This window comes from Miniopterus schreibersii (genome assembly GCF_964146895.1).
Source record: "Miniopterus schreibersii genome assembly, chromosome: 1".
In the NCBI taxonomy this organism is placed as follows: domain Eukaryota; kingdom Metazoa; phylum Chordata; class Mammalia; order Chiroptera; family Miniopteridae; genus Miniopterus; species Miniopterus schreibersii.
This window is the reverse complement of record NC_138101.1, coordinates 44,258,015-44,546,372: the sequence shown is the minus strand read 5'-3', so window position 1 is coordinate 44,546,372 and position 288,358 is coordinate 44,258,015. Positions and strand designations below refer to the sequence as shown.

The 288,358-nt window shown below is 38.1% G+C and overlaps 2 protein-coding genes and 2 long non-coding RNA genes across 7 annotated transcripts; 1 reads left to right on the top strand and 3 right to left on the bottom strand.

Annotated features, from left to right (window-relative positions):
• Positions 1–7,994: 7,994 nt before the first annotated feature.
• Positions 7,995–52,085, bottom strand: MRPL1 (mitochondrial ribosomal protein L1). Of its 2 annotated transcripts, none has more exons than XM_081135974.1 (9): positions 51,784–52,085; positions 50,449–50,560; positions 42,721–42,979; positions 40,222–40,305; positions 38,553–38,624; positions 35,361–35,472; positions 25,930–26,036; positions 9,567–9,648; positions 7,995–8,187 (listed from the first exon to the last, which is right to left on the bottom strand). In XM_081135974.1, the coding sequence occupies exons 1-9, from the start codon at positions 51,821–51,823 to the stop codon at positions 8,069–8,071; spliced, it is 987 nt and encodes a 328-aa protein (XP_080992100.1). In that variant the 5' UTR covers positions 51,824–52,085; the 3' UTR covers positions 7,995–8,068. The 2 variants fall into 2 exon arrangements, with proteins under 2 accessions (XP_080992100.1, XP_080992101.1); XM_081135975.1 differs by having other exon boundaries at positions 42,829–42,979; positions 51,784–52,029.
• A 5,316-nt stretch (positions 52,086–57,401) lies between these two features.
• LOC308557121 lies at positions 57,402–84,320 on the bottom strand. Its single transcript, XR_013998795.1, has 3 exons — positions 84,064–84,320; positions 74,103–74,293; positions 57,402–59,027 (listed from the first exon to the last, which is right to left on the bottom strand). It is a non-coding gene; the product is annotated as an uncharacterized lncRNA (long non-coding RNA).
• A 74-nt stretch (positions 84,321–84,394) lies between these two features.
• CNOT6L (CCR4-NOT transcription complex subunit 6 like) lies at positions 84,395–179,419 on the top strand. 3 transcript variants are annotated; one of them, XM_081135444.1, is made up of 12 exons: positions 84,395–85,066; positions 119,996–120,117; positions 122,352–122,538; positions 124,035–124,120; positions 142,580–142,669; positions 154,317–154,385; positions 157,027–157,184; positions 159,801–159,955; positions 167,341–167,492; positions 170,859–171,086; positions 171,551–171,753; positions 176,780–179,419. In XM_081135444.1, exons 2-12 carry the CDS (start codon positions 120,006–120,008, stop codon positions 176,990–176,992), a joined length of 1,653 nt encoding a protein of 550 aa, XP_080991570.1. In that variant the 5' UTR covers positions 84,395–85,066; positions 119,996–120,005; the 3' UTR covers positions 176,993–179,419. The 3 variants fall into 3 exon arrangements, with proteins under 3 accessions (XP_080991570.1, XP_080991571.1, XP_080991569.1); XM_081135445.1 differs by lacking the exon at positions 84,395–85,066 and adding an exon at positions 85,235–85,319; XM_081135443.1 differs by lacking the exon at positions 84,395–85,066 and adding an exon at positions 85,244–85,389.
• Positions 179,420–255,712: 76,293 nt separating this feature from the next.
• On the bottom strand, positions 255,713–259,866 carry LOC308556949. The gene is made up of 3 exons (XR_013998778.1): positions 259,789–259,866; positions 256,297–256,377; positions 255,713–255,791 (listed from the first exon to the last, which is right to left on the bottom strand). It is a non-coding gene; the product is annotated as an uncharacterized lncRNA (long non-coding RNA).
• Positions 259,867–288,358: the final 28,492 nt, after the last annotated feature.

The window sequence follows — 288,358 nt, the reverse complement described above, 5'->3', positions numbered from 1 at the left end:
TTAATAAAATGAAATGGACAGTTCTCCCCTCCAAAAAAATAGGCAACATTTCTTTTACATTCAAAAAATATTTGCTATGTAAAAATACTTTTAGAGTACCAATGTATTTTGAGTTAAATGAAATATAGTTATTGATTTCATAGACATCTTAGAGACATTGAATAAATATTTAGGGAATGAATGGGCCTTAGAGATCTGTGGAGTCTCCTGTCATTGTCACTAATTCTTCCTAAATATTTATCACCGGGCATTTACTGACTTGGTGAAGTGGGCATTTATTGGTTTTGCTGGCCCCAGCACCCAGCAGCCCCTTCTTTCGGTAAACGTACTTCAATATTCTGTGGAATTTCTTCTACACTGCTGCATGTACTTTTGGTGAGATTATCAATCCTGCCTTCTCCTGATCAAGGAGTGGGCATGTAAACTAAAATAGGCCAAGTAGACTCTCAACCCTTAGAATCTTGAGTGGAGTGACAAAAGGTCAGAAAACAGCTGATTCACCTTGATGGTAGCTCTCTGGGGACACTGTCCATTGGTTCCTGCTAATAGATTCCTTGAGCTGAGCTACTTCCTATTCTGTGAGTCACCCCATATCCTTACAATACATTCCTCCCTGGTTTAGCCCGTCAGTCATTTCTGTTGACTGTAACTGAAGAACACTAACTGAAACAGCTGCATGTAAATACGCACAATAAAAAGGTCACTACTACTTTGCAAGAGCTTCCGCAGCATTTTGTTTAACTTTGTGCCAGAATTTGCTTTTCTCTATAGTCTACACTAATCTTAGCTCTACTTCTGGAGCCTCATAGTATAAATGTGCTCCACCTTCCAAATGGCATATACTTAAAACTACTATTATTCATTTCTAAATACTTTCTCAGCAAAATAACTCATTTTCTCAATTAAACATGTATGATGACCACACACTCACTAGAATGCCTGAGATATAAAGGACAGACAATTCCAAGTGCTGATAAGGATGTGGAGAAACTGGAACCCTTATGCATTGCTGGAGAGAATGTAAAATGATGCAGCCACTTCTAAAAGCAGTTCGTATAATTTACATATTCATATAATTTACTTAATATTTTAAAATGGACTACAAAGAATCACTTGCTGTAACATCATCCTAGGCAATGATACCCATGAAATCATGGTCTTTATGCGTTACTTATGTTTTCCTATACACACATACTTAACTATTAATTTAAAATATGGTTCACTTACAATTAAAATTGATTTATGCCACTAATGGTATATATTGCCCTTTGGGAAACACTAGGTTATTCTATTTAACTTAAATATTTGTATAAATTACTTTTCATTAAAGTAGTTACCAACTTAGAAAACAATATTATAAAGTTTATGTAGCACATATTGAAATAAAGAGTTAGACCTTTTATTTAGCAAATATTTGGAGAGGATTTCAGCTAGCTTTTTTCAATTGAAAGTGACTAAACAGCTGGAGATGTGGAAAACCTCCGGAGCCAAGATATCTTCCTTTCTACTGTACATCCAACATGATCACAACCCTGTATTGTGGGGAAAAGAAGACCTCCACATAGGGAGAAGAAAAAAAAAAAGAAGTATAAAAAAAATGTTATTTAAGGAATTGTGGGTCATTCTTTTCTTTAAATTCTTCATTGTGTTCTTTTCTCTACTTGCCAACCTTATTTAATGTGCTTCTATTTTTAAAATAAAATACATTAAAACTTTCATTCTTTTGGATATCCTCAGATGAAAATTTAATATTTTAATCTATTATAATCATAGTTAAATTTCTAATTTATTTTGTTTTATATTTCGATTCAAAAATAAAAATTTAAGTGAAAATACCAATTTCTTTCTTCTTTTAAGTACTGACATTTCATACAACCCTTTGTGGCTAATTGTATTACTATGTTCTCTAAGTTCTCAAAACACTAAAAATAATTTTTCCATTATTACATAAAAAAAATATAATACAAAAAAAACTAAATGCCTTCAATGGCCTGAGTAGAATACAAAAACAATAGGTTCTGTAAAATGGACCTAAAATCTTCCTTGTAATTATAGCTTGATTATTCTTAAAACTCTATAGTTTAAGTGATATGATATATGTGTTTTCCTTGTAATTACTCCAGCAGGACTGAGGACAAGCTGAGGCTGGTGGGTAGATGGAAGGGATAAATGTAACTAGAACAAAAGCATAATGTTGGTAATTGCTAAAGCTTGGTGGTGACTAAATAGGTGCTATTTTATTTTTTTAATTTTCTGTATATTTGATTCTATAATAAAAGTTAAAACAGAAACATAAAACAATCTTTAATACGCATTATTACAATGACACCTAAAGCAACCCCTGTAAGGTGCCCAAAACAGAACAAAATAAACAAGCAAAAAATATTCGTTCTATAACCAAGTGCCAAGTGGCTTATAAGTATTTTTGCTATTTTATTTGTATAGTCAAATGAAAAAGCAATCATTTCCCAGTAAATTGACTATTTTAAAGTTGTATGAAAGGTTATTATCGCCACCTACTGGACACTGTGATTAACTACTTGCTATAAAAAAATCACTATGTTCTCCTATGCCTTTGGTCTTCAACAAATTAATGTTAACTAATTCCATTAAATTTATGTTTACATGTGTGTTTATGTTAGTAATGTTAATAATGTTATAGTACATCACTTCTAAAAGCATGAATTGCCATCTGCAAAAGGTATATCAAACTTTTGTTAAAAAGTACATTGGTGATCATCTTATGATGTCCTTGCTTTATAAAAGATCCCAGATTTTAAATCCCCCTCCCCCCCGTGTTAGAACACGGAATTTAAATTATTTACACATAAACCATAAACCTAGAAACTAGTCCTGGCTCTCAAATATAGTGCATTATCTTTTTTTTCATCTCAGTCTTTTAAAATTTTGATTTTTATCACAATTTTTAGATGTTATAAGTTGGCTAACTGCATATACCAGTGATTCTCAGCCCTGGTATATCAGAATCACGTACAGAATTTTTGAAATAACTGATGCTCGTACCAAAGCCAGAGATTTTTTTATTCAGCCATGGTTAGAAGAGCCATTAGTGGATACCAGTGGTTCTCAGAGTGGTCCCTGGACCAGCATCATCATCACCTGGGAACTCATCAGAAATGTAAATTTTCAGGCTCTTCCCCAGATTGCTGAGTGGAGCCCAGTTTGTGCTCGCAAGCCTTCCAAGTGATTTGGATGCAGGCTTAGGTTTGAGAATCACTAGTATTTACTATCAAATTGGAAAGTTTTAATACAAAAAAGGTTTCCGGTCAAGATGGCGGCGTAGGTCACAGCTGCACCCGCCGCCTCCCGCAACCACATCAAAATCACAACTAAAATGCAGAACCACCATCACCCAGAGTCTCCTGAGAGCCGGCTGCACAGAAGCCCCACAGCCGGGGAGCTGAGGAAGCACCGAGACCCGGAGGGGAGATGCCGGGCGAATTGTGGAGCCTGCTGGTCCCACACCCACGTGTGGCTATTCAAATCGGGAGGGATATATGGCTGTGAAGGTTCCCAGGAGGAAGGGGTCCCAGCCCCACATCAGGCCCCCAGCCCAGGGCTGCAGTACCAGCGGCACTGTGGCTGAGGGTCGCGGAGGCTGGGGAGTCCCAGGCTTTCCTCTTAAAGGGCCCGCGCACGGAATTAATCAGACGCTCCCTCTGAGCCCAGCGCGGGGCAGCAGCTTAAAAGGAACTTGCGACATTCGGGGAGGAACTAACCTGCCTGGAATCGGGGTGAGAGCTGGAGAGGCAGCTTCCTCCCGCAGAGGCCACTGTTCCTTTGACGAGCCCTCCCCACACAAAGCCAGCAGGCAGGCGCCATATTTGAACCTCCATCAACCCGCCCTGTGATTCCCTGAGACTCCGCCCCTCCCCACCTGCAGCTCATCCAAGCCACTTCCAGTGGCTTTTCCATACTACTGGTCTCTCTTGCCTTATGCTTCAAACTTTCCTAAAATCTCTCAAACAAGCAGCAGCTGGCCTCAGCGTGCCCCAAACCTCTCGATAAGTGGCCCCAGGCCCGCACTAGTGGCAGCCTGCCTTGGCTCATAGCTCGGCCTCTCCTGGACACCTTCAAGCCCAACACAAGTAGCAGACACCTACAGATTGCTGTGTAGCTCATGCTGGGCGGCCCTGGGCAGAGCACAGGCAGAGGCTGACTCTGCACCTCCTGGGAGGCCCCAGAGACAGTGCACCTGGTGGTCAGACTCGACCACGCTGGATTACAACCACATCCACAAATGACACAGTCAAGGGGTGGACTTGGTGAACACCAAGTTCCCACTGAAGCAAATCCTGCTCCATAGGGGTGTCTCCAGCACAGCAGGTCTTCTGCTGTAGTCACAGCTGGCCCTCTCAGCTGATTGGCAGGGGGGGCAATTCCTCCCAGTGACACCAACAGCAACCAAGGCTCAACTACAACAGGACAGTGCATGCACACAGCCCACATGGGAGCACCTAGAAGGCCCAACTCTGGTAGACTGGGGAGGCTGAGCCACTGGGTCCTACAGGACACCTACTACAGAAGGACACTCTACCAATCACAGGAGACATAGCAGCTCTTCCTAATACATAGAAACAAACATCGGGAAATAGCCAAAACGCAGAGACAAAGAAACATGACACAAATGAGAGAACAGAAGAAATCTCCAGAAAAAGAACTAAATGAAATGGAAGCAAACATAGTAGTAGATAGAGTTCAAAACGATGGTTATAAGGATGCTCAAGGTGGTTAGTGAGAATTTCAAGGAACTTAGTGAGAATTTCAAGAAAATCAGTGAGAACATCAACAACATAAAAAAAGGACCAGTCAGAAATGAAGGCTACACTAACTGAAAGGAAGAATAATTTACAGGGAATCAACAGTAGAGGACACCCAAAATCAAATCAGCAATTTGGAACATGAGAAAGCAAAAACCACCGAATCAGAAGAGCAAAAAGAAAAAAAAAATCCAAAAATATGAAGATAGTGTTAAGAGTCTCTGGGACAACTTCAAGCATACCAACAGTCTCATAATGGAGGTGCTGGAGAAGAGAGGAAGCAAGAAATTGAAAACCTACTTGAAAAAATGACAGAAAATGTCCCCCACCTGGTGAAAGAAATAGACTTACAAGTCCAGGAAGCATAGAGTCCCAAACAAGAGGAACCCAAAGAGGCCCACACCAAGGCCCAAACATCATAATTAAAATGCCAAAGGTTAAAGACAAAGAGAGAATCTTAACAGTAGCAAGAGAAAAGCAGGTAGTTACCTACAAGGGAGCATCCATACGACTGTCAGCAAAAATTCTGCAGGCCAGAAGAGAGTGGCAAGAATTAGTCAAAGTGATGTAAAGCAAAGACCTACAACCAAGATTACTCTACCCAGCAAAATTACCATTTAGAATTGATCAGATAAAGAGCTTCATGAGTCAAAAAAAAGCTAAAGGAGTCCATCACCACCAGACCAGCACTACAGGAAATGTTGAAGGGTCTTCTTTAAGAAGAAGCTAATGGACAAAATAAACTGATGAACAAAATAGACCCCCAGACACTGAAGCATGAAACAGACCAAAGTATTTAAGAGGGAGGGGATGGGGGGGAAGAGATTAGCCCAAGAACTTATATGCATATATGCATAACCCATGGACACAGACAAGTGTGATGAAGGCCTGGGGAGGGAACAGGAGGTTGGAGGGGGCCAATGGGGGGAGAAGGGGGAACATCTGTAATGCCGTCAACAATAAAGATAAATTTTAAAGAACAACAAAAAAGAGTAATCTAGTACAATTCTACTATTTTCCCAGAAGCATATCATTATAAACACTCAGTATTAGTTCTAGTTAACCAGTAGGAAAACTGCTCTAATGGAAAGGTAGGGAATTATTCATAGGCCAGTTAATAAGACCCTGGAATATTTTTGCCCAGAGAAAGTTTTCCAACCATATTTCCTTGTTTGGGTGGGTTTGTTTTGATCAAAAGGCACCTTTCTAACACGTAAGACCTATAGCCATATCATACATTTTAACCCAGGAATGTCACTTCTAGAAATAGACAGGAAAATAAGTTATTCCCAAAGAGTTACTCTAAAGCAATAAAAATAACAGAGGGGGAGGGGTATCCCAGAAATGACTCCACAAATTAAAGCATCAACAGGATGGAATATTGCTCAACCATTAAAACGATGCTTTTCATATAAAATTTTAATATGGGGAAACGCTTGATAACAACATGTGTGTGCATGTTCTCTCTGTCTCTGTTGAATGAAAAGGACAATGGAAGGCATCAAAATATTAATGCTGGTTATCTATGAGTGGTAGGGTTATGTGATTTTAAAAATATTTATTAGTGTTTCTAAAATTGTCAACATTAATAAGAGTATACTTATTCTGTTAATCAGAAGAAAATCTACAAATACAAGAGAGCTTCTACTCTGTGAACTAGAACCTTCAAATAATGATTAATTAGTAAGCTTTCAAAAGATGGCAATCATGGGAAACAAGTAGATCTTTCTTCTCTCCATCCTGCACTACTCGTCTCACTCCTTTCACTCCTTCCAACCCTTTTATTTCTACTTTCTTCCCATCAGCTGTCATAGCCCCATAATCAGAGAAGCTAAGAAACTGAAGTGTAGTTATTCAATATTTTAAAATTTTCAGTGTTCAGTTAAACAGCTTATCTTAGAATATACAATCAGGAAGTAAAATAGCCTATTGATTAAGAAAACAGACTTCAAAATCAGATAGATTTAGCTTTGAACCTGAGCTTGCCACTTCTGGGACCTCCTCCAAGTTTAAATTTCCTTATCTGTAAAGTGGGGGCAACACCCTCCTCACTGGACTGCTGTGAGGATGAAATGAGAGGACACATGTAAAGCATAAGACAGTAGTAGGCCTTCAATAGAAGGTGACTGCGATTACTGTTTTGTAGTTAATGTAGTTAGTTGTTTTTGGTAAACAGCCTTTAAATTTTAATTTCCCTGTAGGAAAAAAGTTTAGTGGGGTACAGTTGTTGTTCAGTCATTTGGACTTCTCAAACCACAAAAATTTCAAAAAACAATTTGGGAGAACTCCATGGAGCTGTCAAAATATTTTTTATAAACTGGATGTTACTAAAAGCCACCAACAAATTTATCAGCACTATTATTTCATAAAAGGCATTTGAACATCCCTAAAAAAGTGAAAGATAGATAGTCTCAGAGTATGGGCAACCATTCCCAAGAAAGGACAGTTGGCAACTGCTTGCCAAAATTATCCATCCTTCTTTTTTTCCTGTTTTGTCACATACCAGGAAGCACTCAAGGGCCAACACCAGTTTGCAAACTGGCACTGATGAAAGACATTTAACTACTTAGCCTGATTCTTCATCCATAAAGGAGGTTGTTCTATCCACCTCCTGGGATGTTCATTCAACACTAACCAACCCGATCACTTCCTATTAAGTAGAGGAATTCAGGACCAAATGAGGTTAAGTACATAGAAACACTATCCACAGTGCTTTGTATATCACAAAGCACCATAAAAATATACAGTATTGTTACTATAAAAAATATAAATATTATAAATTGATTCCTAAGAGGAAAAAAAAAGATTTCCTACCTAATTTTAATGGCTTAGTCATTTTCTATATTCCATGTTATCACAAATGACAGAATTTTTCAGAATGAACGTTACCCAACATTTTCCACATTTTTTCTTTAGAAATAGTCATATAATGTAGCTCATGACTCTGCCATTCTCTCTCTCATGGGAATTGAGGATGTTCCTCTTCCCTCAGATGGTCTAGTTCTCAAGGGAAAGTTATTAAGCTAAAAATTGCTGCTATAATTACCAGCATATAAAATCTGAATTCTAAGGAAAAAGATTTAATGGGATCTAAAAGGTAAGTTCAGACACAAAGAAAATTTTATTTTCCTATTTTTGAAAGTGTTGTGAGATCTTCCAGCGTTAAAATCCACTTCCAAGTATGATGATCATGAAATAACAAGACACCAAACATAGAAATGACACAGTTTTATCATTTTCTCTGTTGCTTATTCATCCATTAAAAATATTTTCACAATACAACACTTTTAGGAAGCTTCTCTGTTACTTTCTTTGGTTTCCGCTTCTTTAGGTAACAATGGCTCCATCTTTAGTAACAAACCTTCACTTGTCGAACTACGAAGGAAAGCTCGTACCACAAAGGGCCCTGAAAACAAAAACAAGCATCACCTTTCATTTTATTCCACAGATAACTAATAAGCAAATATAAACATACAGCAAGAGCCTTGTAGAACTCATGGTATAGGTGGTAAGTACTGACATTACTGAACTAGTATTTTATAAGAAAAGAAAGGTCATTTCTAGAATAGAAGACAAACCAGCTACACTCTAGAATATTAGAGATTTATCCTTTAAACTGCACATACTCACGAATAATTCGTTTCCCTCTGCCAGAATACAGTCATTTAGAATTTATTTTATTGTAAAGTCAACAGTGAAGGAGCAGGTGGTAATATTTACATTTGATGGAATAGTCTAAATTAAAATAGTCAACACAGATGTGACCTTTGTGTTAACAAACATTTAATAAAATTTTTAAAAATTAAAAAGCTTTTCCTATGAACCATGTTAGGGACTTTGTTTAAAATGGAAAAACCCAGATAACTATATTGTTTTTAGAGATTAACTATCCATCATTCTACTCCAGCTATAGTCTCAGAGGACCCTATACTCAAATCAAAGTTCTCCATGGAATATAAGAATCCAAACACATACCATTGCTAACCACGACAGCCAAACCTAGGACAACAGAATTAACAAATGAAGTAATTATCACCAGTGTGTTTAACTCTCAAAGAAGGTGAAAAATAGTGCAAGACTGTGTTTTAGTTAGACACTTGGTTATAAAACTCAAAGTGACAGATTCCTATAGTGACAAAATTATAAGTGGATAGTCTATTGAGTGTAACAGACACCTGCTTGGCTTCAAACAGCTGCGCGTGAAATTCGCCTTGGGAAGGAATGTGAGTGGCACATGATGCAATGATAAGGGCTCTGGACGTGAGCCTAGTCTACTAACAGCTTCCATATCTCGATCAAGTTTCACTGTTTTCCATGAATCACCCTGTTTTTAAGAAGTGACTCTTATGACAGGATTAAAACCTAGTCTTTTCCTAAAATAAATAAGATCTAGAAAGCTAGTGCCAGTGACAAAGTAAATGGTGTGGCTTCACATCAATACTGCGTAAATGATTTTAGTTTCTGTTTAAACCCATTGTAAGTTTAAGGCAATCAGTTACAGTTTTCCTTCAAACTTTATTTACTACATTTAATAGAAGAAATCATGTGGGAATTTACAAAGGTTTCAGGATTTGAGTATTCCATTAATGTTAAAGAGGTCTCCTCGCTAAACAACTACGGTTGTTAATAAGGCAATTAGGAATCCTTTGGAGAATTAAATGTTATTCAATCGCTGGAAATACTGTTGCGATTGTAGTTGCGTATAAACTTGATTGTTTTCTAAATATTTTACATTTTTAAAGTATCACAGGGCTACAGGGAAGTTTACCCCAGCTACCCACTCACCCAAATTCAGCGGCCTGTGCCTACAAACTTCATTGATAACAGCTTGCAGATTGGCAGCTATCTGGTCACTTGACATATCCAGCTTAAAAAAAAAAAAAAAAAGATGTATAGCATTAATGGCATGAAAGTGAGAAAACAGTAAAATTTTGGTAATTGTATCAATATTTATTCTAGACACTGTTTTTCAAATATTCAACTAATGCAAATTATCTATTAAGGGATCCTACTGTAAAAGAAAAACCTTCTATACTCTTCTTTCAGAATGCTACACTTACATGTCTTTACGTGTCAAGATTTAATTACCCTACAGAACATATTACAGCAAAGTGTTTTGAAGTTGTTCCACTCAAATTCTTTGATTTCCAAGTGATTTCCCCAAAACTTATCCTGGGGCAGAATACACCACACCTCTTTCCCCTAACCCTCAAGGAATTAGTGATATTTTCTCTTGAAGCTACTTGTTGATTTACTTTTAAAGGAAACTTTAAAAATGTTTAGAAGTTAATGCTTTCACATGTTCAAAATAAAACTACTTGACTACACACATTCAGACACATCTCACACAGAGACATTTTCAGGATGCTATCTATGCTAACACTATGCAATAATAATTATCCTGCTATTTAGCAAAAAATACAGCAAGTAAATGTATACAGGGAACAAGATCTAGTCATAGAACTCCTAAACTCTGAGAAACTCACACCTTTGGAAAGTCCTTATGCTTATCATTCAAATTCAATACATGCTATTTCTTAAATACACCAGTTAAAACCAGTTCTACTGCATCTCAATATTTGGAGGATTATGTACTTTACAAAATGAATACATTTTTAAACATTTGTATAAAACTTATAATAGCATAACCAGCAAAAATCACACAGTAAGTTCAAGTTCAAACAAGATTTCTATTTTCCAATGACTCTGAGAAATGTGCCACATAACCATAAAGAGAATTCCTCCTGAAAAAAGTATTCTCATCCTTGTCAGAAAACATTCATCAGACACTCTCTTGGGCATGATGCAGCACCAAACCCTAAGTGAGAAGGTGTGGACATTACTGGAGGAATTGTCACTTTATGCCAATTCATAAGTGGGATTCTAGGAAGAAAAATATCAAGCCAGCCTTATTTTAGTTCACCTTATTAAGTCCATGGACCTTACAGACTTTAATCTGCACTGTAACAAGTAGTACACTGGCAGGCAGGGCACCTTACATTTGCTGTTAGAAAAGAAAACAAATGCCAAGGGTATCAACATGTGTCCCTGTCTCCTTTCATTCCCCTCTTAATTCTCCACTTTACCTCAAACTGTCCTTCCTTCTACATCAACTGAAATAACCACCACAGATCTAATAAGTTCCTTTACCCTTTGTTAAAGACCTAAACCTACCTTAAATTTGGGATTGCAATAGATCCAAGGAAAAGCAAGATACCCGACATAGCTTTTTAAGTAGATTGTTACATATACTACAAAAAACTTACCAGATTTTTGTTACTATATAATTTCTACTGACCTATATTGCCATTCCTACAGTCAGCTAATAACGAATGACATGGCTTTAGAAATGAAAAACAATTACTCTCCCTGTAACTTTCATTAGTAGGATGGCTTCAATGATTTCATTTAGTTTTAAAGTCGTTTACACTTTTACCCCAAATTTTACCACCTCTATCTTTACTAAATACTGTCTCTACTAAATTTAAAAATATATTTGTAGCCATAATACTTCATTTTACTTTTTCTTTTAGATATTGTGCAAAATTATGAAAAAGTTTCCTATTTTATGGGCATAACATGATTATTTAATTGGCTACTGATGACAAGATAGCTACATACAATTACAAAATGTATGGTTGCAGGAGAGAAATTTATTTGGACTGATAACTACTGAGAGATAACTCATGAAAGCAACATTTGCCAGTTTCTCTGCCTATATCTCAGTTACTCTGGACTTCTAATGCAATTACTTTTGTGGTCTTACAAAGGAAGTCGAAGAAGACCATTATGAGGAGACAATACCTGTACTATTCTCAGTAGTAGAGCAGAGCATGAGACTTGGTACAGCAGGTTAAAACAAAACAAAAACAACAAAACAGGAATGGGTTGACCTTGAAGGATGACTGAACTGTGTTAAGCACCATGTCTGTGTGTGTGTGCATAATGAATATATAACAGTCACAATACTATCTATATTTAACTAAAATAATTATCCACTGCAGGACAAAATAGTTATTTCTCATTCTGTAGCATAGATATTTTCAAGAAAAGACTGCGTCACTGAATCCTACCTTCTGCCTACCATTCCTTACTATGTCAGAAATAACTCCCTAAGGAGATTCCATGGAAGACTTACAAAGAAATCAGGCTGGTGACTCAGGGGATGGATACAGGTGAACTCTACCTCTTTGCTTTAACTCTCAGATTTTCCTCCCTCTGTGAAATTCTTAACCTTTGTCTTCAATGACTTTCTACCATTATGAGAAAATTAAAAAACAGCCGGCAGGGCGTAGCTTGGCAGTTGAGCATTGACCTAGGACCCAGGAGATCTCGGTTCGATTCCCGGTCAGGGCACATGCCTGGGTTGTGGGCTCTGTCCGCAGTCGGGGGCGTGCAGGAGGCAGCCGATCCATGACTCTCTCATCATTGATGTTTCTCTCTCTCTCCCCCTCTCCCTTCCTCTCTCTGAAATCAGTAAAGAGAGAAAAATAATAATAAATTAAAAAACTGGTTCTGACCATTTTCTGTTCCTTTGAGATACAGAAGTATGCAGGGCAAACTGTAGTTGTGAGCGTGTCCAAGGCAGTGATTCTTAAAGGTGTTTCAGGTTATCAAACCTCACTCTGGGAAAACGCACAGACACACACCAAAATTTTAGTGTACATCTTCATGGATTAAAAGAAGGGTGAAGAGAGAAGAAAGGGTCCTGAGAAAAGTGTGTCAGTTAAACGAGATCTGCGGGCCACACTTTGAGAATCGCCAATATAAAATTCAGTTCAAATATTCTGGATGACTAAGGACTACAGTGTGAAAAAGGGATTCAACCTAATATTTTATATTTTACAGAGGATAGGGAAAAAAAAAAAAAGGCAAAGTAGGTATACATGATTATTAAACAATCACATGACCCTCCTGAAGTGGCCGGCTTTTGTCACTGTAAATGTACTGACAGTCTCTAGGTGACTGATCATCTCTAAGTGGAACAGCAGAGAGGACTGCTCCTTTGAATAAGCACTTGTTAGAACATCTGACCTCCAAATCCCTTCCATGTGCAATGTTCTAAGATTATATAAATGTGGCCTGGCATATGGTTGCTGCAGATGGGCCAATACTCTTAATCCCCATGACTCCTAACAGTCTCAACCAAGAAAAGGAAGATAATAATCTGTGTGTTTCCTACATGACTTTAAGGAAAGTGATAACTGATTTATCAAGTAGTTGTTTATTGGTCTTACTCTTAGTCAAGTTCTGTAGTAAGCATTACAGAGTAATTTTCATGTCTCCCAAGACATAATAATTTTCAGAGGTCCCTTTCCCAAGCTCCCCACTCTCCTTGGTCTCCCTAGTGCTTTCTCGTTCCCTGGGGCTCTCCCTTTTGGCACTCTGCCCAGAAAGCTGGCGCTTTATTTACCCCGTACTTTGCCACTTACTTTCTGCAACTGTTCTGCAGTGGGGGCCAACTGGCAGGCAGAGAGAGAGAAAAAAAACCTAAAGGCAGTGTGCCCCATACTCCTGTGACTACAGATCCTCTAGCCAAAAAGGAAGGTCTCCTACCTCAAAATTTTAGACACCTGTGTCCTCCTCTGTACCTGCTCCTACTAGGAGCCATGATCTCTATTCTCAAGCGTGAAGTAGGGAGAGGGCTTCTCCTGGAGCTCTCTCTGCTCCCTGGTTTCAGGCTATGTTGACACCAGGCCATGCAACAATACAAGGGAAAAATGGCAAACTCACCGCCAGTTTGGTGGTACTTCAAATTCTGGTCTTCCCTAATTCCTCTGCCACTATTTACTTTTCAGAATCTTCAAACAGCTGCTCCCTGCATTCTGTGCAGGTTTTATAACAGCTATATTCATGGGACAGACGGGGGTGATGTGATTACACCTTCTCACCTGGAACTGGAACTTCTCAAGCTTATGTGTTATGTATTTATATTACAGGGTTGGCAATCTTTCTCTGAAAGGGATCAGATAGTAAATATTTTAGGTTTTGAGAGGCACATATGATTTCTGCGGCATATTGGGGTTTTTTTGTTGTTTCTTTTTTAAATATATCTTTATTGATTTCAGAGAGAGAAAAGGAGAGGGAGAGAGACAGAAACATCAATGATGAGAAAGTTATTGATCGAGCCCGCAAACCGGACATGTGCCCTGACCAGGAATTGAACCCCAATCGCCTGGATCCTAGGTCGACGCTCAGCTGCTGAGCCACGCCTGGCTAGGCTGGTTTTTTTTTTAAAAATTACAACCCTTTAAAAGACCATTCTAAGTTCACATATGATTTGAAAATAGACCAGAGAGCCATGGTTTGCCAATTATTTTGTCTACAAGTATGTAAAAACACATGTAAAGACAAGTTGTGGTATGAGTTATGCTTTGCATCACTTTAACAAATAAATTATCTACCAAAATCAAAAGGAACAAGGAGCTTTCATCACTGCTTATGATAAAGCTGTTTAAAAAATGCTTAATTTTGTTTTTATATTTAATATATTTAATAATCCATAATAGAAACTAATAAATGTATTATTGTTTACTGTAAATACTACATTAGTGAATGTTATTATTTGTTTAGAAATAACATTAATGAATGTACAATGAATTATCTTTCAGAGCCATTCAATTTCTCCTCCCAGCATTTGGATAAAGACAAAATTCTATAAAAGCTATCACACTTATCACTGGTTTTTGAATAAAGCTAACAAAAGAAAGCTGTGTGTGCAGTATACTGACCACTACTTACTAACAAATGGACTGGCAACAAAGGAAAGCACGCCAGTTTACTTTCCTTTTATACATTAAGCGACACTTGTATTTTCCATCTGTGTTTTTCTCTTGATCAGTGATCACTACATTGTTGAGTTAATGCAATGAATTAAAGAGAAAATTTCGCTGTTCTCTCAAATAGCATGATTTTTCTTATGCCATTATTTGTATTTAAAGGGGGGGGAGAGTCACACTTTCAATTCCCCCAAATTCTGGGAAATTATCACCTGATTTTATAACAGGATAGGTAAGAAAACTGAAAATGATAGCTAACTATTTTTCATTCTAATATTCCTACTGGTAAGAATATTGATAAAAATCCATCCGAAGAATACAACCTAAAATACCATGAGGATTATTCATCCCAGTTAAATATATATCTTTCACAATAATGTATCAAGAAAAATGATGACACATATTCAGTTCTGCGTAAATATTTAGTTTCCCCTCTTTCTTGGCCCCATATTGTTGGACATCTAAGATTTATTGCCAATATATTTCCTTTAACTTTGATGAGAACTAACAAGTACAAAATTAGATTTTTACATTCTACAGTGTACCTTCCTCTCTTTATAATTCCATTATCTATGACAAAGCACACTATAGTATACCAAAAATAATGCAACAAAAGAAAATTTAATCATCAGCGGGAAGGAATGGAGGGGGAAAATGGCAGTGAGCCCTTAGCTAATGAGCTGCCACCTCTTTAGCCAACTATTGTTTCTAACTGATTTAAGCAATATTCCTTGCTTGCCATTTTTTCCAACTTATGGATGTAGTTGCTTCAAAATAAGCCTTCAATTTCCATGCACGATACTATCCACATCTTGTTTAACTGAACTCCAACACATTCATTTTTCCTGTTCTAACATGTTGGCTAAAACTAAAGACTGATTTCAGCACATTTATGATGCTTATTCTCTTGCTCTGAACTTATTTTTGTTACAATATACTTCATCTTTTATCAACTTCCAGGTTGATAATATTCTTGCCACAAAATAATTCACTGTTATACAAGCAAAGTACAGTGATGCATACCTATGAATGGACCATGTCTACAACTTTTAAAAAGAAGGGGGAGAAAAGCACATCAAAGGCACTGCCTTTATACTAAGTATGCCCAAGATCCAGGTACATCGGAAACCCAGACGAGAAACATCACTGCACTCAGGTCTTGGCATAATCTGGTATAAATATGAGCTGCCCGACCTTCTGTTTTTTCTTTTTAGAAAATGAGCTTAGGCCCAGCCAGTGTGCCTCAGTGGCTGAGCATCAATCCATGAACCAGGAGGTCATGGTTTGATTCCCGGTCAGGGCCCATGCCTGGGTTGCAGGCTCGATCCCCAGCGGGGGGCGTGCAGGAGGCAGCCCATCCATGTTTCTCCCTCATTGATGTTTCTCTCTCTCTCCTTCTCCCTTCCTCTCTCTAAAATCAATAAAAACATATTTTTTAAAAATGAGTTAGGTTTGATTTGCCAATACCATTATTACTTATAAATCCTCAAAGTCTGGATATTTACATGACTTTAAAGGGGCTACAGTTGTTTTTCCTTTAATGCTATGATATGTCATGTCAAAGCCAGGCTATTACATGATACATTTTTTAAAAATGTTCTTCAAAATTTCAATCATATTTAGAAGTCTTCCCCATTCCACATTATTCGAGATCTTATGTTCTAATTACATATTAATAAAAGTATAGAAATAGTAAGATTCTAAGCTAAAACAGAATGAGTGGCATACATAGGTGTTTTGAAAGTATATCATTTCTTTAGAGTACTTTATTTCCTTTACTGGACTTTATAGTATACTAGTGTTATAATGTCTGCAACTTAACTTTAAGTGGTTCAGAAAACAAAGTATCTATTTTCTCTAAGCAAACTACTTTTACTAGTTTTTCTAAACAAATTGTGACAAAATTGGTGACTCTAGCCATGATGAGCAGATAGGTGTTCATTATCCTATTTTTTCAACTTTTCCATTCATTTAAAATTTTTCAAAATAAAAACTGAATTGAAAAAGATATGCAGACATTGAAGATATTTACAAATACCACCTTAACTACAGGTCAGGCTTTATGAAGCAATAAACTCTACGAAAATGTGTGATATTTCATTACTTTCTTACCTGAAATGTTATGAATACGGTTTAACTTCTCTTTAAAGTTTCCTTTCTAAAGTGCTATGGACATTGGGCATTCCAATGTTCTAAAATAAAATGAAGATAAAACATCAAAATTCCTAATTTTATGGTTTTCAGAAAATTTTTATAGTGGAAAGTCTTTTTAAAAAGCCTCACTTGTAGGTATATGTATACTTGAATTATTTTGAGTGCAAAATTAAAATAGAAAGTTGATTGGACTAGATAGCAGGTCTTCACTAAACATTCTTTTGAAGGCCAAATACTTGTTATAAAGTATGAAAAATTCTACCAAGTTGCTGGGCTGACAGCAAAGCACTTATAAAGGGGCCAAAACTACAAAAAATAACCTGAAACTAAGAAGACTTCATAGTACACCATACTCTTTAAAATCTCCAGTGTGCATTATAATGCAAATCTATGTTTGTTGAAATACTTCAACATATGTGAGATTCTATTTAACTAGTTTCAAGCATAAAAGTTAGCTAGTTGCTGTTTGAAAAGATATACAAAAACATGGGTTGGATTTTATAGGCTCTTTCGGGAGTATATATAACAGGCCATGAGAGTCATATAATTTATTCTGGTATTAAATACTATGATAGGTTAAATACACCAAATAAGCACATTCCAAATTTTCCTTTAATCTACAGTTCATGTCCTCTCTTCTGGATAAATGCTTCCTATTACACGTCTTAATGTGCCATATTTTATTACAGCGTTATCACATCTGTTTGTTTTTGAAATATGTGAGGCAGTTAACATTAACCAAAGGGAAAGGAGAGAGACCATTTTAGGTTTTGTCAAATATAAAAGTATTACATGTGCCTCCTGTAAAAGGGTAAAGTCAATACTAACAGAAAATTAGAAAGAACTTTTACCTTATAATAAAGGACAAGTTAAGAAAGCCAATTAACAATGCAAATGGCTTAAAATTACACTTACAAGTGTTCTGGAAGAGTGGGCTGGAGGCCAAGTATCTTAAATCACACAAGGAATCCATCAGTGAGAAAAAAACAAAGCAGGTTCTGAGAGCCTCAAAGGTAACATAAAATGGACTTGTGGTATGTTATAAAATACTAACAGGCACCCTTTGAAAATTACTTCAAAGTCTTTATTATGGCAGGTGTATGCTATAATATCTGAACACTGCTTAATCTTCTTGTGAAATGTCAAAATATACACCTGGCTAAGTATTCCCATAATAAATAGAGGTCAGGATCGTTCTGACTCATTTTGTGAAATTCCAGAAATTAAATTTTTTACTTTCTAAATTACTCCATAAGGATTGGTTGAAAAGTTTAGCGTAAATCAGTCAAATTTTTATGAAACAAAACACTAATTCATTATATATTATGTAGAACAGTATCTTTTAGTAATTTCTAACTGATCTTCAATTGGCAGTTTTTGTATATTTGTACATTAGTACATTCATTCATTCAACAATTATTTACTGAACAGCTACTATTTGCCACACACTATTCCAGGAACTGGGGATACAGAAATAAACAAATGAACAAATATTCCTAGCTTTTATTTTCTTATTCTTTTAGGTTTCTTTCTTTTTTTTTTAATCTTTATTGTTGGAAGTATTACAGATGTCCCCTTTTTTCTCCCCATTTACCCCCTCTACCTGCTCCCGCCCCCTCCCCAGGCCTTCACCACACTATTCTTTGTACCTATAGGTTATGCATATTAGTTCTTTGGTTAATCTCTTCCCTGCACACACATACCCCTTCTTGTTTCTTGGCTCCTCCTAAAGGGTGGCAAAACTTTGTCTCCAAAATCCATCTCCTCTTCTTTTATTTTTTATTTACTGATTTTTAGAGAGGAGGGGTGTGGGAAGAAAAAGAGAGAAACATCATCAATTTGTTGTTCCAGTTATTTATGCATTCACTGGTTGGTTCTTGTATGTGCCCTGACTAGATATCAAACCCACAACCTTGGCATATGGGGATGGACAACACTCTAACTAAGCTACCACACCAGGGCCTCCCTTCTTCTTTTACATAAAGTTTTAGCTGGGCACATGGCCATCCAGCCTTTAGCTAAGACCTTCAGCTAAGCCACATGACTAACTCTGGACCATGAGATGTGGACAGAAGTAATGAGGCCAATGGTTCACAGGCTTGAAAGAAAGCTGCTCGCTGTCTACCTCCTCTTGCTTCCTTCACACTGGCTATAAGTCAGATTTGGTATCAGCAAGATTCATCTACACAGAATAAAATTTAAAAAATAAAAACAGAGAGATAAGGAACCTTGATCCCCGGTTAACTTTGTGCAGCAGAATAACCCTGAGCTGCACACCAGCTCAAACTGGGAGAAAAATAACTTTCTGTCATGATTAAATCACTGTTATTTGGTCCCTTTAAAAACACCTGAACCAATATAGATGTATAGCAGTCCATTCATCATCTTACATATTATTTTAAAATATGAAATAATGACTCTAAATTTACCTGGTGTATATTTTCAAACTCCTAGAAATAGTCCTTGATCTACTCCATGCCATAATTACACATCAATCATTGCTTCTTTTCTGCAACTTCCTTCTATCTTATATATATATTTCTATTATCACACTTTTCTATAATTTATTCCCATATGTAGCTCCTACCACACGTCTTTCTTAAGAAAAAAGGTCTTATTCTATTTTGCATTACACTGTGCCTGGTACAGAGTCAGTACTACTTAATAAATATTTGTTAAACAGAACTTGCACATTAATTTGGTTGTTTTTTGTTTTGCTTTTTCTGGCTAGATTATAAATGAGTTAATAATAATTTTTCCTATTCAGAGAATAAAGTTTAAGAAAAGTCAATAAATAAGGATAATTTTTAAAATATATAGAATACAATAAAAATCTCTAATACATCATGGGTCAGAAAAAATATCAGTCGTAAACACTGGATAGAAAAGTATTTGTTTTCCATAGTTAATGGATACCAGGCAATCTGTGTTTGTGAACACCTCAATTTTATGGGCAGCTCACCTTCTATGAACATGGCTCTTGTCAATTCCATTGAGTAGGCACTAGTAAACAAAGCAAGTCATGGCAGAGGTAAGCCAGATGGTGTCCACAGTAAAGGGAGTCACAGGACCCCCCACAAAAAAAGAGAGAGAGGTAGAGAATCAGGTCAGGCCTAGGAATACTGTATTTGAGAAGAAAGGGTAAGGATAAGAATGGGGGATAGATGAGGAAACTTAAAATCTTAAGAAGTAGAACAGATGATTTTGTCCTAAGAAGAAAACAATGGTAATGTTCACTTCACCCTAGAATCTTTAAGCTACTAAACACACACACACCACTAACATATCACCCAACGAACTGACAAAATGATTATGTTTTATGATATCAAATGCTGGTAAGGGTGCGAGGTACTTTAACACAATATTGGATAAATTATAAATTGGTGCAAACATTTCAGAGAGTAATTGGGTAATATTTATGATAAAATTTTCAACATATATCCTATTTCTAGAAATTTACCTTATAAGTATACTTGTAAAAAAAACTGGCAATATGTATTCATAAGCATGTCATTGCAGTATCACTTGTAATAGCCTCAAACTGGAAACTATCAATGGGGAACTGATTATGGAACATGCACACAATGGAATATAACTCTACGAAGCCACTAAAACGGTCGTGACAGCCCTGGCTGGTGTGATCAGTGGTTAGAGCATCGGCCCGAGACCAAAGGGTCTCGGGTTCGATTCCTGGTCAAGGGCACATACCTGGATTGCAGGTTCCATCCCTGGCCTGGTCAGGGCACATGTGGGAGGCAACCCATCTATCTCTCTCTCTCATTCTCTCTCTTCCTCCCTCTCTCTCTCTCTTTCTCTCTCTCTCTCTCCCTCCTCCCCCCCTTCCACTCTCTAAAAATCAATGGAAAAATATCCTCGGGTGAGGGTTAACAACAACAAAAAGAACACAGCAGCGTGGCAGGTCTCTGCATCTTTGAAGACATCTATGCTATATTAAATTGGGGAAAAGGGTACAGCACAGTGTTTGTGGCATAAAATCTTACACATACATGACTTTTTAGAGGGTGTTTATGTTTATGTCTTAACATTTCTGGAAGGACAAAAATAAAACTATTAATAGAAGTCCCACAAGAAAACAATTGCAGAGAAAAGGGCTTTAGTGTTTCCTTACATATTTTTATAAACTGAAATTAACCAAGTGCATATATCAATTTGAAAAATTTTAAATGTCAACAGTTACCTGGGCAGCAAAATTATGGCTATTATAGTTTTCTACATTATAAACTTGGATAAATCATTTTAAAGTTATTTAATTACTATCTGAAATTAAACTGCTATTTAGAATATATATACTTGACAGGTACATATTATGCCTCAGCTTCATTTTTTTGAGAATCTGTCTTAGTTTCATTTTCTTTTCATGGAAAGATCAATGACTTTAAAAAAAAAAAAAAGTTAGGGTTCAGTTGTAGAAATATGTTTCTTCTCCCAGTAAACCTTTATTTTTAGTTTTATGCTTTAAGATCTTTCCCTTATCCCAACCAATTCATTCTTCATGATGAGAAAATAAATGGTAACTATACGATAGCAATATAACTGATTGAAAAAGGAAATACTGAAAAAATATTCTTTTACAATCAGTTATAAACTGTCTGTCTCCATGATGTCCAAAGTTATCCTGTGAATGACATTTTCACTGAGCATTTAATCCGATAGCATGTAGACATATACATAACCAATTTTATAAGTATGTAAATCATAGGTACAAATGGTAGGAAAGAAAAACGAAACCAATTTACCTGCAAGTACTGCTCACAAATGTTTGATACTGGCTAAAGCACGTTAGTACAGTTCTGATATACAAAGGCATCATAAGTGGCTGAGCTCTCATACCCAAGGTGCTAATCCTCAAGTCAGATAACTATAAAAGATAATTAAACTGACTGTATTTATCACTTTGATACAGAAGGAAAACCAGCTTAAACTACTCAAGATGAATTTCACATTACATCAACAGTAGAAATGGATCACGAAGCAATGTGGCAGTGCAGACTCTTTGCAGAACTGTAACAAGGGACATCAAGATGATTCAACTAAAGTTAAGATAGTCTCTCTTGTACAGGCAAATAAAAACACAAAATTAATACAGTACATTTCGCTCTCCCAAAAACCATATTTCTAGATTAGCGGTCAGCAAACCTTTTCCCCTAAAGAGTCAGATATTAAATACCTTAGGCTTTGTGGGCTCATATGATCTCTGTAGCAAATTCTTTGTTTTATTTTGTTTTTTACAACTGTAAAGACCATTTTTAGCTCATAGACTACATAAAAATGAGTCACAGTTGGATTTGATCCATGGGCTATCGTCTCTTGACCATGGTCTTGACACCTTCCTTGTATCCTAAAGGAGAACCTCTTCCCAAATGAGGACTGTGATAGTTGCCTTTCATCTCCATATTCATACCAAATCCAATTCTAATATCATACAGGTGGCAACAACAAACATCTTCAGTATTTCCAACTATATAGTAAGAAGAATATCACTCAGGGAAATCTAAAACTTTTAAGAAAGCTATATTACTGTGCTTTGAAATGTTTTTTAAAAAACATCTGTTCTCACCCTGGCCAGTGTGGCTCAGTGGTTAGTGTTGGCCCAAGCACTGAGGTTGCAGGTTTGATCCCCAGCCCCAGCTGGGGTGCATGCGGGAGGAAACCAATCGATGCATCTCTCTTAAATCGATGTTTCTCTCTCTCCCCCCACCTCGCTCTCTTTTACTCTCTCTAAATATCAATGAAAAAAAAAATTCTCTGAAGATTTTTAAAAAATCTGTTCTCTCTGATAATTACAACCAATATTTCTATGGGATAGTTGTAATGTACTAGATACAATGGTTAACAGATTTTTATTCCTTTTTGAACAACTTTACTGAGATATTCCTGACTCACTGCCTATTTTCAATAATTTTATTGAGGCATATTTTGCATTTCATATTATTCACCATTTTCTAATTTACAATTCAATTGTTTTTCAATAAGTTTACCAAGTTGAGCAACCATCATCAGCAGCCAGTTTTTAAATGTCTTCATCAACCTAATATGATCACTTATGCACATTTACTGTTATGCCTGTTTCTTCCCGCCCCCTGCCCAGGCAACCACTAATATACCTTTTGTCTTTAAAAAGAAATACATTTTCCAGATATTTCATATAAATGGTAGCGTACAGTAAGTGATTTCTGTGTTTGGTTTCTTTCACTGAGCATAATGTTTTTGAGGTTCATCCATAATGTAGCATGTATCCATAGTTTGTTCCTTTGTACTTGTAAATAGTATTCTATGGGATCTGCTGCATAACCTTAAATTGTCAATTTATTAACTTTTCAAATATGTACACACTCATGAAACCATCACCAGTCAGGATAACAAACATGTCAAGCATCCTCAAAATTACCTGTGCTCCTTCATCATCTCTCCTTCCTACCCTTTTCCCCAAGGCAACTATCAATCTGCTTTCTGTCACTATATATTATTTTGTATTTGCCAGAATTTTATAGAAATAAAATCATACAGTATATACTCCTTTTTGTCTGGCTTCTTTCACTCAGCATAATTATTTTAAAATTCATCCATGTTAAAGCATGTACCAGTAGTTTCTTTTTATTACTAAAGAATATTCTATTATAGAGATATAGCGAAGTTTGTCACTGGATATGAAAAATGTTTCCATTTTTAGCTATTACAAATAAACCTGACATAAGCATTTGTTTACAAGTTTTTGTATGGAGATATGTTTTCATCTCCCCTGAGTAACTATCTAGAGTGGAATGGTGGGATCATATAAGAAGTGGATGTTAACTTCCTAAACTGCCAAACTGCCAGAGAGGCGGCAGCAGTGTCTTACATCCCCACAGCAGGGTGTGCGCAGCCCAGTCCCTCCACATCCTCACCAACGCTTAGTATAGTCAATCGTTTTTATTTTAGTTATTCCAATGGATATGTAGTGACACGTCATTGTGGTTTTAATTTGTATTTCCTTAAAGACTAATAATGCTGAGCATCTTCCAATGTGTTTGTCACCTGTTTGCCATGTGTTTGTTACACGGTGAAGTGTGTAAGAATCTTTTGCTGATTTTTCAGAGAGGATTGTTTTATTATTGAGTTTATAATTTTAACATCTCTATTCATGAATAATATTGGACTGTTTTTTTTGGCCTGGTTTTGGTATCAAGGTAATGTTAATTGCTTTAGTAGGTGAGAAAATCAGGTCCCTGTTACTCCATTTCAACCCAAAGCAGAAGTCTTTAACAGTTTCTACATCATTTTATCTACTCCTCCCTAGCCTAGAAAGTATGTATCATTATTAACCTCATTTTACATATAGAGGATATGAGAGAAAACTGAAGCTCAGAGAGCAAGGTGGCACAGTTCTAATCTGGAACTAGGATTTGATTCAGAAGTATGAATCTGAAACCCATTATTATGCCACAATATTTAAGTAGTATTCAAAAAGATTCTCTTTAAACACACAGAATAATTCCTTTTTCATTATGAAAAAGCATTATATCTCTAAAATATCCAGGCAGTCTGATGGGCAGCCCATGTCTTAATCATTATGGTATCTGTGAAAAGAACGAGTAAGATGCCATGGTTTTGTATACTGAGTCAGCATCTATATAAATTATTAACCACTGAACATACTGGAAACATTAGTTAAGAAAAAGAAAAAAATCTAGCTATAAAGAGTCTTATAAACATATTCTATGGTACCAAAAAGTCCAGCCAAAAGAGTAACGATAATAGCTGCTACCATTTTAAAATTTATTTAATCTCTAAAACCACAATGTGAAACAGACATTAACATATAAATTTTATAGATGAGGAAATCTGAAACACAACAACATTAAGAAACTTGTTTAAAGTCTGTCATTCCTTAAGTAGGAGGACTGGTATTCAAACCCATGTCCCTATATAATATTCTCTTAAAATCTGTTTTTGTCTTTTTATGTTTTTTACATTACAAAGTTGTCATCCCTAGGAAACAAGAAGCACTACCAAGCGCCTTCGGGGAGCAAGGCAATTCCTCCATCAGATTCTGGCACAGCTCAGTGCCAAACGAACTGGAGCTGAGCTTTGATGGTAATGACAGCAGTGCGCAGTTTCCCAGCACATGGCTGGATTAAACCTGTTTGCCCCTTTCTAAAACAAGTTTTCCTTCCATAAAAGTAGCTGAGCACCTATTCTGTACTTCTGATGATCTACAGAGGGCACAGTTCAATTCGCTCGGACCTGTTGGCTATCATGCAGAATTCCTCTCAGGAGCAGGATGGGAGGAGTAATAGCTGCTCAGATAATTCCAGCCGTGAGGCTAGATGATAGAGGTAAAGAGTCTGGACTCCCGAGGAGAGAGGCTGCCAAGGTTCAAACACCTACTCTGCCTCATACTGGCTACGAGATCTTGGAAAAAGTATTTAACTTCTCTGGGCTTCCATGCCTTCATCTATAAAATGGTGTAATTTACCTCCCACAGATTTGAGGATTAAGAGACAGAATATATAAAAAGTGTTTAGAATAGTGCCTGGTACTTGGCAGGCAATTTGAATTTTGCTATCAATATAACTATTGTCCCTCTAGTTATTGCACAGGAACAAAACTACACATATTAAATAGGTATTTTAGAGATTCTTTAGTATAAAAAAGATATTAGCAAATAGCTATGTATTTAAAAACACAATCCTATAAAAATTTGACAGATCTATAGTAGTGTCCTAAAAGTACCTCTGAAAATTGATTTCTAGCATCTTCTGTAAATAAGCAAAACGTTTTTAAAACCCATTGAGAGATAATCAGAAATAATTCACAAAAATAAAGCAAGTTAACTCAATTCCATTAAAGTAGTATTAAATACCTACTGTGGGATCAGCATTATGCAAAGTTCTACAGGACATATATGAGATCTAGACCCTATTTTCAAATAAGCTTAAAATATTAGAGCACAAAAATAACATATAGAATAATCAAATAAGGCAAAGTACAAGTAAATATTAGTGGATGGCACACAACTCGGAAGAAGTTCTATGGTACCATTAACATTTATGAGTCCAATCAATAAAGAAATTATCTATGTGTATATTTAGTGCCACTCCTAATGCTAGTAACAAGAACAAGTTCAAAGGACTGGTATATTATAAATTATTAATGAATCACTTAAGTAAAAAAAGGGGGGAGGCAGTTATTGAATAATTTCCACTGTTACTTACTGTTGCTATTTTGGTCTTGAGAAAGTTCTCCCTTTCTTCATCTACCTTAATTTCAATTCCAGTTTTAAATAACTCAAGCATTTTGGGGATGTCACGGCCAATAGAATCTGGTTAGAAAAATAAGAAATCCAAAGTCAGTCACTCCATCTAAACAAGTAGCAAAAATTACTGAATAAGACAAGCTAAATCTCATGTTAAGATATAGTAAATAAGTTGTGGCAGAGATACTTTAGGGTGGCCCCATTTCCCAGTGTTCATGTCCTAATGTAATCCCCTCCCCTTGAGTGTGGATGGGACCTGCAATTTGCTCTAACCAACAGGATGATTATGTGTACATGATTACCTTACATAAAACCGCAATGCCTATCTTGGAGGAGACTCTCCTACTGGCTGTGAAGAAGTAGCTGCAATGTTATAAGGTGCATATGAAGATGGCCACAGTGTAAGAAACTGAGGCCCTCAGTCCAGCTGCCTGCAAGGAACTGAACTCTGCCAAAAAGCCACATGAATGTGGAAGCGGATCCTTCCCCTGTTAAGTTTCTGATGAGAACACAGCCCTAGTCCACACCTTGACTGGAGCTTTATGAGACCCTGAAGCTGAGACAGTAAAGGTGTGTTGTTTTAAGCCACTAAATTTGTTGTAATATTGTTGCACTGTAATAGATAACTACTAAATAAATAAGTATATCCAATGATGCTGCTTGTCTACTTTAGAAACATTGATGACAAAATAAAATAAAATCTGTAAAATAATCCATAATAAAAGGTAACAGTGGAGTCTTGAAGTCTATAAGAACATTTTACCTACCTTTGAGTAAAATTCACCTGATCTGCCTTACTATAAGGAAGGTAAGGAACTAGGAAAAGTAGCAAGATTTAGCAGTGGAAATGACATCACAGTGAATGACAGAGCTCATGACTGTAGAGAAGCTGGCATGAAAAAAAGAGTTAAGAATTAAAACTTAATTTATTGGACTCTAATGTCACTTTGCCATCCATTAAAGTAGAAAAAAAGGGATGCAATTAAATATAGAAAGGAGAAAAATGAAATCAAGGTAAAAACTAAGAATGTTCAAAGGATCACACAGGAGACTCCAAACATAAGCTAATATTCCTTATCTTTAGTCATTAAAATTTTAACTCAAATTTAATACCATATAATTTCACTTAGGTGTGGAATCTAATAAACAAAATAAACAAAATAGAAACAGACTCATAGATACAGAGAACAGACTGACAGCTGCTAGACGGGGGGGGGGTTGTGGAGCTGGGTGATAAAAGCTAAGGAATTAAGCAAAAAAAAAAAAAAAATCTCATAGACACAGACAACAGTGTGGTGATTACCAGAGGGAAAGGGGGTGGGGGAGGGAGAAGAGGGTAAAGGGGGATAAATGGTGATGGAAGGAGATTTGACTTGGGGTGGGGAACACACAATACAGTATACAGATGATGTGTTGTAGACTGTACACCTGAAACCTATATAATTTTATTAGCCAATGTCATCCCGATAAATTCAATAAACTTATTTTTAAATCTCATTACATAGAAAGCATAATATTCACTCAGTATATATTACTTCTAAGGATCATCTGAGTTGTCTGGTATGGCAAAGGAGCACTTTACCCACAAGAAGCTTCAAATCTAATTGGGAAAAGGGATGTGAAGAGGCAACATCTACTGAAAAATACAAAGTTTTTTTAGTATCACATTCTGACGTAATTGAGTACTAAACAGTATGACAGTATAATATTAAACAGTAAAATGCTAATACAGTAGTCCCCCGTAATCCACCATTTAGCTTTCCATGGTTTCAATTACCCATGGTTAACTGTAGTCCAAAAATACTAAATGGAAAATTCCAGAAATAAACAATTCATAAGTTTTAAATTTTCCCATTTCATGCAGGTTGTCACATTTATTGGCATAAAGTTGTTCATAATATCATCTTATTATCTTTTAATGGCTATGGTTTAGGTATTGAGGTCCCCCTTTCATTCCTGATCTTGACAATCTGTGTTCTCTCTTTTAAAAAATCAGTCCAGCTAAAATTTTATCAATTTTATTGATCTTTTCAGTGAATCCATTTTCCTCTCATTGCTTTTCTCTAGTTTGTCCTTTTTCTGTTTCATTGACTGCCACGGTATTTATTATTTTCTTCTTTTTATTAATTTGCTTCTTTTTTCCTAGGTTCTTAAGGTTAAAGCTTAGAACAATGATTTTAAACCTTTCTTTTCCAATCAGACTTTAACACTATAAATTTCCCTTTGCAGATTACAATGGTGCCTTACATCATTGCTTTAGCTGCACCCCACAAGTTCTGTAGTGTTGTTTTCACTGCCATTCAGTTCAAGACATTTTCTAGTTTACCTTGGAATTTCTTCTTTGATCTACCAGTTATGTAGAAATAGGTTTTTTAATTTTAATGTATTTGGAGAATTCTCATATTACTTTTGGTTTCTAAGTTTACTGTGATTAGAAAACATTCTCTGTAGGATTTCAATACTTTTAAATTTATTAAGAATTGCCTTATAACCCAGTAAATGGTCTGGTCTAATCTGGTGAAAGTTCCATGTACACTTAAAAGTGTAGACCAAACAGCACTTCTTTTATTGTTGGATGAAGTGTTCTATAAATATTAATTAGGCCAAATTTGTTGATAGCATTATTCAAGTCTTCTATATCTTTATGGATTTTCTATCTATATATTCTATCAGTTACTTGGAATAGAATATTAAAATTTCTAACTATACTTGATGATCAGTCTATTTCTCTTTCAGTTCTTTCAGTTTTTGCTTCGTGTATTTTGTGGCTCTGTTTTTAGATGAGCATGTCCTTTTTTATTGTAAGATATCTTTTTTCCTAGTAAATTCCTTGTCTTAAAAGTCTATTTTGTTTGGTATTAATATAGCCAACCCAACTCTCTAACGCTTACTGTTTTCATGGTATATCTTTGCTTTTCATTTTATTTTCAGCCTACTTGTGTTTCATTATAGTGTGTCTCCTGTAGAAAAGATATAATTGGATTGCTTTTTTGTCATCTTACAATCTCTGCCTTTTGGTTGAAGTGTTTATTCCATTTCCAATTAACCTAACCATCGCTATGGCTGGATTTAGGTCTTTATTTTCTATTCGTCTCATCTTGTTGGTTCCTCTGTTCTTTCTTTAATGCCTTCTTTTGTCTGAAACAAAAAGTTTTTGGCATATCATTTCTATTCCTCTATTTAGTTTGAAGGTCTATCTCTTTCTGTGTATGTGATTTTTACTTGCCCTAGAGATTACAATGTACATATTTACCTATCGCAGCCTACTTCATCTACATACTGGCTGACTTCAAGGAAAACAGTAGGTTTGCGCCAGCCTATCTCATACGCCCTACCTCACCTCATGATATTATCATGTCCAAACCTGCTTCGTCTTCTGTATATCTCTCTTTAAAATAGTATTCATTGGGCTACTCAAGACAGAAATCAGGGAATCATTCTAGAGTCCTCCTTTTCCCCTACCCCCACAGCTAATCAATAACTCCTGCTGAGTCTACCTCCTCCTTCTCCGTCATCACGGCCTCCGTTCAGATTCTGCCTTTTACCTAGCCTACTGCACTGGCCTCACTTGTCTTTGTTCTTAAGGTTTCATCTTCCTCAAACCACCACTCTCTCACTTACACAGCTGTCACAAGTAGTCATTCTAATGAGCCAATCTTCCATCATTCTCCTGAGCAGTATTTTTCAACGGCTCGGACCTGCATACAGGATAAAATCTAACCTCCAAGGCACACAAAGCCTTCCGCGATCTGGCCCACTGCCTATCACTGTCTAAGCTCGCTGAACACCACTATCTGATGACACTTTATGTACCAAACAACAGAAAGCTCCTTCTAACTTCTGGAACATGACTGGCTCACTTTCGCTTTCCTGCATTAGGATAGGCCACTTCCTCTACTTGCGATGTTCTCCCCATGCACGTCAGGAAAGAAAACGCCTCTTCATGCTTAAATGCTCAATGTAGATGGTACCTTCTTTATATAATCTGATTCTACAAAGTAGTCCCTCATTCCTCTTAGCACTTTGTACTTTTCCACGGGAATACTTTCTCCATTTTAGTGCAGCACTTTGTTCTCATTTCTCTCACTGTTCAATTTTTATCTCCTTAAAGATGGGAACTATCATCTTTCAATCCTCAGTACTAAGTGTACTGCCTGGGACATAGTAGGCACTCAATAAATGAGTTATGAAGGTAAAAATGATATTTGAAGACATGAAAAAGAATGAGTTATAAAGTAATTATGGAGCATGAAAGCTACTTTAGGACTTGTAGGGAGTCAATAATAACAGAGGCGCACATATATTACAAACTTGCTATATACCCAGCCTGTGAGAAGCTCTTGAATACATTATACTAAAAACACTATGGGGAGCATAAAACCCATTTTGTAGATGAATAAACAGAAGCACAAAACTGTTTAAAAAATTTTGTTCAAGGGCACAGTAAGTGATAAAGTCAAGTCTGAGAGAGGTCTATGTTAACCACTATTCTATTCTGTTTTTCAGTATAACCCGATGTTAAATCTTCACTGTTATTTCTAGGGCTTTGCTATCTCTCATTGCTATGTAACTGCTCTCCTCTTTTCTCTGTACTTTTATGTTCTTCTACCTTTTCTTTGTTCTTACTTCTTTGTCTTTCTCTTCCTCTAATTCGATTTCCATAATGAACATAACATGTACGAAACTATATTGTCAGGTTTTCACCCTGATGTACTTTCTCTTTTCTTCTTTACCAGGGAATATTACAGGGAAGAAGCAAGTAGAATAATAGACACCAGGGAAGACAAGGAATAGCTATTGAGAAAGGAGTTAAGTTAAGATTACATAGTGTAGCCTGGCCAGCATGGCTCAGCAGTTGAGCATCAACCAATGACCCAGGAGATCATGGTTCAACTCCCAGTCAGGGCACATGCCCAGGTTGCGGGCTCGATCCCCGGCAGCGGGTGTGCAAGAGGCAGCCGATCAATGACTCTCACTATTGATGTTTCTATCTCTCTCTCCCTCTCCCTTCCTCTCTCTAAAATCAATAAAAACTTACAAAAAAAATTTTTTTAAAAAGATTACATAGTGAAAAGAAAGTTTTAAAAAAGAAAAAACTAAGAACAGATCTCTTAATGCAGCAAAAGAAACATCCATGATTATCACTAAGCGACATTTTAGCTGAATATGGAAGAGAAGGTTAAAAGAAGAGTAACACTTGATAAGGAAATGGAGACGGCCAATCACAAAAGACCACTTATTTGAAAAACTTGTATGAAACAACAGAAAGGACTAAGGTCATAGCTAGAAAGGATAGCTGAATTGAATGAAAGTTTTAGGGGATGTGTTCTGTTTTAAGTTTATTTAACTAGAGAAATCCCAGCATGATTAAATGCTTAGTTAAGCCAGTTTATCTACTGCACAAAACAAAACTCTTAGCTCGGAGACAGCAAGGACCTTGTCTGTCTTTTTCACAGCCATCACACTCCAGGCTTGGAACACAGCAGAATCTTTCACACAAATATTTTTTAAACTAATGCACAAGAGGCAAAAATTTAGAAAAATTTCAAACTGATTACTCTGCAAAAATTCCTTTTTCAGTATTTTTCTTCATATAACCAGAGTTCTAACTGTTTAAATAATGCAAGCAATACCATGTCAGTCTACGTGCTAAAAATATTTCACATTAGATTTCAATAGTTTTACATCTCTCAAACATGACACACTATCAACTTTCTTACAAAAGGCAGTCCCCTACTCAGTAGATGTGAATACTCTTTGGACAAGTTTGCTGGAATATCCTTTGACAAGATTCCAACTGGAGCACTGATATTCAATTCTAAGAAAAATACACAGTAGTGGTCCAATTTTTCAATCATGTCCCTTTCCCACCTATCTGCTAATAACTTAGTGTGGTTTAAAAGAATTCAACTATTTCCATATATCCTATAGTATCTACCATGGTTTAATATGCATAATAGAAAATTTATTCCAGTAAGTCAAGATATTTTTCATACCAGTATTTTTTGTTTAAGTAAATTCTAAATAATATATAAAATTAGGAATAAAAATATCAAAATATCAACAAAACATATCTATATTAGAGTTAAACGAATTTCAGAGGGCACTTATATTGTGGGGATGGGAAAGCTAGTTTACAAGCAAAATGAAGCCCATTTTCTTCCAAGAAATTTTAAAAAGCACGTTTTAAGTGTCTTTTTCCTGGAATAAAAAAGAAATACTAAGAAAACAATCCAAATGTGCATTTAAAAATAGAGAACTTGCCTACAGTTACATAAGCAATTAAGATAAAAAATAAAACAAATAAAGCTCTAACATTAAACACGCTGCAAAATGTGAATATTCAATCCAGCCAAGATGGTTACACACACTCCCATTAGTAAAACAAAATGTAGCACAAAATGGGAAACTAATAAGCTTAGCTGTGGGGGCTTGTTTGTTTTTTAATTTCATCCATTTACTCAAAATGTAATTTGTATTTTACCCTAAAGTCTTTTCTTGGATATAAGGGGAATCAAATGTTCCTAAACAAGAATCTGAACAAGCTCTGAAAATGCATAATGCAAGCTTCATTTGTTCTAATGCACATCTGGTATACTTTGTTTTAACACTTTTGACAGGTTAATCATTTGTCTTCATGTTTAAAGAACACAAATGTTTTGCCAGTGCTGTTACACAGATCATGTGAGGGTGAAAAGAAAAAGTTAGGGAAGGAAAAAGGTCTGTCTGTTTTTTCAAGATGCTTTGTTAAACAAAGGTGGGGGGAGAGCATACCTAGGTAACTTGACCCTGGTGTACAGAAACTATGACTCATTATGAAAGTAAAAAGAAAACCCATTAATAAAAATTAGCATTTTGATGGGAAACTTTTCTTATTTGAAATGAAGTTATTTGAAAACCTTTCATACTAAAAACAACAGTGCCAAATTTTGTGATGAAAATCATAATTTTAAAAAAACCTTCAAGACTATAAAAAACAAAAGTCTAAAGGGTTATTCAGAGAATGGATAAAGGAGCAAAGGCGGCAAAATTAACTTCTCTGAAAAACCAGTTCACCCTGCAAAGAAAGGAGCTAGCTAAATACAGATATATTTAGTAGTTTAAGTTTTAAATGACTGTACTTAGTACTGTTTGGTTTTGTTAAGATTGAACTTAATTAGAAAAAATTATGAGAAATATTTTCATCAAATTGAACTGTAATTCATGATTAATTTTTAAAATAATGTTCAATTTCATGTCTTACTTTGGAAAGATTAAGTCTGATTCCATGACAACAAACACTACTGTAATGAAAATCCCTAATAAAAAGTGCCAAACTTCATTCCAATATCTAGTAAGGATGTGTTATTCAATGCAGGCTATCAAAAAATAAACAAATAAAGCTAGTACAACAAAAGAATTGGAGAGTACATATGAAATTGCTTAAAGTACAGAACATAATCTATAATTCAGGTTAGTGTTAGTGGCTACCACATATGCAGAATTTTAGCAGGATTTTTCAGCTCGAGTGGAAATGGGAACTTCAATCTACTAAAACAATTTTAAAATATGTGTTCCGTTTACACTGTGAAATTTTACTTGAAATAACATCTATCTACAGCAAATATCCCGTACCACCTATAAATCTCAGCATCATTGGACTCTTCCTTTTCTGTCTTCCAACCTGTCCACTACTAACTACTTAGTGCAGTCCTAATATATCTGACATTTGTCCTCTTCATTCCAGTCTCATTATAAAGACTTTAGTTTTTTCAATTACCTTTATTAGTCTCTGGCAATTGCACCCAAACTTATCTCCCTGCCTTTAGTTTTGTTTGATGCCAAAAAGTTTATGAACTCTTGCAAGATTAAACCTCTAAAGAACTTCCCACCTTAAAACCTTCTAAGGGATTCCTGCTGAATACAGAAGAAAAAAACAAACGCCCAAGCTTACTCGGATCTTATTCCTGATCCTTCTCAACATGATATTAATCTACCTTTCCAACACAATTTCCCATTATTCCCTTTCATATCATTGTAGGGGTACCTTTCAATACAGCTAAAGCGAACTAAGTGATATTTCTTATACGTGGACTATAATTTCTGACTTACTTCAATGTCTATGATTAATATATTCTTTCTACTTGCTACTGCCAAGCTAACCTTGAAATCCTAGTAACAGTTTACTAACAATAAAGTAGAAATTTATATGCTTGAAAATCATATATTTTTGGTTAAGTATCTTAGCAGAGCATACTGTTCTTTTTTCCAGTCATCACCATATGTGCAGACTCACAATATGAGCATAAAAGAGCAAAATTAGTATCAGGAACAGGATGACTACCCAAGTCAAACTGCACATCTGTTCCACAGAAAAATCCCCTGCTACTCCCCTCAACTCAACTCCCACTTCCTTTTTACTCTATATAATTAGCTAGTTTGACAAGAGCTGTTAAGATGGGCTTTGGGAAAGGAGTCTCCTACCTTCTCAAGTTGCCAGCACTTGAATAAACCACTTTCTCACCAGTGACTATCTCATGAGTTTGGCATTCGATGTGCCAGGCAGGAGAACTTGGGTTCAGTTCCATACTTAAAATAATATTCCCCTTAATCTACTCATTCATTATTCAAGGTCAGTTTAAATGTCAGCCCCTTCAGAATGCCTCCTCTAATTTCCTCACCTATGTGTAAATTCCTCTTCTACTGAACACCTGCAGCACCTTGTGAATTTATCACTCAATATTTTATACTTTATAGCACAGCTATTTTTGTAGCAACCTTACCTCTCTTACTAGATTTTTTTAAAAAAAATATATCTTTATTGATTTCAGAGAGAGGAAGAGAGAGGGAGAGAGAGATAGAAACATCAATGATGAGAGAGTCATTGATCGGCTGCCTAGCCCACATCGAACCCTGATGCCCTGGATCGTAGGTCGACGCTCAACCGCTGAGCCACGCCCGGCTGGGCTCTTAATAGATTTTTTAAGGGACAAATATCCATAAGGGAAAAGTTCCTTAGAGGAAAAATTGTAGAGCCATGCACACTGTAAACATTCATATATGTGTTGAATGTTGATGTAAATTAGCATACATATTATATTGATAAAGAGGTATAAAACAATATGATGATAATATACCTAGCGGGCAATACATTCAATTAATTTCAAGTCAGAATATGGCCTAAATTTGAAGTATTATATAGTAAGTGGTTTTAAATTATAATAGATTACCAACATCAATGTCAAAGGGGAAAAAAAATCAAATCTGCATGTTCTTATGTAACACAAAATTCAAATACCAGGACATATTATTTATTCTACATATATATTAGCAATTTTGTTTTCTAACTAAACATATATATTAGAAAGTTGTTGATAGCATATTGAAATAATAAAATTAATTCTCCCTTACTTCGAGTAAGCTTTGGAAATCTTTTTTTCAGTTTCTTCTTTAATGGATTAAGCTCGGGCATCATTTCTGGAACAGCTACATAAAAGTCTGGTTTAATTTCATCATCCAAAATCTAAAAATCAGGAAAAAAGATAACCTTAGATAATATGACAAACATTATCCTTCTGAAAATAAAGTATAATGTAGTAATTTCCTTTATAATTTAGAAAACAGACATTATGCACATTTTTTTCCTTCAAACACAAGGGTCGTATGAACATATTTCCCAATTATAAAAACCATTAGAAGCAAAACATTTTCTGATCTTTTCTCTTAAAAATAGTCACATCCATTTGAAATATATATATATTTAATGGGTTTAATTCTTCTGTGGGGTTAGGTTACATAAAAGTGTTAGAAGCTAACACATCATACTGATGTGTATGTGGCTCATAAATCTCAAAGCTGAATTCATATGTCCACTAAAACTGAAGAAACGTGCTGAAAATTTTGCAATAGACACATGTAACAACTAGCTGAAAAATAACTAGCAATTACACTCCCTTTCTAAAGTTAGAGCATCAAGAGAACTGAATTTGTAATTATTTTCACAAAGAATTGAAACTAAAATTCTCTTTGCCTCCAATAACTAAAAATAAAAGAATGGAACTGTAAAAACGAGTTCATTTACAGTTTATTTTCCATACTCTAATCCCATTCTAAGAGCAAATAATATCGGTTTTTAAAGGCATTTTAAATTAATTTAGGCAGACATTCATAATTATTATACTACTACAATATACTCCATTTAAAAATTTAGTTGATTATAAAATGAAGCAACTTTTTAGAACAATACTGCCTAGGCAACAAATATTTTACCAGTGATTCTTTTTGCTTGAATCTTACCACAGTATGTCATTCAAAGTTGTGGTTTGAGATTACAGTGAACCCTAAAGACTTGAACTCTGGCCAAATTAAGCTGTGACTCTGAAATTTTATCTTCCTGTTACTATTCCAAATTCTTTACTCTCTAAATAACATACTGTGTTCCTCTTAACAATAACTCACATTGAACAAGCACTTAATCACATGCTAAGCAGTCAGCTAAATATTTAATGTGGTCAATTCATCCAGTCTTTAAAATAACCCTACGAGGCAAGTAATAATATTAACCACATATTCCAGATAAGAAAATTGAAGATTTAGGGAGGATGAGTCAGTCTATGCACTTAAAGGGGCAGACCCAGAATTGAAACAAAGGCAGTATGGATCCAGAACCAGGGCTCTCATCATTAGAAATATTGAGGAAGAGGCTATTTTGAAATGTCAAAGAATGGTATGTGAAATTTTTACTCCAAGATTTTCCAATACTAATCCTAAAACATGTTTCTTTGAATTAAATTAAATTTAAAATTACATTTGAAAGCTACGCTATAGTAAACCTTAACATTACATCATGGAATAAAAAGTTAAATAGAATGAAATTATGCTTTAGAGACAAATAAAAACAAAATTATTTAAAAATGCCTCAGAAGCAAGCATACTTGTGATATTACAAAATAAAGGAAAATAAATTTAGTGAATAAAGGTCTTACCTGAGAAATAAAAGTTTAGTAAATTTATTCTACATTCACCTATTACAAGTCTAAAGAATATTAGTATTTAAACTAGTTAAAAAATAAAAGAATGTGTGAACAAAAACTGCAGCCAAATTACTACTTACAAAACTGTACTGAATTTACTTCATTACCTGAGTACCTTCTAAAAATAACATGGATGAGTTTTAAAAGATACTAGGGGATAACTTGCAAAATGATACTGGTTAAGATGCCTTATATAGATGGCATTTTCCCCTCTAATAACAGCATCACTGGGGCACTGAAAGAGAAACTCTGTACCTATAATATTTTATTTATCAAATAATTTCAAAGTGTACTTGGTTTCCTTATTTGGGTTACTTTTTCAAATATGTTTTATTTAATGAACTTAATGCTGCAGAACACTTTCTGCTCTCTTGCTATTACTTTCTTGAAAAATAACTTCTTACTTAACATTTAAAGAATGGAGGTATCTATTTAAACTCCATTTATGCTATGACAGTTCTACAAGATACTCTTATGCTTGCAGGAAGAAAACAGGTGGAAGGCAGTATACAAGTTAAGTAAGAATAGTTCTCTCACTCCAGACACCAAGCTCTACTCTCAAACTCTGAAGAATTTGTGGTATTATTTTTAATAGTTAAAATAACTCTATTAAAATTCATGATACATCAGTAAGAATTGGGTACCACTCTCTGACTTTGACCTAGAATCTGTAAAAAAGAACAATCTCTTCATATTTCCCATTAGTTCTATTCCCAACAATCATTCTGGAGACTGTCCTTAAAAGTCCAGAATCCACACCAAATTTATAGTATTACTGAGATAGAAAAAAACAAACTACAAGCACTGTTATACATTCCAAAGGAAGGGCCCAGTTAAAACTTCCCCCAAATCAAAATCTGAAAATGGGACAAAAGATAAATTTTCCAATCACTTTTTCCTGTTCTAAAAACAACAACAAAAAGTATTCTATAACCTAAATGATTAAATTTGGAAAAGACTTTAGAGACTGTTAAGGGAAATCATTTGTGTTTTCAAAAAAAAAAAAAAAAAGTCCTGTTTCGAACAAGATCCACAAATTCTTTGTTATTTTCTCAAGGGAGGCTACAGAATCATTTGTTGCCTCCGTGCTGAGCCTATGCCACTCTGACCTGATGGGAAGGGGTGAGGGGTGGGGCATTAAAAGTTAAGAGTAACCCAAAGTACCATATTATAGAAGTCAGATACTATTCTTTGTGATCTACTAAAGTTAACCACACTTTTTACTCCAAAGAAGCAAAATATTTGATCTTCAAAACATGAATAGAGATATCCATGTGTGCTACCTTTTGGATTTCATTTAAATCTCATATTCAACATACAGGTAGCAAGAAAAAGAGCAATCACAATATAACTCAAGTATAATTAATATCAGAATGTCCAGATAATTTTTTCTTAGCTTGATTTTGAAACACAAAAGAATAGGAAAATGTTCATCCCTACCATAAAGCTCTACCAACCATTTATCAAAAGATATGCATAAAGTGGCTATGTTCCACATGCAATAAATAAATGGATAGTAAAGATAACAGAACAATTTCTGTAACTAATGAACATGAAAGCAACACTGTACCTTCTGAATCAGATTAGTTCCTCCTGCAAAGGCAGCTCCATTATTTTCTGCTATTTTAATCTCTGATGCATTCTACCAAAATACAATAGTTTAAACATCAATCTTTAAACAAATTCAGTCTGCTTTCAAGTATTTTGTCAGAAACAATATCACAGTTCAAAATAAAAATTGTGGCTTTTACTTTTAATTAAAAATGCATCAATTGCCCTGGCCAGTTTGGCTCAGTGGTTAGTGTCGGCCCACAGAATGAATGGTCCCGGGTTTGATTCCAGCCAATGGACGTACCTCAGTTGCAGGCTCGACCCCCGACCCTGGTCAGGGTGGGTACGGGAGGCAACCTAATTGATGTCTCTCTCACATCAATGTTTCTTCCCGCCCCCTTCCACTCTCTCTGAAAAGCAATGGAAAAAATATCTTCAGGTGAGGATTGGGAAAAAAAAAAAAAGCACCAATTTTCAATGAGATGTATCAGAAATATTACATCCAGAACAAGTTTAGTTTGTACATGATTGAGGCATTTCTTGTAACATGAGCAAATACAAAAAAAGGATGCGGAACCTACTAAGTGGTTCAACCTAAGTCTCTAATAGCATAAATATACCATCTTCCAAAAGCAAAATATTAAATTATATTTAGTTTTGCTAACATAAATTGAGACATTTTATCAAACCAATACAGAAGGTGAAATTTTATTTATTTAAAGATTTTTTAAAAATTTATTTTTAGAGAGAGAGGGAGAGGGAAAGGGAGAGAGAAACAACAAAGAGTGAAACATCGATCGGCTGCCTCCTGCACGCCCCCTACCAGGGATCAAGCCGGAGATCCCAGCATGTGCCTTGACTGGGAACTGAACTGGCGACCCTTCAGGGCATGGGGCGATGCCCAAACAACTGAGCCACACCAGCCACAACGAGAAAAAAATTTTTTATTTAATAAATGATAGAACCAAAATTTAGCCTGTTATCTGAAAATTCAAAGAAAAATACACAGCATTAGTTATTTTCTTTCTCTATGTTCCGTTTATACCATTTGGTTTTTCTGTGAAAATGTAGTACTGCCTTAGTTACTCAAGTTCTGTGGCATTCTAACAGGTATATGCTCTACTTTTCTGGAAAAAAGTAAAGAATTTCTTTCCTTGAAAGTGAGACAGATGGACAAGAATCAAAACACTGTATAAAACAAATTCATAAACACACGATAAATAAATGTTTATAATACAAAAAGACTGACAAAAAAGCTGTTATTACTGTCTTACTATATTTGTTATAGTCTTGACTTTCTTCGCTTTCCACACTAGATAATTTTAAAAGTGTGGTTTCTGTGTCTTTACAGCACTACGCAGGCCCATTGCTTTAAAATCATTCTATTGCTGTGTGAGAAGTTTGAGTGGAAGCAGGAGCCGGTAGGAGGGTAAATTCTGCACTTCTCTTTCATTTCTGTGAGGAACGTAATGTGGCAGGCCAATAATGATGAGCTTAATGTTCTAGTTCAGCTTTTCCTCTCGCTAATAAATGAGTCATCTTACTGCTCCAAGCTTCAAATGGGGGAAACAAAACTAGATGAATGCTAGAATTTTCTCTAACTCTACTCATTCAGTTATTCTAATCACTTATTAATGTGCTATATTAAACAAATTAGATGATTTAAAAAGTTGATTAAGTTTACTCACCTCTGTAAATACAGCAACTTTATTGATTTCTGAAACGAATGGGTATGGAAAACTAAGGACACTGGCAAATGGCTCCACTTTTTTCTAAATACACAATGGAAAAATGATTATGAAAAATTCATTCATTTTTCTGTATCTCTCACATCCATAAAAAACAGGACTGACATGTTTTGTTTTAATTCTACCACATATCCTCTCATTAATCCAGAACTATTCACTGATTACAATTTAAGGAATAAGAGATTATATTTCTTTTGTAAGAAACCATAATGAAAATCTAAACCTCTCTTCCCAGCTTCATACTCCCATAGCACTTGGCTTTTATCTCTGTATCACTCATCAATCAGTCTCTCATATATTTAGAGATGTATTTGCATATCCATATCTTCCCCAGCAACTAGTACAATGCTTTCTGCATGGATGCCAATAAATTTTGCTACCCTGAATTAAATTTAAAAGAACAAGTAATCTTTTGACACCAGCAAGTAGGACACGAGTGCAACTGTGCATACTAAGCAATAGATAATATCCAGCTGATCTGCTCAGTAGGTCACCCCTAATCTCCATCGTTGGATCTAAACAATCCGGTGATATTAACTCTAAATCCAAGACAGAATGCGAAGCCTGAAAGGCTCTTCTGAGTGGATCTATTTTGAAAACACTGAAACCACCTACCACTTTCAGATATATTTGGGAAGAAAACTGGAAAAATCTAAAATAAACAGTGGCATGCACTTGAGGCGCCCTTACATGGGTGGAGATTCTACAGGGCCTCAGAACTAATTTGTTCAGTTACTTGGTCAAGGACTTTTCTAGGATTGTGGCTCAGATCTCTTAGGGAAACTTTACATGAAAATAAGTTCTAGGTCCATAGTTTGGTGCAGTCTTAAAGTATGGAAAAAAGAGAAAAGTGGTTGTTCTCTAATTAAAACTGAAAGTTTGTATTTTTAGTTTGTTTTGAGTAGAGATAACCTCCTGAGGATTTCTTTTCGGAGAAGAAGGCACAAACTCTTAAGCACACGTTCTACCAGACATGCAATTCAATTTTATTCACTGGCATTCCTTTGCCATTAACATGTCACAACTGGTTTCAGTAAATTTTCCAATGGCAAGCAATCATAATAATAGCATCCCCTGGGGGAACACTGGCTTATTGTACAAGCAGTCTATCAAGATTTTAAAAATATCTTAGGATGACAACAGTACCCTTTCAATGTGCCTAGTTTATAAGAGGCTTTTTTTCATTTATGAAATGAAGCTTGTAGTACTACAAAACATCTTTATGAAATATATTAACAGTTGACTGAGAAAGTGATCATCTTGGAATCTGCAACATTTTTATATAAACAAACTAATAGTAACACTGTGGTATAAAATAAAATTATAACTTGGCTAGTACAAACTGTTTCTAATAAATAAAAACTAAGAAATTAGATTTTGATTCAAATCCTAACCCTACCCCCTACTCTCTGACCTTGAGCAAGTTACTTCACTTTTTGTGTCTCAGCTTCTTCTTCTGAGATTATGAAAGGATTAAATGAGAAAATGTATACAAAGCATAAAAAGTTTCCAGTAAATGTTGACTGTTATTATTAAACACCTACCAAGTTCCTACATGCATGATCTTATTCAATCTTTGCTATAACCATATGAACTATGCATTTTATCTCCCTTTTTAAAAGAGATGAAAAAATAGATTTGAAGAGGTTAAACCAGAAGCCCAAGCTCAAAGAGTTAATAAGTGGTGACATCAGGATGCTGGCATATACTGTAATCTGACTCCAGAGCTATCCTGTCTCCTCCTACATGCTCAATTATTGTTGTTATTGTTGAGGTTGTTCAACTGTATTAAAAAACTTACACCTTCTAGTTTGACGAAAACAGACATCCTGAGAATAAAAATTTAAATATCATTTCTAAGAAAATTAGATTTAAGTGAGAGGCTTACAAAATTTAGAGCTATAATGGACATCAATTCTAATCTAGTGTTTTGCCTACTTTTAGAGTTTTATAAACAAAAGTCTTCCATGGAACTGCAATATATACACAGATAAAGCAGAGAGTTCTGACTGAAGCAAGCGAGGGGTTTGACACCCCACTCATGCAAACTTAGTCTCAATCCAAGACTCTAAGGAACTATCTGAAGGCCACTGAGCTAATACAAAGCCCTCATTTCCATAGAAGGAACATGACACCAGGGCAGCTTACATAATTTTTCAAAGTTACAGTAATACCTCAATTAATTTTACTGCTACTTTTGTTGACATTTATACCAATGATTTTTTTCTGAATAGGAGATATATGTTCATCAACTATACAGAGTATGCTTAACATTCTATTTTTTATTTGGAAGTTAAACAACAAACAATTTTCATGCTAAAGTACAGAAAGAGCATAAGTTTTTCTAAAAATTTATAAAAGGCAAGAATTAAAAAAATTAAGAAATGTCAATTCATACAGCTGTTCATAAATAAATTTGTTTTAATTGAGTCTATATACCTTTTTCCCCAGTGCCATATCCAGTGTCAAATCGAGATAAACACCTTGCTTTGGATTAGTAAAGTCCAGAATTTGAAACTTCTTAAGTAAATGAATAGCTTTCTCCACCTCGTATATCTGCCTTGGATATAAGCGTTTTAGGTAGACATCATCCTCAGGTTCGCCTTCCATAAAGGGGTATGACTTTATTTTTTCTATCTCATCTTGTTTTTCATTTGATGCTTTTTCTTTGGCACCCTTTTTGGTTTTCTTTTCAAGCCTTGAAAAAAGACAAATTCCAGATCAGTTATCTCAATACGTATTCCAAGAGACTTAAAAAATAAAATAAAAAAATAAATAAATCCAGGTACATAAGACAGGAAAAATAACAAAAGATAAAGTTTATTTTAATTCAAAAGCATAGTTTTTCTAGTTCAACAGATACAAATTTTTGTACTGTTTGTTGTTGATACAAAGTAGAATAAGGCATTGATGCTACTCCCCAGAAACTTAGTGGAATGGAGAAATAAAAATGCAAACAGATAATTTCAGTATAATGTGTTAAGTATTACAAGTGTTATTTGAGCCATAGGGAATGAACATTCAATCTAGCCTACGAAGCTAGGAAAGGAATCTGGAAGAGATAACCCCAGAGTCAGTTCTTAAAGGATAAAGAAGAATTAACCCAGGTATATACCCAAGGGAAATGAAAAAGCACAACCACATAAAAACTTGTACACAAATGTTCACAACAGCATTACTCATTATCATCAAAAAGTAAAAACAAACTAGATGTCCATCATCTCACAAATGGATAGATAACATATGTTACATCCATACAATGGTATATTAATCAGCAATAAAAAGGAATGAAATAGTGATACGTCCTACAATATGTATAAACCTTAAAAACACTATGCTAAGTGAAAGATGCCAGTCACAAACCATCACATACTCTATGACTCCATTAATATGAAATATCAAGAATGGGGATATCTATAGAGATGAAACTAGATTTAGTGGCCATAGAGGGCTGGGGGAAAGGGAATTAGGGAAATGAGGAGTGACTGCTAATAAATGTGGGGGTTTTTTGGGAAGGTAATGAAAATGTTCTAAAATTAACTGTTATGATGGTTACACAACTCTGTTAATATGCTACAAACCACTAAACTGTACACTTCAAGTGGGTGAGTTGTGTATGTAAATTATATCTCAACAAAGCTATTATTTAAAAAAACAGAGTTGGCCAGGCAAAGAAACAACATAATAAAAGTACTGAGGCATGAAACAGAATGGTACACAAAGGGAGCTATTATAAGTTCTACCTGACTGGAGCAGAGGTTGGCAAGCTTTTTCTGAAAAGGACCATATAGCAAGTATTTTACGGTCTCTGGTCTCAATCACTCAACTTTGCCACTGTAATATGAAAGCAGCCATATACAAAAATGAATGAGCATAGTTGTTCCAATAAAACTTTATTTATGAACACTGGTTTAAATTTCATAATTTTCATGTGTCACAAAACACTGTTCTTTTTATTTTTTCCAGTCATTTAAAAATGTAAAACCATTCTTAGCTCATGAACCATACGAAAATGAATTGCAGACCAGATTTTTTGACCCACTGGCTATATTTTGCTGAGTCTTGAACTAAAGAGTAAAGCAGAAGACAGAAAACAGATGAAGTTGGTGAATCTCAATCACAGAGGGCACCCTCGAGAGGCAATGTATCTCAAGTATTCCAGCTGCAAAGAATAGATTTGAAGGGAGCTAGATTAGAGACAAGAGGCTATTTCCTCCCCCTCTTTTCAAGCAGATTACAGGCTAAACCAGAACAGTGAGGGTGTTAAGTAAAAGAAGATGAGAGAGTAGAAAGTATTTACAAGGTAAATATTGAATATAGGAAAAGGGGAAAGAGAAGATTCTAAAATACTTCTTAGGTTTCTGGCTTGGATGACTAGGCATAGAGTAGTATCAACAGGAAGGTAGTAATAGTGGTGAGTTCAGTTTGGGGCAATATAGAGTTGAATGTGGGGTTAGTTACATCATTGGCCCCAATTCTTTTTCCCTGTTAACCTAAAAACAAAAGGCCAAAGTGAGAGAGAGGCAACGAGCATTTATTTGAGATCCAAACTAATAGCAATTCTGGAAAAACTGACCCAGGCAGAAACCCAAATAGTCATAGCTGTATTATCTGCTTTCTTGTTATCTTTGCAAACATAGTTTGGGATACAAAGTTGCTTTAGGCCCAGTCTAAAGGTTATTTTGCCCAGTTTTAACATTCCAAAGGTCTAAGGAGTAGACCTGCAAGGCAAGTTTCTCTGGAATGGCCGCTCCAACTCCATTTTAAAGTAGCTCCATTTATATTATTTTTACACCCCTTTCTCCATTCAAATCCCTTTGCTAAGTTCCTCCCATTTATAAAGGTAAAGTATATTTTCTAGCACCTTGGTTTAGCCATGTGACTAGTTTGGCCAATAGAATAAGCAAAAGTGACAGTTACTCTATTCTAAGCTTAGGTTACAAGAGGCTTCATGTGTTTCCACTTATGTTTGTATTTCTGCCATTCTAGTAAGAACATGCCTGGGCTAACCCAAAGGTGGGAAGATGGGACATGTGAAACAGCTGCCCCCACAGAGCCCCAGGCTAGATTAGACAATTCTCACCTGACCTGCCTACTCACACATGCACAACTTGCCCAGCCAAGGTCATCTGAGATACTCATCCAAACCTAGCTTAGATCAGCTGACACACAGACGTGTGGTCAATGACAAATAATTGTGGGGTGGTTTGTTATAAAGCAAAAGCTAACAAGGTGCTTATAAAATATCTAAGAAAGTATGTTCAACAGGTAATTGCAGGTAAGAGTTTGAAGTTAAGAAAAAAAGAGAACCATAGGTGATATAAAAGTCAAATCACACCTATAATCTTTTAACCATAAATGTTTTAAATTAGTGAAATAATATTCTATAAAGATGTTTGGGTTCTGTTGTAGGCAGAATAATGGCTTCACAAAGATGTCCATATCTACATGGCAAAAAGGACTTAGCAGATGTGATTAAGGTTAAAGACCTCAAAATGGGGTGAGTATCCTGAATTATCCAGGTGGGCCTAATCTAATTACACTGAATCCTTGAGAGCAAAGACACTTTCCCCCTTCCCACCTGCATCTGACTGAGATGGGAAGAGATAAGAGAATTCAAGCACGAAAAGAGACTCAATATGCTGGTCCTGGCTTTGAAGATGGAAAAAGAGGGACCACGAGCCAAGGAACGTAGGTGGCCTCTCAAAGCTGGTAATGGCAAGGAAACAGATTTTTCCCTAGAGCCTCTAGAAAGGAATGAAGCCCTGCTGACACCTTGTTCCTAGCCCAGGGAGACCCATGTTACAAGACTTCTGACCTACAAAACTGTAAGATAATAAATTTGTGTTGTTTTTTTTAAATTTATCTTTATTGTTGAAAGTATTACAGACATCCCCCCTTTGTCCCCCATTGACCCCCTCCACCCCGCTATCGCCTCCTCCCCAGGCCTTCCCCTGCACTACTGTCTGTCCATGGGCTATGCATATAAGTTCATTAGTTAATCTCTTCCCTAAACTTGTGTTAAGCCACAACATCTGTGATAATTTGTTATAGCAGCAACAGAAAATTAACATAAGATTCTATAAAATTTATGTGAAAGAAGTGGATGACAGTAAAATAATTTTTTTAAAAAAGGGACCTCAAAAATCATTCCAAAGTATAATTCTATTCTCACTTTTAGCCCTCAATGAAACCTCATTACCACAATAATCATAATAATACCCTCTCAGCTAATGAGTAATTTAACAGAATAGCAGGTAATGCCAGTGCTCGTTTTTAATGGGACACAGGTGTCCTTCTGGACTGACCGCAAGTCAAAACAGGAGCCCAAGTGTATGGATGCAACATGCCTCAGCTACCTGGGAAGTACTCCACAAAATACTGAAACCTTTCAAACTGGAGAAATCATATTTTTATTGTATATTAGTAAAAGAGCAGTGAGGCCGACAGAAAAAGAAGCCTAGAGAGCCTGTTTTAGTAATAAACTCTCTACCTAAAATAAAAAAGGAGTAAGAGTCCTAGCTGTAACCTACAGATTTACTTTACATAAATGGTGATTTCACCACTAAATTTTTAATCATGGCTGAACCTGTCCATTTAATTTGCAATTAATATGAAATGCCCAGGGGCTGAAATACAATTTTTAAATTAATAAATATTTGCAAAAGCCTGATACATAAAGAAACTGAGTTGGGTATACAACAATTTACTTATTTATACTTTGGACCTTATTTAACAAAATATATATTTGAGGTGATTCAGTGAAAATATTTTTAAGTTACAAATGGAACACTGCTTTAGTAAAAAACAAAAAAAGTATAAGTCATTATAACACAGATTGAATAGGACTCTAAGGAAAACACTTTCTTCCAAAATAAAAATTAAAAAACTGCAATTGAACAAAATCTATCAATAATAATTTCATAGACCCACTGCCTATTTTCCATGACCCTCCAAAAAATGTCTATCTTTATTCATAAGAATCACATCCAGAAGAACTTTGTTGTTCATGTGTTATATAAGGCCCTACCAGGAGAGCTTAAATACTATAATTCTCAGAGCCTAAAATAAATCATACTAGAAAGGTTTTTTTGGAAAATGAGGGAGAAACACCTGGCAGTCTGAATCAAAGAGAACAGAATTTAGCTGCAGTTACCTGGGTAACTAAACCACACAGATTAAATAAGTAAAAGAGACTGTACTCAGGTAATAACTTTCTCCCTGCCACATCTGTCCCCTAACTCCAAAAGCATGAAAGGGGGGGAACATCCATGCTTACACCCAAATAAAACAATATAAGAAAAAAAAAATCAGTACTATAATAAAGCTCACTTCAAGATCTTTGAGGATCTGTGAACCCAGAGATCCAAGTCCTTTGAAGGAAAGAAACCTTTTATATTGAAAAATTGGGGGTTATGGGGAGCATACAACCTCTGTCAAACTAAACTGAATTAAACAGAACTAAAAAGAAAATACCTAGGGCATGTAACTATTAATGGAATGCAAATGTCTGGAATTCATACTTCTCAGTGTAAATTACATCAACAAATTCACTAACATTTCTGATTTCTGGTTTATTCGTTAAACTAAATGCAGAAATTCTGCTTCCACTTACAATGTAAAAGCTGACAGAATAAAACCCAGTCATTAATAATACAAATAAATAAAAATAAAAAAACAAAAGCTGGAAAGAGCTTTAACAATAAGAAATCTCAGCAGGAAGGTGGGATGGGGGGAGTGGGGGGATAGATTAATCAAAGAACTTACATGCATATATGCATAACCCATGGATACAGACAATAGTGTGGAGAAGGCCTGGTGGGATGGATGTGGGGTGGAGGGGATCAATGGGGGGGAAAAGGGGGACAACTGTAATACTTTCAACAATAAAGATAATTTTTTTAAAAAATGAAGTTGAATAAAAAATCACAATTTTTCTTGAATCCCTGGAATCACAGGGCAACTGACTAGCCTGAAATCCAAGGAGTCAACTCACACTCCCCCCCCCCCCCCCCATCCCACATGCTTACCACCAGGGCAAGTCTCACCTATAGCAGAGTATGAGCGAAAGGCAAGCAGATAAGGGGAAAAAATCAGCTAAAATTTGAGGGCTAGTGTGATAGTATAAACCACCAGGGAGATCCAAACACAAGGGGAGTTTACACTCAGTCCATAGGGCCTTTCCACAGACCTCCACCAGATACTCCTGGGAAACACTGAAGCAGGCCAGGAGACTAGAAATCCTCCCTGGAGGGTGCAGGCAAGGAGGAGATTCAGTCACTGCTGCCAGAAAAGCATGTAACCCTGAAACCTTCTAGGGCATAGGTAAACAATCATTCTGTGTAGGGGAAAGAAAGAAGAAAAAAAACACTAAAACTTCTATCCTTGGGGGTAGGAAATGAAACAGTTCTGCATGCAGTATCCTCTACCAATAAAGTTGGGGAAGGGCTCGAACATTCTCGCACAAGATATGCAATAAATACATATCATGGGGACAAGGGACAGGAATATTAAGACCCCATCCCCAAGGCCTACTTAAGATAAAGGCTGGATTTGAAAAACCAGAGAATCTCTCACATACCTCTCCCCACCCTAACAAGCACTGAGTAATAAGCAACAGCCGTCTACTACTAGCGGAGGGGCAAGAGTATGCAGAGACACCCCCCCCACACACAGCTGCACAGGCAAGACAGAAAACTGATCAGGACCAGGAACACCGAGAGAAACCTTCCACAGCCCAGCCCCCACCCAAAGCACAAAGTGTACAGTACAGAAATTTGAAGCTGATGGTGACCATAATAACAAAACCAAAACCTAGATCAACTGACTGGACTGATTCAAGGCCATGACAGAAAAGGCATGTGCATTTCCAGGCATAAATACTGTGTACTTCAGTCTGGACTGTTCTACACAAAATGTCTGGCAGTCCACAAAAAAATGCTGAAATACTTGAAGAAGCAAGAAAGATAACCTACTGTCATGTCAAGAGAGGAAAAGAACCAGTCAGAGATGACACAGTGGCCTTATTTTTTAACAAGATCTGCCATCGGCAAACCATGGGTATATATATGCATATGCATGGAAAAGTGGGAAGATTCAGAATGACAAAGGATAAGAGAAAAAAGTAAGCACAAGCCACTCTGTCTCAGATCCTGATAAAAAAAAAATTAGCCATGAAAGAACTATTTTTTAGTATATTATAAAGTCAGTAGATCAGGGTGTAGCACAACCCCCTCCTAAGGCTTCATAATTTGCTAGAATGGCTCACAGAACTCAGAGAAACACTTATTTAACATTTACCAGTTTCTTATATAATAAAGGGATGATAAAGGATACAGATGAACAGCTAGATAAATAGGTATGTAGGGCGAGATCCACAAGGGTCTGTCTCATTGGCTTTGGGAGCACCATCCCCTGACACGTGGATTGTGTTCATCAACCCAGAACCTCTCTGAACCCCATAGTTCAGAGAATTTTGTGGAGGCTTCATCTTGTAGGCATGATCAATTATGAACTCACCCTTTAGGCCTTCTCCCCTCCCTGAAGGATGAAGAGTGGGGCTGAAAGTTCCAAGCTTCTAATCATGGTTTGGCCTTTCTGGTGACGAGCCACAATCCAGGAGCCCACCAAGAGCTGCTTCATTAGTAAAAAGGTGCTCCTATTACCCAGAAAATTACAAAGGCTTTAGGAGCTCTATATCAGGAAATGGGTCATATACCTGATAGTAGAATAAAATAAGCTCCTTGCATCCCTATCACTCAGGAGATTTACAAGGGTTTTAGGACTTCTGTGTCAGGAACTGGGCAGAGATCAATATAAATATGTACTATGTCACAAAATCCTAGCCCCAACACTTACTAGCTCTGTGACCTTGGGTAAGTTACAGAATCTATCGGTGCCTTCCTTTTTGTCTCTAATAATGAATGCTTCTACATAAGGTTGCTGTAAGGATTAAACTCATAATTGAATGTCAGTGTTCAATAAATGTTAAATATTATTATAATAAGTCATATCTTTCATTCAGAACTATAAGGTCAAAGAAGTAGAGATGATAGACTTTTACAACTATATGTCCCTGTATCTGTTTATGGAACCGAGCATAATATTTTTTAATCAAAAATTTAAATGATAGCAAACGAAAAACTAAAAAATAATAATAATACTTACTTCCTAGCAGCAGCAGCAAAATGTCTGTTGGGCACCTGAACACGTGCAGAACAAGGATAAACAGGTGTCTGATAAGCGATCTTGGGAAGACTATGCCTTTGATGTATCAATACTTGAAAGAAAAAACATAAAATATTAATATTAAATACTAATTTCATTCATAATTTTTATATTTTTAATCAGTGTTTTCCAAAACAAAAACAATCAGTATTTTGTGATTCTTAAGCATTGTTTAAAAAGTGTAATAATGGACACTCCACTTCCTGAAACTGAAGCCAAGTAAACACAACTAATTCAACAATTTTGTCTTCGCCTATTTTTAACTTAACCTAGGTCAGGCTCAGAGTATGTTAGCTCTGTTATTACAGACTATGTATGTGTATCCTGAATATTTAAAGTAATTTAAATTGTATTCATTTTTTAAAATTAGATAATACATTCACAGAGTTGCTCAAGGTACTTCTGAAAGACAAGAACAAAGTGAAGGGAACTGCCTTCCCAGAGATCAAGACTTGTTATAAAGCTGTGGTAATTAAGACACTGTGGCATTGGCCCAATTCTAGAAAGACAAACTAATAATACAATCAACAGCCCAACAACAGATTCGTGCGCAAATGGGTATTTGAAACATGCACAATGGGGGTGATGCTGGATGCTACCTCCACCTAAATATCTGTCTTAATTAAATAACAACACACATCACAGTGCTTCAAAAACACAAAACAAAATTTAAAAAGCACTGTATCAAAAAAGGGCTGTCATCCTAGCCCTTAATCGGACCTTATTAAATAAACGCTGAGAAGAGTTGCTACCAAGAAGTACGCCTGAATTAGCAGCCAAATGGCAAAGGCTGGCCCAAATTAGACCCGTCTTGGGAAGCTGAAGAACTGAAGCCGCCTGCAGTCACGGGGCACTCCGGACGCGCCGTGGAGCACTTTGTAAAGGTTAGTGTGCCCAGGTGTGAGCCGCACGTCTACACCGCCTTTACCTATCGGAGCTCACTTCACGGGTCCAGCCCCTCCGCGCCCCGCGCACCCCAGGGTCGGACACGGAGCCCCGGGCTCGCCTCGGTCCCCCCGAGCGGCTGGAGGGGCGCCCACGCACATCCCCCCCACTGCACGCCGGGGGGGGGGGCTCCAGGGGGAGTGACGCCGCTGACAAGGTCGCTTTTCAGTGGTGCTGACCCTCTGGGAAACTCAGCGCGCAGAAAGCGCAGGCGGCTTTCCCCGCCCCCAGGGCAGACGCCGGCGCAGCAGAGCCCGGCTCGCCCGCCGCCGCCGCGGGAGACCCCGCGCCAGGGATCTCTGCCCCGAAGCCGCACACCCCTGGCGTTACCTCGGCCGAGGGAGCGGACGGCCGCCGCCATGCTGCCCATGCCGGATGGTGCGGGTGATACCGGTCCTACGCTTCAGCTGAGAGGCAATTTTGAAAGGGTTCCCTTCTGGAGTTGGCTGAGGGGGAAGGGATTAGAAGGAGCAAGAAAAGGGCGGGAACCAGAACAGACTTTCCTGCCGGGCGGGGCGGGGCGGGGCGGGGAGGCGCGGGAGCCGGCGCCCCGTGGCGGTGTCTCCGCCCGTCCTCCGGGCTGCCCGCGACGCTGTGTCTCATGGTTCCGGTGGGACAGCCCGAACCGCTTCGGCTGCAGAATACGGTCCTAACCGTTTTAACCTTTTAAAATTCCGCAAGCGTACTCAGGACGATCGTCTTAACAGATTGCGAGAGTACCCAGGGAAGCATGAAAATCAGAAAATCTGAAGAATCTCACCAGCTTCCACCGCCCCAGTTCTAGCCTTGTAAAGACTTTTAAAAATTCACTAGGCTTTCCACCACCGCCCAAGGTGGGTGTCCCGGTCATAACCAACTTTTCACTCAGCGCAAGATCAGCGGGTTTTCCAGTTAACCTTGACCTTAATCAGCACCACATTTCCGCCTGCTAGCTAACTGTGGCGTTAGGATCAACTGAATAAACAATACTTAACAAGTTTATATAACATTTCTAGTTCTAATATGGCAAATCTGAGACCTAGGGACAGGTTATTCTGACTGGAAAAAAAAAATCAGTATGGTTTCCATTATGTCACAGTTATTGGTCTGGTTTATCTAAAACAAATCTGGTCGCAGATTGTATCACTTCCCAGTGTAAATAAAACCCTCCAGGGACGGCCTCGGGAGGTGTGTCTGGCTCCCCCCTCCCCAGCCCCAGTCTTCCTGCCAGCACCCTCCCTCCCGCACCTCGGGGCGCTCCCCTCCGCGCTGCTCATTCTGTGCCCAGTTTGGCGCCTCTTGTACTACGTGGCCTGGGGAACTTTTTCAGGTTTCAGCTCAGGCTTTTCTCACCAATGAAGCCTCCCATCTCTCTTCCCAGGCGGAGTTATGGCCAGCTCTTCATGGTTTTGTACAGTACCAAGGGCTTATATCTGGTTTTGTTTGTTTTTAAAGAGTTTTCTTGAGATTTAATTAACATACCATACAATTCATCAAACTAAATTGTACAATACAAACATTCACAGAGTTGTGCAACCATCACCACAATATATCTGTGTTCCCCACCAGTCTGAGCTCAGTGTGGGCAGAAATCATGTCTTGTTCGTTTTCTTAAGTGTCGCACATTCTACAGTGTCTGGCACATAGGAGGCTCTCAATAAATGTTGAATAAATGAATATATGCATGCATGAATTAGTGACTCACTTAGAAGAGCAAGCCTGCAAAATTAACTTGCTTCTGTGAAGCTGCCTACAGGAAATTGGGCTGGACCAAAATTAGGAATTTCACAAATGCTTTATTTCATATTTATATATTGCACTTATCTGCGTCAAGAATAAGATTTCTAATTTGTTGGCCTATCTTGTTAACACCTAAGCAGTTACTACAAATATTCCACACCCTTTTATGACTGTTATACAAAAAAATCCAAACAACTTGAATCTACTGTTATAATTTCCCTTTCTCCCTCATTCTTTTCCTTCCTTCTTTCCACAAATATGTGAGTGCTTGTCATGTGCTTGACTATGCATAGATCTGGTGAATAAAACCAAAGCAACCATTGCTGTCACGATACTTAAAAATGAATTTCATTTGGGGATAAATTCCAGAATTGGAGCAAGTTCACCAAATCCATTCAGACAAAAACAAACACCCAGATTAGAGATGCTGGTCCTTAGATTCTATAACCCTCCCTTTCTGAAGCCAGAGTCAATTGGCCCCCATCTGTGTACTTATTTAGGTTTGTTAAACAAGAGAATTTAAATATTCATTATTGGAACTCACGTAGTATGCTTGTAGTAATAGCCTTATTAAAGCAATGTCCTATAGAGGTGCATCTTACCTAATTGCCCACTTTGAGCACCAGAACTTGATGACTTTAGTCAAGTGGGGTTCAGAGTTCCATTGCACATATATAACAATATATAAAGAGGTTATTTAGTTTGAGACTTATAAAAACTACAGAAATCCATACTCTGAAATGGGAGCTCCAAGGCTCTAACTATTTAATACATAACTAGGTTCTCATTGAAGAGAGGCAGTGGAGCATTCTGGTTAAGCTAAACTTCCTGGGTTTGAATCCCGGGATCACTTACTATTCATGTCACCTAGGCAAGTTACTACACCTCTGAGCCTCAGATTCCTCATCTGTGATATGCAACAAATAATGAAATAATTTACTAAGGTACTTACTATAGGGCCTGTCACAGAACAAACACTCATTTAATGTTAAATGTTGTCATTAGTAAGGACCCAGAGTTCTTAACCAGAGAGGCAAAATGAATAAGCTGTTCTAGTATCCCTTCTTTCTATATCTGCTTATTTCTTAATATGATACGGGCTATTCTTTGTCCCTACATGTGCTAGGATGTCACTTTCTTTATATAAAGAACTTTCCTTAGTATTTGAAGAAAATCTTTAGACTGTATTTATGCACGTCTCCTACGTTCACTTTAAAACCACTTTTCCCAGTTGATTTCTAGGAAGGCTTATATGCTCCAGGAGTCTTGGCAACATGCCAGCTGCCTGCCTGCTTGGCTAGGAAAAACTTCTAAATATTTGCTTAGCCCCGTGGTTCTCTAGATCTGTGTTTTCTGCCTTCCCCAACCATCTTCCAGTTGAACTGAAAACTTCTTGCAAGAAGAGTCACTTCTCATTCAGGGTTCAAGTTGAAAATGGGTTTACTTATTGAACAAAAATAAGGAACTCTATGACACTTCCTACTTCCTACTTCAGTAGTGTGCATCAGAATCACCCAGAAGACTTGTTAAAACTCAGATTGCTGGGCTCCGCCCCACAGTTTCTGATCCAGTAGGCCTAGGGCGGGCATGTGAATTTGCATTTATAATAAGTTTTCAGGTGATGCTGATGTACCGGTCCAAGGACCACACTTTAAATACCATTCCATCTGGAATACTATAAAACATTTGCATCCATACCAACCATTAACTTGGGGAGGAATTGTTTTGCTTAACAATTTAATGCTCCACATAATATAGGCAATAAAAACATGAACTTTCCCACATGGTGTCTTTAGGACCAGAATCTACCAACTTTTATTTTCTTCTCTCTACAGAAACTGCTACTCCACACCTGAATTTCAGCTCCAAAACTATCCAGCTGTCAGCTGGGCAAATTTCAGGTGTTTACCTGCCTGCCTATCTGGATTTTAAGTATTACCAGCTCCTAAATTCCCTTCCTTCCTTGGGCTTACTTCAGACTTAGATTATTTTTTCCATAAAGAAATGACTATCCAGAATAATGATTTCTTTGTCATAAAGTTGAAAGTTTGAAAAGAATTGGAACTCATTTTGTCTGTCCTCCCTCCCCCATATATGGGAGCTTCTCTGTTCAAATATCCCTAGGAGACTCTTTTAATTCCACGTTGAATTGAAAGATTTAGAACTGTCCAGTGGAATTGCTGGTGAATGTTTAACAACTGGCTCCCAGTACAAAAGAAATGAATTTGTAACATTTGGCCATCTCCATGGTTTAAATAACCACACAATAGCCAATTTTAAGCTACCAAACATGAAATCAACTCACAAAATTTCTGACAACCTAACCCTTGGTTCTCACACGGCTATAGCACACTACTGGAAGTCTGCTGGTAAAAGAAAAGCCTTTGGTAACTTTCAGAAGGACTAAACCAAATCAATTCATCCTAGAGTTACACTTCTCAAACTTCATTATGAAGGCAAATCACCTGGGAATCTCATTAAAATGTAGATTCTAATTTAGTAGGTCTGGGGTGGAGCCTTAGATTCTGATTTCTAACAGGCTCCTAAGTGATGTTGAAGCTGCTGGTCCATGGGCTACACTCTGAGTAGCAGGATCCCAGAACACATTCTAGAGCAAAATTTGTATTTTTATCATTAGTTCCAAACCAGAACCTTTTGAATAGGCTCTCTCTTCCTATACAGAGAATAACTTAAGTAGATCCCCAAATTTCTAGGTATAACCTCCATGACCTCCAACTTTCAGGGTAGATACTAGAAATATCAATAATTTCCTGCCCTACCCACATCTGCTTCGGGTAGAAAACTTCCTTTTTCTACATAAGTAACATTCCCCAGCCCCAGCTATTTGACCAGTGGAAGCCATCTGACCCAAGGAAAGTCCATCCATTCTGTAGCCAGTGATCTGGGATGGAAAAGAAAAGCTGAGCCAGTTGTTCTTCTCATGAAACTGAGATTGGAAAAATGAAAAGACTGAAACAAAAAAAGAAAGACAACATTTTTCTTTGTTGTGGGAGGACTCATGCTGTAAGGTTATGGAGTAGATTCAAGGTTAGAGAAGCCTTGAAAGGCAAGCTGGAATTAATTAGCAAGCAGAAGTGATGCCTGAGCAGAGTTACACGAAGCCAGTGAGTATCTAGAATAGAACGGAGCGAGAATGCCGAGAACAGCAGATACATGAAGAAGGAGATGGACCAGCCTCTGAGAGGAAGATAGCACCGCTCGCTGCTTCAGTTCCGGTTACAGTTTCCGTCAAGTCTGCTGTATCACTGTTGCTCTCCCTGTGTCTTGTGAGATCCCTATCTACCATATATTTTCCTACAATAACCCCTGTTTTCTTGAACTCATGCAAGTGAATTATTATATCTTTTAAACAAACAAAACACTGATTAAAATCATGGAACTCTAGTTATTCTGGTCATAATGCATGCATTGGCAGCTGTCTCCCAGAATTAGTTGTAAATAAAGCCTTAATCATGGAATTTCAGAGTCTGAAAAGCTTTTGAAGGTCTTCTATCTACCTGATGTATAACCCTCTGTATAATTCCCTGCTTAAAGAGCTGGCAACAAACTTGAATATCCTGTAAGGTAGTTCCTTCCTTCCATTTTTGGACAACTCTAATTGTTAAAATTGTTGATGTAGTATTAAAGCTGGAATCATTTTCTCTGTAACTTGGACCTAATTGAACCTTTGGGTTAGTTTCATTTTCACATGGCAAACTTCCTGGTAATAACAACAGCTATTACACCTCTTAAGTCTTCTCACTTGGCTGTGTATGTTCACGTCCTAACCCACCCACAGTTGTTCCCTTCTGTGGGTGGTGATGAGAACTTCTCATCTTCAAAGAAGCCTCACCAAGGATGCTCTAGATTGTCTATATCTCTCTTAAATTGTAATCCTAAAACAAACAAACAAACAAATACACTCCAGAGGAGAAAGGAGTAGTTATTTTTTCCTGGGAAAGTCAATGCAACCTAAAATTGCATAACTTCTTTGGCAGTTCTACTTTGTGATTCCCTTGCTTTTCTGCAGTATTTCTTTATTTATGATGAAAAGCATAGCAAAAATATTCTAGATTTTTAACTAAACTAAATGGTAAGGGTTTTTTTGATGAATTTCTTGCTTTAAAATTTTTATATTCTATAAATAGTTCTGTTCAATACAAATAAAATGCAAGTCACATATGTACTTTTAAGTTTTCTAGGAGCTACATTAAAAAGCAAAAAGAAATAAGTAAAATGTTAATAATTTATTTAACCCAATATATTATTAGTTAAACATGTAATATAGAAATCATTGAGATATCTTACATTCTTTTTTTTTTATAGTAAGTTTTGAAATTTGATATGTATTTTACACTTAAAGCACATTAAGATTAAGACTAACTATGTTTCAAAGGCTCAATAGCCATATTTGGCTACCTTAGTGGTCAGCACAAATTTAGAGTAATAATAGCTAATGTTTATTGAACACATACAGTATGCCAGGTGCTTTTCTAAGGTGTTAACATATTTTACCTTTTAAATATTTACAATAACCCTATGATATAAGCACTATAATTATTCTCATTTTACAGATGAAGGAACAGAGGTACGGAGAAGTAATTTGCCCAATTAATAAGTAGTTGAGTTGGGATTTGAACCCAGGGTACCTGGCTACAGAGACTATGTTCTTAATCACTGTTAATGTGAACACATATTTCATGCTCATGCTGTGAAAACACTATATATATAATATCTTGCTTAATTCCCATTTTATAGATGAAGAAAATGAGGATCCGAAATGTTAGTGACTTGCCCAAGGCCTCACGAGTAGTGTTCGAGCCTAACAGCAGAGCCAGTGCATTTCATCACTGCATTCTCCTCCTGCTTTATTGCCACCCTGAAACTCTGCTGTTTATGTACAAACACCCGTGACTCAATATTTTTGATGCCAATGTTTTAAATTTGAAAATGGCCAGATAATATCAGAGTGTGTGGGAAAAAGTAAATAACATGGATGCACGTGTACATTATTTTTGATCTTCAAAGCCAAGCGTGTAAATCACAAGCACCAACAAAACACTAATTAGAGTTAATTCCTTTTATCTCTAATGTAGGCAGGAGTAAAACTTGTTTGAAATATTTATCTAAAATATGGAAATGCATTTTAAGAAAATTTATAGATCTGAGAAAAAGTAAAAATATCAACAAAGCAATTCCCAGGAAGACGTTTTATTTTTATAGAAGAGTGTGCACAACTCACAAGAGGAGGCTGTTAGTAACTGAAAGGATGTGACTCTCTTCCTCCCTTTTGTACTGTGTGGCTTTCTTGTTTTGTAGCCTTAGAAGCGAACTTGACATTTTGCTGCCGTACTCCTTTCAGGTCCTGTCTTTCTTTTAGATTAGCTCAAACTGAGGCTGATTTCCTCACCATGCTCCAGGAGCTTAGGGGTTAATAAACTCTTTCTCTGTCTCCAGATGGCTCCTTTTTACTGCTTCAGGAAATGAGCCTAAGGTTTTTAGGGAATGTTGGAAATTGTTTTTTAGTCATTTTTATCTGAAAAATATTGAGCCCAAATACTCCAATATTCACACATGTATAGTATAGTAGCATCTCATCTGTGCCTAAATTATTTTATTCCATTTAACAGTTTTCCTATTGTTGCTACTGAGTTAGCATTTTTCTTCTTCCTATAGTCATCAGCGGTAGAGGCAGAATAGTTGTAGTGCTGGAGGGAATGAGGGGAGAGATGGGAAGAAAAGAGATTCCGACTGGAGAGGCCTTTAATAATCAAGAAGCCAGTGGTTCACGTGAGGCTCTCCGCATGGCTAACTGCAGCCGAGTTGTGTCCTCATTGGTGTCTCAGTTTTTCCACCTGAAAATAGAAACGACAACATTTGTGTGGCACGTGATTATCCACTGCAGTTCCTCAGCTCCAGTGGCATCTTGTTAATTCATGCTAAACAAACATAGGTAACTATTAAGGGTTAATTTTTAATAGATAAATAAAAGTTGCTTTTGGGGGGGCTCCTCTGGGAGAGATGACAGAGCTCTAACCCAAGCAAAAAGAGAGAGAAAAAGGTCAAATGGATACACCCAAGGAGAGGGAGTACCTGGCATCTTGATTCATCAGGAAAAATAGATTGTGTTTAGGAAAATTAATGGATTTCTCTATAGGTCAAAGGAAAATAATAATGGCTGGGCACAGACATAAGGATAGAAGGGTTACTAACTAAAACTTCTATTCAGCTATAATAAATCTAGATATGTGCTGTAATTGCTTACCTTTCCTTTGAAGCATCATAAATGGTATCTTAAGGAGTGATGAAAGAAGACAGTTGAGGTGATGCAAACAAAAACTTTAACACTACATGAAGTGGACAGCCTCCTGTGGAGAACTGCAAAGTGGGACAGAAGGTAGGGAGCTTCTATAGGGGAAAGAACAAGGAAAGGAAAACAGAAAATATCCGATGGACTGGTGCCACATAGTCAACCTTATTTGGGGTGAGAAGGCCCAGAGTTGGCTTAAGAGTTTGGGGATTAGCTGACTGGATATACATACTGCATTTCTGGTCAAGCTGAGCATTTACTGGGACAGGAAATTGATCTAAGTTTCAGTTTGCTGATGTGGCACCCCTGGCTGGAGCAGCTCCATCTTGGGCCTAGAAATTGATTTCAACAATAAAACCATGTAATTCTTCAAGAAAACACAAGAAGGCATTGCTTTCCTGAACGTGCTCCAGAAGGAAGGCTAGGGAAGGTTAGGGAGAGCAAGGTGCGCTGGTTCCCAAGGCTCTGCTCTGCACAGAGGCTGGATGCCTTGTGTGGTGGCTGACCAGGGGGTGGGGACTTCTGCAGTGTTACCACACTCACCATTTAAACAGCTGACAGACCAGATGCAGGAAGTGGCAGCTATGTAGTAGGAAGGCTCTGCCTAACCCAAGCTGTGTGCACCCTGAGACACAGACAGCTGGTAGGCATACAGAGGACCTGCTCGGTGTCTTTGCCTGGCTCTGAGGAGCAGTTTACCCTAAGGGAGGTGAGACTATTTGAAGGGCACAGGACTAGCAAGAAAGGGAAGGCAATTCTGAGTGTGTTCCTCAGGACCCTGCTTCTGCCCAGTGCCTTCTGAGGATAAGTGTTAGCTCCTGGGCAGCAAGGCAAAAAACACTATGTAAAAGAGACATTTCATGGAAACCTCTGAGGGACCTGTGAGCACAGGACTTCTTGTTTATGGGAACCAGGTACAGAGAGGACATGAGAGAAATTCTCGAATGCAGCATGCTGTAGCCTGTGACACACTGAGCCCCTTTCTTACACACAGAAGGTAACTGAAAGCAGACACCTAGTCAATATGTTGCTCGGTCAGACTTTAACTGAAGGGATGAGATAAAGAGAATTATATATGTTGGTGAAAAAATCTTAATACTATGCTAATATTAACAATTTCCACAGTTCAGAAGAAAAATAGGCAAGAAGTCAAACCATTCACAGCAGGTCTTTCATGGTTGCCTATAGTTCTTAACTCTGTCCTGGGGTCCGTGTTGTCCTGTAAGAACATCGCCTTCATTGTATCTGCAATGGAAAATGCTACAAGTTCAGCCTTTGCTGAAGCCCCTTCCGTACATAACACAGATGGATGTACTCTGTGATCTACAACTTTTCCAACACAATACGTATCCAGTATTTGGAACTGTATAGTCAAGAATAAGTGAATCCAACAAGACAGTTTGTCATGTCCATTAGCACTCTGCAAGGAACAGTTCTGGAGGACACTGGCACTGCAGTCAGGTCCTCTAACTTTTCCCTCAAGTGTGAGTTGCAAAAACACCTCTTTTTTCTTTCAGTTGTCTAGTAGATAACTATTCAATCACACACACACACACACACACACACACACACACACACACGCACACACACACCCCTCCTAAGCAGAAATACGAATTCTCAAAGACAAAGTACTTTGTTAATACAATGTTGGCTCACAAATATTTCTTTTTTTAATTAAACTGGCAAGCTAAAAATCTAAATTTATTCCTTCTTTTGTAAGTAATGAGCAGACTAAACTATACTGGGCCCATATTTCTACATGGCAATGACCCACGTTTCAGATGGGGCACCTAAATACTCCCCATGGCCCTGGCTGGTGTTGCTCAGTGGTTAGTCTGTCGGCCCATGCACTGACGGGTCCTGGGTTTGATTCCTGGTCAATGGCACATACCTGGGTTGCAGGTTCGATCCCTGGCCCTGGTTGGGGTGCGTGTGGGAGGCAACTAAATTGATGTGTCTCTCTCACATCAATGCTTCTCTCTCTCTCCCCCCTTCCATCCCTTCCAATCTCTCTAAAAAATAAAAATTTTTTTAAAATTAATGGAAAAAATATCCTTGGGTGAGGATTAATAATAAATAAATAAATACTCCCCATGGGTTTCAATCATCATCACTCTGTGTTGCCTCTCTAGGCATGCCACTCATTTACAGGGTCTTCCTAGGCCCTGGAGACACTTGAATTTGCAACCACTACCCCCACTCTTTTTCAAATTATGTCCTCTAGAGTCTGTCAGAATAAGAAATAGGCCTACTGCTGAAGAATAAATCTTTTAATGATGTTCCATTAGCAAAAACATGAGGCTAAAGCTTTGAAATGACCATTTGTAAGTGTCCGACTAAAATCTTAGATAAGGTCCATGAACCCTTCATATTTTAGGAAATTTACCAAGAGTCTGTCCACTTCAACCTTGATGTTTTTTGGTTTTATTTTTTAATATATTTTTATTGATTTCAGAGAGAGGAAGTGAGAGGGAGAGAGAGACAGAAACATCAATGATGCGGCATTAATCAGCTGCCTCCTGCACGCCCCCTGCTGGGGATCGAGGCTGCAACCCCTACAATGTGCCCTGACCCAGAATCAAACCTCAGTCTCCTGGATCACAGGTCAATGCTCAATCGCTGAACCACGCCATGCTGGGCAAGTTATATACATTATAAATGAAAAAAAATGTTTAAGGTATATAGTTATCATTTTATATGATTAACTAACCAACCACTGATTCCAATTGAGTTACAAAAGAAGCTTTTCTCTATCGAAAGAAGTAAAACATTGACTGGATCTCTGTCCCTCTCTCTCTTTCTCCCCCCTCTCCCTTTTCCCAGGCATATAACAAAGGGAAATTATCTTTTGGCACTGGACAAGAAATGTGAGTTTGAACATTTAAAGACTGCAAAGTCTCACTAATGATGATAATAACATTTATTTGGTTATAAACCAAGATGCTAAGCTGTACCTGTAGTAAGCAGATATCTCTTATCTGGCTTACTCTTGCATCATTTCCTGACAAGTATTTACTATAACAAATGACCCACTTACTTACTGCTGCAGAAAAAAAGCATTGCAGAGCCTCTTTGTTCTGGGGAAACAACAGGGCTCAGGGGACCAAACAGTAGTTTGGGATGACAGGGTCAATGAACACTAACCAGTCTTTGCCATTCCTTACCTTTGGGATCTTAAGCAAAGGATTTATTTATACATCCATTCATTCATTTAATCACACCCTTTGAACTCAAAGGGGACACCAGAGTAGTTTTAAGGAAAAGCTAATTAAGTCATATGAAAGATCTTTGCCAACATAAAGTGCTTTATTTGATAATTCCTTTCGACATTAAAATATTGTATACAACTTACTTGTTAAATCAGATTCTTTATTATATAAACTATTCCCTGAAGATAACTAGGGAATTTTTTTATAAGCAAAGCTTTTCATTTTTTTAAATCCTCAACCAAGGACATGCTGTCCTGACCTAGGTATGTATCCTGGCCAGGAATTGGACCTGCAGCCTTTTGGTGTATGGGAGGACACTCCAACCAACTGAGCCACACCAGCCAGGGCAACTAGGGAATTTTTAAACAAAACTTTTAGAAATATCCTAAAATCTCTTATGTTATTATGAGGAAAAAAACTGTTTCAGAGCCCAAACTGGTATCCTATTTTATTTTATTTTTTAAAAACTGGTATCCTATTTTAAAAGTTATTCTGATTGCAAAATAGAATAGGGCTAAGGTTTATTTAATGTATTAAAATCAGCAAACATTTAATAATCGCCTACTATGTGTCAAGAATAAAGTCTATCCCTTGACAAATTAAGCATATATAACACTATGGATACAATGAAATAATGAAATGCTGGTGAAGGGAGAGAAGTGAATGAAAGCCATATTGGTAAAATTTACTTTAGAAAGTAGAGAATATTTTTTTTTCCAGCCTGAGAATCATACCCATTTACTGAAATGTCTGGATAACAAGCCTATTTTCAGTTTGGGATTGTTAATATAATACCTTCATTTGTTTAAATAACAAAAGTAATACAAATAATTTCAAAGAATGTAAAGTAAAAATGGAAGTCTCTCTCCAGTAATCTCATTCCTTTGGAGTAACCACTATAAATATGTTTATTCATCCAAATTTTTTCTATGCAATAATTATAATAGGTGACCCAAGAATATAGAAATTTCCAAAGTACTGGGAAATTTGACAGTCAAACCTCTTCTATAATTGATGAGAGCAGGAGAATCTGCAGTTGCCTGAAGACTGTCAACAGTGTACAGCCAACATTGTATGCCTCTCTCAGTTATCAGTGGTCTGCTGTGCTTCTTTGCCACAGTAGTGTAAGAATAGCTGGGTACAGAGAACATATCTATTCAACCCCTTCCTAGTCGTGTTGATGTCCATATAAGTAAGAGCTAAAAACTTCAAAACAATCACAGTATCAAAATTTGGTCACTAGTCTTCGCAAGGCTTTAGCACATCCTGTTAATGATCTTACACTTGAATACATGACACCACATGTTGGGTATTACCAGCCAGGAGGCCTTTAACAGGCCCTGTTCCCCAGCTAGTACTCTCATTCTATTGATGTCTAAGAGACCCTCATAATTCTGGCCAAATATGCTGTAAAAAATATAGGTTAATACTTATTTCCTCAATGAGTATTTTAGAACACCTGCTTTATGTCAATGAACATTTAAGAAGGAACACCCTGAGAGGACATCAAGGCCAAAATTCTCATTTTATAGATAAGAAAGTTGAGGTCCAAGAGGTGAAGAGATTTTCCCAAAATTACACAGCTGGCCGGTTAAGAAGAGTCAACCCAGGACCTGTGTCTGTATCTGGGTTAGGGGGCTACAGCAGGGAAGGGAACTTCTTGGAGATGTAAACTCCCCAAGAAAACAGAACAGAATTTGAAAAAAAGACAACATTTTAAGATTAGGCACTTAACAATCCTTTATGACTTCTAAGAAATTATTACTGAGAGCAGAAAAATACAGTAACATACAAGAAACATCAAAGGCAAGATTAACAACTTAGTCTCCTTTCTCAGTAAAACACTCTATATGCCCACGCAAAGTGCTCATGTTTTAGATCAAAAGACTTTCCAAAAGGCAGAACAAAACCCAGTGCAAAATTCTAGGAGCACATGAAGGGCCTGCCTCATTTATTAAGTGTCTTGGGCCGGGCTCTCTTCTCAATTATATAAGGATTAAATTGATGCTGATATTTCTATTCTAATGCTCTCTTTCTGGCACATCTTAGTCTGCAAATGCATAATCTTAAGGATAAAAATATGATAGAGTAAGAACTGACAGATTTTAATCCATATCCTAAATCACCTTACTAAATTTTCTTACCTGATTTTGACATTGTGGTACTCCCTGAGTGACAAATATCCAATTCACAAATACCCAAGATATAAAAATAGACTGTTAGACAACTATTTTAAAAATAAACTTTTGGAAAGAATTTTTTGTTGTTAGTTGGGGTCTTGTCTTATGTGAAAGGCATAAGAAAGAGTTTTTAAAATTTTTCTGTACTTACGAGATTCACGAGACTTAGTCTTAAGTGTCCTGGAAATAGGTGAGACTAGTGAAGACTTTTGGAGGAAATACATTATGAAGTCTTTAATCTTTTTTCTTCATTTTTAGTTTGTCATTTCAATCTAATACTTCTATTAGAAATCTCTTTCTGATAAGGGATTAATATCCAAAGTATATAAAGAACTCATACAACTCAAAAGAAAAACAACAACAATCTGATTTAAAAGTGGGCAGAGGATCCGAATAAACATTTTTTTCCAAAGAAAACATAACAGATGTCCAAAAGGTACACAAAAAGAGGCTCGACATCACTACTCATCAGGGAAATGCAAATCAAATACACAAAGAGATATCACCCCACATCTGTTAAAATGGTTATTACCGAAAAGATGAGAAATAACAAGTGTTGTTAAGGGTGTGGAGAAAAGAAAACTTTTGTGCACTGTTGGTGGGAATGTAAATTGGTGCAGCTACTATGGGAAACAATATGGAGTTTCCTCAAAACATGAAAAATAGAACTACGTGATCCAGCAATCCCAATTCTGGGTATTTATCTGAAGGAAATGAAATACTAGCTTGAAAAGATATCTGCACACCCATGTTGTTGTAGCACTATTTACGATATCCAAGATATGAAGACAACCTACATGCCCATCAATAGATGAATGCATAAAGTGGTGGCACATATATACAATGAGATATTATTCAGCCATAAAAAAGAGGAAATGTTACCATTTGTGACAGCATGGATGGGCCTTGAAGGCATTATTGTAAGTGAGATATGTCAGAGAAAGACAAATACCATATGATCTCACTTACATGTGGAATCTAAGGAGGAAAACAACAACAACTAGGCTCATAGATACCGAGGACAGATTGGTAGTTCCCAGAGGCAGGGGTCTGGGGAGAGAAAAATGGGTAAAGGTGGTTAAATGTACAAACTTCCAGTTATAAAATAAATGAGTCCTGAGGATGTAATGTACAGTATTGTGATTATGGTTAATAACACTGTAGCCTATATTTAAAAGTTGCTAAGAGAATAGATTTTAAAAGTTCTTGTCACAAGAAAAAGGAAAATGTGTAACTATGTGCAGTGATGGATGTTAATTAGACTTATTGTGGTTATCAGCTCCCAATATATACATATATTGAATAATTATGTTGTACTCCTGAAACTAATATAATGTTACATGTAAATTATATCACAATAAAAACTCTAATGATTTCTATTTGTTTACCTTGACTTTAAGAAAGTGTAGCTGCCTCAAGATAGTGTAATATTTAATGAGACAAATACTACAAAACTTCATTTGAATAAAGAGATCATTGTTATAGTCAGTTAACAATATAATGGCCCTTTAACTCTCCAATATTTTGATAAGTGGTGTTAATTTGTTGACATAGACAATTGGGAAAGTGTTCTCACTCTAATGCAGTCTTTGAAAGTCTTTGAAATAGAACTCACTAGAGAGTTGTCTTTGGATTCAGTGAAATTATTTGGATCCATAGAGTCCATTTCCTGGGTTTCTCCAGCTCCTTCCAGCAACACCATCTGCATTAGATTTTGCTAAGTTTGAATTCTATATGGTGAAAAGTTTATCCTACTAGATAACCACATAAATAATCTATATTAATTTTCTCCACAAGGGTTTAGTGAATAATATTTCTACAATAAAGGGTATGGTTTAGAAATTTCATGATAATTAAAACCACACTAAATGGTAAATATAAATAGCCTGGTGAAATAATGTATATCATGAAGAGGCAGAAGGATTGTGTCCTAAAAGTAAGAACGCCTGAATTGGAGTCCTATATCTGCTACATATAAGTAGATCTTGTGAATTTGGAGATTTCTTTTGGCATCTCTGAGTTTTTTTATCTGCTAAAAATGATAGTTACAAAGATCAAATGAGCTGATTACACATTAAAAAGTTTCTTAAAGTGCTATACAAAATCAGAAACATGGTAATAAAATATTGTAAAAATGCAAAGTAATATTTCATTTTCTTTTTTTCACCCAAACTGGAGAGGTTTAGAAAGGCATTATATATATATTTTTGCCTTAATTTATTTTATTGAAGCTTTGCTATACAACTCAGATTTCAGATAACTATATTTATTGCCTCCTCTGGTTTTCATAAGGCAATTTTGTTTATAGGACACCATGCATCTGTCCACTCCATTAAGAATTTTAACCAGCTTCTGTGATATGTATTAAGGTGGGGGGGGGGGGGAGAGGTAGAAACACACTAGGTACAGATTTTTCACTTTACTAATAAAACATTTACTAAATACCTTCTGGGTAAAATACAGAGAGGGCTGTTCTACCAAAATGTAGGATGGCCATCTGGATATACAGAAAATTTTGAAATAAATGAAAAGAAACCAAACTTGAAAGATAATGAAATAAAAGCCTCTGGGAAATTCTTTTCTCCGTCCAGCAAGAAGGACGGACTCAGAGCTCGCTGAAAAGAGAGAAGAAAGAGCTATTAGAACAATCCGAATTGTTGATATGAAATATTATAAGAATGGCATCCAGGGAGTAAATCAGGCAAAAAAGACACAGCACAAGTGTTCTCAAGGGAGAGAGAAATTGAAAATGCTTACAGAAAGAGAGAAGGCAATGAGCTAGGGACTTCAGACATCCCTGAGGTTACACGTTAAAAAAAGAGATATTTATGTCTGTGTCTATCTCTGCCACTAGATTTTTAGCTCCTTAAAGCAAGATGTGATATCTTATTCATACTTGTGCCCCCAGGGCAACTAGTTAAGTTCCTTGTTCATAGGAGGTACTCAGTGGCTACTGAGTTGAACTTCAATAAAAGGTACCTGTACTGCCGTAGCTGGTTTGGCTCAGTGGTTACAGCGTCGGTCTGTAGACTGAAGGGTCCTGGGTTCAATTTCCAGCCAAGGGCACAGTACCTCAGTTGCAGGCTCATGTGGGAGGCAACCAATTGATGTGTCTCTCTCACATTGATGTTTCTCTCTCTCTCCCCCCTCCCACTCTCTCTGAAAAGCAATGGGAAAAGAAAAATATCCTCAGGTGAGGGTTAAAAACAAAAACCCCCCATGTTACCTGTACTATACCAGCAGGCTATGAAGCACAGTGATAGGAACAGAACAAGACAAATCTCAATAAGTATGTATGTATTGGCTTATTTATTCATTCTACAAATCCTTAGTGAGCACCACATGCTGGAAAGGCTGTGAGGAGAGAGCAATGAATCACGTGTTAGGCTTCTGTTTTTCTTTACAAAAATATAACCAAGATCTTCCAAGTTTGGCATTAGAAAATTTTTTTGATAATCAGGAGATAGTTGGATCACATGGCCCTGCCTTTTCCCCTTGGCTTTCCCTAGCCATTGGGACCTTTAAATTTAAACTGACTGACATTGAGACAACCATACTGAGGTGGGGGTGGGGGCTGGAAGAGGTGCAGATCCTCCTTTTGGTATTGCCCCTGCTTCCTGTAAGACAGCTAAAATTATTTAAGATTGGGGGATAACAAAAGGTAAACAAACCTACATTTAAATAATCTGGGTTGAAGTTACACCTTGTCTCCAAAGCTCATGTGCTGGAGGGGAGAAAAAGTTAAAAATCAAAGATATCTTGTCTATGTCCTTCCTTCTTGGCTCCCCATTTGCTACCATATGGTGGATCATGGGAATCATCTAGTCATCTTCAATAGTCATTATGCAAGAGTACATGTTCAAACATTCTGACTTCACCTTTGGAGATCAAATTTCATTTTATATCTATTTTGGGCCCACCCATTCAGTAAAACTTTCCTGATTGAGAACTAGCCTCTTTCCTTGACAATTATCAACAAGAAAGACATAATCCTTTAGACTGCGTAAGATGAACATTCTCTGAAGACATACACACATATAGTAACAGGATAGGTGAGAAAGTAAGTCTATACCATGAGGGTGCTATGTTCTTCTTCACCAGTTTCTTCTTTTATTCTTAATTAGGAAAATGGGCTCTGTATTTATTAAAATAATCAGAACAATATAAAACAAAGTTTGCTCATTCTGTTCAGCTCTCCCACCAAATTCCATATACATGTCACGGGGTGGGGGCCCTCTATGTATACAAGTTCAAAATTTGAATCTTCCACACTTTGGCTCAAAGCATTTTGTGAAGGAAACAAGGTTGTGGGGAAGAGATAGAGCAGGAAGAGAAAGTACCCTTTTCAAGCGTCTCCAATGTGCTAGTATAGCTCTAGCAACACTCAAATACTTCATTGGGTCTTCACAACAACCCTTTGAATTCAGCTCATTTTATAGATGTGGAAACAAAACACAAAGATCTAAGTGAGGAAGTAGGTTCATGTTTAGCTTATAATTGTGCTGAATTAGATTGATCTCAGCTTAATGTAGTTACTCAATAGATATTTACTGTGAATTTACTATGTATAAGCATTACAATATATCATAGAGGAAACAAATTACTTCCACTCTACTAATGGAGAAAAAAACACTTCACTAATGAGGAGGTCATTCATATCCACTGAAATAATATTTTCAGATGACAACAGTAGGGGTAAAAGCAACCATCCAGTGGTTTAAAAAGTGAATTTCTGGTGAGGAAAAAGAGGTAATAAACATGTAATAGCATTCTCCCTGAACATGTTGGTTCAGGTTAAAAATTCTTAGGCTCCTTTAAAAATTGAATTTGCTCAGTTATATTGAGTCATTCATTCAGAGACAGCCTGAAGGCTGGGACGTTAATTAGAACCGTTTGTAGCAGATCCAAATCTAACACAGATCTCCACTTTAAAAGGCAGGGAGAGGAGGGAGTGGGGAACAGCCTCCTGTTTCCAGAAAAGAATTGTTTCAGGAGACCAAAAAGAAAAGGGAATTATGAAAGGAAGCTGCATCAGAAGGTAGGAAAAGAATCGAACAGAAAGAGAATGACTGCTCTAAGAAGTAATAAAAACTTCATCAGTCAATATATTGTTCTGGCTAAGCACATGGACTTAAGCATCAATAAGACCTGGATTTGGGTCCTGATTCCCTTGAAGAAAGCTATTTGACATCTTTGAGCCTCAGGTTTCTCATCTGAAAATGGGGGGAAATATTACTACTACTTACTTTTGTATAGTGATTATAAAGGTTAAATAAGAAAATACAAAGAAAATGCCACTGGGACATTGAGAGCTCTTAGTAAGTAGCTCCTATTATGATTAGTAAGTGATTTAAGGAGACTGTGTCCTTGAATTCAGTGAATATATAGTAACCCACTAGTGCCATATTAATTCAATGAAATGCTAAGCAATCTTTAAAATATATTTTACAGCAGTAGTTCTTAACTGTTCCCCATTCAGGGATGGGGGTTGCACTTTTAGAGTTTGTAGGGAAGGTTTTTGGACATCACAGTCATGCAAAGAGTAGGAAGTGATACTTGAGATTAGTGGACAGAGCTTAGGAATACTAGATATTCTAGAATTCTCAGGAAAGTCCTGCACATAAAAGAATGCATGCCCATGCTTCCTACATGATTTTCAAATATCTCTTTAGAATTCATGTAGTTTTACCTACACGAATGTCTAGAATGTCTAGAAAAACATGTGTAAAATGATATGAACCTAGACCTCAACTCTATTTCACTTAAAACATTTTTCATGGTTTTAATATGAATTTTCTAGGAGTGCAGCTATTATGTGAATAGAGAAAAGAATTTTTTGCTTGGAATCTTACTAAAAGTAGTTTACCATTGTGGTAAAATTATTGACTCATGACAATGTCACTTCTATGACAAATCAACACATCTGTAAATCTGTCTGCTTTTGTAGATGTGGCATTCACATTAAAGCCATAAGCATCTAACTTCTTCATTCTAACCTCTGATAAAGTCATGCCCGAGCATTTTATATACTATTTCATTATAAACTGTTTTCCTTTTAATTATCCTATATACTATAGCTATGGCATTATGTTGCTTTTTAATACATTGTGCATATTCATACAATACATTACCTATGCATTTCATGTCAGGATAATAAAGAAGGCATTACAAAATATTTGCTATAACGGGGAGTGTTGGGTCTGATGGGGCTGAGAACCAGGCTCTAGAATTATATTTAATGTCATGAAAATATATTAACAATATAAAGTCAAGTGGAAAAAGTAAATTTCAAGCATTATCTATTGGTGTCATTTTTATAAACAAACACAAACAAAAACCTCAAGAACTCACACTCCTTCCTCTATAATATCTTATGGGATCATAGTAACTCAACTGAAGAGGTGGATCTCTTCTTATGTGCTCTACAGTTCTATGGAGCAACTTGACCAAAGAATTTGTGTATTTTATTTCAGTTGGAGAATTATAGAAGTGTATTGTTTGAGTTCCCAGGAATAAGATGAGAAATGAAATATGGATTCTAATTGTGGCTTTATTATTTAAGCCAAGTCACTTTACTTTTTATGGCCTGTTTTCTTTACCTGATAAGCCTAAGATACATGATCATTAACACAAGATTTACAGCTTTCTGGTTCTCTGATTCTAAAGCAAGACTTTGCTGATTATAGGTTCAGGTAATGCTTCCCCAAGTATGCTTCATAGAGCACTGATACAATAGGCCACTGATAGGTATTAAGAAAATAGGGTTCTGTGGTCAATATCGGAGAAAAAACTGGGTGAAGTTAAACATGTTTCTTTAAGTAAGACATTTCAATTTCTTTGCTAAAGTTAAGAGCATTTTGAGTTTTCAAAAGAAGTATAGTGTGTAGCATTTCCTGTATATATTTGACCATAGAATCTCCTCTCTCCCTATAATCTGAAAATCTCATGGAAGTAGCTTTCTGCATAGCAGGTGTTGGACACAGTAAGTAAAGATGATGCACATTTAATACAGTGTTTTAGAAAAGCTTTTATTTTCAAAGGACTGAATCTCCATGGTTAATTTTCAGGCATTAAAAGAAGCAATAGTTCTGTCTAGTGATTCTCTTAAGTCACATCCTAACTTGTAAGTTCACGTTGACAGAAAGAAGGAACTGAAAGGTTAACGAAACAACGCAAATTAAACTGTGTAATGAGCATGAGTCATTTTTGAACTATAAAGTGAAAGAGAGGTTCTCCTAATATCAAAAGATTGGTCTATTTCAAAAATTCTGTCCAAAAAGACCATGTTTGGTTGGTCTTTTAATATTCAATTAAAAAACTTAAATCTGAAAGGTGTTTTTATTTTTGCTTGCCTGTATTTTTTACAATGTAAATTCATTAATAAAGGGCTATTCAGAACAACAACAACAAAATATATGACCTTTAAGTAAGTGACAGTCTCCCTGTGATTTACCAGGCTGTATATTAGGAAGGGTAGATGACAAAAGCTAAGTTTTGCCAGGTGTTGATTCTATGAGTGAATTCTGAACACCCAGTGCCCTGCAAAATGCTTCCACCCCACACACCACTCCTATCTCCCTAGAAAAACAGCACAGTACAGATATAGAAAGAATGTAATATTACATATAGAAAATAAATAGGAAGAAATCAGATGACTTGAAAAATTAGAAATATTGTGTTTTCTTGATTATTTGGGGGGATTACAACACCAATATATATGAGCTAAATTTTAAAAAAGTGGAGTATAATTCTAGAAAGAACACAAATAACATTATTCCTATTGCAGAAAAGAGCATAATTTCTTTAACTAATGGTTATTTTAAAGGTCAGCTGATAGAAGTTCACCAAATTTTTGTGTTGGTATATCAGCAGTTGGTATCAGTTTTTAAAAAATTGGATGTTTGACATTTAAAGAGTTATTTTAGATTATAGAATTCTCACATTTCAAAGTGTAAATTATTTAATGAGTAGAATATCTGTTGAAAAATTTTAACATCTAGTTTATTTGCTCTGCCATACAGTGTGTTTCTGGGTCAGTTTACTATACAAGATGGTTTATTAAAACTAATTTTAATGACATAACAAGTAAAACTTAATCTACCATCAAAATAAAAACTAAAATAAACAGTCAAATAATGGGTTCTAAAACAAAGTTAAGGCTTAACAAACATATAATGTCCTTAAGGGCATAAACAGCACTGAAGTCTATATTTACCAACAGCTATTAAGTCTTTACACTAGGGGTGGGGAACCTTTTTTCTGCCAAGGGCCATTTGGATATTTATAACATCATTCGAGGGCCATAAAAAATTATCAACTTAAAAATTAGCCTGCTATATTTGGTCAAACATTTAATTAACTCACCCCTAATGTGATGGCTGGAACTGCTTCTCTTTGGTGAAGCCTTGGCAGGGCCAGACTAAATGATTCTTGGGCCTTATACGGCCCGTGGGCCAGATGTTCCCCACCCTTGCTTTACATGTATAAGTCATTGATCTAGATTTATGGAGCAGAAACTGTTGCCACTTTAATCCAGGGTCCAAATTCAGTATCATTTATTTTGAGTCAACCTGATATTACGTGGTTTCTGATGGGAGGCAACATGACATGTAGAATGTACCTATGATGTACTCTAGCCAAAGACATTTAATTTGAATCCAACAAATTTTTGGATATAACACAGTTTACAGAAAACACAGGGGATTGGAACAAACCGAATGATAACACAAGGAAGCAATTAAACAAACCAGAAGTGTGATATTCTTTAGAACAATTGTTCTGCTTTCTTAAGCAAGTCAGGGTCATAAAAAGTGTAGTTCTAGATGAAGAGAGACTTAGCCATATTAACTGGATGCAATATGAGGTCCTGGATGGGAGACTGGTTCAGGCAAACCAACTTTAAAGGATATTTTTGTGTCACTAAGGAATTTTTTAAACTATATCTTGTGTTAGATAAAACAAACATTTACTAAAATAGATAGGTGGACCTCATCAGCTGATAAAACCACGTTACAAAAAAATATATACAGTATGAGTTCATTTAGTTTAAAAAAATACACAGAGAAAGAACCAGAAACATTACACCACTAGATGTTAAATATAGTGGATGCATAATGTTCTTATTTTTGCTTCTCTGAAGTTTCTACAATGTAAATTCATAAATAAAGGGCTATTCAGAACAACAACAAAATACATGGCATTCAAGGAAATGACAGCTTCCCTGTGACTTACCAGGCTGTATATTAGCAAGGGTATATGACAAAACCCGTTTTGCAATGTCTTGATTCTATGAGTGAATGCTGAATCTCCAGTCTCCTGCAAAATGCTTCTGCCCAAGGCCACTCCTATCCTCCTATTCCTCCATCAGTTACCTATTTCTGGGAGTCTTCCATAAGTAAAGTGTAAACTCTTCTCCTTGTCTCCTAAAGACAGAGAAATAGACATCAGCTTTGCTCCATACTCTAGGAAGTGTTGGATGGAACTCCTTCTCTCTTGGGGCCCTTACTGTCGCCCTGGGAAGGAGGAGTGGCCAAGCGGATGGGCTAGAGCTTGACATTTACTAGAGCACAATTTATCAATGAGTAGGTTGCTGGGTCTCAAGTGCAACTCAGCATGCATTTCTTTTCCCACACCAGATGGAGTAGACCATATGTCTAGCTCCAATATGTTAGGTGGATATCCAATATGCTAGCAGAACCTCCTTCATGTCTCCCACCAGGAGGAAATGGCCTACTATCCTCTCTTTCTTTCACCTGTAGCTGCCTGTCCACCATTTTCTCTCTTGCTATTCAAGCTCCTCACATGCGATGGGGTAAGTCAGCCAACAGCCGTCTTCATTTCTGTTGGACAGTCACTTTGGCCTCACTGCAATAGCATAGCTAGTTTAACAGTCTTTAGCACAGTATAGGACATATTTTTAGAGCCTATATATTAAATGTCCTTTGTTGACAGGGAAAAATCCCATAAAGATGTATTTGGTTTCTGAAAGAAACATAAAAATGCTTCAAATAGAAAATTTAGAGCACATGAAATAAAAATTTCTCACAATACTTTACAAAAATTATAGTACAATGCATGCTTTCAAACTAACATACCAGGTAGTAAAATCTTGATAAAATGTATTATTTCTTTCCACCTCTTTACTTCTTTAGACACTCCTATTTCTCTATTGAATGTGCTGATATTTTAATTTAAAAGCATATAATAAAAATAAAAACAAAAATAAATCCAAAGGTTGAACATCTATATTTTTTGCAAATTTGGAACTTCATGGAAATTTCCTATCTGAAAAATCATCCCCATAGCAACTAACTATAACTTTACTAACAGATTCATATATAAGTGTCAGGCCTGAGATAATATCATATAATCTTTCTATGATTTCAATCTCTAGCTCATCCTTGCTACGCAGAATTGCAGGTTGCCCTGAGAAACAAGAACCAGTAAAACAAAAGTGTGCCCTTTCTCAATGCTTTTAGCATAAAAACATGGTGACATTTGGTATTTTTGGTAAAGCAGTGATGTGGGCCAATCCATGCATTAGCATATAATCTTCTATCTACCAAAAGGATTGGTCATGTAAAAGTATTAATTTAATTGATCAGACAGTTATAAATCCTGTACTCTAAGGAAGGAAGAAAAAAGCAAGGTAGGTGGATAGGTTGGTTCTGGGGAACTGATTAGGTTGTACCATCAGAAAATAAGGCATTGTAGCTGATAATGAAGAAATTCATTAGAGGAAGAGAGCCCAATGAGATATACTTCTTTTGACCATTTATTTGTCTTATTGTAATAGTATAACATAATTACAGAACCTACAGTAATATATAACATTTTCTGTTATTTATCATTTCTCATAATATTTTCACTTGATTATGTTCATCTTCAAATTGTTTAGAACACGTAAAACCCTGTTTTTCCCCCTCTATTTTTGATAGATCAGGAAAGTGAGAAATGAAAATCCTGGCAAATTGCCAAAGGTAGCAAAACTATTTCATGACAGAATTGGTCATAGAAATCATCATTTCTGCCTCCCCACCCAATATGAACAGATCTGTGTATTTCCACAATTTTTAAGTCTATGGCTACCTGAAGATTATTTGTAAAGAGATTACTTGAATTAAACCCATGCTTTGAGTATTTTCTATTTGTGGTTATGTCCTTTCCTCATGCCAACGTATTTTGTTTTTATGATTTTTTACTTATGATAAAATCTTACAGGATAAAGCACAGTAGCTGCTTTTTTAAGGTAGCTTTGAAAAATATATAATATTAATATAAATCAGCACAAACCTGTATACTATATTTATTAATTTAGACAAGAAACACTGTGTACTGTTGTCAGACTTAACATTTAGTATTTCATTTGTTTTCATGCCAACCCTGCAAGTACATATTATACTTCTGTTTCAGATGAGGTGAAGCAATTTGCCTGGGGTCACATAGTTAGTGGGTAGTAAGTGGCAGAGCCAGAATTTGTATCCAGATCTGTCTTACTCCAAAAGCCATAGGATTTCTACTACACCAAGTTTACATGTCAGAGTCCCTTCTCTCAAAGTGCTGTGGGTGTTCATATGGGGAGGGAGGTATATCTGATGGGGAGGGGAACCAAGTAAGGCTTCATGAAAGAAGGAGCATTGGAGCTAGTGCTTCAATGTGCTTGTTTTGATCATGTGGGAATGGAAGGTGGAGAAGTGGAAACCAAAAACAATGTGAACAAAGGTACAGAGAGGAAAGTCAGTACATATAGGTAACAAGTTTGGATGGAACCTAGGGTGAATGAAAAAGAAATGTGCAAAGTTTAGCAAGGTGTTTGAGGTTATAAAGGTCCTTGAACAAAAGGCAGTGAGAGCCTTTACTAATTATCACTGGCCTACAGGAGATACAAATATAACACACGCACTCCTAAAATTTCAATGGTATCTGGGTTAGGAGAATAACTCTCTTCTTAAGAGGAGTTTTTTTCCCTTTCAATTTATAAAAAGTAAGGGAACCCTCTACTCAACAACTCAGAATTTAAATGTAGGTGGTGTTTGAGATATCAAGAACAAACTCTATTGACCTTTCATTAAGATGGATAGATAAGATAGATGATAGATAGATGATAGAGACATTAAATATTGGTTTCTAAGAACAGACAATGAAAGTTTTATTTAAGTTCTTGCTTTAACTTAGATAGACATAATTATGTTTGCTTTACTAGGGTAAAACTTTTAGTTATGAAACTCAATACAATGGTTGAACTCTATTTATTTAGACTCATCAGTCATCTGATGTTGAAGTACTGGATTGTATTTATGCTGCACCTACACTGAGGCTGCCCACTAGTTTATTTATGGTGGCAGTATGTTTAACTAAAGCACTATTTTTCAGCTTCCCTTTCAGCTGGTTGTGTCCTGTCATTAAGTACTGGCCAATGAAATCTAAGCAAATATTTTTTTGCGTGGGCCTTCCAGGAAAGTGCTTAGTGGTAGTGGTAATTTTTCTCCTGCCAGGAAAATGGATGTGATAGCTGGAATCCAATGGCCATAATATCTCTGTTAACCTCTTTGGTGCATTTGAACAGAATAGAAAGAGCACTCATCTTTGCAGATGAATTTGATAAAGTTCCTCCTCTGGGTAGATGTAATACATCACACTATACAGACCCCACTCACTTCTTGATCTGGTGCCTTTGCAGTAAACAAACTGCACAACTATATGAGGTGTCCTGACAGTCACATTGGACTATGAGGCAGGAAAGGGAACCATGCTCTAAAGAAAGCAAAGCCAAAGAGAGAAGGAAACAGGGTCCCTGCTGACCATGGATGTGCCATATCAGCCCTGAATGGACTACTTCCAGACTTCTTTTGTGTGAGAGAGAAAAAAAATATTTTGTTTGTCACTGTTATTTCAGATTTCTTTTACTGGCAGCTAATTGCAGGAAATTAAGAACACATGGCATGTTTTGAGAATTGCTACTAATTAATTAAATAAATATTCCTTGAGCATTACGTATCAGATACTCTGTGATATGCTAGGGATAAAGACAGAGCTTACAATCTAGGATGTGAAAGACAGATGTGTACTTACATTGATAATTATACTATACTGTGATATAGTGGTTTAGTTTGCATATTGCACAAAGACATGTGGCCAATAGCTGAGTAGGGGCTGTGCTTTGACAGACTGTATTCACCCAGAGAGTTAAACTTTTGTAGTTCATCTCCATAAATGGGACCCCCCCTTTTTAAAAATGTGGTTTTTTTATTGATTTCAGAGAGAGGAAGGGAGAGGGAGAGAGATATAGAAACATCAATGATGAGAGAGAGTCATTGATTGGCTGCCTCCTGCACACTCCCTACTGGAGATGGAGGCCCCAACCCGGACATGTGGAATTGAACTGTGACCTCCTGGTTCATAGGTCAACACTCAACCACTGAGCCACGCCAGCTGGACTGGGATGCCTCTTTTTAAAAACTAAGATTCAGCCCGGCCGGGCGTGGCTCAGCGGTTGAGCATCGACCTAGGATCCAGGCGATCCGGGTTCGATTCCCGGTCAGGGCACATGCCCAGGTTGCGGGCTCCATCCCCAATGACTCTCTCATCATTGGTGTTTCTATCTCTCTCTCCCTCTGCTGCCCTCTCTCTGAAATCAATAAAGATATATAAAAAAAAATAAAAATAAAAACCTAAGATTCAACCAATAATAATGCCTTGTTGTTTAGTTCAGTAATTTCCAAACTTATTTTAGCAGCAGTTAGCCTTCTTTGAAAGAACTCTCATGGGGAAACACAATGTATTAGTCTGGATGTTTTGGTTTTAGTGGTCTAACTCAAATGAATTTAGATGCAGAAGAGAACTTATTAGTTATTTATTTATACTTATTGTAACAGAGGTGGGCACAGTGTGCTAAGGAAATACCCAGCAGGGCTTTTAGGGAAGGCTTCAAAAAGGAAGCGATGCTTGAGCTAACTTTTGAAGGATGATCTCAAGAAGACAAAACGGGAAAGAGCATGCGTACCATGCTGAGGAAAGACCATGCACAAGGGTATCTAAGAGAGCATGTTGTTCCAGAAATGAGAAGCGGAGAGAAGACTGACAGCTAAGCGGCTGCACGTTGTGGTGGTAAGAAAGGCAAATTACTAATATACTTGTGATATTAGATTTTAGTTTATAAATTGTGCGAAGTCACTGAAATATTTTAAAGAGCAGAGTGATATGAATAGAATATGTTTTAGGAGGATGTTGGGATTATACCTTGTAGGGACACATTAATAGACAAAATGTAAGAACTCAGGCAAGAGGAGACAGGCTGACTTAAGACAGCAGAACCCTGAAATGGAGAGAATCAATTAATGAAAATATTTCATAGGTCAAATTGGTATATTGTGGTGAGTATGGGAGAGAAAAAAGTTAAGGATGATTCCTAGGATTCTACATTGGGTGATCATTCATATGATTGCATGACCATTAGCATAGTGGTACAATTTTTACTGAGAGAGGGTCACACAAGGTCAGATATAGATTGTGGAGGAAAGACAATCAGCTCAGTTTTAGATATAATGAACTTGAAATATGTGCAGACTGTCTAAGTGGATACACCCAGGAGGAAATTGATGATATAGATCTGAATGTGTGGCAAGAACTCTGAATTGGAGGTGTAGATTTGGGAGATATAAGCATAAAGATAGTACAAGCATACCGTGGAGATATTGGGAATTCAGTTCCAGTCCATCTTAATAGAGTATCTCAATAAATCAAGTTATAATCTTTTTGCTGGTGGAGGGTCTCTCCCTCAATTTGTAAAAAACACATCTCTGAGGCTCAATAAAGTGGAGCGCAAACAAATGAGGTATGCCTACTGTTAAAATTTGTATATCTGACTATCTAAGACTCAAAGAGTGTGTTTGGGACCAATATGAAAAACATGTGAGAGGCTCAAAAAAGAAAAGAGGCCTGTTATGGCCTCCATGCTACCAAATATCTTCCCACTAAGCAGTCAGTGTCTGAAATTGCCATTGTTGTGATTTATTCCTTTAGGTTAAGGTTGTAGCTCTAAGTAATTGCCTCTTAAAAATACCTTCGGGAGAAATAAAACAGACAACAGGGTAGCTTGATGAAGAGAACTGAGCTAGGTATCCAGAGATCAGTTTCTAGCACTGCCTTAGCCACTGACTGCCCAGATGATGTTCAGCAGGTCGCTTTGCCTTAGTTCCTCTTGTGGCAATTGAGGAAGTAAGACCAGGCGAACTTCAGTGTTTAGTAGACTGCGATTCAACCAATATTATGTCTCATCGGAGTTTAGTTCAGTGATTTTCAAACTTATTTAGCAGCAGTCAGCCTTCTTTGAAAGAACTTTCATGCAGAAACAGTGTTATTAGGATGTTTTGGTTGCAGAGGTCTAACTCAAATTAGTTTAGATGTAGAAGCGAACTTACTAGTTAATTTATACTATGTGAAAAGGTGCAGCTAGACCCAATGATGACTAGAACATGAGACTGCTGCATCACCAGGACTTGCTCTCTTTGCTCCTCACTTCTGGGTGATGGCTTCATTCTACAAGGCAGTATGTGGCTGCTGGCCACTCTCAAGACTTCCTTTTTCCTTCCTTCTTGTCTCAGACTGCCATATGATGGAACCGCCCTTTTCCCCTTTCTTTCCTGAAAACATTCTGGGAAAGAACGCTTCTTGCTTTGGCCTGAGTCATATTGCCACCCTGCAGCCAAGAAGTTGGGGGACTCTCTTGAGCTGTAGCTGGCACTAGACTCATATGTTTATAGTACAGGCAGAAATAGTTTTCCCAAAGAAAAGAAGCATTGCTCACAGAAAAATGAAAGTTACCAGGCAGACAAACAGATGGTCAATATGTAAAACATAAAAACAGAGGCTTTTCAAATTGAGGTTCCACCTATTCAGTCACCTCTGTGTACCCTAGGTGGTTTCTGAAGCATACCTTTGAAGATCCCATGAGGATCCTTGGAATATGGCATTAAATAATTGATTTTATTGATAGGATAGCATGCCAAGTGCCTGCAAGTCCTTGACAAATTGAAGCACTAGATATTTATTCATGGTGGTGGTGGTGCATTAACCGAGTAGAACATTTCTGGAATATAAGGAAGTGCTAGAAAGAGTGGTGCTGATGTTGATGGAGTTGGGGTAGAGATTCTGAATATTCAGGGATCCAGAGACTTGAGACAGAGAGTGTAGAAAGAGTAGGCAGGAGGGCACCAAGATGAACTTGGCCTACTTAGCCATCTTATCTAGGACTACGTATCGTATGGCACACTAATAATGGTGGGAAATGTTCATATTTGGCTAAGGTAGTGAGATGGCCCTTGGTGTCACTCAGAGCTATTCTAGAGAAAGGAACAAAGAGAAGGTTGGTGGAAAGAGAGTTGATGGACCTGGAAAGGAACAGAGGAGATGAATGAAGTCTCCTTTCTTGGAAAAATATACCCATGGTAGGTGGTACCTTAAAAAAAATGGGGATAAACATGGGGATAAAATAAAGTAATGGGGATATAGGGATAGGGAGGAAGAGCAATAAGATGAGCAAAAGATTAGAAGATGGAGAGGAGCATAGTTCAGTAAAAGGTAGAATATAGTGTGGAAGCCTTGTCAGGAAGTCTGGGATGTAAAAATTCCACATAATTTTGACTACTTGTTCAAAAGTTGTACTAATGAATATCACATAAATTACATTTAATTACTTTACTAATTATACCTTACTGAATAATTTAAATGTGACACTTCCTGAAAAGCTATGTTGCTATTAATACAAAAGTGTATATTGAAATCAGTAAAATCAAATTTAATTGATTCTTTATCAAAGAGTAATAATGTTCTTAAAATTGTTTTAAATCTTTGCTTTTTGAGCAAGTTAGTCAAAGGAATTTCAGAAAACAAAGAAATATAATTATAAGGAATCTTACAGATCTTGCTACCTGTGCTACCAACAGAAAAACATGGAGAGATCAGATTTACTCAGATCAAATATCAATTGCTAATCTGGAAAAGACACAGGTCACTAGAACATGAAGTACTTTTTTTTTTTTTTAATTCAGAAGGAATCAACCAATTCTGTAATAATACAAATAAAAACATAAGTGTCATTTCAGAACAAATTGTACCTACACAGCAGTGCTATTAAACCAATTTGGTCAAAAAGGCCTTACTTAAGCCAGAAGTTTTCACTTGGATAAATCATTTCTTTAAAGAGATATTTTCATATTGTGTTCTTCTTTTTAATCTTACTTAAAAATTACAACATCTGACAAACATGAAAAATTCCTATGAAATATGAAAAGGTTAAAATTTTGTTGCGAACATTGATTTACAAAAAACTGCTTTTAAAAAATGGCTTGTTACTCTTTTGTTGGAATGTCTTTTGAATTGAGTCTTAGGAGAGAGGTTTTGGTTTTACATCAATGAAGATTTAATTTCTCAGCATTTTCACAGTGCCAAAAACTATTTGAAAATTATTATTTCTCTAATCCCAATCTCACTGCAAATGTGATGTAGTCATAATATGTAAAAGTATTGCTTTCCTTTTGTTTTTAGTGAGTCAATTCATTTGCTCTGTGTTGCATAGCAAACATCCCTGAGAATACAGATTGTTTAAATTTAACCTGCATTCAATTGACCTTTTATAATAAAAATCCTCTATTCTTAACTCTGAATGTCACAATTACAATTATTCAATGAATTGTGACTCATTTAGTATTTAAAACTTAAAGGTCAAAAATGAAGAGCCCTTATATAAACCTGAGTTTCTGGACCAGCAAACCTTGCCATTTATTAGTACTTAATATCCACAAAGGCTCTCCACTTTTTCCTCACTGCAGGCGCTACTGCTGTAAAAGTGGCAGGTATCATATTGCTCAAGTGAAAATGCCATTGCCATCAGTCTTATCCTCCTGGACATTGTTGTGACTATTAATTTTGTTACTTTTCATACTTTCATCTCTGGTTTGTCTTGTGAGAATTTCCTGTTTATGTGTCTGCTTCCCCTATGACTGTGAGCTAGGCACTACATATGCTTATCTTTGATGCTAAATACAATGTCTGGACCATAATACACCCTCCAGAGATGTTTGTTTATTGTATATGAATGTCTAGGAATTTATAGCTATAGGTATTTGCAGGTTATATCTGTGAGAATATCCCATCATCTGATTCATATTTTCCAGGTGTTTATTTCCCTCTTTTCTTCAATATTTGGTAGTATTTCTCCTTGGGAAAGAGTGTGTGGCAAGGAGAAATGCTGTGGCAAGATGCCATTGAGGCAGGTTTACTATTCTGGGTTCTTGAAGTGACTTGTTTGGCTTTGTTGCTTACAAAGCCAAAGATAATTATTCATTTTATGTCAGCCTAGACTCAAGAGTGGGACTTCTTCCAGGATTAAAGCCATTTTGACGCCTATTACACAGTATGGGGGGGGGGGGGTTGTTGCTAGGGAGAGAAATGGAAACTTAACACAGGTGGAAAACAAAATAGCCCTCTATGCCCTCACGGATCTTCTCAGCTCATTCACTCACACTTCCTGGTAACAAAGATGAAAGTGGTGTAATTATTCTTCTGCAGTGGTGAACTCTTTTAATAGCTGATCAGTACTATCTAAATGATGATTTGCATTTTTTACCGCACCATTTTCCCCAGGAGACGAAGACCTTTTGCATTCGATACTAGGGCCTAAGATTAATTGCAACCCTACACAAGTGCTTAGTGTGCTAAACAACATCCCTGTAGGAAAAAAGTACTGAGCACTTGCGAGTATATACCTGACCAACACTGGTTAAGTAGACAAGCCTGGAGCATGCACCGAGAAAGAGATTGTGCAAAATCGCAACAGCAGTGTTCTGCCTCTACAGCTGGTGTGATTTGTTATTGGACTGCTGGTGGTAACAGCTGAACGAAGCTGACCCACAAAACAAAATTAAACCCCAGAAACTTAAAATGTCAAGGTCATATTCACCAAGTAAACATTAATATTTCTAGTTTACATTTTGATGTTTTCATTCTGCAGCCAAAGAAACATGATTCTATCGCGAGAAGGGAAAATTTGACTACAAATAGGACGTGATGGTCGCTGAGTCACAGGTTCTTTTATTTACCTTTCGCTGTACCACCTACAGATATTACACATTAAAAAAAAAAAAAAACCCACTGGAGATGTCAGGAAACACTTCCTTCGGTCCCGTGGCCTCACCTGGCACCTCAGCCACCCGGACCAGCCGCTGGCGACGTGCAGCAAACAGCGCCGAGTCCACGCGCGAACACGGGGCGAGGCGCTCGCCAGTCCCTCTCTCCCCCCAGCATGCGTTTGGGGACGCGGGTTTTTGATACCCTACCAGCCTTTCCAGCTCTGCCCGGCACTCAAGCCAAGGAAAGAGAAGAAAACTGCCCAAGAGTCAAACAGAAAACGCGCAGACCGCTGGCCGCCGAGCGCGCACGCGCGCCGGAGCCGGGAGGCGGGACCCAGGCGCGGCGACGGAGCCCCGCCTCCTCCCGCCCCCCGCCCCCCGCTCAGGGGAGTGACTGACTCCCGCCAGCCCCTCCACGTCAATCAACCCTTCTTCTCGCACTCTCTGCACCTTGTTATTAATCTCAACACCGATATCGCGCGGACGCCTCTCCCCCGGCCCTCGGGGGTGTGAACGTGTGTGAGCGAGAGCGAAGGCCCCGGACGCTGGCGTTTCTGTGTGGCAGCCTCGGCCCCGGCAGCAGCGAGCGCGGCGGCAACCCCCGCAGCGGCGGCAGCCCAGCGCCGGGAGGCCAAGGCCAAGGCCAGGCTTAGCGCGGCTCTCGCTGTAGTAGCCGCAGCTCCGGCGGCTGCGGGGGCGCAGCTTCCCTTGGCGGAGGCCTTCTCGTCAGCGGTCGCGGGACCTCTCCTGCGCGCCCAGGGTCCCCGTCCCCGAAGCCCGGCGGCGCGGCCCTCGCCCCCCTCCCCGCCCCCGTCCGTCTCCTCGATCCCTTCTGCCGCCCTCCTCACCGCCGCCTCTGCCGTTCCTCAGGCGGCCCGGCCCGGCCCGCCCGCCCCGCGTCCCCTCCGGCCGGTGCCTCTCCCCCCCGGCGGGCTGCCTGCATGTCTTTGCTGCCCTCAGCCCCGCCGCCACCGCCGCCACCGCCTCCCCCGCCGCCGCAGCACCAGCACCAGTCGCCCCGCCGCCGCCGCCGCCGTCGCCGCCCGGACCCCGGTGCGCTGAATGCAGGTGAGGAGGGGGCGAAGGCCCGCGCCCTGCGCGCCCGCGAGCCCGGGCCCTGCCCCGCCGGCCGCGGCGGCTTCCCTCGGGGCGGGCGGGAGCGGGCCCGCCTGTGGGTGTTTGTGTTTGCGTGTGCGTCCGCGGCTCCGGGGGGAGCAGCTGGGGGGGCCTGGAGCGCGCGCGCGCGCGTGTTTGTGTGTGTTTCCCCTGCCGCGGGGAAATGGCTGCTGTTGCTCCTCCTGGGCCAGAGGAAGAGAATGAGGTAGAGTGTTTTTGTGCCTCCGAGTAGGATCCGAGTGTTGGGAAGAGGAGCGCGTCCCCGGGGAAATGAGGTGGGAGAAAGGCTACTGTGAGTGTGGGCTGCGAGTCGGGACTTTGGCGGGCGGCCCTGAGGAGCCACCGCGAGTGGGTGTGTGTCGGGCGCGGGGCTGGCCGGGTCTCTGTCAGGGGGCCCGGGTCTCTGTCAGAGGTTCCGGGTGTGTGTTGGGGGCCGGGGTTGGTCTGCGCTCGGGGCCCAGGACTCCGGGGAACCCGTGTGTCCCGGACCCTCGAGTGGCGTGTCCCTCCCCCTTTGTGGCCGAGGCTCCGGAGCCCCGCAGGTGAGAGCTGCTCCGCGGGGGCCCGGCCGGGCAGCGGGAGAGTGTGGGGCACCCGTACGGCCGCCGGGCCCGGAGGGCTGCGGCGGGGGCCGCGCCTCTGCCCTCGCGGCCGCGGCAGGAAGCGCGCCGGCCTGCGGCGCGGCCTAACCGCCTCAGCGCCCGCGCGCTCGCGGCCTCCCGCCGGCCTCCGAGACGCCTCCCGGGCCGCCCGGCCGCGCGGGCCCAAGGCGCGGTCTCGGGCCTGGGCAGGTGAGGGTCGGAGGCGGAACGTCCTGATTGATGTCGCCTCCGCCGCCTCCGCGTCTCCTGAGCGGAGGCGAAGGCATATTTTGTCGTCGAAACTGCAAGCTCCCCGTCGCCGGCGGTGGGACCTGAGGGAAAGTGAATCAAAGCCGTAAATCTCGGGAATACGCGGTGTCGAGATCCCTTCTTTTCATTCTTCCCTGAAGGCTGTGTGGAGGGACTAAGTACATATTTTCATTTTTCGTTGCAAATACTTTGTGGTTGGTAACACGTACGCATTTTTTTTTTTTAAAGATAAAATTTTTCTCGGAGGGGCAGGGGAAGCCATGGAAGCTGGCCTCGCCGCGCTGTGGCGTGGGTGCGATCGGTCGGTTTCGTGCATTTGAAATGGTTTTACCCTGCCTCCTGGGGGAAAGGCGGGTGCGCGCCGGGCTGAGCGCCGCGAGGAAGAGGAAGTTCCTGGAGCTGTCATCCTCGACTCCCGGGACCGCTTAGCTTGGGCTCTTTAGATGGGTTTGTGTTCTGGCAGTTTAGCTGAGCCGTCTGTACACACTGGAAGCACAGTACCCTCTACCTTTTAGGAGATACTACCTTAATTACCTCTAGGTGTCTTAATTGTCAATCAAGATAGTTGTGCACAAACACACTTTCCCTCATAGTCCCCAAAGTCTAGATCGAGCAGCCTGTGTTGTCTACGCAGAGTGTACTCCTGAAAAGCTATTTTGAGAGTAGTCTAAAATGCACCTCTGAAGAGAAATCTGCCAATAGGTGTACAGGGCATTTCAGAATTAAAGATAAGTGGCATTTGTATAATTATTTGCTGATTTACTTTACTCCACCCTCTTTCCATTTGTATCTAGTGAGCTCACCTAGCTAAAACCCTCAGGAGAAGATCATGATATAGATTCGACCCTTGCAGGCCGTGCTTTGTGTAATGGCCAGAGACTGGTCTTTTCTGAACCTGGTCTCACAAAGAAATGTTCCCGTGCCTTTCACTGGGAAGTGGGGGTAAGAATGGGGGTTGGGCGTGTAGGGGGTGGAGAGCCGTTTTCTATGACCACCACTGGAAAAACGACACACACATAGTTTAATGGAATAAGGATTTGTTTTACAGACCTCAGAATTCCAACTGGGACATTTTTCTTAGCTAGTTGACCTTAGGCAAGGTATTTAATGTCTATAAACCTCTTTTTTCTCATCTGCAAGAAGGAGATAATACATTTATAGTAAGGTTTCTGAAGATAGAGAAACGTTTTACACATAGTAGATGCTTAGTTAAATATTAGTTCCTCCACCTGCAGTCCTGACTGAGCATTGAAAAACATAAGTATAAGTACTCATGTAATTACTGAGAGCAATATTATGTAACTAAGTTTAAAACCAAGGTAAGCCCGGCTGGGCGTGGCTCAGCAGTTGGAGCATCAACCTATGATCCAGGAGATCTCGGTTCAATTCCTGGTAGGGATGCCAGCCCTGGTTGCAGGCTGGATCCCCCGCAGCAGATAGATGACTCTCTCTTCATTGATGTTTCTCTCTTTCTCCCTTTCCTTTCCTCTCTCTGAAATCAATAAAGATTTTTTTTTTTTTAAATCAAGGCAATAGAACATTTCAGAGTTCTTTGATATACATAAGGTATATATAAACAGCTTTTAAAAATATATTTTAGAATTCTTTTATTTCTAGAAATAAGACTGTCATTAAAATACCTAGTGTACTAGTTTATAGAGGCTATATAGTCTTACTTAATATTTTTTCATATTTTCAAATGGGCCATCTCTCAGTTTCATTACTCTTTTTATGAGTTCTTGTTATGTAGCCCTGGGAAAAAAATTAACCTGTTTGTAGCACATACATGTTGTAATACAGTCAAGCATTAAAAAAGATCAAAGAACTAGAGTGTGTTTATATAGGTCCACAAAGTATAAGTGCCACAAATATTGCTATGTAATTCTTTTAGTTTAGGCTGATTGATTCTGGTAAACAAAACCTCTTGGAATATTTTCCTGAATGGAAGCAAGAATTCTCTTATCAACTTTCAATAATTTTCCATTTTTATTACTCTGTGTGGAGTAATAAATGTGCTGTCCATTTAATTTTAGTTGTATTGTGAAAAAAGCAATGACATGGAGTTTAAGGTAGAGGCAACAGAGGTTAAATAAATGATTTTTTTTCTCTTTTTTTGTTGAAGGCAGGGTGAAGAGAATATTGAAGACATTTTATTGGTTTAAGTTTGTAATGTCTTAAGTTTGTAACTAATACCAAGTTAACCAGTTAGGCTTAAAAAAAACAACAACCTAGTAGGCACTAAAATTTTAGTAAATTTGTGAAGGGTGGTAGGGACAACTTTATTAGAATGCAAAATGTCATGGTTTTGTTAAAATGAGTGCATTATGGGTATGTGTGCATTTATAACAAATAGAATTATCTGCCATATAGTTCTATTTAAAGGAAGAATCTTACCTTAAAAATTATAAATGGTAATTTTTAATGTTTTGAAAACAATAAAATAGAATTTTGCTGTTAACTAGGTATTTGGTAGTTTTCACTAGATACTATGAATTATATTTTGAAACACTAGTATTTTAAAACACTTCATACTTTAATTTAGGAAAATTGAGGAAAATTTTCTCTATAATATGAAAATAGATGATACTAAACTAATATTAAGATATGTAGACAGTGACATTTATTAACAGTGCTTATGCTATCATTGTTTAAACTAAAGGAATTATGTTACATCAAAATCAAAGTGGCAAATTGTTTAGATTTTAAAATGTATTGTTACTGAAATGGGCTTTTAAACAATTTTTCTAAAATATCCCTTATAAAAGTCTTTAATTAGAGGGAATTGAAATACTTAAGAATTTGTTTATGTATTACTTTGGGTAATGCTAATTAGGGTGATAAATACACTCCAGAATTTCAGTGGCTTAATACATATAGGATTATATTTTGCTCACCTAACAGTACAGTGCAGGTGCTCCTGGTTAGCAGGCTTGTGGCTCTCCTCCCTGTGGTAATTGAGGGACCCAGACTCCTTACATCTTATAGCTCCACTATTCCCTAAGGCCTCCAAGCCCTGCCTATTACCCACAGACCATGTCGTAAGAATCCCCAGACAGATCCATGGGGAGGGGGATGGGACATCTTGAATACATTCAACAATAAAGATAAATTTTTAAAAAATCCCCAGACTTGAAGTGACCAACATCTGCCTGCATTTCATTGGTAAGAATTTGTCACAATCTTATCTGAATGGAAGGGGGATAGAAATGTAGTCTCTGGATAGTGGACAGCTTGGGGCTTTGCATGATGCTATTTTAGATGGTAGCATATATTTATGAAATTATGTCTAAAACTAAATTATAATACTTAAAAATTGTTTTCCATCTTGAAAGAGTGAAATTGGGGGGAGGGGGAAGAGAAGAGCAGGAGTAGAGCCAGAGGAGGAAGAGGAGGAAACAGGAGCTTTCTTCTTTGAGGAGTTTGAGTGACAAGTTAATTCAGCTATTTAAAGATACAAATAGTTGAGAGAACATTATAATTGTATTTAATAATCTTTAGTGGGTTTCTTCTTTCCTATCCAGTTATTGATTGCCATTGTGGTGTACTGGGTTTTGACTGTTTGAGTTGTTTCTCCTTGTACTTTGAAATCAGTTGCCTTTGAATTTTAGTTTCTGGGGTATAGTTTCATGGGAAACACATTTTTGAATTTTCTTTCTCTGTTGAGATAAGCATTATAATTATTATTACTTTATACTTTAAAGAAATATCATTTAGGTACACCTTACTATGTTTTATTGTTTGTTGTTGCTGTTTTTGTAATTCTAAAGTCATTGTAATCATAAGATATGTCAACCTTAACCCAGAAAGAACAACAAAATCATCCAGTAAACAACAAAACCTTAATTATTAACTTGTGCTCCTGTTTCCCTATGAAAATACTACAACTTTCTTTAACTATACTAACATCGAACCTCTAATACATTAAGTGCATTTTATTTCTGGACAACTTTAATTTTAATTGAATCACAACTTACTCTTTCATTGCCTAGTATTCTTGTAAAGTAAAACTGCAGCTCTCTGTTCCACCTATACTTATTTTTATTCTGAAGAGTTTAGTTAGGAATCTGGGGAATTTTATATATGTCTGTATTTCCCCAAAGGAAGATTTTTGAGCAGTCTGGTTAACTTCTCCATGGTAAATATTTCTAATACTTTGTATTTTGAGAATTGAAAACCTTATTTGGGAGTCCATTCTATACCCATTAGTATATTTAGTTCTAAAGAAAAGTATGAAAGAAGTAGAAGACACTCTTGTAAGGAAGATAAAACAATTTAAGTTATTTCAAAACAATAAATAAGTGCAAGTCACTATAGTATAAGCTGCTCTGAGAGGGAGTAACAGAATGGAATGGTAGGTAGGTGAGGGACTACTTAAAGAAAAAGTTTTTTGGTAAGAGCTTTTTTGAGATATAATTCACTTACCGTAGAAATAGTCTATTTAAGATATATAACTCAGTAGTGTTTAGTATATTCATATTTGTGCAGCCATCACCACAATTGTAAGACCTTTCAGTCACCTGAAATATAAATCCTGTATTCTTTAAGAGCTAACCCTCATTCTCCCAAACCTTTATTTCCAGGCAATTAATGATTTATTTTCTGACTGTGTATTTACCTCTTCTGGACATTTCATACAAATGGAATATTAATGTAATATGTAGTCATTTATCACAGGCTTCTTTTCTTTCATTTACTCTGTTTTCAAGGTTCATTCGTATTATGTACTTTATTCTTTTTATGGCTTTTTAATATGCCATTGTATGGCTATACCATATTTTATCAGCTGATAGGAATTTGAGTTGTTTCTACTTTTTGGCTATTGTAAATAATTCTGCTATGAACATTCATATGTAAGTTTCTGAGTGGATAGTTTTCAGTTCTCTTGGGGGTATGCTGGGTCATATGGTGCCTTAATGTTTAAACTCTTGACAAATGTCCAGACTGTTTTCCAAAGCAGTGTCACCATTTCAAATCTTCACCAATAGTGTGTATAAGGGCTCCACTTTCTCTACATCCTTGACAACATTTGTTTTTTGTCTTTTTGATCATAGCTCTCCTAGTGGGTGTTAAGTAGTATCTCATTGTGATTTTGATTTGCATTTCCCTAATGATTTGGCAATGTCTTTTCATTTGCTTATTGGCCATTTGTGTATTTTTTTGTTGAAAGATGTGTATTTAGATCTTTTGACCATTTTAAAATTGTTTTTCATCTTTTTATGATTGTGTTGTGAGAGTCCTTTGTATATTAATAGGTACAAGTTCCTTATCACATATATGATTTGCAAATATTTCCCTCAATTCAGTGAGTTGTCTTTTCACTTTCCTGATAGTGCCCTTTGAAGAACAAAAGTTTTAAATTTTGATGTCTAATTTATTTTTTCTTCTGTTGTTTGCACTCTTGGTGTCATACTTAAGAAACCCTTTACTAATCTAAGATTACAATGATTTACCCTTCTGTTTTGTCCTAAGTGTTTTATCATTTTAGCTCTTACATTTAGATCTTGGATCTATTTTAAGGTAATTTCTGTATGTGGCCTGATGTAGGGAGTCTAACATTATTCTTTTGCATGTGGATATTCAGTTGTCCCAGTACCATTTGTTGAAAAGATTATTCTTTCCCTGTAGCATTGTCTTGTCACTCTTGTCAAAAATCACTTAACCATAAATGTGAGGGTTTGTTTCTGGACTTTAAATTTTATTCCATTGAACTCTATGATTTTCCGTATTCCAGTAATATCTTGACTACCATAGCTTTGTAATTGAGAAGTGTGAGTCCTCCAACATTGTTCTTTTTCAATATTGTTTTGGCTATTAGATGTCTCTTGTATTTCCTTATGAATTTCAGAATTAGTCTGTCAATTTCTGCAAAGAAGCCAGCTGGGATTTTGATAGGAGTTGTGTTAATCTGTAGATCAGTTTGGAGTATTGCCATCTTAATAAGTCTTCCCATTTACAAACATGGGATCTTTCCATTTATTTAGATCTTTATGTCAACAATATTTTGTAGTTCTCAGATTATGTTTTACAATTCTTTTGTTGCATTTATTAAATATTTTATTCTTTTTGATGCTATTGTAAATGGAATTGTTTTCTTAATTTCATTTTTGGGTTGTTCATTGCAGTTGTATAAAAATACAACTGATTTTTGTGTATCGATTTTGTATTTTGTAGGCTTGTTGAACTTGTTTATTAGTTCTAGTGGATTTTTAGTGGATTATGTAAGATTTTCTGTATATCAAGGATCATGTCACCTATAAATAAATATAGTTTTACTTTTCCAATCTGGATGCATTTTATTTCATATTCTTGCCTAATTGCCCTGGCTAAAACCTCTAGTACATTGCTAGAAGAAGTGCCAAGAGCAGATAACTTTGTCTTATTCCTGATCTTGGGAGAAAGTCTTAAGTCTTTGACTGTTAAGTATGTTAGCTGTGGGGTTTTCATAGATGCCTCTTATGTTCAGGAAGTTCCCTTCTATTCCTAGTTTGTTAAAAGTTTTATCATGAAGGGGTGCTAGGTTGAGTTTTGATGAAAGTATGAAATATGGTTTGGAAAAGTGAAGATGCTATGTCCAGTAATGGGTGGCAATAATAATGCTTAATTTGTTTGGAAAAGAAGGACTAGCTTTCCCCTTCTCTTTTCCCCCTTCTTATCTCCCCTCTGTTGTCCTTCCTCCCCTTCTTCCTCCTTTAATGCTTTCTAATTGTCTTTCCATTGATCCATACACACCTATGGCAGGCTCTTAAACCTTTACTGAAGATTTTCTTTTTTTTTTCTTTTTTTAAAACATATCTTTATTGATTTCAGAGAGAGGAAAGGGGGGGGGGAGAGAGAGAGAGAAACATCAATGATGAGAGAGAGAGTCATTGATCGGCTGCCTAGCCCACAACCTGGGCATGTGCCCTGACCGGGAATCGAACCCCGATCTCTTGGATCCTAGGTTGATGCTCAACTGCTGAGCCACGCCTAGCCAGGCCTGAAGATTTTCTGAATAATTCAGATTTATTGAGCAATGGAGAATATTGCTTATTTTGGAAAACTAAACTGTGGAGAATTTTATTCTGCTTAATTTGATAGCTAGGTTGGAAGGAGGAACATGGGAAGCAGAGAAAATATTAAATAAAAAGATGAAGTGCTTATCATAAAACTTAAAAGAAGGGAACAAACCTTTGTGATATTGAGGGTATGGTTAATGAAGAATTCTATGTTCACTTTGAACCTGGCAGTCGTCTGACTTTTTCCCCAAAATATTTCAGCATCAATGGTTTTGTTTTTGTAAGTTTTCTGAAAAATTTAAAAGCTTTCTTCTAAGGAAATTTTGCTTTACACAGGTTATGTGTCATTTGATGTGATTATTACTCTTTGTTTAGTTTTTGAAACTTTGTGTTTCCATGTAGCTACATTTTGATTAGATAAATATTTTTAAAAAATTTTATTTCTGTCCTTCATGTTATATCTCAGAAGTTAAACAACTTTGAGTTTAGTTCCGAATTGTTCTGTTAAGGCAGAGTTAGAAAGCGGTAATAGAATTTTGTTTGTATTCTCTTGTGTAGCCAGATTATTACTTTCTATTAAATTTTTTTGGTCATTTAAAAAATCTCATTACAGATTAAAAACTTATTTCTAATTTTTTACAAAAAAATAAGTAGTTCACTTTGCTCTGTGACACATTCATACTGAATAGACACCTACTAATTTTGGGTTTTCATTTAATAACAATAGAAATCGGTGACACAAAATGTAAGTCATAATACTTTATCTTCCTTATATTCATCTCTTTTTTTAAAAAATATATCTTTATTGATTTCAGAGAGAGGAGGAGAGAGGAAGAGAGTTGAAACATCAATGATGAGAGAGTCATCATTGATCGGCTGCCTCCTGCACTCCCTGGACTGGGATCGAGCCTGCAACCCAGGCAGATGCCCTGACCTGGAATTGAACCTTGATCTCCTGGATCACCGGTCGATGCTCAGTGGCTGAGCCATGCCCGGCCGGGCCCTTATATTCATCTTTTGCAGAGAGAACCTCTCTCTCTGTAATCTTACAGTTTAGAATCTTATTTCTCTTTTCCCAAATTACTTAGATTCCCTAAATGAGAAACACAAATCAGAGTTATATAATACTAGTTATAAATACTGCTGAGAGAGTAGGATTGAACTTAGTATATAACAACTTTAATGTCTGTACAAAGACTTTGTTGGGATCTTTACATATGTATTCATTGCTATCTGATCTTAATGTTTATATTAAACAAAACAAAACAAAAGAAAAAACTGATGGTATATGCTGCTATAGGTTCATATTTAGTGGTCTTAAGCATCTATATAGAAATTTATGAAATAATATATTGTGAATTATGCACAGAGTGATAACCTTGAGATACTACAAGAATTTTAATCACCAAAAGCATATCTATCATATTAATATATAGTTATTAAGTGTTTACTAGCTATAAGCTATTGTATTCGGGGTTCTGGGGACTAAAAAGTTTAGAATATGGTCTTTTCTACCAGGAAATGGATTAATATTTATTGAACTACTCTGAGTACTAAGGACTGAAAAGCCATATCCTCCCCTTTAACTATGTAATCTAAATTTGTCTTGCAAACAGAGGGAAAAGACTGAGAGGCGAGAAGAGGGCATGATATCTATGAAGAACTTAAAATAAATAGTTATGACTAGAGTGTAACAAGGTAAGAGTGGTGTGAGATGTGGCTGCAGAGGAAGCAAAGGGTAGCTGACCAGCTATACCTACAAGTCATGTAAATAGTTTTGTATGGGTGTCTATAATCACAACTGTTACCTGTTTGTGTTCAGTAAGAGTTATTAATAACAAAATCTATGAAGACTGCTGAGGGCAGGGCTCTAACCCCATAGCACTCGCCACTGTGGAGTCTCCTCTGACTCACTGGGTGCAGTCTCATGCACCTACTCATGTCTAGGTCCAAAAAGAGACAGCTGGAAGATCTCATCTACCTACACCATTCATGAATGCATCTCTATGTGATAAGGAAGTTAATTTTTGAAAAATTAACTTTTCATTGTAGAGGAGTTTTAGATTAAAAAACAGATGAAAATATAGAACAGTTTCCACATATCTCCCAAACATTTCCCTCTTTTGTTAACATCTTACCTTGGTATGGAACGTTTGTCACAACTAATAAAACTATTAATACATAATTTAAAAAAATAAATTCATCCTTATGAAAATCCTGTAATTTAGACAGTACGATTCTCATTCTGAATCTGGTTTAGAATGTGAGCTTTGGATGCTTTACTCTCTAGCTGTTGGGAAACTCATATAGCTTCTCCATGCTCCAGTGTCCTTACTTTTAATAGAGATAATAGTCCTTATCTTACAGGGTTGTTGGGAGGATTAAATGAAATAATACCCATAAAGTGCTTAGAATGTGGCACACTGTAGTAAGAAAACAAAAAACTAAAACACTATATAAATTAGCTATTACTGTTCTTATTAGGAGACATACAAGTTAAATAATAAGTCTTAGATGTTGGTAAAGCAAATATTTAAAACAGGATGTTTGACTCCAAAATACTCTTACACTACTTACACTTAGAGGGTATTTAACCCCAGGTAAATAGCAAATAAGTGAAGGCAGATTATGGTAAGCAACAAAGAATATTAAATGCTGTAACATACAAAGTACATATAGGTTTGTAACCTTACAGGGATGGATAAAGAGAAGAGGTGTAGAAGTTGACCTCAACTTTATCCTTAGGAGAAGGAAGGAAAGTTAGCGGATTACTGCAACGTCCTCCTTGCTTATATCCCATCATCCATTATTGTTCCTTTAACTTCTTTTCCTTTGTATGAATTGTCACCAGAGAAATATGTAAGTCATTGGACATTGCTTAAATTCCCTACATAAAATCCTTTAATAAGTTACTGTTTTTTGGTTGCCTATTATATGTAAGGGCAGGAGTTGGCAAGTTTTTTTAATGTAAAGGACCATTCATATACAGTAAATATTTTGGCTTTTTGGATCATGTAAGATCTCTGTCCTGTATTCTTTATGTTTTTGGTTTTTTAATTTTTTTATTTTAATAATCCTTCAAGGTTAAAGCCATTTATTGATGGCAAACCAAGCTGTAGTTTGGTGACCCCTGTGCTAGGAGATTTACATGAATTAACTTAATAAAATTCTGGCAAAATTGATATTAATTCCTATTTTATAGTTGAGGAAACTGAAGCTAAAAGAGGCAGATTTGTTTAAAGTCATACAGCAAGTAAATGTCAGAGCTCAAATTCATATTTAGGTTATTGGAATTCCTAAACCTGTGTACTTTCCAAGATATCCTGTTGCTCCTTATTGCTTTTAGAATAAAATGGAGATTTCATAGCATTATATGTAAGGCTCCTCATGATCTTGTCCTTGTGCACCTCTCCAGTTTTATCATTCATTACTCCTCTCTCGAACGTATTCCCTAGCCTAGCTATACTGAGTGACTTACAGCCCGGTTTGTATTTTATATGTGCCTACAATACCTTATATTTTATGATCTCACTGACTTCTTGAATAATTCACCTCGGATGCTCCCTACTCTGGGAAACCTTACTGACACTTCCATGTTTGCTTTATGCTCTTTCTATGTGCTTCCCTAGCATCCTGTGCATTTCTCTTTCGTAACATTTACCACGTTGTCTTGTGTTTACCTGATTTATGTCTCTGCTTTTCCATTAGACTGTGAGTTTTTAAGGGCGGAGATACCCCACCTTTATACCTCAAGTGTTTGATATATATTAGAGGCTTAATAACTATTTTTTAAATGAATGAATAATCAAATGGCATTGCAAGCAGTAGAAATTATATCAAAAAATACATAGTAGCAGAAAGGCATCAGTCTAGATTCAAGGATGAGAGGGAAATTGAGTTAATTTCTGATTAACTTTCAGAGCTTCAGTGGGAAGGAGGCTGATAAGGCACATTAGAGCATGATTATTATGGAGGGGTTTGAATGCCTGGGTAAGGAATTAAAATTTCTTACTAGGTTCAACTCTAGAGCAGCATTTTTTTGCATCTATAAATTGAAGTTCTCTTATTAATACCTGAGTTTTATGTTATAATATTGTTTTAGCTGATATTTTATAGGGCGTACCTATATGATAGTTTTGATTAATAGTTACTGTAAACATGTCTCTAGAATGTTAAAATTATCAACATTATTTTTAAAGACATTGGGAACATTGAGTGATTTTGAGCATGTTGGTAGTTTGAAAACAATTATTTAAAAGATTAATCTAGGTGAGGTATGCAGAATGAGTTGAGACCAGAATGGGAGGAGGGAGGCTCTTCTTTTTAAATAATTAAATTAAAACATGATGTGATAAGTCAAGAAATAGATTTGTGTCAATTGGGATAGAAAAGAAAGCTCTTAACTTACATTGCTGATTGAATGTGAAGGAAGAAGTCAGAGATGACTGAGAAATATGAAGGAGAAAATTTGGGAAAGAAAATTAGGAATTTCATATTAGATAAATTGATTAAAATTGGAATGATTTCTATTTTTGCCTGAGTTCAGCTCCTAATGCTTATTACCTGAAAAATTAGAATATCCTCATGATTGATTTCCCTTCCTGCCTTTAATGAATGGATAGATGTGGGAGGATGTTGGTGGTATGGATCATCTGGTGGTCTGGAAAAGGCTGTGGAGCCTTTTTAGAATAGTGATTTTTTAAATGAATGAAAGAAAATAGATGTTATATTGAAATACAAGAATATATAAAAACAAATTTGTGATATATTAATACATGTGCCTCTATCAATGCATTTAAATAGCAAGATCTAGCAGTGAGTCTAATAACTACCATGATTTTGAAGTAGTGATACATATAGATGATATATATAGTGAGATAGATATTTGAAGTAGTGATATAGATAAATGATATTTTGAGATATCTGTAACAACTATTATGTGATATGAAGATTAATTTCTGTTAGTGACAAAAATCACAGTTACCGTTATTATGGTAGGTTGTCTAGGTTTATCTGAAAGAAGTACTAAATTTTAATTAGAGGTTAGTGAAAATATTGATGTAATTTTTTTCTATACAAATTTACAGATTTTCTGAGGTTTATGGACCCCAGGTTAAAAATCTTTGCTTATATTGTCTCCTGGTTTCAATCTATTCTCTGTATTTTTGTCATAGTACTCTACCTTTCTTTGCAGATGGTATTGTTTTTCTTTCTGTTTTTGGAAATAATATGTGTTCTTTGTAAGAAAATAAAATGATACTGAAGTGCGTAATTTTCTGGTTGTCATCAAGATTGTTAGTAGTATAAAATAAATAAATAAATAAATAAATAAAATAAATAAACACACACACACACACATATATATATGACCATTATCTGTTATTTTTACATATATATGTATATGTGTGTCATATATATGTGATAATATATATATTTGTGATATATATTATCTGTTTCTGGGCAATATGTACTTATATAACTACATAAACATACATAAATAGAATCATATAGTTTGCTGTTTTTAAACTTGCTCTTTCTTTTTTTTAATAAATCCTCACCTGAGGATATGTTTAGAGAGAAGAAGGGAGGTAGGGAGAGAGAGAAACATTGATGTGAGAGAGAAACATGGATCAGTTGCCTCCTATACACACCCCAACCCGGGATCGAACCCAAAACCTTGGTAGGTGCCTTGACCAGGAATTGAACCTGCAACCTTTTAGTGTATGGGACTGTACTCCAGCCAACTGAGCCACCTGGCCAGGGCTAAACTTGCTTTTATACTTAACAACATATTATGGCCATTTTTCCATCAATAGGTATAGCTTATGCTTTAACATTTTTATTTTATTTTTTTAAGTTGAATTTATTGGGGTAACACTGGTTAATAAAATTACATAGTTTTCAGGTGTACAATCCTATAATATATCAACTGTATGTTGTATTGTGTGTGCACCATCCCAAGTAAAGTCTCCTTCCTAAAAACTTTATAGAATTAAAATTGATATGTCACATAACACAAAATTCACCCTTTAAAAGTATTTTCTCTGTATTGTGAACACCACTGCTATCCAATTACAGAATATTTCCATCACCCTCAAAAGATACCTCATACCTATTAGCAATTCCAGTTTGCTCATTCCAGCATCTGTCAACAACCATCAATCTACTTATTGTCACTGTGGATTTCCTATTCTACACATTCATATAAATGGAATCATACAATATGTGACCTTTTGTGTCTGGCTTCTTTCACTTACCACAGTGTTTTCAAGATTATTTCATGTTGTAGCATGTAACATTACTTCATTCCTTTTTGTGGTTGAATAATATAGCGTTGTGTGAATATACTATATTTTGTTCACTTATCAGCTGATAGTTAAGAATTTCAGTACTTACAGCACATTTTATAATCAATCATCAACCTACTCAAGAACTGCTCCAATTGAATTTTATTCTCAGTAGTTCTTTTATGGAATTTACACACAATTCTTTATTAAATTACAATTATTTTGAAGCAGTTATATGTCCTTTGTGGAAAACAACCTTAAATATATTTTAGAAAGAAATGGGAAATACATAAATGTTTACAATATAATAGTCATTGTTTACATTTTTCTCATCTTTCATAGACTAAAGTTTTTAGGGCAGGGAACACAGTTCTAATAATTAAAAATAATGAATTTTTGATAAATGCTTACACATAATTACATTTTCTTTTTCTCTTTTTGTAAAACAACCTAAAAACAAAAGTTTTTTATTTTATTTTTTTATAAATATATATCTATTGATTTCAGAGAGAGGAAGGGAGAGAGAGAAGCATCAATGATGAGAGAGTCATCATTGATTGGCTGCCTCCTGCACACCCCTGGCTGGGGATCGATCCCGCAACCCTACATGTGCCCTGACCAGGAATTGAACTACAATCTCCTGGATTCTAGGTCGATGCTCAACTGCTGAGCCACACCTGGCCGGGCTAAAAATAAAGTTTTAAAAAGTTGTTAATGAAAAATGTTTGTTTAACCTGAGCCGGTTTGGCTCAGTGGTTAGAGCGTCAGCCTGCAGAATGAAGAGTCCTGGTTCGATTCTGGCCAAGGGCATGTACCTTGGTTGTAGGCTTAATCCCCGGCCCAGTGTGAGCTAGTGTGGGAGGCAACCAATCGATGTGTCTCTCACATCGATGTTTTTCTCTCTCTCTCCCTTCCACACTCTCTGAAGAGCAATGAAAAAAATACCCTCAGGTGGGTGAGGATTTAAAAAAAAAAAAAAAGTTTATTCAGCTCTTAAATGGAGAAGTAATAAACATGGATTATGTGCAACTTGGTTTTTGGAAATCACATCAAATTCTGTTCCTTGACTCTGGGTAACTGCTTATTGTCCTTAATATGTTGTAAGTATACTGTCATTTTGTCAGCCTCAAAACATGAAGGAAACTGTGTTGGTTAGCTAAGGAGGAACGTAATGAGGTTAAGTAACAAAACAGGACATTTGTTCCTCTGTGACCTTTGATGAGTTTGTGAAGTTGGCATTTTGACTGTAGTATTGAAATTCAGAAGAGTTTTATATTTAGTTTGCTTTGTTGCTTTTGCAGAGTATCTACATGCCAGGAAAAAATAGGAATCCAAGTTAAAGTCTCTGCTACCTTTGTGGGAAATGATGAACAATACTCTTCCTTCTGCTGACAAAATCTGGGTATCTGTATTTTACAATGGTTCATTTTGCTTTCACATGGGGCCAAAGTATCCTTTTCCTGGAACCAAGCTTGATTCAAAGCCTTTGTAAGTTCTCTCATTCTTTATCCTTGTAAGCAACTATTTTAGGAACTGTTTTAAAGCTGACACCCCTTCCCTTCAAACCTTTTCCGCTCAGTACAAGGCACCACCTTCTTGGCAGTCATTTGTATGAGTGGTGTGGGTACTCTCGGGCATTTATTCATACCAAAAAAGTTAAGGATTAGCTCTATTGTTTAATGCTATCTGCTTTGGATCAATGCGAGTCAGCATTGGCCCTGCCTTTTAAATTCTTTCATAATTAAGTTGCTGGCACCTTAGAATCCTTTCCTGGCTGGAGCTTTTCGTTGTGCGTTATCAAGTTTTATCCCAGACAGAGAGCTTGGTTACTAACGTTTTTCTGTTTTACTACACAGTTTTTAATAGAGCCTTACAGATTTAGATATAGCTTTTCCAGATTCTAAACCTTGGTTCTCAGAGAAAGTAAAACTAGTTTTAACACCTTTTTGTGTATATTTTGCTGTGTACATCTAATGCTGAAGCATTGGATTATTTGGTTTGGTCAAAAGTATGGTATAGCTATGGTTACTCTTAGACTTTCATAGTCAACTTTGTATTAAAGATTTAATGCAGTTACTTTCCAAAAAAATAGAAAAGCTATTCATTATGAAAATGATTCATTAATTAAATCCTTAGATTTTGATATTATCAAGTTCACTTTTCTAGTAACAGAAACCAAACGATTTCTTGAATTAGTGTTTATATTTTCTTGATGCAATACGACATTCCTAGTTTATACAGAGGTGATATTTTGCTTACATAAACAAAGTTAAGACGTTATATTTGTGAAATATTACTCAGTTCTTTGCTTTTTGTATACCACTAGAGAGGCAGAGCCTGAAATTGGGAGATAGGAGAAGGAAAAAGATGAAGTATTTTATTTTGTATGAAGTGTTAGAATATAACTTCAGTCCTTTTCACGTTTAAACATGCTGGACTAAATCCAGTTTTTCTAGTGGATTTGTTACTTTGAGTGATAGGAATTCTCATACTTTTGATATGCTCACTTTTTAACAATGTGGTTTATCAGATGATCTGTGACCCTTTTACACCCGCCCTTGCAGTTGTCTCAGTTTGTGTCTGAACTTATTAACTCTTGAATTTGTAGCAGCAGAGACGTTTTCACTTCTGGTGGGTTTGAACATTGTGTTGTGAATTCTTGTTTACTCATTCAGATTGCACAGCCAATTGATTTAGGAGAATGCTTTTCTTGAGTAGTACTTGTTATTAATTAGCAATTTTAGGAGAATAATTTCAGTAAACTTTCTGATCTTAAATTGTAGACATCCTTGCTTTTGTCTTTTCCCCTCCCGCTTAATTTTAGTAGGCTAATTGTAGTGGGAAAGAGGAATTCAAAGGACAATTTGCAGCAGTCGATTACAGTGATCTTTGATGGTCTGTATGTTAGGGAGAACACTGGAGAATAGACAAATGACTGAATGTTTATCCTTGAATACATGCCAGATGTATTGGATAGATCTTTCTTACCTATGTAATAGCATCTTGGGTACATAACAGGATGGAAACTTGGTTCTCGTTCTGTGGCTTTTTTCTTGCTTACTTAGGTATCTTAAAACTGTGCCTTTCATAGGGATGTGAACTCTATTTATTGGAGTTAGGCTGACAGAGAATTTGGAGGACAAGAGTACAAATAAAAAAATTCAAACCATTTTTCTTATTTTTGTTAGTGTCTGTGTTAGTAGTGACTGAATGTCTTTAGTAGGAAATGAAGAGAGGAACTGCTAGTGTGAGAATTTATTAGGAAATGGGAACATGGTTTCCCCTGTGTTATCTCTAAGTTTGTTGAATAGTAAGCTGCACTGTAATGGGTTACATTTGTTTTTCCTTTGTCAGAGAAATGAACTTTTTCTGAGTTACTGTGCACCCATTCAGGTTACTTGACTTCAGGGTATCAGGAGTATAGTATTAGGATTTGGGTATTTCTGGTTCTGTAGACAAACTATCCATATATCCTGCTAGTTTGGGTTGTACTTGCCTCCTTGGGCTTTCTAAGAGGGCTATACATATGAAGAAAAATGATAATTGTATTAACAACTTATTAATATATAGGACCTGTGTTGGGCTGTTTTAAAATCAAGACCTGTATGGACCTTCTACTCCTCAACTCCCCTATTTCTAGGTCAATTTCTTGAAAATCAATTTGCCTATAAACCAGTTTGCTGAAATGATCAAAATTGTTTTCTTTTACTCAGCAAAATTGTTTTGAAAATTTTTTATGTTGTCATGTGTGTCAATGAGTTATTCCTTTTTATCGCTGAGTAATATTTCATTGTTCATAGTTACCACATCTTTTTTTATCTATTAACCTGTTAATAAATGTGGGTTGTTTCTAGTTTTTGGCTATTACAGATAAAACTAAGAACATTTGGGGTCAGTTGAGTCTTTGGCCATATATTTTCATTTTTCTTGGGTAAATGTCTAGGAGTAGGATATCTGGGTCATATCATAGTTATATTTTTAACTTTTTAAGAAACTGTGAAACTGTTTTTCAAAGTTGTACTATTTTTCATTCTTATCTGCAGTTTATGAGAGTTCGTTATTACACTTTCTCACCTGGTCAGTCTTTTAAATTTTAGCAATTCTAGTAGGTGTGTAGGTGGTATCTTATTATTGTAGTTTAATTTTCACTTCCCTAATGACTAATGACATTGAGAATCTTATCATGTGTTTATTTGCACATATCATTTTTGGTGAAGTATATGTTAAAATGTTTTGTTCATTAAAAATTCTCTTTATTGGGTTTTGAGAGTCCTTAGTTTATGCTGCATACACATTCTTTACTATATGATTTGCAAATATTTTCCCCTATCTGTGGATTGTTTTTTCTTTTTCTTAATAATGTCTTTCAAATAACACAGGTATTAATCTTGATGATGTTCAACTTACCAGTTTTTTTTTTTTATGGATCATGTGTTCTGTTATTTTAGATCTTTGTCAAACTCATGGTCACTAAGATTTTCTTCTGTGTATTCTAGATGTTTTATAATTTCAGCTTTTACATTTGCAGTTTTCTGTGCCTCTCTAAAATAGAGATAATGAAAACACCTACAACTTAGAGTAATTGTGATTACTAACTGAATTAATAATACATGTAAATTAATACATGTTACTGATTTTGAGTTAATTTTTATATATGGTGTGAGGTAAAGGTTCAGGCACTATTTGTTAAAAATTATCCTTAAGGCATTGAATTACCTTGGCACCTCTGTTGAAAAATAATTGACCATTTAATTCACACATGTATGTGTGAATTTACTTCTAGACTCTCTGTTCTGATCTCTTGATCTGTTTATCTTTATGCTAATATCTCATTACCATGATTATTGTAATCTAATAACTCTTGAAGTCAGGCTATAAATGTTCTAATTTTATTTTTTCTTTTCTATGTTGTTTTGGCTGTTCTAGGTCCTTTGCATTTCCATACAAATTTTAGAATAAGCTTGTCAGTTTCTATAGAAACTACCTGCTGGTATTTATTGGGATTGCGTTGAATCTACAAGTCAGTTTGGGTAGAGTTAACATAACACATTGTGTGCGGGAAACGTATTTATACGTTTTACGTTGGTAGTGGAGCTCACGATAAAAACTACCCTCAAACAATTTAATGTTGAGGCTTCTGTTCTATGATTGTGATGTATGTCGATATTTATTTGGCACTTTAATTTTTATCAGCAATATGCAGTTTTCAGTATACAGGTCTTGCACATCTTTTTTTCGTATTAACCTCTAAGAATTGTGTAAGTTTTGATGCTGTTATAAATAGTGTTTTAAAAATTTCAGTTCTGATGGCTTGATACTTGTAGATAGAGATACAGAAGGTTTTTGGGGGTATATTTATGTTGTATTTTGCAACCTTGCTATACTTACTAGATTTAGTAGCTTTTTAAAATTTATCTTTATTGTTGAAAGTATTACAGATATCCCCCCCTTTTTCCCCATTGATCCCCTCCACCCCACATTTGTCCCACCCCCCCACGTATCACCACACTATTGTCTATGTCCATGGGTTATGCATATAAGTTCTTTGATTAATCTCTACCTACCCACCCCTGCCTTCCCACTGAGATGCATCAGTCTGTTCCATGCTCCTGTGTCTCTGGACCTATTTTGTTCCTCAGTCTATTTTGTTTATAAGATTCCACATATGAGTGAGATCATGTAAAACTGAATCAGGAAGAATAAGAATACCTGAATAGGCTAATAACTGATGAAATCAAAGCAGTAATAAAAAAACTCCCAGCAAACAAAAGCCATGGCTTGGGCCTTACAGGGGAGCTTCCTGATTCTTTAAGTTATAGGGTTAGGTAGTTTACAAAAATTTTTCCTGCTTTTTGAGGTAGGCCCTTAGTGCTGTGAACTTCCCTCTTAGGACTGCTTTCTCTGTGTCCCACAGATTTGGGGTTGTTGTGTGTTTATTTTCATTTGTTTCTAGGAATTCTTTCTTTCTTTCTTGATCTTATTGGTAACCCAGGTATTGTTTAATAACATGCTATTTAGCCTCCATGTGTTTGAATGTTTTTGAGTGTTTTCACTGTAGTTGATTTCTAATTTCATGCCATTGTTACCCTAGGTGCTTGATATAATTTCAGTCTTCTTGAACTTGTAGAGACTGGTTTTGTGTCCTAACATGTGGTCTGTCTTTGAGAATAACCTATGTGTAGCTTTGGGGTGAAATGTTCTGTAAATGTCAATAAATCCATTTGATCTAGTGTGCCTTTTAGAGTCATGGTTTCTGTGTTGACTTTTTGTCTAGAAGATCTACCCTGTGAAGTCAGTGGGGTGTTAAAGTTCACAACTATGACTGTATTTCTGTTGATCTGTCCCTTAAAGTCCTTAAGATTATTATTGATAGGTCCTTATTTATTGCCATTTTAATTTTTTATGCCTATGTTTCTCTCTCTATTTCTTCTTCTTATTAGAGCAGTCCCTTTAACATTTCCTGCAATGTTGGTTGGTTTACTTTAGCCTTTTTTTTTGTCTGGGAAGCTCTTTATTTCACCATCTATTTTGAATGATAGTCTTGCTGGATAGAGTAGTTTTGGTTTCACATTCTTATTTTGCATTACCTTGAATACTTCATGCCATTCCCTTCTGGCCTGTAGAGTTTCTGATGAGAAATCAGCTGACAGCCTGATGGGAACTGCTTTGTAGGTAACAGATTGCTTTTCTCTTGCAGCCTTTAATATTCTCTCTCTGTCTTGAATTTTTGGCAGTTTAATTATGATGTGTCTGGGCATGGGGGCCTCTTTGGATTCTTCTTGCTTGGGACTCTCTGTGCCTCCTGAACTTGCATGACTTTCACCCGGTTAGGAAAGTTTTCTGCCATTATTTCTTCCAACAGGTTCTCTGACCCTTGCTTACTTTTGACCTCCTCTTGCACTCTTATGATGCAAATATTGTTACATTTCATGTTGTCCCACAGCTCCCTTAGACTGTCCTCCTATTTTTAAATTGTTTTTTCTTTTTGGATCTCTGATTGAGTAATTTTTTTCTATCTTCTAATTTACTGATCCGATCCTCAGCTTCCTCTCATTTGCTGTTTATTTCTTTCAGTCCTTTCAGTGTATTATTTATTTCTGCTATGTCATTCTTCATTTCCTTCATAGTTTGCATATCTTCTTTCATGCTGTTGAGCATCCTTACAATTAGTATTCTGAACTCTATATCTCATAGATTGCTTATCTCCATTTCATTTTGCTCTTCTTCTGGAAACTTCTCTTGTTCTTTCATTTGGGGTTTTTGGGTTTTTTTTGTCTCCCCATTTTGGCTGCCTATTTGGGTTTGTATCTATGTATTAGGTAGGCCTGCTAGAGCTCTCAGTCTTTTTGAATGATCTCTGCTGCAGGCCAATGTCAGACACTGTTTGTGACTGGCCTTGAGTACCCTCTTCAGAGCTATCAACAACCCACTGCTTGAGGTCCCCTCTGTTGGGGCTGGGTGCGTTTGGACAGGACTAAGATGCACACCAAAGTCTGCTTTTCCAACGCCCAGGTCCAGAAGCAGATCAGGCAGAGACTGAAAGCACTCTGAAGTCTGCCTCTGCCTGCAGACTGATTAATCTGATTCTCTTAATGAGCCTCAGGTTGTAGAAACTCCACAGGGTAGGCAAGAGGTCTTCCAGCAGGGTGGGGCAATTCTTCCCCCTCAGGCAAAAGCTGCTTGGAAGGTAAATGTCTGCCTCTGCAGTATGGCGGAATGACTCGGCACAAGAATCTAGAGGCGTGTCCTCTGAGCTCTATCTCCAGAGCCCACAGGCCTAGATTCTCCTCATACAGCTCCAGTCCACTCTGCCCTCCATCTGCTGGAGCCCAAGGTGAGTAGCTGCCCAGGAAACTTTGTGTGTTGGCCCTTTAAGAGGGTGCCTGCATTTCCAGCTGTCTCTCCTTGGCAGACAGAAACCTGGCTGCTTTTCACAGTCAGATGTTATGTGGGCACCTTTCTCAGTTCTGGTGCTCTTGGCTGGGAAACCCATCTTGGGTTGGGCCCCAGAGTCCTCAGTGGGGACCCTACATAGCTGAGATATCCCTTCAGCTTCCGCCTGTGGGGTCCCAGCCTCTTGTGCCTTCTCACTTCCTACCAGTCTCTATGAGGTCTCCACTTTTCCTACTTGGTTATGAGGATGCTCTCCAGCTCGTCTTCAGTTGCAGTTGACCAAATTCCAGTTTCGTCCTGGGAGAGTGTCAGTGTAGCTTCTGCTCATTCTGCCACCATCTTTAATCTCAAACCTAGTAGCTTTTGTAGATTCTGTAGGATTTTCTGCATATACACAATCTTGTGATCTGAGAATAAAAATGGGTTTAATTCTTCCTTCCAATCTTAATGCCTTTTATATTTTTTTCTTGTTGGAGTGCATGGGCTAGAATCTTCAGTACCTTGCCTTGTTCCTGATCTTAGCAGGAAAGTATTCAGAATTGAATTGTTAAATATAAAGTTAGCTATAGATTTTTTATAGATACCATTTTTCAGGCTGAGCATATTTCCTTTTATTTGTTAATTTTCATTTTATTTATTACATTTACATTTTATTTACGTATAGTTTTTATACACTCTTATATTGGGTAGATTAGTTTCGAATGTATAATATAGTGATTTAACATTTTTATACCTTACAATGTCATCACACCACTAATTCTGGTAATCATCTGCCACTGTGTAAACGTATCACAATATTATTGATTATATTTTCCTTCCCCTTTTCACCCATTCCCCAACCCCCTCCCTTCTGGTAACTATCCCTTTGGTCTCTGTTCTATAAGCTTATTAGTTTTATTTTTAATTTTTATTATTTTACTGATTTTAGAGGTTGGGGGGGAGGAAGGGGGAGAGAGAGAGAGAGAGAGAGAGAGAGAGAGAGGGAAAGAAGGGAAACATTGATCTGTTTTTCCACTTATTGATACATTCATTGATTGATTATTGTATGTGCCCTGACTGGGGAATGAACCTGAAACCGGCATATCGGGACAACACTCTAACAACTGAGCTACCTGGCTAGGACAAATGAGCTTGTTTTTGTTTTTTAATTTTTTTGTTTCTTTTTTAAAATATTTTTTAAATCTTTATTATTGAAAGTATTATAGATGTACCCTTTTTCCCCCCCCATTAACCCCCATCATCCTGCTCCCACCCCCTCCCCAGGCCTTCCCTACACTGTTGTCTGTCCACAGGTTATGCATATATGCATATAAGTTCTTTGGTTAATCTCTTCCTGCCCCCCCGCCCCCCGCATGAAATATGTCAGTCTGTTGCATGCTTCAATGTCTCTGGATCTGTTTTGTTCGTCAGTTTATTTTGTTCATTAGATTCCTTTATAACTGAGATCATCTGATACTTGTCTTTCTTTGACTGGCTTATTTCACTTAGCATAATACTCTCCCAGTCCCTCCATGCTGTCTCAAAGGGTAAGAGATCCTTTTTTTTTGCAGCTGCATAGTATTCCATTGTTTACATGTACCACAGTTTTTTAATCCATTCATCTACTGATAGGCACTTGTGCTGTGTTTAGATTCCACATATAAGTGAAACCATATGATATTTGTCTTTCTCTGCCTAACTTATTTCACTTAGCATTATATCCTCCAGATCTATCCGTGTTGTCACAAATCACAAATTTCATTCTTTTTATTGCTACATAATATTTCATTGTGTGTGTATATATATATACACAATGTGTATATATATATACACACATATATGTGATATATATATATATCACATCTTTATCCATTCATCTACCAGTGGACACCTGTGTTGCTTCCATATCTTGGCTATTGCAAATAATGCTGCTGCAATGAACATACAGGTGCATATATCTTTTCAAATTAGTGTTCTTGTTTTCTTTGGATAAACGCCCAGAAGTGGAATTGTGGGGTAGTATATTTTTCTTTAGGAATCGCCATACTGTTTTCCATAGGGGCTGCACCAGTTTACAGTCCCACCAACAGTTCATAAGTGTTCCCTTTTCTTCACATCCTCATCAACTCATGCTATTTGTTCCCTTTTGGTAATAGACACTCTAATTAGTGTGAGGTGGTTTCTCATTGTGGTATTGATTTGCATTGAATGACTTTTACTCTTTTAAAATAGGAATGGCTGTTGGACTTTTTCAGATACTTTTTATGCAACTTTTGAGATGATCATGTATTTATAGGGTATCCCAAAAAATGTATACACACACTTTGGATATTTATAAAGGCAGTGTTTATTAAAATACATTTCATTTTCAGAATTGAGCTATCAGCTGTTAAAGTATGTATACATTTTTTGGAGGGTGTAGGTGGATTATTATTTTGATTGTTTTGAATGTTAAGCAGCTGTGCATTCCTGTGAGAATCACCACTTGGTATGATGTATCATCTCTTTTATACATCACTAGATTTGATTTGCTAAAATTTTACAAAACATTTCACGTGCTGTCTTTGGTTTTGGTATTAGGGTAAAGTTTACCTCAACTTTATGGAAGAGTTTGTGTAGGTAAAGGCCAACTGAAGTTGAGAATGACTGGACCGTATATGATCTTTGTTTCCTCCCATTTCTAAAATTTTATTTCTGTTCTCATATAATAGAATGTGTACATTCTTATAAATGAAGAGAACTCATTTGTCTTATTACTTAATGAACCTCCTTGGAGGTAGAGTGGGTAAAGTAAGTTTTGCTAGGTACAACACAGAGCAAGCCAATGTTTGAATACTTCATTGAAGCAGAATTGACTCCAAGAAGCTAAGGGTCTATAGTAGATGGGAATGCAGGATTTCATAGACTTGCAGTGGTATGCTAGAGTTGACTTATGCTGGTTTGAGTGTGCCAGATATTAATTTTTCAGGAATTTTGCAAGCCAGTTACTAAATATAACCTATAAAATTAAATTATATAACATAAAATTAAATAATATTAGAAACAAAGAAATACTCAAAACATCACTTCCTAATTTTTTTACTGTTATTTTCTGAAATACAATATAATATTGTGTCACTGGGCATCCTGTTGATAGCTTGAAATCTGCCGTTCATAGGGGAGATTTTGTACCACAAATGCAGATGGGAGTATTTGTACCACAGAAACAGGCAAATGCTACAAATAGAACTTAACTTGTTGATTGTCTAGTCTTAAGAAAGTGATGGAGGATATAGTAATAATCCAGATTAAACTTCATGTTCTAAGTCTGTTGTTAATTGCACAAAAAAATTAAGGAAATATTCTTCCGGTATTAGACAACCATTATCAGCAAAGATAATTGCTGAAGTCATTGGCAAATAAGTGAAGTTCTGACATAAGTCTTTGTTGTTTCACTTTTATTTTTTTAATGTACATGAAATAAATTCCATCATGCATGTGGTACTGCACTCATTTGCCAGTTGCAACCATAGGTTGGCTACAGAAACAAGAGTTCAGCAACAAATCAACTAAAACATTCTGTGAGAGTCAGTTGGCTATATGGGATGTACAATAATAGGTGATGTATATTTTATTATTATTTGTTAATTTTGTGGTACACACTATTAGTGAAATTCATAACAAATCACACATACACAGACTCCTCACACACTCTTCCCCACCAGAGCCCTTATCTGTCTTCTGATACTGAGCAGTTTCTACAGCTAGTTATATTGGCTGTCTTGCTCAGTTCCCCTGCCCAACACCTAGCAATTGATGGCTACTGCTTAATACTCAGGAAAAGGCCCAGAGTTTCTGTGAAGTTTCTCTTTGTTCTCCTGTTCTGTCCTCAGACTTTTCCAGGTCCGGCATGTGAGGCAGTGTGGTGTATTGGGTAAGACTGGGACTGTAAAATCACACTGCCTGGTTTAAATTGCAGCTCTCCAGCCACTAGTCATGTAACCAGAGATAAGTTTCCTGTACCTCTCTAAAACAGAGATAATTAAAATACCTACAACTTACAATAGTTGTGTTTACTAAGTGAATTAATACATATAAAACACTATGGATAATGTTTTCATATGGTTGGTGCTAATTGAATTATAGTTGTAACCTGTTATTTGTCTCCCTTGGAAATTGCTGAGACCTCAGCCTTTGGTGGAATAGCTATCTGCTTCTCTTAGCACCTAGAGACAATTTTAATTGGCCAAGATGTCTTCTTTGGTCAAGAACTTGTGGATATACAGAGCTCATAACTTTGACTTTCCTCTTTCCCTCTTATCATATGATTTTTCCCCCAGTAGTACTTGACTTTGTAAGCACTTGTGTTGTTAACACATATTATACTCTGGACTCATGCTTAGGTCATTTTTTTGTGCAGGAATCCTTAACCTTGGTTCTATTGACATTTTGAGCAAGATATTTCTGTGAGGGTCTGTCTGGAGCAGTGTAGGATGTTTAGCAGCATCCGTTCCCTCAAGTTGTAACAACTAAAAATGTCTCTAGACATTGCCAAATGTCTCAGGGGGCAAAATCATACCTGGTGGAGTGCCAAATGTCTCAAGGGGCAAAATCATATCTGGTGGAGAACTACTTTTTTAGAGGGGACTTAAGTGTGTGTTGTGATAGAAGACTGTGATTTGTTATTTTAGTATTTCTTTGAGTAAGCCATGACAGTTTTATTAATCAGTACTTACATTTTAGACTGCCATTAGTTTTATTCAATAGATCGTTCTCATATTTTCACTCTGGTATAGCTACTTGATTTAGTTGCTGCTACTGGGATTGGTCAATAGATCATCTTTTATTGGTGACTGCTCAAACTGATGGCTTAAAAAAAATACTTTCTTGCCTATAAATGCCATAGATTTAGGCATCTAGGGAAGTTTTCAATAGAAAACACCCAGGCCTAAACTTTTTCTTTCATGTCATTGCACTTTGGTTTCAAAAAGAACAGACGGAGAATCAGATATTTTACTGATGACTTCACTTCTTATGTTATATTCAGAGGTGGTTGGGAAAACAGACATTTCCTATCCCAAGAGAGGAAATTATTGCTTTGAGGTAGTCTGTTGTCCTTAGGCAGTCATAAGTGAACTTTAAAATTATTGAAAAACTAAAGAACAAATACAATGTAAAGTCTTACTGTAGTAAGTTCTTAAAACATGTTTTTGAATATAATCTTTATGCTTCAGGTGTATGTGTGTGTATGTATATTTTCTGGAAAGTGTGGTTATGAATCTATAAATTAAAAACATCTGTTTCCTTTAGACATGGTTTGCCTTATCAGAATATTTTTATAATATCAAATGATTTTTAAAATATTGTTCTGTGTATATGAGTGATTTTCTGGAAGAAAAATATCCTACATTATCCTACATTTATAGCTTAGCTTAATACCTAAGCAAAATCAAGTTAATTTCCTTAATCAGAATATGGAAAAAAACTTCAGAAAAAATATTATGGGTGCAACAGACGAATAAACCTTAGAGAAAATATATGCCATAGTATATTTCTGTGGTCTTAAACTATAATAGCTAAACATTTTACAAAAATGCTTAAACATATTGCCTTTGATCAAAGAAAATATCACTGTTTAAATGGGACACTGAGCTCTTTATATAACTCATTAATTGGTATAATACATAATAGTATGCCTGCAATACATATTTGTTTAACAAATATTAAAGTGATCAGAAACATGAAATTCCAAAAATCTGAATGTTATTTTTGTCATAATTATGTGTGACTTTATCATCATAAAGCATGGGTTTGGTTTTGTTGAGAGTGGTGACAGAGCAGGAAATAACATGAAAACTTTGGGTTCTTTTTGAATGTTTGCATTATTTTCATTTATGGACTTTAGTTGAATATGTCTTTGAAGACAAATGCCATCCAAAGGCCGTTGGAATAGAAGGTAGAATGGGAATATTAATAAAATTGTTATTTATCTCAGGGTGTTTTCTAAACTTTTTTGATTGCTATCAACCTTTATTTCTATCAATATGATCTTACTGTATGCAGTGTGATTTGGTAGGTGCTGTTCTTTAGTTATCAACTGGTAAGCCCATTCAGGGAAGGTAACAAAATTTTTATGACATTTGTGATAATTAACGGTTGTGTATAGTTAAAAGTAGATATTAATGAGGAAATAGAAACTTCAGAAAATGCTGCAATGCAGGGTTATTTTGCTTTATTAAGGGAGGTAAACTTGGACTATTTTCCCAGAAAGGAAGATGGTTTTAATGGTTAAGAACAAATTCGAAGGATGGATGTTAGTCAAGGTGAACATAACAAATAACAAATAATGGGTTCCATAATCTTCGGGAATAAATGTCAATAGAAGACAGGTTTATCTGAGAATGTATAAAAATATGATGTCATTGACCTCTTGCACTAAAATGTAAGAAATATCTAATTTAGGCTTAATTTTGTCATTCAACTTTGAGAACTCTGGCAGTAATTGCATCTCTGCTTAAGATTACTTTGGAAACTCATGTTGAGATGATCAGTTAATATTTCTATGGAGATAAATTCATGTCTAATGACTTGTATTTTAGGGTTGGATTCATTGTGTTAGAAGTTTCTAATTCATTATGAAATACTCTTTGATGATTGTAGCTTTCTCTCTTTCTTAGTGTGAATTCAAAATAAAGTAAAACATGCACCCCTGTGTTCATTGCAGCACTATATTGTAAATAGTGCTGCAATGAACAAAATATGGAAGCAACCCAAGTGCCCATCAATTGATGAGTGGACAAGAAAGTTGTGGCACATATATACAATGGAATATTACTTGGCCATAAAAAAGAATGAATTCTTACCATTTGCAAAAATATGGACAGACCTAGAGGGTATTATGCTAAATGAAATAAGTCATTCAGGGAATGACAAATACCAAATGATTTCACCAGTATGTGAAATCTAAAGAACAACATATATGAACAAACAAAATTGAACAGACTCATAGATACAGAGAACAGACTGATGGTTGGCACAGAGGAGGATGTTGGGGGACTGGGTGAAATAGGTGAAGGAATTAAGAAGCACAAATTGATAGTTACAAAATAGTCAGGAGGTATAAAGTATAGCATAGTCAGTATTGTAATAACTATATATGATGGGTACTGGAAATATTGGGGGAAACACTTTGTCAGGTATATAATCGGCTGTTGACTATGCTGTATACCTGAAACTAATAAAATAATATTGAATGTAAACTGTAATTAAAAAATAAAAATAGTAAAAAGATGAAATAATATATATATATTTAAAAATATATCTTTATTGATTTCAGAGAAAGGAAAGGAGAGGGGGAGAGAGAGATAGAAGCATCATTGATGAGAGAGTCATTGATAGAGCCCGCAACCTGGGCATGTGCCCTGACCGGGAATCAAACCCTGATCACCTGGATCCCAGGTCGATGCTTAACCGCTGAGCCACGCCTGGCTGGGCATGATGAAATAATATTAATTGTGCTGAACTATAGACTGAGATAAAATGACTAAACTTAGACAGGTTGCTGAGAGGGAGTCTATGGTCTAACATCATAAGGACTTCTATCTTTATATGCACTGTAGAACCTGCTGTTTTTTTTCAGTAAGCTGCTTCAGATGACCAATATTAAAAGTTTAGTTCTGGCTTTTAACAGTTTGCTCTGATTTGGCCCAGATTATTATATTTTTTGTGGGGGAGGGGGATAATTATGTTGCATTATTTTCCTAGCCCCAGATAAAACCTGAGATTTGAGATTTCTTTTCTTTTTTCTGTTTTTTTACATCTTTACCTGAGGATATTTTTTCCATTGCTTTTCAAAGACACTGGAAGAGAGAGAAGGAGAGAGTGGGGGTGGAGATCCATGAGAGAGAGAAACATTGCTGTGAGAGAAACACATCTATTGGTTGCCTCTTGCAACTAGGGCCAGGGATCGAGCCTGCAACCGAGGTATGATCCCGTGGCGGGAATCGAACCCAGGGCCCTTTAGTCCTCGCGGCGATCCTCTAACCACTGAGCAATACTGGCTAGGGCGGGATTTCTTAACAATAGTATATTTGGGTGTATTTCATATATATTTTGTAATATGCTATTCATTGAAACAAAATATTATGTAGTTACCTTGTATTTTATTTTGGTTTTGAAAACTCCCAATTTAAAATTTTCAGGGCTCCTGTGATGGAGATTAAAACTTGTTTACTTTCAGGATAGTTTGTATAGGAACTAATAAGTAGGAGTTAATAGGTTATTGTGTCCAGGACTGACAGTTACTCACAGAAATTTTGCACTGGAATCTAGGAAGGCTGCATATAAGTGATAGGCTAAGGTCCAAGGAATGGAGGAGAGTAGGTTCAAAGAAGCTTATGTAGTTGGTGTTTGGGGAGCTTTGTGGAGTATTTCTCATAGTGTTGAAATGGGGTCAAAGACTGGGAAGTTTAAAAGGTTGTGTTGACAAATACCATATGATCTCACTTATTGTGGAATCTAATGAACAACATAAACTGACAAACAAAATGGAAACAGAGACATGGATACATGGGACAAACCCTCATCAGAGGGTAGGGGGGTTTGGGGACTGGGAAGAAAGGAGGTGAAGGGATTAAGCAAAAAAAAAAATCCCGTGTGTGTGTGTGTGTGTGTGTGTGTGTGTGTGTGTGTGTGTATGTATATATCTATATCTATATATCTATATCACATAGACACAGTTGACATTGTAGTGATAGCCAGAGGGAAAGAAGGTGGGGGTTAGGTGGAGGTGGGCAAAAGGGGGAAAATGGGGATGGAAAGAGACTTTGCTTGGGGTTATGGGCACACAATCCAGTGTACAGATGTTCTGTTGAGTTGTACACTTGAAATCTGTATGATTTTGTGAACCAGTGTCACCCCAATAAATTCAATTAAAAAAACTACCAAAAAAAAGTAAAAGGTTGTGTCAAGAAGGGGCTTTTAGTTTATTTTGTTACATGATCAGGATCTCCAGTATAAATTAGATTGATGTAATGGAAGGATCCTTTGGGAACTGATGTAAGATGTAGAAATTAGAAACTCTTGTAAAAACTAATTTAAAAATCTGTCTCTTTCAAATAAACAAATGAGCAAAATAGAAACAGACTCATAGATACAGAGATCAGACTGGTGGTTGCCAGAGGGGAGGAGGGTTGGGGGGGCTGTGTGTAAAAGGTGAAGGGATTAAGCACAAATCGGTAGTCACAAAGTAGTGACAGAGATGTAAAGTACAGCATAGGGAATATAGTCCAATAATATTGTAATAACTATGTACAGTGCCAGGTGGGTATTTGAAATATTGAGGACTACTTTAAGTGTACAGTTGTCTGACCCTATGCTGTATAACTGAAACTGATACAAAATAATATTGAATGTAAACTTTAATTAAAAATAAAAGAAATAATAATAAAAATAATGCCTTGAAGCCCTCCTAGTTATTATTTTTTTCAAAGGTAAGGGAGTATATTTTTACCCAGTATTAAAAAAACATTTTTTAAATGGTAAAAAAATCCCCAAAACTGCCTTTTTTTTTTTTTTTTTTTAATCAATTTGAAAAAGAAGGTGGGAAAGGAAGTAGCTATTATGCTTTCCAAAATGAAACATTTCTATTTCTTGGATAAAAAGTGTTTATCACTTCGTACATAAGCCTTGGGATGACCTATGTATGAGAAACCACATTATCAGTGTCACATTTAGAGATTTAAAATAGCTTTGAATTATTATTTTATACTTTAAGTTATTTCAAAATAGGTTTTTGTGGTATGTCTCCAAGGTGATTGATGCTGAGGAACTGAGATGGAAAACAAAGCTGTGTAGGAGGATTCAATAATACCAGTTTTCTAAATTTGCTTTCTCAGGGTTTTTTAGTTAGTGCATTTGAAAACCTCATGTTTCAAACAGTAGTGATTGCTGGAACTATAGATTCTATGAAATTACTTAGTTAATCCAAATGAAAAATGTTTTAGCTTAGTTAGGCTATCCAAATTTAGATTGACTTTGAAGAATTAAGTAACTCATAGTTTTATTGGCTTCCTAATCAACGGCAAAAGAGACCTCAGACCAGCCCTTATATGGCAGCATTAATATTATTTTGGTTTTTATGTATTGCAGACATTGGTAAACATTTTATGGATCTGTTTTGCAGAAACAAATTTTGTAAATTTTAATGGACTCTCAAAGTTGGAAACTTGTGAAATATTTAAAAATATATAGTTTTATATAGTAGCTCTTTCAATATTAGAATTAGAGGGTCAAGAGATATTTTAAAAATATTTAGGGAAATGGAACATGTGGCTTTATTACCATTTCTTGAGATTAATTTTTAGAAAAGCATTGTCTGTTAATTGGCTGTGAGATGGGAAGGGCGAGTAAAGGTGGTAGATTTTTGGATTACATTCCATAAATACATATTAAGTGCCTACTATGTGGTAGGAACTGTATAGAGATATAAAAAGGATATTCCTCCACACAGAAATAACTCATAGTCCCCTTAAGAAACATACCATCTATGGAATACTATGCAGCTGTAAAAAAGAAGGATCTCTTACTCTTTGAGACAGCATGGAGGGACTTGGAGGGTATTATGCTAAGTGAAATAAGCCAGTCAGAAAAACAAGTATCACATGATCTCGCTTATATGTGGAATCTAAGGAACAAAATAAACCAATGAGCAAAATAGATCCAGAGACATTGAAACAAACTGATGAATTTCAGAGGGAAGGGAGGGGCTCGGAAAAAGATTAATCAAAGAACTTACATGCATATATGCATAACCCATGGACAGACAATAGTGCGGTGAAGGCCTGGGGAAGGGGTAGGAACAGGGTGCAGGGGAGTCAATGGGAAAAAAAGGGACATCTGTAATACTTTCTATAATAGAGATAAATTTAAAAAAGAAAAGAAACATACCATCTAGTGGGAGCCCGTGATTAAAATAGCCAAATTTAAGTTGACCTCTAATCCTGTGCTGCTTTATGCTTTATAAAAAGGATCGAAAATTAATGAAGCATGTTTTTGCAAATTTTGTAGTCTGTTTTTTACCCATCCTCATCGTAGGTAATGGATTTGTAGCATGTCTTTGAATTTGGATCTGTTTGATTTAGCTTTGATCTTGTGCTTTTGTACCCTTACAAAACTACCCAAAGAGAGACACGTGTTTTATGGTGAATAGTAGAAATTCTGAAAACCTTGTTATCTAAAAATTTTATTTTCAGAGGTATTTTACAGAGGTTGAATGTGGTAGAAATCAAGTTTTTTCCCATGTGGAAAACCATCCTATACTTTAGTGCTGTTAGGAGATCTGGGACAGTTATGGGAAATAAAATATAATTTAGTATCACCCAAGTTGTATGATAACATTAAAACAGAAAGGTTTAATATGGAAACTTGGAAGCAAATTACTGTTAACAGATGAACAAATGTGGAAAACTTTCTCTTTGCCCCTTTTAGTAAGGGGTAAAGATTGACTGTTTTGCCTTTAGAAATAAAAGGGCAAATTATGGTATGGGAAACTTTGATTGTACTCTTATAAACTAGCTTTGATTTCTTGAAACATGATAGAATACCTGTAATTTTTTCTCTCTGTGTAGCAAATTTCAGACCACCTGAAAGTAACTCTTCCATTTAGATATAAATTCTAAATTCTACTTAGAAACACTCCCAGATATAGACACTTGGTTTTGGTGTGTATATGTTTGTGTGTGTGTGTATTAAAATGTGAGCAAAGAATCAACTATAAATACTGTGAGGCAATTTACTAATAGCATGTGGGAGTTTAATTAGATTCAGGACTTTGCTATTTACTATTGTTAGATTTGGTAATTCTTGTGTTGGCCCCCTGAAATGATTACTTTTAGGGCCATTTGTTATGTGTTTCATATATACATACTAGAGTTTTATGTCTCATTGGTTATCACTTTGGATTGTTCAGTGATTATTTTGTTAATTACGTGAAGACTGTATATTAGTTTCAATTAGGGTGGCCATGTAACTCGTCATTCAAATCAGATACTTTTGAGAGTGAAAAGGACTGATATTAATAATTATCTAAGAACAACAGATATAAACCAAGACAGGCCCATGCAAATCACAATATATATGATTGTACTAATTAGTAAGGTTTTGATTGCAAGTAACAGAAAACATAACTCAAACTAGTTCAGACAATAAGTGAAATGTATTGGCTTGCATACCCAAAAAACGTAGTGCTTGGGAATGCTAAAGTTATGGATTGGTGAGGAATCCAGCTTGCTTTCTCTATTTCCTAGGCTGACTTCTATGGCTGAATTCCCTTATAGTTGTTGGTTGGCTACCAGTAGCAGTTTCGGTTATATTCCTCTTCATTGATGATCAGCAGGAGAGAGGGACCTGCTTCTCCCATTAACATATAAGAGTTTTAAGTCTCGGTATTGTAGATACTTCTGAATTAATCTATGTGACTAGGAGAATGCCATATGCTGATTCTTTGATATGGGATATCTTGATATCTCTGAGGCAAGGAGGATGGGAGTATCCTGATTCTCTTGGATTAGTCAGAGTCCATTCAGAAAACTGGGGTAGGGTGAGTCTGCCTTGGAAAGCAAGGCAGCTAAATGAAGGGGAATCGGTAGAATGAATGTATTGGGAAGCAACCACAGTGTTCACTGTGAAGTTCAGTGTTATTTCTTGTTTGAATTTTCCCCTACCCATCTTTTACTGAGTTCCTGTAAGAGCCTAGTATACTGCAGAGGTATTTTTCTTCTAGTGAAAATTTGTAGTATAAAATTACTTAGTAGTCTGGCAAGGGGAGACAAAAAGAAAACTTACTATCCCAGTTTTTGCTTTTTTTCCTATAAGGCTAATGATTTTTTCTTTTTTCAGACTAATAGGGATGCCAAAGGAAAAATATGATCCTCCAGATCCTCGCAAAATTTATACCATCATGTCAGCAGAGGAGGTAGCCAATGGGAAAAAATCTCACTGGGCAGAATTAGAAATCTCGGGTGAGTGGAATCTGAATCATTTAACTCAGGGTATAATAGCAATAATGAATAAGGGTTGAGTATTGTTATATTTATTTTTTTGTTGTATAGTCTTAATTAGATGAACTAGTCAATAAAATATAATACACTGAGATACTAATGTTTAATTTATCTGTTACTAATGTTTTATTTATAACTAAATATATTTGCTCATATCCTTTTTGGGAATAATACCTTGAGCCAGAGTTGGCATCTAGAATTAAAGACATCGGGAGTTCAGTTTCTAAGTAAAATCAGGTTTTTTGATACAATAGATTTTGTTTTGGCTATTGCAGAATAATTATTTTTGCAAATTGAAATCTTTGCCACCCCTATCATCCCAATGTTAGCAGAGTAGGAAGTCTAGAAACTGTTTGTTCTAATAAATATATTAACTGTGTTAATGATCTTACATATTTAGGATTTGCTAAAATTGAATATGATTTCCAAAAACTAATAACCCCAGTCTAGTTGTGAGAAACGTAAGACAAACTCAACTGAAGGATGTTCTACAAAATACCTAATTAAATTACCGAATAGTACTGTACTAATGTTAGTTCCTAGTTTTAATGAAAGTACTATGGTAATATAAGATGCTAATATTAGGGGAAATTGGAGGAGGGGTATACAGGAACTCTGTATTATCTTGGTAACTTTTCTGTATATCTAAAATTATTATAAAGTTAAAATTTTATTAAAAATAGAATGTGAGTAGTTTTTCTTTTGTGAATTGATACAGTACAGATTATATAGAGAGAATGTGGTTTTTCCCTAGTAGGCTTTCATTTGGAAGAGTTAAACCCACATTGTCAATAGCAAGAATCACCTGTACATTTAGCTAAAAAGGGAACTGGGTGGATAGGTGATGGATGGGTAATGAGAAGAATGAATATGAGCAAATCATATTGGGTTAACCTAGGTTTTCTCAAGTTGGCACTGCTGTCACTTAGGGCCAGACAATACTTTGTGGTTGAGGGCTGTTGTGCACTGTAGGATGTTTAGCAGCATTCGTGGCTTCTACCCACTAGATGCCAGTAGCACTCCTCTAGTTTTGACAACCAAAAATGTCTCCATATTGCCAAACTCCCTCGGGGAGCAAAATTGTCCCTGATTGAGATCCACTCCATTAACCCCTGGGTAAAACTGAAATAAGTTCCTCTTGAAAGTTTTGTTTTCCTATTAAAATGCAAAATCCTAGTTGGCATTTTAAGCCTGATTATAGATAGCATGAAGGAACCTATGGTAGAAAGAACTCTGGACAGAAGATCTAAGTTTGAATTTACTGCTCATTAGCTACATGAAAAGTAGCATTTCCCTTTTGAGATTTTTGTGCCCTCTCTACTTTCTACTGCTTTTAAATAAAAGTCAATTGTTTGAAAAGTGATATGTAATTAAAGTACCATTTTACTTTTGTAAAGTTTATAAAATAACCTTCATATAAATTATTAACATACTACTACATTTTATAGAAGCTGAGGCTAGGTGATTTGCCCAGGCTTGTGTAGCTAATAAATGGCAAAAATCAAGAATCTGAACTATGTCTTCTGACTTTCTAATACATGTTCCACCGTAGGTATAAGATGCTGAATGATTTGTAAAACTTAATGGGTAACGATTTCCTTGAGTATGTTTACTTAGTGGAAATATTAAACTGGAGTTAATGTATAATTGTAACGTTGGAAAGCCGGGGAAGATGTCTCTTTGGGGGGTTAGATGGTTTTTCTGGTGACTAATCAAAGGTTGGTTCTATATCATAGTAATTACTCATCTATTTAAGTTTGTAGACTAATCCAGGCCCTAGATATGGATAAACCTTGCACTGTTATTTTTTATTGAGTATATGAGAAATACCTTTGTTAGGACTATGACTCAAAAAAAAAATCATGATTGTTCTACCACAAAAGCTCAATTTAGCCCAAGCTTTATCTTTGAGACCATAGGATCACCTTGATTCCAAGGGTCTTCTCATTATTCCACATCTCATTTAGTACACGGAAGGTCCATGAGAAAGAATGGTTGTCAGATGAAAGTGGCCTGAAATTAAAGAAGGGCCAGGTGTGTTTGGAAAAGCAGGCAAATGGCATTAAATACAAAATTAAAATGTCAAAGATACAATATCTGTATAAGTTTGCAGGCTCTTCTACCACTTTTTAGTTCTTGTAATTCAGTCTTTGTCTTGGGCCTAGAGTTTAATGCTTCAATATTTTGCCTTTTAGGTAGAGTGCGGAGCTTAAGTACATCACTTTGGTCATTGACACACTTGACAGCGCTGCACCTAAATGACAATTTTCTTAGTCGCATTCCACCTGATATTGCCAAGCTTCATAATCTGGTTTACCTGGATCTGTCATCCAATAAACTCAGAAGTTTACCAGCAGAACTAGGAAACATGGTGTCTCTCAGGTGAGGAAATATTATAGATATGACTCACTATATGAAATTCTAAATTTACCAAATTAGAAAACTATGGAATGTTACTTATCTTACAATAGGATTTCCATATGTGCTTCCAAGATCAAATGATATGAGTTGATCACAGTGCTTAAGTTGGCCTCCCTTGAACTTTTCTTTTCCTTTAAATTTGGCGGTTTCTGACTAGAAGTGTGCTTGTTTTTCGACGCTCTTTTGACAGACTTGAGGTGGGGTGGAACTACAATACTAAGTCTGACTTTAGCTCAAGTGTATGATCATAAGAATATAATTAGAAATAATTGGGAAAACATAATGTGCTTATTAGTAAAACTTTTAGGAATATATCTGTTTTAAATAATACTTATATATTACAACTCCTTAAGGAAAACTTAAAACTTGATAAATGGATTTATTTCTAGTTTTTCAGAGTTCTTTAAGAATTTCTTCATAGGAGAAAATTTTGTAGAAATCTAAAGACCGTGTGTAAATGTTCCTAATACAAACAAGGATTGTTTTTCTATATTGTTTATATGCTGAGTAGTAATTAAAAAAATGTTTGTCCTGTTTAAACATATGGTTTTAAAATCTGGTTTCTCACTATCCTCTTACTATATGTCTTTGTTGGTTTTCTATTTTTAAAAAGTACCTTTTAGTTATTAAATAAGAGGGCTGTTTATTTTTCCTATAGTCTGCACAAAATTTTACGATCATAAACTCAGACCTTACCTATGCTATTATATTATTTATACTATCCTAATGTTTTATTTTTATTTTTAAATTTTATTTATTGATTTTTAGAGAGAGAGAGAGGGGAAGAGAGAGAGAAAGAAACATTGATTTGTTGTTTTACTTACTTATGCATTCATTTGTTGATTCTTGTGTGTACCCTGGCCAGGGATTGAATCTGCAGCCTTGCCTTATTGGGACAATGTTCCAACCAACTGAGCTACCTGGCCAGGGCTCCTATGTTTTTACTTTTAATGTTTATGTTCTATGTCACTGATTGTTCATCACAGTATCTTGATGTGATTATGGTTGTAATCAGTAATAAAAACTGATATAGGTGATTGGCTATTAATTATAGTTAAATCCTGAACTTTGTAAATATTTTACTTTTTTTGTGAATTAGGCTAGGTTCAGGGGTATCTGTTGTCTTTGAACACTAAGAATACCTGTCACTCTGATCTGATAGGTATTAGGATGAGAGAGAAAAGGGAGTAGATTAGGCCTGAAAATGATATACAATTTCTACACCTTTAATAATCTGTGCTAGAAAAAGTAAATTATAGAAATAATGTTAAAAGTTGTGGCAGTTACACAGTTTGGAGTACTTTAATATTAACAGTTTTAGATAAGCATATAAAAATGTGCCTTGAATGTATACATCACTCATGGTATGTTAGAGGGAAGGCTAAGAAAATAATCGTAGATGTTAATAATGCTTGATAAATTCAACTAAAACATTTTTTTTTTTTTAAAAAAAACAGGGAATTGCTTTTAAATAACAATCTGTTACGGGTTTTGCCTTATGAACTTGGTCGGCTCTTCCAGCTACAAACTCTAGGTTTGAAAGGTGAGTGATTTTTTTTTTTAAATGTAGCATTAACACTCAGTATTGAGGTATTCTGAGCCTTTTAAATACCATTTAAGTTACAATATAAGTCAGGTTTTAGTGTAATTTTGAAAATATGACTATACTTTCTCTTGCAAGCAATAAGTGGTTTTTTGGTAATGAATTGAGCTTCAAGATTTCAACATGCTGCCATCATTTTAACAAACTTACGGGGAAATGTTTTGTTTTTATATTTACCTTTAATTTTCTATAAAACTAAAATTTTTTAGAAGAGACATTTCAAATTAATATTAGTTTTTTTCTGTTGTCTTTTTTTAAAAGAATGACTTAATAGAGTAAACCTTAACCTTAGCTGGAATATCCCATATCAGGTATTAATAGAGTAGATAAAATAGCATTAAAATAGCATATTATATGATTGTAAGAGGGAAAACATTGTAACAGTAAAAATGAACTATTCCTAGTGAGTATAATTATTCTAAATAAAATGTATTAATCCAAAATGCATGCTCCACTGATAATCTTATCTTAGTTAGTTTGGGATGTAAGTCATACTCAATTTATATAAGTACTGAAATTTGTATAATTTTCTCTTATAGCATAGCATAGGAAGAGGGGTTTATTTTGAATTCAGAGGACTAAATACAGACATACTGTATTGGTTAAACATTTTATTCTATGCTCTTGAGGAATGGACATTAAATCAAAGCATATAAAGTATACACTTTCATATATTTTGGTTTTCTCCTTCAAAAATTGAGTGTCCATGAACATGTTTTGTTTGCATTTGCCTTTGTCATATAATGAAGCATTAAAAATGAAACTTGATTAAGGGTGAAAAGAATGCTGACATTATTGATTGAAATGACAGAAATGGTATTAGGCTTCCTTATACAGTTAACCCTTTATAAATTAGATAATTATATGAATGGTGAAGTCTTAGTTTTTAGTTTCTCTGTAGGATATTTTGGATTTTTAAAATTATGTATGAAGTGGAAAAATATTTTCTTGAGAATTAACCCAAGCCATTTGAAATTTAACTGTTGGGATATTTTGCCTAATTCTGTATGTGCTATATCTTATTTTCTATAAATATAGTTAAAATAGCCGTCCAACTAGAGTTGGAATAGAGTCAGGTCTGTTCCTTACTAAAAAAATATTATGAAATAGTTGTCATTTTTGATAACCTTAGGTTCATGAAGTATGAAATTCATACTTTTATACTGATTGTAATCAGTTATTTTTGTCTCTAGGAATAATCATTGTTTCTTTTAACATCAATCAGAACAGTCGTTTTCCTCCTTTTAAGATTGATAGAGAACAGATCAGTGATAAGTGAATAATTTACTTATTGAACCTAGTGAACTTAACCCTTTGTGCTGCATTCAGCATTCTTGAAAAAGCACATATTATATATCTTACTATTTCATAACTCTAATCCATGCTATCTCATATATAGACATGTTCCCAGAAAATTTATATTAAGTATCAACTGAATGAATCATTCTGAATATCTATTATCTTCTTAGTCCTTCATTCTATTTTACTGGTTAAAATGTTAGTCTGCTAAACTACAGTACCCTTATTCACAGGCGATATGTTCCAAGACCCTCCAGTGGATGCCTGAAACCAATGATAATACCAAACCCTATATATATATACTGTTTTTTCCTGTATGTACATACCTGTGATAAAGTTTAATTTATGAATTGGCACAGTAAGAGATTAACAACAACTAATAATAAAATAGAACATCTATGAAAATGCTACAATAAAAGTTATGTAACTGTGGTCTCTCTCAAGATATTTTATTGTACTATACTCACCTTTTCACTTAAAGGAAGTATTTTATGGCTTCTCTAGGCACATCAGAATTGCAAGGAGCACTACTTTTGTGCATTGTGGCCATTTTTAAGTAAAATAAGGGTTACTTGAATACAAGCATTGTGATATCTCTACAGTTTATCTGATAACTGAGATGGTTACTAACAGGCAGTAGTGTATGCACAGTGGTTACACTGGACAAAGGGATGATTCACCATCTAGACGGGATGGTAGGAGATTTCATCATGCTACTTAGAGAACGGCATCCAATTTAAAACATATGAATTGTTTATTTCTAGAATTTTTTATTTCATATTTTTGGACCTTGGTTGGCAAGCATGTCACTGAAGCTATAATGGGAAGACTACTGTATTTTCTTTGTCTGGCCTTTGATCCTAGTGTCCTTTTGTCTACTGATTCACAGTTGTTAAGAATCTCTTCTTAGACCTCTAGTCTTTTAGATGAGGCACCAGCTCTATCTTGCCAACTTTAACTCAGCTTTGTTCATGTCTATAGATAAATTCCTTTTCATTAAATTCAGTTTGTTCTATGGTAAATACCTATATGCAGCCCTTTTCTATGAGAGTCTGTTTTTCTGGCAGTGCCACTTTTTGTTCAAGTGATCCAGTACAGAAAAGCAAAGACCTTTTAGAAATGAAAGAAAATCTCAGAGCCCTTTCTGCCTTCTTTCAAAAGTTAAAGAGGGTAAAAACAGGATTGGTTTTATAAAGCAATTGAAAGAATAAAGTGTCCCTAATGAATGGTAGCTTTACATTCTTAGGAAGGTAAAACTTGAAATAATTTCTTAGTTTTAATAGCTACATAGTGGTACTTTGTGTTAAAAAGGGGGGAGGGAGTAGAATGGAGGTTTAAAATAGCACTGTGATGTACTTAAACAAAACAATGAGAATGAACCACCTGTGAGATTCCTTTTTGTCTTTTTTTTTTTTTTAATTCCATTTTGTCTTGAAACTGGCAAAAGGAGTGCCTTTTTTTCCATTTCCTTGTCTACCTCTGAAGTTACTGAAGTTTTGATAATGATTTTGATTATCTTGGCTCAACAAGCTAATTTTTAGAAGTTCTATTTTGAGATTTAAGGAATGTGTGTGAAGAGTAGAGTATTTGAGGAATTAGGATAAAAAGTCCAGTTTAAAAACTACAGACATGGCCAGTCCAGCAAATTGGAAGTGTTCTCTTAAGTTACTTAAAAACCTAGTGTATTAATTGTATGGAAGAAAAGGTGTAAGTTATTTTAAATAATTTAGAATTCAGGTCCTAATGTGTTAGGCAGTTCTTTTTCTGACATATGGTTGAAAGAGTTGTCCTCAGGCATTGATGTCTCAGTTCATAAAAAATTAAAACCTTCAATAATTATGAAAATGTCTAGGTTTTCCAAGATTACTTATCTCCCTTAAAAGAAAATGGGCTGTGGCAATAGATTCTTTTACTTGTAAAATTTTTTATTCATGAAATATATAAAAGATTAACTGCATACATTTTAAAAGGAAATAATAAAACAAATAATGTTCTTAGTACCTTTTTTAAAAGTACACTTTGAAAATCTAATTGTCATTCATAAAGAGTCAGAGTACTTATTTCTGTGTTAAATAATGAGCTTCTGGAAATCAGTAAGTAAGAGAACAGTCTAGTACAGAGCATGTTTAAACACCTTACTCACTGGCTATTTCGAGCCAGAACTCACCCTTGCGGCCGGCTACTTTTCCATAATGACCAGTCAGCAAGGTGTTTAATAGTTCATATAAGAGAATATACAGATAACTGTAAAATATAGAAAGTTGATAACCTTATGCGTAACATTAATAATGCCAATTGAAACTATACTCAGTTTTCATGAATTCCAAAAGTTTTGTCAAATAACTGTTGGGGAGATTATTGGGAACAATTCATCACATCTTATTGGTGTAGACCTTCTGTACATTTTAAGTTTCCTGGTTTCATTTTCATGATTGCATCTTCATCCCTTCTCCCAGAAGTTAGTACTGTCCTGAATGGTGTGCTGGCTATTCTTTTACTTTTCTTTCAGTCATTCAACAGATATTGATGAGCTAGGTACTGGGCTTATGTATGTATCTGTCATGGGTGTTTTAACCTTTATATAAATCGAATCTCCTGACTATAATTTTCTGACTTGCTTTTTTTCAGCTTTATGTTTTTATGATTCAGCCATGTTCATGCATGCATGTAATTGTAGTTTGTTTCACTGTTGTGTTGTATTCTGATATATAAATATGCTGTAATTTATTCATTCTACTGTAGGTACTTAGTCGTCGCTCCCACCCCCACCCCCCCCTTGGGCTACTATAAACAGTGCAGCCATGAACATTCTTGTGCATGCCTTTTATAGAGTTTCTAATAGTATAGTTGTTGGGTTGTAGAGACCTGTACATCCTTTGCTTTATTAGGTAATGCCATAGTGTTTTGCAAAGTAGTTGAACTAAAATACATTCCCAAAAGTAATATAGTTCGCATTTTTCTTCTTTTCAACACTTAATATTGTCAGATGTATAAAATTATGCCCATTTTGAGTATGAAATAGTTTCTAGTTGTACTTTTAATTTGCATTTTCCTAGTTGCTAAGAAGATTGAGCATCTTTTTATATATTTATTGGCTTGGTTTCTTCTATGAAATTGCTATTGATGACTTTTGCTCATTTTCACTTGGAATATTTGTTTCTTATTAATTTGTAGGAGTTCTTAACTTTTGTCTATTTTGTATTGTGAATGTCTCCTTCCACTCTAAGCTTTTCTTTTTGTTTTCTTTATTAATATCTTTTAATGGCTAGAATTGATATTTTTATTATAGTTGAATTTAAAAACCTTTCGTGGTGAGTGCACATTATGTCTTGTTAAATAAATCCTGCCCTACCCCAGGTGAGAAAGACATTTTCCTATATTACCTTCTAAGTTTTGTAATTTTTTCATTCTTTTGGAATAGGTTTTTCATATGAGGGTTCTAATTTTGGGAGGGACCTAATGTTTTTTCCCTATGAATAACAAATTGTCTCAACACCATTTAGTGAAGAGTTTTCCCTTTTCTCATTTATCAGCAAAGTAACCTCTCATATATCAACTATGTCTAGGTCTGTTTCTAGAATCTTCTGTATATCCAGTAGTGAATTTGTCTAACCCTATGCTAATTACTAAAGCATCATAATTACTATTATGGCTTTATATTAAGACTTGATAGGTGGTTTGGGAATTCCCTTTACATTTTTCTTCTGCATTGTCTTAGCAGTTTTATTGTTTTGGCTCTTCCTCGTACATAAGAAACAGCTTGTTACCTTTCATAGAAGCTGTTGTGACTTTGGGATTGCACTGAATGTCTGAATCAATTTAGGAAGAATTCACATCATAATTATATTGAATCTTCCTAACCATGAATTTGACCATTCTCTGCATTTATTTAGATCTTGTTTAATGGTTTTGAAGAAAATTTTATAACTTCCTGCACACTGGTTAAGCACATCTTTTGTTGGCTCTGTTTCTAGGTACTTTATAAGTATTTCCCCCCAATTTTATATGTCTCTTTCATTTTAAAAGTTGCCTTTCCTGCTTATTTGCTCTTGTGGCACACAAATATGATTCTTTGAAAAATAGGTTTTATAGTAAGCTTTTTGGCTAAATTCTCATTCTTTTTAAAAATTTGTCTGGAAGTACTTTTTGGTTTTGTATGCAGGTAATAATTTCATCTGCTAATGGTGATAGTTTTGTTTTCTCCTTTTAAATTATTATATATTTAATATTTTTTCTTATTTTAATGTACTAACTAATGTGTTTAGTACAGTGTTGAATAGGAGCATTAATAGTGGACATGTGTCTATTCCCAATTTTAAAGGAAATGCTTTTAATATTTTTCCATTAAGAATGATATTTGTGCCCGGCCAGGCGTGGCTCAGCGGTTGAGCGTCGATCTAGGATCCAGGCGATCGGGGTTCGATTTCCCGTCAGGGCACATGCCCAGGTTGCAGGCTCAATCAATGACTCTCTCATCCTTGATGTTTCTCTCTCTCTCCCTCTCCTTTCCTCTCTCTGAAATCAATAAAGATATATTTAAAAAAAAAAAAAAGAAGAATGATATTTGCTCTGTATTTTTGATAAAATATTTTTTTAGTTTTAGAGGTTTTCTTTTATTCCTACTTTGCTAATCCTTATTCAAGTGCTGAGTTTTATTAAATGCTTTACTTCATCTATTGAGATGATTATATTATTATTCCCATTTAATAGGATTGGCAGTTGTAAGAACTATTGAGGCTTTCTAATTGTTAATGAGCGAATTTTGTTCGACTATATTTGTTCTATAAGAATTTGTCAGCTTTTTAAGTTTTCAAACTTATTTGCATAAAAATGTTCATAATATTTTCTTGATATAGTTTTAGATTCTGTTCTATTTATAGCTGTATTACCCCCACTTCGTTTTTAAGATTAGTTATTTGTGCCTTTTTTTTTCTGATATAGTGTCCTCAGGAGCTTATCAGTTAATGTTTTTTTCAGTGACTCATTATTGGCTTTTATTTTTTAAAAAGTGATTTGTTTCTGCTTTTCTTTGTTTTATCTGAATTTATTATATTTTTTCTTTTTTCTCTTTTAAGTTAGGTATGTGGTTTATTCAGATTTATCTTTTCTGCTGTTCTGGCCTAAGTATTTTTCATATAAGTTATCATATCTTTTTTGACTCATCAGTTATTTAAAACATCCATACATGTATGATTTTAAATTTAGCTTTTTTTATTGTTAGCTTTAAGCTTAATTGCATTTCAAGCAGTTAAGGTAGCTTGTATGAACCATTTCTTTGACTTTGTTGATTGTTACTTTGTGGCCTAGTATGTGATCAGTTTTTGTAAATATCATACTGTATCTGAAAAAATATTGTTCCTCTCACTGTTGGGCACAGCTCTATATATTTTTCCATTAGATCAAATTTGTTAGTTGTATGATCCAATCTTCTATATATTCAAAATTTTTTGACAGTTTTCCTTTGTAATAATTAAGATATTTATGCCAAAATTTCCATTAAAATAGTGGATTTGTTCTTGTCCTTATGTAATTCAGTCAGATTTTGCTTTGTATCTTTTGAGATTATTTAATTAAGTGTACCAAGTATATGTATATATTTTGTATATTGTATATACTGCTATACTGCCAGTGAATTAAACCTGATATTAGGTAGTAAACCTTTTTTTCCTTTGTTAGGCTTTTTGTCTATAGTCTATATAAATATTATAGCTATGCAAGTATTTTTTGGTTAATGTTTGTCTAATATATCTTTTCTCATCTGTTTACTTTCAACCTTTCTGTGTACTTATGCTTAGGTGTATCTCTTACAAATAACATATAGCTGGACTTTGTCTTTAATCCAGTCTGATTTTACTTTGTTTTTAATGTGGGTTCAGACCAGTTGCCTTACCTAATTGTGTTGTTACTATCCTACTTTTTGATTTTACTCTTTTTGATTTCTTTTCTCCTTTTTTTGGCTTTATAAAAATAAGGTGTGTGTTTTCCCTTGTTTGTTTCTCAATCTGTATACTTTCTTCTATTGGTTTGGAATTTGTACATCTTATTTCTGACTCTTAAGTGATGACTTTTGAAATTTTACCTGGAATATATTTTTGAAAGTAATAAAATTTCAGCAACCCTTTTACTGAGTTATAATTTATTTTTAGCTAAATTTACCCCTTTGGTGAATTTTTTTTTTTTAACAAAGAGATTTTATTTTTTATTTTTATTTTTTAAAAATATATCTTTATTGATTTCAGAGAGAGGAAAGGAGAGGGAGAGAGAGAGATAGAAACATCAATGATGAGAGAGTCACCGATCAGCCTCCTCCTGCATGCCCCCAACCAGGGATCCATCCAGCAACCCAGGCATGTGCCCTGACCAGGAATCGAACCCTGATTGCCTGGATCCTAGGTCGATGCTCAACTGCTGAGCCACACCCAGCTGTGCCCTTTGGTGAATTTTGACAGACCTATGCAGTTGCATAACTATCACCACAATTGAGAAATAGAACTGTTCTTTCACCCCTCAAAATTCATTTCTGTTTGTTGAAGTGAACACCTTTCCCTGATCAGCCCTCAGCTACTACTTTTCCAGACTGTCATATATGGAAACATACAGTATGTACTCTTTTGAGTCTGGATTCTTTCATTTAGCATAATGCATTGGAAGTTCACCCATGTTGTTGCATGTATTGGTAGTTAATTTATCTTGCTGAGTAGTATTTTATTGTGTGGATGTACCACAGATATTTATCTGTTTGCAAGTCGAAGAACATTTGGGTTGTTTCCAGTTATGGGTGGTTAGGAATAAAGTCACTATAAACATTTGAACACACATTTCTGTGTGAAATAAGTTTTTATTTTTCTTAAATCAGCTTACGATTTCTAAAAAGTATCCTGCTGGAATTTTTATTGGGGTTGTGTTGAATATGTAGATCAGTTTGAGGAGATTCAGTATCTTAATCTTGAGCCTTAATATTGCATCTTCCAATCTACGAGTACAGTATATGGCTCCATTTATGCATGTCTTTATTTTTTTAATGTTTTGTAGTTTTCAGCATGTAGATCTTGCAATTATTTTGCTAGATTTATACTTATTTGATATTTTTGATGCTATTGTGATACTGGTTTTTAAATTTCCAGTTATTTATTGATATTGTATAGAATTAAATTGCCATTGATTTTTTAAAAAATTTATCTTTATTGTTGAAAGTATTATAGATGTCCCCCTTTTTCCCACTGACCCCCTCCATCCTGCTACCCCTGCCCCCCAGACCTTCATCACACTGTTGTCTGTGGGTTATGCATATATGCATATAAGTTCTTTGGTTAATCTCTCCCCACTCACCCACCCCACAACCCCTGCCTTCCCTCTGAGATTTGTCGGTCTGTTCCAGGCTTCTATGTCTCTGAATCTATTTTGTTCATCATTTTATTTTGCTCATTATATTCCACATATGAGTGAGATCATGTGGTATTTGTCTTTCTCTGACTGGCTTATTTAGCTTAGTATAATGCTCTCCAGGTCCCTCTGTGCTGTCTCAAAGGATAAGAGATCCTTCTTTTTTTTACAGCTGCATAGTATTCCATGGTGTGAATATACTACAGTTTTTTTATCCACTCAACTACTGATGGGCATTTAGGCTGTTCCAGATATCAGCCATTGTAAATTGCACTGCTATGAACATAGGGGTTTGTTTGTGATTGGTGTTTCGAGTTTCTTAGGATATATTCCTAGAAGTGAGATCACTGGGTCAAATGGCAGTTCCATTTTTAATGTTTTGAGGAAACTCCATACTGTTTTCCATAGTGGCTGCCCCAGTCTGCATTTCCACTGGCAGTGTACTAGGATACCCTTTTCTCCATATCCTCGCCAGCGCTTGTCATTTGTTGATTTGTTGATGGTAGCCATTCTGACAGGTGTGAGGTGATATTTCATTGTTGTTTTAATTTGCATCTCTCTGATAATTAGTGACTTCGAGCATTTTTTCATATGTCTCTTGGCCATCTGTATGTCCTCTTTGGAGAAGTGTCTAGGTCCTTGGCCCAATTTTTAATTGGATTGTTTGTCTTCTTTTTTTTAAGTTGAATGAGTTTCTTATATATTTTGGATATTAACCCTTTATCAGATGTGTCATTGGCAAATATGTTCTCCCATACAGTGGACTCCCTTTTTGTTTTCTTTTGCTGTGCGGAAGCTTCTTATTTTGATGTAGTCCCATTTGTTTACTTTGTCCTTTGTTTCTCTTGCCTTCGGAGATGTGTCAGCAAACATATTGCTACGAGAGATGTCTGAGATTTGCTGCCTACATATTCTTCTAGGATTTTTATGGTTTCATGTCTTACATTTAAGTCTTCTATCCATTTTTAGTTTATTTTTGTGTACAGTATAAGTTGGTGGTCTAGTTTCATTTTCTGCATGTACGTGTCAATTTTACCAACACCACTTATTGAAGAGACTGTCTTTACACTTACCTATATGTCTGTTCTTCTGCCAGTACCAGGCTTTTTTGATTACAGTGACTTTGTAGTATAACTTGATATCGTATTTGATCCCTGCAACTCTGTTCTTCTTTCTCAAGATTGCCGTGGCTATTCGGGGTCTTTTTTGGTTCCATATAGATTTTTCTTTTTTTAAATCCTCACCAGAGGATATTTTTTCTATTGCTTTTTAGAGAGAGTGGAAAGGAGAGACACACACAGAGAAACATTGATGTGAGAGAGACACATCGATTGGTTGCCTCCCCCACACGCCCCAACTGGGGCTGGGGATCAAGCCTGCAACTGAGGTACATGCTCTTAGCCAGAATTGAACCTGGGACCCTTCAGTCCATGGGCTGACGCTCTAACCATTGAGCCAGACTAGCCAGGGCTGTATAAATTTTTGAAGTGTTTGTTCTAGATCTCTGAAATATGCCGTTGGTATTTTAATAGGGATTGCACTAGATTTATAAGTTGCTTTGGGTAGTATGGACATTTTAATGATGTTAATTCTTCCAATCCGTGAACACTGTATATTCTTCCACTTGTTTATATTGTCCTCTATCTCTTTTTGCATTGTCCTGTAGTTTTCTGAGTACAGGTCTTTTACCCCCTTGGCTAACTTTTTATTCCTAAGTATCATAATTTTTTTGTTGCAGTGGTAAATGGGGTTGTTTTTTTACTTTCTCTCTCTCAAAGTTCATTATTGGTGTATAAAAATGCCATAGATTTCTGGGTGTTAGTTTTGTATCCTGCTACTTTGTGAATTCATTTATTAAATCTAGTAGTTTTTTGGTGGAGTCTTTAGGATTTTCTATGTACAATATCATGTCATCTGCAAATAACGATAGTTTTATTTCCTCCTTTCCAATTTTATGCTTTTTATGCTTTCTTGTCTGATCACTGTGGCTAGGATTTCCAATACTATGTTGAATAAATAAGAGTGGTGAAAGTGGACACCCCTGTCTTGTCCCTGTTCTTAAGGGAAATGCCTTTAGGTTTTGCCCACTGAGTATGTTAGCTGTACCCTGTTCTTAAGGGAAATGCTTTTAGGTTTTGCCCACTGAGTATGTTAGCTGTAGGTTTGTCATATGTGGCCTTTATTATGTTGAGGTATGGTCCCTCTATTCTCACTTTGCTGAGAGTTTTATAAAAAATGGCTGTTGGATTTTGTCAAATGCTTTTTCTGCATTTATCGATATGGTCATGTGATTTTTGTCTTTCAGTTTGTTTATGTGATGTATCACATTTATTGATTTGGGAATATTTTACCAGCCTACATCCCTGGAATAAATCTCACTTGATCATGATGTATGATCTTTTTAATACATTGCTGGATCCGATTTGCTAATATTTTGTTAAGGATTTTAGCATCAGTGTTCATCAGGGATATTAGCCTGTAATTCTCTTTCTTTGTAGTGTCTTTATCTGGTTTTGGAATTAGGCTAATGCTGACCTTGTAAAAAGAGCTTGGAAGTGTACCTTCCTCTTGGATTTTTTGGAGTAGTTTGAAAAGGATAGGCATTAGTTCTTCTTTGAATGTTTGGTAAAACTCTTCTGTGAAGGCGCCCGGACCAGGGCTTTTGTGTATTGGGAGTTTTTTGATTACTGCTTCAACTTTATCAGTAGTTATCGATCTATTCAGGTTTTCTGACTCTTCCTGACTGAGTTTTGGAAGGTTGTATTTTTCTAGAAATTTGTCCATTTCATCCAGGTTGACCAGCTTGTTGGCATATAGTTGTTCATAGTATTGTCTTACAATCCTTTGTATTTCTGTTGGATCAGTTGTTACTTCACCTCTTTTGCTTATGATTTTGTTTATTTGGGTCCTCTCTCTTTGTTTCTTGATGAGTCTGGCTAAAGGTTCATCAATCTTATTTATCTTTTCAAAGAACCAGCTCTTGGTTTTGTTTTATGTAGTCTCTATGTCATTTATTTCTGCCCTGATCTTTATTATTTCCTCCCTTCTATTTATGTTGAGCTTTTCTTCTTGTTCTCTTTCTAATTCTTTAAGTTGTAGGGTAGATAGTTTATTAGAAGTTTTTCTTGTCTTTTGAGGTAGGCCTGTAGTGCTATGAACTTCCCTCTTAGGACTGCTTTCATTGTGTCCCATAGATTTTGGATTGTTGTGTGTTCATTTTCATTTGTTTCCAGGAAGTTTTTGATTTCTTTCTTAATCTTATTGGTAACCCATTCATTGTTTAATAACATGCCTCCATGTGTTTAGCCTCCATGTGTTTGAGTGTTTTTTAGTGTTTTCATTGTAGTTGATTTCTAATGTCATGCCATTGTGATCTGAGAAGATGCTTGATATGATTTCAATCTTATTGAACTTGTAGACTTGTTTTGTGTCCTAACAGGTCGTCTCTCTTTGAGTATGTTCTGTGTGCACTTGAGAGGAACGTATATTCTGCAACTGTGGGGTGGAATGTTCTGTAAATGTCAGTTAAATCCATCTGATCTAGTGTGTCATTTAGGGTCACTGTTTCCTTGTTGATTTTTTGTCTGGAAGACCCATCCAGTGAAGTCAGTGGGGTGTTAAAGTCCCCTACTATGACTGTATTGCTGTCTATCTCTCCCTTAAAGTCCTCCAGAATTTTTTTTTTTTAATAAATTTAGGTGCTCCTATATTGGTTGCATATATGTTTATCAGGGTTATATCCTCTTGTTGGATTGATCCCTTTAGTATTATGTAGTGACCTTTTTCTCTTGTTATGGCCTTTATTTTGAAGTCTATTTTGTGAGATAGGACTATTGCGACCCCAGCTTTTTTTTCATTTCCATTTGCATGGAAAAGTTTTTCGCATCCCTTCACTCTCATCCTGTGTGAGTCTCTTGTTCTGAGGTGGGTCTGTTGTATGCAGCATATATTCCAGTCATTTTTTTTTTTTTAATCCATTCACCTACCCTGGCTTTTGATTGGAGAGCTTAATCTGTTTACATTTAAGGTTCTTATTGATACATACTTATCTATTTTATTTCTTTATGCCTATGTTTCTCTCTTTCTATTTCTACTTCTTATTACAGCAGTCACTTTAACATTTCTTGCAATGTGGGTTTGGTGGTGATAAACTACTTTAGCCTTTTTTTTTTGTCTTGTCTGGGAAGCTCCTTATTTCACCATCTATTTTGAATGATAGCCTTGCTGGATAGGCTATGTCTTGGTTTAAGATCCTTGCTTTTCATTACCTTGAATCCTTCATGCCATTCCCTTCTGGCCTGTAGGGTTTCTGATGAGAAATCAGCTGACAGCCTGATGGGAGCTGCTTTGTAGGTAACAGCTTGCTTTTCTCTTGCTGCCTTTAATATTGTCTCTTTGTCTTGAATTTTTGGCAGTTTAATTATGATGTGTCTGGGCGTGGGCCTCTGGATTTTTCTTGCTTGGGACTCTCTGTGCCTCCTGAACTTGTGTGACTTTTTCCTTGACCAGGTTAGGGAAGTTTTCTGCCATTATTTCTTCCAACAGGTTCTCTGACCCATGCTTACTTTCAACCTTCTCTGGCATTTCTATGATGCGAACATTGTTACATTTCATGCTGTCCCACAGCTCCCTTAGACTGACCTCCTGTTTTTTAATTGTTTTTTCTTTTTGGATCTCTGCTTGAGTGATTTTTTTCTACCCTGTCTTCTAATTTGGTGATCTGATCCTCAGCTTCCTCTAATCTGCTGTTTATTCCTTCCAATGTATTCTTTATTTCTGCTGTGTCATTCTTCATTTCCTTCACAGTTTGCATATCTTTTTTCATGCTATTGAGCATCCTTACAATCAGTATTCTGAACTCTGTATCTGATAGATTGCTTATCTTCATTTCTCTCTTCTTCTGGAGCTTTCTCTTGTTCTTTCATTTGGGGCTTGTTTTTTTGTCTCCCCATTTTGGCTGCCTCTTTGGGTTTGTTTCTGTGTATTAGGTAGATCTGCTAGGACTCTGTCTTTTTAGAGGGTCTCTTTTACAGGCCAATGTCAGCTGCTGTTTGTTACTGGCCTTGATTACCCTCTTTGGAGCTGTCAACAACCCACAGCTTGTTGGTTCACTCTGCTGGACTGGCTTGTTATTTTCTCTGCTGGGACTCAGTATGTTTGGATAGGACCAAGATACACACCAAATTCTACTTTTCCAAGGCCAGGGTCCAGAAGCAGATAAGGCAGAGACTCAAAGCACCCAGAGGTCCATCTCTGCCTGCAGGCTGATTGATCTGAGTGTCTTAATGAGCCTCAGGCTGTGGACCACAAGATGTAAACTTCACAGGGTGGGGCGAGAGGTGTGTCAGTGGGTGGGGTAGTTGCTCCCCCCCTTTGCCCCCCAGGGAAAAGCTGCCTGGCTGTCAAAGGTCTGCCTGAGAAAGATATCCTCTGCAGTATTGGGGGAATTACTCAGCACAGGAATCTAGATGGCTGCCCTCTGAGCTCTATCTCCTTAAGAGGGTACCTGCACTTCCAGCTGTCTCTCCCTGGCAGACAGAAACCCGGCTGCTTTTCACAGCCAGATGTTATGTGGGTACCTTTCTCAGTGCTGTGGGCTGGGAAACCCAGCTTGGGTTTAGGCCTCAGAGTTCTCAGTGGGAACCCCCCACAGCTGAGATATCCCTCCAGACCTTCAGCTGCTGCCTGTGGGAGCCAGGCCAGCCCTCTTGCGCCTCTGCACTTCCTACCAGTCCCTCTGCAGTCTCCACTTTATGTCCTTGGTCATGGGGGTGCTCTCCAGCTAGTCTTCAATTGATTACTCAGGATGGTTTTTCTATATTTCAGTTGTAATTTCAGTTTGGTCCTGGGAGGGTGTCATTGAGGCTTCCACTCAATCTGCCACCATCTTGGAATCCCTACTAATATTATTTTGTTATGGTCAGATAGTATGGTTTGTATTATTTCATTTCTTTTAAATATATTAATTTGTTTTATAACCCAGAACATGTCTTTCTTGGCGATTGTTCGTGTTCACCTTAAAAGAATGTATATTTTTCTGTTTTTGAGTAGATATTGGATGAAGTGGGGCGTCTTCTTCCCCTTTGGGCACTGCTGGGCTGGAGTTTTTATGATATCCCAGGAAAAAGAATTTTCTGAGATTCACACAGGGAAGGAGTGGTTTTTATTTGCATGGAATTAAACCCCGGTGTTTCCAAAGTTCTATTTCTCTTTGTCTAGTTACAGAAAAAGTATAACTGGTGTTTCAGTAGACTAGAAGCCAAGCCAGTGTCCAGAATTTTCTTTCCGGCTAGCTACAGTCCATTAGTCCATTGTGTGTGAAAAATGCAAAGGAATAGAAGTGAAAGAACCCCACAAACCAGGAGTCAAGTGCAATGTGCCAAAAGCACAATATAGTGAGTTTCTTTGTTCAAGGAATTAAGTATCCCAAATATTCATGGGCTTGCAGTGGCCATGCCCATTCTGGCCAACCACCTTTATCTCCAGGTGTGATTGACAGGCAAGTATCTTCCCTGTCACCGCAGTTTTACTGGGCATATGTCTATGTTCCTTTCATCCAGTCTTCTTCCCCTGATGTTTTGCAGGAAACATGTCTATAATGTCTGGCCTTCCCTTTACTCCTTTCCTGTTGTTAATAATTAGCTAATTACAATGGTATCCAGATCAAGTTGGTTGATAGAGTTGTTCTGGTCTTCATCTTTACTGATTTTTGTTGTTGATAACCAGTAGAGGAATGTTAAAGTTTCAAATACCATCATGCAATCTTTGGAGATATTATTCTCTACATTCTAGCTTCCATTGTTGCTAATGAATCTTGTTGCCATTCTCATGTTTTTTCTTTTGAAGTATTTGGTCCTTTTTTCCTATCTGGTGTTAAAGTCTTCTGCTTGCTCTTGGCATTCTCTAGTTTTCAGTATGATGTAAAATGAAATCCTTTCATAAACTTCTTTGTATACATTGTGCTTCATGTTTTAGTTTATTCTTTTTTTTTTAAATGAGCTTTTGAACATTTGCAGCCTTTTGTGCACACCTCCCCCCCCGCTCAAGTATTGCCTCTTTTAATTCTCTTTCTGAACTCTCTTTCTGGTGAGAAGTTAGACTGTGTTTACTATTTACTGTAGTAGCTATATGTTAGAATCCAAAATTTCCTCCAGTGTTCTTGTTTTTATCTCCTCTCTTGTCTGTGGGTTTTCCCAGAGACTCTTTAAATAGGGTCTAAGGCTTGCAGTTAAATATTTGAGTTAGAGTTCTAGAGCCTATGATTAGGTGTCAGTCTTTTAGTGAGCCTGAGTTGGTTTCACCTTCACCCACATTAGACTACAGGGACCTGGAATGTCTGATATTTCACTTAACCCAATTGGTTAGATTTTGGTAAGACCCTAATTTATCATATTCTGGTAAAATACTTTCCTTGTGGATAGGACTTATTAACGAGAACATTACATTCCCCCTCTTCCTGCAAGAACAGGCAGCTTTTCTCCAGTCTTTATAGTAAGAACCTGGTGGGGCTTCTGGAGGTAGGACTCAGGAGTGTGGGGCCCCTCAGACTAGGTCCCCTTGAGTTTTTAACTCTCAAGCTAATCTTCCCTGAGCCTCCACCAATTTGTCAATTATTATATATAGTGTTCAAACTAATACTAGTTCTAGTTCTAGGCTTCTGCATCTGGGCTTCTGTTGCTACTAGGCTGTGATCTCTGTATCTGCCTGTTTGTGTTCAGGGTAGCAGTTTACCCTATGACCTCATTTATTAGGATGGGAGTGACAGCTTCCAAGCTCTTTAGATATTGGACCAGAAACCAAAGTCCTGTTGTTTCTTTCTAGAGTTCCAATTAGTGTATAGTAGGATTTCTTATTCTAATTCTCATCTTTTACTATCTCATATTTTACATCTTTTTGACTCTTAATGATGCCTTTTGGGTAATTTCTTTGCTGTTTTTTCTGTTCACTAATTTTGTTTTTAGCTGTGTATAATCTCCACCTGACACATTCTTCATGATTTTTTCCCTCAGTTTTTTACTGAGTTATAATTATACTTATGTATAATTATTGATTAATTTTGATAAAACTATACACACATCTAACCACTGCCTAGCTCAAGATACAGAACATTTTGTCATCCCAGAAGAGTTCCTTTTCCTACTTTCAAGGCTATTGGAAACTGCCAACCAGATTTTCACCATAGTTGTACCATTTTACACTTCCATCAGCAATTTATCAGAGTTCCAAGTACTCCACATTTCTAACACTTTGGTGGTTAATATTTTTAAATTTTAGCCATTTTGGTGGGTGGGTGTTGCATTGAAGATTTTGTTTGTTTAATAGTTAGAACCTTCATTTCTGGAATTTCCATGGTTTTGTTTTTTCAAATCTTGCCAGACTGTTGTTGTATGCTTGTCTTAACAAATACTTCCTTTATTTCTTAAGGGAATATAGAGACTGTTAACAATAAGCTTGTTTTTTTGATATCTGATAAGTCTGTACTCTTAGTACTCAGATATCCCTGATTAGAATCATAAAACATTACTTTCCTCTCACATTTTATTAACTCATCTTGGTAACAGGTTTTCTTTTTCTCTTGAAATATCTTTCTTTTCTCATATGTAATATAACTATTCCAACTAGGATGACCCTTCCTCTTTTTTATATCACTCATTCTTTTTCATACAGGGCTTTTTGTCTTTCAGTTAAAATATTGTCTTCACTCCTTGCTGGTATGGCTCAGTGGTTAGAATGTCAGTCTGTTGACCAAAGGGTCGCAGGTTTGATTCTGGGTCAAGGGCACATACCCCAGTTGCAGGTTCGATCCCCACCCTGTGTGTGGGAGGCAACCAATCGATGTGTCTCTCACGTTGATGTCTTCAAAGATAAATGTAGAACCTGTTAAGAGTTACTTCAAGTGCCAAGTTATGATAATACTTCAGAATTTACCAAGATTAATATTTATAAGGTTATATATGTATGTATACTTGTGATTTTGACAAATGTAAATTTTAGGGATAATAGTATAAGTAGTGAAATGTGGAAAGAAATAACTTTTGAAGTTTTTCTTTATCAGTATCCTAACAGAGTATTTTTTTTAAATTTTTGTTCAAAATATTACAGATGTTCCTTTTTCTCCCCAATGACCCATTCCACCCCGCCCCACCCCCCTACCCACTCTCTCTCCACACCATTGTCCGTGTCCTTGGGTTGTGCATATATGCATATAAGTTCTTTGATTAATCTTTCCCCCTCCACCCACCCACCCCCCTCCATCCCTCTGAGATTCATCAGTCTGATCCATGCTTCCATGTCATTGAATCATTTCTGTTCATCAGTTTATTAAGTTCTTTAGATTGCACATATAAATGAGAACATGTGATGTTTATCTTTCTCTGCCTGGCTTATGTCGCTTAGCATAATATTCTCCAGGTCCTTTCATACTGTCCCAAATGGTATGAGGTCCTTCTTTACAGCTACATAGTATTCTGTGGTATAAATGTGCCACAGCTTTTTCATCTACTGATGGGCACTTGGGCTGTTTCTAGATCTTAGCTATTGTAAATAGTGCTGCTATGAACATAGGGGTGCATTTCTTTAAATTTACTTTTCTTTACATTTATGTTTAGATTAAATATAATAAAATTCACTATAGAAAATTATTATTTGTCATTGTATACCTTTGTCTGGTCTTACTATTACAAGTCTTACAGATTATATTTTTGTCTTCTGCTTTAGGCAATCCTTTATCACAGGATATTCTCAATTTATACCAGGACCCAGATGGAACCCGAAAGCTACTGAACTTCATGCTTGACAATCTTGCAGGTAACTAATAATGGCAAAGCAGTAAACTCTACATATATTATTATTAACTAATATATCACATGTTGCTTAAGAGCAGCGGAATTTTTTTTTTTAATCCTCACTCGAGGGTATGTTTCTATTGATTTTTAGAGAGAGAGAGGAAGGGAGAGGGGGAGAGAGAGAGAGAAACATCGAAGTGAGAGAAACATTGATTGGGTGCTTCTTTACACACTCCAACTGGGGATTAGACTCACAACCTGGGTATATGCCCTGACCAAGAATCAAACTAGAGGCCCTTCTGTGCACGGGACAACACTCCAAGCAACTGAGCCACACCAGCCAGGGCACATATCTCCATTTTTGTATAAGTGCTTATAGGTTTGGCATTCCTGCCATTCGTATATCCCAGGGTAGTGCGACATTCTTCTTTTCTTATATTGAGTGCTTTCTGTTTACCAACCAGTCTGTAAGGAGCTGTAGTTATATTATCTTGTTTAATCTTTCTAAGAACCTAGGAGGTAGGAATTTTTACTGTCATTGTACAGGCAAATTCTGAGATTCAGAAATAAAGCAATTTACCCAAGTAAACACAGCTAATTAATGACAGAGCTATAAGTGAACCCAATATTTTCTCTTTCTTAACCATAAAGATACATAGTTACCAGTTCGAATTTGATGCAGATTATGTAGAACCAACACATTGTGCACATTGTTTATGAATGAGATATGACTGGTTTGATTCACTACACATTTGTGAAAATTTTACTAGCAGGATTTTAATTAAGAACACCAGATTTATCTGACTAAAATAGTTGTATTCCAAATGGATTTTTTTAAATATAAGAAGGCTATTAAGTATTTGACTTAAATTTTTTTTGCTTAAGACTCAAAATATGGGCAAAAGTATAGAAATACTATTAAATTCAGATATTTTAGGATAATGTCTTTCTAAAATAGAGAATCCTGAAATAGCTAGAGAAATCTAGATTTTAGCATAGAGGCCATCATCACAATATTTTGGCTATACTTTCTGAAATTCTCTCCATAATAGAGGATACTTACATACACAATTTTTAAAAATAGTAAGCTTTATATAAGGTGAAACCAAATTAATTTATAAAAAATGTTTGGCTATAAAGACTAAAAGTTGAGCCCTGGGGATGGTGTGCTTAGTGATTAGAGCTTCAGCCTGTGCACCAAAGAGTCTTGTGTTTGATTTCTGGTCAAGGGCCTGTATCTAGATTGCAGGTCTCCCTTGTCCTTCACCACCCCTCCCCCCCACCCCCGCTTGTGGCACATTCGGGAGGCAGCCAGTCAATGTGTCTCTCACACATTGATGCTTCTCTCACTCTCTCTCTCGCTCTCTCCCTCCTCCCTCCCTCCCTTACATTCTCTGAAAAAGCAATGGAAAAAATGTCTTCAGGTGCGGATTAACAACAACAAGAAGACTAAAAGTTGATTGATGGGAGAGAGAGAAACTTAGTAGAGAGGTCATTTTAGTAAAAAATTAAGAGTATTTGGCAGTTTAATTAAGCTGTATTCATAGTATATGTATGCTTTTTTCTTCTTGCTTTAAAATTAAATATCTCTCATGTCTATATATGTAGCTGGTTGACCCAGCCATATGGAATGTGCGTGGTGTGTCTGTGTGTGTAATTTTCAAGTTTTTCATAAGTTTTAGATGTAAGCCATTTGTTGGTCTATATGTTGCAAATACCTTCTCCCATGTTGTTTGCTTTGTCACTCTCTTAATTTGTCTTTTGATGAACAGAAAAAATTAGAACATACTTAAATTTGTTGATCTCTTCTGTTATAGTACTGCTTTTGTGTCCTCTTTAAGAATTTTTCCCTTCCTCAATCTCATGAATGTATTCTCCTATGTTATTATCTAAAAGCTTCATTTTTTACTTGTAACATTTGGAGCTATAATCTTCCTGGCATTGAAGTTTGTGTAATGTAAGAGTCAATTTTTATAATTTTTACGTATGTAAATTAAATTGACCCTGAGCTATTTATTGAAAAACTGTCCTTTCACTACTGTTTTTTAGTGCCATTTTTGTCATATATCATTATTGTATGTACATGTCTGTTTCTGGATTCTAGACTCTCTTCTACTAGTCCTTGTGACAGTATAACAGTGTCATATGGTAGCTATATAAAACATCTTTACAATCCAGTAGAGTAAGTCTTTCCCTTTGATTTTATTGTAGTCTTGGCTGGTTTTGCCCCATGCTTCTTTTATCCTGAATTTTCATTAAAATTGTTAGAATCAGCTTTTCAAATTTCTCCTTGCCCCAAAATGTAAGGATTTTTATTGGGAATATGTTGAATTTATAGATTGCTTTGAAAATAATTGACATTTTTACCACACTGGATCTTCTAGTCTAACTATCCAGAATAGTCTTTCATTTATTGTGCCTTCTCTAATTTCTCTCAATATTGAGTTTTAGGTTTCTGTGCAGTGGTCGTGTGCATTTTTTATTACATTTATTCTAGGTATTGACTTTTTTGATGCTCTTATAAGCAGTCTTTTTGAAAATAAATCTTAATGGTTATTGCTGATTATGGAATACAATTGAGTTTTGTATATTTATTGGTATTCAGCCACCTTGCTGAGCACTTGCTAAATGCTTTTGGTAAGTACAAATTCAGTACTTTGCTAAACTCTTTTTAATCCTAATGTTTTATTTCAATTTATACAATAGTATCATTTGCAAGTAATGACACTTTTATTACTCTCTTTCTAATTCTTATGTCTTTTATTTCTTTTTCTTGCCTCATTGCACTTGCTACCACCACCGGTAAAATGCTAACTAAAAGTGGTGATAATGAGCATCCATGTCTAATTTCATAATTTATTAACTTTTAATAATTTATGATTAACTATGATGTTCATTGTAGTTTTTATATAGATAACTTTTATCAGATTAAGGAAGTTTTCTTCTATTTCTAGTTTCCTAGGAGAGCGTTTTATTTTTTAATATGAATAAATGTTGAATTTTATCAAATGCTTTTTCTTTGTTGAGATGAATATATGACTTTTTTCATTATTTTGTTAACTTGGCAAATGCATTGATTGTTTTTCAATGTGTACCACCTTTGTATTCTTGAAATAAACACAAGTGGTTTATAATATGTTATCATTTTTATATATCCCTGTATTCAGTTTGTTAATATTTTACTTAGGATTTTTTGCATGTGGGTTTGAGTGAAGTTGGCCAGTAATTTTCTTTTCAGTATCCTTGTCAAGTTTTGTTATAAAAGCTATCTGGTCTCAACATGTATTGGGAGGGATTGTCTCATTTTCTATTATTTGGAAGAATTTATGTACGGTGGGCATTCCTTCTTTCTTAATGTTTTGTAGAATACATCTGAGCCAGGGATTTCCTTGTGGGAAAATTTCAATTACCAATTGGATATCTTTAATAACTATAGTACTGTTCTGATTCTCCATTTCTCTTTTTATCAATTTCTGAAAGTTGTGTTTTTTGGTAATTTCCCCCATTTTATCTAAATTTTCCAATTTATTGACATAAGTTCAGAATATCTTTCATGATATTTTAATGTCTATTTTATGTATAGTGATATCTCTTTTCCATTCCAGATATTAGTTATTTGTGTTGCTTCTATTCACTTCATGCATAGTCTTGCCCAGGGATTTATCAGTATTGTCTTTGAAAAAAGAACCAATTTTTGGCTTTGTTAGTTCTGTTATTTTTTTTTAGTATCAGTAATTTTTTTATCTTTATTTCTTCCTTTTGCTTTCTTTGGGTTTCATTTGCTGTTCCTTTTTAAACTTTCTAATGCCTAAATCATTAACTTTTAGACTTTTTTTCCTCCAAAGTATTTATAAATCTCTCTCTAAATATGGCTTTTAGCTGCATCCCACAAGTTTTAATTTGTATTATTTTCATTATTATTCAGTTCAGCATATTTTCTAATAGCTCTCACCATTTCTTCTTTGACTGGTGAGTCATTCAGAAGTTTCTTTATTTCCAAGGGAGTTGTAGTTTTCTTTGTCATTGATTTCTAGCTTTAATCCCATTGTGGTCAGAGAACATACTCTGAGTGGTTATGGTTTAAATTTTTAAAATGTGTTCTGATTATTTCCTTTCTCCTTCTTTTTGTTTATCTTTTCTTGGTTTCCTATGGGTCACTTAAACATATTTCAGGATTCCATCTTGTTTTATTTTTGCAGTTTTTGAGCATATTGTCTTTATATTTTCTGTGGTTGTTCTAGATATCACAATATCTATACTTAGCACAGTCTGCTGATAATGGTGTTCTGTCACTTAAGTGAGCTATTGATGCCTTACTTCCATTTATGTTTCTTCACCCTCTCCACTTTTAAATATAATGGTCTTTTAGTCTTTTCTCTATCTATACCGAGAGCCACACAGATGTTACAATTTTTGCTTCAACCGTCAGATATGATTTAAGAAGCTCATGTGGGGAAGGATAATCTATTATATTTACCCGTGATTTTTTACTCGTTCCTTGTTTTTTTTCCTTTTGATGTTCCAGTTCTTCTGTTATTATTTTCTTTCTGTTTAGAGAGCTTCCTTTAGCCATTCTTCAAGGGCAGGTCTGCTAGCAACAAAGTCTCTTAGTTTTCCTTTGTTAACATCTTTATTTCCTCTTGATTTCTTAAGGATAATTTTATTGAATACAGAATTCATGGTTGATGCTTCTTTCAAGACTTTCTGAAAAGAAACCTATTGTTTTCAGAAAAGAAACCTGTTGTTTTCTTTACAAGTAATGTGTCATTCCTCTCTGTTTTTAAGAGTTTTTGTCTTTAGTTTTCAGCAGTTTAATTGTAATGAATCTTGGTGTGGATTTGTTTAGGTTTATTCTGCTTATAAAGGGTTACTTACCTTCTTGAATTTGTAGGTATATGTAAATTTGGGAATTTTTAGTCATTATCTCTTAAGGATACTGTTTAAATCTATATCCTTTCTCTCCTTCTTCTGCACTCTCAGGATATGAATCTTAGAGCTTTTGTGATAGTCCCACAGGTTCCTCAAGCTCCAGTCACTTCTTTTTTCCAGTTTATTTTCTTTTTATTCATATTGGATAAATTTTGTTGGTTCTTAAATTCATTCATTTTCTCTTTTTAAATATTTAGTATTGTGCCCTTCCTGTGAGTTTTGTTATTTTATTGTGTTTTTTCAGTTCAATAATTTCAATTTAATTCTTTTTATTTTATTTTTTATTTTTCACTTTGAAAAACATTTTAATTTTTAGGTGACCAAAAGTTAAGCAAGACACATTAGGATATCTAGGACCTTGGAAGGGTCGTGAATTGGAGGCGTAGCATATGGGGTACATCCTTTCTTGTTCTGGGCACCGATGTGGCCTTTGTCCTTGGCCACGGAGAGAACACCTCTGCCCATCCAGGTGGCTGCTCTGGTGGCCACCCAAGACACGGTCATCGGAAAACACTGGTTTTAGTGAGTGAGGCCGATGTCCCAGATGTCCAGGCTTAGGGCCAAAGCACTGTTTCTTTTATAAATAACAGTTTAAATTCTCATGATTCTGGGGACCTGATGTACAAGATCAAGGTGTTGACAGGATTGGTTCCCCCAGGAAGGCTCAGGGAAGAATCTGTTGCAGACTTCCCTCTGAGCTTCTCAGGGACGCCCTAAATTCTTGGCATTTGTTGGTTTGTGACTGTATCGCCCCAGTCTCTGCCCCTGTCCTCACATGGCTTCTGAGTGCCCAGTTTGGTTTTTGTTTTTTTTTTTAAAAAATCTCTTATGCTTCTTTGCTAGAGTTTTCTATTTTTTCATTTGTTTCAAGAGAATTTAGAACTATTTTCTGAAGCAATTTTATGATGGCTACTCTAAAATCTCTGTCCAATAATTTCAACATCTGAATTCTGTTGGCGCTTGTCAGAGTCTTTTCTTATGTAAGTTGTGATTTTCCTGGTCTTTGGTATTACCAGTGATTTTCAGTTGTACCCTGATGTTTGGAATATTATGTTAGGAGACTCTTAATTTTTTTTAAATCTCAATTTTAGCAGGCAGTTTCCCAGTTTAATTTTAGCATTTAGGTTCTGTTAGCCCTTTCAGATGCAGGTGACACCCTTACTGTGAGCAACGTGTTCAGTGCTGCTGACCACTGTGAGGTCTGGGCTGGGTTGGCTCTCTTGGGTTCTGCTAGAGTGGTGGCCATCAGCAGCATTGAATCATCCACATTGCTGAAGAAGAAAGGAATAGAGAGGAACTACAAAAACAGCTGGTAAACAGTGAACAAAATGGCCATACTTACATACCTAACAGTAATTACATTAAAGCATCTACTTTGAATAATTATATGCCAACAAATTGGAAACCTAGAAGAAATAAATTCCCAGAAACATACAGCATATCAAGATTGAATTATGATGAAATAGAAAATCTCAACAGACTGACAACTAATCAAAAACCTCCCAACAAACAAAAGTCCAGTACCAGATGATGTCACTGTTGAATTCTACCAAATATCCAAATGAGGTGTAACACCAGTCTTTCTCAAACTCTTTAAAATAATGGAAGAGGAGGGAACTTTTCCAAACTTACTTTATTATGTCAGCATTCCCCTAACACCAAAACCAGACAAGGATTCCACAAAAAGAGAAAATTACAGGCCAGTATCCTTGATGAATAGATATGCAAAAATCCTCAACTAAATATTAACCAACGGAATTCAACAAGATATTAAAGGATCTTACATCATGATTAAGTGGGATTTATCCCAGACATGTGAAAATGTTTCACCATCCACATTAACAAAATGAAAGAGAAAAATCAAATGATCATCTCAATAGATACAGAAAAGCATTTGACAAGATTCAACATGTATTTTATGATAAGAACCCTTAAAGTGGATATAGAGGGAATGTATCTCATTATATAATAAAGGTCATAAATGACAAGCCATAGCTAGCTTTATACTCAGTGCTGAAAGTCTGAAAACATTTCTTCTAAGAGCTGCAGCAAGTCAAGTATACCCAATCTCACCACTTCCATGCAACACAGTATTGGAAGTCTGAGCCAGAACAGTGAGGCAAGAAAAAGAAAGAAAAAGCATCCAGATTGGAAAGTAAAAAGCAAAACTGTCACTACTTACAGATTACATATTATATCTAGAAAGCCTGAAAGACTTCTTAAAAAAAAACTGTTAGAATTAATAAATGAATTTTGTGAAATTGAAGGATACAAAATCAATACACAAAAACCTGTTGCATTTCTATACACCAATAATGAAGTATCAAAAAAAAGCAATAAAGAAAATAATCCCATTTGCAATTGCATCAAAAGAATAAAATACCTAGGAATAAATTTAACCAAGGAGGGTGAAAGACCTATATATTGAAAAACTCAAGACATTAATGAAAGAAATTGAAGAAGACATAAGTAAATGGAAAGATATTTCATATTCATGGATTGGAAGAATCAATATTGTTATAATGTCCATACTACCTAAAGCAATTTACAGATTCCATGCAAACCCTATCAAAATTACATTGGCATTTTTCAAAGAACTAGAACAAATAATCATATTATTTGTATGTAACCACACAAGAAAACCCAAGTAGCTAAAGCAGTCTTGAGAAAGAAGAACAAAGCTGGAGGTATCACACCCCCTGATTTTAAACTTATATTACAAAGCTGTAGTAATTGAAACAGTATGGTACTGGCATAAAAACAGATACATAGATCAATGGAACAGAATAGAGCCCAGAAATCAATTCACGTACATGTGGTCAATTAATTTACAACAAAGAAGCTAAGAATATACAATGGGAAAGAACATTCTTTTCAATAAATGTTGTTGGGAAAGCTGTGCAGCCACATGTAAAAGAATAAAACTTGACCACTATCTTAACCATACACACAAATTAACTCTAAATGGATTAAAAATTTGAATGTAAGACCTGAAACCATTAAACTAGAAGAAAACATAGGCAGTTAGCTCCTTGATATAGGTCTTGCTGATGATTTTTTGAATCTGACACCAAAAACAAAAATAAGTATTGCATCATGCTAAAAAGCTTCTGCACAACAAAGGAGATCAAGAAAATGAGAAGGGCCGGGACGCCGTGGCTCAGTGGTTGAGCGTCAACCTATGAACCAGAGATTACTGTTGGCTTCCCGGGTTTTGGGCACATGCCCGGGTTTTGGGCTCGATCCCCAATAGGGGGCATTGAGGAGGCAGCCGATCAATGACTCTCTCTCATTGATGTTTCTATCTTTCCCTCTCCCTTCCTCTCTTTAAAATCAATAAAAACATATTTAAAAAGAAAATGAAAAGGTAACCTACTGAATGGGAGAAAATATTTGCAAATCATATCTGATAAGGGATTACATCCAAAAAATATATGAAAACTCATACAATAACAAAAAAACAATCCAGTTAAAAAATGGCAGAAGACCTGAATAGACATTTTTCCAAAGAAGACATTTAGGCTGGCCATACATAAAAAGATGCTCAACACCATTAATCACCAGGGAAATTAACATCAAAACCACAATGAAATATTACCTCACACCTTTTAAAATGGCTATTATAAAAAACCACAAGAAGTAACAAGTACTTTGAGAATGTGCAGAAAAGGGAACCCTTGTGAATTGTGGTGGGACTGTATATTGGTGCATCCACTGAGGAAATAAGTATGGAGGTTCCTCAAAAAAGGTGGAACTACTGTATGTTCCAGCAATTTCCACCTTTGAATGTTTATCCAATGAAAATTAAAACAGGAACTTGGAAAGCTATCTGTACTTTTATGTTCATTGCATTTATAACAGACAAGGTATGGAAACAACCTAAGTGTCTGTCAGTGGATGCATAGATACATAAATTAGCATATATATGCAAATTATATATTTATTTATAATAGAAAAATTATACATATATAATATATAAATTGTGATGTATATATACGCAATGGAATATTAGTCATAAAAAGAATGAAGTCTTGTCATTTGCAACAACATGGATGGACTTTGCGGGCTTTATATCATGTGAAATAAATCAGACAAAGATAAATACCATATGATCTTATATGGGGGGGGAAACAAGCTCATGGGTAGGAAACAGATTGGTGGTTGCCAGAGGTGGGGGTGGGCGGAGGGGAGATATGGGTGAAGGTAAAAAGGGGAAAAAAATATGGTGTGTTGTTAAGCAACAACAACATAAACAAAGAGTGGGGAATAGATCAATTATTCAGTTAAAAAGAAATTGTAATAGAAATTGGAATATATTTAGAATTAAACAACAGTGAGCTATATAAAGGAAAATTATATGAGTAGCGACAAGAATTCAAAGAAGATGTGTACAGTGGAGAAACTCCTCTTTTTTTGATTGAGGAACAAATATAATATTTTAGTGATTTAAAAAAATTGAGACAGTGGAGAAAGTTTGAGTACTGCCCAGAGATTTGATGATATTTAGAAATCACTGTTGATTTATTTTAGATGTGATAATGTCATCAGTAATTTTTAGAGATACATACTGAAACATTTATTGAAGACATGAAATGTCTGGGATCGGCTTCAAATAATCCAGGTGTAGGGAATAGGGAATATGGAATAGGTGGAAGTATAGATGAATCAAGATTTATAATTATTGAAGCTGGGTAATGGATATTAGAGATTCAGTGCATGATGCTCTTTACACCTTTGTATATGTTAGAAATTTTCCACACTAAAAAGTGGAATATACAAACAAGACCAAAGGCTTCAGAATACAGAAACAAAACAAATTGATGTTCAGTACCTGTCACCCTTGAATATATTATTCTCATTGTAAAAAAATGTTAAAATTCCTGTTAAAACTAGAATTTCCTTTGACCACTATCTTTAATTCCAGTGTTAGCATGTAAATAAACATACTTCTAGGTTGGGCGTGTGTCCTTGTAGACATTTTTATGGACATTTTTACATCCAAAAATTATACCAGTAGAAATTATATAGTATTACTCCTTAAGTATGTTTTTAAAACTTTTTCTAATAAATTAAATCATATTTTAGCATTATATATTTTCTCCTTTTGTTGTACTCAACAGATTTTTATATATCCACTTTAATATACATGTATCTATTCTTTTTTTTTTTTAACTCTAGCACAGAGTTTTCGTAAAATGGGTATTTGCCATTCACCATTGTTTTTGCTATTATAAACAATGCTGTAATGAATATCTATTTGACTACTGCTTTAAGCAGATAGGGTTGATCCCAGGAAATAGAATTTTTGGTCACAGGGACGTGGATGTTTTAAATTTTCAAAGATGATTTACTCAGTCCTTCCAGATAGCTTTATATTCCAATCAGCTGTACATGTATGTGTTTCTTGTCACCATCACCATCCATAGATATTAGTAAAATTAAAATGTTTTTGTTAACCTGGAAAAAAACATACTATCTCATCTTTTTCTGTTTTCTGGTTACTGGTGAGATAGAATGTCTTATCCTGTTTTTGGCTTTTCTGATAATGTTAGTGACTACTACGCATTTTACTTACAGTGATGTATTATTAGTTAAAGTGTATTATTTTTAGATTTGGGAAGCACCAAAATGTTGACATCACCTTGTTTTGTTTTGAGAATTTTCTTGATTTATGAATTTTTAACCATTTGCTAATAAGGATCCCTATAGCTAGAAAGTACCATGTTTACCCTTCAGTGTATTTGTGTATTGGGCTTTCCGTTTTTGAGATAGTTGTCATTTTGGCATGGCACTCTTAGCAGGCATGATTATTTTTTACAATTCAGTGTGTTGAATCAGCTGAATGGTTTGTCATCTTATTACTTTCATTCCTTTCCTAGCAATATATAGATTTTACAAAGTGATGTTTATTTCATTTTTTGAAAAGTATAGATGCTAAAACAGGCATCCTTTAGGTAGACTTTTGACACAAAAATGGTTAGTAAACTGACACTTTTTAAGGTCTTGGATACTTGCATAAAAATTTCTGTGGCTGGATGAAGATGGCGAGTTTTGTTTTAAAGGAATACATTTCTCAGCCAGTAAATACTCTGAGCAGATAACTTGAAGCAAATTGTTCTGTAATTGAAAATGTTTTTAAAAGGAAGACAAAAAGGAGGTAATTAAATCTTAACTTAGTGAATTTTCTTTCATCTGATAGTTGGGTAGTATTTAGTTCCATGGTATTGATAACCATATCTGAGCAATTAATGTTTAACCAATGCCTTTCTTTTTCTGTACAGTCTAGTTTTAATCTCTTGCTTTTCATGGACATTATGAGAGAGAGATATTTAAATTAGGAAATGAAAAATTTATTATATATTCATATGTGTTGTTTTCTATTTTAAAGATATTTAAGTATTTTAGTTCATCAATATGTTGGACCTTAGGCTGAGTCAATGTGTAATTAAGACATAAGAACCTGCTTCAGGTTTTAAATAGTTACTTTCCATAAATACTATGTAAGTGGAAATGCCATTGAGTTTCCTAATATTCTTTTTTGTGTATTTGTTATGTGTTTTGTGTATAGCTCTTCTTAATACTTTGGCTTCTAAATTTTTATTATATTTCAGTATATTTTTAAGTCAGTGTGTGGGTCATTACAGGTGAAGAGAACACAAGTTGATTTGACATTATAGAGTAAATGGTAACTGATTTTAGAAACACATGAAATTAATTTATGTTAACAAAATGTTTTTCAGTTCATCCAGAGCAGCTTCCTCCGAGGCCATGGATTACATTAAAAGAACGAGACCAAATTCTGCCATCAGGTAAATAGTTTTTATTCTTCCTTGACTTTTTTCAGAAATACTTAAAATGCCATTTGGGCATTGTTATATAATGAACAGACCTTCATTTGACCTCCCCTGGGTAGGTGTATAAAAATACTGATGAATACACTTTAAAAAATCCACACTAAGGCTGTGTACAAGAATCTCCTGTCTTTCACAATGGTGTAACTCTTAGTTTTAAAATGATTCCTTGTACTACAGCCTTCCAGTTGGCATCTTTACAGCATATTGGAAGATGTAAGAAAAATGAGTAGTAATGAATTTTCTTTTGAAAATTTTTAACCTACTTAGGTACTTAATCTTTCTTGAGCAGGTAGACTGATAACACTTTTGAAAGAATAATTTAGACTGAGTCTGTATTTGCTATATTGGAAACAAAATATGATACCAGGCCTGTTGTATAGAAATGGTACAGGGTTAGCATTTGAGCAATTTAAGTATATGGTTTAGCACTTCTAGTACTGCAGTAATTTAGGAAATATAAACCTTCATCTCTTTGTGGAGACCAATACTGATTTGACATCATTTATAGGGCTTTTTACTGCTTATTAGACATTTTATGATTGGGCTACTTAAAATAAGTTTTAATAAGTTGTTATGAATTGGTATTTCTCCAAATGGCTTCTTTTTAATCACAGGAGTAGTAATTTTCATGGTATCTCAGTTTATTATAAAATTAACAAGTAAAAATTTTATTGTTTTAATATGAAGATTAAACCAATCACTGAATACTGATACTTTAATAATTTTTAAAGGGGAAATCACAGTTTATTGTATACATTTTAAGCCCTTCTGTTTGTGAGGTTTTTTTAAGTTATGAAATAAGAGGATTCAGAAAAAATCATTTGCTTTGGTATTGGGAAATGTGGGCAGTATAATATTGTCATGGTCCTATTTGCATTTTAATAATACTGAGAAATACTGTTATACCAATACATTTCTGTCTTCCAGAAGTAATAATTTTAAAACCACTACAGTCTACAGCCACAGTATCAGCCTGTCCTAAGAGGCACTGTGTCAATGTTATCACAAATAACATTTCTATTATCAGGAGACACATTGATGGTCTGAAAAAAAGAATACATAAGGTTTTCTACAAACCTTAAGTTAGGCAGATTTATTTTATTTAGCCTTCCCTAATGTGCAATTAATTTGTTTCTTTCTGGTATTAAAAACACCATTTTCTAGTTCTTCAAAGTAATCCCTTTCGATCATGAGTAAACATAATCTTGAAGAAAAGCTTTTCTAATATTGCATACCTACATTTCCATTAAGAAAAGGAACAACAGAAAAATGTTTTCATTAGTTGTTGAACTCTCAGAGTAATGTGTTCTTGGGTTTTCCTTATTGAAAACTAGTATGGATTTTTCTTGAGATGTATGGTGCTTCCCTGAGTAGAATCTGAGTGCTAAAAAAAGATACGTCTTTTACTTCTGGTGCATAGGGAGATGTGTATAATAACTAGTGATGGTTAAGGATGATTTATAGCTACAATATTCTAATTATTAAGCTAAGAATAAGTACCAAATAGTGAAAAAAGGTACCAGTATACAAAATTGCCACCAGTCAGAATCCCTAAGGGACCATTGAACTAAGTTTCTCTTAATTCTTTTATTGTCATCTGAATCTGAACCAGCTTAAATAAAGTGTTGCTTTATTACTTGGATATCTCACCTTTTATTTAAATATGTGATTCTCAACTGTGTCTGCCCATTCTAATCATCTGGGATACTTTTTATAAATATAAATACACAGACCCTAATATACAGACTTCATTTGTATGGAGTAGCTTTTTGTTTGTTTGTTTTAAAGCTCTACAGACTGATTCAAATGGGCAGCTAGGATAGAGAATTACTGGTAAAAATCAGGGTTTTTCAAACTAATGTGCATGTCATATGAATCACTTGAGCATTATGTTAAATCGCAGGTTTTGGTTCAGTGGGTTTTTGTGGAGCTAAAGATTCTGCATTTCTAAGATAGCTGATGTCCAGTCCTGAGAGCACACTTTTTAGTAGCAAGAATACAAACCATCTTCTCCCAACTATTAGTTTGTTCACAGTCCTTTTATAGTTCAAAGGCATTTCAAAATGAGAATTTAATTTCACCAGTGTACATTTGACTTGGCAAAAAGAATTCTCTTATAACTAAACTTTGTTAGTCCATATTCTTCTGGCTCAGAGCAGTGAGAACAGTAAGAGGTCCACAGAAATATTAAGTATGGATATTTTGTTAAATAAAATTAATGAAATTAGAGCCTGTAATGAGAATAAAACTAAAATTTACTTTTGTTTCATTTATATAGAGCTTAACTCAACAAATTATGTGCAAAAAATTAGCATTCTTATTTAAAATTTTAATTTTTATTTATTAAAATAAAGTTCCTAAAAATCTCAAATATGAACTGTTAGTCTAATTCTAGTAAAATTGCTTTGGTGTGTGATGGACTCCAGTGAAGCTTTAGTAGATAACCATTTAATACATTCTTGCCCAAGGCATTTCACAGTGATAATATTTTGAGTATGTTTGTGTGCCCTGTGTGCTTGTGCACATAATAATTGCTTTAGAAAAAGTTGCCTAATTTTCTCCCTTTTGTCTGTTGTTTTTTTCTCCCACTTCTTAGCATCATTCACGGTTATGTGTTACAATGTGTTATGTGATAAATACGCCACCCGGCAGCTATATGGCTATTGCCCATCCTGGGCATTAAACTGGGAATACAGGAAAAAGGGAATTATGGAAGAAATTGTTAACTGTGACGCAGATATCATTAGTCTTCAGGTAACACAATAGAAATTGAATTGTCTTTAAGTTAAAGGTGAACTTGAAAATAAAGGATCTTACTTCTGGGAGAGATCCTGTGTTCAAAGCAAAACTCAAAGGGAATTGTTTACTCATAAAAAATGGATAGTTTTAATAAGCATGTAAGAAATTTCCACAGTGAAACTATTTCGCTAAGTACAGCCATCCGTTTACACTCATTTACTTTTTTGTTGTTGTTAATCCTCACCCAAGCATATTTTTCCCATTGATTTTTAGAGAGAGTGGAAGGGAGGGAAGGAGGGGGAGAAAGAGAGAGAGAAAGAAACATTAATGTGAAAGATGCATTGGTTGCCTCCGGCACGCGCCCGGACCAGGGGCTAGGGATCGAATTTGCAACCCAGGTACGTGCCCTTGAGAGGGAATCGAACCCTCGACCCTTTGGTCCAAGGGCTGGCGCTCTAACCAGTGAGCAATACCAGCCAGGGCTCATTTACTATTTTTTAAGTGAAAATTATCTCACGCATTATTCATGTTAACAATTCATCTTAACCACAAATTATTGGTGTTGCCAAAAAAGAGAACTGCAGAAGATTATGTCTTTTAGGAATATAAATTTAACTCTTAATTTTAAAAAAAAAATTGCTTGCCCAGTTGTTCCTTACCAATAAACATTTAAACACTTAAAAATATTTTACTACAGATGATGCAGTTTTGCGTTATTTTAAAAATCACCTCTGAAATTTAGATTCTCCTGTTTTATAACACTTTATTTATAATAAGTTTAATTGAAGAAGCACCTTTCATTGAAATATACATTTCGTTGCTTCTTTTCAACACTCATGTAATGAATAGCCAAGAAAGCTTTTAGGTAATTTTAGTAATTTTTTGTATTAGCAACTTTCAAAGCATATTAAATGCTTTAAAGGTGTTTCAGAATTTTAAGTGTTATAGTTTCACACCTTTTCAGCATAGCCTGAGAAGAAATTATTTTTAAAATTTTTTTTATAGTACAGCTTGATAATTTATTTTTATTTTCTTTTTTAAATATATTTTTATTGATTTCAGAGAGAGGAAAGGAGAGGGAGAGATAGAAACATCTATGATGAGAGAGTCATTGATTGGCTGCCTTCTGCATGCCCCCTGCTGGGGATCGAGCCTGAAACTTGGGCATATGCTCTGACCTGGAATGGAACTGTGACCTCCTGGTTCATAGGTCGACCCTCAACCACTGAGCCATGCCAGCCAGGATTGATTATTTTTATGTTGTCCATGGTTTATATGACTTCCTGGGAAATAATAAGAAATAAAAATCTTCAAAAATTAAGTTTTCTTCTGAACACTGAGACTGACACAGAATTGGGGAAACGAGGGGACAAACAAAATCAGGCTTATTATTATTACTTGTCTCCTTTTTGATTTAGTATTTGTAATAAAAATAGCCTCACACTCTTATGTAAAGTTTAGTTTGAAGGATAAAAATGCCATAATAAAAAAATTTTCTTACTAATACCCTAATAAATTTAATTGAAAAAAAATTTTTAAAGCAAGAAATGTTATATTATTAGAAACAGTAATTTAAAAAATTAAAATCATTATTCTAAAATCTGCTCTGGGTAGTAGACATGGCTGAATATGTTAATAAGAACTAATTTTAAAAATATAGATCATATACAACTATATACCAAAAAAAACGTTATTCTTATAAAAGTAATACTACCTTATAAAGAATTAATCCTAGAGAAGTTAAAATTTTTGAAAAAATATAAAGAATGATGGAAGAAAACACCTAATCTCATATCCCAAAGGTAGTTGCTGTTTTAAAACTTCTGAAGTGCTTCTTGTACACATTTTTAATGCATTTATTTATTTGCAAATACATTTTAAAAATAAAGTTGATGTCACACTATTAACATATTTTGTTTCTTGTTTATTGAACTTAATGCACTTTCTATATTAAAATTCTTCAGTTATTTATATGAATATATATTAATTGATTTATCATTTTCCCTACTGTTGGACATTTCAGCATGTTATAAAATTCTGTTATGAGCATTATCATACATAAATCATTATCTTGATTTTTTTTGTTTGGAAGGATTTGTTAAAAATACTTTGTGGGTCAAAAATAAAATAGCCTAACTTAATAATTATGAAATTAACAGAGACCATTGGATTCAGGTACCTAAAAATTCCTTAAAGTAGAATTTTATGTTGATCTTAAGCTTCTTACTCTTGGCTGTCATTCCTTTCCACCACAGTTGAGAAAGATAAAAAATTTTAATTACCTTTTTATATATAAAATTTACTATTCCCTATAACTTAATCTATATAACATGATCAACTTTCTTTGTTTAATTACCAGTAGTGGGGAAGTATAGTGGAATGAACTCTATATTGGGAGTCAAAAGGCTTTGGACCCACTAGCTGTGTGAGCATGAGAAAATCATATAACATCTGGTTCTTTCAGGTTTAAAAAGCTGCCATTGTCAAATGGCAGCTGTTAGCAGTAAGGTAAGATAGATAGTATTTGTTATGTGAATTGTTTTAACAGTCGCATCACACTCATAATACTGAACATTTTTATATCTTTATCAGAGTTTTCCTGTCATGTCAATAACTTTTCTTTCATCTCAGGAAGTGGAAACAGAGCAATACTTCACTCTCTTTCTGCCAGCATTGAAGGAGCGTGGATATGACGGATTTTTTTCTCCAAAGTCACGTGCCAAAATCATGTCTGAGCAGGAGAGAAAGCATGTGGACGGTTGTGCAGTATTCTTCAAAACAGAAAAGTGAGTTAAGGAAACACAGCATAATAGTATAAACTCCTTTAATTATTGCACATTTGAAATTGTCTTTGGTTTGATCCTATAAAATAAAAGCTAGAAAGCAAGTGATATAAAAATTAAATTTTAAGTAAATTCATATAATTGAGTATAGTGTCATAATCATATTTCCAAATATATTTTCATGAAGTAAAATACTAGTTTTGGTGTGAAAAAAGTAATTAGTGCCTTTTAAGATTAGAAATAAGTTTTGAGTTTCCTTCTGTGATTTTTTTTATATTTGGCCTTTTCAGAATCATTTTATGAACCTTTCCATCTTTTTAAATTAATATTTCATACATTTATTTAATCATTTAATCACTGACTACTGAGCATTTGCTTTGTGACAAGTACTGTACTAGTCACAATTAATACAAAGATAGACAAGACAGTAATTCCACTTAGCTCTAGTCTAGTAGAAAAAGATAAGCATATAAGAAAATCACGATATAATATGATATATAAGGTAGAAATATGCATTAGGATAGATAAGGCAAGACAGAAGAGAGGCACAAAGCTTATGAAGGTGGGGAGTTAAAGGATTGATTAAGACAGGATAGTAGAAGGCAGTCATTTTCAGACGTACAGAGCACATGACCTATATTTTTTTGGGGGGGGGCTGTTAATATAGTTGGTTATAGTATAGTCAAAATGAGAATATTATGAATCTGCTTATCAAAATATACAAATGATCTTACAGAGAAGCCTCTGTGATTTAATATTCTTGAATTTAAACTGGAAAACATTATTCAGCTTGCTTATTTCAGAGATAGTTACAAGAGGTAATGAATGGATAGGTACTTTGAAACTATTAAGAGTCCTGAACATATTTTTATTATATTTTCCTGTTTCTCTAGCCCTTTGTAACATTAGTATTTCTCTCTCACTTGGTTTATTATGTTGGGTGCATTGGATTTAGAACTGCATTTCCTACTTGAGGGTGCAGAGCCCTAACATGCTCAGAAGGTGTCTCTTGAATGTTGGCTGAGTGACTAGATGGTTAGAGGCAGATTCTTTTGGTTATCATCATGAGGAAAAGAGAGAAGAATATTTTTGCCTGATAAAGGCTGCCAGTTTTTGAGTGGAAAATTAGAAAGGATCTTCAATAGAAGACTGTGTAGTTTGATAGAGGTTGAATCTCATGAATTACTTGGGTTTGATACATTAGAGAATCTACTCAAAGGATAAGCATATACATACTTATGACTATTTTCCTATTTAATACCTATTACAACAAAGCTAGTTAAATGTTTTTTATTGATGTAGGCATATTACCAGCTTATTATTTTAAGTAAATGAATTCAGTGAATTTTAAAGATACTTGGCCTACTTTTCATTAACTTTAACCTACTTTCCTCTCTTTTCTTTGAATTTTTAATAGAGATATTCTCACTTTAATTAATAATTAGTACACAGCCCTATATTATTTGAGGTTAGAATATACTAAATTCTTCTAGGTGATTTTTTAAACGAATTTTAGAATAATAATAGCAATTACTTTCATAGTGTTTACATGCCAGGCCTTTTATTTATATGAATTATTTTTTTTAATTTTAAATCAACCCTCAGAGGTAGGAATTAGAGGTATTTCCTCATTTTTATAGATGAGGAAAACAAGGCACTGAGAGCAGTCTGGCTTCAGAGTCAGTACCTTTAACCATCGTACTAACTGAATCTCTAGGCTTCTTATTTGAGCTTCTGATATTACTTGTGTCTCTTATAAGGTTACCTCATGTGGAAAAATTTCCTTGAATTTGATATTTGTTACTTATACACAGATTTACTTGAAGCACCATAATATATTTTAAAAAGTACTGATAACATTGAGATATCTAATATCAAGCTTTTTTCATTTGCTATTTCTTTCTGAAGGAAGATAATACAGAAAAATTTTATCATTCCCTTCCTGGTTTTGAGAGAAAAATCTAAAATGCCTTGGTAATTTACTACAGGTAGTTAAGATTTTGAACTAACAATTATACCTGCTATCTAGGAAACTTGGAAAAACTGAGAATTTGAAAATTGATGCTTGAATTTTTAAAAATACTGTGAATTAGTTGAGAGATGAATTACATAGGAAACACTAAGATGCATCATTTGGATACCTTACAAAATGATCACCGCAATAAGTCTAGTGACCACCTGTCACCATACATAGTTATTACAATGTTGTTGACTATATTGCCTATGCAATGCATTACATTCCAGTGACTTATAACTGGAAGCTTGTGCTGCTTATTTCCCTTCCTGTTTTTCACCTAGCCCCTACCTTCCTCCCCTCTGGCAATCATCCGTTGTTCTCTTTATCTATAAGTTTACTTGGTTTTGTTTGTTTGTTTTGTTGTTTGGATTCCACATATAAGTGAAATTATACAGTATTATTTTGCTTGCTCATAGTTGGCGTTCACTGTCCTCTCTCCAGCATTAACTTTATCACATCACAGCTCATAAAATTACTTCTATATCACAAAATAGTAAGAAATTGAGTTATTTCTTTGTTCTCTTTGAAGGGCTGTTTTGGACATGTTCTTCCTGTGTTAGAAACATTCAACCTAATGATCTTTCTCAAATCATATCGGATGGGGTCTTTTTTGCTTGTTTATGATCATATTAGTCTTCATTATATATGATCTCTCTAATATCCATTTGACCATCAGCAAAATAAGATTTTTTAAAGGTGAATGTACAGAAGAATTCTTAGATTAAAATAAAATAGCATCATGAATAATACTTATAGTATCTGTGTACTTGCTACAGGTAGGAATAATAAAATGAAATAGAGAGGCAAGTTTAATATTTTACATATTACCTAGACTTGATGAGTATAAAGTAACTATAAACCAGTATGTCTTATTTAAAAGAAACATCTAATAGAAAGAATGGAGGAAGACCTCTATATGTCAAAATATCACCTGTATGGAAATCTGTTAGACAGAAAGTAGAAGCAGAGTGGACTACATTTGGTTGTGTGTACAAGGGAAAAGTAGGAAGTAGTATTGTTACGGTAGTATAAATAGAATATGGATCATTATTTCTTACTATACTATAAATGTATTATAATGATAAATGTATTATAAAATAAACACAGAAACAAGATAAGTTATAGGAGATTACAGCTACCTATACAGCTGAAACTCTCATTTTCTAAAAGCAGAGTACATTAAAACTTCTTTAAGTTTAACTTTAAAACTTCTTAAAGTTCAAGAAATATAGCTGTGTTCTTAATTCTCACTGGAAAGAAGGAACTTTCTTTGTTTCCTTGGTTCTCAGCTATCTACTTCAACTATAGTCATGCTACATGCAATGTTCCTGTCAACAATGGACTGCAAATACGACAGTTTTTATCCCATAAGATTATAATGGAGCTGAAAATTTTCTATCACCTAGTTGCGTCGTAGCCCTCATAGAGTAGCGCAGCACATTTCTCATGTGCTTATGGTGATGCTGGTGTAAGTAAGTGTACTGCACTGCCAGTCCTATAAAAGTATAGCACATTCAGTTATGTACAGTATATAATAATTGCTAATAATTAATTTGTTACTGGTTTATATATTTACTATACTTTTTTATCATTATTTGACTGTATATTTTTTGTACTTACAAAAAAAAATGTTTGCCGCGAAACATTATGTGGCAGCTTCATACATCTCATGTTTACTGTGTCTCTTGATCACATCATTTTCTCTTTTTCTTGATTTAATCTTGTGTTGTTATATGCAATACCATGCTGAACAGGCTTGTAGACTAGGAGCACTGGGCTCTACCATTTAGGTTTGTGTAAGTACACTTTATGATGTTTGCACAGTGATGAAGGTGCCTTACTATGCATTTTTCAGAATGTACCCCCATTACTAAGCACTGCATGACTGTATTGGTGAAGCTGAAATGATAAAACTTGAGAGTGTGACTCTGTCTCCTTTAGTGTTTCTAAGTGCCAAGGAAAGGAGTGTTAGTTATAATGACATGTGTACTTTGTTTAGGAAAACTGGTTTTATTTTTCTGAACTTTTGGATGTCAAAGACATTAAAAAATGAATACCTCAAGAAGATTGGGAAGTTTTAAAAGTCAAAAGTTGGGAATACAATAATTATCCTACCTAATAAGAAAGAAAGTTGGAGAGGTAGTTGGAGGCATCTAATAATCTGAATAATTGTTCTGGATTCATTTTAAAGGAATGTATTTTTTTTAATGAAGAAAAGTTAATAACCAAGAATGTATTTTTTAAAAGAGTTTATGAATCTATGATTTTTGCCAAGAAAATTAAGAAAAAGCAAAGGTTTGGCGAAAGTGGTAAGACAACAAGAAGGATATTTTAGCCCGGCCAGTCATGGCTCAGCGGTTGAACATTGACCTAGGATCCAGGCGATCAGGATTCGATTCCCGGTCAGGGCACAAGCCCAGGTTGTGGGCTCGATCCCCAGTCGGGGGCGTGGAGGAGGCAGCTGGTCAGTGATTCTCTCATCATTGATGTTTCTCTCTCTCTCTCTCTCTCTCTCTCTCTCTCTCTCTCTCTCTCTCTCTCCTCTCTCTCTCTCTCTCTCTCCCTCTCCCTCTCCCCCCCTCCCTCCCTCCCTCCCTCCCTCCCTCTCCTTGCCTCTCTCTGAAATCAATAAAGATATATTTAAAAAAAAAAAAAAGGATATTTTAAGTAACATTATGTACTGTAAAGGAGGGACAGATATACCCATTATGGATTGTGTAATCATTAATTGGAGATTAGAGCTATACAACTTCTATTTTGCATTCATGATCTCTATTGAGAATTATCTTCAAAGTGAAAAGGCTTAAGGCCAGGTGAAGAGAAGACTGGCAAACCAAGAACACGAGATTGGTAAGCCAAAGAGAGTCATTAAACTTCCTTAACTAGTTAGATTTCCAAATCAAGATAATTATATCCCATTGTACTAAAAGATCTTGCAAAAGTATGATTAAAGAACTGGTGTGGGTAATCTATTACAAATATTGGAGTATAGAAGTTCTAGGATATTAGAGATAAATGAACCATCTCACTTTTCAAAAAGACTTTCTGAGCCTCAGTTTTCCTCATCTTTGTAATGAGGATAAATAGTAATACTGCGTCTTGGAATTTTGGTTCTTTAGAAAGAAGACTGAGTTAGTTTGGTGTTCAGGAGTTTATCAGGGATCAACAACTGTGGAAAGGAATGACAGGAAGAAGCAGAATTAGGCATAGAGAGTGGAGCTGTGTTTCAGGCCTGACATCCTCAGCTGACCCCACCTTTAGCTTTGGAACGTAAATGGCCTGTGAGAATTAACCCAAGCAGGACCCAAATCCAGAGACCCCTGAATTGAGTTTTTGCCTGCTTGCTTGTTTTTTTCCTCAGTTCAAGGCCAGTTATTTACCACTGTATCTGTGTGTATGTGAGTCAGGATTTTTATCAATACCATGTAACCAAAACAAAATGCATAAATAAATTGGATACTAAGACTGACTAATGTAAGACTGTAATTATCATTGTAACTCTCATTTTAAATTTTTATATTCATCAAAACAGACTCATTGTTTTTAGTGATTTATATTTATTTAAACATGATACTACTTTGTTCTGTTTTATATATGGGATTCTTATCAGAAATTGTTTGGAAAAGGTATTCCACTGCTTAAAGGCATTTGAAAAAGTCTGATGGAGGATGGGTGATTTTACCTATAGGACATATGAATCAGCCTACTTCTCTTTATTTCTCTTGCCTTAGTTCACGCCACCATCAACTGTCATCCAATCAACCTCAGAAACTTTCTAATTAATCTCATAATTAGCACTCTGGTTCTTATAACCGATTTTCCACAAAGCAGCTGGAGTGATCTTAAAAAATATAAATCCAGTATCATGTCCTTGCTTAGAACCTTGTTGTTTCTCTCTCTCTCTTTTTTTAATCCTCACTTGAGGCTGTGCATTGATTTCAGAGAGAGAGAGAGAGAGAGAAACATCGATGTGAGAGAGAAACATGAATCTGTTGTCTCCCATGTGCACAGCGCCCAGACCAGGAATCGAGCCTGTAACCTTTTTGGTGTACAGGACGAATCTCCAACCAGGGTCACTGGACGGGGGCTTGTTGTTCCTTTTCCTCTCATCTCCAACATCATCTTATAACCTTCCATTCTTTCCCATACAAAGCTCTTTGCTGTCTCAGGGCCTTTCACTTCTTCCTCTATCTGGAATGCTTTTAATCTCATTCTTCACCCAGGTAATTCTAGATCCGTCATGTTTCTTTTAAAGGTCACCTCTTTAGAGTAGAGGATGGAAACTATACTCCCTTTAATCACTCTAGGTTAGGATTAGGCACATGACTAAACCTTCTATTTCTTCTGAGCGTATCAGATACATTCAGAATTGGACCGGGGAGAAGAGTATTGTTTCATCTAGAACAGTGTCCTGCAACATAATAAGATTTTAGTCAATATTTGTAGGCATGATTCTGTTTCAAAGCTAGAAGGTAGGGTGGGAGTCTGTTACAAGAACAAAGAGGTCTTCTCTCCACTTAACACAGAGTGAAAAGTAGACAGTATATTTAGTAGGTTTTGGCCATTTATAAATATTTCATGGTCTTAATAAAAGTAGGCAGAATGAAGTTAAATAGCTTGACCGAGGTCGTATTGCTATTAAATGTCAGTGCTAGACTTGGTTCTGTTAAGCCCTACAGCTCTACAATACTTAATTTGGCACTAAAGAAAGAAAATACCATTAGTGCAGAAGCTATAATCACAGGGAGAGTCATTCTTCGTGTTATAGACGCAGTTTCTCTGAACACTTACATACATCTCATTCCATCTTTCTAGTAAAAGCCAGATGGAAAAATTGGCTTCTCCTTAGCTAAGATAAGGGTGTATTCCTGCATCTTCCTGATAAATCTCTTGAAGTGAGAATAAAACTGCGAACAGGTTAGGTGGATTTTATTCTGTTCTTTCTCATTAACTTGCTGACTTAGTTAAGGTTCTGTCCACCTTTAAATACCAGAAATTCCAACAATAGCTTAAAGAAATGGGGGAAGGGTAATTTTCTCACACAAGAAATCTAGAAATGGCAATCCAGAACTGGTTCAGCTGCTTCCCCATCTATAGTGGTTTGGCTTTTGTGCTACTGCTTTTCACCATATGGACAAAGGTATAAAAGGGCAAAGGAATTAACATGCCATCATTACTAGGTGGTGCTTCCAAGAAAGTTTTTACGGTAGGTAATTAGACTTTTTACATCTCATTGGCCAGACCTGTATTACATGGCCCCTTGCTGCTAGGAATGATTAGGGAAACAGTGAATAGTGTCTGTATCTTGTGTTTTTTTACCATGGTAGTCCAAGTACATGATATCATAATAATAATGCATTGTACCTTGTAGATTTACATTGGTGCAGAAGCATACAGTGGAATTTAACCAAGTGGCAATGGCTAATTCAGATGGATCCGAAGCTATGCTGAACAGAGTGATGACAAAGGATAATATTGGTGTTGCTGTGGTATTAGAGGTCCACAAGGAACTATTTGGAGCAGGTGAGTGCAGTTTAAAATACTCTTACTAAAAATAAACACCATCCCAAGTTTTCCCGTCTCAAACAAGTGCAGAGAATCTTGCTGTTATTAATTGCACTTATTTTCTTGTCTTTTGTGGAAAGTTCAGGGAGAGTGGCAGGAAAATAGCACTAATTGTGTAAAGCCTCATATATTTCTTGGGATATTACCAGGTAATCTGTAAAAAGGAAAAGTCTTTAATATGCCATTAATTCCAAAGGTTATTTGAAATAGGAAATGTTTTAGATAGGCTGAATTTGGAAATTATGATGAGTTGGTTCTTTTCATATTTTTAGCTTCTTGAGAATAAAAGCTTTTGTCTTTAAGGTTAAGTACTTGGCACATTTTCTTTAATTTCTTTGTTATATATCAGTCATTGTCAGGGTAAGAGCCAGATCTTTTATCTACCTGCTACTTTTCTTTTGTATTTTAGATTTTTTTATAGCTTCCATCAAAGTCAGAAACTCATTATGTTCTTTGCATTTCCAGACCTTCCTCCCCCTTTCTACAGACTGCCTCTGAGCATTTCCTTGTTTATTTAACTATACTTTAGGCAAGAGTAAGAACACATCAGGGCTTTTGTTTATAATTCTTTTGTTCTTGCTAGCTGCAGAAGAAAAGGGCTTTTTGCCTGGAGTATTTATTTGAATTATTCAGGCCACGTATACCTGCCAGGCCTCCTTTTGTTTTGCCGTTACTCAGTTTATCCATCATCAAAGACAATCTTTGATAGGATATTTTAAATTTTCTTCTCTATAGCCTCTCCATTTTTACCTACTTTTATATCCTTTCCAGTCTCATTCTTCTCAAGAATTTGGTACCTTTTTTTTTCTGGTAATGTGAAAGTTGAATTTCTTTTGGAGTTTTACTCTTTTAATTTGCATAAGAGTAACTATAAATTATACAGTGGACATATACATATTCTGATCTTTGTCACTCTTGTACTCCTAGAAGAAGAGTTTAATATTATAAAAGTGCTTATGACCCCTTTGAAGGGTCAAGTTTTTAATATTTAATACAGTGAATATTTATTTAATCTACAGCCAAAAGTGACACTATAAAACTTCTAGGAAAAGAAAAAAGCTTAGAGAATTTTGGCTGCAGGTTTTATCCTATGATCAAATTGCTTTGAAAATGACTACAGTCAAACAAACCTTGGTTCTCAAACGTCTCCCATCTTGACCAGTTTTGTTCTCAACCCAGTTCACTGAAAAAATGTCTTGGTTGTTAAACAAAACTTCAGTTCTCCACTGGACAACCCTTTCATGCTGATACCTGTGTGATCAGTCATGCGTCTTTCAGGCTACAAAGAAGAGAATGCACGAGTATGACTCAGTTCACCACTAAACCTCGTGTTAACATCTCAGGAAATTGTGCTGTGAATATTTTCAGGGTTTTTTGTTGCTGCTTATTATTATGAAATATGTACAATAAGTAACCATGGGTCCTAAGAAGGTTAGTGATAGCAGCAAAGTTAAAAGGAAAGTTCTGAGAACAATGATAGAACTTCAAAATGAAATAATTGCAAAATATGATGGGGGCGTTTGCATGTCTGATCTGACTACTAAGTATGGCATGGCAAAATTGATGATTTGCACAATTTTAAAACAAAGAAACTATTGAGAGTTGTGGTGTTGCTAAGGGTATGAAAGTACTTACAAAACAACAATCACAGGCAATTGAGAAAGGTTAAAGCAGGGAATTATTTGGGGGTCCAGAATAGATGAATTCAATTTACATTGCTTCTAATAGGACAAAACGATTCGGTTTTTGAACAAATCGTTTCTTGAACAGCCTTTGAGAACCGAGGTTCCACTGTATTTCTGTCACATATAACAGATACAGATACTTCAAAGATAATTATAGCTTAGTAAGATGGAAGGGGACTTTCCAAAAATAGTAGTCATAGAAAATTAGGTCTTTTCCTGCAGTTTTTTAAAATATATATATAAAAGTTTGAGACATTAATAGAAATTTCAATAGAAAAATTAATTTTGTATGTTCACTCATTTTCTAACAGTGCAAAAATATATAAAAAGTGAGAGGGCCCCTTATTCATATTCTGTAGGAGTAGCTCTTGTTCATTTCTTACACATGACTAACATATAGGATATATGTATGGCTCTGCTAGGTGTGGCTCAGCGGTTGAGCGTGGACCTAGGATCTAGGCAACTGGGGTTTGGTTCCCGGCCAGGGCACATGCCCAGGTTGTGGGCTGCAGCCAATCAATGACTCTCTCATCGTTGATGTTTCTGTCTCTTTCTTCCTCTCTCTGAAATCAATAAAGATATATTAAAAAAAAAAAAAAAGGATATATGTATGTAGTTTTACTTAAATGGCATCATATCATGCATATTGAGCTTTATGCCTTAATTTTCAGTTTTTAATGTATTATCCTGTCTGCCATTGTGAAAGTACTATGCTAACATTTATTTTGACAAAGTTAAAGAACAGAATTTTAAGGAAAAAAGAACTTTAGAGATTTTCTAGTTGAATATCTTCATTGTCCAAATGAAACTAAGCACCAAAAAGTAGCTAGCCCAAGACCACACAAAATAATTAGTAATAAAGCCAGGTAGAAAACCCAGGTGTCCTGACTGAGTGCACACTGTTCCCTTATTTTCATTTTTTAGATGACCTTTTGGGTGTATGGTATGAATTTGTTTTGGTAGGAAATTCACTTCCTCATTTTATTTTGTATAGGTTAATGTTACTACTTTTTCATTATTGACCTATCACTAATGTGCTCAGGAAATACAAGATGAACAAGTATTGAGCTGCAGGAAGAATTTAAATTAAGGTTTAGATAACTCAAATAACTGAAGACCTGCCTCAGTAGGTTATATTGATATTTAAATGACAGATATTTAAAGTGCTTCTTTACACTAAGAAGTCAGCAAGTCAAGGTATTATAATCAAATATTGGTTGCATCCTGGCATAACTCCTAATTTAGGCATATAGAGCAGGGGTCAGCAAACTTTCTATAAAGGTCCAGATAGTATTTTAGGCCTTGGGGGCCACATGTGACCTCTAGTGCAGTCTTTAAAAAAATTTTTTTTGTAGAACTCGTTTAAAATGTAAAAGCAGCCTTTGCTCACATAAACTGTAGGGCCAGATTTAGCCCACGGGCTACAGTTTGCCAACCCTGATCTAGAGTAATTCCTATATTGGGATTACCAGAATCTCAGCACTTTAGCTTCTGAGAACTATGTATGAGATAAAGGGGACAATATAAATTAATGGAAAAGATAAAGAAGTGGCTCTGGGTTGGGGGAAAAAAACCTTCAGATGCTGCTGCTTTGGTACATAAAGCATAACTACCCTCCTCTTCTAATGTGTAAATTTAGGTGTGAAGCCTATTCATGCTGCAGACAAACAGCTGCTTATCGTGGCAAATGCCCACATGCATTGGGACCCAGAGTATTCTGATGTGAAACTCATCCAGACCATGATGTTTGTCTCAGAGGTGAAAAACATTCTGGAGAAAGCTTCTAGTAGGCCTGGCAGCCCAACCGCAGATCCTAATTCCATCCCGCTGGTGCTATGTGCAGATCTTAACTCATTGCCAGATTCAGGTATGTATAACATCATTTCCTTATTGCTTTCAGTTTTCTTTTACTTGTACTTGAAAGACCAGCTAGCTCTTAACTTTTTTAAAAAATATATCTTTATTGATTTCAGAGAGAGAAGGGGAGGGAGAGAGAGAGATAGAAACATCAATGATGAGCTGTCATTGATCAGTTGCCTCCTGAACGCCCCCTACTGGTGATTGAGTCTGCAACCCGGGCATGTGCCCTGACTGGGAATCGAACCCTGACCTCCCAGTTCATGGGTTGATGTGCAACCACTGAGCACTCCTGGCCGGATGAAATGATTTTTTTTTTTTAAAACAACAACAAAAAGGCAATTTCATATTGCTTAACTTAGTAAAAAGCACTCTGAACCAGGTACATCCACCTGGCAATGAATTATGGCCATGAAATCTTGTGTTTGGTCTAAATGCTAAATGGTATTGTTTCTTCCATCTTTATTCTACTAGGTGTTGTGGAATATTTAAGCAATGGAGGAGTAGCCGATAACCATAAAGACTTCAAGGAACTAAGGTACAATGAGTGTCTTATGAACTTCAGCTGCAATGGAAAGAATGGAAGCTCAGAAGGGAGAATCACACATGGCTTCCAACTGAAGAGCGCCTATGAAAATAACTTGATGCCTTACACCAATTACACCTTTGATTTCAAAGTGAGTGGTTTGTTCTGGGCTGCTATAGAAGTTATTTCAAATATAAACATGACAAGAGTTTTATATTATACTTAATTGCATCATCTTCAGGAATTTTTAGATTCTTAGTATGTCTTGGCTAAGTATGCACCTCAATGTAAAGAGGTTTGTTAGGTTTTGTGATTGTTATTGTTGACTTAAGAATTCTTTTTAAACCCTTAATTGTTCAAATTTCAAATAATATTTGATAACAGCAAAAAATCCCAAAATGCTTAGTATGTGCCAGGCACTGGAAGCACTTGCATTTATTAATACAGTTAAATTTCACCAGTTCATACCATCCCTAACTCTCAATAAGGATCCAAATAATAAGCAACCTGATATGACTAAATTTACCTTGAATGAATTTATATAGTATTCTCTCAAAATTTTCTAAGTACTTTTCATTGTATTTATCTTTAAGTTATTTAGGTTCCTTTGGGAGATGGTTGTACTTAGGGTCTGTTTTACATCCATGTAGTCATAATAAAATATTCCTCAGCAGTGGAACACTCCAGCTTAATAATAGGAAAAATATTTCCATGGAGGGCCTATTGTGCAAGACCAGTTGTTCTTTAGAAAGATTGACTAGTGGTTTTCTGTAGTTAATTCTTTTCTGTTTGCTAATTTTCTGATCATTCTCTCTGCCTACAGCTCTTCTGTTGTGCCTGTTTGATTTTCCAGCATTTCAGGCATCTATCCTAAAATCTTAAACTGTCCTGGAAAAAAAAATGCAGATGTTGGAAAAAAGTGTTTTAGTGTAAAAAGCCTAGAGGGAATTTAACAAAATACCAAATGAAATTTATGAAATGGGCTCTTACACATGTCCAGTAACCTTTTTCCATTTTCAGTGCTTGTTAGACCCTTTAAAAGGAACAAATACTAGGAAAAAGAAAGGAAAGTCATGTACTAATATAACTAGTCTGCTTTTGTAATCATGAAGTGGAAAAAAATTGTTGAGAACTTAAATCTAATTTTTAGTATTTTTACTGTTAGAGTAGACAATACTATCCAGCAATACTTGGTTTTGTTCAAATCACTCGTATGCAGTGATGTGCTAGTAAATACTTAATAGCTAGTTTTCTGGGAAAATTAAGCCCTAATTTGTAGTGTTTGCTGATTTCTGTGGTGTAAGTACTCTCACTGTAGAAGATTTCAAGCTCCTAACATAATACCATTGAACACAGTTTGGATGAAGTGCTAAGAAAGCAGGTACTCGCTGACTCTAGCACACTGTTAGTCTTGTGTAAGCTTAAAGGAAAACCTCCAGGTTTAATGATACACAGTTTGCTGTAGGTTAATTCCTATTTTTGTTACTATAGTGATATATATCAAACACAGACACAGAGTGTAATACATCTCTGCCAGCACAATCCCAGTAAACCTAAAATAAAGTTCCCCAAAGGAAGTGTTAGTAATTCTACAACTTGTATTGTTGTTTTGGTATTTGTGTAGGTAAAAAGACCAAATCATTTCTACCTCATCTAGGCTTTCATAAAGGTTACTTTTGCCTTGCTCATAAAGTTAAAATTAGAGAAACAAAATTTGGGATATTATTCATCTCAGTCATTTGAATTGTTTTGAAATCCTTTGTTGTTGTTTTTCAAAAGATCGTACATGTGTTACTAAATCAAAAATCTTGCCTGGCCAGTGTGGGTCAGTGGTTGAGCACTGACCTATGAACCAGAAGGTCACTGTTCAAATCCCGGACAGGGACATGCCTGGGTTGTGGGCTTGATCCCGAGTAGGGGGTGTGCAGGAGACAGCCAATCAATGACTCTCATTATTTCTCTCTCCCTCTGCCTTCCTCTCTCTGAAATCAATAAAAACATACCAAAAAAAATTTTTTAATATTCTCATCAAACCATTTACATTGCCCAAATAAGTATAGTTAAAGAACCAAAAGTACATGGCTCAGAGACTGTTTGCTGTTTCAATATGTGGGATAGGAGGAGAAAGGAGAGGTATAGAAATCTGTGGAAAAGAGGCATATATGGGAAATAGTTATATACCAATATTAAAAGCAGTCAGTGAAAAAGGATAGGTAACGACAAAGATAAAAATGTCCTGTGACTAGCATTAAATACAGATCCAAATGCAATGTCCTGCCATTGCATCAGTGGAGTGTTGTTAAATTTTATTTACTTGACTTAGCATTTGTTTACTTTATCAGTCCTTGAATAAGTTAGAAATCTAGAAAAGTGGTACTTAGAACTCAGATTCATTTAATCTAGAACTGATTTGGAGGGACCCAAAGGGTAAACAGTTAGGAGAATTACTTGCAGACCAGGTATCTTAGTGAATTTGGGCTGCTATAGCAGAGTACCATAGAATGTATGGCCTATACAAGAACAGAAATTTATTTCTCCTGGTTTTGGAGGCAGGAAGTACAAGATCAGGGTGCCAGCATGGTCAGGTTCTGATAAAGGCCCTCTTCTGGGTTGCAGACAGCTATATCTTATATCTTCACATGGTGGAGAGGGTGAGTGTGTTCTCTGGGTTCTCTTTTATAGAGCACTAATCACAGTCATGAGGGTTCCACCTTCATGACCTAATCACCTCCCAAAGCCCCACCTCCTAAAATCATCACATTAGGAGTTAGGATTTCAACGTACGAATTTTGGGGGGTACACAAACATTCAGTCCGTAAGTTGAATAAACAGCTTAATTCAGAATTTCTGCTGCTGCTCTCCCCACCCTGCTCTGCCTGAATCTAAGGGTGTGCCTGAACCATTTAATGAAAAAGGACAGTATTCCTATGTCAAGTAGTAAATCTTTGTTAAATTATGAAAAATATTTTTTATAATTTTCTAACATTTTTTTTTACAAAACAAAGCTTAGCATAATGCTAGCTCGTAAGCTATTTTTATTGTTTTTCCCAAATACAGGTCTACAGACTTAATATAGTCTTTACTAATATAAAGGCTACTTTTCCATATTATAGTCTTTTATAAAAAAAGAAACAGTTTGAATCAAAAAAGGTTAAGAATCAGTCTGTAACCTCCTTTGTGAAGATGATACAGTGGACAAATGTATGTGCATATGCACAAATATTTGGGCAGGTTCACAGACATGATCTTGCTAAATGTTTTGATAAGAGGTTTTTACTCTATGATGTTTAAACCAAGGAATAGTTACAAGCTATTACGCCAATTAAATCTTAATTGACTTTGGGTGGTGGGCACACAGTGCAAGATACAGATCTTGTCACAGAAATCCGTACCTGAAACCTATATGATCCTATTAACCAGTGTCACACCAATAGATTTAATAAAAACATTAAGAATTTGTTTAAAAAAAAAATCTTACTTTCTGGAGTGTCTAACATTTTTCTTGGGGCCTGTGTTTGCAGAGGATTCTAACTAGCACCTGGTGTGCATAATGACAGTCTAATAAAGTGATAGAATATAGGAGGTTTTATTCAACATAAGTAATTGAGAATATTTTATTTGTGTTTTGTTTACTTTATTGCTGAAGAAAATGGTAGTCTCATAAAGAAAAATAAGACCACTCTGACCCTTGTTAACCTTTTTTCTAAAATGTCACTGCAAAAGTAGACTAACCAAATGAAGGGATAATACCTAGTACTAATATGATTTGACTGTTTGGACTTGGAGTATTAGTGGCCGAAAGTCCACTTGTAGATTCAAGTAGGTTTCTTAATTTGTGATAAAGTAAGGTTAAAGAACTGTTTTATTATTTTGGTCTTGGCCCTGTCAAAATCAGAAAACTAAGGTAATTATTCTCAGAATTTTATGATACAATTTTTTTAAATTAGAAGTTCTTTTTCTTTTTTTCCTTTTTTTTTCATAAAGTATCTCATTTCACTGTGAAGCATATAAAATATTAGCTGAAACTCATTATTTATAGTATTTGTAAATAGATACTTCCAGGTCTGGAGATGATTCTTCATGCTTGGGGCTCAGGCCCCTCTTTTTTTAAAAAAATATATTTTTATTGATTTCAGAGAGAGGAAGGATGAGGGAGAGAGAGAGAGAGAGAAACATCAGTGATGAGAGAGTCATTGACCAGCTGCCTCCTGCATGCCCCCTGCTGGGGATGGAGCCCGAAACCCTGGCATGTGCCCCGACTGGGAATCAAACCTCGATCTCTTGGATCATAGTTCAATGCTCAACCGCTGAGCCATGCCTGCCAGGCTCAGGCTCTCTTGATATGGGTAGGAAGTAAATTTGACTTTACTCTTGCATACACAGCCTGGGGCAGTAAAAGCAGGATAGTTTTGAAATCTACTGATCAGACAAACTCTGAGAGAGACAACTGATAATATATATGGTTCCTGATGAATATTTTTTGCTAAGGTATTGTTAGGAAGGAAGGAATCCAGAATTTAGAGTATACCAGGATTTGTGAAAATGAGTATTCTAAAGATCAGATTAGAACAATTAACTGTATGCAGTTTTTTGTATGTATGTAACAAATAGGGGAAAACTGAACTAGGATTAACAATTCTGAAAAGGTGCTTTACCATGGCTGCTTTCAGATGTATTTGGATATCTTGATGTGCAAATAATTGAAAATAATTCCAGTTATCATTAAAGGAATTAATTTGAGGGATACCTTTTCATTAATTATATATGTATTCATATAAAATCCTTATTTTTTATTTATTGTAACTATTAGAATTATTGCAATTTCTATAATGATTATACTGATATGTTAGATTTTACTAACCCAAGCAAGCAAATTCTAAAGATGCGTAGAAATAATTTGGGGTGCTTAGCTTCTCAGTTTGCTTATCATTTATGCACAAGTGTAAGACTTTGTGATTTCAGTAGGGCACTATGTTTCCCTATTTAACCACCTTTATTTCACGTAATACCCATTGAAGACTTGAGCTTTATTTTACCCATTGTTAAGACAACCAGAAGTACAGGTCACTCAGGTATTTGGCTTTTGCAAATTATGGATTGTTCTTTATATATCTTAAGTGTTTCTTTTTTCTAAGCATATATTTTTCTCCTTTTTCCCAACCCTAATCTCTTTTCAGGGCGTGATTGACTACATTTTCTATTCCAAGACTCATATGAACGTGCTTGGTGTCCTGGGGCCTTTAGATCCTCAATGGCTGGTTGAGAACAACATCACTGGGTGTCCACACCCACACATCCCTTCAGACCACTTCTCACTGTTAACACAACTTGAACTCCACCCTCCACTCCTGCCTCTTGTCAATGGTGTTCACTTGCCTAATCGGAGGTAGTGGAGTACTGCCCCGCAAAGACGGGGATCCGTTGCTATGGACCTGTACAGTTGTAAATCAAAGTATGTAGGAGTGAAGTATGGCCATCCTTAAGCTGCTTCTTCAGGTTCCTTTCATTATGTGTTTGCTATAAGATTTTGTACATTTTTGTGCATATTGGCATCATTTGGCACTAGAGCTGGAACCAAAGTATTACTCTTTCCAAATTTTTAATTTATAACATGATTTTAAATTGGACCTTCTTCATATTATATTAGGAGTCAGCATTCATAATTGATAAATCACCAATTCGAGGCCCAACAAGTGTGTTTTTCCCCCCCAAAACAAATATTTTCCTTTAAATGGTTTCAAATGAGCCAACCATTTTTATAAAGGGCAATTTTTAAAAAAGTGTAAGATTTTAAACTTGATGGTATGCCTTGCAGGGAAAACTTTCTGGAATTTTTGTTTTCCATTATAACAAACTGATTTTTGGCTCCCAAAATCATTTGCACATTAACAAAGCACTTAAATTTACTAGATCTGTACATAAACTATGATATAGCCTCTAGCCATAATAAGAAAAATTGAGAAATTTAGGATGGTTGCACAATATGCTTTCAAAATCAAGCAGTTAACGGCACATGACATTTTTTTGGGCAAATGCTTGTTGGTTTTTTGTTTTTTGAGGAATCACTCTGAATTTTGTTCCCCTTTTAGTTGTAGCCTTATTAGAAGTATTAATTCCAAGCCTGTCTCTCCAGTTTATTTATAGGGAAACAGCAGGTGATTTTACTACCACACATTTTGAAAATACGGTTTTCTGGTATATTTAGGAAGCCCACAAAATTAGTGCCCAGTATTTTTCATTATCCCCATCTACCCTTTACTGCCTGGTTGTGCTGGAGAAACATATTATATGATTTATGTCATTTTTGCTCTTATAGTCAAATGTTAAAAGAAACCTACTGAATGAAAACACCCTGAGCAAAGTTTTAGAAGGGGAAAGCTATTCAAATATTTCATGTATTTCCCAAAGTAGGTCAAGTGGCTTTTGGCTTTGGCTTTTTGAGGCGACAATAGAAAGGATTTAGGGGAGAGGGACAGGGAGTAGTTGAAAATCTTGGATCATTTTTCCTGACTCTAGTTGCCAAATGGCCGTTATATGCTTTAAATCTTTGTTTCTGTTGTCTGTCAGGGTTGAATTAAGAAGCTACTGGTTTATTCCCAACTGTTGATACTCTTTAGATATGTTGGAATCCTTTTTTTGCCCATGAGGGCCAGTTGAAAATCTGTGACTCAAGAGGCAGTGAAGACAATATTGTTTTCTGGGGGGAAAATTGGTTGGCTACTTGATGTTAATTATGGCACAGTAACAGGAAAAGGTTGTGTCTGTGTTTTTAAGTTTTTCTTTATTCTGCTTTTTTGCTGCTATAAGAGTTTTCTGAATTTATATTTTAAACTTTTCATGCACTTTACTGTTTCTAGTCTCAAAATGTGATATTTTTAATAAACAAGAAATTTTCCATTATGTGAATGAAATTTTAAAAGAAAATAGCCTATATTTGTGTCTCACTAATATATAAAGTACAAGTCAAATTTAAATTATTTAATTAGTTTTAAATATATACAATTAGTCTCCTCTTTCAAACCTGACATCTTAGGCTGTTTTATTAGTCTTAAATGATGCTTTTCCTTTGGTTATTTCATACTAATTTCTTCCATAGTAAATTAATCAGGCTATATAATATAATATTTCCCTGAAGGGTAATTTTAGTGGAATGAGGGTGGTGGGATGGTGTAATATCATATATGGGATTGCATCAGAAGGTTTCTGTAAAGCCTAAACTCCCTTTTAAAAGTGCCTAGTGATGAGGCATTGTTTGTCATCTATTAAAATTGGAATGTCATTGTAGTTGAGTGAAGTTTGATGTAAGTAAAATATTCTTTTAAAAATGTTAAAGTACCAGAATAAATAAACACACAAAGAGACAACCCTTAAGATGACAGATTTTCCTCAGTGTGCAGGTATCCCTTGTTATATACCTCAAGCATTCAACATCTAGCCATGCAAATTGATTACCTGAAGCATAGTACTGGAAAGTAGAATAGCATGAAAAACTTAATTTTGTGGACATTACCTTTTTTTGTAATCAGCTACTGTATGTTTTATTTTAAATCTTTTGTTTTGAGTGGGTTTTCTGCTCTGGAGGTATATGCACTAACAAAACATTTTCCTCCTTTCATATACGCATGTTAATTAGCAATGTGAGCAATATTTCCTACCATACTTCACTCCCAATATTTTTTGAGATGTTTGTATAAAATGGAATTTAAAGTTCACTTATGATTGTATATGAACCACAGAGGAGCCCATTTATTAATAAAAAACTTTTTTAATAGTTAAATGTAGAGGGAAAAATAAAAAAATTTGGGAAACATTGTAAACAGCTTAAGTTTATTTTGTGTATGATTGAGGCACTCTGTTGCAGGAAGGTGTGTAATTGGGTTCTCTCTGCTTCCAAATGCACTCTTTCAGACCATTCATTATCCTGTGTATTTTTAATGTGGTTTAGTAAATGTTGGTAGTAGCTTTGTTGAAGTAGGTAATTGTGTTATGTTTTGGGTGGCACACTTACTTGGGGCATGGTGACCCAAATTTCATGTGCACGGTTTCCCTTTAGCCTACTGCCCAACTTTCACACACCCTTCACCCTTTGTTCCCTTTGTAAAAGGAGTGGTATCTGTTTTGAGCTGCCAATTCAGATGATCAGAAATGCTGCTCTCCTCCGTATTGTCTTGTTAAAACCCATGCCATTTGGAACTTTGGCAGTGACAAGCCAAAAGGAAGAAGAGGTGAATGACATATGGTATATATTCAATGAGAATAAAATATTTATGCTCATATACTTTCTAGTTCTCAGAATAAGTTAATAAGCTTTATGCCATTGGGCTGCTGCATATTTTATCTGAAGATAAAAGAAAATTTGGGCATTTTTAGATTGTGCTAATGTGTTTTTTTAACTGTTAAATATGATTTCTGGTATTTATCTAAGAACTGGAGTGTTCTTTCAGTTTATTAAAACAGTGTTGTTTGAGGAAGGGAAAACTGCACTGTTTGCCGTTACAGCAGCCATGCAAGTGCATGTCAAGTCACCCACTCTCTCAGGCATCAGTATCCGCCTCATAGCTTTACACATTGTGACGGGGAATATCGCAGCATCCTCAGGACTGACATCTGGGAAAGGCTCAGATCCACTTACTGCTCCTTGCTTGTTGACTTTGTTTTAAAATATTGTGCCTGGTGTCAACTTTTAAGCAACAGCACTGCCTAAAAGCAAGCAGAGAACAGAATCCCAGCACCATTCTATAGGCAACTTTTTAGAATTCAGATATAGTAAATCTGTTCAAGATTTATGATGTTTTATGTAAAAAAAAATTTTTGTACAACGTAGCTGAATATTTTTGTTTCATTTCTTTGATGTAAGGTGTGTGAACGATTGTTTGAATATCACATGTTTAAAGTCAGGTATGGCACAATGGGTTCTGAGACCAGCTTTCCCCCTCCCATTTGCCTTGTTCCAAGTTCTTTGTTTTCAAATTACTTTTCTGATATTTAGGCAAATATTTAATTTTACTAATAAGCATCCTGTGTGAATGTATTAAAGAAGCCACTGTGTTTTAGTGTTGTAGTTTGCAGAAATATAAAGCTTCATTTCTAATTTGTCCCTTTTCTTTGGTGTCTTAAGGTTATGTATTAAATCACAGAGAAGTGAGGGAGAAAGTTGGAAGATATCTACCGTTCATATCACTTGATTCTATGGGGGGGTTATATTAGAATTGAGGATGTGGCATATTAAAACTGGAACATGGGCAAACGTATTGTGCTCCATTTTAAAATTATATCTTCTAATTAAGTTTGTATTTGAATTTCTAAGAGTTTCTAAAAATCACTAATGTCACCTATATGTTGAAATCAAATAGCAAGGCACAGAGAAAGCACAAGAAAAAAATAGGTTAAGTGTGTTTGATAGAACCAGAGACATATGGTTCATCATTTCTAATCCAAGGCTAGATTTTCTAGCAATAAAAACTGACTGTGTCCCAGTACTCACTTGTTTCTAAGGTGTTATATTCTGAGTTTCTGAGGGATTTTAATAGCTTTGTAAAATACATTGACTGATCAGTAGTATCAGTCCCAGAAAACATCACCAGTTTCTAATACCTTTGGCAGGCCATAAGAATAATGGTTTATAGCAAGCAAAGACTTTATGGCACATTTTCAAAATAGCACTCATTCATCCATTATTTTGACAGAAATGTGAATTTTCACATTTGTAAGGCAGTCTCCTCTTTCTTTAAAAAAAAACAAAAAACAAAAACTTTCTGAATATGTGTAGAAGATTTGTTTAACCTTTTTCTTCTGAATTGTATCATTTTTATAGAACTCTGAATTATAGGTAGACAAATTAACTAGGGAAATTAGAATATTTTTCTAAGCCAGGAACTTCAACTAAAGTTTTGGAATTATACACAGCTGAGAAATTTTATACTGTGGTTGCTTTAAATTTTTTAATAGCATCATGATCACCAAATTTGAATTCAAGCATAAGTAAATTAGTACATCTATAAACCTGGCTTATTTACCAAAGTTGTACTCTGTTTAAGAACAGGATGCCAACAGCATCTTTCATTTTACAAAATGATAATGTAAATCTTTATTGTGTAGGTGTCACCTAAAAGCTTAAGGATAAAAAGAAAATCCTTATACCTATACTGCAGAGTGTTCTGAACAAGATCCACAGAAAGAAAGGGCGGGGGGAACCAACATTTCTTTTTAAGAAGGTGGTAAGGGGGAGCGTGCATGTTTCTTGTTTAAACCAAATACCGTCTTTATGTCTGTTTCTCTGTTAAATCACAAGTCCTACAGCAAGAAATAGGGAGACACCAGGAAAAGCAAGCTTTATTAACCTAGTTAGTAATTTCTTTTGGCATAATAAGTTTGTTTCGTTAGAGTTGGGTTATTCTTGGAACCAAAGGAAAACAAGCACCTTGAGGTTTTATTCAACAAACATGCCATTGAAGCAGTGGAAGTTTTTAAGTAAAATAGTTTTTACATTCAAAGCATATGAAATAAAGACATTTCTGCCTATTAAATGTTAATTTTTAATGGTACGTAGTATAAACAGCGTTGTCTTGAAATTAGAAGTTATGTCATCAGAAATAAATCACACTGCAAAAGGTCTGCAAATGCCAAGTGATACAGTTCTTTTGGCATCGGTACATTCAGCTTTTCAGAAACTTTCAGAAGGCATAGTTTGGCTCCTGTTAGTAATTATTTTTTTTTATAGCAATCTCCCCAAATTTAGCTAATTTCCCTGTTGGTATGTCTGTTACTTTTAACTCTGAAGCATAAGAAGTGGTCCTTTCTTGCTCATTTCAGTTTTGTGTTAATTTCTAAATACTGATACATGACTGTGTTTGCTTTCAAGCTAGCAGTAGTTATATGTACCACATTTGTTTAGTTATCTTTAATTCACAGGATTGGCTCAGCGTTGATGTGTCAGATAATGGCTTTGCTTCTTACTGAATAGGCTTAGTTTCCTGCTACTTGTTTCAACCTTGATGCAGTAAGCGATACAATAGTCTGGGTGTGTGTGCAGAAACTGTACTGCCCTTCCTCTGCTTGACTTGCTAAAAATATATTCCCTTACCTTTGAAATTCCTGAGCGGTGCTCTGCCAGCTTTTTTTGGGGGGGAGGTTTGAATGGCTGTGATACTGCACACTGGATCGGGAATTGTTCGGTGTCATGAGTGGCAAACTTCGTAAACACCAGCAGCACTGAGAAGTGCACTATGGGCATTCGTACAGTTGTCCAAATGCAAGCGATTCTTTCATCTAGGAGAGACTGAGGAATAGAGTTTATGGGAGCACTCGAAGTATTTTGAGGAGGGTGAACATTTCAGTTTTGCTTTTTGTTATCTTGAGTGGGGTGGTACGAATGGAGATTTTTGTTAGGTTTTTTTTAAGAGAAAGAGTATATATGTACCTTTTGTCTCTGAAAGGGCCAGGTATTGGTCAAATTCACCATGAATTAATTTGTATCTTCTATTGTGATTTCTTTTGACTATAAAACAAGTGCCAACTCATTGTCCATGAGATGACCTAGTCTTCTACTCAGTTTATCATTTGAATTGGGAAGGGTTCATTTATTTTCAGTACTTGGCATTAAATTGATTGTTTTGCATACACTTGAGTCATTCTGTGGCCTAGAAAGTGTTTTTGTAACTAGTTTAATGGTTGAAAGCAAATACATGAGTTTAAAACTGAGCAAGTTGTTTTGGTAATTTTTTCCCTGAATACTTGGTAGTTTCTATTGATACTATTCCAAAACAAATCTGTTTTCCGTTGTGTATTTATTTTGCTTTTGTCCTAAAAAGAAAAAGTCTAGCACTAAATTTGTTATTGTATTCTAGTAATCAGTTTAAAATCTAAGGTTTTCTTTTTTAAAAAATTAGATTTAATGAAGTGCCATGTAATTGTAGCTTACTAGTGTTTAATGTTTAATAGATTGGTTCTGTAGTGTTCTAATCATTTAACACTCTGTCATCCCTGGAGAAAGTGGTTCTACTCTTACCGAACACATTCTCTTTGACAAAATCACCAGCTGATTTATTTTTCTATTTATTACAGTTAAACAGTTGATGAGGTCTGAATCTTGACCAAGCTGCTCAGCTGAGATGTTTTTCACAATAGACACTGTACAAAGTGTGTGTGCAAAAGGACACAGTTGAGTGGTAGTTTTTTTCATTAATGTGAACATTGACTAAACAAAGCAGCCCTGCCTTTGAAATCCGTGGCAGCTCAGAAGGGAGGTGCTTAAGAACCTTAACTATTACGTCAGATGACAAAATACTTTTTTCCATTTTGGAGATTGGGTACTGCTCACACGTGATGTATAGGGCTAAATATATGCTTGTTTCCTTGCACCCACCTGTGTATTTCCCCTTCTCTCCTTCACTTTTCTTTCCCTGTAGGCAATAAATGGCCATTTTGCAACTGCATACCTTTGTCTTGTTTTTTTACTCTATGTGGGCAGGATAAGTGTCTGTGTCTAGGTCAGTACATCTCTTACAAAGCCAAGTAGGGAGAGCCAAGGTAATTCAGGCAAAAAAGTACAAATTCATGCTACTTTTTTTTTTTTCTTGTGAAAACTACATTATTTAGAATAGATTCTACTTTGTTTAGAATAGATTCAGAAGTTAGTCATAGTTATGAGACTTACAATGGCTGAAGAAATCTGCATAGAAGGACATGTGTCACTTCTTAGTGGGGTTTTAAGAGCCAGTGTGCAATTTGCCTTAATCCCGTTCCCCGCCTTGATGCTCATAAAAACATGTTGAGATCAGACCTCATCCTAGATACTTGAGTGACTTCGATGAGCAGAGCTCCCCTTCTGACCTACATAGGATGCGTAGTGTGAGAAACAACTGATAAATCATAGTGTCTTAATATGATACAGGTTTGTTAAGGCATCATCTAGCCCATCCTGACTACTAGACACCCTCACACAGGTCTGCTGAGATCCCAATGTAAACAGGTGAACCTGCCCAAACCTAGAGTAAGTTCATTCAACAAACATTGCCTAAACAAAGCAGCCCTGCCTTTTAAGTCTGTAGCAGCTCAGAAGGGAGGTGCTTAAGAACCTTAACTATTATGTCAGATGACAAAATACTATGAACAAGGTGTTTTGGGGGGTATAAGACGGACAGGCTCCCTGTCCTGCAAGAATTCACATTCCAACTCTCTTCTGTTTCTGACACGAGGAAATAATGAAGTGTTTTATTCAGTGTAAAGTTATCTTAAATCTTAGAATGTTAGGAGGGGGAAGGAAAGGGTACAGTAAAATATTTAGGAATTCCAAAAACTATGTTTAGGGATATCCAGTTGAAAAATGATTTTAAGACAGAGTATGATAGAGACCAGGTTATTCCTGAAGAGAGTGAAAAACTAAACACAGCTGTCCAGCTTAATAAGTGCCAAGAGAAGGTAATGGCAGCTCATTTTGGACCAGGTTACTAACATGGACAAATCTCCAGGGTGAAAACTCAATGCCTACAGGTTTGCTTTCTCTACCAAGGATTCAGTGTGGGCCTGCTGACCTCGAGGACCCTCTCTTTACAGAGGCCTTGATGTCCAGCCTTGAGGAAGTTCTTCAAAAGTAGAATTACTCATCCCTTAAGTGGACCTTGAAGAAGCCAAGTTTTAGGATACTGCCTTATGAAGAAGAGACTCCTAAGATAGGGCAGTTATGACATTCACCAAACGTCCTTGCATTTCATCATGTGACCTTGGACAAAATGCATCCTCATTGGTAAAATGGGTATAAGAAACTAAATATCATGAAATGGTTCTCTCAAAAAACACACCAAGACAAGGACTTGAATGAAGGTAGTTTACTTGGAGAAATGATCCCATGAAAGCAGAGTAGGGGACTGGGAAGAATACAGTTGGGAAGGAGAGAAGTCCAAGTCAAGGGTACTTTATTGAGCTGGTCACCTCTGTGGGCAAGTAGGCCATAAAGCTACCACAGACCCTCTGAGGAGCAGATAGAACATTGTTTTTTTATGAAGGATGGGAGAGGAGAGAATTTACTTACAGGCTCCATCTCCCATGAGGGGACAGTTACCCCATGCGTGTTAATTCCTTTTCCTACCCATGTTTGTACATCAATCAAATTCTCTAAGTAGGTTCCTGCAGGTATCTCATACAATAGCAGTGGAGAAATGGGGTGGTGGGGTGCAGAAAACAACCATGTAGTATGGCTGAGGCAAAGTGCTATCAACTTACTCTTGTGTGCAACTGGTTGCCAAGGCAGTGGTGAGAGTAAGATAGTGAGTTAAGAATTCATGTGTGGCAGCTCGGAGGAGTGACAACACAGTGTACCCGTTGTACCACTGAGATCTGTTTGGACCCACTGTTAAGTCCATTTCATCACAGCCTTCTAGGTCATGATGCAATAATCTCATTACGAGGAGCGGTGGAACAAGGTACAGCCCATTATCGCAGCTGCCCTGAGGCTGTGGTCAGTATTTGCCATCTTTCCTTTGCCATTATGCATTTCAAATTTTACTCAGCTTTGCACCAACACAGTGGGTTTAGGTTGCTTCCCTAAGAAAGGGAGACCCAGACTTGCACCCCAACGACATTTTTATATTTCTTGGGCCCTGGTTACTGAAATTGCCCACTCATCCTTGGGCTTGAAAGAACACAGAGCTGCCTAGTGAATTGTGTAGCTGCAATACTATTGCGTAGCGGAAACCCTACCTACTCACACCAGTGTGATGAATTTTTGCTTGTACACCAGCACTTTGAGCCCCAAATGACCCCTTTTAGTGGGGCAGCCTACATCCAATGCCTACGCAACGCGTGGGTATAAAGGATCGGTCTTAGTCCACCTCAGCAACTCTGAAAGGCCATCCCATCTTCAGAGTTCTTCAAGGTGCCTTTGTTGAGGCTACATTGTGACCCCCCTACTTCCTTGGTTCAGTCCTGATTCCTTTTACAGGGTTTGATTCTGAGAGCACTCATTAATACATATCCTGTGTACTAATCCCCATCTGGAGTATGCTTCCCAACGAACACAACTTGCCACACCGTTTCAAGGAGGATATCAGAACTGCCTCCAGGACTCCTTGCTAAGACTTTAAAATCTTGAATCACTAGAGTGCTACTGTGTCAATAAATTGTTCTTTATGCAGGCTTATTCGGGTCTCGCTGGTCCAATACTTTCAAGATCCACTTCCACATGTTTCTTCAGGTCCTGTTCATAATGTTAGGCCAGGTCTTAGAATTCTTTGGATGTGAGAGCTATTTTCTTCTGATGTAGATGCTCTGCTCAAGCTGTGCTGTGCTGTCACCCTAGTTATTGATCCTGAGTCTTAAAGAAAGGATGCATGGCTCGCTCAAGAGGACAAGCATTGTCATTGGAGTACCTGCTACAAGTGAGAACTTTGCAAGTTATTCTGACAAAGGGAGGTTTCTTTCCTTTAGCAAGGGAGAGGGCTCTGAGGGGTCCAGCTTCTCTGACTTTTCTACCAAATGTCCTCATCCTAGGTTTTAGTCTCATTTTGAATTCACAATCTTCAAGGCTATGCCTGTATTTGTTGTGGCTCTGCCACTATTTTGCAAATCCTGGGCCTGATCTTTAGCATTGTTTGTCCCATGGCTGCTGAAATAATAGTCATGACACACTACCCTGGATATTTCTGACTTTCACATCATGTTTCAAATTGTAGTTGGCTAACCTGAGGCTGTCATTTTCTTTTTTCATGGTGTCTAAAGTCCGTTTTGAGAACAGGTGACCCACAATCCTTAAAATTACATTGCGCCATACTGTTTAATTGCTACTGCTTCCCACATATGCTAAAGCTTCCCTTCCACCAGTACTTCAAATCTACCACTAGTAAAAGTACACTGGGGTCATGAACTAGCAATGGGGAGACTGGAGAGTAATCTAGGTCCAGAATCCCATCTTGAGCATTTGCTTTCTTGGGCTACTTCTGGTAATGATAAATTCCTTCTGTGTTTTTTGTTTGTTTGTTTTTCCCAACTGAACCCTAACTAATGCAATCCTTTATTATAGACATGTCTCAACCTAATCCACATGAAAAGATCACACGTCCCCATAAATTGCACCATTTGATATACATTGACCTTTTAAATAAAGTCCAGATGTTTATTTCTGTGCTTTGCACAGTTTTAAGTGTTTGGTATATATGTATGAAATATATACATACATACAAGGAATTTATCTTATATGCCAAGTGCTATAGTTTTCTGGCCTCCACAGTTTATGATTATCTGTTGGTAATCTTATTGAGGATTCCTTGTATGTAATGAGTTGTTTCCCTGTTGCCGCTTAAAAGATTTTTTTCTTTGCCGTTTGAAAGTCTAATTATAAAGTATTTCAGCTTGGGCCTTTCTTGGAGTTCATTAAGCTTCTTGGGTGTTTATCAAATTTTGGAAGCTCTCTCTGCCCCTTTCTTCTCTTTTGGGGATCCCCACAATGCATATATTAATCCACAGCTCCCTTAGGCTCTGGTAATTTTTCTTTGGTCATTTTTCTTTCTGTTCCTCAATCTTGATACTTTCCACTGTCCTGTCTTTAAGTTTACTGATTCTTCTACCTGCTCAAATCTGCCTTTGAATTGCTCTAGTTAATTTTTCACTTCAGTTATTGAGCTTTTCAGCTCCAGAATTTTTTGTTTTTGTTTTCTATTTATCAAAATTTCTATGTTGCTCATACATTATTTTCTTTACTTTTCCACATCTTCTTTGAGGGTTTTTTTATTAGCTTTATGACTGTTGTTTTAATGTCTAGTTGATCTGTCATCAAGTCTTTTTCAGGGACAACTTCTGTTGATTTATTTTTATTTTTTTTTACTTTGAATGGGCCATACTTTTTTATTTCTTTTCGTGGCTTGTTATATTTTGTTGAAGGGGTATATTTAAATATAAGTATATTTAAATATAAGTAATACAAAAAATAATAATGTGGTAACTCTGGAAATAAGTTTATCCCTCTTCCACAGGGTTTGCTAGGTTTTTCTTTGTTGGTTTTGTTTTTAATGTTGTAGGCCATCTTTGTGCCAAGAATCGGCCTGAAGTGTAAACTTAAGGTCTTCTTGGGTCTTTTCTAAGCCTGCACCTTTCTCTGATCACGCATGATCACATTCTAATGTTAGCTGTAAGTGCGGTTGCTTTTCAATGTTCTAGTCTTTACTCTCTGGCTCTCAGAAGGGGGAAAAGAGAAAAATGAAGCAAGGGGTAGGGGGAACTGATCCTTTAAATGACCTGGAAGTCACTTCAGCCAGAGGGGTAGGGGCTTGCAACAGTGAGGGGAGGTGCAGCAGCATTGGCTGCCTGTTTCTTTGTCCACATCTTTGTGTTCAGAAGCAGAAGTGAGCAATGAAAGCACCGATCCCCAATGAATTAGAGAGCGGATCCTTTTTGCTCACCCTGGCTCCAGCAAGCTGTGTGCCGGCTGCCCCGGGAACAGGTGTACAGCTGCCTGCCGCGTGGCTGGGGGTGGAGTGGGTTCTACTACGCTAAGAGCTGACATTGAACAGAATTAATCACAGTTTATCTTCCCCTAGAAGTTACAAGTCTTTAATAGACCCCAGAGTCCTAAAATAGTTACATTAAACAGATCCCGCCAGTGCAATTGTCTAGGTAGGGAGGCAGATTCCTGGTGCTTTCTACTCTGCCATCTTCCCAGAATCCTCCTCCGCCTCTAACCATTTTAAACTTCAATACAACCACAACCTGATGCTGCTGCATAACAGGATGCGGCTATCCTTCATAGAAATATGCTTCTGTCACTAGTACATTTCTTAATACTGTGGAGAAAGGAATATCCCCCAAGTGATCGAGCAACACTTCTCATTTGCCGAAACTACTCAGAAGCCACTTGTCAAGGGGCCCTGGATAACGCAGACGCTGAGACAGAGGCAGAATTAAAGAGGGGTGGCAATGAATCTGAGAGCAAATACTCAAATGAACAGTGCAGGAAGCATATCCCTTTCTTGTAATTATGTATACACTTGGCGCTGTAGGTGGATTCATAGAGATGATAGATATAGACCTTGCTTCAGAAAAACTTGCAAATGTATGACTATATTTAGATGTCATTATTTAGATGTCATTAGTAGTAACAGCATGAATGTCAGACAAATCTTACATAATCCTAGTATTGTTTCCTGGTAGGGTTACCTACATAATTTTCAGAAAGAAATCATCATAGATATCAGCTTATGAGAGGTATGAAATTACTTAAAGTGCTAAGTTTTTAAATAAGATTCTACCTACTTTCCTTATTCTGACTACTTTATTCAAAACTTACCTGTTAAATGAGAAAATAAGAAAACCCAAAGAACAACATACACCTCCCCTCCTATAAACTTGGTCTTCTTTAGTAATTTGCAGCTATGTGGCCAAGATGATTTGTCTAAATTTAGTAGACCACAAATGATGTGTGGAATTGAGGTACTAAACACATGGATAGGAAATAGTATGGAGAATCCTGCTTTGAGATATTTATTTCTGTAGAAACTTTAATCTTCATTTTTAGTATTTCCACATCTATAAAATAATCTATGGGGAGAAAATGGGAAACCCCTTCCTTGTGTTTAAGAGTCTTATTCTAAGCTGCAAATATTCTTTCCCAAATTTTTGCTTATACCCTTAATAGTTTTGAACTATACCTACCAAAAACTAGATAAATTTGGAAAGTTTTTGAAAAGTTTGCGTTCTATATCAAGCTGTCAGAAAAGAAGGACTTTATGTTTTGAATATGTGACTTCTCTCTACTCCGTGATCAGAAAGTTAGATGCAGGCACTGGCCCAATGATCCATGGAACATCTTACTTTGTTTTCTTCTCAGTAGGAGGAGGAAAGATTTGCTAGAGAGGCCGATGGCATGAGGATGTGCTGCTGCTTGTAACCCTCCAGGTTGGGTTTCTCCTCAACAGAACTGACCAAACAGTTGTTTCTGAGGGGTTTGGAAGCTGTCCACATGGCCGGGGTCTCAGTTTTACATGGTAATGCCTTCCATTAGAACTAAGGGGATATCTTTGGTAATTACTATGCACAGCTGACTTTACAAACTCACCACTTACAAACCATGTGACATTGAATATTGGATTCAGTGTGAAAAAGGCAAAATGTGAATATTTCTTCTATCTGGATGCAGGCCAGCTCATAGGCCTACTTAAAAAAAAAAAAAAAAAGGTGGGGGGTTGGGATAGAGGCATTGGGAAATGCATAGGGTTAGAGAGGTGAGCGGATACCAAAAACTAGGTTCTTTTTGGAATCTTTCATTTTTGGAGGATAGAGCAGTGTTTCTCATCTTTGCACAGTGCCCTTAATCATGTTTATTAAATGAATTTATTAAAGAAGACTTAGACTATGACGGCTCTTCTAATGTTTAAAAATTATGTGGGAAAGGAATTAATTATTGAGCCTTTCTTTAACCCTTTGTTCTTAGCTTCCCTCCCCTAAAGACACACAGAGTAATAAATGAATCAAATGTGGGAATTCATAACAATGGAAAACTTATCAAGGAATTTAATTGAAACTGTAGCTCCCCTCTGTAAATGTCCTCTTCAAATACCAAGCCACAAGGTGCTGGCTCTGCTGTCGGCTTATACTGACCCTCTCTTTTTCTCCAATGTCACGCAGGTGTGTTCCTCTGGCCCGATTACATTCCGAATACAAATGGAATGACTGGAAATGGCTCTTTGTCTGTCAGGGGTGAACTATGTTTTAGCACCTGCTGTCTAAATACGCATTAAAGTAGCTCCTCCAAGTAAATGCCATCATCTATCCATGGAAATGCTCAGCTGTCTGGAGGGACAAGTGTTAGGTCACGTGGGCTCTCAGTGTCTCTTATCCTATCCTGAAAACAAACCCCAGAGAGAGAAATAAGAAATCCTTTCAGAATATATGCAAAGGCCTGAGAATGCCTTCTATTACAGTTTTTAAAAGCAGTGCCATGTGCCAGAATTAGGCAATGACTATACAGAATTCTGATCTTGCCTGTCTAAAAGGGCAGTGGTGGGACTGTGACCTAATGGAATTGTGTACTCCTGGACAGCCAGTTTTTCTCTAGGGGCAGTGCCCTGTGTCTTTTCACAGATGCAAGGAGGAGAGTCTTGGTGAAAAGGTGAAATGGGAAAAGGGTTTGTTCTGCTTTTCTGCGTCCTTAATTTGTGACGTTGAGGTGCCAAGAAGAGGGCCGGGGATGACTTTGGGGAGAAAGAGAAAGAAGAAAGGAGAGAAATGAAAAGGCTGAGTTTTGGTGGTGGTGTTGGAGAACTGGTAGTAGAAAAAAAAGAGTTCCAGGAACTGGTGGAAGCGATCCAAATGGTTTACCCCACCTGTCAGCTGTTGGGTTCATGCTGGTTAACATGCTGTGCCCGCAGCACAACTGCTACATTTACGTTGACTCATTAATACTATGACTGGGGAAAAGTATTTTTTAAACTAATAGCAGTTTTCTTTTCATGTTTTTAAGAATATATGTACAAGCCAAAATGATTGGATGAAAATACAACAAAATGATTACTAGTTTTAAGTTCACTTTTATATCCTACTTTTTCCACTTAACACTGTAACAAGCATGTTTCCAGGTTTATAAATGTACTTCAGGATCTCAGAATGTTACAAAGCCATTCGGAATGTTTTGGTTTTGCTGTCATAGGGCTGAAATTTGTATTTAATGAGAATATAACATGCTTCTAATATTTTGCTATTATATATCACTGAAACAAACATGAATGTACTAATTTTTTTTCCCTTTTCAATATCAAAACTCGCTTTGCTGAGACCGAGAGTGAGTGCGGTTGCAGAGGAGTGTGAAGTTACTCTGTGGCTCAGGCCCAGGAGGTGCTTTCTAACCCACTCCACTGGTGACGCCCAGGGAGCTGGGGCTAAACTCCTAGCAGATGGCGCTGCTGCTCATGCATCCCAGGAATTTAAAGACTGGCTTAAACAGGGTTAAGGCGAGGCCTCGGAAAGACAGCTGGTCTGTAGCACCATCAGAGGTCAAAAGTTTAGCCATTTCCCTGAAAACAGAGGACACACCCGAGTCAGGATCAGTGAGAGCCATTTAGGGAAAGGAGAAAGCAGAAAGGTTTTATTTAAGGGAGCCATTGAATGAGAGGGTAGATTGTACTAAGGTAAAATATAGTAACTATCAAATACGGGGGAGGGGGACGGGTAAAGGAAGGAAAACAGAGGCCAGGATGGCAGAGCGCTGCCCCTCCGCCCCGCCAGCCTCCACTCTTGGGATGTGGTGGGAGACCATGCCTCCGGCCCACTTCCCACCTCAAAGGTTCACTGTCCTGTGTTTTGCCAGCATGTGGGTGTAAGTTAGAAGAGCTTCCATCTTTCCAGGCTGGCAGACATTTAACAGGGCGAATTCACACTGTAAGAGGATACGGTGAGATGTTATTGAGTTGGAAGGAGATGCTAACGTCTTGGAGTTAAAATCTCCAGGACAGTGGCTGACATCGGTTGCAGTCCAATTCTGCAAATTTGTTGATGATTTATTCTTTGTGGAGCAGTGATAGATGCTGTGGGGGTTTGAAGTGGAAAAAAAAAAATAGCCCCAGCTTTCAGGTAGTTTATTATGTAATTTAAGGTATAAGGATGGTGGACGGAGGAATTAGATGCACCGGTGGCTGTAATACAAGGTAACTGAGAAAACTGGTGCAGGGAAAGTGGTAGGAGGTTCAGGAATAAGAGAGAGACAAGGATCAGTGAGGAAGACTGAATTTCTATAAAAGATGTGGGAAAATATTAACAACGATGTTGGAGCTCAATGCCAATGGAGTAAGTCAACCTATCCTCGACTTCAATTTCTGGCATAAAAGAGTGTTCCGTGAAAGTATTTTGACTATTTGAGGACCTAGTCTTTATATGGCCTATGGAATGATGAAAGAAAAGACCATGGGCTTTCATGCTAGACAGACTTGGGTTCAGATTTCAATCCATTTCCTAGCTGTGTGGCTTTGAATAAATTATTCAATCTCTCTGATGACTTTTCTTATCTATAAAATTGGAGAACATAAAAATGGACTTCACAAAGTTGTCGTAAGAATTCACTAGGCAAGTGTGTTACTGCACTTGCTCAGCAGGGGCTAGTGCTCTGCTCTCCTTGCCTTCGCCTCGGTGAGGGAGGCACCCTCGTCCTGACCGGCTGCACAGCCACCCACGGCCCCTTGCTAACACCAGAGGGCGACATCGCCCCATTCTTATATCAAGGGCTTCCAGGAGCCGGAGCCTTCGCCGCAGACGTTTTCTAAAGGCCTTAGTGATGAAGGGAGCAGAAACTCCGTATTCCAGAACATGAAAAGGGCAGGACGAGATGAACCACGGAAAGACTCTGGAGCAGCTGCCGTGCCCCTCTGCGGGCAGCAGCTGTGTGTGAAGATGCCATTGCAAGGCACCGTCCCGGCCATCTGCTTCTGCCAGTTGGTTGGGAGGACTTCTGGTACTAATATAGCAACAGAACCTTAGACTGGGCGTCTAAATGACCTGCTTGATTGCTACTAGAAAACCACTGTTTTATGATGTTTCTCAAAAGGCTGCTGGATTTTGTTTGAGCGTCAGAACTGTGAGGACCATGTGTTCCAGTTTGCCTGGGACACCCTCAAAGTGTCCTGGTTTGGAGGATAAGTGACATGGCCGCTCTATTCAGAACATTAGGAGGGATACTCACTAATGGCATGGATCTGACCTAGCAAGAGTCCTTGAGGCCGGTTAAGACCATGCATGGGCTTTGGAGTCAGAAAGTGACAGATGTGTCAGGGTTAAAAGCCCTGCTTTGTCTGTGTGTCATTGACAAGTTATTCAACCTTTATAGGTCTCATTTTCCTGATGTTTAGATTAGAGATAGGAACAGGACATGAGTAATGCATTATACCAGTTAACCTCCTAATTAAAGTGAGGACCAGAATCTCTGGCACATGTGATGTATGGTAGCTATCCTTATTGTTATTTTTTAAATTTACTGTAAGATTCAGTCTGTCCCCTTAGTTGTATTGGTTGGAGAAGAGGTGAAGACATTGAGGACCCAAGTAAAATGAATTGCTCAAGGTCATAAGACAGTTGTCAAGTTGCTCAATATCACAGCCAAACTTAGCACTAATTTCTCAGAACTCCCTGTCCAGTGCACCAAGGTTGTGGCTGTTTCTATGGATAGCATTCAAAGTTAAAGATGTAAACCCATTTCTTTCTTTTTTTCCCCCAAAGATTTTATTTTATTTTTATTTATTTTATTTACTTATTTTTATTTTTTTAAATTTATCTTTATTGTTGAATAAAATTGGTGTCCCATTTTTCCTCCCCAATTGACCCCCTCTAGTGTGCTCCCTCCCCTTCCCCAGGCCTTCACCCTGTCATTATCTGTGTCCATGGGTTATGCATATATGCATATAACTTCTTTGGTTAATCTCTTCCCACCCTACACCCCCCTTCCCTCTTTCCCATGAAATATGATCATCTGTTGCATACATCAATGTCTCTGAATCTATTTAGTTTGTCAGATTCTTTTGTTCATTAGCTTCTTCTTAAAGAAGACCCTTCAACTTTTCCTGTAGTGCTGGTCTGGTGGTGATGAACTCCTTCAGCTTTTTCTTATCTGTGAAGCTCTTTATCTGACCTTCAGTTCTAAAGGATAGCTTTGCTGAGTACAGTAATCTTGTTTGTAGTTCCATGTTTTTCATCACTTTGAATATTTCTTGCCACTCCCTTCTGGCTGCAAGGTTTCTATTGAGAAATCAGCTGACAGTCTAATGGGTGCTTCCTTGAAGGTAACTAATTGCTTTTCTCTTGCTGCTTTTAAGATTCTCTCTTTGTCTTTAACCTTTGGCATTTTAATTATGATGTGTCTTGCTGTGGGCCTCTTTGGGTTTCTCTTCTTTGGAACCCTGTGTGCTTCCTGGACTTGTAAGTCTATTTCTCTCCCCAGGTAGGGGAAGTTTTCTGTAATTATTTTTTCAAATAGGTTTTCAATTCCTTGGTCTCTTTCTTCCCCTTCTGGCACCCCAATAATTCAAATGTTGACCTCTTGAAGTTGTCCCAGAGGCTCCTTATACCATTTTCATATTTCTGGATTCTTTTTTCTTTTTGCTCTTCTAGTTGGGTGTTTTTTGTTTCCGCATGTTCCAAATTGCTGATTTGATTCTCAGTGTCCTCTACTGTTGATTCTCTGTAAATTATTCTTAATTTCAGTTCATGTAGCCTTCATTTCAAATTGGTACTTTATTATGTTATCGATTTTCTCAGTTATTTCCCTAATAGTCTGCTTAAACATCCTTATAGCCAAAATTCTGAACTCTGTATCTGTTAGCTTGCTTGGGCCTATTTTGTTTAGTTCCTCTTCTAGAGATTTCTTCTGTTCTTTCCTTTGTGACATGTTTCTTTGCCTCCACATTTTGGCTGCTTCCAGGTGTTTGTTTCTATGTATTAGGTAGAGCTGCTATGTCTCCTGGAATTTGTCGAGTGGCTTTGTGTAGTAGGTGTCCTGTAGGGCCCAGTGGCTCAGCCTCCCCAGGCACCTGAGCTGGGCCCTCTAGGTGCTCCCCTGTGTGGGCTGTGTGCACTGTCCTGTTGTAGTTGAGCCTTGGTTGCTGTTGGCGTCCCTGGGAGGAATTGACCCCCAGGCCAATCAGCTGTGAGGACCAGCTGCAACTACGGGCAGAGAGCCGCTGTGCTGGAGACACCCCTATGGAGCAGGATTTACCTCAGTGGGGCTTTGGTGTTCACCAAGGGCGCCCCTTGAGTGTGTTACTCGTGGACGTGGTAGGGTTGTAATCCAGCGTGGTCGAGTCTGACCACCAGGTGCACTGTCTCTGGGGCCCCCAGGGAGGTGCAAAGTCAGCCTCTGCCAGTGCCTTGCCCAGGGCCCCCCAGCATGAGCTGCACAGCAAACCGTAGTTGGCTGCTCCTTGTGCTGGGCTTGGGGGTGCCCAGGAGAGGCCGAGCTATGAGCCAGTGCAGCTGCCGCTAGTGCCAGGCCTGGGGCCGCTTATCAAGCCGTATGGGGCCCGCTGCTGCTTGTTTGAGAGATTTTAGGAAAGTCCTAAGCATGAGGCTCGAGAGGCCACTTGCACAGAAAATCCCCTGGAAATGGCCTGGATGAGCTGCAGGTGGGGAGGGGCGGGGCCTCCGGGAGTCACGGGGCGGGGCCAAAGGCGGGAGTCAGGTGCTGGCGACTCAAACATGGCGCCTGCCTGCCGGCTGTGTGCGGGGAGGACTCGCCAAGGAGCCATGGCCTCCGCCAGCCCTTCTGCCTGGGAGGAAGCCGCCCTCCGCCTCTCGCCCGGATCTCAGGCAGGTTAGTTCCCCCCGAGTGTCCCGGGTCCTTTCAGGCTGCTGCCCGGCGCTGGGCTCAGAGGGAGCGTCCGAGTGAGTCCGTGCCGGGCCCTTTAGAGGAGCTGCTGGGGCTCCCACGGCCTCCGCTACCCTCAGGGACAGTCCCCGCTGGTTTCACAGCCCGGAGTTGTGGGGACATCTCTTCCGGCCCTGGAGCCCTGGGCTGGGGGCCTGCTGTGGGGCTGGGACCCCTCGCTCCTCTGGGAAACCCCCACCACCGAGATTCCCTCCTGCGTTTACCCCAGGGCACCGGGTGTGGGCCCGCAGCTGTGTCTCCAGATCCAGCCCCGACCCGCCCGCGTCTCCGCCCCTCCTCCCGCTCTCGGTGCTTCCTCAGCTCCCCGGCTGTGGGGCTTCTGTGCAGCCGGCTCTCAGGAGGCTCTGAGCGATGGTGGTTCTGCATTTTAGGTGTAATTTTGATGTGGTTGCGGGAGGCGGCGGGTGCAGCTGTTACCCACCCCGCCAGCTTGTTTCCTCTCGTAAACCCATTTCTGTCCTAAAGTTTTTAGCAAATAGTAGACACAACATTGTTCTAGAGCTTAGAGGATGTTAGGCATTTGACTGCTCTGCTACATTTTCTTTCCATTTTATCACAAAATGTTTCAAACATGTGACTAAGAACAGAGAACCTTGTCGTGAACACCAGTGTGTGAACCTCTTCAGATCCTAACATCAGGCTATTGTTGCTCAAGTTCTTCTTTCAAAGAAATTAAGTGTCATAAATGAAGACCTGCTGTGCCCCACTCTATACAAACCTTTTCATGTTTATTATATAGTATTATGTGACAGGTTTTAAACCTTTATTTAAATGGTATCATACATATCTCTCTGCAACTTTTAAATTTTATGTTGCTCACAGTTTTGAAGTTTATCCGTGCTGATAAATCCATCTGGCATGGCATTAGATGGATATCCCACAAGTCATTTATCTGTTTTCCTCATAACTGGCGTTTAGGTGGTTCCAGCTTTCAGATGCGTGAGTTTCTCCAGGGGTTATAGTGAGGAGTGGACCTGCAAGGTCTTAGAGTATGAGTATCTTCAACTTTACTCAATGTTGCTAAATATTACCCAAAGTTTTCCAAAGCGTTGTTTCAATTTCCATTGTATTTAAATTTTTTCCCAGATGAAAATATATTATTTATTTTTTAAAAAGCATACTTATTTCAGTGACCAAGTCACAGAAGCGTCGCTCTAGTTGTAAGACATACGCACTTAAGAGGTAGGGAACTGAATATTTATTGGATACCTACTATGTGCCAGGCCCTATGCTAGATGGATTACATTTGTTCCTTTGTTTGCTTTTCAGTTAATCCCATGACCTATTAGTCACTGAATACTCTTAATCCTACCTCAGAAACATCTCTTAAATTCATCCCTTCCACAATTTCTTGAGAAAAGTTTTTACAAAAGTACAGATGACACCAGCTGAGCTACACAACTGTTCTCCTTGCTTCTAGATTTTGCTCTTGCCAATCCATCCTTTACAGTTATCAGAATTATTTTTCTAGCAACATAAATGGAATCTTATCACTCATTTCTGTGGAAACTTTTTATAATTTTTTATTGACTAGCAGATAAACTTCCAACTTTTTCAATGGGGTCAGATTTTTGAAAGGCCCTGCATAAAGTTGGACCTTCCTAGCCTCACCTTCTTCCTACCCCTTCACTCTTAATTCTCCTGCCTCACCAGATAGACTAGTTCCTCAAATAAATCATGTACTTTTCAAATTGGGGAAATGCATAAGCAAAGCCATGGATGTTTGAATGTTCTTTCCGTCACCCCCACCTCAGCAGACTCACCATAACACACAGTGTTGTGTGATTCATTTTCTGGAGTAGTTTGGGGAGGAATGTTGGAGATGTCTTACCTCAGAAAGAAAATTGAATGATTCAGCTATGTGCCATGGGTAGGAAGGCCACATAATATAACTTAACCTATGGGTAACATATAACTGGGAGACTTTCTTATTTTAGTAAAAACCTCTCACTATTGTTTGCTGTGGGCCTTTCACATGTGGCTTTTGCTATGCGGAGCTAGTTTCTTTCAAGTTTTAGTTTGTTGAATGTTTTTACCATGAAAGGGTGTTGAATTTTGTCGAATGCCTTTTCTGTATCAATTGAGATGATCTCAGGTTTCTGTCTGAACTTGAGGTTCCCTGGTGCTGCAATATGTCACCGAGGTATCCTCTGTCCTCAGTAGCCCTCAGGCATCCAAAGTATTTCAGTTCCCCATCAGTGTTCCAAGTAAGGCTAATAAAAACTATCCTTGGTAGCCCCTGAAAAGCTGGAAAGTTGAACAGATTTTCTACTCTTTCCCTCCTGAGGGAGAAGCCATGAGTTGGGTATTTTCTCCTGGTTGTGCTGAGCTGTGCCAGCTTCTGGGAAGGGTGAAAGGCAGTGGTTTTTGGGTGAAAGGCAGTGGTTTTTCTTACTCATTTCAATACAGTTGTTCTTGCCTCTGCACTTGCCTAGGGTACTGTGACTTCTTGGCTGTTTTCTGACGTTCTCAGAAGGGCTTTCTGAATCATATATTGTTGTTAAATTGGTGTCTTTGTTGGGGAAGGAGGTCTGAGGCTCTCTGTTCTATCATGTTGTTGATACCACTCCTCAACTGGGACACTACTGAGAGTGAACTTAATATATATACATATCATATAACTTAACTGGGACACTTTTGACAGGGAGTGGGTAAAATCATTAAAATTATGTAAATTTTTAAAATTTATTAACTATGTAGCATTTGGTTTCGTTATATTGATATACCTATAAAAGAGTTCTATTTAAAAATACTTGCCATAAAAATATCATATACTTATGCACATTAAAACAAAATCTTGTAACTACGAAAAGCAAGTAAATTTATCTTCAATGTTGACATTTAAACTAAATTTACAATAACACTCACAGTAATGAGAGCTATTTTACTTTCATCACAATGAACTTCTAACCTTGATTTCCTTCAGTGGAAAAAAGCAATGAGCTATTATTGATCTTAATCTAACTGACTTTCCCTCTGAAGCATCCGAAGACTTTGATGTAAAACTGACTTAATTTAACACTTTGAGAAGTTCTTTTTCTGCTATTTGAGCCAACACATTGACAGTTCTCACTTTACTTTTATACGTGCAAAGAACACTTAACATTAAAAATGAGCAAAATAATTAATAAGTTTGCTCCAAATGAAAAGGAAAAGTCATGTTTCCCCTGGGGATATGTCTAACTTCTAGGGAGGCACAGATGGTAATCAGCTTTTTTGGACACAGTTTTTATATCACAACCACTAACTTTTTTAATGAAGGAATTGCATTGTCTTCTTTTAAAAGTAATTATTTTGTTGGAGTGTAGTTCACGTACTTCACAGAAAACTGCGTAGAATACAAGGGTAGAGTTCAATGAACACGCTTGGATCAAGAAATAGAACACTAGCCGCACCCCACTCTCCCACCATTGAACACCCCTCCTCCCCAAGAGTTACCATTATCCTGACACCTAGTGCCATCCTTCAGTGTTCCCTACGTTTGAACTTCATATAAGTGGCATTATACATTATGTACTTTTTAACTTTTGGCTCCTTTTCTACAATATCACATTTGTGAAATTCATCCATGTTGCTTATAGCAGGACTTTGTCTCTTTTACTTGCTGCAAACGATTCCTTTTTGTGAATGTCACAATTTACCCATTCTATTAAATTTATTCTACTTCTTTTCAGTTTTAACTATTATGAAAATACTATTATGAACCCTGTTGTGCCTTTTGAGGTGCACATGTACTCACTTCGTTGCGTGTATATCTGGAAACATAATTGCTGTGTCTTTGGGTATGCATATGTTCAGCTTTAATAGACACCACAAAACCAAGAGATGGCTCAAATAAATAAAATCGGAAATGAAAGAGAAGTTACAACTGATACCGCAGAGATACAAAGGGTCATAGAGACTAATATAAACAATTATACACCAACAGTTGGACAACCTAGAATAAATGGATGAATTCCTAGAAACATATAATATCTAAAACTGAATCAGGAGGAAATTTAAAATCTGACCAGACCAATTACTAGTAAGGAAAGTGAATCAATAATCAAAAACCTCCCAGAAAACAAAAGTCCAGGACCAGATGGCTTTACAGGTGAATTTTACCAAACATTGAAAGATTTAATGCCTATTTTTCTCAAACTCTACCAAAAAATAGAAGAGGAATAAATGCTTCCAAACTCATTTCATGAGGCCAGCATTGCCATGATACCCAAACCAGACAAGGACACCACAAGAAAAGAAAACTACAGGCCAATATCTTGGATGGGCAGAGATTCAGAAATTCTCAACTAAATATTAGCAAACCAGTTTCAACAAGGACCATGCACCATGGTCAACTGAGATTTATTCCAGGGATGAAAGGATGGTTCAACATTCGCAAATCAATCAATTTGATTCACCGCGTTAACAAAATAAAGGATGAAAATTATGACCATCTCAATAGATGTAGAAAAAACATTTGACAAAATTCAACATCCATTTATAATAAAAAAACAATTGTCAGTAAAGTTGGTACAGAGGGAACACAGCTCAAGAGAATAAAGGCCATATATGACAAACTCACAGCTAACATCACACTCAATGGTAAAAAGCTAGAAGCTTTTCCTAATAAGTTCAGGAACAAGACAAGAACGCCTACTCTTGCCATTTTTATTCAACATAGTATTAAAAGCCCTGGCTAGAACAATTAGGCAAGAAAAATAAAAGGCATACAGATTTAGAAAGGAATAAGTAAAACTGTCACTATTTGCAGATGACATGGTTTATATATAGAAAACTCTAAAGACTACACCAAAAAAAAAAAGTGTTAGAACTAATAAATGTATTCAGTAAAGCTGCAGGATACAAAAATCAGTATGCAGAAGTTGGTTGCATTTCTACACGCCAACAATGAACCATCCGGAACAACTAAGAAAACAATTTCATTTACAACTGCATCAAAAAGAATCAAATACCAGGAATAAATTCTAGGAAGCAGAAGAGCTGTACACTTAAAATCAGGAGGCAGGGAGGACACTGAAGGAGACACAAACAGAAAATATATTCTGTGCTCATGTATTGGAAGAACTAATATGTTAAAACGTCCATATTACCCAAAGCGGTAATATTGTATTGCATATTTGAAAGCTGCTGAGAGAGTAATCTTAAAAGTTTTCATCATAAGAAGAAACACTGTAGCTGTGTATGATAACCAATGTAACTGGACGTACTGTGGTGGTCCAATTATACTGTATACAAGTATCAAATCATTAAGCTGCACGCCTGAAACTAGTGTGTTATATGTCAATTATGCCACACACACACACAAAATAAACCGAATTGAGTCTTAAGCAAAAACATTCTGTTTTAATAAGTTAAAGAGACAGAAAAGTGTGGACTAGGACTGAGATGATGTCAGGGGTTTGAATATGCAGTGAAAAGGAGGGTTGACAGAGCAGAACTGGAAACACCAGAAAAATAAAATAGTTTTATGTTTCTACCCAAGTTGTTGAGGCTGCTCAGTCAATTTGATTGCATAATCTTAAATAAATTACTTGGCGGATGTCATCCTGCCCCAGGAGGACAGGGCCTGCATCTCTTTGGGCCACCACTGTATTCCTGTGCTCGGTGCAGGGGCTGGCACGTAGCAGGTGCTGGCTCGGTATTTGCTGAATGGGTAGCACGAATGATCTGTTTTTCTCACTATTGCATTTTTGTTTTCTAACAAAGAAATTGCAAACACTCCTAATGATAATTAAATTCTCTGAAGGCAGTAATCTGTGAAACTATAATACCCTATTATTCAATTTATGGCATCTTTTGGAAAACAACATACATAGTTTTGCATTCTAAATCAAGTAATTAAAGAGCAATTACAGGGATTCTGCTTTTTGATTGGAAACTAGTATTAGACAGTCTATAACTTTTACTTATTACCTAAATTGAGAAAAAAATGGAACAGAAAAATGTGGTTAGCATATTAAACAAATACTTTATGTGTACAAGCTTCTTACCTATTTAGTTCACTTTGCAATGGGGAGCATACTGGATTATTAAGAGTTGCCTATTGCTATTTAGAGTTTGAACTTTGTTGTATTTTTATTACATTGAGAAAAACTTTTTTTTCCAAGAAAACCCAATGATTAATAGCATAAATAACAGTGGGTTTCAGCCAGTACCAGAGTGGGCAATAAATTGGACCATGATGACGCTGTTATCTGTTCAAGTTCAGCGCAACCCAGGGATCCACCCATTCTTTTGGTGAGGGGAGGGATACGATTTTGGACATTTAATTACACAGGCACTAGCAGAAGCCTATCCCCCAATGATCTTATTTGTAAAATAATTCTGTGACATGGACTCAAGGATTTATCATAGCAAAGTTCATAATAAGCCATTTCTGTTCATTTTCTTTAATAATCTATTAGGGGCCTACACTAGAGAAAACAAACATTTTCCTTTTTTATTTTTAATAATCATTTTGTTTTAGAATAATATGAGTACAGAGATTTCCGATATACCCCACACCTAGTTTTCCTATTATTAGCATCTTGCATTATTATGACACATCTTCAATAAGTAGTGAACCAATATTGATGTGTTATTAGCTTAAATCCATAATTTATTCATATTTCCTTAGATTTTACCTAAGATCCTTTAATTTTTACCTAATCCCCTAGTTTTTACCTAATTTATCAAACTTTCTTTGTTTTTGATGACCTTGACAACTTTGAGGAACATTCATCAGGTGTTTTGTAGAATATCCCACTTTGGGGATTTTTCTGATTTTTAAAATTTTTCATGACTAGAAAATCATGACTAGACAGGAGCTATGGGGGAGGAAGGCCACAGAGATAAAGGGCCATTCTCATTACATCGTATCAAGGGTACGTACTATGAACATGACCTCTCACTGCTGATGCCGACTGGACCACCTGCTTGACAGTGTTTATCAGGTTTCCTCACTGTGAAGTTCCTCTTTGTCTCCATTTCCATGCTGTGTTCTTTGATAGGAAGTCAGATTCACCTACTTTTTAGGGGGTGGGAGGAGGACTTTTATTTTTATGGAGGTATAATTGACATATTGTACTAGTTTCAGATGTACAACATAATGATTCAATATTTGTATATATTATGAAATGTTCACTGCAATAAGTCTAGTTAACGTCTATCACCACACATATTTACAATTTTTTTCTTGTGATAAGACCTTTTAAGATATCCCTTAGCAACTTTCAAATATGCAGCTTAGTATTAGTAACTATAGTCACCGTGCTGTACATTATATTCCCAGGGCTTATTTATTTGATAACTGGAAGTTTGTACATTTTGATCTCTTTTACTCTTTTCACCTGCTGCCTCTGGGGGAGAATTTCTTAGTAAACATCTTTTTTAAATTGAATTTATTGGAGTGACATTGGTTCACAAAACCATGCAAGTTTCAAGTGTACAACTCAACGAAACATCATCTAGACACTGCACCGTGTGCCCGTCGCCCCAAGCAAAGCCTCTTTCCATGCCCTTCCCCCCCCCCCCCCCCCCCCCGTGCCCACCTCCACCCACCCCTCAACCCCCTTTCCCTCTGGCTATCACCACACTGTTGTCTGTGTCTATGTGTTTTATATATATATGTAAATTTTTTTGCTTAATCCCTGTACTTTTTTCATCCAGTCCCCCTACTGCCCTCCCCTCTGATGGTTGCCATTCTGTTCCACGTATCCAGCCTCTGTTTCTATTTTGTCAGTTTATTTTGTTCATTGGATTCCACATATAAGTCAATCATATGGTATTTGTCTTTCTCCAACTGGCTTATTTCACTTCGCGTAATAATTTCCAGGTCCACCCATGCTGTAGCAAAAGGTAAGGTTTCCTTTTTTTTTTTTTTTTTACGGCCTCATCGTATTCCACGGTGTGAAGGCCCCACAGCTTTTTGCCCACTCACCTACTGATGGGCACTTGGGCTGCTTCCAGATCTTGGCTATTGTAAATAACGCTGCAGTGAACATAGGGGTGCATATAGTCTTTCCAATTAGTGTTTCGGGTTTCTTAGGATATATTCCCAGAAGTGGGGTCACTGGGTCATAAGGCAGCTCCATTTTTAATTTTTTGAGGAACCTCCGTACTGTTTTCCACAGTGGCTGCCCCAGTCTGCACTCCCACCGGCAGTGCCCCAGGCTCCCTTTCCCACCCCCTCGCCAGCAGCACTTGTTTGTTGACTTGTTGATGGAGCCATTCTGACAGATGTGAGGTGATATCTTATTGTGCTTTTAATTTGCATCTCTGATGATTAGTGACGTTGAGCATTTTTTCATACATCTCTTGACCATCTGTATGTCCTCTTTGGAGAAGCGTCTACTCAGGTCCTTTGCCCATTTTAAAAAATTGTTTGTCTTTTTGATGTTGAAGTATAATTTCTTTGTATATTTTGGAAATTAACCCCTTATTAGACATATCATTGACAAATATGTTCTCCCATATAATGGGTTCTCTATTAATTTTGTTGATGGTTTCCTTTGCTGTGCAGAAGCTTTTTAGTTTGATATAGTCTCATATGTTTATTTTTTCCTTTGTTTCCCTTGCCCTAGGATATATGTCAGCAAAAATAATTGCTATGAAAAATCTCTGAAATTTTACTACCTATGTTTTCTTCTAGGATTTTTATGGTTTTGCGACTTACATTTAAGTCTTTAATCCATTTTGAGTCTAATCTTGTGTATGGTATAAGTTGGTGGTCTAGTTTCAATTTTTTTTGCATGTATCTGTTCAATTTTCACAGCACCATTTATTGAAGAGACCATCTTTATCCCATTGTATGTCCTTGCCTCCTTTGTCAAATATTACTTTTGAGAGCAACTCAAATTTCTCTGAAATGCCAGTTTTATTTTATTCTGGCATTACTTTCTGTACCATGTTATACATAGGTATGCATGCATACACAACTATTCACACACAAATTCTCTCTCTCTCATCTGTACACAGAGAGATCTGACAAGGTCTACGCAGCAAGGTCTCAAATTCAAAATTCTGGTTATTAGTCTACTAACAACAAGATCTCTCTGTACCAGAAGCCTATTGGAGACTATACATTGAAACTATAGGTTTGAAGAGACTGTTTTTTATTCAAGGACATTCAGAGATGAAACTCACAGATGAATCAAGCTGCTAGCCCTAGTTTTGATAGACTGGGAAGAAAGTGATAGTAAAAATGGAGGTAGCACTCTCCTTTGTTAAGGAATAAGGGACCTGTAAGAGCCCAGCTTGGGGCCTTGTAATGGTAGCAGTTGTGTGTGTGTGTGTCTGGAAACCCCAAGGATTTGACCTGCTGGATTTTATTTCCATTTGGAAGCTGGGTTCGAATTCCAATGAGTCTCAGGAAAGAGAAACATAATTTCCTCCCACCCTACCTCCTCAAAGAAGATTTCGTTTTTCCTTTCACTGTTAACGATTATGCAGAATCAAAAAACAATATTAAAAAACAACACAAGAAATAGCAAAAATCCCACCAAAACACTAATAGTTGTTGGTCTTCACTAAGATGGAGGTAGATCTGCACTTCCATAATCACATTTCCCAAATTTCAGTTAGTAAACTGTTTCAGTCTACTTTTAGGAACTCTTTTTGGGTTAAATTCTAGATCAAGCTCCTTATTACTTAGCTACACATAACTAGCAGCAGTACAAATGCAAATCTACTGGGAGTTTCTTCCATTTGTTCTTTGGGAGTGGAATCTTCTATTCGTGGTCTCTAATCACCTGAGTAAGAAAAGAAATTTCCTTTGGACTTTTGATCCTAAGCTTTGGATGTCTGAACTGACTCTGGATTCAAGAGCAAAACATCTGTTAGCTGCCTCTTACACACGTCTTACACGTCCCCTACCTGGGACCGAGTCTGCAGCCCGGGCCTGGCCCTGACCGGGAATCGAACCAGGATCTTCTGGATCCCAGGTCAAGCCACACCAGCTGGGCCAATGACCAGCTTTTTAAGAAGAAGCTAAGAATTCATGATTTCTCAGACATATGGATTTCTTTGGAGGATTAGTGTGCTACGTCTCCACGATGCAAAGTAAGCAGATGCTTTCCCCACCCCCATTCCCAAACTGAAGCCAAGAGAAGGAGACTTCAAAAGAATCACTTTGAGAGATTAACATATACTTCCTGAAATTTGGATGACACAGGGACTGATTCCTGAGGCGCTTCTGAAAACATGTCTACGAGAGAAGCCTTGTTAGAGGCGGAGCAGTTAGAGTAAGGAGAAAGGACCACAGTGGCAGCAAGATGGACCCGGTACAGCAACTGTTCTCCCCCCTCCCTCTCCCCTTCCTCTTGCTCATCCTTCTTAGTTTTACTGTACCATAAAATTCACCCTTTTACAGTGTATAACTCAGTACGTTACTATAGTCACAGAATTGTGCAATCATCACCGTTACCTAATTATGGACTATTTCCTCTCCCCTAAAAGAGACCCTGTATCCATTAGCAGTTACCCCTCATCCCTCTTACCCCCAGCCCTGGTCAACCACAAATCTTCTTTCTGTCTTTATAGATTTGCCTATTTGAGGCATCTTATATAACTGGAATTATGTGATATATTGTCTTTGGGGGGGGGGGTGTCTGGCTTCTTTCACTTAGCATAATGTTTTCAGGGTTCATCCATGTTATAGCACAAATCAATGTTTCATTACTTTTTATGACTGAATAATATTCCATTATATGAATATACTATATTTTGTTTATTTGGTCATCAGTTAAGAGAGGTTTGGGTTGTTTCTACTTTTCTAATATTATAAATAATGCTGATATGAACATTTGAGTTACACATTTTTGTTTGTCTAATTTCAACTTCTTGGGTTAATTGCTGGGAGTGGAGTTGTTGAGTCTTATGTATCTCTGTGCTCATCCTTTTGAGGAACTCTCAGGCTTTCCAAAGGTGCTGTCCCGTCAGACCCTCCTACCAACAGTGGGAATACAGTGTATGAGAGTTCCAATCTCCCACATTGCTCCCAGCACTTGTTACTGTCCATCTTTTTAATTATAGCCATCCTAGTGGGTATAAGGTGATATATGATTGTGGTTTTGATTTTCATTACACTAATGATATTGATGTTGAGTATCTCTTCATGCGCTTATTGGCCATTTATATATTCCTTTGAAGAAATTTATTCAAATCTTTTTGTCCATATTTTAAATTAAATGTGTCTTTTTATTATTGAGTTATGGGTAGCTGATATTGAGTTTTCTTAAAGTGTCTTTACCATATGAGCCTTTTGGGAAGAGTAAGATCAAACCACCAGAAACCACCAGAAGGCAGGGACTGAGAGCTATGTTATGTATGTTTATCAGGAGGAGATATCACCCTTATTAAAGGACTGTTGACGGGTCTCCTAAAAACTAATAAAAGCACTAAAGAGAAAAAGAGCCAGAATATGAGCTTATATATAACCCAGGTATTTCAGTGGTATCAATGTCAAGAGATTTCTCTCCTTTTCCCTGAATATTACCTCCCACCCCCCTCACCTTCCGTAGGGGCCAGAATGAGTGGGTAGTTAACCAGTGACAGGGGGAGAAGATAGAGGGAAGTAGCTCAAAGTGTAAGGGAGAGGAAACACTTGAATGAACTGAGAGTAACGTTTTGATTTAGATTTAATTGAACAGTTTTATTAAATCAAAGATGAGGCTATTTATTAATACTCGAGAGTAACCAAAATAATAATAATGGGATGTACCTAAAATTTTATTCAGCAGTAGGACTGACCGAGCTCAATGGAGTCAAAGACAGTTGTGTGAAAATAAATATTAAACTTATTACCCCTATTGAGTCCAGCTTGTTTGGTAGATCAGCACCCAATGCCAGCCTCTAAGGCATGACTGTGTGTGGTGGGACTGAATAAGAAAGTCAGAGAAGAGGAAATGTCTGAGAAGCTGGGAGGCCAGGATGTTGGCTGGACCCTCGACTTTGATGGCACTCCATCTACAGGGTAGAAGGGAATGTGGTAGGAATGAAAATAGTGAGCCTGGCACCAAGGAAGTGGACCGATGGCGGCCATAGGGGTGTTGGGAGGACCCTTTATAAGAAGAATAAGTGGGGTTATTGGTTAACTGTTTTGGAGCCATGGTCTGAAAGCTTCGGAGAGGAGTATGCCAACCACGTCTCTTGTCTTGATTCTGGGTTGAGGTGGGAGAAATGAAGGCCACTATTTGAGAGACTTGGGAAGAAAGGGGAAGTATGTGGACAGCTAATGGAGCTTGGAAAGAAACAAAGAAAGAAGCTGGCAAGGACCGTTAATGGGAAGAAGCAAGGATAAGGGACAAGTTCAGGGGTAGAGATAAGGCTGAGGGGTAACAGGCAAGATCTGGAGAGGCCCCTGCGGAGGTGCCAGTGAGAGTGTGGACGAAGGAGACGGGGGAGGGAGCAGGCAGCCGAGGGAAGCGGGAACAATGAAACTATTGACAGAACCTCTTGGTGCCGACTTTCATTCTACATTTGATGCCTTGGTGTCGCCTCACTTGTCCTGTGAACAACGACCCCATCAAGTTGCAAAACCTAAATACCAGTGCTAAGAACTTGGGGTTTCTCTGACCAGCGCCTTTTGTATTGCGAAACTCTTCAATTCAAAAAAGGGGATTTCCAGTGGAAATAATAGACTGTAAATTGTTTACTTGGCAAAACACCATTAGACTAAGCTAAGGACCTTGATACACAAGGATATGATAACAGAACTTTACCTGCCAAGTACTTTCATAAAGAAATGGTAGGGAAATTTTTCCTGACTTGCAGAGCAAAGAGAATGTCATGAAAGATACTGTATTGTATTTAAGGAACAAAAAAGCAGGAACAATGGAAAAGCCAATTAATGAATAAACTGGGTGGGAATCCAGCAAAAACCTAGTTGAAACAGTTTTAAGTTGTAGCCAAAGATTTACCCTTAATATGGGAACGAATAGAAAAAACCAAACAACTTTTCAGGGCTGCTTTGCTGAGATTTATTGTCCGCATTTTCCTTCCAGGGTTTATTTAATGCTGAAAAGGGACAGAGAGAAAAAAGGAGTGAGGAGTGATAATTAAAGCCCAGAAGTATCTAGATGACAGGTTATCAAATATATTGGAAGTTTATAAGAGTTTGCTTCTGATGTATTTTTAAGTTTTCTTTTTTCCAATCAAGGTGCACCTATTGAATCTTGATCCTGCATCTGGCACTGCACCAAGCGCTATGCTTGATTCAAAGGTATAGGCATGATTCTAACTTTTATAAGAGCTTACGCTCTAGGAAAACAAGACTAACCACACGAGGGGCCGCAAAGAGGAAAGAATACAAGATGCTTTGAAATAAACTAATTGAATATGATCATGCATATTGACAGAAATGAAAGATAATACTTTCATGGTTATAGGACTTACTAGATTGTGTAATGTGATGAAGGCTGCATCTGGCAAGATGCTGTTTTGTAACAACTACAAAGAAGTCGCCCTTGACGGTATCTGCTAAGTTCACGTTGTAACTCAAACAAAGATAGGCAATTCATCGGAATGTTTCCTAGAGTTTGCTCCATGAAACAGTATTATCCTGAGAAATGTGGCATACTATGTCTCCTTCTTGGGGAATTATAGTAACATTTGTATATTAAAGGCTCTCAGAAATCCTGCAGCAAAGAACTGATGTTAAAACTGTACAATCCTACAAATCCCAAACTTTTTTTGACTATAGAACCGTCTTTACTTATAATCACTGAACACATTTTGGCAAATGCTGTGTTAAAGGATACACATGAAATACTCAGGATTTGATGAATTAGAAAAGGAAACAGAGTAAAACTAATTTGCACCTGGACAAAGGGTTTATTTACCAATATTCTGAATAAACGCCAAGGCCCTAGTGGCTGAGCCTCAGCACAGTCATAGGAAATGAAAACACAAATATGACTCCAGGTGCCTTAAGGAATCAGACAGACCTTTAATGTGGGGGGTTTAGACAGTTTACCACATAGAAGTCTTCCCAGTGATTTTCTCTAAACATTCTTTCCATTCCCTAAATGTCTACATTTATCCAGCCATTAAAATGTTTATCCTGCTCTATTCATAAACATGTTCCTTCTACCATCTTGCTGCTCAACCCTGTCTGTTCCCGTATTTACCCCCATTCTTTTTACTATTACCTGCAGCAAGAAAAACATAAAGTATCAAGGAATTAACCTGACAAAAATGCATAAGGCCTTTTAAGATAATTTAAAAGTAGGGTAGATGACAAACCAGAATACTGGCGTAAATGGAGAGGTATTCCTGGATAGTATTACGTGTTATTATAAAGATTTCAATTCTAAGGTAATTAATACATCCAGTGCAATTCTATCAAGTTTATTTGAGAAACCTAAATAATTTATAATGAAATTTGGAAAAACAAAGATTCATAAAAGTTGCCAAGCCAACACTGGAAAATATGACAGGTAATAAGAATACTTAAAAGCAATCTAAATTCATAAACACAGTGCAAGACAAAGAGTGCAATGTAACGAAATATAGAAAAAAATATATAATAGAACAAAGTACAGAAATGTTACATATAAGTATTTGTTATGCAATAAAAGTAACTTCACAATCAATGGGGAAATTATAGAATGTTTTCAAATGAATTTAGGGAAAGTAGCTTACTATCCAGAGAAAAAGTGGGATACTTGCCTCATACCATATAAAGGTGAATTCTAGATGGGTTACAGACATAATATAAAATAAAGCCACAGAGCAAATAGTTGAAAGCATAGGAGAATATTTTTGGAATTTTTGGAATAAAAATGGTATTTTAAAATAGCCTAAAAGCATAAACTGCAGGGTAAAATGTTGATAGAGTTGACCATGCCAACTCCACAGACAAAGGTCATCGATAATAAATTGGGTTGGTATAGTCAGGGGAAGTCATCCACCAGGCTGGGGAAGGGTGGAGATATTCTCTGGAGAAACAAAAAATATCCAGCACTCTTCTTTTCTTCATTTTCCTTTGTTCTCATATTACGTGTACATATTTGTGTTGATTTAATTTTCATTATGGAAATTTTAATAACTGGGTGATATTTTGCCTATAATTTTTGTTTCCGCTGGAGAGTGTGCCAGTGATATTAGCAGCAGCTGGGATCAGATGTCTCACAGCGCCATTACTTTGGAGTGACAAACCTTAGCTTTGTGGGTTCAATAATGATCTCATCAGTGTAACCCAAGAGCATTCAGTCTCTTGAGAACAGGTTCTTTCTTACCATGAGATTGGCCTAATAACCAGGATGCCTCTTTATTTTTTAATGATTATACAGGGCACCATGTGCTTTGTGTTATCATTAGTCATTCACTCCCCATACCAGTGGATTAGTTTACAGTAATTCAAATGTCTACGTTTCCTCTCCAGAGCAGCATCTTTCAAGTATTAAGGCATCTAGGATGTCAGAATGGGTATTCGTAGAGAGAGGTTTCATGTAGGCCTGACAAACCTTTCTCCCTTGATCTAAAGCTTTTTTGTCAGCCCCCCTCCCCTGACTCAGTTTCTCTTCTGTGGATAGTGCTGGAGGGATAAACTCTAGGAAATACTACCTCCCCGACTCTTGTTTCCAAGTGATCCCTTTATTCTGTTAAATGGCCATCATTTTGGAAACATACATGTCCTAAGCTGTGCAGTCTCCTCAGCGACACACCGTGTTTCCTTGGCTTAATCTCCTCACTTGTTACGGGATCTCCTGCTGCTTCTGCAGGCTCCCTGACTTATTGCAAATCTCCTGCCTTCTCTTCTGAGACTTCGGGGATACCACTTACATATGCTCATGAATAAATTCTCACAACTTCCACTGACTCCTGAGGTTGCAGCCGTCCCAAAACTAAGGGCTGCCGCCCACAGCACCGACACCTGCACGGAGTGCTGCCCCGGCTCAAAAACTGCCTCCAAGCCGCAGGTACCCTCAGGGGCTTGCTGAGCCCACCGAGTGAAGCCCTGCTTGCTGCTTGCCCCTCCCTAGAAGTTGACTTGCTGTCGTTGCTGTGCCTTTGACATTGGCCATCTTCTGTCACGCTCCGGCCCCGTGTACGGGGTCACTGCTGCCCTTCACTGAATCCAGGTCAGTCACTGACTCCTACATCTGTGTCACACTCCTGTCCTCTTCCCGAAGCAGCACGGCCTTATGCTCCTAGCATTGCACACAAGACTTATGTGCCAAATATCTGTCAAGTGTTGACCTGAGTCCAAGGGGTCTGGGTCAGAACAAATTCAAGTGCTCAGGCATGAGTTCCACTTCACACTAAAGACTGATTGTTACTGAGCAAATTTGTGTCTTGATTCTATTTTTCCTTAAAACGAGTCTTTCCTAGAAGCTTCGTATTTAGTAGATAGTCAACATATGTCCGAACAAGCCTGAATACTGGTTTAGGCTTGGCTGGGACTACCCCGCTCTCTATCTCCATCCCACCCAGTAAATACACAAATTCTGGTATGTTGACAGTTTTCTGGAAAACATTTTAAGGAGACTTCGAAATCACAATTTTTTTCATTCTGTCAACTTTACTGGAAAAGCCTTGTATTTTATTTCCACGTACCTTTCTAATCCTATTTTTCTTTTCTGCTTTTTTCAATTAACATTATATCATAATAATTGTTACATTGTTACATATTTTTTGTAACAATGCTACATAATACTTCATCAAATAATTGCAGCGTACCAAACTTACCATTTTCCCATTATGGGCCATTTGTATATCGCTCTGTTGGTTGTGTGCTAGTCAGGAAAAGCTAGGTTATGCTATTGCAACAAACAACTGCAAAATAGAAATTGTTTAAGAGACAAAGGTTTATTTCTTGCTAATGTAAAGTCATCTGTAGATCTAGATAGCTCTTCATGGCATCTGTCTGCCATGCAATGGCTCAGATATCTAGGCTGGTTTGGTCCTGTGGTTTTCCTCTCTGAACAAAAGACTTCCTCTGCAATCACAGAGGTAGGGGAAGGAGGTGGAGAGTTTGTGTGGGCTTTTATTGCCCCAGCCTAGAAGTAACACACATTCACTTCCTTCACATTCCATGGATCAGAACTAGGCACTTGGTCCTCTCTGACTACAAGGGGACTGAGCACACACGGAGCCAATAGACCAGGGGGCCAAGCAAGGAGTGGACAATGGACTAGGAGGCTGAGCACAGTGGGTGCTAATGGACTGTTCGGTAAGTATTACTGTCTCTGCCATGGGTTGTTTATATATAAGAACCCCCGCACCTTCTTTTAGACTTTCATATTTGCATTTCCCCCCAACTTTATTGAGATATTATTAGCATAAAACATTGTATAAGTTTATTTGTCTTTCTTTGTCAGACTTATTTCACTAACATAATGCCCTCAAGGTTCATTCATGTTGTCAAAATAGAATTTCCTTCTTTTCATGGCCGAGTAATATTACATTTTATATATATATATACATATATACACACATACACACACACACATATATATATACATATATACATATATATATATAATATCTCACATCTTCTTTATCCAATCATCTGTTGACAGACACACTTGGGTAGTTTCCATATCTTGGTTATTGTAAAAAATACTACAATGAACCTGGGGGTACGGATATCTCTCCAAGATTCTGTTTTTATTTCCTTCAGATATGTACCCAGAAGTGGGATTGCTACATAGAATGTTTCAATTTATTTTATTTTGTTTTTTTGAGAAACCTCCATATTGTTTTCCATAGCAGTGGTACCAATTTACATTCCCACCAACGGTGCACAAGGGCTCCCTTTTCTCCACAACCTCGCCAACACTGGTTATCTTTTGTCTTTTTGATAACAGCCTTTCTAACAAGTGTAAGGTGGTATCTCATTGTGGTTTTGATTTGCATTTCCCTAATGATTAATGATGTTGAGCACCTTTTCATGTACCTGTTGGCCATCTGTATATATTCTTTGGGAAAAAAATGTTTATTCAATTATCCTGCCCATTTTTAAAATCAGATTTCTTTTTTTCTATTTTATGAACTCTTTATATATTTTGGATATTAACCCCTTATCAGGTATCATTTGCAAATATTTTCTTCCATTCTGTGGTTGTCTTTTCATTTTGTTGTTTGTTTCTTTTGCTATGCAGAAGCTTTCTAGTTTGATGTAGTTCCATGTATTTAGTTTTGCCTTTGATGCTTTTGCTTTTGGTGTATGTGACCATTTTTTACAACAATTTTAATCAGCAGTTGCAATTCTAAAATAGCCTTTTAGGGTCTAAGGAGAAAAGAAAACAACAACATAAGAAAGCAAGGTGGGACAAGTATATATGTGTAGTGAAGTTCTATAAAATACTTAAGTCTAGGGTGTTAATCCCTCTAAGATTTTATGAAACCCTACTTTAGGGAAAATTGAGGTTAGGAATGATCTCAAATGCCTTATTTTCTTAGATTCAGTTCTAACTGGGGTCATTATTTCCCTGTAGGTATTAAATAAATAGCCGCTTTTACATAGTGGTGTTTAGTTGTTACACTTTTTCTAAAGCTTCCTCTGACAGGCCAAGGAAGGATAGAAGTGATACCAAAGCAAGGAAAAACACCTTTTGTTATAATTGGTATTATTGATGAAAAAGTTTCATTGAAAACTGAGGAAAAACAAATGTGAATTTTTTTCCAAAAAGAAAAGCTTATGGGCTGTTTCATTTTTTTAAAACTCAGATAGTTAGACACTTTTTTCTAAAGTGTCACAGTGCTGGATACCACTGAGGAGAGTACTGAGTGCTTCTTATATCCATGCCCCCTTCCTCTCAATAAAACCCCAACTTTAGTGGATCTCCCAGCAGCTTAGCTAAAACACTCATTTGTAGCTATACAGTCAAATGACTAAAATCTGGCCTCTGGTATATAAGTGGGATTTCTGGTAAGCCACTTGAAAGGTGCTCAGATGCTTTTTTCCCTCCTCCGTCCGGCCTGTTGCTAGGAACATGGACATACTGGCTAGAGACCCCCTCCCACGCTGGGTTATGGGAATGAGGGCACCCGTGTGGGGTGGCAAGCACGAGGCTGGAAGGAGCTTGAGTGTCTGGGGACTGCTAAGGGGCTCTGTGTGCCTGGGGCTGTGCTTCCCGACTTCCTTAATGTGGGAGAAGGAAACATCTAGTTCTCTCGAGTCAGTCCTTCCAATCTCTATTACACACAGGCAAACCTAATCATACTGATACAGATATTGAGAAGATATACAAAATAACTGATACAATTACTTTCTATGTTTTATACAAAAAATGAGAATTGCCTTATAGTTTTGTTTAAGTGGAAGAAAGAGATTTTCAGTATCTAAAAAGTAGGTTAATTAAATCCATATAATAAAATGAACCTTGACTTTACCTGATATCTGACACAAAATTCAGTTTGAGATAAATCAAAGGCCTACACATAAAAACTATCAAGTTTTACAAGAAAACACAGGAGACTATCTTTGAGACTTGAGAGTAAGTAAAGATTTCTTAGATAGGTCAAAGAAAGCAGTAACTATAATAAGAAAAGTTGATTTAAATTATATGTCATCAAAAATTTAAAACAGGCTCATCGAATTCAGCATTATAAAATAAAAACAGACAAGCCACAGAATTTAAAAAATATTTGTAAAACATACATCTGACAAAGGACTTGTATCTAGAATATATACAGAGCTCTTACAATTCTATAATTTAAAAAAATTTAAGAACATGAACAAAAGATTTGAGTAGATGCTTCACAAAGAAAAATGATAAATAACCATTAAACGCATAAAAATTTTCAATACCATTAGTCGTCACAGAAGTGAAAATGGAAACTATAATATAATACCATTACCCAAAGAATAGAAGAGTTAAAATTAACAACACTAGCAATACTGAGATTTAGAAAGCATGTGGAGCAACCAGGAGGCTTGTACATTTTTGGTATGAATGTAAAAAGACATAAACACTTCTGTAAGCAAACGAGAGGGGCCTCAGGAGAAACCAGCCTGCCAACACCTTCATCTTGGCTTTCCAGCTTCCAGAAATGTGGGAAAGGAAATTTTTGTTGTTGAAGCCACCCAGTCTGTGGTGTTTTGTTGTGGCAGCCCCAGCCAACTAATATAGACTGCATACAGTTTGGTCTTATTTTTAAATCTAGTCTGTCAATCTCTGCCTCTTACTTGGAGTGTTGAGATCATTTAAATTTAATGTAATTATTGGGTTAGTTTTATTTATGTCTACATCTTGCTTTTATTTTTCATTTTTTCTCTTGATTTTTATAGTTATTAATAGTTCCTTTTATTGCTAAGTAGTATTCCATTGTATTCAGCATATAATGAATGTTATTATACATAAAAAATAAACGGAAATGTGAGTCACACATTTAAGGAAAAAATAGGTTATGATAAAAAATTTACATATTATTTTCAAATAATAATTTTTTCGTAAATATAGAAAACTATAGAGGTGATAAGTTTTGCAACATCTCCTAAAAGCACTCAAGGTTTGCTGACTAGGATCATGCAGCAAGTTAGTGCCAAAAACATGGATGAATCTTAGAAATATTGTGCTAGTAATGTTAAATTGTGCATACTTGTTTTTTTTCTTAACACTTTAATAGTATTGTATAATAATTTAAAAGAAAATCAGTGCTATAAAAATCCATTTTTATCCCACTGTATCTAACAGAAATTCCTCAAAGAATCCTTTATGTGGACAGTGGTCCCAGAGTTGTTGCTCTGTTCCCCTAATTTTATAATCGGTCTTCCCTTCCAGTGGGAAGTTCAAAGGCGTGTGGGAGAGAAGAGTCTAGCTTACGTATTTCCTGACGCTCTCTATGGTGCTTTAAACATTGTTTGCCCCCAGAACTCCTAATTCCACATAGCAACACACTGTAACTTTAAAGGTTTTAATTCAGATGTTCCAAGCGCTCTAAGAATGGCTCTGTGGACTTCTGATCTAAAAAAAAAAAAGGTTTTTAAAGTGCCATACTCAATAAAGCAGTATGTTATAAATATTGAGTTAAAGTTCAAGAAGTACAGACATTAACTGGCATATTTTTAAGAATGATTAATGATATGGGAAAATATTTATTATATAGTATGAAAAAAACAGCATGCAGTTTAATGTCTTAGGACAAGTCACTCAAATCTCTCTAATCATAATTTTTCCATGAAAAGAAAGTTCATGAAACTGTAACTTTAATATAGAGATATTTATCATTCTGTCTCATTTACAACACTACCATGAAAAATTCAGAAGAAAATTGCTCTATATTGTTGTACTTAATGGGCACGTCACTATGTCTAGATCCAGCTACAAATCCATTCCTCCCTAGTGTCCTACGTTTTGTTATAAGAAGGTATAGACTGTGCCAGTGGAGAGGCTCTAGAGCCATACTGCCTGGGTTTAAATACTGGCTTAACTGTTTACGTTCTGCAAATCCTTGGCAAACTATTTAAATTGTTACGTTTCTTAAACTTAAATTCTGAAATTATTTATATGTAAAATAGAGATGATACTTTCCTCACGGGATTGTTCTGAGAATCAAATAAGTGTATGCAAAACACTTAGAACAGTGAGCAGAACAGAATAAGCTTTGAATAAATAGCAACTTTTAAAATAATAATGCCCAATTATGCATATTTATGAAGTTCTAGTTCAGCAGCTTCTAAAATGGATCCCAATGATTCCTATTTTTTAAAAATGCATGCTCATGTGTAATACCCTCCCCTTCAGTGTGGGCTTGCTTATAATTTTTAATATAATGTGGAAAAAATCATGGGATGTCACTTCTGAGAGTAGGTCACAGAAGATGGTGACTTTGTCTGGCTCATACTCCCACTTGATCAAACTGCCATATGGCAAGAAACTAGGTTTCCTCTGCCCAACAGTTAGTGAGGAACTGAGGTTATCAGTCCAACAGCCTGCCAGGAACTAATCCTGCCAACAACCATTTAAGTAAGCTGGGAAGAGTGGCCATTATCAGGAAGCTGATGAATATGCAATTCCAAAAAATCCACTATATTATCACATGCCGTGGTCATCAGCCAGCTCCCAAAAATTCCATCCTTAGTATGATTGTGGGGTAGCTGAAGGTGGTTGAAATGCTGGTCGTTGAGTTTCACCAGTTCTCAAGAATATGAATTACAAATGGATTTATACTAATAATATTTTTGGATGCCACTGGCCAAGGGGAGAAATGCTGTAGCTGCCTTGATTCTCTGGGGAGGAGGGATTCCCAGTGCCTTAGGGGCTGAGTCCATACTTTTCAAGGTTGAATGAGGTCTCCCTTTTTCTCACTCCTTTTTTAAAAATGTAACTTTATTTGGCCACTGTGCTCAACTCCAATGTTGTGATAGAAATGCCAGAAGAACTGTCAACATTTGATTTGGCTCAGGCATCCTTGGTTACCTTCCACCTGGAAATGGAAAGTCCTGCTCTGCCTGGCGCTGGCCCTGGGTGACACTGGAAGTCACAGAGCAAGAAGGGTCTGGCACAGGGAGGGGAAGGAAGCTGCCCAGGCCTGCTCTGGGCCCCAGCTGACAACCACTGCCCCTCCTTCAGTCATGGTGGGGCCCTCCCTCCAACAGAGATTGAAAATCTTCAAATTCCACTAAAATGACATGAAAGAAATTGTTTAAAAGGCAAAAACCTGAGAAGAAAAGGAAGCTATATAACAATGGACACATGGTAACTGACTTTATGGACCAGAGAAAGTAGAATCCTCTTTGACAATCAAGGAAATCTTGAAGAGGGATTGTTCATTCCATAGAACCCTATGCAGGAGATGTTTAAAACAAAGGGGGAAAAAGAATTACATCAAACATACCGTTATGATATTCCTGAACCCTGAGTCAAATAGGAGACCTTTAAACTTTCAGAGAGAAAATAAATGGGTCATTTCTAAAACTAGGGAGCAGGGGCTATAGTTGGCAAGATATTTTAGTATTCAGTTGGCCTGGCTCCATGCCTACTAACCAAAACCTTTGGCTAACTCTTGAGTCCTGGTAACTCAGACCTCTGTCTCTTTGTTTCCTGGTCTGGGTCATGGGGCTGCCTCAGGTGATTGTCCTGACTCGCTTCCTTGCCTTTCTGCTTCAGCTCACTCCTCTGGATGTGGCTTCTCTTCCTCTTGGCTAAAGGTGTCCACTGGCCTGGATTATCCATCTTCATTCCTTTAAGACTGTCCAGGCTGTATGCTGTTTCACTTAACATTTTAGAAAAATTTCCCCATGGGACACCATAATTGTCCACTCTCTCTCTCCATCTCTATCTTTATTGTTGATTTACAGATTTCCCCCATTTTTCCCATTGACCCCCTCCACTCTGCCCCTGCCCCCTCAGGCCTTCACCACACTATTGTCTGTGGGTTATGCATATATGCATTTAAGTTATTTGGTTAATCTCTCCCTACCCACCCACCCCCACTACCCCTGCCTTCCCTCTGAGATTTGTCGGTCTGTTCCAGGCTTCCATGTCTCTGAATCTATTTTGTTCATCAGTTTATTTTGCTCATTATATTCTACATATGAGTGAGATCATGTGGTATTTGTCTTTCTCTGTCTGGCTTATTTCACTTAGCATAATACTCTCCAGGTCCCTCCATGCTGTCTCAAAGGGTAAGAGATCCTTTTTTACAGCTGCGTAGTATTCCATGGTGTGAATATCCCACAGCTTTTTTATCCACTCATCTACTGATGGGCACTTGGGCTGTTTCCAGATCTTAGCTATTGTAAATTGCACTGCTATGAACATAGGGGTGCATATATTCTTTCTGATTGGTGTTTTGGGTTTCTTAGGATATATTCCTAGAAGTGGGATCACTTGGTCAAATGGCAGATCAATTTTTAATTTTTTGAGGAACCTCCACACTGCTTTCCATAATGGCTGCACCAGTCTGCATTCCCACCAGCAGTGTACTAGGTTCCCCTTTCTCCACACCCTCACCAGCACTTGTAGTTCATTGATTTGTTGATGGAGCCATTCTGACAGGTGTGAAGTGATACATCATTGTCATTTTAATTTGCATCTCTCTGGTGATTAATGACTTTGAGCATTTTTTTTCATGTGTCTCTTGGCCATCTGTACGTCCCCTTTGGAGAAACAAAAGGAAGACAAACCATCTCTCTTTTAAAAGTAGACACTTGCTGCCAATGACACATCTGATAATGGGTTAATATTCAAAATATATAAGGAACACATACAACTTAACAAAAGGAAGACAAACAATCCAATTAAAAAACAGACAAAGGACCTAAATAGACACTTCTCCAAAGAGGACATACAGATGGCTAAGACACATATAAAAAAATGTTCAGTCACTAATTATCAGAGAGATGCAAATTAAAACCACAATGAGGTATCACCTCACACCTGTCAGAATGGCTTCATCAACAAATCAACAAATGACACGTGTTGGTGAGGGTGTGGAGAAAGGGGAACCTTAGTTCATTGCTGGTGGGAATGCAGACTGGTGCAGCCACTATGGAAAACACTATGGAGTTTCCTCAAAACATTAAAAATGGAACTGCCATTTGACCCAATGATGTCACTTCTAGGCATATATCTGAAGAAACCCAAACACCAATCAGAAAGAGTATATGCACCCCTATGTTCATTCATAGCAGCACAATTTACAATAATTAAGATCTGGAAACAGCCCAAGTGCCCATCAGGAGATGAATAGATAAAAAAGCTGTGGCACATTTACACCGTGGAATACTATGCAGCTGTAAAAAGGATCTCTTACCATTTGGGACAGTATGGAAGGACCTGGAGAGTGTTATGCTAAGCTAAATAAGCTAGGCAGAGAAAGACAAGTACCACATGATCTCACTCATATGTGGAATATACTGAATGAAATAAATTGATGAACAAAATAGATCCAGAAATATAGAAGCAGGGAGCAGACTGAAGGATCTCAGAAGGAAGGTAGAAGTGGGCGAGGGGGTGAGACTAATCAAAGAACTTATATGCTTATATGCATAACCTACGGACACAGACATTGGTATGGGGAAGGCCTGGGGGTGGGGTGCATCCAGGGTGGAGGTGACCAATGGGAGGGAAAAAGAGGAACATCTGTAATACTTTCAACAATAAAGATAAATTTTTTAAAATAATAATAAAGCAAAATAAAAGTGGACACTCTCTTGAATAGCTATACCCAACTTCAGAGTGCCACAAGACATAAATATAATCAGTAGTTTTTGTAAAGGGCTTTACTCCTAACTGAATATTTAAGAACAATGCAAAATGTTTAAAATGCTTTACATAATTAATCACACATTTATGCAATGTGCACATGTTAATTCAATGAAGATATGATTTGATTTCCAAATAACAAAATGCTCTGAATAAATGTCTGAATAGTACCAGGACAGATGGATACTGAGGATCTGAGCTAATAATTTTACTTTTTTCTTAGATAAATTGTCTCATAATTTTCTCTTTTACTGTGCTTGGTGTAATGTTTGAATCCAGGTGAAAATGCTTTATCTGTGCCACTCTTCAGTCAAGTCATTAAATCATTCTTAAATCGTTCTTCCATGAAGTCAATGTTATAGATCCCATTACAGATAAAGAGTCAGGGACAATGGCTCCGATTTTGGAGGGTTAAATCCAGGCTGAATCGTCCCAATGCAATGCTACCATACAGGCACCAACTCAGAGCCATGCCCTTTCTGAGAGTAACAGAAGAACCTGGGGAGGGGGTAGTGGCAAAACCCTTTTGTCCAGATAAATCTGTAAATCTCTTGCACAGTCCTGGGTTCAATCATGCCTATTCTGCCACTTCTAAGGAAGGCACAGCAAAAACACTACTTCCCTTTGTCTCTTGTGGACAAAGGTAACAGAGAGCTCACTGCAAACCCTGCACAAGTAAAACCCATGCAAGGAGATTCTGCTCACTGGCTGTAAAGCCCTGACACAGGCAGGATGTCTCAATGGGAGCCAGAGGGAAGTGATTCATCAGGAACAGTGTATTCTCAAGACAATAGCTCCAAATATTCAAATGGAATAATTGGTAAGAGAGGTATTCAACTGGTATTTGAGTAATGATGATAAAAAGATTTGTCTCCTTCTATAATTCTGAACATAAGAACCCTTACTAGAAATGAAAAGTAATATGAGTGGCAGACGGCTGGTGTGGTGATAGCACACAGTTTATATACAGGGCTTGCCAAAAGTAGGGTTACAGTTGTTCATATGGAAATAATACAGATAAATAATGCAATAACTGATAAATAATAATACAAAAATAAATTCTGTGTTTCACGTGTTCACAACTGTAAACCTACTTTTGCCCACCCCTGTGTATGTGTGTGTGCTTAAATTGTTACAAATCCATAAACCTATAAAGAAATTAGAAAATATAAGCAAATAAAAAATAAACAAATATGTACTTATTAATTAAAATAGGTGCTAAGAAGGAAATGCACAAGGACAAGGCCTATTTTGTGGCTCTACAGCGGACTCATTACCTAGGAGACTTGCCACTCCATTCCAAGCATTTCTACTCACATACACTTTCATATCTTCATGCCTTTGCTCAAGCTCTTTCCTCTGCCTGAGAGGTTAGTGTCCCTTATATTTGCACTTAATCTCCAGAGCCCAGTGCATCCTCCCTTGTTGATCCAATAAGGGTCCAGCCTTCCTCTCTTGTGAGCCTTTGTCACAGCTCTTGCTACCCTTTGCCTGGTGTTACAGTTGCTTCCCAGGGAGATGATGAGCACCCCGAGAGTGGAGACTGTGTTTCCTGATTCACGTTTTCCTCCAGTTCCATAACTGGGAGCTCAGTAATGCCTGGCTGGGATCTCCAAGGCCATCCAATTCAGACGATGCAGCTATGAGTTATAACTGTGAGTAGGATTTGACCGTCTCTCCATTCCCCACGGACATGCCCTCAGCGCCCTCAAATAGGGGAGTCAGATTGGCTGCTGGTTCTTCCAGTCAAAGTCTAGAATGGTAACGTCGCTGTGGTGCAGTGGGATATTAGAATATATACTATGTGAGCTGGGATTAACTCGGATACTGCACCCCTGGCCTAAGACATGCCTGAATGAGTATCGAGCTGCTGTGATGTGAATCGGACCCTCGCGCTCACAGCGCCTGCCTGCAGTCGGGGACAGCGGACGTGGTTAGTTTGCACGTCTCTCTCTCTCTCTCAATCACCACTTCAGATCCTCTTGCTCTTCGCTGTCTCTGGTTCTAGTCCCTCGTGGGCTCCAACTGATTCACCTGGGAACAAACTGACAGCGCCTCACTTCCTGCTTGCACCACCCGCCTTTCTTGCCTTCCCCTCTTGAGGTACATGGCACAAATCCTCTTTCATAATTAAGCTAAAAACATTTTATCACTTATCACTGAGTACTGGCTAACACACGGGAGGAGATGTAGAGTGGCAGGTCTATGAAAAACATGTTACCTTAATTCTCACCCAAATCTGAGAAGTGGGTATTATTCGTTCTGACTAGACGAAGAAGCAGAATCAGCAAAGTTAAGTAGTTGGGCCAAGTTCACATGGCTCTTAAATAACTAGAATTTGATCTAGGTCTGTCTCTTCACTCATTATTATTTCCATACAGCCTGTTGCCTCTCAAATATTGAAATAAATAACTCAAATTGAATGCATAGCTTATTTTAAAAAATTAGGATAAAGTAATTATCCAATTAAATTAAAATTTAAAAAGAGCAAAAATATAGATGTGAATGTGTGTGTTCATGTTCTCCAGCTCTGGCCACTGAGAAAGTCCAGGAGCTGCAACCCTCAAATAGCAATTCATATACCTGGGGCCCAGATGCGGCTTTTTAAATATCATTCTTTACTAGAAAGAGACAAAGCTCTTTGGAAGAACGGCTGATTCCAGGGTTGGAGCCAAGAACATATAAGATGAACCTAGAACATTTTGTTGTGCCAAAAAGTAAGTTAGTTCTTTAAGAGTGATGACATTTTGCTTGGCCAGTATGGCTCAATGGTTGAGTGTCGACCTAGGTACCAAGAGGTCATAGTTCAATTCCCCGTCAGGGCACGTGCCCTGATTGAGGCTCAGTCCCCAGTAGGGGGCGTGCAGGAGGCAGCTGATGATCTTTCTCTTGTTGATGTTTCTCTCTATCCCTCTCCCTTCCTCTCTAAAAACCGATAAAAATATATGAAATACAGAAATAAAAGTGATGACATTTCGCCATGACCCAGAAACCAGCTTGAAGGCACATGACACTGACCAAATTTGGCACAATTTTAGCATCAAAGTAAATAACAGTAATAAATTACAACTCATTGAATAAAACAGATCTATGAGTCCATAGCAATATAATACATACATGAAAATGTTTTATTTGATGAGGAACAGAATACTTACATGAACTCAAAGTAACTCACAACAAAATAGTTATTAATTACAGAGTATAAAGATGTAACTTGACAGTGAAGAAGCGTGATAGACACCACCTTAATTAGGTGTTCAAAGTTAACCTCACCAATAATGACATAAATCAAAATCGTGTGCGGCTTGATACGATGCATTGGGAAGAACACAGCATCTCGTTAGTGATATTCCTACAGAGGATGCATTACCTGAATCTAATCACAGGCAACGTCACACACAGAGGAAGGAACATTCTACAAGCTATTTGGCCTGTAATCTTCAAAAATGTCATGATCATGAAAATTAAGGAAAGACTAGGGAACTACTCCAAACTGGAAGGATAAACAGACATGGCAACTAACGGCAACATGAGATCCGCTTGCTAAGAGGGTAAACCTTCAGTATTCACAGTAAAGAAAAGGAAGTGGGCAGGGAGTGAGGTGATAAACATGTTAATTAACTTGATTGTACTGATTAGTTTACAACGCATACATGCTGCATCGAAACATCAAATTTATACCTTACATACATATAACTTTCATTTTGTAAATTATTCCTCAAAGAAAGCTGAAAAGAAATCAAAAGTAAAAAGTGACCCAACAGAAACAAAAAGTAATTGTGCAATAGGAGCAAGAATGGAGAAGTGAAATGAACTGAGAGTCGGGAAACTTGGGTTTCAGCCCTGGTTCTGCCAAGAACTACCTTTGCAGCCTCAGGTAAATTCTTTAAAGTCACAGAACCTCAGCCTGCATTTTGTTCAACGTGCTAGCTTGCCATTTAGGAAGCTGGCACCCCAAGAGTTCCAGTGAAAGTTTGGCCCGCATTTGTGGCAAAGGGTGGGAGTGTCACTTTAAAATATTAGTGCCTGCCCGGCCGGGCGTGGCTCAGCAGTTGAGCATCGACCTAGGATCCAGGCGATCAGGGTTCAATTCCCAGTCAGTGCACATGCCCAGGTTGTGGGCTGCAGCCCATCAATGACTCTCTCATCATTGATGTTTCTATCTCTCTCTCTCCTTTCTTCTCTCTGAAATCAATAAAGATATATTTAAATATATATACATATACATTAGTGTGCCTAAGGTGATTAATCTTAGGACACAAAGTTTGTGCCCTCAAACCTCTGCAACCACACTCAAGTCTTTCCCCCTTGACCTCCTGCTCTCAGACTTACTCAGTTGTGCAATTCTGTACCATGGGGGAAATTTGTTCCTAATTTCATCTGGAATTTTTTCCTAATTCAGACTTCCTTTCTATGCTTTTGTTCCCCAAAGTGAGTTATGTTGAATAAGACCCTTTCAGATACAGTAACAAGAAGTAGAATAGCAAATACCTATATAGTTTCACTGTGGCCACACAGTTTGTAAATATATATAATATAGCATATTGTATTAAAAAATCATTGATTATACATTATATATAATTATTCTATATATAAATTATGTGTGTGTGTGTGTATTCACGCTTTTGGTCCTCGTAATGACCTTATGAGGATAGTCCTATTATTATACTCATTTCATAGATTAGGAAACTGAGGTGTAGAGAGGTTAAAGGACTTACCTAAGATGGTACAGCTGGTAAGAAGTCAGAGGTCTGGGGTCTTTCTTTTGACTGTGCCAAGGATATTCTGTTGAGTTGTGTTTTTTTTCAGGCCTAGTTCTAATCTGAAATGGGATGCAGAAAATTTTTTTATATGTTTTTATTATTATTATTATTACTTTTTAATCCTCACCTGATGATATTTTTTCCACTGCTTTTCAGAGAGGGTGGAAGGGAGAGAGCGAGAGACATTGATGTGAGAGAGACACATCCATTGGCAGGACTGAGCCTGCATCCAAGGCGGGCGCCCTTGACTGGAATCGAACCTGAGGCCCTTTAGTCTTTAGGCCGATGCTCTAACCATGGAGCCAAACTGGCCGGGGCCAGACTAAATTTTATGATTTCTTGGCCTCATAGTAATGTGTTCATTCACTGTGGTGCCTGAAATATGTAATTCATTCAGTATTGTCTCCAATTTTTTTATTATTGAAACAGTTGACATATATTAGTTTGTTGTACAACATAGTGATTCAGCACTTATGTATCTTATTAAGTGATCGCCATGATAAACCTAGTGGCCATTTATCACCACACTGAGCTATTACAATATTATTGACTGTATTTCCTGTGCTGTACTTTACGTCTCTGTGACTTACGTGCTTTGTAACTGGATGTTTGTACCTCTTAATCCCCTTCTCCTATTTTGCCCAACCACCACACCCCTCCCCTCTGGCAGTCATCAGTTTGTTCTCTGTACCTGTGAGTCTGTTTTGGTTTCGTTTCATTTTTCAGATTCCACATATAAGTGAAATCATATGGTATTTGTCTTCCCCTGTCTGACTTATTTTACTTAGCATAATACCCTCTAGGTCCACCCATGTTGTTGCAAATGGCAAGAGTTTATTTTTCAGTGGCTGAGTGATGTTTCAGCATGTGTGTGTCTTATATCTTCCTTATTAATTTATATATCAGTGAGCACTAGTTTGCTTTCACATCTCATCTATCATAAGCAGTGCTGTGATTAATATAGGTGTGCATTTATCCTTTCAAATTAGTGTTTTTGTTTTCTTTAGATAAAGACCCATAAGAGGAGTTACTGGATTGTATAGTAGTTCTATTTTTAATTTTTTTGAGGCACCTTTATACTGTTTTCCAGAGTAGCTGCACCAGTTTACACGCCCACCAGCAGTGCACGAGTGTTCTCTTTTCTACACATCCTTGCCAACACTTGTTAGCTGTCTTTCTGATAACAGCAATTTTGACAGGTGTGAGGTGATATTGCATTGTGGTTTTGATTTGCATTTCCCTATGACTAGTGATGTTGAGCATCTTTTAATGTACCTTTTGACCATCTCTATGTCTTCTTTAGAAAATGTCTATTCAGGTCCTCTTCCAATTTTGTAATCAGATTGTTGGTTATTTTTGCTATTGAGTTGTCTGAGTTCTTTATATATTTTTTATATTAACCTCTTATCAAATACATGATTTGCAAATATCTTATGCCATTCAGTAGGTTATCTTTTTGTTTAGTTGATGGTTTCCTTCATTATGAAAAAGCTTTTTTTTTTTTTTTTTTTAAATATATCTTTATTGACTTCAGAGAGAGGAGAGGGAGAGAAATAGAAACATCAATGATGAGAGAGCCATCATTGATTGGCTGCCTTCTGCACACCCCCGACTGGGGTTCGAGCCCAAAACCCAGGCATGTGCCCTGACCGGGAATAGGACCAGGAATTGAACCAGATCTCCTGGATCCTAGGTCGATGCTCAACCGATGAACCACACCTGGCCGGGCTATGCAAAAGCTTTTTACTTTGATGTCCCATTTGTTTATTTTAGATTTTGTTGCCTTTGCTGAGGAGGGAGATCCAAAAAAATATTGCTAAGGCGAATATCAAAGAATTTACTGCCTATGTTGTCTTCTAGGAGTTTTATGGTTTCAGCTCTTACATTTAAGTCTTTAATCCATTTGAGTTTATTTTTGTATATGGCATAAGAAAGTGGCCTAGTTTCATTCTTTTGCATGTAGCTGTTCCAACATCATTTATTGAAGAGACTGTTTTTTCCCCCATTGTATATTTTTGCTTCCTTTTTCATAGATTAATTAACCATATAAACATGGGTTTATTTCTGGGTTCTCTATTCTGTCCCATTGATCTGTGTGCCTGCTTTTGTACCAGCCCCAAACTGTTTTGATTATTATGGCTCTGCAGTATAGTTTGAAATCAGGAAGCATGATCCTTCCAGCTTTGTTCTTCTCAACATTGCTTTGACTATTCAGTCTTCGGTGGTTCCATGCAAACTTTAGGATGAATTTTTTCTAGTTCTATGAAAAATACCATTGGTATTTTGATAGAAATTGCATTGGGTAGTAGATTGCTTTGGGTAATATGGACATTTTAACAATATTTATTCTTCCAATCCATGAGCATGGTATATCTTTTCATTTATTTGTGTCATATTTAATTTTTTCATTAATGTCTTGTAGTTTTCAGAATACAGTTCTTATACCTCTTTGATTTAATTTATTTCTAGGTATTTTATTCTTTTTGATGCTATTGTAAATGAGATTTTTTTTTTTTTTATTTCTCTTTCTGCTAGTTTGTTCTTGGTGTGTAGAAATGCAACAGATTTCTGTATGTTAATTTTGTATTCTGTAACTTTACTGAATTAATTTACTTTTAATAGTTTCTTGTGAAGTTTCCAGGGTTTTACATATGTATAGTATCATGCCATCTGAAAATAGTGACAGTTTTAATTCTCCCTTTCCAAATTGGATGGCTTTTTTTTTTTTTTTTTGGTCTGATTACTGTGGCTAGGATTTCCAATACTATGTTAAACAAAAGTGGTGAGCCTGACAGCCTTTTCCTCTTTCTGATCTTAGAGTAAGAACTTTCAGATTGTCACCATTGGGTATGATATTAGCTATGGGTTTGTCATATATATCCTTAATTATGTTGGGGAACACTCCCTCTATAACCAGTTTGTTGAGACTTTTTATCATAAATAGATGTTTCATTTTGTCAAATGCTTTTAATGCATCTATTAATTTTATTATATGGTTTTATCTTTTGGTTTGTTAATGTAGTGTATCACATTAATTGATTTGTGGATATTGAACCATGCTTGGATCCCTGGAATAAAGCCTACTTGATCATGGTATATGATCCGTTTAAAGTATTGTTGAATTTGGTTAGCTAATAATATTTTGTTGAGGATTTTTGCATTTATGTTCATCAGGAATATTGACCTGTGACTTTTTTCTCTCTCTCTTTTAGTGTTTTTGTCTTGTTTTGACATCAGAATATAATGCTGGCCTCATAGAATGAGTTAGGAAACATTCGTTCCTTTTCTATTCGAATATTCAAGACGAATAAATAGGTCTTCTTCACCTACTGTCCATGTCCTTTCCCATATGTTGTTTTTGTACTGGTTTCTGTGTGGATTAAGTATGTGCTTGAACCTTTTAAAATTGGGTTTTCCTTTTCCTGCAGTTCCATAGTTTTCCTGAATGTATTCCCCTTTGGTTTTCAAAGCCAGGTGTTTTGGGGGCTCATCATTCCTGTGCAGGATCTAAGAGTTGGAGTGCCTGATGTGGAGCATAAATCCCTCACTCCTCAGGGGAAAGTTCTGTACTTTTGAGATCCCTCCTGACCATGAAACACTGCAAGTAGGGTGTGTGTTTTTTTCATAACAGGACTCTCTCTCTCCCCTACTGCTGTGCACAGTGCTATCCCTTGTGGATGCTCGGTTCATTCAGTTTTCAGGTCCCCCTTAGAGGTAATTATTCCATATGTAGGTGTAGATTTGTTGTGTCTGTGAGAGGAGATGATCTCAGGATCTATGCTGCTATTTTGAACTCCCTAATATTTCTTTTTAATTCAGCTTTCTTAGAACTTTTCTCTTTTGTAAGAAGTGGACAACCAGTCTTCATGATTTCTTGTGAAAACACTTCAAAGATTAGACTCTCAAACAAACTAAATTAATTCAAGTTGTGTGTCTTTGTCTTTGTTTTCTCTTCCCAAAATTAGGACCAGGTGAAAGAAAGGTTATATGAGGAAGCATGAGCCATTTTTGGCCCTGGCTTCATTATTGCATCTACTAGAGATATGACCTTGGCTATTAATCAGGGTGGATTATTCTTCCCTCATCTGGAGAGGGAGGTAATTTGGTTAGATGACCTCTGCTGTCTGTTCTGACTTTGAGAGTCCGTGATTCCATCATGTTTTCTCCAACTAACTTAAAATTAGATGCATCTCCATTTCTAGTGAGAAAGTTTAATAATGGGAAAGAAACATTTCTCAGGATAGGGTGAGCCCAACACCAAAAATACGACCCTGCTTGAAGTCACACATCCATGACCACACTGTGGTATGTTGACTTTCATTTTTCTCTCCTTTACAAAGGTTCCAGTAAAAGATCCTTATCTTGAACAAACAACACTATCTGCTCATTTAGTTCATGTTGAAACTAAAAGAAAAAAGTCCCAATTAGAGAGATATTTTACCATCCCCTCAATAATAGAGAACAACACTATATTGTCATACAAGTTGCTTCATGGCAAAGAGAGAGGTTCTGGTGTGTTTTTCCTCTGTGGGGAAACTAGAATCAATACTCATTGGCAAATAGAAGTGGACTGTTAATAATTACTGCTGACCACTAACCAAATATGTGGTGGTCAAATCATAAGATTCACAGAGTAGCTTATTTTGTTTTGTTTCTCCAACAATAAACAGATTAGAAATATATTTTTTCCAGCCAACTCTCATCCAAGACCATTTTGTTCTTGTTTTAATAGCCAGTCCTCAGGGAACAGACACCACTTTTCCCTAAAGGCATAAACACAGAAGCTGTAGAGTTGTACTGAATATTAATTGAAATATTTCTTAGCCCTTCAGGTAATAGTGTTAACTATGCTCATGAAAAATTGGTTATGCCACCTTTCTTCAAAGAGAGAAAGGATGCAATGATGCAATGAGAAGCTCATGACCGTGGTCATTTGTGGTGGGATAGTGGCAGCCAAATTGCCATTCGAGGATAAAGGCAAAGTTTTGGACATGTAAGGACTCATAAACTAGTGTTCCCAAGGGCCTTTCTTCAGAAATTTACTGGAGGGCAAACTTCAGCCAACCAAAAGGTAGCTAGAGAAAGCATTGGCAAACAATTTTTTTATTGTTTCTGCTGCTAAATGGAGTTTGTACTGTTCTGAACTGCATTTAAACAGTATAAGAAGTCTGTCTGCTGTCACAGTGACAAAGACCAGCAATAGTGTCCATACTGCTACAATATTCCTGATAGCTTATACTTGCCATAGTAAAGTCTATCTTGCATAGGTCAGGAAAATAATACTGTGCCCAAAAATCACAGAGGATGGAAAATCAGCCAATGCAATTCATGCAATGTTCCATATGAATACCTAATCTGGATAAATGTTTGAGTGAAATGATTGAAAGACCCTTTTCAGTGGTGATATTTGATGATTTTGTGGCTTCTTGACATGACATAAAATACTCAGGGCTTTGGACTGATTGTCACTACTTTCTTCTCCAAAAAGAATGTTTCCATGAACAATGAAGTTCTTGATAGCAAAGTCACATTTTTCAAAAGGAGAAGATACACACTGAAATTTTTCAACCAGCCAAGCCTACCAGCCCATGAAATAGAATCACATTGTAAAGGTTGGCAGAGCCTTGGAGCACTCCTAATCTGAGAATTCTGGGAGAAATCTTTGAAAGCCTTTCCAATGGTTTGGGTGAACCGGAGGGTAGGCCTTATGATTCATGACTTAAGAAAATCTGAGACATTCTTTATCTTACTTGTATCGTTTTACAAAAGAAATTCAGGAGATTGTACTAAAGTCCCAGAGGAAGCAATTTGCCGAGTTAGAACCATATCAGGTCCCATTTTACCTCCTGTAGCAAGGATTGTTTCAAATCTCCATTTTCTCCAAGCTCCTGAGCATACAATCTTCCCCTTCACTCTCAACAAATGAATGGACTTAAACAGGCTTCAATCTCACAGAAAGAAATAGAAATCATAAGACAAAAATTCTCTTGATTTCCTGCCACCAACTCTGAATTGACAGCCATTCTTTGCTCCTTTCCTCCTGCTAAAGCCAAGAGGAGCCCCCTACTGTCCTACGCTAATCTTTACCTGTGCTATGTCACCATTTCCTCCTCAAAACTGCCATGAACCTCCAGTTGCCTACCAGGGACATTGGTCAACTAATTACTCTTTGCTTTGCTTTATCTCCAATTTGTCTCTCTATTGGCTTTTCCACACTCAAGGAAACTTCAACTTTATCAGTTATGTTTTATACCTTTTAGTAAAAATAAAAAATAAAATTTGAAGTAAATATGACTAAATGTTCACATTTGTTGTTTCTGGAAGTAAGTACATGGGAATTTATTTAATCTCTGTCCCTTTTGTATCAACATTTTTTTTTCTTAAAAAAGCAAAAAAGATTGTGAACATTGCTTGTTCAGTAAGGATCAGAGACCGTAAATGCAAATTAACATCTGTCCATGTCCACAGGGACTCCAAACAGCCACTGCTCCTCTCTGATTTTCACATTCAAAGTAAAGAAACTTTGGGGCCCTGCTGACTCAGGTTTAAAAAAAATAAAGAAAGAAAAAAGTGAATTGGTAAGAGTGTCCTGTTTACATTTGAATAGGGGACTTCCAAACTGTGAAACAATTTATTTATAGGTGGTACAAAAAGCTAGCTGGAAGTGATCATTTGGAATTTTCAAAACCTTCTTTTCAGCAATGTTACTAAAAGCATTATCAATCATTATGAAAACACAAAGGATGTCAAAGTTTATCCATTTATTGGATTCTCAAGCATCTGTTGGCCACTAGCATGCAAGACAGAATCAGTGAAGACGTGGGTCAATTCTTTTATCTTCTAACTATTCTAGAAAAAAATTTGAACTTTTGCATTTCTAGATTCACACAATCCCTCCTATTTCCCCCATCCTGCCCTCCTCCCCATCCGAGTTGAATGCCTTCCTCTGTGCCTGGGACCTTCCCTCTTCCCTCCTTATCGGAATGGTGTGCCGTGTCTTGTCTCTTCTATCTTCTGTCTTCAACCTTTGCCTCTCCGTTAGGTCATCCCCATAGTATTTAAATACTTTTTCATTATTCTCTTTCATAGAAGAAACTTCTCCATGGATCTCACATCCATCTCCAGCCGATCCCCCTCTTTTCTTTTACCTTAATAACCGAACTTCTCAAAAGAGAATTACTTTTTTTAAAAAAGGATAAATTTCTACTCTCACAATCTTCATTTTCTCAGTCCCCCTCATTCCTCAACCTAGTCCAGTTGGCCCTGCCCCCAAACCACCCACTGCCTTTGTGTCACCATTGACCTCAGTGCCTACTTGATGGACCGAGCGTGACTTTTTAGGTGTGTGCAGAAGGCGACTTTCTTCTTTGTTGCCATTTGTGCTTCTCAAGACTTGGACAAAATCTTGTGCAGATACCATAGTTTTTCTAGTTACTCTCAGGGATTAATAAAGAATTTAATTTTTTAAAGAAGATTGAAATGTTTGTATTAGATAGGACTGGGATTTTTCAAATCTCTAATCCAAAAAAGCTTCTCTGTAGCTCAGGCCTGTTTTAAACTGGGATGTCTGTAATGAGGAAGGTCGCATGGGTGACTTTTGCAGTATTTCTCTTCTAAAACTTGTCATCTATTCATAATTCTTTCTCTGCCTCCACCAGGGTTGATGCACAAAAATTCTTACCTGACTGGTGTGCTGTAAACACGCACACACACACACACACACACACACACACACACACACACAAGCACACATATACATATGCACATATTTATGAGCCTCTAAAGCTATATATAAGAGGAAATTATATAAAGAGGTTTTATATATACACTGATATATTTATTTCAAGAAACATGATTTTATAGGTCTCACCCCATCTTTGCCGCTTAAGAGTTGCCTATAAATGGGGCTCACAATATCTGCCTTGCCCACTTCACAGGTTGGCTTGAAAAGTCTCTTGAGTTAATACATTTACATATAAATTAATAAGCTAAAAAGGTTACAGGAGTCTTTGCTTAGTTGAAATTTAATGCTATTATTATTATCATAAAAATACACTATCCAAGTATATTTACCCCTTTGCCAATCATATTTCATCTTACCTTAGGTATCTCTGTTGAATGAGCAAGCAGGGATCAAAGTTGAAGCTAAAATGGTGGTGAAACTAATACAACCTTTGTCTCATCTATTGGAATTGAAGTATCCCTGCCTTGAAAGAAAATAGGGTGGTAATTTCATTTTATATAGAAGGTTTCTTTAGCCCCTAAGATCATAACCTACAAAGAAGGCCAGCCCCGCTCATCACCACTAAGAGAACTCTGGGAGTCAGCTGGCTCTACCCGCCTCTGGTCTCTGCTTCCTTCAGGCTCAGTAGGATGAAGGATGAGCTTGTCACAGGTGGACTATGGATGGGTAAGATATTCTATTTCATTTCTAGGACCTGTGTTATGAACAAAAATGAAGCAGTTTTCTTGGACCTGTGATATGCTCCATAGCATGAGTTTTCAAATCATTTCCAGTGAGTGACCACGAGCAAGTCATGTAGTCACATAACAGAGGTTATTTCGCATTTGCCCTTCCAAAGCCATCCCTCCCCCTGCTCTGTGCCCTGGGAGGCTTACCTCCTCCACAGGCAGCAGCCGGGCTCCCTTTCCCTCTGGCATCTGGACGGTTTAGCCAACGGGAGGAACCGGCAGGAGATGCGAGGGCAGGGAGTGGGTCCCACCCTTCACTGCAGGGCCATGATGTTGGCAGTGGACCCTCTTCCACGGCTGGTCCCTGGTTGGTTCCTTTTAGCTCTGCCCACAATTGTATAAGGAAGGCCAAAGGGATTCGTCATTAAACACTTTATTTAAACCCTTTAAAGAAGTCCTTATGTTTCCTGCTAGAACCCTGATGAATATGACATCTGTCAGCCTCCTTCTCTTCATTTGTTGGAATATGGGTGTAATAAAAGAGCCTGCTTCATTGGGCAGACTGATGATTACTTGAGATAATGCTTATAAAGCATTACAAAGCACTGAGTATTAATACAACGTACCTTACTGAGCATTATCTCAGGAAAGATTACCTGTTATATTGTTTTTATTATTACTGCTTGCAATTGCAAAAAAATTGAGATGGCTTTGGGCCACCTGACTGGGAATTCATTTGAAATAGCAATCATTAGACTACAAAGCCCAGCCCCACCTCCTGTACTTCTCACCACAATAGCCTTCACTTGCCTTAGCCCCCTCTGCTTGCCTGGCAGCCCCTGTGGGTTGACTCTTTTTCTCTTGGTGTGTATGTGGCTTTCTCAAGTCTTCCCTCCATTGAAACTATTTTTTTAAATCCTCAAAGCATAAGGCCATTCTGCGATTTCCCTAAAAAACATGGTGATGACAAATTCAGGGATTTGAGGCATAGCCAACAACTGCGAGGATTTGAAGTTTCAGGACGATGAATGAAATTGTTGAAAACTGATCCTGATGTCCTTTTGCCCAGTAGTCTTGAGTAAGTTATTTTATTCTTTCCAAAACTCCATTTCAGAGAGTGGGTAAAATGAATGGGGAACAAATGGGAAGATGGATTATACTCAACAGAGGAGAATAGTGGGAATAAGTACTAAATGTTTTTTATTTTTCCACTCAGGATATGATACATTAAAAATAATTTAGAAACAGCTCTGGAGAACTAGGACAAGCTCTTAAATTCCAAAGTTATAAAAAGACCAAGTAGAGTGGTTTTGACTCAAAAAGACATTTTAAAGACGCTAATAATAAATATATTTCAAGTGACCTAATCAATTACCACTGTGGCTGTCTTTTTGTTTACATTAGATATTCTGTAGTTTAAAACTAAGTTAAAATATGTTTATCCTGGAGCCTTTTAGAAGCCTTCTCTGATGATTTTGCTAAAATCAGAACTCATAAAACAAATCTGGCTCCTAACAATATGATCCTTCATGACAACTGAAGAATTGTCATGTCCTTCATGACAACAACAATACTTCGGCACAATATAATCCTTCATTAACCCCTTCATGACAACTTTTGGATTTATGTGATGCTACTGAATTTTTCAGGTAAGTTTCGATCCATTCATTCATTCACCCTAAAGATATTTTTTAGGAAAGGGCAATGAACATTTATTGAGGACTTCTACCTGCCGAGTTATGTTAGCTGTTTTGCACTCCTTAACCCCTCTCAACAACCCCATGAAATAGGTATTATTATCTTCATTTTATAAGTGAGGAAATAGCAATTTAGAGAGTACCAGAGCTTAGATCACAGAGCTGTTCAGTGGCAGAGCTGATATCTGAGACCTAGTTTTTCTCTCTATCACATCAGTTACTGTGCGTGGCCTGGGGAGGCAGAGTGGCCGCCAAACCTATGACATTCCACCACATCAGAGATGAGCAAGACAGTTCCTTCCCTTTCTAGACAGGAGCCATGAAATGCTTGTAGGTTTGTAAAATAAGGTCATGATGTGCCTCCCGCTCCACAGCAACCCTATCACACCCTCCCATAAGCTCCCCTTGGTGTCTCATGGACTCCATACTAAAAATATGTGATAACAAAGAATCATTAGACGTTTTCCCTCCTCATGGCTTCAACACATGCTACTTTATCCCAGCAATCATTTTGGGTTCACTTCTATTGTTATTCATAATTTAGTGTTCTTCCCCTCGATGGAAATACATGACATGGCTCCACATGACCTCTGTTGCAGATATGTCAATGTTCCTCTTGTAATCCCTACACTTATCCTAGGGACAGTCCCCTTTATAGGGTAATGGCTTCTCTAGCTGCAGGAACTTCCTCAACCCACACACACAGCAAGAAGAAAGTAGCAGAGTGTTAAAACCCTGAGTCACCCCTGGGCCAGTGAAGGTTAGGAACTAGTATATAAATACTCTCACATTGTCATTCCTCAATGGCAAAATTCTGAGATATGCTTGGCACAGTTTTTGAGAGGGATCCTAGGGAGGCTGTGCCTCAGTTGTCCACAGTAGTGATGTGCTTGTCAGTACCTTCCCTTGTTTGTTGCAGATAGGGATTCCTAGGGAGCTGACCCTAAGGAGATTAGTGTTCAGGAAATTTACTGCAAAGTGCTCTCAGCATTAGTCCATGGGAAGGGAAGGGAAGGGAAGGGAAGGGAAGGGAAGGGAAGGGAAGGGAAGGGAAGGGAAGGGAAGGGAAGGGAAGGGAAGGGAAGGGAAGGGAAGGGAAGGGAAGGGAAGGGAAGGGAAGGGAAGGGAAGGGAAGGGAAGGGAAGGGAAGGGAAGGGAAGGTTGGGCTGAGGGAAAAGTTGAATAGTAATGTAATAATTTTCAAAAAGCACCAGCTGACTCCATAGGTAGATCTGAAACTGAGATGGCTCTTCAAAGTTGTCTGAGTTGGGACTAAGAGGCCAGGACACAATACCCCTGCATTGACAAGTTATTATCAAATTCAGTCTGTCCCCAGGAATGGAGAGTGACTTAGCTAGGTGAGTCTCTTCAGTAGAGGGCAATATTTGGAGAGGGCTGACAGCTAAGTGGGGAGGGGGCTGTTGTCCAGCAGCGCTTCCGGCAGCTTGGGATATAAGCCCTTCTGCCAGGGAGGGGGACCTGGGCAATGCAACAAGCATTCACTACAGTCCATCCCTCGCTCGGATTCACTAGGATTCTGGTGGGCTTTTTTCCTGGGGTAAACTTATAAGAGGCAAGTTAGGGGGTGCACTGTAGCCCCTATAGCTAGTGCTAATCTCAAGGCCATGACTGATACTATCTGTTATGGATTTCCCTCAGCCTCAGCTGGCACTTCTGCTGGTCTTGGTGGCTTATCTCACTCTTGAGGGCTCTTAGCCTGGTCACCATTTCCTTCTCAAGCTGTGGCTGCTGCACTTATTCATTTACAGACAAAACTGTGCAGGGGAATAATAAAAAATGCCTAAGTGAATTGCTTGGGTGCCAAACATGTTTCTATATATGCCTCTTTTCATGTGTAAAGGAAGCTTGACTTCCCCCTGATAATCTGCCAAAATAGTGACTCTCCTTGATTATTTCCGCTTTGGAATGAGTAGTCTGGAGTTCCCAGAGGTTTCCATAAGTTAAAGCTTAATGCGATTTCTGCTTTATCCCCAAGTACAAACATTTTGGGGGGGGGAGGGGACAAGAATACTTAAAAATGCAAGGGTAGGAAACAAAAAATCCCAAAGAGGGTCAGTGGTAATAATGATGAATAGCATCCTGCCTACTCCCACCCCTTGGTTTCTGGAACTACATATTCTCCATGTCGGGGACACAACACCATACAGTGGTCCTTGACTGGAGTGTGTACTGAATCCTTGAGTGTGCCTCATTCTCACAGCGTGTTGCCTCTGAGCTGGCGCCTCAGCTGTGCCTTCAAAGGGCCTTCCACCGGTGTGTTAGGCTAGCAGCGCCTGGGCGGCACAGTAGGGACAGTACAGGTAGACCCAGAGGTGTTGGGTTCAGCGCCGTACCTCCTTTTCTGTAAAGGGGACCCCTTGTTCTGAGGTGTTGTTATGTGGATCAAACACGTTTTAAGCCCTTGTTAGTGGTGCTGGCTAAGGCCCTACAGGCACAAAATGAAAATCCTCACCAGAAATATGTGTTGATTCTAGTCAGAATGAATGTCTGCTCCTTTTAGGTTGAAAGGGGTCAAATGTCATTACCTCGGCACCATGTGGCTTTTCAGAATCAGAAGTTCTGCATTGGCTTCTGTTGTTGTCAGGATGCTCGTTTGACAGTAACAATAGTTAGATCAGCATTGTTGAATGGAAGGCCATGCTGTTGGTCCCATGCATAATCTCCATCCCTACACCATGGCCAGCTCATTTCATGTACTTAAAAATTTTTTTTCACAACCTATAGGTCTGATAGACCCTACCTAATGATGGCAGCTCTGGCCACATAATAGCATATTGCTCCATTGCTTACAGGGCCCAGTAGCATTCCAGGACTGCTTTTCCAAAAAGTGTATAATTTTCCACTACAGATGGCATGTCCTCGATCCTGATTCTAAAGATCTACATTACAATCTCCTCTTAAGGCTTGCTATAAACTCCACATGTTGTCTTTTTCCACCACAGATATGGTAAGATCTGCTGGATCATGTGGGCAAGAAACAGGGTACCTTGCACTTTATTGGGGGCCTTTTGTTGAACAAATGCATGGTCAGCTGATCCATTTACTTACCCAGTATATTGGTTGGAGTAGTATTGCCAGATGTGGAATATTCTTCCTTCAGAAGTCTTAGAAGCCCACTGGGCACTGGGCTTTCTTCTTCATGGTGGGAAGCACACAGTGCAATAATTTTTCCTTTACTTTGGAGGGGAAGTCTGGCATGTCCCAACCAATGTATCCCTAAACATTTCATTGATAGGGCTGACTCCTGAATCTTGATTAGGTGTTGTCTTGCCCTCTCTGAAGCACATGTGTTTTACTAAAATCTTTAGCATACTTGACACTTGTTGCTCATCTAGTCAGCTAGTGACCCTGGGTAAAATTTTAGAGGAATGTCAGATTATATTATGACAGAGGACAAGAGAGTAGACCTAGTTCTGGGGCAAGGCTAGAAATATAGTATTTATAGTATATTATAGTCTGTTCCAGGTGAATGCAAACTGTTTCTGATCTTCCTTTCTGATGGGAATGGAAAGAAAATATTTACCAGGTTAATGACTGTATACCATGTGGCTGAGGACTTGTTAATCTACTGTATCAGAGAGATCACAGCTGGCCCAATGTACAGTTAGTGTAAATATTTGGTTAAGCTTGTAATAGGCTATTTTCAGGATCCATCTGGCTTTTGTATAGGCCAAACTGGTGAATTAAGTGAAGATATGATGGAACCATCACTCCTGCCCCCTTTAAGTCTTTAAGAGTGGTACTAAACTGCGATTTTCCCCATGATACAATACCCTTTTTTTATTTCCTATATTGCCTGATTGTAGCAGGAAGGGAGGGAGTGGTCCACTTGATCTTTCACACTGCAAAAGCTCCTATCCTATAGGCCAGAGACCCAATGTGGGCATTCTGCCAACTACCAAGTGTGCCCATTTTAATTATGCATTTGGTGATTGGAATAATATCTACTGGCTACCCAGTTAAGTGTTTTACATGCCTGGGAGTCAGTGCCAGCTTACTCCCTGTGAGTCTAAGAGTTCCTAACATCTGTGAGTAATGTTCTTTCCCCGGTCTATAGTTTCCATAGTAAGTGGCCAGAGGTCTGTTTGGAGTTGTCTTGGGAAAATCATTTCTTACATGTACTTCCCATGATGTTGCGTGAAAAGGGTCTTTTCTGCAAGGGAACCGGCCTTTTTCAGCCAATGATTTATGGGGCCAAAATCAGGCTGAGGTCCAAAAACTGGGCAAGAGAACACCACTGTTTATTTTGATGTCTGACTTTAGCCTCCTGTCTGTCCATCTTGATTTTTGTGTGTGTGGTCATATAGATTGATTAATGCCTTTGCTGGAAGCCCATCTGTCTTGCCCATGTGGATGACATGTCCTGTTAACCATCTCTTTAGCTCCTGTGATTCAGCCTCCTGGGAGCCACGCTGTCCTTGCTACTCAATGTGATAACTGTGTCCTCCTTGCTTCTGGTAATTAATTGCTGCCACCTCACTTCTATTATTTCTAGAACTTATACCCTCATTTTTATCAAGGAGCCCCATTTTATGATGGCTTCTCCTACAAGTGCCCTGACCGACAGAGGAGGAGAGCATCTGGGATGGCTGAGGCTTCTCAGCACATGTCTTACTCTTAGTGAACTGAATATGCTCCAGGCCCTCCCACCAACCATGGTTGTGTGACGGGTTTCCTGGGTTATAGTATATCCACTCTGCATGCCCACTTTTGGTCCCTTCTTTCACTGTCTGCCACAGCACATCTGGCAGTTCCACTTCATTTAGGAGCTTGAGAAAATGACGATCCAGATTGAGAACCATCCCAAGAGTGATTCCCTTGGAGTCTTTGCTGTGGTGTTAAATCCTTTATTCCAAGAAAGTGTTCCCAGCTTGGCAAACTCTTTCTTTATCCCACCTTATGTCCCACAAGCCCTTGATTTGGCACTCAGGAATTTACTTTCACATGTACTCTCCCAGGTCTTGCTGGCACGCATTAACCAGGTCCTCCAGCTCCTTCAGAGTATAGTCCCTTCCCTCCCTTGGCAGGCCCAACATTTGTGTTGTGAGCTCACTCTACTTACTGGTCTGGTGGCAGGAGAAGGGGTGGGCAGAGACCAAAGGATGCACATGTTATCTTGCAAGGCCGGGCGGAATGTGCTGCCTCTAACAACGGTGTCCACTTCTGCAGGTTCAAAGTCCTAGTGGATTTTGAGGATTTAATATTTTCAAGTGCATCACCTGGAAGTCCCCATCTCAGGTTTTAGGTTCCCATTGTCGCAGACTGGCTAGCTTGAGAGTTCAACCTTCTCTGCTCTGCTACTGTTAGAATTAAGTCCGGCACCGGATCCTCAGATTTCCCTGCTCTTCACTAGCAGGAGAGGTGAATTTCTTAATATGCTCCAAAGAGGGCTTTTGGCTTTCATATCTCACCTTTAATTGCTGATTCACCATTTTGTGCCTTCTGTTATCTTTTAGTAAATCATCCAATGCCTCCAGCAATAGCCATCCAACTCCATTTTCTTAGAATTACTAATTCCCTCATATTTCTCAAATGCTTGATACATTGCACTTCCTGGTGCATTTCCTTTTACCAGTTTGCCATCCATTTCGGTTCACAACAGGGAAAAGTATTCACAATTTCACTGCTATCTCGTGCAGGGGCTGTGTGGGTTCCTGTACAATCAGTAATGTGGCCCTTGTTGACAGCTGGCTGGCGTGGGGTTCAGCTCCAGAAACCCTTGTCAGCCTCTGTTTTCTTGAGTAACTTCTAGTACCCACCTTTGCAGGCCAGGCTCCCTGTGATCATATGGGTAGGGAGATAAGCAAACAGCACATTTATCTAAAGATTAACACATGCAGGGGAAGGAAAGCAAGCAGGATTGGGCTGAAGGAGAAGCTGAACCTGAGGCAGTCACAGCAAAGGTGTCAGTGACTCCACAGGAAGCTCTGGAGCTGGGGTGACCATTCAGACTTGATGGGAGTTAGGGAGGTGGTGGTAAGACTTATACACCCTTGCATCAACCAGTCCTTGGATACAGGCTGCTCCTAGGAAGGGAGCATGACATTTCCCAGAGACCGCCAGCTGCTGCCGGACACACACCCAGCAGCTGGGGGAATGAGTGCGTCAGTCCTGAAGGGGGGGCAGGTAGCCCAGCATGGCCTCTGCGCTGCATCGCTTTCCCAATCTTCACCCTGCTGCCTGGATCACCTCTAGAATAAAGTACATCCACCCAGACCCTTGGGTCAGGGTCAGCTTCTGGTGAACCCCTGAACTCAAACAGCCTTCCATGGGGCTAAGCAATTTTAAGACAGATATTGTAGTAGTAAATATAGTAACTACTAATTATCACAGCAATAATTAACATTTGGAATATATTTTACAGGTAACAATTCACAATTTCACTTTGTTCATCTCTAAACTGAGGTGTTTGACTAGATCACTACTAAGATAACTTCCAATTCTAATGTGCTAGCATCTCCTTTTCTGCTCAGCTTCTATCACAATATCTGCTCCTTCCTCTCATTGCTCCGGGGGCCACTGTGCCTCAGCCGAAGAAGGGCGGGGTAGGAAATGTCTGCACAGATTAGCTTCACTGTTTCATTTGTTTCCAAGGTCATTTGTCTGTTAAAGCAGAGATATAACAAAGAGCTGGGCCCCTACTCAGAGTTCAAGAGTAAAAACCATGGTGGAAAGTCTTCTCTGTTCTACTGAGGTCCAGTGATTCTTGGAGTGGAGGAGAGTTGCCCTTCCGTGTAAGATGTTGGTGGCAAACAAAGATGTTCCCACAGATCCCCAGTGGCTGGTGGGATTTAGTGCCTAAGGGAAAAGATGGGGAGCATCTCCAGGGTGCAGGAGGCCCTCACCACAGGAATGAAAATGCCAGCAGGTCCTTTGAAGGACAAGCGTCAGCTGTTGAGGGAGATCGCGAGAGGAGGGGAGGCCCAGGAGATGAGCCCGCTGTGGGTGTCTGTACACACAGACTCGGGCTTGGTTTGCTGGCCTTCAGCTCAGCCCAGAGTGAGAGGACGCAGTGAGGCAGCCCTGGCATCCTCCCCACAGGCTTTCCACTCCACAAGCTGGTGCACAGCTGTGAGTCCGTGGAGCAAGCTGTATTTCTTCCAGGATTTCTTAAGGCAAAAGAAGAGATAATCAGTAAAGTAGAAGAGGACTTCTCACTGCTCATTTATTTTGAGTTTAAAATAGCAAGTCACATTAGCTGGGTCACATAATAAACATTGATGGCAGGGCCCAGATATCAGCAGAGTGGATACAGAGAAGGGACCCGGAGAACATGCTTCTTCTAGGCCGGCTTAGTTCATGTCCACAGATGTTATCAACCCGTAACAGCTACGTCTTAGGGAGTATCACCCAAGCAGTAGCAAATCCCAGCCAGATTAAAGAAGGGGCCGAGATGCAGCTCTAGTTATGTAAAGCAAGCGACAAATCTTTGGGAGAGCCTGAATCAGTTTGGTGAAAGTCAAGTTGCTGAGACATTTTTTCAGTTTTTGAAATATATTTGGAGTTTCACAATCTGAGTAGGACCCTAAGAAATACCATGTGGATTTTCTCTTCATTAACGACAAAAAGTTACACTGCAGTCAAAGTATTTAAATTGGTGTATGCTCTATAACTGAGTTTGATTTTGCACTCACGTAGTATTTAATTAAGAGCTGAAACATGTATTAAGGTCTAAATCCCCACACATTGGCAGTTCCATGATAAAAGGGAACTCTTTTTACTATTGTCAGTGAGGTTAATGTCTGGAGGGGAATTCTGAGTACAGAAAGGACCATTAATAGTTACTTGGGTTTAGAATTAAGGTGAATTTTAAAAGTAAAGTCTTCAATGTACATTTTTATCAAGTTTAGCCAATTCATTTTATTCTAATATTTATGTAAATATTAATATCACTTTTATTTGATGTTTAAATAATGTTTAACTCCAATTCAACAACCAAAATTCACCTTAAACAATTAAGCTCATTTATGAACTTGGCTCAATAAATTTCTTTTAAAAATTTTAGGATAAATATCTTACTGTAATATATTCCAGCATTTTCTAGGTATTTTAAATGCTTGGCAAGACAAAAATCACAATCTTAACAAGTCTTCCCTACTAATAAAAGTAAAACTTTTTTTTAATGTTTTAATTTATCTTTATTGTTGAAATTATTACAAGTGTCCCCCTTTTCCCCCCATTGACCCCCTCTCCCCTGCACCCTCTCCCCCAGGCCTTCAGCACACTATTGTCTGTGTCCATGGGCTATGCATGTATGCACATGAGTTCTTAGGTTAATCACTCCCCATGCCCCACCCACCCTGCCTTCCCTCTGAGATTTGTCAGTCTGTTCCATGGAAAGTAAAACTTCGTTAATCAAATACTTAAAATTATGAATTTTTGCATATTGAGTTTTCTTACTCTAACTTGCTTTAAAATGATACTAAATAAACTTTTCAGCTTAAAATCACAGATTTAAATTAGTTATACAATTCAAATTTTCTGAGAGTCTAGGTTCTTTTTTACTTAGGACATCCATGAGTTTGACTAATTCCATCATCTCTAAATGTAATTCTAAACCCTCCTGGCTTCAGGTTACTTCCCCAAAAAAGGAGTGCTCATTCACAGGGCCAGACACAACGGTGGGATAAAGTGGATGGATCCAGAGATGCTGAGGAGCTGGGGACAGTCACGCTTGGTGAATGATTTAAAGAGGAAAGTTGAGGAGGGAGAGAGTCAAAGATGACACTCGAGATAAATGTTCATGGATAATAGTGCCAGAATTTCCTGGGACAGGAAGGGTCAGACGGGGGAAAGGATGTGGGCAGGGTAGCAGTGTAAGTTTTAGGGCTGGAAAGTGCCTTAGCAGTTGTCTAAACAACTCTTCTCGTTTATAGGTGAGCAAGCTAAGACTCAAAAATCAAGTGATTTCTTTTTTCAGTAAGAAACCTTTAAAAACACGCACATCTTTTTCAATGTACGTAGCTAGCTAGAGAGACACACACTTTTCTCCTAGATTCACTTCCTTTTAGTATCTCTCTCACCGGCAGACAGGATGAAGTTGGATCCTGCTAAAAATCACTCTCGTCCTGCTAGTACGGGAACACTAAAAAACCAAGCAAATAGAAAAATTGCCCCCATGATTCCACACACAACCAGAGATAATACAAGATGAGGACTTTTTTTTTTTTAAATTGTGTTGATAAGCCAAGCAGGAACAGAGCATGCACAACAGTCAAGCTGTCCCTTTGCCTTTGGTAAGATGCCACACTCCACCTCAAGTTTCACAGGTTGGGTTTGAGGGTGAATGTTAGACATCAAGATCATATTATGGCCTGTCCCAGGTTCAACACAAAGCAGCATTTTTGTTGTTAATGTATGTTGACTTTAGCATTGCCAATAGCCAACCTCAGATTTTGGCCAAGGTTTTCCCAAAGTTACATAAACTTTTCACTTTAAATTGGCTGGACGATCTTACTAGTCATAGGCTAACATCAGCGTTCCAGATCTGTTCTGGGAAACCAGGGAGTGCAAAACTGGATCACATGGACAATTGAGGAGGCCAAACAAGAGTTAGGAGACTTCCTCAATTTTAATATTCTTTGGAATTTTAGCTTTTTCTAGGAAGAAAAAACACCTACTTCTTACTGTGACAAAAGAAACATAGAAAGACCTTCAAGGTCCCTTCTAGTCAGTAGGGTTTAGAACTGGCCAGAGTGTGTCCAGGAATCACAGGCGTTCATAGAAAGTGGGACCACCTTACTTGTCTGTCACAGGGCAGTACCGCAGCTGGAGGTAGACACAGCTGCTTGCCTCGCCATGCCACCAGGGGGCTCCTTCACACACACATTCAAGAGTCTAAGTACTTAGAAAAAAACCTCTCTCTTGTATTAATCCTATAAGAGTAGCTGGATAATAAAAGGAGGGCGTGAATAAGAAAGTTTTTTTTTAATTTGACTTTATCAAGGTGGGGGGAAGAACTCCAAAGACTTGACTCCAGGTTAGAATAATTGTGGCACAATTATTCTGTTGACCTGGTTGTGCCCTCCTCACAACGGAGAAATCTCAGGTTCTCACTGCCTTCAGTAACAAGCGTATCTGCCTAGGAGGTTATCTTAAGTGGGAGAATGCAGGGAGGTGCTTTCATTTTAAAAAATGATGTGCTGGAAATTTCCAAACTGGATTTTTTTTTTTAATGTGCTCCTAGGCCGAGTCTACCACTTGCAGTTAATGAGAGAACACACTACAGTTTCCAAAACTAGATGTCAGGCAAAAGTTTAAAATGTCCTCTGTCATTTTGGGCACCATGATTGTCTATCGGGAAAATTGAAGTGATAGAAACAGAGTAGGTATAGAATGCTCTCCATAGATATTAGATACCTAGTCAATGGCATACCTCCTCCACTGAAAGTGAGAGCCATTGTGCCATTCTTTGCTTATACTCATTTTTACTTTCAGGAGGCGGGAGGCACAAAGGGCAGAACATGCAGATAAGGCAAATAAAAAGACACAATCAGGGCCACGATTCAGGCAAGGAAGCTAAGTGAACTAACCTGTCATTTGTGATAAAGTACTGTAGAAATGTTAATTTTGTTACTGAACAATGGGCCTCAGCTTTACTGAACTCTCTGCAATTATTTCACATCTAATTTGAGATGATTCATGAAAGAAAGCGAGCACATGTTCCTTTAGCTTGGCACCTGACAGCTGATAATGAACTGGTATGTATTTTTTTGCTCAGAACAGTAAGTTTGAGTCTGATTTCTTCCATTTCTCTCTTTGGTCTCTTTTGGCTTTCAGCTCCATCTTCACCTCTAGGGCTTGCTGGGTTATGTTTGGTGAGTTTGTGGTTGCCACATCCTACCACTCACCACTGGAGGCCAGTAGAGGACTGTGGCTTAAATTCCAAGAGTTGACTGACCATTTCTAGGCAGTGGAACAACATTAGAAATGGAAATGTAATCCTAACTTTCTGGAATTTTTAAATCCCAGAAATGACCCCAAGGTAGATGTAGCTGACCTGAAAATATTTTTATTCTTAGTTCCCTAAGGGGTATCTATTATTTTCATCTGAAAATCTGCAATAATGAGACTGAGAGGATTTAATTATAGTACAGTTAATCACGAAGAGAACCAAATTTTGATTCAAGGTCTTCTAACTTCCACATCTTTTTATTCTTCTTAGCCCCACTGCAGACCTAGCGTGGAAGAACTGTGGTGTGCCCTCGGATTTGATGCATATTGTGTCTTGCAGTAAGGAGGCAGAGAGAAGTATAAAAGAAAGAGCTTCTTAGTGTTAGTTGCATATAAATCATCTGAGAATCTTGTTGAAAGGCAGGCTCTGGTTCGGCTTCTGCATTTGCTCTCAAATGATGCTGATTTTGCCGGTTGAGGGGGCGATACTTTGAGAGGCATGACCCAGGGTCCTGAGTTTGGGCGCTGGCAGAAGGGAGACATGGGATCTACCTGTCCACAGTCTCTAGGAGACACTCTTAGGGGTCTCACTCTGAATGGAGAAGGAAGCAGGGAGTTTGTGCTCAGAGTTAATGCCACTTTCCTCACTGCCCCAGTCATGATATTCCTTGGACTAGCCACCAGGAGGTGCTGATGAATCTCTTTAAAAGAAACAGAGCCCTGGGAGGTTACTAGAGTGCTCCCAGCGGTCCTAAGGCCGGCCTCGGGATGGGTGGGGAGGGCAGGTGTTCGCTAGTGGATGCGAAACAAGAAGGGCCTTCAGACCAGAGGATGTGCCAGAGACAGAGCTGGAGCCTCTGCTGGGAACCCTGCCCAGAAATCGGCAGAAAGAATCAGATCAAGGAGACACTGCCAGAGAGGTGGGCCTCTTTATTGTCCGCCTTTGAGGGAGAAAGGTGTTAGTCCCACTGTCTGCTTAATAGGAAGACAGGGACATATCAGGGATTTTTCCTGAGGCTTCTAGCTCCACCGTATTTAAGACTATAATAAAATATTTATTTCTTTGATCTTCAGATTTCAAATGAAGAGGCTGTCATCCAGATGGGGGGGAAATGCTTGCAAATTGATCGAATTGATTGTCTACCACAGGAGTGAGCAATTTTTTTCAATAGTGGAACATGACAAAAATACATGTGTGTAGGCTTTGTTAGTATTTATCATAACGAATTGCATTTGGGACAGTCTTCTACTAGACCTGTAACATAATGAACAAGATTATACTATTTGGAGCCCGCCTACTGGGATCAAATACCAGAACTGACATTTGCTAGCTCTGCGACTCTGGGCTAATTCCTTAACTCCTCTGAACCTTAGTTTTTTCATCTGACCCCTTCTGGATAAGTTTGATCAATGAGGGGGTAGAATATGGATAGGAAATTGGAGGGTGAGAGGAAATGGAGGTAGAAGAATTAATTTCCTCCAGTCCTTGCTCACCCTCAGTTCTGGTTGTGGCTGATCTCTCAGTGGCCATGGTTCCTGTCAGGCAATCTGGCTTCTAAGCTACAGCTCTCCAAATAACCCCATTCCCATAACACCACTTCCTCCCCTTTCTCCTTCAGGCATAGGAGTGGACACCAGACCCCGGGTACCTCAATACTCCTTGTGGTTTCCTTTAACCCTGTCCACACCTCTGAAGCAGTTCCCTCACTGCGTTCTCTTTAAAATTGCAGCTGAGTGTTCTGTTCCCTAATGGGGCTCTAAATTAAACAGTATGTGAGAATTTAATAAATGTTAGTCATCTTGAATTTATGGCGAGATGGATTCACTATTGATTTTGCATTTTCCGGTAATATATGCTAGTGCCTTAATACCATGACATAATTTTACTGGAGTTTAACTTGAAGATCTTAATATTTCACAATTATATTTAATTTCAATGACAATTATCAATTGATTCAAATCTGCAGCATCTTCAGGTGCACAATGGTAGTTACAAACATGTGGTTAGGTTCTACTCTCTCCTGGTCATATGTTCTAGGCAATGTGCTTAAAAAAATGTTGTTTTGTAAATATTCCAAACAAGTTATATCTATACTGTAGAAGACGTTCTTCATTTTGCATCAGAGTTGCTGACTGCATATCTGGGTTGCTATGTGGGAGACAAAGAAATAAAAGTCTGACTCACTATCTCCAAGAAGTTTGTGATCTAGTTAGAGAAACAGGACAAATATGTGAAAACTTTTTTCTTGTAGTATCTTGAATGATAATTCATGAGTCAGTTACAAGGCATTCATTCATTCATTCATTCAACAAATAATTGTTGAAGGCCTACTATGTGCCAAGTCATAATTGATGCTAAGGATACAAGGATAAGCAAAACCATAGTTCTTGATCTCATGGAATTTATAGCTTAATATTTGCCAGATATTTGTTACATGGCCACACTAACAAGTGTGTTATTAGTAACTCAGGTAAGTGTTTTCAAGGAAAAGAGATCGTTACATGAGAGGGTATCACAAGAAGATCTGGCCTAGGCTAGACCAATGTGGAAGGCTTTCATGAGCAAGTGACCCTTGAGCTTGGAAAGAAGCGAGAGTGACATCATCTGATTTGCATTTTGTAAGGGCCACCTTAGTTAGCTGCATTGTGGAGGGGTATCAGAGAGAATGAGGGAAACAGACAACTTGAAGCTAAAACTGAGAAGGAGTAGTGAGAAAGGTAAAAGGAAGCCCAGGAGAAGTGTGCCATTCTGCGCTGCCAGGGAAGAACTGTAACTACACTAGTTCTCCTTTCCTGCAGAACACTCCTGAGTTCCACAGGGTGAGCATGAGACACTGATCATTGTATTTGGTAACTGTGGCAGGTTTATTATTTTTCCCGATTCTTGACTTCTCTCCGTACCCATGCCTTTTGCCATGTAGTTATGCAGTTCCACTCAAGGTGAAATAAACTTCCTGAGCTGCTGATATTGGGCACGGCCATATGACTTGCTTTGGCCGATAGAATATGAGGGGAAGTAATAAATTGATAAGTCCAAGCCTAGAGCAGAGAGGCAAAGCATGTTTCTGCTCCCCTCTCTTCTGGATCTGCCATCACCATGGGAAGAATATGCCTTTTAAAACATCTGTTACCTGCCCCCAAATGAGAGACACATGGAGTAGATCTGACCCAAACAAGTCACCTAAATTAATCCCAAACTCACCCTTGTCAGCTGAACCTCAGCTGACCTGCAGATACATGGTCAACAAATAAATGCTTTTGTTGTAAGCCACTGAGCTGCAGAGCACTGTTGAGATAGCTGACTGATATTGCTACAGTGGTCATTGGTGACCTTACTGACAGTTATTTGGGACCAGTAATAGAGTAGAATCCTTATTTATTTGGAGGGTGCTGCAGAGTGAGAGAGCCCTGGGGAAATAACATTAAGTACAGACAACTCAAGAGGTTTGGCTGTGATGGAGGGAAGAGAAAGGAGACAACAGCCAGAAGGGGACCTTGGAAGAGGCTGTTTTGCTTTTTTTTTTCCTTTCTTTTCCTTTTTTTTTTTTGAGTTGGGAGAGAGTAGACAATGTTTAAGTAGTAGGTAGATAAAACCAATTGGGAGGAAGTGGTTGATTACAGAGAACAAAAGGAGAGTTGGTACTGTGTCTCCCGAGATAGTAGGAGGGGGTGAGATGAGATTTAAACACAAGGAGAGGGGTTGGCCTTGGAGGAATGAGGAGGGGGGTACCAAGTGTAACCAAAGGGATTGATAAGAATGGGAGGAGATTTGGGTAGACTTGCAAATCTGCTGGGGAGAATTTGAGGGTGTCCTATCTAATTGCTTTAAGTGATTTGCCTATTTTCTTTGAAGGAGGAAGAAATATTGTCCAATTAAAATGAGGCTAGAAGCCACATCTGACCACTTCCCAAATGATATGAATGATAAAGAACACACGTGCTTGTATTGCTCCCACAGACGAATGTTCTTCAAAGGCTGTAGCTCATGGTTTGGCTTTGGGGAACTGCACGATCTGGATGTGGACAGCTACAGAGAGCTGCTGAGAGAACTTAGAGCAGTCTTACGTAAGGGGGGGAGATGCTGTCCTCATGACTGTCCTCAGTATTATTAAGATGCCAGTTCTTCCCAAATTGGTCTGTAGATTCAACATGATCCCAATCAGAATCATTTTTGAGAGTGTAGAAATTGATACAGTGATTCAAAACTTCATATGGAAAAGCAAAGAACTTAGGTACAAAATAATTTTGAAAAAGAACAAGTTAGAAGACTCCTGCTGCAAGAGATGTACAAGGAAAGCATGGGTGAGTGAAGCACATTGCTTCCATGCCCTCTCCAGGTGTACCCGCCCGGCACCTCTAGAAACTCTCCAGATCCTCTTGTTTAGGAATTATTTTTTTTTAAATATATCTTTATTGACTTCAGAGAGAGGAAAGGAGAGGGAGAGAGAGAGAGAGAAACATCAGTGATGAGAGAGTCATTGATCGGCCGCAGCCCGCAACCTGGGCATGTGCCCTGACTGGGAATCGAACCCTGATCGCCTGGATCCTAGGTCGACGCTCAACCGCTGAGCCACACCCGGCTGGGCTTGTTTAGGAATTTTTAAAGGAGGTTCCATTAGGAAGGCATGGTTGATTAGATCACTGGCCATTGGTGATTGCATTGCAGTCCCTCTCCCCTCCGTGGAGGTTCAGGGTTGGGGCTGAAATGGTTGGTTCCTCTGGAAACCAGCCCCCATCCTGAAGCTGTCTAGGGGTATGCCCACAGTCACCTCACTAGCATAAACTAAGGTATGGTTGAAAGGGGCTCATTCGTGAATAGCAAAAATCGCTCCTATTAGTCAGGAAATTCCGAGGGTGTTTGGAACTCTATGCCTGGAACCAGGGACAAAGACCAAGTATATTTTTTATTGTTCCACAGTTTGTTAAACACATTGCTGGGCCCAACCCCCAAGTTTCTGATTCAGTGGGTCTGGGGCGGGGGCTTGAGAATATGTATTTTAACAAGTTTCCAGATGCGGCTGATGGCACTCATGGAGAATGTCCTTCTGTCCTTGAGGGATAAATTACAGCACAAAATGGTGTAATTGATCTGTCAATTCTTACCCTTCTGACTCATGGACTTCCTTTCTTTCTCAGTTACACAAAGTTTTCTGTAAACTAGCACATTCGTTCTGTTCAAAGTTACCACCAAACTTTACCTCAGAGCAGGAAAGCCCTGGGGTACATACCAATCCTTCCATGGCACACTGCAGGGAGATGACTGTAGAAAGGAGGGTGATGGAAAAGAAAGCCACGTCCTGTTTTAGTTTTCCCTTCAATTCTATTTCACTGTGGATTTTAATTCACTTGTACATGCATGAATATATGTAGCCACACATTTCCCAACATCTGCTTACTGCTTCACCATTCTCCCTTTCTAGACCCAACCCACTCGGACTACCTAAGATCCCTTCTCTTCAGACACTCCATTAACTGGCTCAGTAAATTACCCTGCATCTAACTATGGGCTAAGATCCGTCTTCTAAATCAGGCTGAATGCCCCCAAATCTACTGTGGGTTTTGAGGAATGGGTGTGTGTATGGTGGAAAAGCAAGTTTAGAAGTCCTCCCTGGCCCTGCAGTTTGTTTCTCACTCCACATTTGCCCCGCGCCTTCATGATGCCCTCTCAGTTGTCCAGTCCCCTGGGGACTGCACTACACTCAACGGACATCTCCACCCAGGGGACGCTGAATGTTCTGGAGCTCCCACCCTTCCCCTGGCTTTGATTGGCCCTGAAAAGGAGGGTGAGCCAAGGGGCTGTGTTAAGAAACACATTTAGGGGTAAGAAAAATGTAGGCAGAGTAGTGTTATGATTAAAAATATTAACTTAGGAGTCAGGTGGCTCTGGGTTTGAATTGTGGTTTTGCCTCATTAGTTACATGCTTTGGAGCAAGTGAAGGTCTGTCTGCCTCCATTTCTGCTTCTGTGAAGTGGAGCTGACAGCTGTCCCATACAGAGTCAGCAGAGTGGCGCGGTTAGAAACAGAGTTCTGGTGCCAGACTGACTGGGTTCAAGTTCTGGCTTCCTTGCCATTGAGTAGCCGTAAGGCCTTGAGTAAGTTACTTAACCCTTCTGTGTCTCGGCTTCTACATCTGTAAGATCACAGTGATAATAGTACCTCATATGAAAAGGCAACATTTTTTATTTGAGGCTCCTGAATGTTTGTCTAGCTGCATATCTCCAAGAAGACCAAAATCAAACTGAAGAATGAAATGATTCCTGATCCCTAAATATTGAAGTCTGAAAAATGCTAAGAATGCAGGATTTGGGTGACATTTTACAATCCTTTATGTGTGTGTGTGTTTGTAATAAAGAAAAGTTGAATTGTAGACAACAGAAAACGTAGCACAGGGGGTGGCAAAAGTAGGTTTACAGTTGTGAGTACACAAAACACAGTTTATTCTTGTATTATTATTTATTAATTATTGTAATATTTTCCACCCTAACAAGTTTAAACCTACTTTTGCCCGACTCCGTATTTATTGATGCTTTTTACTCCCTCCCCAGAAAATTATTTAAATAAAAAGAGAAAAATGAAAGTGGAGTCAGCTGTAACTTGAAAGCTGGTTGTGTTGCCAGAGAGTCCCCCAACCCCAAAAGCAGGAGGGAGAGGGAGGGGTGCCGACCCAGCTGAACTCAGCACAGGGCGAGAGCTGGGCTGCAGCAGGGGAGGGAGGGGAGGGAGGTTAAGCATCAGCCACTTCTGTTTGTCAAACCCGATGCAAAACATTTTCAAATGGAACTGAAGACTTTAAGAATCAATATCATGAGGCAGTGAAAATGGATTTTAGTAAGAGATTGGCAGTTTCTGGAGGAAATCACATTGAATATATCAAGGGAAAGGGGCTCGCAGAGTCAAGCATTGTCCCACTGTGTCAATACCAGGAATAACTTCACTCACCCTTTGCCATAGAATTTAGATAATCTGTAAGAGGTAAGAAGCATGCAAATAAAAATGAGCATGATAAAATTCTCCTTTGCATCATGATGATTCCAAGAATGTCTAAATTTGAGGAAATGCTCCATTAAGAACAAATTGCTTATAATTAAGTAAAATGTTTGCTCAAGTTCATTGAATAGCATTAGATTAATAAGAAGCATTATAGGCTTGGATACCAGAAACCAACAACAGCAAGTCTGTGCAAAAGACATGAGTAAAAAGTGTGTCAAAGCAAACATATAAAAGAATACATCTGAATATCACCCTATAAATGCCTGTCCTGAATATTCTGTGAATTTAAGCCTGGGGATCTTTGAATGTTATTAGTTTTTACCTGAAGCAATAATACTTATAAAAGTAGAAAAAAGGACCCCATTCCTCTTAATAATGCCCTTGTGAATGGAAGCTGTGGACCCCCGTCTCCTGTCAGGCTGAGGTTTCGTGGTTTCCCAGGCAGCTTTTTTTAGTCTCTTATGGAAGCTACTTTTTCTTTGGGAGTAAAATGATTGAAATGCACTCCATCATTTCCTTCTTAATTCAAGCCAGAGGGTCAGATTTGAGGTTTAAGTTCTCATTCCTTTATTTTTCTAGGAAAATTTAACATTAAACAATAGGTATATTATCAAAAGACGCTTACATGGAACTTTCCCCCCTGGTGAATAAGAATACCAACTCCAGGTATGTAGGATACTTTATTTTTAAAAAGTTCCAGTTTGCCCTATCAGCCTCTGAAGGGTGATTTTTACATGTATTTTCATGCTTGCTTGAATGGGGACGCTCTTTGCGGGGGGGGGGGGGGGGGGGGGGAGGACTCAACCGACCATAAAACTAAATCCAGAGCAGGAATGAGGAGGAATGCAGGTGTCCTTCCTGGGGACATTGGCATCAGGTCTTCTTTGTCTTGACTGGAGCTGGTAACTGAGAATTTTTGACAAGGCTAAACAAAAACATAAAGAAGACAGTCATGTTTGGAGAAAGGCCAGAAACTGTGGCTTTCCCCTGGAGACATCAAGCAAGGAATATTGTGGATACTGGCTTCCAGTTTAGTTTATTGAGCTGCTAGAATGAGTCACCCCAACCCCATCTGATAAGTAAGAATAAAGGAGAATTGACATTTGTCTTAGGAACTTCTCGTAAGTTTAAAATGGCACACATTTTTTTAAAAATCTGTTTTTGTTGATTTCAGAGAGAGGAAAGGAGATGGAGAGAGAGACAGAAACATCCACGATAAGAGAGAGAGTCAGTCATGCATGGGCTGCCTCCTGCACGCCCCCTACTGAGGACAGAGCCGGAGCCCGGGCATGTGCCCTGATGGGGAGTCAACCGTGATCCCCTGGTTCATAGGGCGACGCTCAACCGCTGAGCCGCGCCTGCTGGGCCGCCAGGGAGGGGACCCTTCAGTGCAAATCAGAACCTGAAAGCCCTCTGAATGCCTGACTTACTTATGTATATTTTCCAGCAGATGTTGTGTCCATGGGAGTTTAGGATTCAGGCAAAGAGCAGACTTATTCTTCAACCAGATTCTGGGAGAAAAGAAACAAAAATAAAAATAAAGCAGTGTTACATTTTAGTCAATCCTGCACTTAAGACTTGAATATAAAAATAATTATTCCCACAGGAAGCAGAACCGAGGGTAGGCAGTTTGGGATCTGGAGTAGGTGATTAGTAGCCTGAGGTCTGAGGAATAATGAAAATACCATTTGCAGACGTGTATGTGTGAGCTGGTGGAACTGACTACAAAGCTGGCAGAACCTCCTAAGTCAGAGGTTAATGTTCTGTTGACAACTTTTATGTGAGTTGGAGACAGGCCAAATAGCTGACTCTAAGGTTGGGTCACTTCTAAAGCCATATCATAAAATCTTTTAAATGTTTGTGACCATTGAGCTTGGGAAAACAAAATAGACTATAAAGCCCACTCTCTTGAGAACCTTTTATTTGGAAAAAAAAAAATCAATGTTTTAACGTGGGGGAAGTTACAGAGCTGATTGCTCTGAGCGACAGCTGCATTTTTGGGTTGAACCACCAGTTAGTGAGGCTTTCACTGCTCTAGGAAATTAAGTGATAACAAAAGCAGCAAAGATAATTAATAGCTGATATTGAGCAAGCACTGACAATGTGCCAGGCATTATGCTCAGCAGGTAAAGTGAAGTGTCTCAATTAATCTAATAAAAATTCTGTGCAAGAGGAACAATTATATCCTCACCTTCAGGTGAGGAACTTGAGGTTTAGTGAGTTTATTATATAACTTTTCCAAGATTGCACGATAAATACACGAGAGAGCAGGATTCAAATGAAGGTTATCTGACTCTAGAACCCACACTTGTTGCCACAACTTTATATGGACATAATCTGAATGGTCTCCAAGTGGCAGACACTGCGTTGCATGTTTTACCCGCAGTGGAAGAAGTGAGGTCTCCCAGGTGATAGCACACTGGGAAAATCTACCCTTCATTGGTGTGACCTCAAACAAAATACAATTCCTTGATGTGTTGTTTATCTTAGCTATAAAATGACAAATAGTGAGGATCTATCCATCTAGCTTTAAAACTCCACCCTTGTTAAGTAAATCATAAGAGGTCAGAGATCATAGAACAGTTGGGTTCTTGGACAGAGGCTTCTAATTTGGTTTCTGAGTTCATGATGGAAAACCAGTTTCTTACAATAATCTGCATCTTTTGTTTCAATATCTGGTTATAATTTAGTAATGGAGAATTTGGTGAGAAGATATGGAATTAAATTTTTGTCGCTTCAGAACGATTGAAGTTAAAGCCGAGGAAATTACAGTGCATTACTTTCCCTGACAGAGAGGTGAGAGCCTTGACTCATGGCAGAGGAAATGGAATAAAAAGAAAGAAGTCTCAGTTTTCTGCACACCAGAGGAACTGCTCCCAAACAGGTCCTGGCTAGACTTCAGAGCTCTGAGTTTGAGGACAATGATTGTTGTTCACACCAATTGGCAAGCACCATTGTGAAAGTATAATGCCTTTTTAAAAAATATATTTTTATTGATTTCAGAGAGGAAGGAAGAGGGAGAGAGAGATAGAAACATCAATGATGAAAGAGTCATTGATCGGCTGCCTCCTGCACACCCCCTACTGGGGACCGAGCCTGAAACCCGGGCATGTGCCCTGACCGGGAATCAAGCCGTGACCTCCTGGTTCATAAGTGGCTCAACCACTGAGCCATGTCAGCCGGGCAGTATAATGCCTTTTTAATGAAAAATTTTATACACATTTTTGATATTATGTATTTCTTTTTTACAAGTTGAATATAATTAGTCTGAGGCCCAAAGCATTGATATCAAAATGGGACAAACAAAAAGTGAGTTGTTTATAAACATTTCAAAAATCTAAAGAAGTCTAAAGGAAGAGCTTCTAATGAAACAAAGTCAGCAAAGCCCTAGAAAGATGCTGTGCCTCATACTTCAAGGTGCTGTGGGTTCTTGGTTCATTAAAGATAGATTCAAGAAGGAGAAACCAAAGTTCTAAGTAGTGATATGCAAAACGATCTACAGGCTCCATTTAAAATACTCAATGTAACAATCCAATATTTATTGAGCAGCTACTACATACCAGGTAAGGGATAAAGCATTGGAAATGGAGGGATGAATAATATCTGATTCCTGTCTATAAAGAACTTGTTTTCTGGCAGGAGTGAAAGAGTGGGGATAAAACTTGATTGTCTCAACACAATGATGCTATAATAATTGCAGCTAACATTTACTACTGGGCCAGACACTGTGGCAGGGGCTTTACATGCAATGTGCAACGTCTCATTTGATGTGCCGTGAAAAATACTGTGGTAGAAGTATCCACAGATTTCTCAGGGATTACAAAAAAGGGAGGGTCCCAGAAGCAAGGGGTCATTCCATTTCAATAAAAGAAAATATCTATTAAACTTCTTGCAGCCACTACTGTCCCCTTAGCCTAACTCTTTATTCAGAGGTATGGGATCAAAGTTGATAGAACCAAAAGCTAAAGGACATTTCCATAAACCAGACCTTCAGACAAAGGACTGTTGTAGATATTTCTTTTCTTGCTCCTTGATTTGGTAGGAAACCAAGTTTCTGCTGGCAATTCGAATTTTGTGGACTCGAGAAGGAGTTTGGGAATGGGGGAATGTGAGTAGGGCCCTGGCCCTGGCCCTTTGGAATGGTGTGCCTAGGGCAGTCAGTTAACCTCCCTAAGGCTCCATTTCTGCATCTGCAAAGAAATGGTAACAACAGACATACTTTAATAGGGCTAAGGAGTGAAATGAGTAAATGTATGTCAAGCACTTAGTTCAGGGCCACTGCACCATACGCACTGAACAAATCCTGCTGATTCTCATGATTAGCTTGAGAGTTGTCAGTGACCCTCAGAGTTCATCACTTCGAGACTCTTGGGTAAGAATACTATGTGGCCTACCATTTGTGACAACATGGGTGGACCTAGAGGATGTTATGCTAAGTTAAATAAGTCAGACAGAGAAAGGCAAATACCATGTAGTTTCACTTACACGTGAAATCTAAAAAACAAACAAACAGACAAAAACCCTAAACAAACTCATAGATTCAGAGAACAAACTGATGGTTGCCAGAGGGGACCTGGGGGGGGGGGGGGGGCTGGGGCGCTGAGTGACAAGGTGAAGGGATTGAGAAGTACACATTGGCAGTTCTGAAACAGTCTTGGGATGTAAAGCACAGCAGGGGGAATATAGTGAATAATATTGTAGGACCTATGCTTGGAATACTTGGAATCAGGTAGATAACGAGACTTACTGGGGGGATCGCTTCATAAATTATACGAACGTCTAACCGTTACCTATATGCCTGGAACCGATATAATACTGAATGTCAGCTATAACTGAAAAATTTAAAAACTGTTAAATACTATGTAGCAAGATATGACCTGGTTCTCCCTGGGAGAGAGGAGTCCCATGTGTCTGTGACTTACATGACTTCCAGGACCGAGCAACCACTCGAAGGAGGGAAAACTGAAACCCGGGCAATAAACTTGAGGCTGATTGGCAAGGAGGCCGTTTTGGTGCATCTACACCTTAAGTGTACGTTGTTGGTCTCCAGGACACCTGTAAACACAGAATCAGTTATTTTCATCCCTTTGGCATATAATTCATAACTAGAACTTAACTACTAATCGCTCATACAGTGCAGTTGAAGACTTAAAAATTTCTAGTTGGTGCTTCAACCCATGTTCCTTTAGTGTGTGTTTCTGCTTGCCTTGACTTATTTTAAAACACTTCCTACCAAAATCTGAAAAATAAAATTAGCTTTTTTAAAACACAACACCTATTGAAGTTTGTGGTAGAATTATATTGGCAATCAGGTCATTGTCCAAATAATTTGAGAGCCACAACAATGGGGACTTACAACTCAGTTTTAATCAGTGCAGTAGAAAACCAACTGACCTTCACTCCTAACACAGAAATTGAGGACAAGAACTCATCGGAGAGTCCCTGAAGCAGTAACAAGCAGTGACAGTTCTCCCTCTTATCAGATTCAACGCCCCCCACTTGTCAACCTCTGTTTGAGGAAATAACCATAGAAGATATTTTTTGTGTTTGTTTAATACATTGGTCCTCCATCTCAGTTGCAAATCATTTCCAAACAAAGGCCAATAATAAAAATTCAACCCCATTTTTATCCAACAACAAGTTGGTACTAGACAAGTAGTATTAGTAACCCATCTCAGGTATTTTAATGAATTTTTCCCTTTTTAATCCCAGTGCCTACCACCATGCTTGACATGTATTTGCAAATATAAGAGACCCAGCTCTCAAGGTGTTTACAGTTTACTGGAGGAAACAAATGAGCAAAAACTAAAATACCACAGAATGTTGTATGTCACCCAAGGTTCAAACTCATAATGGGAACAGAGCGCTTTGCCCGGAGCAATGGAAAAGCCCAATGGAGGAGGAAAGAGAAGAGGGTCTTGAAGAATGAAAATAACATGTGAAGCAAAATAATAATTGGGGGGAAAAAATCCTGCATTTTAAGAACAGAAATGTGTCCTCTAAACCCAAGCCAAGTGTATCATTCTGCACACGCGTCTGGTTCCTCCAGTGCATAGAAATTTACCACTAGAAACTTCAACCAGAACTTACCTATTTACACAAAGGCCGCCTCCCAGTTAGACTTGGAAATGGGCTGCTATGCAGAGAGCTTGTACTTAAGTGCTCCTGTTGGCCTTACAATGGTTCAGGCCAAAGCTAACGTACAGAATTGCATCAGATGCTCCCTGCTGGGCCAACCCGCTGAAGTCGATAAACTTTAACTCCTATCAAGGGTTTGGTCAGAAGGGGTAGCACTGACAGGCAGAAGAAAGAAGACGTACATGGAAAGAATTAGTGATAGCAGAGCTGAAACTGAAAAGGGCCAGGGACAGACAAACCAAGAATAGGTGACATGGACATTGGGCGTCCAGTATCCTCCTTTCTATGGCTAGCAATCATAACAATATAAATGCTTCCAAGAGTTGAATTCTTAGCACCTTAGTTTTAGAAATCCAGGAGCAGTGAGCAGTTTTTTCCTCCTTAAGTCATATTTCCCCCCATTTTCTAATTGAAAAAAATATATTGAAATGGCTGAAAACCATTTCTCTTCAAAAGACAATGACAACATAAGTGAAAGTTCTCACCATGGGCTGGAGAGAGGCTGCTGACCAGCAGCAGGAGAAGCAGGCATCCAGCGATGAACCTCATTCTGCCTGAAGGTGGAGTTCAGGCTTCAGCTCTGAGTCTAAACTCTGGGTTCTCAGCACAGAGACTCTCCTATTTATTTACCCCACTGAGAGCCCTCCCACTGCCTTTGTCTCCAGTAGGTCAGCTGCATCATCAGTTTTAAAAACCCCCAAATATTGCTGAGATTGTTTTTTGTAACTTCTCTTGCAAATTTTATGGAGTTTGCTTCAAAGCAGTGTTAGTATAATAAAATGTTTCTTGAAGGCGTAGATGGTGGCAGGGATGCTGCAGGAATTTGGGGGTGGGGAGAGAGGGAAAGGACGTCAGTTTCGAGGCCCCACAGCCCTCTCTCTGGGGTCGCTGTCAGTGATGATGGCTGGGAGTGCTGCTCTCAGTGAGGGGTCAGCAGGCTCTCTCAAAGGCATTTAAATGTACGTGCCACGAAACGAGGGGCTCTGTCGGGCCCATCACTGTGTCCCCAGCACCTGCAAGAGAGCCTGCCCTTTGGCAGGTGGCCTGTAAATATTTGCAGATCTAATGAATGCCTCCTTATACACGGATCCCTGTGCTGACTAGGTTGCTGGGTGGTGGTTCTTTACCAGACTTTCTCACCTCTTGTTGTACTATCTGCCATGAATGGCTACTTGTGTCATGACTATCATGGAAATACTGGAAGGGGGCAAGTGTGTGTCCCTTCATTGGTGTGCTGGTGTCTTGATGAAGGGAAGGAGGCGATGGCTGTGAGGAATTAAATCTTTCTGGCTCTGGGATACATTTATGGGGCTTAAGAACCAGGTGTCAGTGGAAGTTGTCATTAGAAGTTCATCAGGTGCTGAACTCATATTATAGTTTAACAAAGCATACGTGCACTTTGGTTTTCATCTGGCCAGGTAACCCATGGAAACAATCAACCCACTGCCTTAACTCACTTGCTAGGAACTCTTTGATTGAAAAAATAGAAAAGCATGTGGACAAAGGCCGGTGTGTCCCAGAGTACCACTGGGTTGACCTGGGAGTATGCAGGTGTGCGTGCATGAAACCAGACTCGGTGACCCACGGAAAAATCAGAGGTTTGGTTTTCCTGATGTGGCTTTCTCAGCAACTTGATTTTGGCTACTCAGTTAGCATTGTGGATATTTAGCATCCTCGGCGTTTCGGTGTCACACAGGGGTTGTGATAATGTCTCACAGCCTTCTTATAACAAACAGTTCTCTGGCTGGCCTGAACGACTGCAGGGGCAAGGACTCATCGGTCTTCAGGCAGCCTGTTCCGTTGTGTGGGCAGGTCTAGTTATTAGAAAGCATTCATGTATATATAAAATCTGAAAGCTGCTTCCTTAATAGTTCAGTCAGTTTGTCCTAATTAACCCCTTATCACCATATGAAAACAATTCTAGATGCTCTTTCATATGACAGCACTCCAAATATGTGAAGATATGGTATGTGGGGTGGGTCCCACAGGAAGTGGATGCTGAGAATGGATGGTGGAGCAATGAAAGTTTTTGTTTTGTTTTGTTTTTCAACTTCTGTAATAGACAAAAGGGAGGAAGAGGCAGGAGTGGGCAAGGAGAGCCTCAGGTTGCAACGCTGATCTGATGAAGTCCACGGGAACCAGTGGGAAACTCCCGAGAAGACTGTTCGAGGAGCCCCACAATGGGCAGCGATGCCCAGGACCTGCTGCCCCTGGCACGCTCAGCCACCGGCCAGGGCCTCTCAGAAGCATCGTGGTCTCTGGTAAAACTGCAAAGCAGATTCTGAGGGTGTTAACAGCTGGGGGCTGTCAGCTAACTGCACTTCTCACAGCTGGCCAGCGTGTTATTTCTCTAAGGGGGAGCTGAGCAGTGGAACTCTGTGGTTGCCACACAGGGTTATAAACTAGAGGTTAAGAACACAAACTATGAGGTCACCCGGTCAGTGACTTTGGACTGGTCACTTAATTTATCTAGGCCTAATATTTACCAGTTTTCACATGGAATAATACTAATTTTAAAGGATAGTTTGGAGAATAACATTATTTAGTATATGTACTGTTCTCAGCAGAGTTTCTAGCACATAGAATTAATTCAATAGATGCCTATATGTCCTTCCACCCACCCACCCATCCATTATCAATGTCTTACTAACTTCCACTCTAAAACCCACATGTACACACTTCAGAGGTAAATATCTCTATGTCTTTTCACTTATAACACAATGTGAAGCTCGCTCACCATCTTCTTTTCATCACTTATCTCCAAAAAGATAAACTACCATTTGGTTTATCTTTTTCATTGTTTCTCCTTAGTCATAAATGCCCTTTCTTCTGGCTCCCCATACCTCTCTGACTCACTGACACGTAAACATACGTGCACACATGTATGATGCACACACATCTGAATACCATACTATCCCAAGTATGGCTTTGCCAGTACAAAGTAGAGGAAGCCATTACCTTTTTTTTTTTGCCTTAGGCACTACTGTTCTATTAATGCATTCCTAAACTGAGTAACAGTGTTCTGGTCACTTATATTGCATTGACAGGCAACAAAAATTTTGTTTCTTTTGAAAATGGTCAATTTCTGACTATGTCTCTTGCATTATACTCTTTTGCAATTTGATCTTGGGACCCAAGTATAGGAGTTTTACATTTGCCTCTATTATGTATACTATATATCTCCTTGTTGGAGCAAAAATGAGTGATGCTGAGAATAACAGGAAGGGCATAGGGACAAAGGCACCTGAAAAATCTAGGAAATTCCATAATTCACTCTTGTTGAAATAGGACTGCTGGGTCAAGGTGCTAATCCCAGAGCAATTCTAAAATTTTATTTTTGTTTTTTTAATGCCCCTAGCTCTGGATTTAGCTTATACTGACCAAAGAAACTTATACCTGCCTGCCCCAAGATGGGGCTGGAGGTTGCACAGCTCTCTGGTAGCCAAATGGTTCAAGAAGTTTTAAGTATGACACGGTAATCTCATTTATATCAGGGGTACAAATTTCAAAAGTTTGGAAGGCAAAAAGAAAACTATTTTGAACCAATAGATTTAGGACCCGAACAGAAACATTTTATTTTTAAAATAGCATTTATAGATACTTTTGTTTGCAAACATAAAAACATATAACTTGATTTATATCCAACCTGATTTTTATGATCAGATATAGAAAAATTTAGGGAAAAATGAGAAAATTATAGGGAGAGCTTTTTCCCTGATTTTGGAAACAAACCAGATGTTCTCTCCAGACCCAAGAAAAACTGTGTAGTTTTGAGGAACTTAGTACTCAAACTGTGGTCCATAAAGTAGTACAATCAATTTCCCCGGAGAGCTTATTAAAAATGCAGTATCTCAGGTCCTGCATTTTAATAGGATTCCTAGGTAATTTGAATGCACCTTAAATTCTGAGAAACACTGGTCTAGTATAGCATGAGCCACATGTATATTCAGATTGTTTTCAGAGAAATGTTTGCACAAGTCACCTCCTCAGGGTCTGATGCACAGATTCCTCAGTGAAAGCGAACAGGACGAATGTGCTCACTGAAAGCTACATGCAGATCAGGAACAACAAGGAAATTCTCTCTCAAGATATCAAAGAGTGAAATGTCACTATAATAGAGGGGTGGCGGAACTGCTCCAAGCACCTACCAATCTAGCTAGCCACTAGGTAATGACTGGAAGTGTTTAAAATGACAAAAGGGATAATCTTACAATTTTAAGTAGTCTGTAATAAGAGACAAGACTAATGTCACTGCCCAAACTGAGAACTTTTTTTCATTCCATCTGCAAAGCAACTCAACTAGAAAACAAACTATTCTGTTAACAAATGTTTTAAGCTGCTGAGAATCTGACATCTGTTTGCTTCCACACACCTTTCAGCGCAACAGGAAAGCAGTGTGGCCTGGCAGGGAAGGGCCCGGGTTCTGCACTCAGACCCTCCGGGTTTATCCCCGCTCCAACACTGACTTGCCTTGTTACGTCTCCAGGGCTCGGTTCCTCCGGCACCAAGAGGGCGTCTAACAGTAACAGCTTCTTAGGGAGCGTGCAGGGAGCCTGACAGTGCCGGGAGAGAGCTCTGCTCGGGGTTCGGGCAAACCGAAAATACTCAGTAAGTGTTAGATAGTTTTTACTTTTGTAAAAACACAAAAATTTATTATTTTTATTGTTTTCTTTTTATTTATTTTATTTTATTGTGATAAGACCACTTAACATGAAATCTACCCTCTTAATTTTTAAGTGCACCAGGCAGTGTTGCTGACTGTAGGTGCAGTGTTGTACAGCGGAGCTCCAGAACTGACTTATCTTTCTTAAGAAGCAACTGTGGCTTAGTCTGTGATTGAAGCTCCTGACACGAATCAAAATGTCACTTAGGTTTCCATCGGACACATATGATTCCTTGAGTTTAAAGGTCCTCTGGTCAAAAATCTGTCCTCTGAAAGTGATCACCCACCCTCTATTTTTACCGCCTTTCAGCAAAAATACTGATCTACTTTTCCTAAGAAGATACCTAGGTAGGTCTGGGTCATTTACAAATGTACTTATGTTTTATTGCCATCATTTTCATCTCCACTGAATTACTTATAATAGCCTATTATTTGCCAGACAATGGTTTCAAGACTAGTATCTGCGAAAAAGGTGTTTTTCAAAGGTATTTCTATTTCAAGTTTTATTCGAGTTTAACTCAAATGCAGTGAATCCCAGACAAACGGACAGTGTGGCCATCTGCAAGTCCTTTTCTGCGCATGAGATGGTAACTTGCCAGAAGACTGCTAGGTGGCAGTGTTACTTACAAAACCAGCTTGCGGAAAGGGAAAGTCTCGTCCTCAGGTACAGGTCCTGCGGTGCTGGCAAGAGAACTGAGTTGCATATTATTTCAACATTCAGATCAGTTATCTGACTTGGTTTATTGCTATTTAAAATATATTGTGAGGTTTGAGATTTTTTGATTAGGCTGAAATGTTAATCAAGGAGTGGAGAAAAACCCCTAAAAATCTCAAGTAATCCAACAAATTCTGGTCCAGCTCCAACTTCTTGGCCCTGAGGTTGCAAAATCAGATTGTGTATCAGTTTGCTGGCATGCAATCCTGTTAGGCCTCAGCAACAGCTGAGGGTGAGCCTTCTGTGATTAGAAAGTTTTCCGAGAACAGTAAGGCCACCACATAGCAATGCCAGGGTGCTGGTCAACTTTTCTAGCCCTTTAAGGCACAGCACGGTGAGAGTTCACAGCATTATCACCTTGTTTCTCCTGTTCGGATTCCATCATGTCTATAATTTCATCACCTGCTTTTTTCACTTAGCATATCTTTGTGTTATAACCATGTATGCAGTCCTGGATGTTAGAAATAAAAGTCAATGGCTTCATTTCCAGCAAGAACACATCTAATAATTTTGAAAGTTCTTGGCATATCCCTCTGTTCTTTTAATATCTGCTGATCCTTAGACTTTAGGTACCCCCAGGTACTCTCTTGGTCTCATTTTCCTCTGCCAGTGACTCCTTTTTCTCTAACCCGACATTAAGCGCCTCTTCTCATTGTGAGCTTTCCCTAAGCAAGCACCTCTCTTCCCTGCTTCAAATTTAGATGTAAGTCCACTCGTATTGGTATTTATCCAACAGCCTACTGGTCATTTCTTCATAGAGACCTCTGAGGTCCCTCCAACCAATTAAATTTAAAACTGAGCTTAGTTTATCCAAAATCTGCTCTTCCTTAAACATTCCCAGTCTTGGTAAAGGGTATCATCATTCACCAAGTTGCTTAGAAACTAATAAATCATCTTTAATTCCTTCATCTCCCTTATCCCCATATTTATTTGGTCTCCAAGAACTGCTACTTGTATCTATTAAAGTGCCTTGGTGTTATCTACTTTTCTCTGCTTCCATTGCAGCCTCATATTCCAAGCCACCACTGTCTTTTTACTGAGGAATAATTGGCATAAATATTATAATAGTTTCAGGTGTACAAACATGATGATGGGACCCTCGCATGCCTGTGAAACGACCCCCACAGTAAGTCTAGTTACCATGTGTCACCTAGTAAATACGATGCTATTGGGTATATTCCCCATGCTGTACATGACTTACCATGACATTTTTTATAACTGGAAGTTTGTACTTCTTAATCCCCTTTACCCACCCCCCACCCCAACCCCATCTACTCAGGAAACCACCAATCTCTTCTCTGTGTCTCTGAGTTTGGATTTTGTTTTGTTTTTAGATTCCACAGATAAATGAAATCGTGTCATATTTGTCTTTCTATGACCTATTTTGCTGAGCATAGTTTCTCTCTGCTCCTTTATTCTCCCGTCTTCCCTTGTGGTTTGATGACTTTCTTTAGTGTTATGTTTTGGTTTGATGACTCTCTTTAGTGTTATGTTTAGATTCCTTTCTCATTTCTTCTGTGTATTTACTATAAGTTTTGCTACTGATGGGGGAGGGAAGTGGGGAGGGAATTGAATGTCTACCATTCATGGCAAGGTGGCAGCCCTACCCTGCCCATTGCTCATCACTATTTTCTCCTAGTGTGTGGATGCCAGCTGTGTGGCAGGGCTGCATCTCTCAGGTACATCCTGAGGAGCCTCCCTACTGCACAGCTCCCTAAAATGCAGGAGCTGACTCTAGACCAACTCTTTCAACAACTCTTCAGCCCCTACAGCCAGGGCACACTCCACAGCCACTTGTTGCTGGGATCACCTCACCCCATGCCAGCCCTTTGGAGGTGGAGTAGTGGTGAGACAACTAGTCCTGGTCATCTCCAGTGTCCACTAGACTCACAGAAGATTAAGGGGTTGTTGCTGTGCCAGATGGTGGGAAAGCAGGCTGCCTCACTGGTACCTCCTCTCTCAGCATCCTGTCTGCCTGTTTCCTCTTTCTCCAAGCTCCAACCACATCAGGCACTGTATCATTTTAATGGCTTGCCAAAGTTCAGAAGACAAAGAGAGGGAGAAGCTTCTCTTACACACCTGGAAGTCATCTCTCCTAGTCCCCCGCCCCCCACCCCTTATATTGATTGGGGCAACGGGGGAGAAGGGAGGGTTCTTAGGCTGCCATCTATGGGAAGGTGGTTGGCCTTGGTGCTATTGGTGCTCTGAACATAGGATGTGACCACAGGGCAGATCCTGCAGGTTGCCCACCCAATATCCATTCCTGCACGCCCACCTTTTGAACAGAATCCTATTTAATTTGAATATCTGAACCCTTCCACACAGCTTTGTGCTTCAGATGAGGCTATTCCAAGACTCTTAGGGGGAAATGTCATTATCTTAAGCCAATCATGACAATTCCACTTTTCAGAGTTTGGAGTCTGGGGAAGACATTTTTAACTGTTAAAATAGTGATAGTATCAGACACAGCTTCCTCCTGACTTTGGACATTGTCCCCAGGCTACAACCTCTCATGCACAAGATGAGTACAGCAATTCTAGGTGGCGTCTCCAGAACTAACAAGTGCAACACATAGAAGAATTTCTTGTCAAAAGAATGGAGATGACCTAATCATTTCAGACAATTTTTTATTGTTTAAGACATTTTAGATGCATTTTTGGTTACTTAAAAAAACATCCTAATTGTTACCAAATGGATCAGGGTCCACCCACTTGCACAGCAGAGCCAAACACTGAACACTGAGTTTGGCAGTGGAGAAACTAAAGCTGTTTATTGTCAGGGCACCAAGCTAGGGGACCGATGAGCTAGCACTTGAACTCTGAACTACCTAGTGGTTTTAATCAAGGATTTTTAAAGACAAAGATTGAGAGTTAGGGGATAGAGGTCATGAAGCTGATCGGTTAGTTCTTATGCAAGTTTTTCTTAGTCTGATTAATTTAGTTCCTGACATCTTGTCTGGTGTCACCATCACTGTAGTTGGGTGATCTAACCAGGTTCAGGAACCAAGATTCTGCAAAACATCTCAGGATTGTCAGTGACATTATCTTTTTTTAAATGACATTTGAATTTTATTTAAAATTTTGAGATAATTTTTAGGATTTAAAAATTTTTTTTTAAATTTTTCAGTTAAAGTTAACATTCAATAGTATATTAGTTTCAGGTGTACAGCATAGTGGTTAGACATTTATATAACTTATGAAGTGATCCCACCAATAAGCCTAGCACCCTCAATACCACACACAGTTATTACAATATTATTGACTATATTCCCTGTGCTTTATTACATCGCCATAACTATTTTGTAACTGCTCATTTGTATTTCTTAATTCCTTCACTTTTTTCACCCAGCCTCCCAACCCCCTTCCCACCTGGCAACCATCAGTTTGTTCCCTGTATCTATGAGTTTATTTCTGTTCTGTTTGTTTACTTGTTTTGTAAATTCCACATCGAAGCGAAATCATATGGTTTACTTTAAAGCAAAAAGCAGAAACTGAACATCTTGTGATCGTTGTTATTTTTTAAGCTATCACTGTTTTGTGCTTCGCTAGCTACATTTTTCTATTATCTCAAGCAAAGTGTACTTTTAAACATTTTTCCTGGAACTTGCCTTACGGGCAGGCCTCGAGGACATGACCAACATACTTTCTTAATCTTTGACTCTAAGCTATGTGACAACCAAAGCAATTGAGACATTTGGTTAAAGCCTATGCCTGTATCCCTAGACTCTGTGATCAAATACCTAAATGTATTGATTGTTAACTGCCGGTTTCTTAATGGACACATGTCCTTAGTGCTTTGGTTTGTCAGCTTTAGCTCTTAACACACACCAGGAAAAATACCACCTTATTTCCTATTACGCTACCTTCTATCTGCCTCAGGGATACACAAAGGAGCGTCGCTTTGTTCACAAGATGCAGGCCACAATTTTTCAGTATAACAGCGCTAATAAAGGAGCAGCATGGGGGTAGTCAATTCTCCATCCCTACCCAAGCTGAAAGATTATTTGGGACCATTAAGAGAGGGTTGGAATGTGAAGTTGAGGACTCTCTGTGTGATAACATCTCTGGATAGAAGAATGTTTTTCGGAGGCCAGGGGACTTTGTCTTAGGAAGTAGGACAGAGAACTGGAGAGAAGGCCATTTCCTGTAACTACTCTGCAAATAACAGTAAAACTCCAAGACTGAAGGTTCGGGCTGACAAAGCAGCATCCTCACAGAAGGCCCTTGCGGGACAGTAGTGATATGTCTTGACAAGGAGGCCAGAGAAAAACTGCTAATAGTCCTGGTCCCCATGTCCCAGGAATCAGTCAGGCGCCCCTCGCGGGTGTGGGATAACAGTCCTGTGGACAAGCAGGCGAAAGTTATGGAAGTGCCGAATCGGTACTCTGCACACGGCTGCAGCTACGTGCGAAGGCTGTGGCTTCGCACCTCGGCTGCCCTCTTCTGTGGGTCACTGGCGCCAATCCCGCCTCCGCGAGTGAGCCAAGTCACCGCTACTGCTCCGTTCTTGCCTTCAAATGAGCAAACGCTGAAGTGCCTGCTACCCGCCAAGCATTATGCAGTATTCACAGAAAAGGACGTGCTCCGGCCCCTGCGAAGGTCAGCCCGAGATGTAGCGCTTTTTACCGCGGGCACAGCACACCCTGGGCCGGCGTTTCGAAGCACAGGCTGGGGCCGCTCCCACCCAGGGCGGCCCCGGGCGTGAAATGTTCCGGCACAGCCTGCTTTCGTAATTACAAAGCCTACGAGGTTTCAGTAGGGGCCCAAAGCCCAGCTCCCCACTCTAACCCAAGGGAACAGGAGTGAGGGAATCATGTCCACTTGCCGGTTTCCACGGTGTAAGTACCACCATGGCCATTTTCAAACGACCCACCTGGGGTCGCCGAGTGTGGAGCCGGAGCCCGCCAGCGCCCGCACAGCCGGGACAGCCACCTGCCCGGCGACGGCACCACGGCCTGGGCCTGGGACCTGGGACGGGAAGTGTGGGTTCTCCGCCCTGAGGTTCATCTCAGCAGAGCCTGGCCGGGCCGGGCCGCCTTCTCTAAGTGGATGGCCAACAGGAAGTTTTTGAGCTATGCTGCCCGTAGCTCTAATGATAAAGCTGACAAAATGGATGATTTTTAAAAAATCTTCCCTCGAGGATATGTTTTTTATTGATTTGAGAAAGAGAGAGAAAGAAAGAAAGAGGGAAGTAGGGGGAGAGAGAGAGAAAAAAAAAAATCAGTGTGAGAGAGAAACATCGATCAGTTGCTCCCCATACATGCCCCAGCTGGGGATTGAACCTGCAACCCGGGTATGTGCCCTGACCAGAATCGAACGCGCCACCTTTTTGGTATATGGGGTGACACTCCAACCAACTGAGCCACACTTGCCAGGGCCAAAATGGATGATTTTGATTCAGGTATCAGTGGAATCCCTGACCAGCTCACTGTGTCAACATCTTTACAGTTGTCCCTGTTTGTGGAGGAGACAAAGTGGCTCCAATGACCTTGTCTTCCAGAGAAGCGGTGCTGTGAGGGCCTTTGCCCTGGGCTCGAGGCAAATGAGGTTGCTCATGGACCCGGGTGTCCAGGGATGAGGGAGAATATGACCTGAAGCTGGTTATCTAAGAGCACACTCCTCTCCTCCTCTTTATAACTCACTCTGGTAGACGCTCGAGATACTTACCCATACCTATCCCTTCTGGCTCAAAATCCAGTGCTCTTACCATTAGGCTGGCCCCCAGGCACCTGCACCGCAGCAGGTGTTGCCAGGAGGCAGATGTCACTTCTTAGGAAAAGCAGCCTTGCCTGCTATGACATGGCTCTGAGTATGACTTCCACGGCACCCAGGAGCAACACTGACTTTGGGCTGGTGCTCAGAGGGAGGCCCAGCCCGTCTTTACCCTCTCACCCGGCCCAGTCTCCGGTTCAGCCCCTGAATGCTGGTAGACCCCTGTCCTCCCACTTCCAAGCAGCTCCCTGTGTGTTCCCACTTCCAGGGCAGCACTGGTCTTCCCTCCCCTCTGCTGCCTGAAGACAGGTTTTTGCCCAGCCGGCAATGCCTCTCTGGCAGGTGTTTCTTTGCCCAAGAACACCCTTATCTTCACACACTCCAAGGTTTTCCCTGGAATCTGGAGCTGGAGATGTGAAAGTTGTTGTTCTTGAGCTGCCCACTTCAAATTTTCTGATCTACAAAAAGGGAATAAAATTTGTCTACACAGAGATGATATAAGACATTAATGTATGTAAATGTGCTTCATAAAATATAAAATGATTTTGAAATTTAAGGTATTTTACTACCTTTTCATTGCTTATTTATGCATTTCCATTAATGTAATTCCTGAGGTGAACTTCCTTGAAGCCACATGGACTTCTCAGCTTTGTTTTTGATGGCAAGGCCTCAGGGAATGTCCACTCATTCATCGTGGCAGCATCAATGGCAAATCTCTGACTCTGGGATGACTCCCAACAGCAGGCACGTCCGGGAGATGATGTGATGCAATGGTTATGGCTCTTTCTTCCTGTAAACTGAAGGTGATTCTCTCTGCTCTTCCAAGACTCGTTGGCTCTTACAATGTTTAATTTGTGTGGAGAAACAGTTTTGTTTTATCAGCAAGTGATTCATGATAGCACACAATTGGGGAAATGAAGCAAGCTCTGTTTCTGATAATCTTCTGGTCAAGAATTTTTTACCTTATTGGTTCAGAAGAATGGATGCCTGAGGTCATCAAAATCCAAGAAATGATGAAAAGACAGAGCCGAAAAGGAGTACTAGAGAGAGAAAAAAAATCTAAGTTAAAATCACAACCCTGCCCACTTGTATATAAATTATTAACCTCTCTGGGTTGCTCCATCTTTAAAGTAGAGCTAACCATACTGTAATGTACATTTAGCTGCCCAGCATTCAAAATGTCTTGTTTTGGAGAAACCTCCTATTGTGAGAGTCTTGGGGAACAGTAAGGTCTCATTTCCACTTCAGCATCCGAAAGGCCTCTGGCAGTCAGGGCATAAGGCCCAGGATGGCAACCGTAGTGTTCTCACCAATGCTTTAACTCTTGCATGATGCAAAGTCTGTTTTAACTGGACTGACCCTGTGGCATGATCTGGGCATTGTTCCTGTGGCCCCATTCTCCATGGCTTCCCCTGGGTTTACAGCCTTCCTTTGGATTTCCAGTGTCCTTCCAATGTCCTTCCAATGACTGTTGATAGGTAGGCAGAATTGTTTTTGTTGCTGTTTTTCATTTGTCACTAACTACTCAGAATCCTGTGTGGAGAGATACTGTGCCCTTCTTATAGATAACAAATTAGGAGCTCAGAGTATGTGATCAGTTAAAGATGAATGAACGGTCAAATCTAGGTTTTCTGATTCCCAAGTCCATCATTCAGCACATACTTGTTGCACACAGACTCTGTGCCAGGCGCTTGGGGGCAGGAAGGTCACTGTGGTGAATGACATAGATGGGAAGCCCATGCAAGGGCTGTGCAAAGTGTGGCCTGGATCCTGTAGCCATCGGGACCATCTGGAGCACTTACACACATGAGGATTCCAGAGCCCAACTTACTACATCTGAAATCCAGACCAGGGTCGGACCAGGAAAGCTGCACGGTTAACAAGCCGCCCAGGTTCTGGGGATCTACTGCATAGAGTAATGATTATACTCAACAGTACTGTGTCATGTACTTGAAAGTTGCTAAGAGACTGGATCTTAAGTGTGGTCACCACAAAGAAAGAAGTGGTAATTATGTAATGCGATGGAATGCTGGCTAATGCTATGGTGCTGGCTAGTGCTTTGGTGGTAATCGTTTTGCAATATTTAAGTATATCAAATCAACACACTGAACACTTTAAACTTACACAATGTTGTATGCCGATTACATCTCAATGTTAAAAATCTCCACAAGGTGATAGTGATTCTTTCTAAAGTTTGAGAACCATTCCTAGTATGTGACACAAGCTGTAAATATTATGATACACATAGCATGAGACAGGTAGCATTTCTTACCTGGATAAGTTTTACATGGCACAAAGAGTTTTTAACATGCCCTAAGCAAAAACACTGGCCCTGTACTGGGGTTTGGAGAACAGAGCTACACACATGCTAACCCCCTGACAGAATTGGCGAGGGGCATCTCTGCAGGAGAGGGGATAACTTGTGGGCTACTTACGCTGGCTTTTAGATTTTAAACCCAGGAGCAGAAAAGGAAGGGATTGCAATGTGTCTTGTTCTATGGAGAAAGAGTTATTTAGGCTTAGAGGTAAGTTTATCGTCAACATTTTGATACTGTGTTTTGCTTTATTAAACTATGATGCCATGTGCAATTATATTTAAATAATTTACTTTTTAAAAAAGGAATAATGCTTGTATTGGCTGAAATTAGGGGAAAGTTCAAACTTCCCATAAATTGCCTCTGTGAATCCCCCACAGCCATCAGCTTCTTTGAAGTAGGATGGTGACTTGAATAAGCACTTTTGACCGTGGCCCGCACATTGCTCTACTGGAAGGGAAAGAGTCCCCTTTATGTTTGTTTCTTCCTCCTGTGGAAACTGGTTTCTAAAGACAAAGAAGAGACATTCTCTAAAAGGACATTTCTGACATGGGTGGTAAGTGGTTAGCAATTTATATGGAAATTTGGGAAGTCATTCTCTTCTTAATTAAAATATATCTTACCATCTTCTAGAGCCACTTAATGCAAAGGTCTCTGACTTGGAACTTCCCTGCAAACCCTGAGGAGCTATGATTACCCTGTAATAAAAACCATCTTCTATGTACTTCAGTCATCAATAAACTTCACAGAGCTTCGTCATGGGCCATGAACTGAGTGCGGGGAATGTATATGTAGGTGTTTAGGGGAATGAAAAAAGCAAAGAAGAGCAATGTTTGCCTTGTGTGTCTGTGCGTTGTCTATTAAACTGAATGAACCTCTTCCTAACTTCCTATGTCTAGATGATTTAAAAAAAAGAACCATTAGACAGAATGAGCCAATTGAAAGCATGAATATCTTTCAAAGTCTCTCCATGACTCTAGAAAAGCAAGCAACCTCTCTCGAACATTTGCCAAATGCCAGCTTTATGCCAAGCACTTGGTGCTTGGCCCTGGGGTCAGGAAGCAGAACTTCAACAATTTCCTCCACCCTGCGTGCGATCAAAACAAGGTCCTTGCAAGAACTTCTGTAAATTTCCAAATGTATATAGTCTATAGTAATCTGTAGCCTAGGAAGCCACATGAGCCTGAAATAGAAACTCAGACAAACTGAAAATAGAAGTGGCTCAGAGGCAATTGCTTCAACCACAATGGGTAATTTTCATTTCTGGTCGTTGTGAAAGGGAACCTTCTAACCTAGTCTTCCTCAGTCTAATTTACCTTTATGACTTCACTGAGTGATTTTAAGGGTCGTGTGTGGTAACTGCTCTGGGGGTTTCAGTTTTGTTCTTGTTTATCTATGTTTGAGATGGGAGTGGGGGGTGGTGAGCAGAGCCTAAGAGGTTAACCCAGGAAAGACCTGGAGAGAGAGGATCCATGAGAACAGACTGAAAGAATGAAGGCAGAGTCAGATCCATTCAGGCTAGAGATAACTCAGAGCTTAAAAGACAGAACAGCCAGGTAGGTAGTTTTGGGGAGAACATCCACTGATGACACATGCATGTGACAAGGACAGATAAGGAAAGAGAACAGGTTTTAAAATAATTCTTCTGGTTTGCTCTCTCAGCTAGCACCACCACCGTCAGCAGCCTGTAGGGCTGGGCATCTGTAAGGCTGGCTAGAGTCTGAGGTACTAATGTCCTTTCCTGCCCGAGGAGGGATTCTCAGAGCGGGGCAGCGGGTATGGTCCCAGAGTCCCTGAGGGTCAGGACCCATCTGCTTCCCCACCCCCCAATCGCAGTGCCCCACTCTTCTGAATCATAGTTTGTCTCATGCCTCAAGGGTAGGGGCGGCGATAAGAAACAGTGGAATAAAGTATGTACCCAACTTCACTATGTACTGTGAATATATAGTATGAATACTATGTATTCATAGTAACATTTGAACATTCACTAGAACTTTTTCTATGAAGACTGTAATGGTGGAAATGGGGGGGGGGCTGGCCTCTTGAAAATTAATGTCAGAATCACAACATTTCATTGAAGAGACCAGTTTTCTCTTTCCTGAATCTACCCAGGGTAAAAAGAGGATGTCAAGATCCTGCAAAGGAAGCAAGACAGAAATCCCCTTGGCCACCAGTGCCCGTGCCCTTCACTGTCCCGAAGGCCTCTAAGGATGGGGATGGGGCCGAGACGGCGGACGCACAGGAGCAAAGGCTGGGAGGGGGGGCCGCTCTCCGAGCTCAGGCCAGTCCTAAGCGCGGCTGCCTCCTCCATCCAGGTGCATCGCAACCAGGCGCAGAAGCCGTCCTTGGCTCAAGCCCGTCCACACCCCGCTGCCACCCCCTCCATGACCCTGCTCCGCAGGCCAAACGTCCTGGGCAGCTCCACGCTCGCTGGCCTTGCCATCGGCCCCTTGGTGAGGGGTATCCGAGAACTAAAACGACAGGCCTAGACGCGAACCCTGGCTCTACCTCTTAGTTTCATGGCCTTGGGTGTGTCACTTGCTTTCTTTGAGACTTGGTTTTCTAATCTTTACCGTGACAGTCACTGGAGAATTAAACGGGCCGTCGGAGGTGACCTAGCTGACACAGCGCCTGGCGCGCAGGTATCAGCCTTAGTGAAGATTCCAGCTAAGCAGCTTGCTTTCTCCCGCTTTCCAGCCACCGTCCTACCAAGCACCCGCCTCCGTGGCGGCGTGAACCCTGCAGAACACAGCACTTATCGACGTAGCACCCTTAGCTAGGCTGCGAGCTCCCGCAGGAAGAACCGCAGCTTCGTGTTCCTCACGCTGTAGCGGGCACACGCTGGTGCAAGTCTGCTGTCCCCGCAGTTCCTCCGCTGAGTGAGGCCCGAGCGAGCTGGGGGGGGACATGAAACTGAGGGCCTCGCTCACCGAGGGGAACATTCCAACACAGCCTCCTTTTCTTGTTTTGACTAGTTTAGCAAGTAAGACGCCAGACTTACCGGATTTTATTCTGAGCACCGTTGACCAACTTGTGAACAGAGGACGTCTGGGCTGCACTTACTTCTGAAGAGCCAGGCAGGGAAGCCTCGACGGAGTTTCGACATGAGGCTGCTGGGTGAGGAATGAGTAAGAAGCGGCAGCCCCGTGACGCCAAGACACCGTGTGGTTTCGCGTCGTCCCATCACTTGTGGACCACGGTGGAGCCCTCCGCCTCTCAGTTCTGGCACCACCTTCTGAGCTGGGCCCGCGTGTCCTGTGCAGGAGCTGCGGCGTCCAGCTAGCCTTCATTTCCACCCGGCTTTCAGTTGCTGTCTAGCTCTTTTGTTCCTGGCCTTTAACCACTGCCATAAAATTTCCCATATTGCAAAATTATCCCCCAAAGTGGCCCTGACCAACAGCAGCTCTTTATTCACATGTGGAAAAGTGGGTTATTCTACTGAAGCCGGGGAAACAGGCTGCTCAGTAATCTCTACAAAAGCCCTTCTCTCCTTCCTGTCAGAGCCTATCCTGGCGATGCAGGTCTGTGGGCCACTCTAGGTCATTGCCTGCATCTCTTGCCCAGGGCATTTCTCTTGCTTTCCCTGTGAACATATGAAATGTTCTTCTTTTTTAATTTAAGTTTTATTTTTCAATTACAGTTGGCATTCAGTATTATAATTGTTCCAGTTGTACAGCATAGTGGTTAGACATTTATATAACTTACAAAGTGATCACCCCAGTAAGTCTAATATCCGTCTGACACCATCCATAGTTATTACAATATCATTGACTATATTCCCCCTGCTGTGCTTTACATCCTCAGGACTATTCCGTAACCACCAATTTGTACTTCTTGATCCCCTCAGGCCCCCTGCCGTCTGGCAACCATCACTCTGTTCTCTCTATGTCTGTTTCTGTTATGTTTGTTTATTTTGTTCAATATAAGTGAAATCATATAGTATTTGTCTTTCTCTCACTGACTTGACACAAGGGAATTTTAAATCACTGATACGTAGCACCTGCTTGTTGAATTCTCTTAAGCTCATGTTCAGCTGACTCACCATGAGATAAATACCCTGATATTCCATGATACTGAATGACCAGAGATATTGCCACCTTAGCAAAATGAAGAAAAAATCCTGCCAACATCTTGGTTTTAAGACCAGCCCTCTCTCACCAAATTTAATGATCTTGTTTCTTTAAAAAGAAAAAAAGTAAAATATGCCTCCAATGTGTCCCTTAGAGAGTAGAAGCCTAGCCCAGGATGACTCACCCAGCTGGCCTAGGCCTCATGTCATCATATGGGACTTTCTCTTTTACTGCAAATGAGGTTACATTTATTGTCACAGCGATCCAGGAGAGGAGTGAAAGGAGTTTTTTTTTCCCTGAACTATACAATTGTGTCATTTTCATACTACACACCCTGAATTTTTATAACTTACTTTGTGAACAGCACAATTACATTGTATTAAGTTTATGTTTTATCAGTGTAAACACAAAGTACACTCCATTTTTGTAGCCATGTTGTCACGGTTTCTCTGTGAATATACTGGGGCTGAGCCTGGGGTGCCGGGCGTGCAGCACCTCTCGGGCCCCGGGGCAGACTCATCTCTCGTGGTGACAGCGCGCCGCGCCCTGCGGGGCAGAGAGGGCGCCAGGCAACTGTGCGGGGCTTAGGGGAGCTTCTACCTGTCTGCAGCCTCCAAAACATACAGGGCCAGTTACTTTACCACAGTCGCCCAGTTCTAAGAAAATATTCTTCAAGTGAGTGTGGTTGCGCAATATTTAGTGATCATTAATCACGAGGAGGTGCAGATTCTCTTTCCCTGACCGTGTACGTCCGAATGGAAAGGAGATCATCATTTTTTATATCTATTATGGGGAAAGTTCATATCATGTGGCTGAGGAAGTTTAGGAATCGACATGGCAGCTTCCTGGACAGTAAGTAGCACCCGGCGCCAGCAGCACCGAACTGTTCTGCAGACCTCGAGATTTATCACAATTTAAAGTCAACATTTTATGAAACTTAATTGTTTATAAATTAAACATTCCTGACCCACATCAACTGAGTCCCCCTACCACTGAGCATTTGCACTTGGAGAGGGATTTTAAATTACCAGAATATTAAACTAGAGGCTTTTATGAAATGAAGAAACCAATAGCTTTGGTCAAGCCCTGCTTTCGGTGACCTGAGGGAGTTCTGGGCTATGGCTGCAGGGCGGTGGCCCCTTTAGAGAGGCTCCAGGACGCCCCTTTAGAGAGGCTCCAGGACGCCCCTTTAGAGAGGCTCCAGGACGCCCCTTTAGAGAGGCTCCAGGACGCCCCTTTAGAGAGGCTCCAGGACGCCCCTTTAGAGAGGCTCCAGGACGCCCCTTTAGAGAGGCTCCAGGACGCCCCTTTAGAGAGGCTCCAGGACGCCCCTTTAGAGAGGCTCCAGGACGCCCCTTTAGAGAGGCTCCAGGATGCCCCTTTAGAGAGGCTCCAGGATGCCCCTTTAGAGAGGCTCCAGGATGCCCCTTTAGAGAGGATCCAGGATGCTCCTTTAGAGAGGCTCGCAGGAAGCCTGTTCTGCCAACAAAGCAGCAAAGCTTGCTCAGCCAGCTGTGTCTTTTCACTTTGAAGTTTTGGGTGGTTTTCTTTTATAAATACGTCTTTTATTGGTTTCAGAGAGAGGAAGGGAGAAGGAAGGGGAGAGTTGAAATATCAATGATGAGAGAGTCATTGATCGGCTGCCTCCTGCACGCCCCCCACTGGGGAATCAAGCCCACAACCCAGGCGTGTGCCCTGACCGGGAATCGAACCTCAATCTCCTGGATCCTAGGTCGATGCTCAAGTGCTGAGCCACAGTGGCCGGGCGCTTTGAAGTGTGTGAAGAAGGAAGGATCTTTACAGCGTATAACGGGTCTGGGCAGGTGTAACTTACAGCATCATTATGGCAGCTTTAGGATGGAGGGTAACTGAACTGAGCTGCTTGGGTCGCAGTGCCTGGTGTATCTCCTTACTTTTGCCGTCAATCAAAACCTAGACAAAGGACAGCAGCCAGAGCATCCTACTCCCCTTCTCCCACTTGCCCAGAGGGTAGAGGTCCTTGACTGGATTTTCCATCACTCTTCAGGCAATTCCTCCTTGCCCATAACTTTCCCAGAGAGTCAGCACACTGGGTATTCTGGGCCAATAATAATGCTCCTTCCCTCTCTCTCAGCAGATTGCTCGGCATTCCTGTGACCTACAAAGTCAAATTCAGCCATGGCTTCTGTTCAGTGAATTTCTCCATGATGTTAAAAATGTACCTTCTAAAGAGAATTCAAATTTTTAGAGGGCTTTGGAACAATCTGGAATACGTTTTTTCTGTCAAATTGTGATATTATTTTTATTTCAGGTAGCAACTAAGGAAAGAGCATTTATTTCTCTGTTCTCTTCACATTGGAACACTGTCAACAACAAAAAATGATAGAAGGCGTGGGATGGCCTCTTCCTTGTTCTGAATCCATATAAGTTTCATCAATGGTGTGGGATGGACCTCAAGAATGAAGACTCCTCCTGCCCCTCCACTTTAGGGCCTAAATTAGAACAATCTCAGTGGCCTACTTGGCCCATTTCCTGGGTCTTACCTAGGCTGCCACTCACTGAGTCTGAAAGTGGGAAAGTGGGAATCAGAGGGAGAAGTGTGGCATGTAGTTCCTTAGGGGGGCTCATTGAAATCCTAAACAATAGCAACGAAAAACAAAAACCAACAAGCAAGGTGAAGCTAATCAACAGTAACACCACCACCGAACAAACCCACGGAGCCTTTGAAGAGCACATCTCAGAGAGGCTGTTATCCTTAGTGCCTTTATTACTCCTACCAGGTGCTTTTGCACAGTGGCCTAAAAGGGCCTTGATGGGGCTGAGCACCTACTGTTTTCTCTGCTGGTTGGAGAAAACAGTCCATGCTGCATCGTATTTATATGCTGTTTAACCTGGTGAACTAACTACAAAGCCCTGTAGCCTTTTGTATCCTTATGGCAACTGCATCTGGGATCCAGGGAAAGGACAACTAAGTACCACCAGGTACACAAGAAGTGCTGTACAAAGGAGCCGGAAGGAGTACTTCATTCTGAAAAGGCTGAGGGGTGCATCCAGGAAACTTATTTCCCTACCCCTCGCTCTCCTTTTCCCCTCACCATCTGAGGCAATGGCTTGAACACTGGTCATGCTTGAATAAGACTTGTCAGACCATGAGGATGGCAGGAACAGGAAAGGCGAAACGTGTGTTGGCAGATAATAGATGGGAGGGCATTTCTGAGGAACTCTGTATCCCTACTAAGCAGCACTGATTTCTGTTCAGTTCCTGAGGGGTTGAGGTTTGGGCCTAAACCTAGCCAGGTGGTCTAGATGGACCAAAAATAAGCCACAAGAGCAACTTTGGTTCTTCTAGCTCAAGGCCTAAGCCACAAGCTCTTCTAATGGCCTCCTCGACCTAACTCTGGTTCTTCCTTGGTTTTCTGACCTGAGAAAGAGGTGAGGAGGGAACCTGTCACAGTCTGATTACTAAGTTTATCTGGAAGAAAGTGTTTTAAGTACTTCTTTTTTACATAAAAAGCTTCAACCCTGACAACAGCATGACTAGATATGAGTAGTTCCTTCTTCAGTTTGGAGGGAATGGGAAGAAAGCCTTGAGATTTTTCTGATAGTTGAATGGTGTGCCCCAAATCCACATGCCTTCCGTTGATTTTCTGTCTAAATCACCGTGGAATCTGGCAACCATAACTGTTGCCTAGTCTATACATTAATACTCTCTCTCTCTTTCTCTGGCTCCTGTGCCAATTCTTCACAAAATGCAGCAGAAGCATTTTTAAAATAATATAATGGTGTGATGATATTCTCTCCCTCATAATTTTCAATGCCTTTCTGTGCTTTTAGGATAAATAACAAAACTCTGACCATGACCTAGAAGATCCTGTCTAATCTATCTGGCCTCATCTTGTAATCTCTTAGTCTTTATAACATACTGTATATATTTTTTCCTGCCTAGAATGCCTCCTCCCTCCCTCTCTCTCTCTCCCCCTCTCCCCCCTCCTCTCTCTCCCTCCCTCCCTTTCTCTCTCTCCCCCTCCCTCCTTTCTCTCTCCCTCCCTCCCTGTCTCTCTCTCTCTCTCCCCCTCCCTCCTTTCTCTCTCTCTCCCTCTCTCTCTCTCCCCCCCTCCCTCCTTTCTCTCTCCCTCCCTCCTTTCTCTTCCTCCCTCCCTTTCTCTCTCCCTCTCTCCCTCTCACTTCCTATGAGATGAGAGGCAAAGGATAAGTAGAACTTAACTGGGCAAACATAACTTCTTTATGAATGTCTTCCCTGATCCCACCACCTATCTCATCTAAGTCACCTTCCTCTGTCATGTGTGGTGTGTAGGAACCATGCTTTCTTTTGGAGTTCTTCCCAGCTGGAAACTACACATGCATTTAATACTTCACCATGCCCATACTCTAAACTCCTTGAGGACAGAGCCTTGCTTGTCCACAGGGCCTAGCTTAGTTAAATTTGTTGAATGAGGGGGTCTCATTGACTACTCCCAGTGTATACAGGGGACAGGGGGGAGAGCAGCCCTTGAGGCAGATCCACAAAATGTCAGAAGAGTCCTATCTGGGGGGAAAAGAAAACCCACTTTCCATGGAGTTTTAAAATGGCTATGTTAATGAACTAGACAGTGATATTGTTTCCTCTTCTATTTTTCTGTATTTTCCAGACAGAAAAATGGCAAAGCATTGAGGAAAGTGAGAACTGAGAAAAGGGCATTAGATTTGATGACTTATGACTCTTTTCTAGTGACCTTTAATAGGCGAGTTTCAATAGAGTAATAAAAGCCAAAACTGCGAGCAGTTAAAGAGTAGGAGGTAAAGAAATGACAGTGAATATGGACTGTTCCTGACAAGTTTGTAGGTGACAAATGAAGAGGAAAGATGAAACAGCTGACTTGAGAAAGTAGCAAAATCAATGGAAGATTGTTTAATTGCATGATTTTTTTTTTTTTTAATATAATAGAGACCAGAGAAGATCTACAGACTGAAGGGAAAGAAAGCAGTGGGAAGAGATTATAAAGGTTTGGGGGTTAGAGGGTAAGAGAGAAGGTAAGAGAGAAGGTGCATGGAACCTAATATATACTCAATAAATAATAATGTAATAAACAAGTAAAGTCAGCAGGACAAGGTACCTGGGAGAACTCAGATCTCATTGCAAGGGGCCCCAAGCAGCTACAAGCCAGGCACTTGCTCCCATGCAGGAATATGGGGCCATTGATACTGGAGATTGTGATGTCAAGAAACTGGATTTTTATGTGAGATTCTTTTATTTTTACAATTTCACAACTAATTTAAACAAAATTTAAAGAAAAATAGTCAATATACAGTTAACTGGCAACCACTTGGGAACCTATATTTTAGCATCTGTTTCCACAGACCAGAGTTGCTAGTATAATATTTAACAGTTTGTTGAGAAATAATTCACAAATTTACCCATTTCAAGTGATCTTAATTCAATTGTTTTTAGTAAATTCATAGAAATGTACAAACATTTCATCAACTCACGAAGACCCCTGGATTCTTTAGCTATCACTCCTCTATGCACTCCCCGCCCCCCATTACCCACCCCTAGCAACCATTAATCTATTTGCTGTCTCTATAGATTTGCCTACTCTGGACACTTCATTTAAGTGGAATCATATGTTCTGCGGTCTCTTGTGACCGGCTCTTTCTTAGGAGATGGTATTTTTAAAGTGAAGAAATAGGAAGATGAAGAATTTGAAAGCCAGATTGTCCCAACACCAAGGCGAGTAGAAGGAAAAAAGTATGTCAAGCTTTGAAAAGCATCCTTCAGAACCGAGGGTGAGGCGAGGCCAGAGACGAGCCCGGAAGGCATTCTGCAGCGTGTGTGGAAAGTCCGCAAGGACTGATCTGTGTGAAAACCTCATCGTGAGCACCATTCTGCACAGTGCTGAGAGGCGGGTGTGAAAAAGTTTGGTTGCATCGATAGGCGACACAGCTGAGGTCCGATCCAATGACCTGTGCCTATGCCCTGCCTGCTGCTGAAAATTATAAAGGTCACCCTGGCTGGCATAGCTGTTTTTCAGGATGTTATCCTTGAGTAAGTCCTCAGTTCTAGTCACCAGCATTGCTCAGAGCTGGCAAAACGGAGAATAGTCTAAAAATCCTGGTGCCTGACCCCAACACATTGGAGGTTATCTCCTTGTAATAAAGACAATCATCCAACAACGTCCTATGCAAAGAAGCAGAGCATTTTCAGGCAACTGAGCTCATAATTCCTCAGGGGGCTGGAGGTCCGATTTCAAGGGCTTGGCGCTCATCAGAATTGAAAAATAAAAAAGTCTTCCATAGCAGCTTACCAGGGGACGTGACTCTGGGATTCTCAGTAAAACCATGAGGGCAGGGGAACATCTTTAAAATACAGGGTCTGAGTTGGACACAGCGAATGAAGATGCTAGACTGATGAGAAAACAACTTTCTAGATAGAATATAATGAGGTCTGATCACGGTCACTTCACTACAGTGTTGCGCCTGCAATTGGACCAGGAGACAACCTTTGATAGGCAGAGGCCCACTTCCCGGATGGGGTCAGCAAAAGCAAGTCCCACCTCATCAGAAAAGTGGTCCCCGCCCTAGCTTTCCAAAATTCCACCCAGAGAGTGATCCCTTAGAAGAAGAAAAAAGTATTTTGTTTGGGTAAAACTCTATATCATTTAGGACAAGATGAGTGGGCCTACAATAAGACAGAAATGCCTTGTCCTGCTAGGTGTCAGTTTGGAGGAAAGTAGTCCAGGCCATGTGGCAGGTTTTCTTCACTGTCCGGGCACTCCAGGTCCACTCACCTCGCTGCTCTGCCGTCCCCAAAGTGTGGCTCACGGAGGCTGGAGTTTCAGCCTCAAAATCTTTTTTCAGGAAGCAGATGGAAGAAAAGATGAAGTTCAAAAACCCCTTCCCCCCTCTCCTGTATGGAAAGTGCCATCCAGCACTTCTGCGTGCATTTGGTTGGCCGGACAGTTATCCGGCCAGGTTCAGCTGCAGGAGAGATTAGGAACTGCACCTTTATTCTGTATGATTATAGGAAACCTGGGAGTGTGATCACACTGGGAAAGCTAGAGAATGAGAGTGTTAATCCTAGTTGCTGTGGCACAGGCTGCTAGTTACTCCTCAACATCCAGATTAAAAATGTGAAGGCGCCCGGCCGGGCATGGCTCAGCGGTTGAGCCTTGACCTGGGATCCAGGCGATCGGGGTTCAATTCCCGGTCAGGGCACAGGCCCGGGTTGTGGGCTTGATCAATGACTCTCTCATCATTGATGTTTCTATCTCTCTCTCTCCTTTCCTCTCTCTGAAATCAATAAAGATATATTAAAAAAATAAAAAAAAATTTTTTTTTAAATGTGAAGGCATGTTGGATTATTTGCCATTTATTAGTGATAAGGAACTTGAAGAAATGGCATATTAAACAAGTTTTGTTGCCCAGGGAGGAAGGAAAGGAGGCAAGGAATGACCACATAACAGTCAGAGAAGGCATCTAGCCTGGTTTCCTGAGTTTTTATTGGAGAACAGAGAGGCCCAGAAGGGCTGTGTTACTTTTCAAAAGTCATGGAGCTTTCCAGTGCCTAGAGCCCGGGACTGATTCCCAGTAAGGGCCTTTTCGTGCCTCATGGTTGGATACCCAGGTCCAACAGAAGAGGAGCCTGAGCACCTACGAGATTGCTCCCACTCTAGGTGGCAGGTTCAGATAGAAAGGCCTGGAGGAGGGAGAGGGAGAGGGAGAGCGGGAGGGGGAGGGAGAGCGGGAGGGGGAGGAAGAGGGAGAGGGAGAGGGAGAGGGAGAGGGAGAGGGAGAGGGAGAGGGAGAGGGAGAGGGAGAGGGAGAGGGAGAGGGAGAGGGGGAGAGAGAGAGAAGGGGAAGGAAAGGGAGAGGGACCTCCTTATTACTATTGTGTCCCTTGCCAGCGCAGGCCATCTAAGGCCCCACAGTCTAACCCCTGACGCTCTTCTGCCCCTGGCCAGCATGCCAGCGGGCTGCCTTGCCTCTGCTTGAGGCGTCGGTGACAGGCAGCTACCTGGAGACGGCCTGCTCCAGCTTCACGCTGCTTCAGTCGTTCCGGGCGCCTGATGCGAGGGGAAAGCCGCTTCCTCCGTGCCGTGGAAAGGCTCCGAGTGAATTATGAGCCGTGCCAGGGAGTGTCTGTGGGACGGGTGGCTCCTGCTCTTAATCTAACATCCAGGTTTGGGGCTGGATGGGAACTGCACTAGGCGGTCACTGTGTCAGTGAAACTGAGTGGAGCCGGGAGGGCACAAACAGGCCGCCCGTGCTCGGCCCACTATGAACTTTAGAGCCGGCCGCGAGAGCATGTCCTGAGCTCCGCTGAGCCCTCCCCGTGCCAGCCAGGCCCTCTGTGCCCTGTCTGGAAGGGAGCCGCCCTTGGCACAGGGGCCCCTCGAGGCCTGAACCCCCAGACTCGGGCGCAGACAGGCAGCTGGGGCCCTGCTGGCCTCGGAGCCTCCCGCCCCTGCCGCCCGCTGTGAACCACACATCCCGCCCTGGGAAACGGCCAGGAGGAAAAGTTTCTTTTGCGACAAACTATGTAGGTTTTGCCTTTGTAAATCCTGGCTTGCTTTGTTCTCTCTGGAGCCCAGTTTGGTTTGCTACCTAACTCTGTGTCTCCTGGATTCAAATCCTTTAAGATCCCAAAGGAACTTTTATTTTGTTTTACAGTCTCAAGACAGTACATATTCTGGAATCCAGCAAGTTGTATATCTAAAACTACTCTTCTGGTCTGTAATTTCTTTTAGGTCCAAACCTGGCTGACATTCTTTCAAGCTTTCCCACGTCATGTTATGGCCATCAGGGCGCTCTCCTCCTCCGCAGCAGGAGGTAGAAGGTGACGATTGCCATGACGGGTACAGGTAATTACTTCGGTCCTCTGCCGTACTAGACTGTGAGTCCTCTCAAGGCAGGAGCCACTGTGTTTTACATGTGTTAGTCAATAGTCTAATAATTGTTGGATGCTGTAGGAAAACAGAAGAAAGAGCAATTAATTTCAGCTCCTGCAAGAAAGCGAAGGGCAGGGCCGCTCTTATTGTAAGGCCTTCTGAGATGGCCCTGTAGGATTTTCTTTTCTTCTGGAAGGACCAGGTGCAACACTTCATTAAAAGAAACTTTTCTTAGACTAGGAACAAACTCGCATTTAGTGAGCAAGCCTTTGGCATAGAGAAGATTCAAGTATGTTTTGCCCAGGGCTCCACAAACACCAAATGCCAAGGTCATCTTTTTTTTTTAATTTTTATTGACCCAGGTTGAACATGAGTTGTGTCTGGGGAAGGGGAGAGAGGGGCATGCGATTCCCCTATAGCTAATTCATTTTCGCTCAGTTGTTTTGAAGCGACAGTCAGAGCAATCAATGGTTTTCAAACTTTCATTTTTACGTGCAGAAACTCGTCTTCTTCTTGCAAACCAATTCTTACTCCAAATCCCTAGATTAAAGCGGGCAAAAGCGCAGCTGTTCAGGTGGAAGCAGCGGAAGCCGAAGCCCCTCTCTGGAGACCCTCTCTCCCCTGAAGGCCTTTGGGCCACATCAGCTGAATCTCAGACTCGGAGGAACAGCTGAACACCACTGACAACCTGGCACAGCCTGAGGACCATCCGTGGAAAATGTGCTGGTGAACTAAAATGGGCCCAGGAAAACCCCACAAGGCTCCCCAATGTCTGCAACGAACGGTTTATTTTCTGCTGCTCCCACCTCATGCCCCACCCCTCGAGGAACGGGGAACTGCACTAAGGATTGCACCACGGGGACGCCTTTCCTCTTTCACTTCTCCACTGGGCTCCTTTCAGCAGAGACTGCTTCATCTCCCCTCTGCCTTACCGAGGCCGTGAGAGCAGAACTGAGCCCGAGTGCAGCAGAAAAGCTATTTCACTGGGAGAGGAGCTATATGATTTAATGAAGAAT

Excerpts from the sequence above, each read along its gene's own strand:
- CNOT6L (XM_081135445.1), top strand. Across the intron at positions 122,539-124,034 it reads GGAAACATGGTGTCTCTCAG|GGAATTGCTTTTAAATAACA; the intron begins GTGAGGAAATAT and ends TAAAAAAAACAG. Across the intron at positions 171,754-176,779 it reads ATTACACCTTTGATTTCAAA|GGCGTGATTGACTACATTTT; the intron begins GTGAGTGGTTTG and ends ATCTCTTTTCAG.
- MRPL1 (XM_081135974.1), bottom strand. The coding sequence starts at position 51,823 with ATGGGCAGCATGGCGGCGGCCGTCCGCTCCCTCGGCCGAG. Across the intron at positions 38,625-40,221 it reads AAGTTGCTGTATTTACAGAG|AATGCATCAGAGATTAAAAT; the intron begins GTGAGTAAACTT and ends GTATTTTGGTAG. Across the intron at positions 9,649-25,929 it reads TCAAGACCAAAATAGCAACA|CTGGATATGTCAAGTGACCA; the intron begins GTAAGTAACAGT and ends TTTTTTTTTAAG.